The sequence below is a fragment of the Castanea sativa genome, chromosome 11 (genome assembly GCF_040712315.1).
Source record: "Castanea sativa cultivar Marrone di Chiusa Pesio chromosome 11, ASM4071231v1".
NCBI classification, from domain to species: Eukaryota; Viridiplantae; Streptophyta; class Magnoliopsida; order Fagales; family Fagaceae; genus Castanea; species Castanea sativa.
The window spans coordinates 48052417-48340774 of NC_134023.1; the positions used below are offsets into that span (position 1 = coordinate 48052417).

Below are 288358 nucleotides of genomic sequence, written 5' to 3' on the forward strand. Positions count from 1 at the left end.
CTTCATATGGGCATCATACCCTCGTTTAAGCTTCTGCTGATAATAAGCCATTTGGACCATAGCTGCCTCTCTCCGTTCCTCAACTAAATCCAGGCTCTTCTCCAGGAGGCCGTTGTTATTTTCCGGACTAAAAGAACTCGTCCTTAGCATGGGGAAACTGGATTCCAAAGGTATCACTGCCTCGGTTCCATAAGTCATGGAGAACGATGTTTCTTCAGTGGATCTACGCAGCGTAGTTCGATACGTCCATAAAACATGGGGTAGTTCTTCTACCCATCTGCCCTTCACATCGTCCAGCTTTTTCTTGAGTCCACTAACTATGACCTTGTTAACGGTATTGGCCTACCCGTTTCCTTGAGGATAAGCTGGAGTGGAGTATCTATTTATGATGCCCATGTCACCACAATATTTCCTAAAAGCTTTACTATCGAATTGGACGCCATTGTCTGAAATGAGCGTGTGTGGTACCCCAAATCTAGTAATGATGTTCTTCTAGATAAACTTCTTGGAATTGACGTCCCTAATATTTGCTAAGGGCTCAGCCTCGACCCATTTTGTGAAGTAGTCGGTCCCCACGAGCAGCCACCTTTTGTTTCCTACAACCCTTGGAAATGGCTCTACTATGTCCAATCCCCATTGAGCAAAAGGCCAAGGACTGGAGAGAGGGTTCAAAACTCCTCCAGGTTGATGAATGTTAGGAGTGAACCTCTGACATTGGTCACACTTTCTCGCATAGTCCTGAGCTTCCCTCTGCATGTTGGGCCACCAATATCCCTGAGTCAAGGCCCTATGGGCTAGGGACCTTCCTCTGGTGTGGCTTCCACAAATTCCCTCATGCAGTTCTTCCAAAAGTGCCTCCGTTGATTCGGGGCGCACGCATAACAAGTATGGTCCGGAGAAGGATCGTTTATACAATTTTTGATCCTCGGACAACCAGAAACGTGGTGCCTTTCGACGGATCTTATCTGCTTCAGCCTTGTCCTCGAGAAGGATGTCGTTTTTCAGAAAAGATATCACAGGGTCGATCCAACTAGGTCCAGGCCTTATTAGATGGATATGGGCTGCATTGACAGTGGTAAGAATGGGCTCTAGTAAATCTTCGACAAGGATAATCCTAGGCAAACGCTGAGCCGAGGATGTCGCCAAGGTAGCCAAAGAGTCTGCGTGTGTATTTCCACCTCTAGAAACATGAGACAGGATAAAGGAATCAAATTTAGCCTGCAGACACTTGACCTGGGCCAAGTATTCTTGCATTCTTAGATCCCTAGCCTCCATGGTCCCTGTCACCTGGCCAACCACTAGCTAAGAATCCGAGAGCATATGAACTCCCTTTCTGCCCATCCTATGTACCATGCTCATGCCGACCAAGACTGCTTCGTACTCAGCCTCATTATTAGTAGCCGAGAACGCCAATCTCAAAGATTTTTCGAAGACAATTCCCTTAGGGGACACCAGGACAAGTCCGACACTAGACCCTCTCTGGTTAGCTGCTCCATCAACGGACACTTTCCAAATAAGAGGTCATATGCCTGTGACCATGCCGACTGATTTTTCATCCATGCGAGATTCCTTCGCAGTTTCTTCTAACAATGGTTCGGCAAACTCCACCATCAAATTCGCAAGAACTTGGCCCTTCACCGAAGTGCGCGACATGTATTTGATATCAAAGGCTCCCAAAATAGTTCCCCATTTAGCCACCCTTCCAGAGTAGTCGGCACTGCGTAACACCGACTTAAGGGGCAGTTGGGTCAAAACTACAACGGTGTGGGACTGGAAATGGTGAGGGAGCTTCCGCGTGGCATGAACTACGGCTAGAAGTGCTTTCTCCAAGAGTAGATAACGTGCCTCGGCCTCATTCAAGGACTTACTGACATAATAGACCGGTCTTTGACCCCACCGTCGTCTCTTATAAGGACTAAACTGACTGCATGGAGGGTTACTACCAGATACGCAAACAGAACCTCGTCCACCTCAGGCCGAGACATAATGGATGGCCGGGAAAGATACTGCTTAAGTTGTTGGAAGGCTACCAAGCATTCCTCGGACCATTGGAAGCCTTTCCACTTATTCAAAAGTTGAAAGAAAGGCCTACATCTGTCAGCTGACTGAGAGATGAACCTGCTAAGAGCAGCGATCATTCCGGTCAATTTCTGAACTTCCTTTGGACTCGGAAGTGGCCGTAGGCCTTGAATAGCTCTGACCTGTGCCGGGTTCACCTCTATCCCTCTATGGGTAACCATATAACCTAGGAACTTTTCGAAACCCACACCAAAAGAGCACTTTGAGGCGTTAAGGCGCAGCTTGTACTTTCTAAGCACTTGAAAAGTGTTGTCCAAATCCTTCACGTGTGAAGGTATTGTTTTACTCTTCACTACCATATCATCCACGTACACCTCGATGGTCTTCCCAAGTTGCAATTCAAACATTCTGGTCATCATCCTTTGGTAGGTAGCCCCGGCATTCTTTAATCCGAACGACATCACTTTATAGTGATAATTCCCTGTTGGAGTAATGAAAGCAGTTTTCTCTTGATCCTCCACCGCCAATGGAATTTGGTGGTAACCCTGGAAGGCATCCAAAAAGCTCATCCGAGGATGTCCGACCGTGGCATCCACCAGCTGATCGATGCGTGGCATCGAGAATGAATCCTTTGGGCAGGCTTTGTTTAAATCCGTGAAGTCCACGCATACTCTCCAACTTCCGCTCTTCTTTGTCACCACGACCGTATGCGCCAACCATTCTGGGTAGAAAACTTCTTTAATAGCCCCAGCCCTCTTGAGCTTGAGCACTTTCTCTTTGACAGCCTCGGAGTGCTCCTTCGAAGAACGCCAAGGTGGTTGCCTTCTGGGAAGTATGGCAGGGTTGACATTCAAATGATGAAAAATGAAGCTTGGGTCTACCCCCGGAGCCTCATAGGGATCCCACGCAAAAATATCAATATTGTCTTTCAGAAACTCTAACAACTCCATCTTCTCCTGGTGTGGTAAACGTACGCTAACTTGAAAGAACCTTTCTGGATCATCTGCTATCAGAAACTTCTCCAAGTCTTCGCATAGGGCTTCCTCTGCTGTCACCGCGTCGAGCGCATCCAGAGTTGTTAATTGTTATAAGTCTTTCACAGCTGAGGTCGAGGACTCCGTTTCTGTCTGACGCAGTACCGCAGCCGATATACATTGCCTGGCCACCGACTGGCTGCCGAGAATCTCTTCAATGTGCTCTCTCGAAAGGAATTTAACCTTAACATGCAAGGTGGAGGAGACAGCACCCAGAGCGTGCAACCAAGGCCTAGCAAGGATAGCTGTGTATGGGGAATATGCGTCAACCACAATAAAATCCACCTCAACCGTCTAGGAGCTGGATTGCACAGGCAAACGAATCTATCCTTTTGGTATGACAGCTTTACCTTCAAAGCTTATGAGTGGCGAGTCATACGGAGTGAGATCTTCCAATTTCAACCTCAGCCCCTTGAATAAGTCAGGATACATGATGTCCGTGCCGCTGCCTTGATCAATCATCACCATTTTTACATCATAATTCCCTATTCTCAGAGTGACCACTAGCGCATCGTCATGGGGTTGAATAGTCCTAACCTTATCCTCCTCTGAAAATCCTAAGACGGGCACATTCACTTTCAACCTTTTCGGCCTAGAGCCCGCCTCATCGGCTTGGGAGTGCGAAACCGCCATCACCCTGGTGGGACATGAACCGGTCCTGCCAGGCGCAGCGAAAATAACGTTGATCATTCTCAAGGGCGGCCGAGATGAATTATTCCTCTAATTATTCGAGCCGGATTGACTACTGTGCCCATTAGGTTGGTACAGGTGCTGCTTTAATTTTCCTTCACTGACAAGTTGCTCCAAATGGTTCCAGAGGGTCCGATAGTTTTCAATAGTATGACCCACGTCTTAATGGTACTGACAAAAGAGCTTCTGATTCCTCTTGGCAAGATCCCCCGCCATCTTACTGGGCCATCTGAAGTAGGGTTCCTTATGGACCTTCTCCAATAACTGGTGCACCGGCTCTCGGAACACAGTATTAACAGTCTGAGGTGATGCCGAGCCAGATTGCCCGGAGTAATCTCTCCTCAGCCTGTTGTTGTGGTATTTGTCCGACCTGAAATCCCTTCTCTCCTGTGGGATAACCTTCGGCTTACCCTTCCCCTACTGTTGATCTTCCTCGACCCTTTTGTACTCATCGATACGGTCCATGAGGCGACGTACACTTCGTATGGGCTTTTTGGTCAAGGACTTCCTCAAGTCATGGTCAGTAAGAAGACCTACTTTAAAGTTATTGATCGCCACCTCATCAAAATCACCATCTATCTCGTTAAACATCTCCCAATACCGGTCGGAGTATGCTTTCAACATCTCGCCCTCCCTCATGGCCATAGATAACAGTGAGTCCAATGGTCGAGGAACTCTGCTGCATGTAATAAACCGTGACGCGAATGCTCTTGTAAGCTCCCCAAACGAACCTACAGACCCCGATTTAAGGCCGTTGAACCACCTCATAGCAACAGGTCCCAAGCTAGAAGGGAAAACTTTGCACATCAGGGTCTCATTGTGAGAATGCACCGCCATTCTCTGGTTAAAGTGACTCACATGTTCCACCGGATCAGTCCGGCCATTGTAGATGGTGAAAGTGAGCTGGGTGAACCTCCTGGGGAGTCTCCCATTCTCAATCCTACGTGAGAATGGTGATTTGGAGAGCTGGTGCAACGCCCGACTCATAACATCGTTCCCCAAGCCCCTAGAGGGGGGCTTTTTGTGCCTACGACCTGATGGGTCATCCTCTTCACAAGAGGATGTTCTGCTGGGGGGCGACCATGAGCTTGAACTGTAACTACTTCCCCGGGATTCCCCTGTAGAAGGATTCGATGAGGGTGGCGAATGCCTCCGCCTGACGAGGTGTAGTTTCCTCTTAAGGTGATTAATCTCCTTCTAGATGGCCTTGGCGCCACCTTCATGGGTGGTACTGCCCCCACCGTGAGTACGACTCGCTCTAGGATATTCGGTGTGAACTCTACCCTCTCGATCCTCCCGGTATTCAAGATGTTCGAAAGGATCCTCAGGTTGTGATCCCTGCGATTCTACATGGTATGAACCTAAACCAGCCATGGTACTCGAATTCCTTCAACACTAGATTTCCCACAGACGGCGCCAATTGTAAGAGCACAATTGCGCCTGGACCCAAAAACAAACGTGGGCTCAGGCCCAACGAGCCTTAAATAATAAAATTTGTAGAGTGTGGGCTCGAAATCTAGTTTAATGGTGTTGCAAACTTGATAAACAGACTAGAGTGTTATAGTATTTGCAAACAATAAACAAACATGACAAAGGAACCTCCTCGGACGTACGCCGAGGATGATTTATGTATTATCTTTCTTTTTCTTTCAAATGTTACAATTCTCAGTCCTCCTCCCCTTTTTTCTCCTTTTTTTTCACCACCTTCTGAAAAATACTTAAATAATAGCAGGAAGGTCCAAAAAATCTGCTGTTCAGGGGTCACTTCCCCATTAATGCGGCCAGGGAGGTAGGTGCAGCCTCTTTAATGTGGAGGTAGCAGCCTTTTTCTCAGATATTTCTCTCACACCCCTGTGTCTAGAAGGTACTTGGATGCCCCTCTTAACCAACAATTTTTCCAGAACTTTGCCTTGATCTTTTTGGCGGATCCCAGGGTCATCACGGGTCTGTTCGGGGGGAGATTCGTCCTCGGACGAATCCTCGGACCTTCCCCCTGTGGGCCGACTTGTATTCTCAAAGGTCTTTAGTCCAAAACGAGCTGGTACCTGTCAATGAAGCCCAAGGCCCAAAAATACTTGCTCGAGTCCTTTTACTCCCCACATGACCTATAATAATTTAGTTTTTTTTTTTTTTTAACTTTATAAATTAGATGTTTTTTTTAGGACTCATGAAATAATATAAAGTCAATGAAAACATATGAGTAGTAACATGGAACTGATTATTGGATTTGGGGAGGTGCTTGGTGAACTAGTCTACACTTTTGCCAACACATGAAATAAGATAAATCAGGACATATCTTGTTCTGTCATTGTTCCAAACCTTATAAGTGACTGATAAAATTTGTACATAAAGTTAGGATGGAAATTGAAAATCCCTTTTTCTTTTCATGCATTATCAAGTCTTCTTCATTATTTTCCAAGGGAAGATGTGTTCATTGTTAGTTGAGGCATGAATGAGCAACTTCTTTTTCGTCAATGAGGTCTTTGGCTGTTGCATCCATCTTTGCCCTTGAGAAGTCATCGATCTTGAGCCCTGCCAATGCGTAAACAAGTTCCAAACACTGAGTGCTGAAATAGTCTCATGCAAGTAGTATTAAAACATTTACACCATTTTTCACAGCATTTTGGAATATATAACATGCTAACTGCTAACACAAAAGTATGGTAGGCTATCATAATTATAACTATTCATTCATGAATCCTCCATTGTATTACTCTTAGCCCTTGTTTTATATCATCGTTGATTGCTCATCTGTAACTGTGAGTTCTAAGCTTTGTGCATTTCATTGTTATAGACTAATAGTTCATATATTTTAAATATATATCCTTGCTCTCTTCAACCACTAGCTTTGCTCTGAAACCAATATTTAGATCTAAGACATAATTGACAAACAGCATATATTCCTCTATGCAAATTATAGTGATTTGTAGCTTTAGAAACATTAGCAGTTCAACTCTTAAGGAAAGAAGAAGTAACATTTACAACATATAGAAGCCACAGAACTTACCCTTCACATTTGACCATTTTCCTTTCTGACATTTAATAGGAAAAGAGTAATAATATCCTTTGGGATCCCATAAGAACCATCAGAATACACTCCCATGGAAACCCACGTTCCCTGAATTACAGAGCCAAAGGAAAATTTACAAAAGATAATAATAATTAAAAAAAAGAAAAGAAAAAGAAGAATATAAAAGCAAGTAAGTCCTGCATGATCAAATGCTATTTGAGATGAAAGAGAATCAACCTTGGGAGTCCCAAGGACCCAATCACGCATATGATCACAAGTAGCACTTGCAGCAGACAATGCACTTGATGCTTTCTGAGCCTTGATAATGGCTGCGCCACACTGCTGTACAGTGTTGATGAACTCATTTTTTAACCTATGACAGACAAAATTTAAATAAATAAATAACAGAAAGGGAAGCAAAGTAAATAGCCTGATAAGGATGCATAGAGATGTGAAGATGGTCAACATAACAATGTTGTTGAAGACCCTGCAAAGAGTTGCAACCTAAATATTCAACATGCACCCAAATGTACCCAACACCAACCTAAAACTTTGGAGTTCAATAACTTTTCAAAAATATAAATTCAGGTCCTAATATAGAAGGACTGATGTGGGTAGTTTTGGGGATTAAATGTGTAAATTTCACATCTTTTTCTATTATACATTGACTGGTGCGGATGCTCTAACAGGGTGCAAGACAAATTTAAGAATAAGTTTGTTTTTTGATAAGTACAAACTCAGGTATAAAAATTGTTACCACCAACACCCTAAAGATTGGGATCCCTGGGTTAGGTAAATGGAATGTAGGTACTAATTGACAGTGCACCCCAAGCTATTGCTTAAAAGAAGCATGGTAATCTAAGGAGAGACATTAATTCACTGGAGCAATTTTGTCTTCGTAGATGATCAATCACTATTTATCTTGAGGGGAGGGATTGCTACAGTGACTAGAATCCATAAAAAAAAATTTCCCAAAAAAAATTGTTAAATAATTAAATTCACCATTTCCTAAAAACTTAATCTTTTAGGAAAAATAGTATCATGGTATGTAGGTGGTCTAAATTTGGAGGATTGAACCGTATGCCTGCTCTACCTCCCATGTAAATACTTAAAGGGTACTTTATCACCCTATGTCTCCAAATAATTTAAACATGTGAAAGTGGCAAAAAATAAACATGTTGGATATTTTGAGATACCAATGATCGTCAGTATCAAGTTCTTTGATTGGTCTCTCTCCATTTGGGGTGGTGACAGTTGCATGATTGACGTCCAGATATTGAGTTGAAGAGTGATTGCCCCAGATGATTACGTTCTTGACATCAGTAACATAAACCTTTAGTCTCTCAGCTATTTGACTTAATGCTCTGTTATGATCAAGTCGTGTTAGGCACGTGATGTTTTTCTCTGGGATTGAAGGAGCAAATTCTTTCAAGATGAGAGCATTGGTATTTGCAAGGTTGGCAACAACTAGCACCTGCATAATAAAGCAATGAAAGGGCATCAACGTAGGAAACAATATTTTTCTCCAAAAAAAAAAAAAAAAAAAAAAGAAGAAGAAGAAGAAAACACTTAGGAAACAATATTAATTCAAAAAATTAGCTGCATAAAAGTGAAGATTAAAAAAAAAAAAAGAACTCTTTAAAGATTTCAATCTTTCAACATTTGCAATTGTTAGAAATCTAACAATATGATTGATTATAAATGATGATGCCGAAAAAAATCACCAGTAAGCTGCAAGCACTCCTGAATCGAAACAACACCTGCAAAAAGAAAAGAATAGACCTAACAAAGAGCACCGGTGTGGTGCCGACCAAAACCCCTCCGAAGGTCAAGTTAGAGTCTCTTTTACAACCCTAAAGTGCCAGAGTTGAGTTAATTATGTATACCTTGATTTATAAGGGTTTCAGCGTATTTATAGTGGTGTAGGGTTAGCATCCACGCCTTGATTACGAAGTCCTTTCCTTCTAGGATTAGAACTCTTTCCTTTCGGATGCCTTCTATCAAGGCTAAACGTGCGATGCAAGAATTCTTCTTATGCATGTTCACGTGGAGATCCATTAAGGCCACATTAGCCCTAATTATATAGCGCGAATCCTTATTTGAGGCTTCTTGGAAATAATCCCGAAAGGATGATCCCTGCATCGTACCTGTCCGTCCACTGTGGATCCGTCCTCCTTGGCCATGTTAAATACAGTCATCTTTATGCCGTCATATCTACCAGGTATATCTGTCAAGCTCACTTTTATTCCCCTTCAATAAATAAGTTGGAAACAGACATACAGGAAATCTGGTTTTCACTGAATATGTTCATTAATAATTTGGAAACTAGACTCAAAAATGCACAATTATGTTGTCAATGATGGCACATAGAGACACAAGATTTGAGAGGATCAAAAGAAACAAACATATATATTTAGAGTATTAAGATTTGCTTGAATGGTGCATTTTCATGGCAGCTTCTTGTTCTTCCATTTTCAGAGTGAGTGAGGGGGCTAGAGAACTAGTAATTCGGATACACACTTCTTCAATCTGGAAAGAAAGGACAAACACTGCTCTCTGATGACTGAAAGATTTTTCTATCTAGGGAAATAGTATAATTCATGCAATATAAAGAATGTCTGATCAATTATTCTTATGATGTAAAGGGACTCTAGATTAGGTAGCTTAGCAATATTACTAATTTGAGCACAAGTGTCCCTCCAGGATGTAACTTAAAATAGTAACATTAACCAAGATATAGACATTCAGATTGTAGCTAATGGAGACAAATAGTGTCCCATGAATCAACGCCAAGACGTGGAGAGACTGCTTTGAGTTAGTACCAAGCAAAGTAACAGAGATATGCTTGTATTCAACACAAAGCATTCGAATTGAAAATTCCAACAAATTTTAAGATCAACCTGTCTACTATAGTGAAATTAAATTAAAGAAGGAAGGGAAATAACTTCACAATCAAGTAAGAAAAGGAAATACCTCATAAAAATTTTCGTTAAATACAAAATAAATAAATAAATAAAATCCCAAAAAATGTCTCAGATCCATTAGCATCAATCTTATCCAATGAAATCAATCAGCATCAATAGAACCAATACGTCTCCTCTTTTTAAACTTCAAAACATCTCAGAACATCCAGTTTCATTTTTAAAGTAAATGGAGCTATATATACAAAAAATACAAAATCTATGTAAGGTGAACTGATAATGTTCCAAACTGAGTGTGGCTGTGTGGGTGTCCCTAAAATCTTAAATCTACACACTCAAGAGAATTTATGTGGTCACCAAACACGTTCTGTTTAGAAGAAGCGCTTACCTGGAGAAAACAGCACCAGCACCATCCCACAGTGGCATTCTTCTATACACTGCCCATATCGTAAAGTGGGCGTTGTATCTCTTGTTCCTCATGGGTATTTTCTCTCTTGGGGCTTTTGTTTGGGCCAAGCTTGCTTACTTCCTAGGCTTGTGGGACGTAGCCCAATTGCCTTTCTTTTTCACTTATTAGTCTCTGGTTTGGGCTTTTCCAGCCTTGGTCCTTGGGTCCATATTAGCAAAAATGGGTATTAATAAGTGTTAACATGGTTTTTTTTTTTTTTTTTTAATTTATATATCAACCTTGATCGTGGAAACTAGCTTCTGAGCACGCACATGAGAGGCTCTTTTATTTTTTTGATAAATATTAATAATTTGCATTCATTATAAATTGAAATTACTACACATTTTTCAATCACAAAAAAATACCTAGCAGTGTGATGTGTGTTATGCGTTTATACCAAATATTAACACTTATCACACTTTTAGTTTTTTAGTGATTGAAAAATATGTAGTAATTTCAATTTATAATGAATGCAAATTATTAATATTTATCAAAAATAAATAAAAGAGCCTCTGAGCACGCGCGTGAGCACGTGCTCAAAGGCTAGTTTTGTTAAAGGAAAGGCTTCAGGCTCCATGTTTCTTTAATTTTTTTTTTTTGTGAACACGTTTCCTTAATTTTTGGGGTTGTTGTTGTTGATTTTTTTGGCAGTTATCTTCTCAAATAAAAAAAATATTTATGGCAGTTATCAATTTTTTTTTTAATCCTAAAATTTAGCACTTACTACACATCCATAACAAAAGTTAAAAAGAGCCTAAATTTAAATTTAGCAACTACTTTTAAGCACTTTTTTAATGTAAAGTGGGCAACCTGGGCCTTTTTTTGACAGATTTTCATTGTAATAAAAACACAAAATCTTAAATATTTATTGACCGATGGTTTTACCAATGTGACAATAAATGCTGACCCTCTTTTTATTTTTTTGTTGGAGTGGGAGGAGAAAATAAGATATGTAATGTGTTGCATTTCTCTTCCCCCCCCCCCCCCCCAATTTGTCTCTTATATTTTCCCTCGTCCCTTCCAATATAAGAATTTACAAAGACATACAAAAAAAGAAGAGAGAGAATAAAGAATGAGCTTTATTTTAGAGCTATAGTTGTCATTCAAGTCAGCAGGATACAAACTACAAACATGCACTTTACTAAGTTGTAGTGCACTTGACATCAACTTGTCTTGAGGAACAACTCAAAATCATAATTATAGGTGATGAGTCCAAGAGTATTCTATTGCAGAATATGTTTGCTCTATAGCACCAAAAATTATATAAGATTGCATTTGTTTGTCACTACATGATAGTGCTCCTTCCTTAAGCATTTCTTGTTGTTCACTGCTTTAATGAACGCAATTTGTATGACCAAAGGTCATTGCTATTTGAGAGAGGAATTGTGCTGCTTCGTGTGCTCCCTTTCTAGTTAAACAAGAAACCAAAGCAGATTTTCACCTTGGATATTACATAAGAATATCTGCACACCATTTTTAAGCATTTTTTAAATTCATGATTCCTTATTAAATGAGTACTAAAATTAGAGAGCAAACTCTTTTGTTTTCTATTCAGCAAAAAAAAAAAAAATGCTTTCTAGAATTCATTTTGTGATTTCAAAATTAAAAATTCTCCATTACCTACTCTTATTGGTAATGTTAAATATCATTATCTAGATTTTCATTCCAATGGACTAAGCCTCAGATAATCTCCCATTAAAAACTACGTAACATTATTCGGGTCAAGTCGGGTTGTCAACCGAATCAAACACAACTAGGCTCCACAAAGCCCAACAGTTGAAGCCAGAATTAAGGAATAGTTTTTAGAGCATATAACAGAACAAAACTAATCCATTTTTGAGACTTTCAATAAATAAATGAATACAACACCCCCCCCCCCCACCAAAAATAAAAGACATAAATCAATTGGGTCAATAGTTTTGCACCATTTTGTAGGCACTATTTTACGTGGGAGTTAAAAGAATTTATGTTTTTTTTACTTTCAGACTCTAAATCAAGTTAAAATAATAAGGGTTTTTTTTTTTTCCCTAAACTCTAAGTCAGAGTTCAACTAAATTTTTTAAAAAAAAATATCAATTTGAGTTTAAAAAAGTAATTTGAGTTCAAATAAAACTCATATTTGAATTTTGAACAAAATAACATGAATGTAAGAAAATGTGAGAGTTTGAAAAAGTGTGATCTATTTTGTAGACACTATTTTATGTGGGAGTTAAAAGATTTTTTTTTTTTTCTTTCAGACTATAAATCACGTTAAAAGAATAAGTTTTTTTTTTCCCTAAATTCTAAGTCAGCGTTCAACTTTTTTTTTTTTAAATATCAATTTGAGTTTTAAAAAAGTAATTTGAGTTCACATAGAACTCATACTTGAATTTTGAACAAAACAACAGGAATTAAAGAAAACGTGAGAATGGTTTTTTTTTTTTTTTTTAAATGCAATGTAAAAAACGTGTGGTTAGTGGAAAAATAGACAAAAAAAAAATACAATAATATATATCATTCCCACTCTTTAAAAAAGACTCATTAATTAGAGAAAATATTAAACACTCATCAGTCCAAATAAAAGAAAAAAGAAAAGATTAAAAAAGAAAAGAAAAGAAAAGATAATGATATGGAATCATTCTAAAAAAAAGATAATGATATGGAATGGATAATAATAACAAAATAAGAAAATCAAATATAAACCAAACAACTCATAATAGCAAACGTAATTTTCTGATATAGAGAACCCAACAGGCATGAGGCATCTAAATAAAGGTCATCAAAGATATTTACTTTTTTGCTATTGACTACACTTCAAGTCCAAAATCCAAAAAAACTGTTGGAGTTGGAGGACAAAACACATGAAAATCTTGAAAATCCACACGTTCCATGGAGTTTAGATAAATAAATACCTCATTTACTAAGCTACTTCTTGCAAGTGGCCTTGTTTTAGCCTACCTTCTGACCAATCACAATGGGCAATCTCACATCTGATTCCCGCACAAAGTTCATATTAGCCACAATCTACCTCTAATCTCTAAACACATCATCAAACCAAAAGAGGAGTAGAGAGAGAGAGAGCCAAAAGGACGTCAATGCAAAGTTGTATACACATTTGGGAAACCTGATTACAAACAATGTTTGCTTCATCTTTGCTTGCAAAACGCAGCCTGTGATCGACAACTATTGCCAAAAGCCCATCAACGAAATCACCACTCTCTCCAACACTAATGCCATTCGTTTTCCAGTCAGTACGTTCCTTGAAGAAATATGTGAAAGAAATTAGATGTGAGGTTGAAATAGAAGGGCTATTTTACACAAATATTTGATTTGTTTTTAAAATATAAGAAGTTATTTGTGAATTAGAAAACCAAAATAGAAAAGACCAATGTATATTGATATACACATTCCGTTAAGCAAGAACAAATAGAAAAAATGATGATAATGGTGAAAAGAAGATTAACAAAGAATTGAGAGAATTGGAGAACTGAAGAAGAAGCAATTTGAGTTTGAAAAACAACGTGAGTGTACTAAGAGTATGGTCTTATTTTATAGATGGTGTCTTACGTGGAAGTTAAAGAAGACTTTTTAGATTATTAAATTTTACCCCAAAAAATAGTAACTTTTTAACGTGGGTTTCTAAAATAAAATAATAACTTTTTAACGTGGGTTTAAAAAAAAGGAAATATTTTTGGCCAATTAAAAAAATAAAGAAAGAGAAGTTTAAACATTTTTTTTTTTTTTTAGAAAGAGAAGTTTAAACATGAAGTTTGTTTCTGAATAAATGGGTTAGTGGAGAGTAATCTTATTTTGTAGGCAATGTTTTAGTGGGAGTTAAAGTCTTATTTTTACTTTGTTGTCCTTTAATTCTATCTCTACTTAAACTTAGAGAAATAAAGGTATTTTGGACCCAAAAAAAAATCTTGTCCAAACAAGGATAGATAAAATAAGGAAATGTTATGTCCGGAGCTAGGGAAAAAGGGGCTATTTATGCCACCAATCAGGAGCTGGCACGTCAGATATTCAAGGAGCCTAAGTACACTCTATCACACAGGATTGTAGCTCAAACAAAACCAAAATCACCAAACACATTCTGTTTACCTGGAGAAAATAGGTACAACACCAGCACCAACGCCTCCTCTCCTCTGACCAACGGAGCTCTTCCCTGCCGATGGAGCCGCCGCGGCGTCGATCTGAGCCGGCGCCCACACACCAAATACTGCGGTTTGTTCCGATTTCCCCTTTATTTATTGATGAGCACATTACTAAGGCATAATTGAAAGGATGTATCGGCCACTAGTGCTAGCACAAGAGGATACATCCTTTCTATTGCGCCTTCATAATATGTGCATTAAGATCTTTGGTGATATTAACCATCAGAGTGACATACTTATTTTCTACATGTCCCTTAAAGCTTTTGGATTGTCAAGTACATTCGCTTCTATAGCTTCAGAAGAAAATGTCATTGTTATTCTTCTATGTGATGGTTGTCTATGAAATTAAAATAGCACCCAAAAAATAATTAAGAGAGAAATGAGAAGAAAATCCATGCTGAATTTACACATCCCAATTTTAATATCAATACAAAGCATGACTTGCCTCACGCAAGGGGTTGGACGTGCCAATTGACTTACAGGCCATTGGTATGTAACCACCCTTTATTATTTTATTACAAACCATAGGTACTACATTAGAGAGATCTGATGCCAAAACATAGTTATACATGCTTGATTAAATGCATTGCAAGTCTTATGCTTATTATATACAAGCACTAGTGGCCGATACATCCTTTCATTTATGCCTTAGTAATGTGCTCATCAATACCTTTGGTGATATTAACCCTCAGAGTGATGTACTTATTTGGAGCTGGCACATACTCCCTAAGTTTCTCATATTCAATGTTCAATTTGGCCAAGCTTCCAGTACCCTTTGGAACAACCTGATAGGTGGCCTTAAAGGTCTTGTATTCCTGCATGATATCTCCATCAACACCAATAAGAGTTGCTGACCTATTTGCATCATCATATTCAACCTTCTCCTTGAAAACCAAGCCGGATTTCCCCTCTATTGTTTCACAAGAAAATATGAATATCAAATTCGATCAATTTCACAATAATGTATAGACATCAGACTTATAAAGTCTAACAATAATTGTCCAAATATTATGTACGATAATACAAATTTGTGAGTGATTGCCCAAACATTCTTTAAGAATGAAAAGTGGTAATTAAGTTTCCCAAATTTGCAAGGTCAGTATAATGTGATCCCCATAACATTCTTTGCTGGTCTAATTTTAAAATTTTGAATTATGTTATGTTCTGAAAGTCACTATGCTCTATCTTTTTGCAAAACAGGTATTAAGTGTAGGCAAAAATAACTATTTTTAGGTTGCCCCGTCATGATTATACTGTCATATTTATTTAATTTTCAGTTTGTGTTTTTTTTCTTGAACCTTGAATTAATTTTTTTGGATTTGCTTTTCTTGAGAGCTTGTTCAATTAGGAATCCAACACTAAAATGAATTTAATTGAATGGGAATCTTGTTTTTTGTTACAGGTGCCTTTTTGACAAGTTTTTTTACTGTGGTTGTTGAATTCTCCACCGTGAATCTAGGCCTCCAAGAGAAAAACAATTGACGAAGAAGAGAAAGTGTAGCATTTGCAAAGAAACGGGTCATGTGAGAAGCAATTGTTCGTCACATAAGCATTTTGGGTAATTATATAAAATTATCGATTTTTGTATTAATTTATTATTTAAATTTTTGGTTTATAAAATTTCTTCTTGTAGGGATGTTGCAAATACAAGCTTGACACCACACTGGGAGTCAATGCATTAACAAAGTCAAATTGAGGTTATTTAATTATAATATATTCAATTTCACAATAATACATATCTTTAATGATATTTTTCAAAATGAACTTTTAATTTTTTGAATTAGGAATCTTCGATAGCAAGGTTGAACCCATCAGTCATAGCAAATACATAGCACTCCACAAGTTTTGTACAAGTATATGATGTATTTGGTTTTTTTTACTTAGTATAAATTGTTCTATAATGGATGATTTTGTTATTTATTCTAATTTGTATTTGTCAATCATCTTTAGGATTCTTTGTCAGTTGCGACGTATCCTTCTACATCATCATCATCATCTACTATATATATATATATACATCCTAACCAGTCATTATTTACAGTATGACCACTTACTGTTTAATTAGAATATATTGAATTCTTTTTTTAACTGTGCTCATTCTATTTTTTTTTTTTTTTTTTTTTTTGGTATTTGGTTGTTCTTTTATGTAAGATCTATTATAACAATTCCAAGAAAGCTGATGTCCAAACAAGTTTTGTGACCAAGAGAATGCATTGGGAAGCAAATATTTTTTGCTATACAATATTTTAATTGTGGTGGATGGAGCCATCTTCTTGTAGTTTGAATTGAGACAAGTTTTATTTTAAGATATATCTTCAATCATATGATTCTCTTTTTGTATTCTGAATCATGACATGTTTTATTTCAAGTGAATGTATTGTCAATTAGAAACTTTTATAAAAAAAATTGTGGCATGTTTTATTTCAAATGTATTTGTAATTTCAAATGTATTTGTAATCTTATAATTCTCTTTTTATATTTTGAATCATGACAAGTTTTATTTTAAGTGAATGTATTGTTAATTAAAAACTTTAAAAAAAATTGTGACAAGTTTTATTTCAGATGTGTTTGTAATCTTATGACTCTCTTTTTCTATTCTGAATTATGACAAGTTTTATTTCAGGTGAATGTATTGTCAATTAGAAACTTTTATTTCAAATTGTGACAGGTTTTATTGTCAATTAAAAACTCTGCTTTCAAAAAAGAATTTTGGGTGTATATGTAATTATCCTGTGAAGTAAGAACCAAAAAATGCTTATAGATTTTTTTTTTTTTGGTCTTGTATAGATTCATTCAATCATGTTTTTTTACATATTGTTTGAGAAACAAGTGTATTCATGAAAGATTATTTTTAATGCTTTAAAACTTACAAAATAAAACATAATGCATTTATTTCATTGATTGAACAACGTCATACATTTAAACCATTTAAGCACTGATCTGATCAGATACAGATATTATGGAATCACAATATCAACAAATTAGCTCTTAGATCTAGCTAAAGATGCAAAAATGTGTGCAGCTGTGCAAAAGAATGATCAACCTTTTCAATATAACTGTGTTTTAAGCATACAAAGCTCATATGATGCATATAAAGTACCTTCGTTAATCAGTATAGGGAACAATGAGAGTGGGTGATACATAAAGAATATAAGCAGCTTTAGCCATAAAAGACAGAGCAAGCAATCAACTGGGTTGCATACAACAATGAGATTGGTTGATACATATGGAACTTTCACTTTATACTGTAAGTGTTAATGTTAATTGTTAAACTGTTAAATAGGTACATTTTTGTTAAAAATCTAGTGGCATAAATTAATCATGCCCAAGCAATCAAGTGAACATAATTCATTTAACCCCTATATCACATGGGTCTACTTGCAATTCCATAAAGTATTCCATGTATTTTAGCTGTAGCCATTAACCAAGTCATTCTTACTGTTCTTCACTGATATTCTTTTCTAAACTAAACCTAACCATTCTAACTGTTCTTCACTGATATTCTTGTAAACTAAACCTAACAGTCCTAACCATTCTAACTGTTCTTCACTGATATTCTTCTAAAAAAGGAGTAGCATCATAGATAACTAGATTCTTGTAAGGCACAAATAATCCAGGAAGCTGCAGAATTTTGTGCTTCCTTTACTCTTGACTTTTCATCTCCCTCTCTATATAAAATGCCATCTACTGTTGATATTTGAACCGATGAAACATATTTCTTGTTGTGTGGTGGACCCTCATCCTTCTCAAGGCTGCAAGTTATGGCAAAAGTACATTCAGATTCAATATCTTACAATATAGATAAGGAAGTGAGTATTTGAAAAAACAGTGAATACTTGAGAAGAAGAAAAGCATGAAAATTTTATATCCAACGTAGGTGGTGGTTTAACGGTACACACATGGAGGAGATTAAAAAAAGCATTTCATTGCAAGATTAAAAACTGCAATGAACGTGCGAGTGCCAACAAGCCAATAGAACAAACTACAAAGCCTACTAGTTTATGTTCATTTGACATGCCATAGAGATCAGTATTCCTGGTTCCAGTCATTGTGAACCCAGTAATCAGGCTCTTCAAAACATTCCATGCCATCCTTATGAAATTCTAAATCATAAACTATGGCCTATGGGAGAGAGAGGAGGGAGGGAGGGGGAGAGAGAATACAGAAGGCTTGATCGTGGTTCAACTCACAAATCTAACAGGCTCATCATCAAATAATTCAGAACACACACACACACACATACTCTGTATTGCTTCACTGCTCATAATAAAGAAGCTCATACCTGTAAATAGGCTTAGGCCATTTTTTCTTGCCACAAAGCTCATGTAACTTCTGCTTTGCTCCATCAATCTCAAATGACTATTGAGTCCAAAAGAAAAATCTAACCTCCCAACATTAGTGAGCATAGATTCCTTCTTCTGAGAAGAACCTGAGGCAATAAACTTACCATCGACATATACAGTTGCAACATTCTTTTCCCCATTCTTCCAATACTTAATGTCAACTTGCTTCCCTTGCTTCTGACACAACTCAAACAACATCGTGACAGGCATGAGCCATAGGAGTCCCTCTAACTCTGCTTTCAAAAGCGATAGGTTGGAAACTACAATCACTAAATGGTGTATAACAGACTTTATAAAATGATAAATAATAATTTATCAAAAAGACCACATTATGTGAATTAGACTGATTTCAAGTAGTGAACTAAAGAACAGGAATTCATCTCCAGATTTAGAAATTCATCAATTTGTTTATTCATAATATATCATTTATTCATGTAAGAACTTGAAATACTAACTAAATAAATCCTATCAAAAGAACAAACACACCAGCGCAAGACCGAGGATAAAATACAAAGAAAAACCCCAAAAAGTTTCATCCCAAAAAAAAAAAAAATCATGATTTGAAACCCAAACAAAATTAGCTGGAACAAGAAAACAAGATTCTCATAATAGACAAATCAGATTTGTTTAGGGTTGAACTTAACCACTTTGGAATCCAATCAAAACGCACCAAGGTACCAAAATACAGCAAAACCCATACCAAAGCAAGTGATTAACGTCCAAAAACCCTAACCCAAAACCATCAATATTTTGAAATCCAGATTGAGTAAAAGAACAAATCATGAAAAAACAAAGGGGAAATCAGAACAAACCGCAGTATTTGGTGCATGGGCGCCAGCTCAGATCGACGTCGCGGCAGCTCCATCGGCGAGGAAGAGCTCCATTGGTCAGAGGAGAGGAGGCGTTGGTGCTACTGCTGCTGCTGTTTTCTCCAGGCAAGGGCTTCTTCTGAATAAAATATAGGAGCATATTGTTCTTGTCCGTGCAATTTATTTGGTACCAATAAAAAGAGACATCAGGGAGCGAGTAGTTCCAGGGTGGGTCTACGAAGTAGTTGTTAGTAATTAGTTATGTGATTATCATCGTCAGGTTCAAAGCTCATTAAATACTAATTCAATCAGTAAGCATACAATAAATTGCCTCTACAGTCACGAGTAGTTATTGGGTGGGTTTACGAAGTAATTGTTAGTTATTCGTTATTAGTTATGTGATTTGAGCCCTACCAGCCAGATTCAAAGCTCATTAAATACTATTCCAATCAGTAAGCATATAATAAATTGCCTTCACAGTCATTAGATCGTGTTACTCCCAGAGTTTTGTGTTGCAAAAATGCAAAAAAGTCAACAATATGGGGGATGTTTATGAAGTTGATTGCTAGTGGCAAAGAGGGTTCTTGGCAAGAATTGGCCAAATCTCTTCATGTCATTTTCCTATATAGAGTGAGAACTAAGTCAATTTTGTCAAGTAGGATAGGATAAGTGGCAATGTAACCCTGTAGATATTTATCTTGTTTACTATTTCTAAGGAAAATGCTAATATGTGTTTGATTGATTTGCACATCTGGGTCTTCTCCCATAATTAATAGTAGTGATCAAACGGAGACACTAATGTCCGATCCTTTTATGGTTCATAGAGGGTTCTTGGTTTTGAGAATGGGTTAAATCTCTTTATGCCATTTTCCTAGATAGAGCGAGAACAAGTCCATTTTGTCAAGCAGGATAGGATAAGTGGCAATATAACCCTACACATATTTATCTTGCTTACTATTTCTAAGGAAAGGGTGAATGTTCTGAAGCCTGTGCTGTGAATGATGTGTGTATGGTGAGAATGGCAGAAAAAACATGAAAATTCGTGAGTTTGGTATTTGGTTTTTTAATAACTTGTTCTGGAGATTATCAAAATTGGATGAATGTCTCAGTTAAGTAGGCTAAATAGTAGTGTTAGGCCTAATTTTGCACATGTTTTTCTATTTGGGATTCCTAACTATGAATATTATGACTCTAGGAGAAGTTTTAAATGCTTCATAATTTGGGAGTGAGTGGTGAAATGATTCGTAAGTGGTGAGGTAGTTGAGAAGATTTAGATTAAAAAATCTACCTTTTTGGAATGTAAATTTTATGTTGTTCAATTTTAGTTCAAGGTTTTATAATATATAGCTGAATATACATTTGGCAGTCAAACAAAGTCATTGAAAAATTGAATTAATTATTTGATTTTCATTGTTTTCAAGTAGAATCTTGCAGAACACCGAGCTACAGGATGGAAAAAGCTCCATTTTTTGTCCAACAATAACCTGTCGTTGATGTAATTATTTAATATTATTTGCAATACAATATATGTTTTCCCTTTGGGGGGGGGGAGTAAAGATAAGTTATTTCATTATTTATCTTGAATTACGATGTTGATTTGATGATGATCATGATCATGAGGATAGTGTGAAATTGATTTTAGAAGAAAAAAAGAATACTGCTAGGATGAACTTTTCACTTTACATTATATTTACATTTGAATTTTAAAGGTACTTCTATAGTCTATGCAAGGTAAGGAAAGGACTGCATACTTTTTCTTAGTATCATGCATCTTGGAAATGTTTATTTTGTTAGTGAAAAAAATGGCTTAGATGAGTAGTTGGGTAGTTTCAAGGTAAAGTTTAATATGACATATCAAGTCTTATGTCATTATGAAATCATTAGTCTTTCACCATTGCGTAAACCAAAGATTTTGGCCCTGTTTGGGTTTTTTTTTTTTTTATCACTCATCACTCCTCACTCAATTTTTATCACTCATCACTCATTATTTATCACTCATCACTCAAAATACTCCTATTTCTTATATCCACCCGTTTGGCACACATTACTCAACTTGTCATCACTTAAAATTATCAACTTTTTGTGGGCCCCATACCTGTAACTTGGTCAGAGCAAAGCTGATAGCCTACCCGTGAAAGGTTTCACCCCCATTTTTTCTCTTTTCTCATTTCTTGTTCCCTCTTTGTCGTTGTTTTTCCTTGTTGTTTGGTTGGTGAGAAAATAATAGAGAAGTTCAAAATAATTTCTCCTCACTACTACTTTGTTCCTACAAAAAAAAAAAAAAAAAAAAATCACATAAAATACATCAAAATAATTTCTTTCTTTTCTTTGAAACAAAAACAAACAATTTTGTTGATGATAGATTTCACCACAAACCCATCAAAAATAAGATGTCACTTCCTTTGTGACCATTATACTGAAAGTAGATGTTGCAATGACAAATATTCTAATATGAAAGTTTACTTTGGATAGCTGGGTGACTTTATTCAATGTTGTTTTCCGAGCAACTTGTGGGGTTAACTTGACCCTTTCTACATATCAAGCAATGTTGACAATGTAATTAGGACTTGATAAATGAGAAACCAATTAGTAGGATGATTCATTGATGACACCTGTATTTGCTTCTCAATTAAATTCTTATATAGTTTGTATCTTTTCTTTTTTGCAGGGGAGTACTTGGGTCTCATAGGAGAAAAACTTAATGGAGCAGAAATGATTTCTTGTGGGCTTGCTACACATTATGCGCATAGCTCAGTTAAGATTGTTGGACCCGTTCATTGTTTTAATCATCGTTCCTGTTTATATAACATAGTATTGCCTCCTTTTTTCCACAGAAGCTTGCATTAATCGAAGAACAACTTGGGAAATTGGATACTGATGATCCTTCTGCCATTGAAACTTCTTTAGAAAAATATAGTGACCTTGTCTATCTAGATAATATAAGTGTACTTCACAGGTATGTCTATTATCCCCTCAGGTGTGTGAGTATTTACGTAGCAGATATAAAATGCTGATCTATTTATTATGCAATTTTGTCTAGGATTGAAATACTTGATAAATGTTTCAGCCATGACACAGTTGAAGAAATTATCGATTCCTTGGTAAGAACATGTTGATTTGCATATTTCTTTTTCTTTTTTTTAAACTATTAAGCATTAACCCATTACAATATAACAGATTTCCATGATACTTTGTATGGAACAAGATGTTCAACATGTCTGATTTCATACTCAAATCTCTTTCTGTTATTTTAAAATTGATGGTACGAAAGAAAATAACAGAAAATCTTAGGCATGAGAAACCATATTGCTGGAGAAAAGGAAAATTAAATGAAAAAATATCTATACCAACTCTTTACTTGGAGAACTGTATCATTTTTAAAACTTTTTGCTTCATCAAGGAGACACTTTTCAATTAGTCGATCTGAGTACCCTGTAGATGCTTCCTGTCATCTTCATCTTTACAGGTGGCTAGAATGACTGAAGCAGCCATATAGCCAAAATCATTTTATTGAATTAAAAAATAAAAATAAAAAAAATAAAAAAAAAAACTTAACAGCATTATGATAAATGTCTTTAGCTACCTCACAGTTGATTGGAAAGCAATTTTGTAGGGATACATTTTATATACAGTTAATGGAATTGCTAATGAGCCCTAGCTCAAATGACACTTCTTAACTTAAGAATGGGATGGAGGCTAAGGTCATGGGTTCAAGGCCAACCCAAAGCATGTGTAAAAAAAAAAAAAATACAAATAATGGAAGTGTGTCTTGAATTGGTTACTTCTTCCTTTTGACTTTTTGGACCATATTTATACATAGTGTGTGTTAAGTCTCTCAAGTACTAACCTGAAGGTTGGGCTGTATGAGTTGTGATTGTCGCATGCTAGTATTACCATCTTTATGGTAATAAAATGAAACAAAATATGTGGTATTTCTCTAAATTGTTACTCCCTATACTTTTCTGGATGAACCTTGTGAGTTGTGATTGCGTTTTTAAATTAAACAATTCTCTCAGGAGAGTGAGACAAGTAAAACAAATGATGCATGGTGCATCTCCACCCTAAGGAGACTTAGGGCCCGTTTGGATGGAGGGAGGAAGGAGAGAGAGTAGAGGGAAGTAGAGTAGAGTTGGCTAAAAATAGGCTAATTTTGGGGTCAAATTTACTCTACTCTACTCTACTCCCCTTCCTTCTCCCTCAATCCAAATGGACCATTAAGGAAGCTTCACCATTAGGCTTGAAGGTTTCTTTGAAATCTGTGTGTCCCTGATACTCAAAACTAGGCCTTTTTCCCTTGTCTTCTCCTCCTCCCCCTTTAAGAAACTATTGCATTACGACCTAATCACCATACTGGCTCAGATACGAGAAGGTAGATTTCAGACCCTTGATCAGTGCTTGATACGTGAGTACCGAATGTCACTGCAAGGGATATCTAATCAGATTTCCAGAGATTTTTGTGAGGTATAAAGTCTCCTGATTGTCATCTTAATAAAACAAACCCTCATGATCCTAGTTACTTTCATTTTTTTTTTTTTTCTGTACTTTTTCTAAAGGGTGTTCGGGCACGAATGGTAGACAAGGACCTGGCACCAAAGGTATCATCAGCTTATGTTATCTGCCTTTTGGACAAGTGGGGAAGCAATATTGCATTTAAGAATCCAATCTAAAATAAATTTTTTTTTTTTTAAAACAAAGCAAGCTGTTGTAAGAGGAGAAGGTACTGTGGAAGATTGGGGTTCTATCGTTGATAATCAGATTTGTTGGTGGTTGCTACTACTTTTAATTGTTGAAGTGTCATGTTTTATATGCAGTGGAATCCTCCGAGGTTGGAACAAGTGTCCAAAGACATGGTGGAGCACTATTTTTCACCACTCAGCAAATCTGAGCCTGAATTGGAGCTACCCACAGAAGTGCGAGAAGCATTCACATAGTTAATCAAATTGCAACAGTTTTGCTTAATTAATGGAAGAAGCCAAAGGTATTTTGGATGAAACTGCCTGGATTGTAGCCTTCCATCATTGGCAATTATCAATACAAAGGGGAGAACTAACCCACCATTTTGTAGCTTATTGTTGACCTTGGAATGAAAGAAAAGTAAAAGAATAAATAAAGCTGTAGATTTTGTTTGGACTAGTGGATGTGACCTACAAAGAACATTGCGATTACAGAAGAAACTCTAAAAAGAGTATGTTTCGAGCTTCAAGATTGGTAATTTTGGGTTTGTTGTCATGGATCTTTTATGTGACAGAAGAATGTCCCTTGTTGAACAGGGACTAAGATTGAATTCCGCGGTGTTGAACATTTCTTGATGTAATAGTGGATTCCTAGGGAGGAGGCAATAAAAAATTTAAATCCTTCTGTTTGGTTAGCGCCAAAGTCAGTGACTAAAGTAGTATTTAGTTTTTCAATATAATTAAAGACACAAGAAATACGGGGATGGCAATTTGTAAATATGTGTAACACAATTGAATTTGCTTTGCTTATCTTTCTTTTTTATTCAGGTTGAAACTCAAGGGGCATGGCCCTCTTAGCTGCCAGGACTTGAAGCCTGAGTTCAGGATATTGCTAGTGAAAGAACCACACAAAAATCAGTTTCTTTCTTGAGAATTTTATTAATTCCTTTACACATGGTTCATTCACATGAAAAGAAAATATAAATTACTTTGCTGGGACACCTGATGTAATAATTTATGTATCTAATTTCTTTTATATGTACTGTCCATCATGACACCTATGTATGAAATTCCTTAGTTGTATTCTTGCATTTCTCTTGTACTACATAGGAATGCAATTCCTTTTGCTAAGAGTTATTCCATCCGGTGCTCTAGTGCGCTAGACGGAAGCCTTGCGGGTATTTAATATGCATGTCCATGAGTCATTGAAGGATCTGCTGTGAAATTTCACATATTTCCTTGGAAAACGTGTGTATGGAGAATGCCAAGTTTGGTGGGGAAGTAATATTAGAAACCGAATGACCAAACCAAAAGTACTGTAAAGTGTAGAGCTGCTTGTTACTAAAAAATTTAGCTTCTTAAAATGGAGAACAGAGAATACATTTGGTAACAATTTTCTTTTCCAACAATTAAATTTCAATGCTGCTTGGGTGGTTTCTTTGACCTTTCATGCTTCCCTAAGTTATTCAAAAAGATTACTATCAACCTTCCTCCGTGTAATAGATTGGTGGGTCTCGTTTCTTTTCTTTCAAGTTGTGCTCGAATCATGCCCATGTTGGCCTGTACAAGCAAAAAAGAAGTTGATCCAAAACAATTTCTTGATTGGATAAGCTATAACAGGGGTGTGTTTGAATTGAGTTGGAGAATTTTTTCAACCTAAGGTCAGGTTGAGAAATCCTCAACCTAACCCAACCCATTGCATGTGTAGAGACTAACCCAATCAAGCTCACATAAGTCATTTTGGATTAGTGGGTTGTACACTTGTACTTATATGTTTCATGTCTAATAAAAAAAATTGAACTTTAATAAATATTTAAGAATTATTTTTCAATAAATTATTATAATTCAAATAATATACCTAAATTAGATTTCAAATATATCAAAAATAATTCTCAAATACCAAAATAAATCAAACTAAAAAAATTGAAATAAGAATAATAAAATAAACTAGTATATATGATGGGTTGGGTTAGGTACTTATGTTAGATGATTTGAAAAAACTATTAACAAAAACTTAATCCAGCTCAAGGCTTAAAAAAAATTACAACCCATCCTAACCCAACCCAACTTACCAACCCATGAAAACAAATATGAGGTGCCAAGTTGGGTTGAACTAAGCCAGTGGGTTAGACACAAAAAATGGTTGACGGTTTGATTTGATGGTATATAGCAATCATTGGATGTTGAAGGTTCGAACTTAAAAATTAAAAAAAAAAATTCTTTATGTATGCAAAACTTACATCTTTCTCTTACAACTTATAAATCTCACATCCAAATAAATAAATGAAATAAATAAATAAATAATAGCGTGAGTTAAGAATACATTTATCAATAATTTATAAAGTTGTTTATATAAAGTTCTTGTAATTTTATGCATTTTTTTCTTGAATATATATTTTTCATTTTGTGCACGGTTTTAATGTTTGTAACACTTGATGATGTCTTGAATGTGTGCATATACCTTGGAATCACAATTCCTCCATTCTTAAAAACAAAAAACCAAACCCACAAAACCCCATTCTCCTACCTTAACTTTTTGTCTCAACTCCCAACTCTTTTCTTTTCCTCTAAATCTAATCCCATTTACCTTAAAAAAAAAACCCAAGACACCCAAACCCAACCCTCTTTTATTTTCATGGACTTAACCGTTGTACCTTACAACAACCACACCCCCAAGTCCGAGAACCAAAACGACGACGTTAAGAAGAACCATAACAACAACAACAACAATAATGTAACTGATCGTGAACCGGTAGTTATGAACCCGTCGAATATGACCGTTAATAATACCGTTATTACCGTTAACTACAAGGAATGCATGCGGAACCACGCGGCCTCTCTAGGTGGTCACGCCAACGACGGCTGCGGCGAGTTCATGCCACGTGGCACCAACAACAAACAACAACGTTGTTGTTAAAGATCAGCAGCATGAGAACTCGCTCACGTGCGCCGCATGTGGCTGTCACCGCAATTTTCACAGGAGGGAAGTATTTAGCGGGGAGCCGCCGCATCACCATCCCGTGCACCTGCACTCTCCGCCACCAATGTTTGCGCTGTGCCACGTGGACATCCTCATCACCATCACCATCAGTATCATCAACATCTCACGGTGGTGATCATCACGATCGTGGACGGTCAGAGACGCCGGAGAGAGTGGTGGGACCCGTGACGATCACGAGGAGCGGTAGTATTAATAATACTACTAGTGCGAAGAGGTTTAGGACCAAGTTCACGCAGGAGCAAAAGGAGAAAATGCTAGAGTTCGCTGAGAAGATTGGGTGGAGGATACAGAGGCACGATGACGTGGCGCTCCACCAGTTCTGTTTGGAAATTGGTGTCAAACGCAATGTGCTCAAAGTGTGGATGCACAATAACAAGAATGCTCATCGCCGTAGAGAATCAGGGCCCGATGACTCACCTTCGGAACCACCACCACCACAACAACAACAAGAACAACCTATTGGATCATGAGTCTAATTGATTAATTAACTAATAAATATTTGACTTATTATTATTATTATTATTATTATTATTATTGGGTTTAATTTTTATCTTTTTAGTTTTGTGTAATGACTAATGAATACTAATGTGAAATGGGCTTTTTTTTTTCTTGAAGAAAATTTTTGTAGGGGTGTGTACAGGTGAAATAATTGTGGGTTTTGGTTTGGTTTTTGTAACTTTCAATGATACTAAGTTCAACAAAGTTGGTGCAGTTCTGACATTTAGGAACAGTAGAATACATGAAATTCTGGCTTTGAGGATGGGAACATTATGATGTTTTGCACTTTGTGAAAACTTGGATCATTGGACTGACAAGACCATATTTTTAGGTTTGCATGGTCTGAAACTGAGAAGGGAATCTAAAGAGAGGAGTTCTTTCACGGTGGGTAGAAAAGGCATACAATGTCAATGATTAAGTCTTATCTCAAAATTTTGAATGGTTTTGGATTCTTAAGAAACTAATCGATGTTGATTACATATCTGTGTTTGTAATTAATTAGTGTAACATAGATAAGAGAGGATTGCAGAGTAGGTTAAGATCATACTAAAATCTAGTGATGAATCCATGAAAGGCAAAAGCAACTATAGATAAAAATGCATGACAAAATTAAAAGACTTTTGAGTTATAGAAAGAGAAGGATATGCAAAGATATATACATAACACCAACGTCAACTTGATATGCATTTGCAACTATGGTAGCAAGAAAGCTAGCAGTTTCGTTTTTATTCAGCATGCTGGTTGGAAGGGAAAACCATCAAAGCATGCCAGAAAAAGAATATACAACAAGATGTTGAAAGTTTATAATCTTTGTTTGAGTGGTTCACCATAGATTATATTTGGGGTAGATATTAGTTGGGTTTCACTGATTGCAAATGGATTTTTTTTTCCTGCAATCGATTTAACTCTGAGATATGGAACATGTATTGCCATGTTTACATGCTTGTTAGACATTGAGTATAATATCCCAATTTTATTTTATGATCATCACCATCATCGTCATTATTATTATAGAGTTAAGGTACTATATATGTGTGCACAGTAAGATAAGAGTAGACAATTTTGTGGTGCTACAAAATAGATGAGAAAATTAAAATTTTAGTGCATACAATTTAGTGCGGCAATTAAAATAATAAATAAATAAATAGAAGATGAAGATGTAACGTGGAGTGTTATTTTGTGGGTTATTCATATAAAACTTTTAATCTCCTTATCAATTAAGGAAAATGATTAGAGAATTAAAACATATTTGAATTAGAAGTTTAAGAGTTATTGGAATCCTTTGGAATTCCGGCTTATCTAAACAAATAAACTTTAATTTGAGGTTAATTGAGAATTAAAGTCTTGGAAGTATATTTAAGTTTTATGAGCTTCATGGAGACTAAAGAGATAAGTTTTAGTGGATCTTAAACTTTGATAGGCCAAGAATATATTGACCCCTTGTGATTAATTAATTGATTAATTAGCCAAATTTATTAATGAATCAAATTAACATGCAATGTACATGGCAGCACAAACAAATTACCAACTAAAATATCATGTAACGGAAAATAAAGTTGACACGGTGATTTGTTTAAGAATGGAAAAAACCTCCGAGGCAAAAACCCCACCGGGTGAATTTAAGGTCACCACTCTTGAGAATTCACTATTATCACAACAAGCGGTTATAAGTAAATGAATCACAGTACTTTATACTAACCTACAGTTAAACCCTTACCATAATACCCAATTGGACCTGTTCTGCAGTGACAATTTCTCCTTGTATTGCACGGCTCCTAGTTCGTGACTAACTAAAAGATGTGCGGATCCCAGGACGCGACTTGATCACCAACTTGAGAAGGATGTTGGCTGCAAAGTTCTTCAGTTCATCACACGATGAAGATCATGAAGTTACTTGGTCACAAAACCCTACGGTGTACAAATACAGTAACTTCTTTAAGATGAACTAGGGCAAACTAGGTTTCCGGTTACAAATTGCATGAACAACACTTTGCTTCACACTTGTGCAATTGTGCTCTTTGTGACGCCCCTTAAAATAATTCTTATATATGTTTAGGGTTGTGAAAAAAGAAAGCCTAAACATATGTTCATGGATTGGATGAAAATCAGAACTGAAAATTTGTTTTTCATAAATCTCGACAGATACCCTATCTATTGAGCAGTTGTCGAGCTTCGTGCTTAGATAGCTTTTTAAACCTTGCTAGATACTAGGTGTTGAGATAGTTGTCGAGCTTTAATGAACAGCACATCTTCACTTGATTCTTGGATAGACTTGCATGGTTTTAATACTTGAACTTGAAACCTTATTTCTTGAAACATTAAACACATCTTAAATCTACTTAAATACAAGTAAAGTGTGTTTTGTCAAAAGATTAGCCAATTACATAAAATATTGACATATGTTCCTAACATGAATCACATATGTCCTAACAAACTCCAACCCAAGTAGAAAGCATATTTAACGCGTAAAGCTAAAGAGTAGTCATAGGGTTTCTTGTGTGAAAGGTAGAGAAAGATTGCAAAAATACAAGAAACAAAGTTCTGCATCCGTGTGGTCGTATGGTCAGGTATATCTCTCTCTCAAAGATCTATGGGAATGACCTACCATCCTAATGACTTTTAATAGGTTTACATGATTATTCTATATGAACGCATGAATAGGTGATAAGTTTTTAGAAGTTTTGTTCCTGGAGTTAACGCATCTTTGGAGTAGTGCTGAATTCTTGACCCTTATTGTAATCTATAATATTGTTTCAAGTTTCAAAAATTTTGGTCAATACATGCTATAGGTTGCTAAGTCCTACGAGTAGAGATTTTTTATGGATGCTTTATATATATTTGGATCTTATAGAGTATTTTACGATGGCCTAGAATATCAATTGTGGTTATAGAAATTTGTTTGAACTCTAGTGGTACAGATTAGTTTTGGGAAATATTGTTGCAGTGGGACTTTGATAAGGAATATTAAATTCTTAATTCAATGGTACATACAAAAGTAGTTTTCATACTTTATTTTTGTAGGACAGTAGGAAAGAAAAGGCTTCTAACAATTAGACTTCATGCTTACTGATTAAAGCATTCTTTTGTTTAGAGCTTACAGAAGATTAAAGTGTTCAGTTGTCTTCAGATATATTAGCAAGAGAGGTAGGTAATTGTGCATAATATGCACAAGTTTTGTTTATTAGGTTCTTAAAAGTCCAAGATTTTCAAAAGTTATGTTTTTAAGCTTAAGTTTTTAAGTTTACGTTTTTTAAAGTTTATAAAAAGAATTTTTACATTATTGAAAGTGAAACTTTGGCTTTTAAATAATGTTTTAAAGAGAAACTCCAAAATTTTAAATAATGTTTTGAATGTCTGAATCTTATTTAAAAGATAATTTTTAAACTAAATTATTTTCAGAAAAGAATTCAGTTTCAATGTAAGTTTTCTAAAAAGGTTCTTACTCTTTATATTTGTTTAAAACCAAGTGATTTCAAAGTCATATTCCTATTTTCCAAATGGTATTTAAAACGTTTCTTTTCGTAAATTGAATTTTCAAATTTACTCAAGAATTGTAAAATACTTGAATAAACTCCTCAGTTTCTACTCATTCCCCAAGAAAGTCAAGTATCCTTTGATTTATGTTCAATTCAATATTGTGATCTTCAATAAGCCTCTATATTTGGAATGATTGTTACTATTAAATAAATTATTCTACTTTGTATAAACTTTGCTTTTGTGATATGTGACTCATTAAGTGTTTTTAAAATTGATCAGATATATGTGTAAATTCGTTCACAAGGTTGTACATGAGAATAAGTGTTAATCCCTCACCAGCAAGGGTTAGATGTTGGTATCCACTCACAGGATTGTATGTGAGAATATGTGATATGTGTATATGTGACACTGTGCTCTGATTAATTATATGTATGTATTTTTTAAAGATTTTAAGATTTGATCACATTTGTATTAAGTGGCTCATTATATGTTTGGAAAACTATATTTGATATCTTTGAGTGAATTTGTGAAATCGAAATACTCATGTTTTGCTTGACTCTATTCTGTTGTGTATTGTGCATAATTGCTTACTAGATGTGTGGCTCACCCCATTAATTACAATTTCAGATTAAAGTTTAGTTGGGGAACAGAACCTTTGGATCGCATTGTAAGGTGCAAGGTAGAGCGTAGGAGTTTTTAGGCGACTTCAATAATGCTTGAAGCTTTATAGGATTTTTAGTTATTTTTTTGCTTAAGATTTTATAGTATTTAGAGATTATTTTTTAAATTGTGGAGTTTAAATATTGTAAAAGGTTTATTAAGAGCATTGTTTATTTGGAGTTTTCTTAATTATTAAATTAATTACGTTTATTGAGATATGTAAGATCAGCAAGTTAATCATGCATCTAAATTCATATTCCATGAATTTCGGTCGTGACATTGAGCATGCTTGGTCATTGGTGTACCATATATGTATTCTATGATTGATTTGTCATGTGGGTCAAGTCTCAATATCCTGGCTTGAACATTTATAACACTCTCTAGCCATGCCCTAGCTGAACTAGGTTATGCAGATTAGTATTCATTACTCAAGGATGTATCATCAGCTTTGATTACTCCATTCTTAAGGCCTTTGTTCATGATAGCACCACCATTTGCGTCCAGCCCTTGATACATTGATTTCATAGCCCTTTTGTGTGACATGTTGGGCTTACATAATTGGTACGAAGATAGAAGGCTCAGTGTAACGCAGTCCGAAAAGTGCTGCTGGAAGTTTAGTTGTTAGATGGGCTTACCTTTCGGGCCTGTTGTAGTGTCCTCTATTACTCTCTTAGTTGTTAGGAGTAGCTCATAATTTGATGAATGGGCCATTATGGGCGTCCTTTTTTGTGGTGGTATATGTGAGATCTGTTTAGTTTTAGTTTTTGTTTGTTTATTTGGTTTTTTTTTTCTTCTTCTTATTTTTAATTTTTAGGCTTAAAAAAGATGAAAGAAAAACAAACAATCTAAAGTTGAATTTCCAAAATATTTTGAAAAAACTTCACAAAAAATACTCTCAAAGAAGACAAGTAGACAACCACGAAAGACATTCTTAATTTTGAGTTTGAATCCCCATTTATGCACAAAATAAAGGGGTGTTTGGCAGTTTTGCTTAAATACATTTTCACACATTTTAAATAACTTTACACATTTTTTCACACTTTTTCACCCACACATTTATCAAAAACACTCAAATAACATAACTTAAACTACTCTCCTAAACACCCCTAAATTACTGAACTCAATTTATTTATTTTATGTAAAAAAATTATAAATTCTTTTAAAAAAGAAAGCATATATATTTGTTTGAATTAGATAAGTAAATAAAAATAAAAAACTATAGCAACTAGTATATCTCATTTCGCCTTCATTTTGCTGGTATTTGCAATTTATTTAGCTTTGTCTTTAGTAGCAAGAACCAACGTGTGGATCTCACCTTCAGTCTGCGTGAGAACCAAAGTGTAAAGTCTAAAGATTCTTTAAAAAGCAGGGGTCACTTCTATCACTTCTGTAATAAAAAAATAAAAAATAAATAAAAAAAGGGGTCACATCTTGGAAAAATTTTTAGGTAGTCCCGGAGTATAGTAAAATGGTGCTCTCTCCTCTCACATATATGGTAAGATTTTCCATGAATTTAATCAGCAGACCCCACCATGAATGTGAGAGGAGAGAGTACCATTCTCTATACTCCGGGAGTACCTAAGAATTATTCTATACTCTGAACCAACGCTTTAATAAACTGAGTTAAGTCATGTTAAATGAGTTCTTGACTGACTTAACTCAAGTTTAGAGTAGATATTAGTTGGGTTCACTTATTGACAATATTGGATTTTGCATATATTGATTAGCTCGGAGATATGGAACATGTACTGCAGGATTTACATGCTTGTTAATTAGAGAGAGATTGAGCTTGCTTGGTTATTGGTGTACCATGTATGCTATATATGATTGATTTGTCATGTTGGCCAAGCCAGTCTTGAATATAATAAAAATAGTACTGCCTAAGCGTGCATGCCTAGTTGAGTTTGTTAGGCTGATGATCGATGAGTATTCATTACTCAAGAATGTAACGTCGTCAGCTTTGTTTGCTCTATTCTTAAGGCCCTTGTTCATGATGAAGCACCAGCATTTGTTATTGGGAGCATTCTAAAATTTGATAAATAGGCCTTTGTGGGCTTGCTTTCCTGCGATGGTTTGTGTGAGAGCGGTTTAGTTTTAGTTTTATAAATTCTTTTAAAAAACAAAGCATACGTTTGTTTAAATTAGATAAGTAAATAAAAAATAAACTATAGAAAATATCTCACTTCATCTTCATTTTGCTCACATTTGAATTTTATATAGCTTTTGCCTTTAGCAGCAGGAACCAACATGTGGATCCCACCCTCAGTCCGCGTGAGAGTCTCCAAGGCAAAGTTCAAGAAATTTTCTCCATTCTATCTTATACTGTAAAGATACATTAAATGCCAAGGGCCACAGAATAGACCTAAACTTTAATAAAGTGAGTTAAGTAAGTAAAAAGTAAAAAAAAAGAAAAGAAAAGAAAAGACTTGACTATAAATGGAAGACTCTCTATCTTATACGGTAAAGATACTTTAAATGGCAAGGGCCACAAAATAGACCTAAACTTTAATAAAGTGAGTTAAGTAAGTCAAAAGTTCAAAAAAAGAAAAAGAAAAAGAAAAAAAAAGACTTGACTATAAATGGAAGACTCCCTCTCTTTCATGCACAACACTCTGCAAATTCCTTTGTTTACACCAGCAATTACACAAATATAGACTTTGACTATAAATGGAAGACTCCCTCTCTCTCTCTCTCTCTCTCACGCACAACACGCTGCAAAGAGTGTAAGTTTGTTCTCTATATATTCGAGTGAGAATTCCTGCCTATGTCAGTATCTCTCTATGAAGAAGATAATTTCTTCCTACAAGATGGATCATCTGCTTATGAATACACGACCACTCTTCTCACTAACCTACCATGCCATCTTTCTTTTGTTCCTCTCTTTATCGATCTCAAAATTTTCCTTAGCTACCACACTTTCAAACGAAACTGATAAACTTGCACTGCTCGAATTCAAGTCCCACATAGATAGCCCTCTTAATGTTTTGGCTTCTTGGAATGACTCTTTCCATTTCTGCCACTGGGTTGGGGTCACTTGTGGCAACAAACACCAAAGAGTCATCGGTTTGGACCTAAAAAACAATAAGTTGGTTGGCACCATATCACCCCACATTGGAAATCTTTCTTTCCTTCGATCCCTCAACCTTGCAAGTAACTCTTTCCATGGTGGAATTCCCTCAGAAGTTGGTTACTTGACCAGGCTTAGAAATTTGAACCTGAGTCATAATCCAACATTAGGAGGGGAAATTCCAATCAATCTTTCTCACTGTTCCAACCTACAGTATCTTAATCTCATGTACAACAATTTAGTACAAGGAATCCCTTCAGAACTTGGCTTTTTGTCAAAACTTCAGAAACTACTTCTTTACAACAATTATCTAAGTGGATGGTTCCCACCTTCTCTGGGGAACTTGTCCTCTCTCCAAATTCTTTCGTTTGCAAATAACAATATGGAGGGAGAAATCCCAAATACAGTAGCCCAAATGAAAAGCTTGACATTTTTTGCTGTAGGAGAAAATCATCTTTCTGGTGTGTTTCCACCTTCCCTATACAATTTATCATTGCTCACATGTATTTCCTTGACTGATAACAACTTCACTGGTAACCTCAACCCCGACTTGGGCATTGCTCTTCAAAATCTGCAGATACTTTTGATAGGAGGAAACCAATTTACAGGAACAATTCCAGTTTCATTGTCCAACGTGTCAGACATTCAAATGCTTGATATCCCAGAAAATCAATTTACAGGAACCATTCCTATGAGTTTTGGTAATCTACTAAATCTTCAACGGTTTAATGCTTATTTTAATCATCTTGGAAATAACTCAGTTGATGATTTGCGTTTTCTAAGTTCTTTGCACAATTGTAGCCAGTTAAACTATCTGGATGTCAGCTGCAACCAACTTGGAGGTGAGTTGCCTAACTCCATAACAAACCTCTCAATCCAATTATATTGTCTCGGGCTAGCAAGCAATTCTATTGGTGGGAGCATACCTACACGAATATCAAATCTTGTTAGCCTAACTAAACTTGGCCTGGGATCTAACTTGTTAACAGGGAATATTCCATCTTCAATTGGAAAGCTCAAAAACTTGAATGCTTTGTACTTGTATGAAAACAAATTGACTGGGGTGATCCCGTCTTCCGTTGGCAACATGACTCAATTACTAATTCTCGCCTTGTTCAATAACAGCTTAGAAGGGAGCATACCCACTAGTATTGGAAGGTGTAGCCACCTGCAAGGGGTAGATCTTGACCATAATAAATTAAATGGCACCATACCCGAGCAACTTTTTGGCCTTCCTCTAGTCCAAATTGATGTGTCTCATAACTCCTTGACCGATTTTTTACTACCAGATTTTGGAAACCTGAAACTTCTTGTTGACCTAGACGTTTCATACAACAAATTTTCCAAAGAGATTCCAGCCCACCTAGGGGACTATTTGGCCTTAGAAACACTTTATATGCAAGGAAACTCCTTTGAAGGAACCATTCCCGACCTAAGTAAGTTAAAAGGTATTCAATATCTTGATCTTTCCAACAACAACTTGTCCGGCCAAATCACAAGCTATATGGCTAATTTTCCCGTGTTGCAAACTTTAAACCTGTCTTTCAACAATCTTGAGGGAGATGTACCTGTAGAAGGGGTCTTCAGAAATGCTAGTGCAGTTGAAGTCAAAGGCAACACTGGTCTTTGTGGGGGGATCCAAGAGCTGCATTTGCCTGCATGCCCCATTCAAAGATCCAAGAAACACAAAAAGCATTTTGCTTTTAAATTGATACTGGCAATAAGCATTGCAGCTGCTTTCTGCTTGACATTGTTTTCTTTGATGGCTCTTTTCTGGTTGAAAAAGTCGAAGAAAAAAAGCCTTTCCATTTCCACCTTTGGACCCTCCTACCAAAAGATCTCTTATAAAGAATTACACAATGCAACTGATGGATTCTCTTTGGAGAATTTGATTGGTTCAGGTAATTTTGGTAGTGTCTATAAAGGAAAACTTGGTCCAAATGAAAAACATGTTGCAGTCAAGGTACTCAATCTTCAAAAGCAAGGAGCTTCCAAGAGTTTCATTGCCGAATGTGAAGCCTTGAGGAACATCCGGCATCGAAACCTCGTTAAGATTTTGACTGCTTGTTCGAGTATTGATTTTAAGGGCAATGATTTTAAAGCTTTAGTATATGAGTTCATGCCAAATGGAAGCTTGGAGATGCAATTACATCCTGAAGATGGGCTCAAGCAATTGAGAAGTTTAAATCTTCTTCAAAGAATCAACATTGCTATAGACGTGGCTTCAGCTTTGCTTTATCTTCAGCATCACTGCCAAACCCCTATTATTCATTGTGATCTAAAGCCAAGCAATATTCTTCTCGATGATGATATGATTGCTCATATAAGTGATTTTGGTTTGGCTAGACTCCTTTCAAAATCTGGCAAGGAAGCTTTTCTTAATCAATTAAGCTCAGCAGGGATTAAGGGAACTGTGGGATATGCTGCTCCAGGTAATGTATCATGATATCACTTAATTGTAAAAGTATTAACGTATAATGAATGCATCAATAATCAAAACAGGGATGCCCCATATAGAATATTTATATACATCTTCACCTAGGGGTGGTGCTACAACTTAATCGGGGGTTCAAATGAACCCCCTGACTTGACTTCAAAAAAAAATGTAAAATATTAAAATTATTATTTTTTGTTAGTTTAATACTTTAATTTATTCTTAAAAATATTTTTTTGCACACCCTGACGTAAATCTTCCACACCCTTATTACAAGTATTTTCGACTCTAAGAGTAAAGAGTACGTGTTTGTAAATTGTAAGTGTAATTCTTTTTTATAAATTTATATTATATGTGTGTGAATGTGTCTAATATTGATTGTTTACATTACTTTTTGTTATAATGTTATTTGTGTAAATTATGATGTATGTGTTTGTTTGTGTGTACAATATAAATATAATATAACTTTATAATAGAAAGGGTTTTTTTACATGTGTGTGTATTGTTATCGTATTATAATAACTTTTATTGTAAAGTTAGTGATTGTTCAAGCATTTGATTGGTTAAGTAGACATGTAGTGTATAATTTTATGTATGAATGAGTGTAATTGTATACGTTAATAATTAATACAGAGCCAATGAGTTTAGATTAGTCATTTAGTCTAAAATATTTTTATAAAAACAAAGTTAAACAGATAATAACAACTGTATAAAAAAAAATGTTAGACAAACTTAACAAAATAAAATGGTCATAGGCTCATAACTATCTACATTGGCAATAGATACTCGTAATGAAGTATTATGTAACATTCAAAATTTGAAAACTTGTAGAATAAAATTATAAAACTTCACATATTATTATTATTATTATTATTATTATTATTATTATTATTATTTGTCGATAACTCGATATATTTAAGATTTTTTTAATTAAATTTTTTTAATGTACCCCCTAAACAACCACCACTGTCTTCACCAAATCACTAGTTTAATAGCATTGAGTAAGAATTGTTCTTAGTGTATGAAAGTGCTCTAAATTTTTGCAGAGTATGGAATGGGTAGTCAACTTTCAACTAATGGGGATGTATACAGCTTTGGGATTCTCTTATTGGAGATGTTAACTAGAAGAAAACCCACTAATAAACTATTCAAAGATGACCTGAACCTTCACAACTTTGTTAAGTTGGCATTGCCGGGACGAGTGATGGAGATTGTGGACCATTCAATTTTCAACGAAGTAGGAGAAAATGATAACACGGTTTCAAGTTGGAGTGACTGGACAAGTGGACAGACTGAATGCTTGATATCGGTCTTTCATATTGGACTTGCGTGTTCAGCACAATCTCCTATAGATAGAATGGACATGAACAGAGTAGCCCTGGAATTGCTTTCAATTAAAAGGAAAATTTCTTTGGAAGCTTAAGGTTACAGGCAAAGCCCAAGAATAGGTATCCACAGTAGTTAATTAGGTTTTTATATTTATTTAGTTGTTCTATAGTCAAGGGTATTTTAGTAATTATATAATTGTTGGGTATGGTTGGGTTTTCTTCTATTAATAAGTAAGTCTTATTTAATTTATGGGTTTATATGTATGATTTTTTGTTTAATTCAATTAGTAAGTTGTCCGTGCGATGTACGAATAATATTGTAATGTTTTATGTAAGATGGTTTTGAAGAATATTGTACATATATTATAGCATAATTGTTAAAGAACTTTGTTAGTAATGAGTTCATCAAAAAAAAAATCATAGGAGTTTTGGCAACTTGATAGTGATGGGAAGCTAGCATAACGATGGTGGTGGCCTCTCAGATTCCTCTCTTGCTCTCTCTTACAAATGCTTTGCCAATCTTAGGTATTTTATTTAGGTAATAGTGAAACAATGCATTTTATTTAACAATCCTTAGAACCTTATCTAGTTAGTTAGACTAGTCCTTGACTTTTTTTTTCTTTTTTTTTTAATACTAAAACGATGAATATGCTAAAAAACATAAAGAAGAAAGAAATGAGTGGTAGAAGCTTTGGTAATTAATGAGATAATAGTAAAAGTAAGTTAATTTGATCTTTTGGGTGACAGTAAAAAAAATTTAATACAGAGAGTTAAAAAAAAAAAAAAAAAAGCTAAATGTAAAATTAGAGGACCACATGACAGGACCTCATAAACTTCCACATATGTTACTGCGCTCATGTTAAGCCACGTCAACATCCATGTTATTTCCATTTTTTTTATTTGTCCTACAATTTTAAAATAGTTTTTTAAATTTCAAAATAATAAGAAATCTATAAATTTCAGAATAATAGTAAATCTATATAATAAATCACAGCCTTATCTCTACCATAAAGCCCACTTCTTATCTATTTAATTCCATTATAAAGCCCAAACCCAAAGCCTTTTCAACTTAAGAATAAACAGGAAATTTGAAACTGTGAAAAAGGGTTTCACAAAGGATTTTGAAGAAAGCGTGGCACACGGGAACAAAAGAAAAGGACAATCAGACGGTTTGAAATTCTGCTCTACAATTTCACATTGTTTCAACCTAAGGAAAACCAGAACGTTTGAAACCATGAAGGGAAGGAATCTGATACCATTTGAACCTGTGAAAATCTCCCCACCTTCGTGCTCCACGGTTTTGCAGTAACGGTCGCCTATTTGACTTCATTCCTTCCTGTCTTCCTCTCCTCACAGTATATAAATACTGACAGAACCTGGATGATTCGATTAAGGTATCTCTAAATCCCAACTCTATTTGTGCTCTATTCTTTTGCTTAATGTTTTTTTTTTCTTCTTACATTTTGTTACTACTTCTTTCGTGATGTCATGTGGATAATTGTTATGCTGAAATTTTTATTGATGGGGTTTTTAATTGGAGCTCTGTCTTTTGGTTCAGTGCTGACAGAAACTAGTGTGGGTGTCTCTAAAATCTTATATAAGCTATATCATATCTACTCACTCAAGTGCATTTATGAGGTCACCTTGCAATCCGCAGCAGCATGCTTGCCCAAGGTCAAAGCTTGAGCCAGTACATAGACACATTTTTAGACATCATATCCGTCCTTTCCATACCTTCCTTCCATGGGAATCTACCAAGCATAACAACAATATTGACATCTTTACAAGCTTCAACAATGTCTATGGTAGCAATCACACTTATCCAAACATATTCATGACAGTTTAAGAAACCTTAGGGGAGAGAATAATTCTATCTACCTAGAATTATCTCTTAAGATAAGAGACATACCTTTCAGAAGAGGAAAGGCAGCATCAATCAATTCCATTTTTTTCCCATTCAAGGCTTCATCTGCCTGCTCAATATTATCAAACAAGTGCAGAGTCACAGGCTGATCAGGACCCAACATGACTCCCCTTGCAATCATTGGAAGGATGGCATAACCTATTTGCCGTGTTGAACAAAATCAAAATTTTGATATACACACTACACAATTGAAAATCAAATACACTTGGTCCTTGATATAGTGACATGTAACAACAGTCATCTTGATATAAGACACTCTTTTCTTCCAATTCTCATTCTTTCCAACTATTTGGAAAAGACTTCAATGGATACGATAATAATGATTATAACAACAACAAAACAAGTACAATTTTAAAGATTTCTTTAGATTATTTACAGAAAAGTCATTTAAACTCATTTTCAAATAAAAACAGTGGCATTATTTAAGCCTTACCTTTTCAAAAACAAATAGTAATTATTTAACCATTATTCTAACAAAACAAATAAATGAAATATGTATATATGAGCTAAAGATACCAAAAGAAGGAAAAAAGAAAACCAGTATCCACAAGCATACAAGCAGATTTGGATTAAGCAATCATGCAAAAAAAGGAACTTTTGAGGTTTCACATAAGGAGAACATTCATTTTTGTCAATTAGAATAAAATCTCGATAAATATGGTTCAGATATTCAGCAAAAATAAATAAAGTTCTAGGCTCAGCTATCTAAGTTGGAGATATAATAATATTTCTAGCAAGGACCAAGAAAGCCAATAGAATATCATATTGAGCTAGCATGCCTGCAGCACCAGTGACCAATACTTTCGTTGGCTCCTTCTCTATCTTCCGGAATCTCCACTTGTATGTAATAAGCATCCAACAGAAAGCAATAGGAAACAAAACAACGAGACACTTCGGAAGCAATTCAAGATACTCTATGAAAACAAATGGATCCTAAAACGGTTCTATGTATGGAATAAGCTTTCAAAATAAAGCAATAGAAAATAAAACAACGAGGCCCTTCTTAAGCAAGTCAAGGTACTCCGTTTTCTTAAAAACAAACAGATCAATAAACAGTTTTTTAGTAGATTTCTTCACAAAACAACCCTAACTTGCAGCGCATATGTGTGTGTGTGTGTGTGATACATCAATAAAAAATATATGAATGAAAGCAAAGCATATAAAAAGATACTTTTACAACAAGGCATTAATTTTAGATGCCAAAGCAACTTGCACAAGAGATGCAAAAGTATAATAAGAGATCTCCCCAATGAAAGAAAATAACCGATCCATATGTTTGTTTTCCAATCAAACTAAGGAGAAAAATAAGAATATATAATTACATTATGAAATAATTCCCTTGAATGCAACACCCACTTCGAACCACCTCAACCAAGCTAAATACTCTCTTTATCGTATGATACTAGTCGCATAGTGCGGGATATGTAATTAATTTGTAAAGGTCTAGATTTTTTTTTTCTTTACAATTTATGCAAGTTAATATATTAGAATTAATCATCTTTTACAAATTATTTATGCTAAAAGAATATTTCATTTTAGCTGGATTTAACAAAACAAACTTGAGTGTATTTAGAGTAATGTTACAGTACTACAAGTTTTACCACATCAATTTATAGTAAAACACTAAAACTCCTAGTGCTTTTAACGCTTTCCTTATATTTGCATAAGTTTTTGTTTGGGACAGAGTTTGGGGCTCCAACCATCAATAGGAAGATGACATTTATGCATGACTTGCTTAGTCCAATTAATCAAGTGAGTCATGTGCATACAGTGTCATTTTTCTATTTGTGCTTGGAGCCAAAACTTTTTCGTTTGCTTAAGAGAATCATTTGTGTTTCTAAGGCATTTAAGGAGAGGTATTGGAAATGAGGAAATAGGGAACATGAGGAGTCATTCAATGCAAGTACGTCGTAAATGAAAGAAAATAAGGAAATAAAAATTTGATATTATTAGGTTTGATGGAGAAAATAATAGCCAAATTGGGGGAAGGGGAGGAGGTTGAGTAGGAAAATTAATAAATGGTTGGTAAGAGGAAAATAAAAGAGAGATGAGAAATTTGTTTTTGGGGGGGGGGGGGGGGGATAGGAAACAATAAAAGAGAACGAAGAAGGAAAAAGAAAAAGAAAAAACTAAATTAATGAAAAATCATGAAAACAAGGTTAAAAGAAATAATGCTATAATAATGAAGAAGACTGAAAAATAAGGTAAAAAAAATTAGAGTAATGCTACCGTCACAAATGTCTATTTTATAACATTTTTACAAACTGGTGATGTGGTCAACTTTTTATTGGTTTTCATCTAGTCCTACCATTAACATTACTTTTTTATTTATCAATAATCATTTACCACATCAGCAGTTTGTAAAAAAAAATTGTAAAAAATTTGTGATTCTAGTAGTACTCAGAAAATTAATGTCATGAGGCAAATAAACCGGATTGATGGAGAGGTGTTAAAGAGGGAAGTCTAAAATCATGAAAGCATTAAATTAATATTTAAGAAAAATTTAAAAAACTCACATCCATGGATCCACCACACCTACCGTGAAGGGAATTAATGTGCGGACCCTTTGGCCAAGGAAGAATATTCTTCAAGTGATAGTTTTGTTTTGTATTCACATCCTTCTCCTTGTATTTTGAACCAGTTATTAGCTGATGCTTGGGGTGTTTTTTATTCTAGACTTTGTAATATTTAATTCTATTTAATTTAAGCTCAATTTCACCCCAAAATAAAAAAAAATGAACATCGAAAAAAGTGTAATTTTTTTTTATTAAAGAGGTAAATGAAGCAGTTTGATGGAGAGGGGAATAACTTAATGGGGAAGGAGAATTGATTGGGGTGCTATTGCGTTAAGGTGGGAAACCCAAAAATTCTAGACAAATCAAATTATTAAGAATATACATATTTTTATATTTGAGATAGAAATCCAACTCTAACCTACGGTTGATTTTTTATTAATAGAAGTTATTAAATTTATACTCATATCGACCCCATGCCAATGAGCCTCCAAGCATTCTCAAAGTCTTTTATCTACAATAACATCTATATGATTCAAATGAGTAGGAATCAACAGAGATAGAGAGGGCAGATTTCCAAAAGAGAACCAGACCTCCCCCTAGAGTCTCACCCTTAGCTACAAACTTTCCATCAGAACCCAACTTGCACACTGTTCTTACCAACCATGCTTCATTGGCCAAGTCTCCGATAAGAACACGATCATGGGATCTTTTGCTCATAAAAAAGTAACGAGCTCTTGAACTATCTGCATGGGTTCCCAAGCTCATGACAATAGCTAGATAACTCATTGTTCTCAACGAGGCTGGTAATTGGCCTCCATTGATGTAGCTTCTATAGTCTTGAGATCATATTGCATTGTCCTTCTCTTGCTATTCCCTTCCTCTACCAAATTGTAGATTGTTTATCCTTCATTTTCAAAGAACCTTTACTCAACTCATAATTCACATTTTGTTTTTCTTTTTGTGGGTGGGTTACCAAGCCAATAGCATATGAATAATGCTAGTACCACAATTTTATCACAACTTGCCCACGTGGTGAGTTATGAGTGATGGAATAAAAATGGTGGGTCGGTTATTACCACACCAATAGCATATAAATAATACTAATATCATAACTTTGCCACAACTTGCTCATGTGGCGAGTTGTGAATGATAAAGTAAAAGTAGTAGGTTCACAACTTCATCACTCACAACTCGCCATGTGGGCAAGTTGTGACAAAAGTTGTGAATCTCGAACATGGAACCCTCTATGAGTTCTCCATAGTGGCTTAAAAGTTCTAGCCATCGCCTCTATATTAAGGACACGCCAAGTGAAGATGCATTTGCCTCTGATGTTTATTACTCACATCCACCTTTAAACCCTCTTTTTCAAATGAGGTGAACTACATTGACCCTCTTCTTCTTCACTCAAAGAACTAGCATAGTTTCCTCTTCTCATACTAAGGTCCGTTTGATTGGAGATAAAATAGGGAGGATAGAAATAAAAAGGAGAAAAATGTTTTTAGTGGGTGTTTGATTAGGAGGAAAGGAAAAAAAAATGGTGAGGCCCAAGTCTTTTCTCCCTAGATTGGGGAGAAAATAGGTTAGAAAATGTTTGGAGTAACGCACCCACATACTAAAACATGCTGGGTTTTCTACTTTTCATGGCTTTTTTTTTTTTTTTTTTTCGGTTTTGTCATTTTTTGTTACATGTCAATTGTTTCCTTTATTTATTTATTTTATATTTTAAATTTCCTTCTTTAGTTTTTTGTCCTATTTTTTTAAAAAAAATATTGAGTTCTTCTTTCGTTTTTTTTTTTTGGGTCCTTTTTTATACTTTTCAGTCGGTTGGTGTTTTTTTTTTTTGTTCATCCATATTTTTTTTCTAATTTGTTATTTTCTTTTTATTTATTAGGGGTGTGAAAGTAAATTTGTACAAACTATATTTTCTATCCCTCCACTTTTCTACTCTCAAACCAAATACCATGAAGGAAAATTAAGAACCTTTCTATCCTCTTACTTTTTCACCCTTCCAACCAAACAGACCCTATAACACAAAAGGAAGACAACTGTACTCACCAAAAAAAAGAGAAGAGAAACATGGTCCAAAATTTAAACTTGTTATACTTGCCTAATATTAGAATGTATAATTTTACATATAAGCATAATCATAATAAATGCCTACTAATTACTACTAGGGTAAATTACATATTTGATCCCTACACTTTACACCATATTTTAATTTGATCCATATCCTTTCAATTGTGTTAATTTGATCATTAATATTTCAATGTCGTGTCAATTTAGTCTTTGCCACTATCTCTGGAATGGAAATTGTTAATGTCGATAACGGCCAAAACAAAAAATTAGTTTAAATAAAATATATAATTAAACCAATTGTAAACTTCTTTTCAGAGAGAGTTTCAACCTATGATGTCCGCTCTTGATAATAACTATTTATCTTAGACCAAGACACTAATTGATTTTTGGTGTAGGCTGAAATTGTATCTCAAATCTTTTATTTAACCATCAGAAACTTTACTAGTTGAGCTAACTGAAACCCACAAACCAATTGTAAAATAAAAAGCCTTGGCTGAATAGTACTCAATACTTACAATTTCGATTTTTTTTTTTTACAATTTCTTATCATCGAACACAATTTAATTAGGGTAGAGTTTGGATAGTGCATCCAATGTCTAGCGTTGCGTGTCCAACGTTTTTTGTTTAGTCTCGTGCACTTTCACGGGACTCACAAATACTTTTTTTTTTTTTTTCAAAAAAATAACTTTAAAATTGAGTCTCACGGTACTATTCACATATTTAAAAATTATTTTGTTATAGTGTTTTCAATTTTCAGCAATAAGCAGTATCCAAATAAACCCTAAATTTTATTTAGATAAGATCAAACATAATTTAATCAAAATTTGTTGGCTGAGCATTATGGTAAGTGAATTCAAATTCTTAGTCATATGACCTATAATAATTTAGTTTTTTTTTTTAACTTCATAAATTTGATGTTTTTTTAGGACTCATGAAATAATATAAAGTCAATGAAAACATATGAGTAGTAACATGGAACTGATTATTGGATTTGGGGAGGTGCTTGGTGAACTAGTCTTCACTTTTGCCAACACATGAAATAAGATAAATCAGGACATATCTTGTTCTGTCATTGTTCCAAAGCTTATAAGTGACTGATAAAATTTTTACATAAAGTTAGGATGGAAATTGGAGATCCCTTTTTCTTTTCATGCACTATCAAGTCTTCTTCATTATTTTCCAAGGGAAGATGGGTTCATTGTTAGTTGAGGCATGAATGGGCAACTTCTTTTTCGTCAATGAGGTCTTTGGCTGTTGCATCCATCTTTGCCCTTGAGAAGTCATCGATCTTGTACCCTGCCAATACGTAAACAAGTTCCAAACACTGAGTGCTGAAATAGTCTCATGCAAGTAGTATTAAAACATTTTTACCATTTTTCACAGCATTTTGGAATATATAACATGCTAACTGCTAACACAAAAGTATGGTAGGCTATCATAATTATAACTATTCATTCATGAGTCCTCCATTGTATTACTCTTAGCCCTTGTTTTATATCATCGTTGATTGCTCATCTGTAACTGTGAGTTCTGAGCTTTGTGCATTTCATTGTTATAGACTTATAGTTCATATATTCCAAATATATATCCTTGCTCTCTTCAACCACTAGCTTTGCTTTGAAACCATTATTTAGATCTAAGACATAATTGACAAACAACATATATTCCTCTATGCAGATTATAGTGATTTGTAGCTTCAGAAACATTAGCAGTTCAACTCTTAAGAAAAGAAGAAGTAACATTTACAACATATAGAAGCCACAGAACTTACCCTTCACAATTGACCATTTTCCTTTCTGACATTTAACAGGAAAAGAGTAAATAATATCCTTTGGGATCCCATTAGAACCATCAGAATACACTCCCATGGAAACCCACGTTCCCTGAATTACAGAGCCAAAAAGGAAAATTTACAAAAGATAATAATAATTTTTTAAAAAAAAGAATATAAAAGCAAGTCCTGCATGATCAAATGCTATTTGAGATGAAAGAGAATCAACCTTGGGAGTCCCGAGAACCCAATCGCGCATATGATCACATGCAGCACTTGCAGCAGACAATGCACTTGATGCTTTCCGAGCCTTGATAATGGCTGCGCCACGCTGCTGTACAGTGTTGATGAACTTGTTTTTTAACCTATGACACACAAAATTTAAATAAATAAACAACAGAAAGGGAAGCAAAGTAAATAGCCTGACAAGGATGCATAGAGATGTGAAGATGGTCAACATAACTATGTTGTTGAAGACCCTTCAAAGAGTTGCAACCTAAATATTCAACATGCACCCAAATGTACCCGGCACCAACCTAAAACTTTGGAGTTCAATAACTTTTCAAAAATATAAAGCCAGTTCGTAATATAGAAGGTCTGATGTGGGTAGTTTTGGGGCTTAAATGTGTAAATTTCACGTCTTTTTTAATTATACACCAACTGGTGCAGATGCTTTAATAGGGTGCCAGAAAAATTTAAGAATAAGTTTGTTTTTTGATAAGTGCAAACTCAGGTATAAAAATTGTTACCACCTACACCCTAAAGATTGGGATCCCTGGGTTAGGTAAATGGCATGTAGGTACTAATTGACAGTACACCCCAAGCTATTGCTTAAAAGAAACATGGTAATCTAAGGAGAGCCATAAATTCACTGGAGCAATTTTGTCTTCATAGATGATCAATCACTATTTATCTTGAGAGTAGGGATTACTACAATTACTAGAATTCATAATAAATAATTAAATTCACCATTTCCTAAGAACTTAATCTTTTAGGAGAAATAGTATCATGGTATGTAAGCGGTCTAAATTTGGAGGATGGAACCAAATGCTTGCTCTACCTCCTATTTAAATACTTTAAGGTACTTTATCAACCTATGTCTCCAAATAATTTAAACATGTGAAAGTGGCAAAATATAAACCTTTAGGGCTTGTTTGGTTAAAAAAAAATGATCACTCATCACTCAATTTTCATCACTCATCACCCATCACCCATCACTCATCACTTAACATACTCCAACTCCCTACACCCCACTTGTTTGGCACCATCACTTACTTGTCATCACTCAATATTTTTCAACTTTTTGTGGGCCCCATACCTATCACTTGGTGAAGCTTTTACTTTTTTTTTTTTCCCCTCAACTCTAATACCCAAACTCACTGAACCAGTGATGAAAAAAAAAAAAAAAAAAAACTCATAAAACCCAATGAAAAAAAAAATCATCGAACCTAGTGAGAAAAAAAAAAAAAAAAAAAAAAAAAAAAAAAAACCAAACTCATCAAACCCAGTGAAAAAAAAAGTCAAAAGTCAAAAGTTGCAACTGACTTGACTAGTGGGTCCCTCAATGTATGTTTAATTACGGAAATGCCATTGAAAACAGAATTATGAAAACTGAAAACACCTCAAATGTGTTTTCAGTTTTCATAACTCATCACTCAAAAATCAGAAAATTGAGTGATGGAAACAATGATCCAAAACTCATCCAAACAAATGCTCATCCATGGGACCCACTTGTTTTGGATGATGGATCATGAAAACTAAGTGATATCACTCTGTTTTCATGCAATCCAAACAACACCTAAGTCTCTCAGCTATTTGACTTAATGCTCAGTTATGATCAAGTCGTGTTAGGCACGTGATGTTTTTCTCTGGGATTGAAGGAGCAAATTCTTTCAAGATGAGAGCATTGGTGTTTGCAGGGTTGGCAACAACTAGCACCTGCATAATAAAGCAATGAAAGGGCATCAACGTAGGAAACAATATTTTTCTCAAAAAAGAAAAGAAAAGAAAAGAAAACACTTAGGAAACAATATTAATTCAAAAAATTAGTTGCATAAAAGTGAAGATTAAAAAAAAAAAAAAAAGGAACTCTTTAAAGATTTCAATCTTTCAACATTTGTAATTGTTAGAAATCTGACAATATGATTGATTATAAATAAGTTGGAAACAGCCATATAGGAAATCTGGTTTTCACTGAATATGTTTATTAAATAAGTTGGAAACTAGACTCGAAAATGCACAATTATGTTGTCAATGATAGCACATAGAGACGCAAGATTTGAGAGGATCAAAAGAAACAAACATAAATATTTAGAGTACTAAGATTTGCTTGAATGGTGTATTTTCATGGCAGCTTCTTGTTCTTCCATTTTCAGTGTGAGTGAGGGGGCTGGAGAACTAGTAATTCGGATACACATAATTCTTCAATCTGGAAAGAAAGGACAAACACTACTCTCTGATGACTGAAAGATTTTTCTTTCTAGGGAAATAGTATAATTCATGCAATATAAAGAATGTCTGATCAATTATTCTTATGATGTGAAGGGACTCTAGATTAGGTAGCTTAGCAATATTACTAATTTGAGCACAAGTGTCCCTCCAGGATGTAACTTAAAACAGTAACATTAACCAAGATATAGACATTCAGATTGTATCAATTTTCAAAGCAGGTAATGGTCAGAGGACATGCCAAAAGGCATGCTACAGAGCAATTGCAACTAATAGAAGCAACAGACCATGCCAAAGAGTATGGACAGGAAATGATAGCGAGACAAGGAATGTACAGGGACATTATTACAAGCTAATAATAATGGAACAGGATGCTAAAATCATTAGTTTTTTTTATTCACTAATTTTTATCATGGCCTAGAGGGCATCTAGTTATAGGTGGTGCAAGACCAAGACAACCAGTTTTCAATGGGAATGTGTTTTTGGGAAGTAAAATAAAAACAAACAGGATAAAACCCATGAATCAACGCCAAGATGTGGAGAGAGGGATAAAACCCAAGAATCAGCACTTAAGACTGCTTTGAGTTAGTACCAAGCAAAGTAATAGAGATATGCTTGTATTCAACACGAAGCATTGGAAGTAAAAATTCCAACAAATTTTAAGATCAACCTGTCTACTGTAGTGAAATTAAATTAAAGAAGGAAGGGAAATAACTTCACATTCAAGAAAGAAAAGGAAATACCTCATAAAAATTTTTGTTAAATACAAAATAAATAAATAAATAAAATCCTAAAAAAAGTCTCAGATCCATTAGCATCAATCTTATCCAATGAAATCAATCAGCATCAATAGAACCAATATGTCTCCTCTTTTTAAACTTCAAAACATCTCAGAACATCCAGTTTTATGACTTCTAATTTTTAAAGTAAATGGAGCCATATATACAAAAAATACAAATCTATGTAAAGGTGAACTGATTAATGTTTCAAACTGAGTGTGGCTGTGTGGGTGTCCCTAAAATCTTAAATCTACACACTCAAGTGAATTTATGGGGTCACCTTGCAATCCGAAGCAGCATGCTCCTCCAAGGCCGAAGCCTGTTCCTTGTAAATAGGCACATTCTTAGACATCATATCCTTCCTTTCCATACCTTCCTTCAGGGGGAATCCACCAAGCATAATAGCAATATTGACATCTTTACAAGCTTCAGTGACGTCTATGGTAGCATGCACCTCTATTGAACCATGTTCATGACAATTTAAGAAACCTCAGGGGAGAGTATAGTTCTATCTACCTAGAGTTAGCTCTCAGGATAAGAGACATACCTTTCAGAAGAGGAAAGGCAGCATCAAGCAATTCCATTTTTACCCCATCAAGGCTTCAGCTGCCGGTGCGATATCAAGCAAGTGCAGAATCACAGGCTGATCAGGACCCAGCATGATTCCCCTTCCAATCATTGGAGCAATGGCATAACCTATTTGCCATGTTGAACAAAATCAAAATTTTGAGCTACAGATACACAAACTATATATTATCATGTCTAGAAGAAAGAATACCAAACCTATAGAATTGAAAATCAAATGCACTTGCTCCTTTACATAATGACAACAGTCATCTTGATATAAATCATGCTTTTTTTTCTTTTTCTTTTTTTTCAATTCTCATTCTTTCCAACTATTTCAAAAAGACTACAATGTATAAGATAATACAATGATTATTTCAACAACAAACAGTTACAATTTTTAGTATTTCTTTAGATTATCTACAGAAATCAGAAATGGCAGTTAAACTCATCTTCAAAGAAAACCACAGATTTAAACAGTTTCATTAAGAATTACATCACAGAACAGTAGTGCAGGAAGTCATAAACTGAATAGAAAATAGGATTTTCAAATGAAGTTAAGGATAAATTTGGAGAAAATAATTAAAATACTTTTTTCTAGATAATATTTAACAAAAATTGAGACCAAAAAATCATGAAAAATTGGACGATGATTTTAACACGTTTATAGAAAATACAAAGCAACAAATTCCATAAATTTCACTTATTAAAAATTGTGGTCAATTTTGACTTTAACTCCCATGAAGGAGAAACCTCGTAAATTACCACTTGCCTTAATAGGTTAAGCAAGTAGGAAAGAGTGAATTTAATCATTTAATTATTGATTCTGACAAACGAATAAATGATATCTATATGAGCTAAAGATACCAGAAGAATGAAACCAAAAAAAAAACAAGTATCCACAGGCATACAAGCAAATTTAGATTAAGCAATCATACAAAATTGGAAATTTTGGGGTTTGACATTTGGAGAACATTCATATTTGTCAATTTGAATGAAAATTTAGATGACTGTTTCAAAAATTCAACAAAAATAAATAAATAATAATATAAAAGGCATTCAAATTTCTAATATTGAGTCTCATGATGATAACAAGAGGACCAAGAAAAACCAAATAGAATATCAGGTTGAGCTAGCATGCCTGCAGCACCAGTGACCAATACTTTCATTGGTTCCTTCTCCATCTTCAAGGAGCCCCACATATATGTAATAAGCTTCCAAGAGATAGCAATAGTAAACAAAACAACGAGACCATTCTGAAGCAATACAAGATACTCCATTTTCTCAAAAACCAAACTGATAAATAAACAGTTCCTTGTAGATTTCTTCTCAAAACTATCCAACCTTCTAACATATATACTCATGTATGATGCATCAAAATACAAAAATATATGAACAAAAAACAAAGAATATTAAAAGAAACTTGTACAACAAGGCATTAATTTCAGATACCAAAACAACTTGCACAAGAGATGCACAAGTATAAGAGATCTCCTCAATCAAAGAAAAGAACCTATCCATCTGTTTGTTTTCCAATCAAACTAAGGAAAAAGATAAGGATATTATAGAATTAAGTTATGAAACTTCCATTGAATGCAACACCCACTTCTAACCACCCAAGCTAAACGGTTGTGCTTAGACTTTGTTGAGAGGATTGCTTTCTTTATCATACAATATAAAATTCATAATGAAGAATAAAAAAATATATCATTATTGAAAACCATAGTGTTATTTTCCCACATGTTCTATTCTAAGCTTCCAAAACGAAAGAGTTAATATTGAAACTAAAGTCATATGATGAGAAAAAAATGGTACCAGTTAGAAAAATGTGTCACCGTGCTCGTCATTTTGAATACAAGCCGATCTGACCCAGCCTGGCGGTGGGGAGGAGGACGAGCGGCGGTGGGGCGGCAGACGGGGTAGTGCTGCATGGTGAACGCCGATCTCCACCGGCCTTGCAGTCTTTCTCCTCTCTCTCTTTTCTCTGGTGTTAAGTAAACGTGAGTTGCTGGAATGTTCCTGAGGAGAAAAAGAAAATAGAAGTGGGCAGGTAGAGATAGGACACTTGCGTGGAGGAGAAAAAAAAGAAATGAAACGTACGGATGAGGACGAAATGGAAGGAAAAAAAATAATATAAAAAATAAAAATGTCTCTTTTTTTTTATAAAAATAAAAATACTATCACAATATTTTTACAATAAATTTTAAATAATAAATTATTATTAGTTAATATTGGCAAGTAAAAAAATAATTTCAATGGTGAGTTCAAATTAGAACTAGTAACAACTTTTTACATAAATTTTATTGTGAAAGTATTGCGTAAAATGTTGTGGATATAACACTTCTCATTAAAAAATATAGTTGTTAAAAAAAGAATAAAAATGAATGAAAAAATAATATTTAAATGAGATAGAGAATCCGTTGAAAAATGTATCTGAAAAAGTGGGTAGATAAAAACTAAATATCACTGTTCTTTCTCCAAACAGTATAAAAATTTGGAGAATCCGATAGAGATACCTTTAAACACTAAAATTACTGTTGTTACCGATGGACAAATTTCACAACTTTTTTTTACAATCAATTGAAATGGTAAATTGTAATTAATGTAACGTTATTTTCATTATTGAGATTATTATTGACATCATTTTTAACGTACACTAATTCACAATCTGTCATTTCAATAGTAATTATGAAAAAAAAATTGAAAAATTAATTGCGTAACAATACTTACTGATTAATATATTGCTAAGTTCTGCAAAATAGATTGTAACTTATTACTTAATAACTTTTTTTTTTCACAATTTAAGTTGTTAATTGAACAAATATCTGTCATTAGAGTATGTACTAATCACAATATATCACCTTAAAAATTATGAAAATTTTTATTTATCACCCTAAACTTATTAATATATTATTACGTATAACTGGTAATTACATTTTTTATCTCAATTTTTTTTATAGGATTTTGATGATCTCAATTTTTACCCACCTTTTTTAGGCACTAATTAACAGTAAAGGACTAATTACGTGTCTTCAAAGTCCTCATTTCCTCAACCAATACCACACAAGAACTCTTTGTTCTCTTCCGGACCCTGCTATTACAATGAACTTGACAACCAAGTCAGTTTCAAGATTACCCTTTTGTCTACTCACTGTCTCTCTCTGCAGGTATTGGTTGAGGGCAAAGCTTGGTCCAGAACAGCGATTCTGAACAGGCCCTCTGTGCTCAATTGTCTTAGTACTGCAATGTTCTCACTGGATGATACTTTTGTTCCTCTGTGTATGTCTTTTTGGCTATTGGGTTGTCACCCAATGTGTAAACATTGGCTCAGTTGAAAGATTTGTTTCTGGGTCTTTGTTTTTATGGTGTTTGATTGAGAAAACACACCCGCATCTTAGCTTCCGCCTATTATGGGAATTAAGGCAATGAATGACATTTCCTATAAACAAAATATTTAAGGTTAACTGTACTTGGTCAAATAGATGTTGGGTTGACTGTTTTTTCCCTTCCAGTTTGGGATGGATTGTGGTTTCCCAAACTTCAAAGGGAAGAGAGTGTAATTACTCCCGAAAGTGAATGTTTCTATTTTACTATTAACTACAGCACACATGCATTACATGTAATATAGTAGTTTTATAGGACTTTCAAAATAATTAATATAAACTTTAAATGACTAATTAGAAAATGAATGAAAACACATGATCAGTGACATAGAACTATATCTAAAAGGCAACAAACTAATTATTGGGGAGGTGCTTGGTGAATTCGTCTACACTTTTGCCAGCACATGAGAAAAGATAAATCAGAATGACACATCTTGTTCTGTCATTGTTCCAAAGCTTATAAAGCTTTAAGCTTATATGTGACTGTTAACGTACACTCATATGTGGGCTTGGCCCATTTGAATCACTTACTTGTAGAGCACACATTGTACTACTTGTACTGCACTCATATTTACTTGTACAACACTCATATGCCTTCTATATAAAGGCACTCATGTATATTATTTTACTTGAGAAATACAATACTATTCAATTCAGTATTTCTAACAAGGTATCAGAGCCACTGCTCTGACCTTTTCTTCGCAGTCTTGTCTTTATTGGTGTAACTTCATTCTTCATATTGCTTCCGCTGTCACCACAACTACCACAGTCTTTCGCCGTTGAACCTTCGAGTCTTCCAGACATCGTCCTCAGGTTCCGAACCTATAGCAGCCGCCGTTGGGGAGTTCGAATACTGCAAAGACCACTGCCTTTTCCGGCACCGCCGTGAATATTGCTCCAAAAATTTTCCGAAGGTACCACGAAGATCGTCTTGCTCCGATCTACCTGTTCGTGAAAACCTTACAGTCATCGGAGTCTCCACGCACCCTCACGCTCCGCCCAAAGTTTCTGCACTACAGGTCACGCGCCCACGCGTCTCCACGCGCCGAACCGAGCCGCCACGCGCCGAAATTCCTTCTCACGCGCCGTCACGCGCTAGATTCATTCTACTGACGTCAGCCCTAGCCACGTCATCTCCCACGTCAGCTGCCACGTCATCGCTGACGTCACCTTCCAATGCGCTGCTGACGTCACCTCTGGCCGTTGACCGTTGACTTTTTCTGGAGTTGACTTTTTTCAGGCCAGATTCTCCTTACTCAGTTTTTCGTGTAGATTTCATTTTTGCAGTCTGTTTTTGCATATTGTGTCTCTAAATGGATAAAAATGATGTTTTTCTTCCTCGCCCCATCAATACTGTATTGGAAGGGACTAGGAATTACTTATCTTGGTCTCAAGCTATGCGCAGTTTCCTTAAGGGTCGCATACTCTGGCATTATTGCATTGGTGCAATCACTATTCCTGTGAAGGGGGCAAGTGAAGAAGATGCTACTTTTCTCAATCGCATGATTGAATGGGATAGTCACAATCACATGATCCTCACATGGATTCGAAATACTTCCATTCCCTCCATCTCCAATTTACTGGGCAGCTTTGATGATGCGAAATCAGCATGGGATATGTTGGCCAAAAGATACTCTACCACTCACGGATCCATGAAATATCAGTTAGTGGTTGAATTGCATCAACTCAGGCAAGAACCGGGGCAGTCCATCAATGACTACTATGATCAGCTTCGCTTCATTTGGGACCAAATTGACCTTTCTGATCCAACATGGGCATGCTCAAAAGATGCCCAACAATATGCTGCTATTAGAGATGAATTTCGTCTCTATGAGTTCCTGGTGTCACTTCACAAGGACTATGAGCCCATTCGAGGTCAGCTTCTGAATCGTTGTCCTCCTCCCTTTCTTGATACTGCTGTGAATGAGTTAGTCAGAGAAGAAGTTCGTCTTGCAACTCTTCAAGCCCAGGATAAGTTTAATGTTCTGGCCCTTACTCCCTCCATAGAGCAACTGCAGCACTCAGGTGATTCTTCTGGATCTAGCAATCGTTGACCCTGCTCCACATCCCCTCAATATTCACATAACTGATGGTTCCACCATGCATGGGAATAGTCTTGGTTTTGTTTCAACCTCCAACCTCTCTGTTCCTGGGGTCTACCATGTTTCTAACATATCCTATAATTTGTGTTCTGTGGGACAATTAGCTGAACTAGGTTATCGCCTTATTTTTTACTATTCTGAGTGTATTGTGCAGGATCTGAGGACGGGGCAAGAGCTTGGGACCGGCCCTAGAGTTAGGAGTATGTTTCCAGTGGACAATCTTCATCTTCCACCTGTTGCTCCGGTGTCTGTTGTTGATGCTGCTGCTGCGGTGTCTTCCTTACCTTCTCTCTCACTTTGGCACTCTCGTCTTGATCATGCACCCTCTTCTCGGGTACAACAGTTAGCTTCTAAGGGTCTGTTAAGTTCTGTGTCCAAAGACAATTTTGATTGTACTTCGTGCCAGTTAGGAAAACAGCCAGCTTTACCTTTTAATAATAGTGATTCTATTTCTAATAGTATTTTTGAGTTAATTTATTCTGATGTTTGGGGACCTTCTCCTGTTGCTAGTATTGGTGGATCTCGATATTTTGTTGTTTTCATCGATGATTATTCTCGTTACAGTTGGCTATTTCCTATGAAATCTCGTTCTGAAATTTTGCCAATATACAGTAACTTTGCAAAAATGGTTGAAACCCAATTCTCCAAAAGAATCAAAATATTTCATTCTGATAATGCTCTTGAATACACTCAATATGCTTTTCAAGCTCTGTTACACTTTCCTATGGCACCGTACGACATCTAACTTGTCCAGTGTACCTCTCGCAAAGAAATGGTCCGAGCCGAACGTAAATTTTGTCATATTCTTGACACTGTTCGTACTCTTCTTCTTTCGCCAAGGTTCCTCCTCCATTCTCGGGGTGAAGCTGCTCTTCATGCTGTTCACACCATTAACCGCATTCCAAGCACTGTCATCCATAATCAAACTCTGTATGAGCGCCTCTTTGGGTCACCCCCTGACTATCACCACCTTCGCTCTTTTGGATCTGCTTGTTTCGTTCTTCCTCAGTCTCATGAGCACAACAAACTTGAACCTCGATCTAGACTTTGCTGTTTCCTTAGTTATGGCGAAACACAAAAAGGGTATCGTTGTTATGATCCTGTCTCTCATCGCCTTCGTGTTTCTCGTAATGTTGTCTTCTGGGAACACCGCTTGTTTGTTGAACTCTCTCATTTTCGTTCTTCCCTCACTACCTCATCTGTACTTGAAGTTTTTCCAGAGGAGTCTCATGTTCCTTCTCCAACTCAAATTGATCCTCCTTTAGACTTCTCTATACAAACGCCCGATCCTTTTAATGTCTCTTCTAGACAGGTCGAAGATGAGCAGATTGATGACGAGCAATCCCAACTCGAGCCTGGGTCCCCCGCTCCTGCTCCGCCTGAAGATCCTCCACAAGACCTTCCACCTCCACAAGACATTCCACCTCGTCACTCAACCCGGGTAAGATCCATTCCTACACATTTACTTGATTACCATTGTTACACTGCACTTGCTACACTCCACGAGCCTCAAACCTATCGTGAGGCCTCCACTGACCCTTTTATGGCAGATTGCAATGAAAGAGGAAATTGATGCATTAACCAAAAACCATACTTGGGACTTAGTTCCTCTCCCTCTTGGACAGTCTGTGGTTGGTTGTAAGTGGATCTACAAGATTAAGACTCGCTCAGATGGGTCCATTGAGCGCTATAAGGCTCACCTTGTTGCAAAAGGTTTTACACAGGAGTATGGGATTGATTATGAAGAGACCTTTGCACCAGTTGCCCGCATCTCATCTGTTCGTGCCCTCCTGGCTGTTGCTGCTGCTAGAAAATGGGATCTTTTTCAGATGGATGTTAAAAATGCATTCCTTAATGGGGACTTGAGTGAAGAAGTTTACATGCAACCTCCTCCAAGTCTCTCCATTGACTCCAACAAGGTTTGCCGCCTTCGCCGAGCATTGTATGGTCTTAAACAAGCTCCTCGAGCCTAGTTTGCAAAATTTAGCTCTACTATTTTTCGCTTGGGTTACACTGCTAGTCCTTATGATGCTGCCTTATTTCTTCGTCGTACTAATAAAGGCACCATTCTACTTCTCCTCTATGTGGATGATATGATCATAACTGGTGATGACCTTAGTGGCATACAAGAACTCAAGGATTTTCTTAGTCAGCAATTTAAGATGAAAGATCTTGGACATCTTAGCTATTTCTTGGGGCTTGAAATCACTCGTTCCTCAGATGGTCTTTATATTACTCAAGCCAAGTATGCTTCTGAATTTTTGTCTCGTGCTGGACTTATTGACAGCAAGACTGTTGACACCCCAGTTGAGCTTAATGCGCATCTGGCTCCCTCGAGGGGAAACCATTGTCTAATCCTTCTCTTTACAGACGATTAGTTGGCAGCCTAGTTTATCTCACAGTTACTCGTCCAGACATTTCTTATGTTGTTCATCAGGTCAGCCAGTATTTATCTGCTCCACGGTCGACTCACTATGCTGCTGTTCTACGCATTCTTCGTTACTTGAAGGGCATTCTCTTCCATGGTCTTTTCTACTCAGCTCAATCTCCTCTTGTACTTCGTGCATTCTCTGATGCTGATTGGGCAAGAGATCCCATTGATCGTAGGTCTACCACTGGCTATTGTTTTCTACTTGGCTTTTCCTTGATTTCTTGGCGAAGTAAGAAAAAAACCTTTGTGGCCCGCTCTAGTACTGAAGCAGAATATCGTGCTCTTGCTGATACCACATCTGAGCTTCTTTGGTTACGATGGCTTCTTACAGACTTAAGTGTGTCTACATCCTCTGCTATACCTCTTTATTGTGATAATCAGAGTGCCATTCATATTGCTCATAATGATGTCTTCCATGAACGGACTAAACATATTGAGATTGATTGTCATTTTATCCGTTATCATCTTGTTCATGGTGCTCTCAAGCTCTTCTCCGCCTCCTCCAAAGATCAACTTGCAGACATCTTCACCAAGTCCCATCTTAAGGGACGCCTTCGTGATTTGGTTGACAACCTCAAGTTGGTCTCACATCCACCTTGAGTTTGAGGGGGGCTGTTAACGTACACTCATATGTGGGCTTGGCCCATCTAGATCACTTACTTGTAGAGCACACATTGTACTACTTGTACTGCACTCATATTTACTTGTACAGCACTCATATGCCTCCTATATAAAGGCACTCATGTATATTATTTTACTTGAGAAATACAATACTATTCAATTCAATATTAATATAATACTATTCAATTCAGTATTTCTAACAGTGACAGATAAAAGTTGTACATAAAGTCGCAAAGGAAACTGGAACTCCTTTTTTCCTTTTCATGTATTTTTATTAAGTTGTCTTCATTATTACTTTAGGCATGACTTGGCCAAGGATTTTTCCTCAATGAGTTCTTTTGCTGTTGCATCCATCATTGCCCTCGAGAACTCATCAATCTTGAGCCCTGCCATTGCATAAACAAGTACCAAACACTGAGTGCACTGAAATAGTCTCATATCATGCAAGTAATATCATAAAATTTGGACCATTTCACAAAAATTTTGGAATATAAAATGCTGACACAAAACTATAGTAGGCTCTCATAATTATAACTATTCATTCATGAATCCTCAATTATATTACTCTCAGCCCTCTTTAATCGTTATTGATTGCTCGTAGGTAACTGGGAGTTCTGAGCTTTGTGCATGTTATTGTGATAGTCCATACTATTCCAAAAATATATCCTTGCTCTCTTCAACATCTACCTTCGTTAATACCGGTACTTAGACCTAAAAAATAATTGACAAACAACATATATTCCTCCATGCAGGTTACAGTGATTTGTGGTTTCTAGAACATTGGAAGTAAGTTCAACTCTCTCTCAAGGAAAGAAGATGTTACATTTACAACCCTTGTCATTAAATGTAATTTGGAGGAAGCTTGAGGGGCAAATTGGTAATTTACTCACAAGATATTTTTGGGGCAAATTGATAATTAAGCTTTTCAACTAAGGTCACCCCCCTTTCTTCCTCATTTCACGTTTTTTTTTTGAAAGGACACACACTGAAACTATTATTATAACAATATCACAATATAGATACATCCTGGACAAGAGCTTGCTGAATGCAGCAAGGAATCTCTTCAATACATATTACATCATTGACAAGGTTTTGAGCTTGTCTTGCTAAAATATGAGCTGGCTTATTGTCAATCCTGCATACATGAGAGAAATTAACAACACCAATTTCAGCACCTAACGCATGTATGCCTTCCCCAATAGCATCAACAAAAGTGGGTGACATTGTAAACCGCTTAAGAGCATCAAAAATTATCAAAGAATCACCTTCCAACGCGACACCTCGCAGCCCCAAATGCTATGCTAACAGCAGACAAGCTTCATAAGCTTTAGCTTCAATTTCAAGTGACCCCAATGAAGCTTTAATTTTTCTACACAAAGCTGCCTTCAATCTGCCTGCACTATCTCTTATTACAACACCAATTCCAGCTTGCTTCATTGATGAAAAAAGAGCCCCATCTACATTGATTTTAAATAAACCCGCTGGAGGAGGAAACCAGACCGAGAGCAGAGGCTGTTGGTGCGCATCAGGTAAGGGCTGAACCGGATCTGATGTAGCATGAAAGCATGAATCTATTGCAAACCAGTACACCTAAAGATAATTTGTTGTCCAAAGAGCAATGGCCGGACCTGTTTTTCCTTCACCACCATAAAGAATTTCATTTCTGTTACACCAAAGAGCCCAAGCTATTGTTACAAGCTGTGAACATTTTTCCTCTGTACCTGCAGCAGTCATCATAACAAACCATAGCAAGTCCATGAAAGAATCAAAATGAACATCCGAAGGCAGTAGTTGTAATTTTGAAGCAGCCCAGGTGTCTTATGCTTTCGGACAGCCCCAAAAAATGTGACCATTTGTCTCAGCTTCATCATGACAACAAATACACTTGTCTTCTGCAATCACATTACGCTTCCTTAACTTGACTTTGGTCGGTAAAGTGTCTCGACAAGCACACCAACAAAAATGTCGCACCTTATGAGAAATGGGCAAAGACCAAATTTTCTTCCAAAACTTCCTCAATGAACTACCATCAAAAGTAGTTCCACTGGAAGAACGTATAATCAAGTTAACTTCTAGTTGATAAGCACTTTTAACAGTGAAAGTTCCATTTGAAGTTTCAGCCCAAACCATTTTATCTGCTGGAAGGGTAGCACTCAAGGGAATACTCTTAATCAATTCGGCTTCATGAGGAAGAAATAGGGTGTCAATCACATCAGTTTTCCACCTTGCTGTTCCTGAGTCAATCAAGTCAACAACATTCATATCAGAACTCAAAAACAGCCTTGGTGAAAGTACTTTATAAGATGATACCCCAGGCCGCCACTTATCTCGCCCAATCTTGATATTTGCTCCATTACCAACTCTCCATCGCATACCTTCAATGACTAAGCTTTGGGCAAAGATTAAACTCCTCCATGTATAAGAAGGGTTGTGGCCAATCAAAGCATGAATAAAATCACTTGTTGGGAAATATTTGGCTTTAAGTACCCTATAAACAAGAGACTCGCTGCCCATTTGAAGATGCCACCCTTGCTTTGCGAGCAAAGCCTTATTAAACAATTTTAAGTTCTTAAACCCCAATCCTCCATTACACTTAGGCTCACATATTTTTTGCCAACTAAGCCATGCGATTTTCTTCTCTTCCTTTCTTTGACCGCACCAAAAATTCCTAATCATCTCCATCATTTCCTCACAAAGTGAATCCGGAAGTTGAAACAACTTATAGTGTCAATTAGAATTGCTTGAGCCACGGCTTTTATCAATATTTCTTTTCCCGCCTTAGACAACAATTTTTCTTTCCATCCCACCAACACTTTCTCCAATTTCTCCTTAATGGCATTGAAGGTAAGTCTCTTATTTTTCCCCGCTAAAGAAGGTAGGCCAAGATACTTCTCATGTTGCTTAATTATTTGGGCACCAAACCGATGTTTTATCTCCTCTTGAACTTCCCTTGAAGTGTTACTACTAAAAAACAAAGATTTTTTTGCACGATTTAAACTTTGACCAGAAGTTTTTTCATACACAACAAGCAATCGTTGTAGTTCATCACACTCTTTTAACGTTGCCTTGCAAAAAATCAAGTTATCATCTGCAAAAAACAAATGAAACAATCTTGGACCAGCCCTACAAATTTTCACACCCTCCATTTGACCCCTCTCCATTGCTGATTGAATTAAAGCAGACAAGCCTTCTACACACAAGAGGAAGAGGTAAGGTGACAAAGGGTCTCCTTGACGGATTCCCCTAGATGGAGTAATATGCCCTCGCGGAGTCCCATTGATTTTAATTGAATAAGTAACTGTAGACACACATCTCATGATCAAATCCCTAATTTGGACAGCAAAACCCAATTTTTCCATAACTTTTTCAAGCCAAACCCACTCCACCCTATCATAGGCCTTACTCATGTCTAATTTAAGAGTCATTTCCCCAATCTTGCCCCCTTTTTTTGACTAATATGATGCATAGTTTCAAAAACCACCAACACATTATCAGTAATTAGTCTCCCATGGACAAAAGCACTCTGTGTATGACTAATAATCGAAGGTAAAAAAAATTTCAGCCTATTTGCAATAGCTTTTGAAGCAATTTTATAAACAACATTACATAAGCTAATAGGCCTATAATCTATTATCTTCTTTGGCTCTTTAATTTTTGGAACAAGAGTAATGTGAGTGTCATTAAAATTAGGTGGAGAAATACCAAGGTTTAGAAAATCAAGTACCGTTTTGGTGACCACTATGCCACAAGTGCCCCAAAAGTCTTAAAAAAACAGAGGAAGCATCCCATTAGGACCTTGTGCCTTAAGTGGATACACCTGCTTCAAAGTTGTATGCACTTCACTTCCCACAAAAGGCCGAACCAGCCATTCATTCATTGTATGAGTCACCTTAGGTTGCACAGTCAAAAGCAAATCAGAAAAATCCACCGGATTACTGGTAGAGAAAAGATCTCCAAAATACCCAACCGCTATCTCCTCCATTTTATCTTCTTCAACCTGCCATACCCCCTCATCATCAAGCAAACCATCCATGAATTTTTTTTTATGTCTAGCCGAAGCCTTGGCATGAAAGAAAGCTGTATTCCTATCACCATTTTGAAACCAATTAATCCTTGATCATTGTTTCCACATGTCATCCTCTCTATCCAACCAACAATTCAGTTTAATTCGAGTATGTCTCAATGCTTCCACCACTTCCGTGGATGTGGGCTGCATCTCCAACCATTCTAACTTTGTTTGAAGCTCCCAATAGTTCTTCCCACATATCCAAATTCCGTAGCATTCCAAGAAGACAAGTCAGCTTTGCACTTCTCTAAGCAATTGTGAAGAGCCCAATCCGACTCTAGCAATTGGCCACTCTCCCATGCATCTTTGACAACCTTTTCACACCTTAAGTCCTTTAACCACATTGATTCAAACCTAAAAAAAAAATTTGGGCCTCCTTTTCTTCAGTTGTTGAAACAAATGAAGTGATAATGGGGAATGATCTAAAACCAAGAAAGATAAATTGTGAAGCTTAGCTGTTGGATAAAGAGACATCCAATCCAATGTAGCCAAAGCCTTATCCAATCTTTCTCGTATTTGAATCCCACTAGTTGTCTGATATATCTAAGTGAACTTCGATCCAATGAAACCCAAATCACGCAACCCACAATGATCAATAGTGGATACAAAGTCTGCCATCTGCTTTCTTGGACGAATACATCCACCTTCCTTCTCCAAGAGACCCATAATCTCATTAAAATCACTAATGACCAGCCATGGTAAAGAGGACGTTCTTTTTAAATGCTTTAATTTTGCCCAAGATTCTTGCCTTTTAGCCGTATCCGGGTGACCATAGAAACCTGTAAAATGCCACCAACCCACTTGCCCACCATTCACCCATGCATCAACATGATTTTGAGAAAAAAGTCTTGATATCTACCTTCAACTCTTCTTTCCATAATAAAATAAGACCACCACTACTTCCAATACTAGGAAAAACAAAACAATTTTTCATTTTGCATTTTTCCTTAATCAAATCCAGCCAATCCTTTTTCAGCTTTGTCTCCATAAGAAAGACAATAATGGGCTCTTCTTTATGCACTACCTTTGCCAAGGTATTAACTCTTCGGAGGTTCCTAAGCCCCCGACAGTTCCAACTTAAAATCCTCATTTCACGTTGATATCTCTCTCCCTCTTGACCGGCTGCCTCTTCTCTCTATTTCTCTATTTTCCTATCTCACTCACCCACCGAAGCCCACACACATGCACACTCTAGCTCCCTCTATTTCTCTCACTCCCTCACTAGCAAACAGGCCATCCACCACCACTTTTGGCGGATTTCACCGGAGAATCCCATTAGAAACCCCATACACTCCATTCTCTCAAACTTTAAAGGTAAAACTCTTAATTGTTTGGTAGCTTTTCAAGTTTTTGTAAGATTTCTTTCTAATCTAAGCTACATGAGTGGTATACATGTGATTGAGTAAATAGGTTTTTGATTTGGTGGATTTATTTGTTAAATGGTTAAGAGCTTTTACAAATGATGATCATTTGGGGTTTCTTAATGGTTAAAAACTTGGGTTCCTTGAGCAAATCGTATGAGTTGATTTTATGGAAGTTTGGGGTTGATTTTTGGAAGTGTGTTTCTTTGCATATAAATGACTTTGGCAAGTGTGATTGTGAGTGAAGTGTTAACTTTGAATTTTTGAAAGTGGAGTGTGAGCATGTGCTTTTTGCATACCTAGTGTTTGATAAATTGTTTATATGAGATTTTGGCTTTGATTCCTTGTTTTTAATATGCTTTAAATCTGGTGGTTTTAATGTAAGTAAATTCTCAAATAATTTGGGCTAATCTTACAACTATAGCAATTTTTTAACGCTGTCATGACAGATTTGAGTTAGCCGCAATGCATGATTTTTAATAAATTACATAAAAATCGTTTTAGGTCGAATTTTCTGTGGTACGTTGTATACATATAGGGGAATGTTCCCTCAAAGTTTTGAATTAATTGGATAACATTTCATTGACCAAACAATTTTAACAAAATGGCTGCCCTGCTATGTACTAAATCTGAAAGCAAGACTAAAACGTTGAGAAATTGTGGAATTAATCCCAAACCTGGGTTGATCTTATCTTGGCTTAAATATATCATTTAGTACCCAAAGAGATTCATGAGTATGCTATATTATCTTATGATGAACATTATTGAGGTAATGAATTTAAAATGTTTTGGTTGTCTATTTTACTAATGGGTATTTGAGGTTTCCTAGAGCAGCTATATGGGTTTTGTTGTTGTATGAGTTGATTCCAAAGTGTTTCCTTTGCATTTGAATGGCTTTGACATATGTGAATGTGGGCATGTGCTCGTTGCATGTCAAGTGTTTGGTGAATTGCCTGTATGAGTTAGAGGATCGAATTTCTTGACTCGTGTTGTGATGACTATTATATGAGGTTATTGGTTGCATTCATAGTTGTTATCATGTGCTAAAACATGTAGCTTTGAGGTTAATGAAGTTTGAAAGTTTTTGGCATAGTATTAATATTATAGTAATTTTATTTTGGAATTGTAAATTTGTCCTTGACAAATTTGAGTAAGCTGCATTACATGATTTTTAATAAATTATAAAAAAATCATTTTGAGCCGAATTTTTAGTGGTACATACTAGACATATAAAGGCTTCTCCCTATTTAATTTCAAGCTTTTTAGATAATACTAAGTGGACCAAACAAATTTTATAATAAGGGCTGCTCTGTTGGAAGTTATCTAAAAGTGTACTTAGGATGCTGAGACTTTAAGGAATTTACGCCAAGCTTTTGTGATGTGGTTTAGTTTGTAAGTCCATATGTGTTTTCTTTGACAAGTGTTTTACTTTGGCTAATTTTATCATGGGTTGGTAGTGACATACGCTGTCTAAAGTTGGTAAATGCACATTGTTTGCGAAAGGGAAATTAAAGGCGTTGGTTGTGTTGTAGTCCTATGAGTTTCTTGTATATTTGTTTGGTTCCCTTTTGGGTAGGAGTACTTGTCTTGGGCTGGTCAAGTTAGGCTTTAGGGCCTTAGGTTTGATTTTTGAGGGAATCCTTTCGGATTTATGGAAACAAATTTGATAGCGTAATTTTTGTAGTTGGCCTTGTTATTAATAGGCTTGATACTTGTGTTTCTAGGTTCCAAGGTACTTGGTGATGGAATTAGTAACTTGATTGGTTGAATGCGGTGCCCGGTTGAGGGAAATTTGGAATAGACTGCTGAGGTAAGTAGCTTCTTAATGGGATATTTTTGGAAAATAACCATGTTTCATAAATGATGTTTTTGGGTCAAACACATTTTGAAAAATTATATATGAATATATGTTTTCTTAAAAGTGTTGTGTTGTGACCCTATTATATATTATTATATATGAAAATGCATCATATTTGGTATTGCATTTGGGGAAATGCATGAATTGTTGATATGGAAAAATGAGCATCTTTTATTTAATCTTTGATAAGAAAATTATGGATTTTATGGTATATTAGAAAATTAAAGATGCCTATCTTGTCTTGTTACGTGGGAAATTGGTGGGAAATTGATAGAAAATCATTTTGACAAGAATGAAGTTAAAAACCTTACAATTTTTTTGGAAGTTAGATTATTTAAGGTTTTTCTAAAACTACCTGGATATAGATTATGTGTTTCAAAGTATATGTAACTTGTGAGTTTAATGTGGTTTTAACACCATGCCATGTGTGATTTCCCGGTGATCATCCGATTTGGTTTCCGTAGTCTTTGTGACAACGGAATCAAATTCAGGTCAATGCCCTTTCACTTTGGATGACGTGTTCTTCTCTGTTACCCATGGGGGGAAAATGTTCTTTAATTATGTGTGAGTGAGGTTGCTGCCCATGGGGCTAAGAGACCACCTACAAGAGAGGTCCTATTTGACCCGCTCTCTCTGCTGCCCATGGGAGGAGAGAAAAATCTTGAGGGTATGGGTGAGGCTGTTGTCCATGGGGTCAAGAGTCTGCATACCAGAGAGAACAATATCATGCAAGTTGTGAATGGATGGATCCCCTGATCGGTCTATGTGGTAATATGGTATATTTATGATAAAATTATCGTATGTTAGATTTTATGGCTTTGGAAATTATATTGTTAGTGCTTACAGATTATAATATATAGTTTCATGGTATTATTTTGAGAAACTTTGTGTTTCATCATTTAATCATTCTTATTGCATAATTATTGAAAAAAACCTTGTAGTATTTAGTTAGCAATTTCCCAAACTAAAACATGTTTTGCAAACTGTTTATAATCATGAAATTTGCATTTCCCTCACCCCATTAATTATGCTACTTACTGGGTTTTAGCTCATTCCACTCACCAACGGTTTTTCAGATAAATTTGCTATACCTTGGGCATGGAGCTTGTTTCATTGGTGGTGATTGGAGTATTATGTTAATTGAGAGATTTATGCTATGATTGGTTGGTGACTCAACTTTCTGAATTTATTGAGGCCATAGCTAATTCTATCGGAGGTTGGGCTCTTAAGATTTGTTAGCCTTGGGCATGGTAGACATAGATTCTATTGTTAAGATTGTCTATCCTAGGAAGGATTGTGTTTTGATGTTGATCCATTTGGAGTTTCGGAATTTCGTATATATTTGGAGACATTAATTGTAATTTGTATTGTTTGTAAATGTGTTACAGAGCTCTGACTTATAATATTGACATCTTTATAAGCTTCAACAACATCTATGGTAGCAACCACACTTGTTGAACCATATTCATGATACAATTTAAGAAACTTCAAGGGCGAGAATAATTCTACCTACCTAGAATTAGCTCTCAAGATAAGGGACATACCTTTCAGAAGAGGAAAGGCAGCATCAGTCAATTCCATCCTTATCTCATTCAAGGATTTAGCCGCCTATTTAATATCAAACAAGTGCAGAATCATAGGCTGATCAGGACCCAGCATGATTCCCCTTGCAATCATTGGAGCAATGGCATAACCTATTTGCCCTGTTGAACAAAATCAAAATTTTGAGCGACAAATACAAAAACTATATATTATCTCATGTCTAGAAGAAATAATCGCCTACGTATACAATTGAAAATCAAATACACTTGCTCTTTAACATAATTACTGACATGTAACAACAGTCATATTGTTGTAAATCAAGCTTTTCTTTCAATTTTCATTCTTTTGCCACTATTTGGAAAAGACTGCAATGTATAATAGGATAATAATGATTATAACAACAACAAAGCACCTAAAACTTTTTGGACTTCTTTAGATTATCTACAAAAATGGCACTTAAACTCATCATAGAGATAACTGCGGATTTAAACAGTTGCATTAAGAATTATATCACAGAACAGCATTGCAGGAAGTCGTGAACTGAATAGAAAACAGGATTTCCAAATGAAGTTATGGATAATTTTGAACTCTAGCCCATCAGAATAATATCTAACAATTAATCTTGTAACACCCACTATATCATAATAATGGGCCTAATTAATCAGATTAATGTGGGTAGTAATTTCGTGAGGCCCATTGAGCCTATAAATAGACCAATTCAGACACAATCCAGATTACTGCAATACACAAAAAAAAAAAAAAAAATAGAGAGATTCTTGGCAAGAAAGGGTGTTCTTTCTGGTGGAGCTTTGGGCTTGAACACTTTGTGCAGAGGTTGTTCTAGCCATACGACACTTGTTGGGCTGTTGTATCCTGGAGGAGACAAGTCAGAGACGGTCTGCACCGGTTACAAAGTTTAGCCAACCAAGGGCTTGAATCTCCTTAAAGAGAGCGAGTGCCGCGCCTCAGTCCAAATAGTGTTGTGTAATTTCTCTCTTTAAATTAATAAAAAAATTCAGAAGTATTATTCAGTTTCTCTTTGTGTATTTCCATTATCATTGTATTTGCACCAACAGAAGATAAATAATTAAAATATTGTTTGCAGATAAATTTTGACAACATTTGAGACAAAAAAAATGTCATGAAATAAAAGAACCTATCCATCTGTTTGTTTTCCAATCAAAGGAAAAAGATGAGAATGAAACTTCCATTGAATGCAAGACCCACTTCGAAACACCTCAACCAAGCTAAATGGTTGTGCTAGACTTAGTTGAGAGAGGGTTTTGCTTTCTTTATCATATATAATATAAGATTCATAATGAAGAATAAATAAAAAATTTCATCATTTGAAAATCATATTATGCCATTTTCCACATTTTCTAAGCTTCCAAAACAAAAGAGTACATATTGAAAATAAAGTCATATAATAAGAAAGGAATGGTATATATACCAGCCGCGGCAGTGACTAGAACTGTAACTGGGTTTTTTGCCATTTGAAAAGTGTGGTTCTTCAAGCTAGAGAACTAGATAGAGAGAGAAGTAGAAGTTGAAACATGGGTGATATATATAGAGAAAAAGAAAACTATGGGATGTGGAAGCAAGATGGAAGAGTGACGTACAGTAATAAAAAATAGAGATGAGAGTGATGATCGATGATGATGAGAGAGCAACCACTTACAGTTACAAATTGTGTCATCACCATGCATTGTGTCAACATGCCAGTTACAGATTGTCACCATGCACCGTGCAATGGGAGTATGGGACCTATTCCTTATTAGCAGCGAACAGAATAGATGCAAATGCACTTCCAGAACGTTTGAGATATTAACAAGTTAAACAAAAAAAAAAAATTAAGTTCATCATTTTTTTTTTCATTTAATTAAGAATGTGATGGTACCTCGGGTTTTACTCAAGTCCTTCAAATACATTAAAGTCTACCATCTGAGTGTCCTTGGAAAAATATAAATAAATAAAATGTTGGACTGTACGTAATTGTTTTACTTTAAGATGACCGACTTGGTCTAATGGCATCACCCTAGATAATAAGTACCCAAAAAAAAAATGTCGGGTTGTAAAAAAAAAAAAAAAAAAAGTAAATGTGGGGATTCTATTTCTTGGGATAAAAGCTAAATGTACAGACAAAAATTAAAATATATTGCTAATTTTTGCAAAGTCTTGTAAAAATATATTATATTGTCAATTCAATCGTATACCAACATTCACATCCAATTTCATAATATGTTTGGGTATCAACTTATGATTAAATTTCAGCATTTACACATAACACCACATGTACTTGCTAAAAAAAATAGTTGTACCAATCACAATGTAACACTTAATATGTTGTGAATTTGAGTGTGTATGTGTCTCTATTCTTACTCTTTTATATCACTTCTAAATTATTATGGTAATTAGGTTTGAGAGAATAACACTCCTTTGAACTTGTTGGTTGAGGGTGTGGCTATGAGGGGGTTGGACATTGGGGTTTTAATGTCACGAAATGAAAATTTATTGTGTTTCGCCTAATGCAAGAGGGAGTGAGGAAAGTTAGATAGAATGGCCTTACATAAGAATTATATTGACTCGAATTTTTATGGTACGGGAGTGTTTGGTAACCAATTATAAGCTATTTTTAACTTAAATTATATTATCTATTATTTGTGGATCCCAAGCTATTCTTCTTTTTTGCTTTATTTCAAAAAAAATTTAAGTTTCTCAAAAAAAAAAATTAAGTTTTAGTTTTTATTTTTATATATAAGATAGAAATTCTATTCTAGAATAATCTAAATGTATGTGTGTAAATTTCTTTTCTAGATATTTAAACTCTGGCTCTTGCCCCTTGTCTCACAAGAATTTTGTACTTGTAGAGTGACTATTATGCTAAAAATGTAAATAAATTTTTATTTTTTTAAAATAAGCTAATTTTTAACTTTTTGTTGAGATTATACAAATATACTATCGAAAATAAATTATCCACAAAGTGAGTGTAATTTCATCCTTTTGAAAACGTTGTTATCACGTGTGTGGTGTGCCAATACTATAATTCATTTTAAATAAAATAGTTTAGAACAAATTAGATATTACGTCAATATCCTGTTAAGCGTTAACCAGGTAAAATAAAACTGTCATAGACAGAAGGACTTAAAAAAGAATGTTTTGCAAAGCTTTAGGTTGAAAAATAAATACTTTAAAATTTAGGGATAAAAAAACTTTTAACCAAAAGTTTAAGGATAAAAATAATATTTTAGCATTTTTCTTTTTCTTCTCCTGTTCTTCTTCTCTATTTTTTTTTTTCCTCAGAATTGTTTATTATCAATTTATCACAAGAGAGTAGAGAGCTTGGGTTGTGTTGTGTTGTGTTGGAGCAGAATTTGAAAGAGTGGGTGAGCTAAATGATGCAGAGGTTTAAGGCAGCCTTGTTGCAGAGGCGCAACAATCTTCACATTCACAGTCTTCGTTTCCTCAACCAATACCACACAAGGAATCTCTGTTCTCTTCCGGACACTGCTATTACCGATGAAGTTGACAACCAAGTCAGTTTCCCAATTCAAGGATACCCTTTTGTCTATTCTCTTTCTTTAACCCCCACACACTAACTCTCTTTCTCTGTCTCTCTGTCTCTCTGTGCAGGTATTGGTTGAGGGCAAAGCCTGGTCTAGAACAGCAATTCTGAACAGGCCATCCGTGCTCAATTGTCTTAGTACTGCAATGGTGTGTGTCTTTTACTAGATACTCTGTGTGTGGGTTTGTGTTTTTGGCTATTGGGTTGGTACCCAATTTGTAAGATTGGTTCAGTTGAAAGATTTGTTTTCTGGGTCTTTGTTTTTATGGTGTTTGGTTGAGAACCATTATGTGTAATTGGGTTGACTCCAATTGTGCAATATTCTGTATCTGTGTTGTTATATACCCTCCATTTGGTTCAATTGAAAACGTTACTTGGGTTATTGTTTTTATGGTGTTTAAATTGACAACTATTATTATGTATAGTTATATGGTTAGAGTTTGCTCTGACTAAAGCTAGAGACACAACTAAATTCACAACTTGTTGAGGTGGCAAATTATGATTTGTACATAACAACTTGCAAACTCAACTGTTGTGGATAAAGTTGTGGACTTTATTGCGCAAGTAGACTTATTGTTTTTCTCCCTAGTGGCTAAAATTTATATTCTTTGATTTTGTTATATGGGTTTGTGTTGTTCTGTATTACCGACTAGAAACATTTATCTGTCTTTTAATGAGTTGTCTTTGGTTTCTAGGGGGCTAGATTGCAAAAGTTGTATACATCTTGGGAAAATAATCCAGATATTGGTTTTGTGGCAATGAAGGTAAAAAAAACATCTATGCTGTTATCAGATATTGGATTTATTTACATGTAATATTTCTAGTGGGAAAAATAAAGTTTAGTTGGGGTTATTTTTTGCTCAAGAACTAGTTAAAAACTTGAACATTGTTTTGCATTTTCTGAAGGGCAGTGGCAGGGCATTTTGTGCTGGCGGAGATATTGTGTCACTTTATCATATGATAAACGCTGGTAATAGACTCATCTTCCTTCTGCTTTTAAGATTTAGCTGGAAAAAATCTTTTACTTAAAAGTTAATTATTATTGCGAAATTATTATTTTTCTTCATTGTATATGATTTAGAGAAAGCTAGGCTAGCTAGCATTAATTAGAGGGAGATGAGATGGGATTGTAGGATGCTGTTATAGCACTTAGCAGTACACCTAAGATGGAACTATAGAGAATATTTAGTAGTAATGGGATCTTCTATGCCCCAACAAAGATGCCAAATTTGATTGTTGCTTTGTTTGGGAGGAAGTTTAAGGTTAGGATAAGCAAGAGTAAGATAGCCAAGAGTTTTGTAATTCAACTGGTTGGCACTTCTTGGTGTTTCCAACAAAGACATGCAGGGCTCAAATCTCCCCTCCCCATCTATCGAATCATAAAAAAAAGGATAAGCAAGAAGATTAAGATAGCGTATTAGTAAATATAGATTTATTAAATTGAAAATTAGAAATGAGGTGACAATATTAGTATTAAATGACACGTAGATACATGGATCTCAGGCTTTTTTTTTTTTTTTACACTACCTTGGATTGATCTTTGCATTTTTGGTATAAGAGTGGGATCAATAAAGTATGGAGGTGCATCCAGAGTGTTTTGTGATTGGCAGTTATTGATAAAGCTAAAGTAAACTTTATTCTTAAGTACTTCACAAATCTTTAAGTTGCTAATCTTTGTTACGGAGTTGGTGCTTGTTTCTTCACTAGAATCATCCTTTAACCATTGGTTAAATTTATGCAGGGAAAATGGAAGATTGTAAGGAATTTTTTAGAACGTTATATACTTACATATACATTTTAGGTACATATTTGAAGCCACATGTAAGTTTTACTTTTCTTTCTTTCTTTTTTTAAGCATAGTGATTAATATATTGGGGGCACTTCAGTTTGGAGTGTTATATTACCATCAATATAGCTTTGATATGGTCATTTATGGAGAGTTTTCTTTGAAATACTTGGTTTTGTTATGGCTAAGAGTCTTGTGACTCAACTAACGCCTCCTAGTGTTTCCAACTAAGACGTCCAAGGTTCAATTTCCCCCTCCCTCAACTATCAAATTATCAAAAGATACTTGGTTTTGATAGTATATTGATCTTTGGCTCCTATTCTAGACTGAACAAATTTCTTTACATTCTTACCACTGTATTTTGACATTCCTCTTATTTTTGAGGTCTTTTCCCCCTTCTGTACTTATGTTAAATTAGTCACTGGGTTCTGGTTTAGGGAACTATGGTATCTAATCAAAAGTCTCAGATCTGTTTCTTTTTTTATTATCATTTTTTCCCCTTTAATGTGGGGGGATTTTTATTAGCTCCAAGTCCCTATGGTAGAATATTGGACATTAACTTTCTGTTTATTATAACTACATTAGTCAGAACCCAGTATATTCATGGTAGTACAATAATAATCTCCATGCAGGTGGCTCTTTTGAATGGCATTACGATGGGTGGTGGGGCTGGAGTTTCAATCCCTGGGATGTTTAGGGTAGCAACTGATAAAACTGTATGTAGCAACTTTGCTTGTACTTTTGTCCTTTTCTTCTCTTATCTAGCTGTTGGTTTTGATGATTGTTTCAATTTTTTTTTTTCCTTACTAACTTTCTTTTGTGGAAGAAATTTTTTAATTATTTTGCACCCCCTAAATTAGACTAATTATTTAATTTCATTACAGGAAATATAATGCTCGATTTTATTAGATAATTGAGGAGTATGATCCTCTACTTTCATTAGCATATGCATATTGTCATGACGCAAGGAAGCACTAGCCACATCTACGCTATACCCTAAAAGGATTAGTCAAGTTACTATTGGGGTTGCTTGTGATCTCTGATATAGCCCAAGTTTGTTAACACCCGATGTATGACTTAACACATCTCTACACAAACACATATTTATCCAATCAACATAAATTGGAGTATCACAATCTTTCCACTCAATTCCTAATGTTCTTGTCAAGTCCCACGTTGACTTTGTTGACTCTAATACCATTTGTATCGAATCAATATGTAGTCCAAAAGGACTAGTCGAGTTACAATTGAGGTTCTTCCTAATCAATATATAGCCCAGTTCAACCTAGAAAACACCTGATGTGGGACTTAGCACTTGTCCACACTACACACACTTATCCAATCTATGTAATCTAGGGTATCACAATCTAGGAATGAAAACTATATTTTGATTCTTTTTGCATATTTATGTGATGGGGAAAATAGTGTTGAATATCTTATTTGTTTCAGATTCCTTATTTGCTATACATCATGCTCAGACAGGTTCAAAAATAATTTATTCTGACAATTCACAGGTTTTTGCTACTCCTGAAACTCTAATTGGTTTCCACCCTGATGCTGGCGCGTCATTTTTCCTCTCACATCTACCTGGTCACCTGGGTATGCATGTAGTGGATTGTAGTTTTTCTTTGTATTTCTTGCACATGGTTTTGTTGATTTGGACTATTTCTGGTTCTAGCGTAAGTCTGATAAAAACATCATGTAAAGTATTGTTTTTGCGATGAACATTCTACCCTAATGTGAATTTATCTCAATCTGTTATGATTTTCTTGTAATTTTGCATTGGAAGAAATTTTAAGGGATTTATGAACAGGAAATTTTTAAAAGACCTCTAAAATCAAATCACTCAGTTTTCACATAGGAATGGAGTGAATGTGGGAAAGAAGTGCCTCTGCAAAATATTTTTATTTTGAAGTATGCTCCTCATCTCTAGAATCACACAGTGGCAGTTGTTCAGCAATGTTCTTTATACAAATTGCATTGGGACTCCTGTCATTAATTTGTTGTGTGGATGTTGGATAACAAGCTCTAGCAAATTGCTTTAAAATTTCTGGAGTCTAAAATTTGTGTTGAGGCATTGTTATGGCTCTTGGTAGTTGACATATGGGGAGCTGCATTTGGTTTCATTGCACCGTAAGATGTCACTTCCTCTGTGACCATTATACTGAAAGTAGATGCTGCAATGACAAATATTCTAATGCTAAAGTTTACTTTGGATAGCTGGGTGACTTTATTCAATGTTGTTTTCCGAGCAACTTCTGGGGTTAACTTGACCCTTTCTACATATCAAGCAATGTTGACAATGTAATTAGGTCTTGATAAATGAGAAACCAATTAGTAGGATGAATCATTGATGACACCTGTATTTGCTTCTCAATTAAATTCTTACATAGTTTGTATCTTTTCTTTTTTGCAGGGGAGTACTTGGGTCTCACAGGACAAAAACTTAATGGAGCAGAAATGATTTCTTGTGGGCTTGCTACACACTATGCTCATAGCTCAGTTAAGATTGTTGGACCCTTTCTTTGTTTTAATCATCTTTGTTGTTTATATAAGATAGTATTGCCTCCTTTTTTTCCACAGAAGCTTGCATTAATTGAAGAACAACTTGGGAAATTGGATACTGATGATCCTTCTGTCATTGAAACTTCTTTAGAAAAATATAGTGACCTTGTCTATCTAGATAATATAAGTGTACTTCACAGGTATGTCTATTATACCCTCAGGTGTGTGAGTATTTACGTAGCAGATATAAAATGCTGATCTATTTATTATGCAATTTTGTCTAGGATTGAAATACTTGATAAATGTTTCGGCCATGACACAGTTGAAGAAATTATCGATGCCTTGGTAAGAACATGTTGATTTGCATATTTCTTTTTATATTAGAACTATTAAGTATTAACCCATTACAATATAACAGATTTCCATGATACTTTGTATGGAACAAAATGTTCAACATGTCTGATTTCATACTCAAATTTCTTTCTGTTATTTTTAAAATTGATGGTACCAAAAAAAAACAGAAAATCTTAGGCATGAGAAACCATATTGCTGGAGAAAAGGAAAATTAAATGAAAAAATATCTATACCAACTCTTACTTGGAGAACTGTATCATTTTAAAAACTTTTTGCTTCATCAAAGAGACACTTTTCAATTAGTCAATCTGAGTACCCTGTAGATGGTTCCTGTCATAGAATGACTGAAGCAGCCATATAGCCAAAATCATTTTATTGAATTTAAAAAATACAACTTAACAGAATTATGATGAATGTCTTTAGCTACCTCACAGTTGATTGGAAGGTAATTTTGTAGGGATACATTTTATATACAGATAATGGAATTGCTAATGAGCCCTTGCTCAAATGACACTTCTTAACTTAAGAATGGGATGGAGGCTAAGGTCAGGGGTTCAAGACCAACCCAAAGCATGTGTAAAAATAAATAAAGAAAGAAAAAAATACAAATAATGGAAGTGTGTCTTGAATTGGTTACTTCTTCCTTTTGACTTTTTGGACCATACCTATATGTAGTGTGTTGAGTCTCTTAAGTACTAACCTGAAGGTTGGACTGTATGAGTTGTAATTGTTGCATACTAGTATTACCATCTTTATGTTAATAAAATGAAACAAAATATGTGGGAATTTCTCTAAATTGTTACTCCCTATACTTTTCTGGATGAACCTTGTGAGTTGTGATTGCATTTTTAAATTATTCTCTCAGGAGAGTGAGACAAGTAAAACAAATGATGCATGGTGCATTTCCACCCTAAGGAGACTTAAGGAAGCTTCACCATTAGGCTTGAAGGTTTCTTTGAAATCTGTGAGTCCCTGATACTCAGAACTGGGCCTTTTTTCCCTTGTCCCCTCCTCCTTCCCCTTTAAGAAACTATTTTATTATGACCTAACCACCATACTGGCTCAGATACGAGAAGGTAGATTTCAGACCCTTGATCAGTGCTTGATACGTGAGTACCGAATGTCACTGCAAGGGATATCTAATCAGGTTTCCAGAGATTTTTGTGAGGTATGCATTCTCCTGATTATCTTCTTAATCAAACAAACCCTCATGATCCTATTTACTTACTTTTTTTCTGTATTTTTTCTAAAGGGTGTTCGGGCACGAATGGTAGACAAGGACCTGGCACCAAAGGTATCATCAGCTTATGTTATCAGCCTTTTGGACAAGTGGGGTAGCAATATTGCAAATATTGCATTTAAGAATCCAATCTAAAATTCTTTTTAAAAAAAAAACAAAGCAAGTTGTTGTAAGAGGAGAAGGTACTGTGGAAGACTGGGGTTTTATCATTGATAATCAGATTTGTCGATGGCAATATTTGCTAATCTACTTTTATTATTAGTAGATAATTGTCCATCGATTACATTTAAATTGTTGAATTGTCATGTTTTATTTGCAGTGGAATCCTCCGAGCTTGGAACAAGTGTCCAAAGACATGGTAGAGCACTATTTTTCACCACTCAGCAAATCTGAGCCTGATCTGGAGCTACCCACAGAACTGCGAGAAGCATTCACATAGTTAATCAAATTGCAACAGTTTTGCTTAATTAATGGAAGAAGCCAAAGGTATTTTGGATGAATCTGCCTGGATTGTAGCCTTTCATCATTGGCAATTATCAATACAAAGGGGAGAACTAACCCATTATTTTGTAGCTTATTGTTGACCTTGGAATGAAAGAAAAGTAATAGAAATAAATAAAGTTATAGATTTTGTTTGGACTAGTGGATGTGGCCTACAAAGAACATCACAATTACACAAGAAACTCTAATCAGAGTATGTTTATAGCTTTAAGACTGGTAATTTTGGGTTTGTTGTCATGGATCTTTTTTGTGACGGAAGAATGTACCTCATTGAACAGGGACTAGATTGAATTCCGCAGTGTTGAACATTTCTTGAAGTAATAGTGGATTACTAGGGACGGGGCAATTGAAAAATAAAAAAAAATAAAAAAAATTCAGTCCTGCTGTTTGGTTAGCGCCAAAGTCAGTGGCTAAAGTAGTATATAGTTTTTTAATATAATAAAAGACACAAGAAATATGGGATTTCAATTTGTAAATGTGTAACACAAATTGAATTTGTTTTGCTTATCTTTCTTTATTATTCAGATTGAACTCAAGTGGCATGGCCCTCTTAGCTGCCAGGACTTGAAGCCTGAGTTCAGGATATTGCCAGTCAAAGAACAAAAAAAAAAAATCAGTTTCTTTCCTGAGAATTTTATTAATTCATTTCCAGAGTTCATGTCACATGAACAAAAAATAAAAATTACTTTGTTGGGACACCTGATGTAATAATTCATGTATCTAATTTCTTTTACATGTATTGTCCACCATGACACCAAGGACACCTGTGTACCAAATTCCATAGTTCTTGTATTCTTGCATCTCTCTTTTACTATATAAGAATGCCATTCTTTTCGTTATGAGTTATCTCATCCAGTGCTCTAGTACATTACACAGAAGTCTTACCCCCACATATTTCATATGCATGTCCATGAATCATCGAAGAATCCGCTGTGAAATTTTACATATTTCGTTGGAAAACATGTGAGGAGAATGTCAAGTTTGGTGGGGAAGTAATATCAGAAACCGAATGACCAAAAGTACTGTATAGTGCAGAGCTGCTTGTTACTAAAAAATTTAGCTTCTTAAACTGGAGAACAGAACATTTGGTAACATTTTTCTTTTTCAATAATAAAATTTTTATGCTGCTTGGGTGGATTCTTCCCTAAGTTACTCAAAAAGATAACCATCAACCTTCCTGCGGTTAGTAGATTGGTGTCTCGTTTCTTTACTTTCAAGTTGTGCTCGAATCATGCCCATGTCGGCCTTACAAATAGAAAAGAAGTCGATCCAAAAGGATTCCTTGATTGAATAAGTTATAACAAGAGAGTGTGTATGGGTCAAGTTGGAGAGTTTTTTTAACCCAATGTCAAGTTGATAAATTCTCAATCTAACCCAACTCATTGGACATGTAGAAACCAACCCAACCAAACCTACATGATTTAGGTTGGATTAGTGGGGTTGTACACTTATGCTTACATGTTTCATATCTTATAAAAAATTTGAACTTTTATTAAAACTACTTAAGAATTTCTTTTTTTCCTATAAATTATGATAATTCACATAATAGACCTAAATTATATTCCAAATATATCAAAACTAATTCTCAAAATACCAAAATAAATCAAACTAAAAAATCGAAATATAATTAGGTATATGATGTGAATTATAATAATAATTAATTGGGTTTAATAATTTAGCCACTAATTGGGTTAATTTTATTGGACTATTTTTTTTTGGGGGGAGGGGGGGGGTGTTTAATACTAATTTACTGGGTTTGGTTTAGATGAGTTGAAAAAGTTATTAACTCAAACAAGTCAAACTCAACCCAACTTATCAACCCATGAAAACAAAAACAAATCTCACGTGTAGGGTTGGGTTGAATTGGCTCGGTGGTTAGATGCACTCTCCTATAAGCATTAAGAATTTAATCCAATTTTACTAGTAGTCATCTGCCACTATTACATGACCAAATACTTTACCTCTTCACGGATATTGTTATGTACAGTCATCTGTAAGAATTTTTACAAAAATAATGGCAGCTATGAAGCACTAAAAAAGGGAGTTGTTTAGGACCTTGGGCAATAAGGCTCCAATATGCACATAAATGCTGAAGAAAACGCACAATTTTGAGAAACAAAGGAAATATAAATTGGGTCATTTGACCATGCAGGCATCACTTCCATGGAGAAAATACAACTCAAATATTGATATCTTTTCTTAGCGCACACCACAAATAACCCACACACTTCGGAATAGTCCAAAGTAGTACATACCCAAAAACAAAAACAAAAAAACAAAAATCCCCAAATCAGCATGATTCTAAAAACAAATTGACAAACAGAAGCAGCTTCACTATAAAATATACATGCTATCCTGTAAGTAGAATTCCAATAAAATCAGAATTTATAGCTTTTCATGTATGTGAAAATACATGCATGGCACAGGCCTAGATCTGTGGTGATTGATGTGTATAAATGAAGGAACAAACATCAAGAAAGTCAGGACAAACATTGTATTGCTCTCTATGAAGATAAATATTAGATTATGAAACAATACACTGTCAAGAATTATGATACATGCTTGTCCGACTAGAAAGTCGAGTAGTATTATTAGTGTATTACACAGGATCAAACAAAAAATGGGCACCTAAATTTATTTCTGCTTTTCAAAATTTATTGATCTCCACAGGATCAAATTTATCACAATAACCTTGTAAAGTTGATTAAAAAAATTAAAAAATCACTATAACAAGACAAATTTAGCCTATCAATTAATATAAGGGCAAATGCTTCAATTGAAATTCCCAACTACTCAGCTGGTTTTGTGCCCTTGTAAGTATTAACTAATTGCGTCTGAACATCATTAGAAACAGCTGAATGCTCTTTGTATTCCATTGTAAATTCACCCTTTCCCTGCACGGATAGGGACAAAGAGGTCAACAAGACAATTCTAGACAATTTAACTGGGAAACAAGTAAAGTAAAAATTTTCATTTACAATACAGTGTTCTGCTTTACCTGTGTCATTGAACGAAGAGAAGTTGAGTACCCAAACATGTTGTTCAGAGGGACCTGGGAAGACAAGAAAATGACTTCTGAGAAACATTTTTTATTTTTTGATAAGGAGTTCTGAGAAACATATGACTACTGAAACCAAAGAATTCAACAGCGTAATAAACATTGACAATTTGGCATGATGGCAGACTGATTTGCTCTAGTTTTTTGCTAGCATAACAATCCAATGTTTTGAATTTGGAAATTCCTCAAATAAATCAGCATATTAGCAAAGTTCTCATTGCTCTAAAATCAAATCATTAGCTTTAGACATCAATATGGATGTTAGTAGGAAATGATAGGTTTTGTGGACGGATCAGATGCTACCATTCCATGCAAAAATTAAACATTGATTACAGTTCATAGGATGTAAGATAGGAATTAGAAACATAGCAGAAGAATAAATTTATGTAGTTGACTCATAGGAATTCATAAAAATGTCACGAACGAAGTTAGTGCAGAACTTTTAGCGAAAAGATAGCTGGAAAGTAACTGGAATTACATTATTACATTTTTTTTTTTAAAAATTTGATCAGTGGAAGACATGATTACTTGATGCCAGACTTATAAAGCACGGTATATAACATCCATATGCTACAGAGAAAGACAGACCAGATGTCTGAGAACAGGCCAAGACATTATTGTTTATTTTGAAATCAAAAAACCAATCACAGAAACTATTTCCTCTATTCATTTAAGACAAATTTTTTGATATTCAACAGGAAACAAGAACAGATTTTCATGGCATGCAATTTTGAGGACCAAGGTTCCTTAGGAGGTAGTTTTTTTTTTTGCTTGGACTGTGGCTCATGGAAAAAATCTTCGCAAGTGCAAGAATATCATTGCTAATTAGTGTTGTGTGCAAAGGGGCTGGGGAGTCAATCAATCAACTCTTTCTGCATTGCACTATTTCTATGGAGCTTTGGTCTCTCGTTTCTGCTCTATTTGGAGTCTCTTGGTTCATGCTAAACTCACTGAATGATTTGTTAGCATGATGGAGATGGAGCTTTAAGGTTCATCATAGTTCTGTTGTATGGAATTCTATCCTAATATGTTTGGTGTGGTGTTCTTGGATGAGTGCAATTCTAGGATGTTCGATAATATAGAGGCTTAATTGCTTCAATAAAAAATCCAATTTCTTAGATCCTTGTTTATTTGGTTGAATATGTAATGTATACCCCTGTGCACCAGAGGTTTGCCCCTTTTTTTCCAAAGAATTCACTATTTTTTTATAAAAACCAAAAAATAAAATATCAATATCAAAATCTAGATATTCCAAGGAATCTTGATATTCCCTCTCTTCTTGTACATTTTTTTTTTTCTTTTCTGTCACTTGTACAAATTTTTTCTGGCTACTTCATTTCTTTAATGAAGTAGTAGTCTTCTTTTAATACAATTTTTCTTACTTGTAAAAAAAATAAAAAGAAGAAGAAACCCAAGCATTGAGGTATTGCAGTGATTAAACAAAACTCTGCCAGTAATTTCTTGAAAAAAATGCAAGTCATGCACAAATATGCATACATAAGTTTTATATATATATAGTGATTAAACAAAACTCTGCCAGTAATTTTTTTTTAAAAATGCAAGTCATGCACAAATATGCATACATAAGTTTTTTATATATATATATATATATAAAAAGAAAAAGAAAAAAGCTTACATGGGCAGTAATCACAGAATCATCTCCATCCTGGTCATTTCCGACAATAACACCTTTTCTCCTATCATGTGATAAATGCACAGAATAATCAGAAAAAAGCATAAGAAAATCTTTATGATATTCTGGTTAAAACAAAAAAAAACTCACTTGTTGATATCACCAGCAACAGTGCCCTGAAATTCAGTTGGAACTTTCAACTCCACCGTCATGACAGGCTCCAAAATTACCGGTCTGGCAGCTGTATAGCACTGTTTCAAAAAATTGAAATATAAATGCATGGAAGTAAAAGAAAGCCTAGTAATTAGGTTATACTATAATTAAAAGGCTAAGAATAGCCCAAATTGCCAAGAGACAATTTAAATCCATTTTACAGGGAATTACACCCTGAACACGGGATTTGAGAATAACCTGTCTAAATGCATATATTGCAGCTAACTTGAATGCAAGTTCACTGGAATCCACAGAATGGGAAGCACCATCTGTTAAAACAACACGAAGATGTTCGACTGGATGTCCAATTAGTGAACCCCTGTAAATGCAAGAACAAATATTATACCAATTCATATTCACAATGAAACTAGGCCATGGTATGATATAAGATCATAATACTTTCTAAAAAAAATAAAAAGCTAAGATGACCATAATACTTTGAAAAACTCATGCAATATTATAATAACATGATGCTACTCACGAATTCGCTGCTTCTTTAAAACCTTTCTCAATTGCCGGGATAAAGTTTGATGGTATAGCTTGCCCAACAATCATGTTATCAAATTCAAACTTAGTTGATGACCCTTGAGGAAGTGGTTCGATATATCTGCAGTATACAAAATAAAAGCTAATACATAACTAAACCGTGGGGAAAAGCAAGCTATTAATAGAACCATTCCTTACTTGCCGCTGAATCAATATTTATAATTAATATGATATTATTGGCATTGTAAAATTGTAAAGAGCCAAAGTCATAGCCCACTCTACTCAATAGGTTTACCCAGGCACTAACATGGGCACCTAATCAACACCCAATTCGCATGCAACACAAATCATGCCATATGTAGCACACCTGGTATTGATATTTTAACTAATTATACATTAAAAAGTGTTGTTTGTTGTTACAATAAATATATTTAGAGATTCTTTTTGGTAATGACAAATGCATCCGGCAGAGATTATGGTAACACACTAAGATCAAATAAGCCCCTTTGTTCTATTTATACCTTGGGATCAATAGAAGTTGATATAATACACCATGTCTAACATATGCACTCAACTAGATCAACATGAAAAAGGAACAAATAAGGGAAGTATCTAGAAAACCTCCAGCACTATAACAATCTGTTCCTCTTTTAATGGATCAGACATATTCTGAAGCATCAAGCACTAGGTAGGCCCACAAATAACAGAGAACTATACCCCTGTCATGCTGTCTCCAGAATCATTTAAACATATCTTATATTGTTTTTAAAGATTATGAAAGAAAATTCATTTTAACAGAAGGCAAATCCCTTGTGTAATCTGTACCGTATCCATGTCAAACTTGTAAGTTTACCATCAACCTTTAGTCACGTACCTAGCATCCTTAAATAACAATGTGCTCTGAGAGTTCCATATAATACAAGCATAAGTTGGCCAACAATTTTTTTTTTTTTTTTTGACAAGTAACGAAAATTTTATTACACAAAAAAAAAAAAAAAAAAACCCCCACTAAGTACAGCGGTGGTGTACTCAGGGAGAAAGGCCAACAATTATGATGGAAGACAGAAGCTAAGACAGGTCTACAAAATCTTCCCTTGATATCAAATTATGAAATTAAATGCAAAATATCACAGAAGACAGCAATAATCTAAAACTTTTGAAATGTCCTTGAGCACTTGGGCAACACACAACTGTGATTTAACAATTTTGATATATAAAAACTGTTAATTTCTTTTACGCAGAAGAAAACAAATTGAAAAGCAGATAAACTTGCCAATACTATTTTCCAACCAGTATAGTGTAAATATATAAAGTCCTAAGATATTCATCTTGAAAGATATATAGTCCCACATTACTAATCAAGCAAAGAAAAATTTTTAGGACTAAGTAATAGCTAAGGTTTCTGCACCGAGTCATAGTTATAAGCAACTTAACCAAAATCTAGTTTTTCCCAATGGAGAACCAAATATAACAATCTACATAGAAACTTATACAAAGTTCACCAAAGATGATATGATTATGACAGATAAAAAGAAATGAAATTCACCAAGTGCCTTAAGTATAGGCACAAATCTTAAACATTTTTTCTCACCCGCATACTCGGCCATATTGACCTTGTCCACCAGTTTGTTTCTTATGTAAATAATCAAATTCAGCACGTTGAGTTACAGTTTCTCTGAAGTTTACACGAGGCTTACCAACAGTAGCATCAACCTAGCAAACAAAGAATAAAAACATGATGCAAGGCTGCAGACTTCCTCTGAGAAACAATATCAAAAATCCTAATTTAATATATAAACAGAGACAGAAAGGATAGGCACCTTATACTCTCTCCGAATGCGTTCAACATATATGTCCAAATGCAGCTCTCCCATTCCAGAAATAATTGTCTACTCAGGATAAAAATAAATCGACATTGTAATGCACAATATAAATTCTTTGTGACCTTAATAATTATACAGGTAAAAAATATGAGATACCATATTAACAACTCAGACCTGCCCACTCTCAGCATCCAGCCCAACTCGGAAAGTAGGGTCCTCTCTCTGAAAACGATTCAAAGCCTTTGAAAACTATCAAAAAAGAAAACAAGAAGATTGTCATGTAACACTGGACACCAACAAATACAATATGCACGCATATACGCACACTTAAACAAACCACTCACTTGTCCTCCTGAATCTTTTGAAACTGGTTGAACAGCTAAAGACATTACTGGCTCAGGGACATTCATAGAAGTCATTGTGTATTTAACAGACCCATCAGTGAATGTATCTCCTGATCACACAAAAAATGCATAAGTTGAGAAAAATTAGAAAAGCAAAAGAAAAAAGCAACTAGAAAAAAAATGTCATAATCATCAGGTTTTAAAGCCTCATGCCTCATCTCAAATATTAGCAGTCTAAGTAATTATAACCATTCTGAATACCATTATTATTTTCATACATTTCAAGTTGGGGAAGGGAGACTCGAACCCTAGACATCTCTGTTGCAAACTATAGGGAATGCCATTTTACTTAGAGGTCATGGGCTTGAATGTCCATTTTGATATTTTCCTCTCACTTTTAGAAACTTCAACTTGCACTAGCTCCTCAGTCCTCACTCTGACCCCCATTCTATTCAGACAACTATGGAAAACAACACAGAAACATAAATTATTGTGTACACATATGCAAAGGGATAAGTGGGACCTGATGCACAATCCACACCAAATACAGCAACTATTTGCCCAGCATGTGCCTGTTGAATATCCTGTAGATATAAAAAAGAAAATCAACAACAAAAACCCAAGGAAAAGAAAAAGAGTAAACTAGTTGAGAGTAGAAAACATATGACTTGAAAGCCCAATCTATTAATCTAACACAAATATTCTTTTGTTCTGAAAGATTACAGTGCAACCTACCCCAACTTCACCCCTACCCCTTTACCACCTAAGCCACAGCATGGGGACAGGCAGAAGACATTGTAGAGATAGTTGGTTCGCAAAATTTGATTTCATGTATAAAAAAATCCCAATCATATCATTAGAATTAATTACTAAGATGAATGTCAAAGCAAAACTAACCTCCATCTCATCAGAATGCATCCGAACCAAGCGAGGAATCTGTACCAGGAAGATAATATATCCATAACTATTAAATTTTATTTAGAAATTCAATCAGTATCAGAGCGCTGATAGCATGATACAATGGGCATGCCAGAAAATTCATTAATAAAATAAAACTATTTTTCAAAATTTAAAGGATGTAATTGTCCAGATTATATCATTCATAAAAGCACAAGTGCACAACACACATACAACATATCTTACCATATTGAACCATAATAATGAGCATTGCAATCAGAGAAAAATAGAAGCTTGGTCACCTTGCAGTACATACTGAAACGATCATACCATATGCAAACACCAGTCTATCCCATAAACTTCCTGTGTCTCAAAATGTTAGTCCCTTTTCCAATTTTAAGATGTTCCAAAAAGGATGTCCCAAAATTGATGTCCAACTTGAAAATTCATTTTTGATTGGTAAGTTACACATGCAGCTGGTGGGTTTTGAACCATGACCTCACCTTCCACCTTCCTCTTACAAGGGGAGGAGGCGTATCATATTCACCACTCAATGTGATTCAAGTTTTTCCAAAAATTATTTTTATATGGTGTACCATAGAAGGTTACAAATTGCAATATTTTCAGGCAGGAACACATTATAGAAGGATAAGTTTTGAGAAACAAAAATTTGCTGACATTTGCAATTATCTTCTTTCAAATGACACTGAAAGATGCTAAATGGATTAATTAACAGAATAACTCAAAACAAAAGATCTCAAGCCCATAAGTGCAACTTCAACTGGAAACAAACAAGCTAATAAATTACACATCTTGAACTGACCTTAACCTTCTTTCCAGTATTTATGTTATGTATAAAATCACCCTTCCGAATGACACCTTCATAGATTCTTCATTTAAAATAAAATACAAAACCATGTTAGCAGAATGGCTCATCTACATGTCTGAGTACTAACATTGCCAGCACATGAATGAAATAATAAGATAGTTGGACTATCAAAAAATGAAAATATACCACCTCTCAGACAGGCATACCTTAGATATGTCAACTGACCAAAGCGCCCTTCCTCCAATTTAAAAGCTAACGCCACAAGAGGCCCATCTGGAGTTCCAGACAATGTGACCTTTACGAGAATAAAATATATCAATTCCCCAGTCAGGTTATAAAACAGATGACCGTACAAAAGATTTTTTAGATAAGAGATGATAGTACAAAGGATTCAGGACAAAAATTTATTTTCATCAACCCAATACCTTCTCTTCATTCTTACTTTGGTCAAGAGCATAGCTACTGACTTCAGTTGGACAAGGCAAATAACTAAGTACACCATCCAAAAGTGGTTGTACTCCCTGTAATCCAGAAAACATAAAAGATGAGGAATATAATCAACAGACTTCTGACAGTTGAACAAACAAGTAGTTTCAATAATTGTTTACTATATAGAAGGCACCATTGAATGGACCCTAGAAATGCATATATTGTGTGTGTCATTTTATTTAGGATGATAATTAATTACAAGATAGGACTAGGCAAATGAAATGACGAAGAGAACTCCAATTATGAAAATTTCAAGCAACATCGCAAGCAGGCCAAATGAAGAGAAAAATGGTAGTACATTCATCAAATTGCCATAATAGCATTAACAACCTCAACTGTCACCTGCACAGACTGCATAGTCTCCACAAAGACATGCAAGAAAAAGCTAGTTTACAGGTCATGGTGTATTAATCTAACCAGCATCACCTTCTTATAAGAACCGAACAACTATTTTTATTTTATTTTAACCAAACAACTATAGATAGAAAGAAAAAATCTCTAAGTACAAACAAATTAAATATATACTCACCATGAAATCTACAAAATTGGCAGTGTATACAGCGAGATTAATGGGGAGAAGACAAGGTATCAATTGACAAGTTAAAGAGGGGAAAAGTATACTGCCTATTTTCTTAGGTTACCTTGTTTTTAAATGCACTACCCATGAATACAGGTACAAATTTCCGCGCTACAGTTGCTCTGTGAATTGCTTCCTACAGATAAAAATAAATCAAAATTCTCTCAAACAAACAGAACCTATAAAAGTTAACAGTGCCTAACAATGTAATTGCAATATGCAAAGAATAATGTTAAATTCCTGAGAATGACATTCCATTTCCTAATTCAATATGAACTTTGTATTTGTTAGCTGATGTCACATTTACATTTTTAGACAAAATAAGAGCTCAAGTGGTCATCACCACCTAACAAGTTGGTTTTCATTTTATCATGCACAAGCGTCCACCCCTAACATGTAAGGGCAATAAACTGACAGTCTCCATCAGCTATTCTCTTACTCTTATGACCTCTATTGCCAAAAATGAATCGCGTATTCAAATTATTGTTTCACAGAATTTTTTTTTCAGAAAGCATGCTGGCACACCTCAAGTTCAGTTGATGATACAGGCTCATCATTGAGAAATACTTCAGCAAGTTTATCATCAACTTCAGAAACAGCCTCTATTAGTTCCCGTCTCTTTTCTGCAACTAAGGCCTCCATATTAGCAGGTATATCTTCAGCAACTATTTTTTCACTGCAACATGCAACAAGAAGTGGTAAATTTGGAACCATAACACAATGTCCATTAAAAAAATATACACAAACACCATATCTTAGAAACAGACCCACTGGAGCCGTGAAAATATAATGCTTTTAATTGCACAAGGTCAATAAGCCCCTTAAAATCCTCCTCCAACCCAATTGGAACTTGCATGGCAGCACTGTGATGCCGGAGTTTAGACCTTGCCTGTAAGAGAAATCAAAATAATCAGCATATCATTGCTCTGAAATTTCAAAGTTATCATCATCTAGAACTAGAATGGACCTGACAAATTTTCCAAGTAAACAACAAAAGCATCCTAGTTACAGAATTTTAAAGAACACTTATTTCATTTAAGAATGTTGTATTCCATGTAAGAAAATGAAAATAAATTATGTAAGATGCACTTAATAATGTTTTCACAAAAATAATCAAGCATCAGGCATCAGGCAATCAAAGCAGAAGTTAAAATGTTTTGCCAACCCAGGAAAATGATAGTTTGTTAACGATTACAATTCACAATATTCACTAATTCTAAGTACTCAAGCTGTCAAACATTTTTTTTTTATAAATAAATATCATTAAATTGTTTTCTTCAATGAAATTATGGACAAGAATCTTGCTTTGTCTTCAACATAAATAAATGTAAACTATATTCTACCTTCGGCTTATGATAAAACAGTAAATAAAACAATACAGAAACCATTTAAGATATTTCTTATGATGTCTCATAATTCTACAACACACCTGGTTGAGAACTTTCCATGGATCTGCTCCCATCCGATCAAGTTTGTTAATAAATGCAAGTCTTGGAACCTCATATCTTCTCATTTGCCGATCAACGGTAATCGACTGACTTTGCACACCGCCAACACTACAAAGTACAAGAATGGCACCATCAAGAACACGCAAAGCCCTCTCAACCTCGATCGTGAAATCTACGTGACCGGGGGTGTCAATAATGTTAACCTGCAAGAGCAAGTTTTCCAGATAGTATTAGAAATCCAGCAAAGCAGGCAGCAGCTTTTTTCACGAACCATGTATATATTCAAATTCACTACAATCACTAAACTTTTAGCAATCGGTCATTCAAAACCAAAACACTTAAATTTTTGGTTAAATTGCAAATTTGGTCATCAGTTCATCAACCTTTAACCTTTGTTTTAGAATCATCCTTATACTTTAAAATATTCATCTTCAGCTGATGGATGGAAAATGCTCACATAAAAACTGTAATTCATGAAACCAAGGTCACTTTGATGATGCGGAGCCTATCAGCCTATGACATGGCATGAACTCTGCTTGACACATTGGAATTTTAGACTTTTTGGAACAATTTTGAAAGTACAGCAACCAAAATTAAACATTTAAATTATAAGGAAGATTCTGAAACAAAATGCAAAGGTCGAGGACCAACTGTGTGCTTTTAACCTAAATTTTAACTCCTCAATTTCATGGCCAATTAACAAACCAAATAGCTGTAGACTATCTTAGTTATCACTTAACAGTGGTTTCATTTTCATCAGTATACAAAAATGCCTGCATATTCAACACTCAGCTGAAAATTCTAGTACTAGTAGTAGTAGTAGTAGTAGTAGTTTCTTTGAATTCTTTTTTTTTTGTATAAGTAATAAACTTTATTGAAAAAATACGTAAGAAAATACAGAAGAAAGAAGCATAATGGCCATGTGCTGGAAGCAACATTGAGAAAATTAAGCAACAAAGCAAGTACAAAAATCAAGCATGTTAGGTAAAGAAATGAAAGAAAAAACACCTGAAGTATAGTATTAGTTTCTTTTAAATTCATTCTGGTTTTCCTAGCACTGTCTTGGGAATCAAACAGAAATCCAGCTAAGCAAGCAGCAATATATTTTTTTTCACAAACCATGTATATATTTAAATTCACAACGACCATTAAAGTTTTAAGAATACCAATTATTCAAAACCAAAACACTTAAAACCTTTGTTTCAAAAATCATCCTTATGTTTTAAAACATTTCAAAAAGGTTTTTACCATCATCTGATAGATAGAAAATGATCACATAACAAATAAAATTCATGAAATTAAGGTCACCTTCCTCATGTGGCATACCATGTCAAAAGTTTCCATTCATTAGATAACAATAAAGACCTTTTTGAAAAAAACTAAAAATTACAAGTATAGGAAAATGAACCAAAGGTTGCGAATCAAATATGTAATTTAACTTAAATTTTAATTCCGCGGCATCATGGCCAATTGACAAACTACGTAGCCATGAGTAAGGCCACAAACACAACATTTTTCATAATAGTCGAGTTGTTGTCAGGTGGTTTTTATTGATTCTCATTTCGACCCACATTCCTGACATCACTTTATCATCTACCATTAATGACTAGACTGGACACTAACAAGTTCATGTAAAAGTTGCTGACGTGGCAAGTTGTTATTAGTGCTTAAAAAAGTAATGTCGTATTTTGTGCTCAGCTGAAACATATAGTACTAGTAGTAGTTTTTTTTTGTCTTTGGGATTCGTTCAAGTTTTCCTACCATTTTCTCGGGAACCAAACAGAAAATAAAAAGAAAGTAGTGAGTAGTAGTACCTGATAGTCTTTCCAAGTGCAGTAAGTGGCGGCGGACTGGATAGTAATCCCCTTCTCTCTCTCCAAATCCATAGAATCCATTTTAGCTCCGACTCCATCTCTACCTCTAACCTCATGGATCTCATGGATCCGACCCGTATAATAAAGGACCCGCTCGGTTAACGTGGTTTTACCCGAATCGATGTGGGCCGAAATCCCGATGTTTCGGAGCCGATTCATGGAGTCCTTCCACCACGGCTCCTTCTCATCCTTCGACGCCGCGCGGGCCAAGCTCCCGGAGGAGGAGAAGTGGCGGAGGAGGAGGAGCGCGGCGGCTGGGGAGTGAGAGTGAGAGTGGGAGTGGGAATGGGACGGTGTGGTTTTGGATGGGGAAGTGTAGAGAGTGTAGAGTAAGCGAGGTGTGGAGGGTCTTGGAAAGCGAGCCATGGTGGTTGGTTGTTTTTGGTTTTGGGGTTTTTTTTATTTGGAGGTAAAAACCCTAAACCCAGGGGTTTGTGTGACTGTGACTGTGTGTTGAAGGAAATGGACCAAATGGTAGTTAAGGGGTTTTAGATTGTAGGAGGAGATGGTTTTGAAGCGTGTCGGGTCAAATGGTCATATTGTAACGGGTTTGAGTTTTTTTTTTTAATTGGAGATTTTCATTTCTCGTTGAAATTTTTGCATAAATATAATATTATGGGATAAGGATATTGTGTTGTGTCCAAAAAAAAAAAATGTGATGTCTTAGGTGGATGTGATTGTAACCAAGAATCCATGTTTTTTTTTTTTTTTTTCAATAAAAGATAAGAGGTTTTTTTTTTTTGGGGTATTATTGTATGGTGTAAAGTTTTAGATGGAGAGTTTTTCTCCTAAAATGTTGTAAGTGAAAATAATTTCTATTTTTTGATAAAGTCGAACTATTTTGTAATAGAGTTATTGTGAGCTTATGACTAGTTAATATTATGAGCATGTTTTTTTAAAAAAATGTTATGCCAAAATTTTTGAATATATTTATAGCATTTGGCAATTGGCATACTATTTAAAATTTGTTGTAAAAATGTCAAAGTTTTAAATAAAATTGAGTGTATAAAACTGAAATAACCATAATAGTAACTAAATATGCCTCATAAAATAAATATAATAACTAAAAAATAATTTTTCATCTCACTCATTGGTCATTACTCAATACATAATAATGTTTTTTTTTCTTTTTAAATTTGTATACTACGGAAAAATCACAAATAACAACCGTTCAAAAGAAGAATCAAATTTTTTGAAATGGCCAATTTTAAATGACATGTACATGTTCAGATTTGATTTGGGGAGTAAAAAATAATAAAAATGCTCGAGCCAAAATAAGCTAAACACACAAAACATCCCAGCATGGAAAGAGATTTTTTTTTTTTTGGTACTGAAATATGCATATGGTGCAAAATGGAATTTAAAACATTGCTACTTAAATTAACCAGTGGCCAATGGTAAACCTCATCTCCTTTAAGATTCATTTTATTGGTATATACTATATACTCAATCCTTCCTTCCCAAAAAGATGAAAGCATAAACATTGGGTACAACTCTACAATATCACTGTTACTGAACCAAATAAAGTCTCTTGTTACTAAAACCTCTCAAACCAAATGAGGTCTTCCATTGCCCACTAGAGCAGCAGCTAAAGCAAGATTTTTCTTGGGTATTGCCATGAAAGCGCACACACACATAGAGATTAAAATATGGTAAAACCAAATAGAATTTAACTAAAACTTCTGAACAATCAGCAACAATAGTCTGCCCAACAAAACTACACAGCCATGAATCATAGGGCTCTGATAAGTGATATAACCTTAGAGACAAGTCTATCTATAAATTGTTTTAAAGACCAACTGGAAATGCATGTGCTTAAAGGATTTTAGGCCTCCATCTCCTACGGAGAGAACATCTATAGCAGAGTCCAAGTTCAGCAAGAGCTTTATGGCCCAGTAACTTCAACCATTTCCTGTTCCACTGTGCTCGGCATAACTGGATAGTAGTGGTAATGAAGTTCTCCAACATCATCACCAGAGAGCTTTTTCCATCCATCAGGTCCCACATAATAAACTGATAAAAAGAACAAGTTCAAATTATACTGTGGTCATGGATTTGTGGTGTTTAGAGAGAGAGAGAGAAAGAGAGAGAGAGAGAAAAGAGAGTACCACTAGCAACTCCACCACTGGCACCATCACGGAATGTTGCATGATAAATAGACCTTCTAGCCAACTCTGCAGCTTCTTCAATTGACATATCATACCGGTAACTGGTGTAAGCAGTGCCATAGAAAACAGAAATTTCAAATAAGTATACATTTGACTCAGAAATAAATCTGCCACAAACTGCAAGCTAATGGAAAAAGAAGGGGAGCGGGGAGAGGGGGGAAAGAAAAAGGCAGGGCTCAATCTGACTCAAAGCACACAGACTATGGAAAAATAGGATAAGGCAGCATGCTCCTATGATTATGGAAGTCATACAAGTACAAATTGACAAACTTGCATAAACAAAATGAGTGAAGCTGGCCTGTTCAGCCAAGTTCCTAAATAGTGGCATCCCCCATTGACACCACAATTCTCAGGCATCCTGTACACTGCATGCTATATAAATTGATCGAGTGCAGAATATGTAAAAACAAAGTGCCTACATTCTTGCCCGCAATTACAAAATTCTAGGAACTCTTTTGAATTTCAATACTTAGCCCACAATTCAGTCCTCCCATACATCCATAAACCTAAGCAAAAAGCAGGGAGGAGTTGGGAGGAAGCAGCAAATATGGGTGCCCAATAGCAAAATTCAAGTCCAAAAGGAAAGGATTTTCCCAGTCCTTTTATTTTATATTTTCTTTCCTTAATAATATATGTTTTAATTTTTTGCTCTAATATCTGATATTTCAAGGAAAGTAATACTACCTACTTCCAATCAATCTCATGCGAAATAAGGTCAAAAATGCAAAATCATTGTTTCCTTCAACAAAATTCAAGAAGACATTAGGCAATGTAAAATACTGGGGAAAGAACACACACCCATTGTCCAGGACACCATAAGCATAGGGTGAACCAGATCCAACTGAAAATCGTGTTCCTTTGAGCCTTCCTCCTTCACTGTCCACATAATATAGTCCAGGACCCTACAACCATATAGAAAATACAAATTACAAGAGTCTGATTAAAAGATAATGTGAAAACATGACATGACACAGTCGTATGTGTTTACCGTCTCATCCCATCCAGCAATCATGGTCCCAACAGACAGACCCATTCCACGATAAGAGTACAGAATGTTTGCCAACAGCTTTGATGCTCCTGTAACTGAAATTCTACGCTTGTTTGCCAATTCGTGCAATCGGCACTAAATAATGCCAAGAAAAGTGTCAATTAGGAAGTGACAAAAGAAGAAAAACACATAATATTGGGTTTTAAAGGTACTTAAAAAATGGGCACTGCCTGTGATGACATATTCACACCAGGGCATGCCAGGCTATTTTCTATGGCTAGGCTATGGTCTCTTCAGTGGGCATTGGATCAGCCACCACTTAAATATTCAAGTAAAATGCCTAACTGACTTTGCATAAACAGTCAAATTAGAAGTGACTATTTAACAAATCAAATTATATTTCCTTTTTGGGAGGGATTATTATTATTATTTCTACCATTTCCATTATCCATCTTCGAAAAGAACTAAGGAATCAGTGTTATGATGAAAATAAATGTTCTTTTTTTGTTAGTCAAGATAATCCAGTATGTAGAAACCCTCACCACTACACCAATTTCTAGTTGCCTAATGTATATACAAAGCAATAAGACTTCACTATACTAAAAAGGTTCGCTTAACAAATTGGACTTTTCCTGATAACATCAACACTACAAAGCAGACAGCATAAAGCTAACGATACTAACTTATAACAATCGTTATACACTCACTGACTCAAATGATTTGAAGCCAACATGCCTGAAAAAATATGTTCTGAATCTGGGGAAAACAGCATAATCATTTTAATACATTACCTTAATGCCCAGATTTCTGTGCCAAAACTGACAGTCAGCAGCTCCTCCAGCCATAGTGCCAAGCATGTAAGGATTGATTTCAATGATTTTCTTTACAGACTGTGATGCTGATAAGATAAGGAAAGAAAGAGTAAGTGCAACATGACATTTCACATCCACTTTAGACAATGCAATTGAACACTAAGATTAATGTTACTTGCAACATTAATTAGTCAATTATCTCGAAAAGGAACTCATACATGCTATTCCAGTTAACTAACAAAGGATAATTTATAATACCAAGCTAACTGTAAGCATGTTTGTGTAACTACATATATAAGCATGATCATCAACAAGAAGTCTAGTTTCTATATAGAAATTGATATGTACAAAATCAGCATCCAAAACCCATATATAATTATATGCAAGATAGGAAAAAAGAAAGAACAGAAATAACATACAGATATAGCCTCCCATGCTAGCTCGAGAATCAGCAGCAACCATGACACCCTCTTTGAATATGAATGCAAGCGTGGTGGTTCCCTTTGCTGGCTTCACCATCTGTATAGCCTCTTTCTGGAATCCATCAAACTGAAACAGAAAAAAAAAAAAAAGTCAATATTCAGCCAATAAAACTTCTACTTTTCTCTCATGTGAATAGAGAAATCAGAGAAAATAACAAAACAACATTTGAACTCACATTGATAGTATTAGGAAGCGCAAAAGATGGGGCAGCAGAAATCTCATCATGAATCCCACTGCTCAATGACCCAAAGAGCGGGGCAGTTGATTCAAGACCACTAGTATCAAGCTTCATGATTTTGTAAACTGAGAAACAATACACACAATTCACACAGCATAAGATCTACTGGTGGGGTTAGTTTATTGATAAATACAACAGATTTGAACCTTTTTATCATCAAACCACTAATGCACCAATTGGGTTTTTGGTCTCACCGGCATTCAAACCCAGATCTTTTATTCAACAACAAGAGACTTTACTTTACCAGTTAAACAAACCCGACCCCATTATTGGTGGGGTTTAGTTGTAAAATTAATCAGTCAAATCAGAATAATACAACATAAAAAATCAAAGCTTAAGCAACCACCAGAAAAATACTACAAACAACAACAACAAAAAAATGTCATGCAAGCTAAAATATAAGGTGGGTTTACAAAAATCAATTTATTTTCACAAACCCAGAAATTAAAAACTCACAAGAACGAAACCCACAAAAGAAATTCTCAGATTCGAGACCTAAAATTTTCTTTCTTATATTTTCTCCTCAAACAAGCATAGAGAGAACCTAAAAAAGCCACTATGAAAGCTCAAATTAAAATCACTGAGAGTAGAGATAATTGTAGCATTCTTACCTCTCTTTTTTTTTCTTGATGAAGAAGACAACGAAGACGAAGCAGAGAGCGAGAGAGACTGAAGAGGATTTAAAATAAAATGTGAAGGAAAAAAGTGACGAGGTTTTCTTGTTCTTCAGGTTAGCATGTGAGAGAGTCTGAGTGAAACTAGGCCGGGCTTGGCTTACTGTGGAAAGTCTTTTGATAGGGCCACAGTGAATGGCAATGAAAATGGGCTTGGGGATTGGTCCACTTCATTTGTTTTTGAGGGGGGAATTGGGCCTTTTTAATGAATTTTTGGGCCTTGAACAAAATTAGGAAGTGGACTCAAGAGAAAGAGGGGGGAAAACGTGGGCTGAGCGTAAATTACTAATTTGCCCTTATGGTCACCAAATTTTCCTCTCTTTTTTTTTTTTTTTATCAACCAAACACAACTCTCATAAAATTTCACTCTTCAAAACAGTAAGTCTAGAGATGCATCCAATTTTTTACACCTAACCAATATGTCAAGTTGTGGCGACCTTCTGCAGGATTAGGATGTGCAATGATGTGATCTGTAGGCAGACTGTGCAGTGTTGTGTGCATTATGCAATGTTGTCCTATCAAGTTATGTGCATTGTGCAGCGTTATGGGCTGTGCGAGACCAGCGTGATGTCCTATCAATCAAGTAGATTAAAAAATATAATTTAAAATATTTAAATTGAATAAAAAGCAAACTCTTCAATCTTAAATATCGAAAAGGTAGAGAGGGAGAAAGGGCCAAAAGGGTTACCTCTACTATGCCCACACTGCCCCTCTTCAATCTTGAATCTACTATAAAAGTCAGTGATCAAAGAATGATTTCAAGTTATTACAAAGAATGACTGAGTTTATAGAAAAAGATCAAGAATTAAGATGAAGAAAAGAAAGTTAAGAATATAGATGGATAGGCAAAGAGATAGAGAGATGAGAGATTTTTTTCTTTTGTTTTAGAAATTTATAATATCTATTTTAGTATATTTCAAGACAACTACCTTCATCTTAGAAAAAAAAAATCAAATCAAATCAAAATCAAAATCAAAAATCAAAACCTCAAGTGTACGCAAAGCCCTCTAGAAAAATCAATATATATATGGGTTTTGCATTTGTATTTCTAGATATGTTCTGGTCCAAAAGGATTGATTGACTAATTTTGTCTACAAGGATTGTGCATCAGATGATTCAGATTTGCAACATGAAACCCAAGGCAATACTCTTGTGGATTATAATGTGTTACATCTTTAATTTCATGTTAATTTCCCTTGTGGATTATAATGTGTTGACTCTTACATCTTTAAATTCATTTTATTTTTATTTTTCATGTGAAGATGCTTCTTCCAATGTGACTTAGCTGTTATAAAGAACAACTAAATCACATTGACAAATTTGTTTTATATATATCTATATATATATATTGACAAATTTGAAGCAATTTACTTGCGGGGGTATGAGTTTGTGACTGAAAGCCTAGAACCACGTCGAAAGCCTAGGCATTCCTGAATATTATGATCTAATTGTATACAAATCTCTGTATAAATTATAGATATGAGTTTTGTTTTTGAACTTCTACACATGTTCTTTCAAGGATTGACTAGTTTTGTCTCAGATATATACATCAGATCATGATCTGTAACATGAAATCCAATACTCTTGTGGATTATAATATGTTAAATCTTTAAAAATTAATTTTAAATTAAAAAAAAAAATTCGGATCCGCTTCTTCCAATGTGGTTTAGTTGTGTTATAAGATACATCCACGCTCATTTTTCTAAAGAACACAGTACCACCAAAAGGGTTGGCACTTGTTTATCTTCTGATTGTCCTGATGGGGTCATCAACATAACAAATGGGAAAAACCTTGAGACACCTATAGCAGAAAATGGTTCCAATGTGATAGCAGTAGCACAGTATGTAAATTGTGCTGTGTTTTGGAAACTCCCCCAAATCCTTACTATTCAACTGAATTTCATTACCCTCCTGCTCCATCAACTTCAACTTCCATCATAGATCCTCCAAATTGTAAATTGTTGTGTCCACAGTTCCTTATTTGCAATCTACAGCCCACAAACAGTAATCCTCTGCCAGGCATGACATGAGAGGTTTAACCTTGCAAACAAGCCACAAGAGATTTACAGAAACTCCCACAATGCGGTAAACTACAAAGAGCCATGAGAGAAACACAAGTCAAAGAGGTTGACATGGACTTCATATTAACTCCCATTCATTAGAGTTGCAAACCTGTGGCTCAATTAATTGATGTTCAAATTCATTTGCAAATATATCTTGGTATTACATTGTTACTAACTTAGGATGCCAGTCTACTTGATATATAGTATTTTTCGAACACCAAAGAAACTTGGCACTTTGACATTAAGGTCGGCACAAGTTGATCCACAAAAACAAATAGAGATGAGAGAGAGAGAGAGAGAGAGAGAGAGAGAGAGAGAGAGAATGCTGGACTTCTGTATAAGTAAATTGAATATCCTACAAAGGCTGAATTTCCAAATCCCTACGTTCACCGTTTCCAGAAGATGACGCAGATGATGCAGGCTCCTTATTCTCACCAGTCTTCATCTCTTGAACTGGAGGAGGGTTAGTAACGGTCATGGCCACAGCAGCATTATCGGATAGATGGTTCTTCAACTCCCTGTGCTCCTGACATATGGCACACCAGTGCAGGCAGCAGTGCACCAGGCAGGGATCACATGGTGAGTTCTGCAAGCAAGCAACATGATGACTCAGCAAATAATCCCCAGCAAACATCCATGGATGATGCTATAACATTGATAGATGACACTATGTAAAAATGAAAGCTCCATTAGCTTTTCTTTACAAAAACAATCTTCAGGTGTTTGAACAACAAAATCTGGGCTCAAATGTTATGTTCACAACAAAATCTTGGGCTCAAAATGTCATGTTCAGTTGTCTAAAACTGTCCATGGCCAAGACCAAGTTACTCTTTTGATTAAGTCATCGCATGAAGCACATCATAAATGTACAGAGTAATCTGAATATCTCACATTCAAATGTTGAAATTGGTGAATATAAACTATCTTTTGTGCTTATAATAGATTATGGAATTGGTACACTACTTGAATTTAGTGTCATTGACTAAGGTAGGGCTAATATTGATGATAATAACCACATTTCCTGGCATGAAACTATAAGATATACCATACTAGATCTTGCTTTTGCAGGTATTAAATTCAAAATAATAATAAGAGAGAAAATCAAATTACCTTGAGATGATATTTCTTCTGCAATGACTGTCGAAACAAACCAGTGTAGATGCCACACATCCACCATGCAAAGAACAGGCCCTCACAAATGAGGAATGATGTCTTGGGATCAATACCATGGAATAAAGCAGTTGCAGCTGCAAGTGCAACTCCACCTTCAACACACATGCCATGACAAACGCAGGCATTCTTCCAAGGAATTTCCTCCAAATTCTCAATATTACGCCCAAACAACACACATGGGCAGAACAGTCCAGTCCAGCCTGCAAGAAAACCACAGTGATTTTAGAATGATCAACAACCATGAACAAAAAAAACATGGTAGACAAACCCGAAAGGTATTACATTCCTCCTGTTTCTTTTACTACATGCTCTAAAATCTAAGCAATTGAAGATCTAAATCAATAAGAATTAACATCATGAAATACTGCTTCCTGTGTGAGTAATAGCCTTAAAACCTGCTGAGGAAGCAATGGTTGCCTGCATAAAAGAAATTTCAATTTCCTAACACTTCATGTCATGGCCATTTTAAGCAAGGGGAAGTACAACTTCTCCAAGCATGACCTTAAAAAGAAATAATTCTCTTGACCTTTTTTAAAGAATGCTTACATAGTAGAAGTAGAATCATATCCTGAAATAATTGTAATTTGAATAGGAGTTCAATAAAAAGAACAGATGGATGCAATCAACTAGGACTTGAATAGGGCAGGGTAAAGTTAACAGACTCATTTGTTAGATTATATTAGTTTTAATTCATCCATAAGTAAGATTCACAAATTACAAAAGTACACTCACATGCATATCTTAATTATTAGGCCTTTTTTTTTCCCATTAGATTATTTCAATATGACACAAAAGATTCAATTTCCTTCTCCTAGTGTATTTTTCCTAAATTTGTTTTTTCCATAAAAGTGTCTTAAATGCTTCAAACACAATTCTGCAACACGCACCTCATCAGTGCCTTTCCATCAATCCACTTTTGTACAAAAAAATTTATGAAAAAAAAATTAGAAGAATCATGAATTCCATATTACCATAAATGTCAAATTATGATGAATTCCAATCGAAAAAAGGCCAATGAATCATAATTTGAATGTCAAGTCCATAATATTGAAGCAGATAATAGTCTTACAACTTTCAGTATCTTCAGCACAACCAAAAATCCCAGTTGTCCAATCTTCATCAGAAGGGGGCTGGTAACTTTCGGGTAGGGGTTGCCCACATTCAATACATCTATGGATGGCTAACTGTTCAATAGGAGATAGAATCATTTATTAAAAAAGAATAAATAATGATATTCATGTTCTGATTGGAATCTGTGCAATGGAATCACATTTTTTTTTATGTAATTAAATAATGTATTTATAAATAGGCAGCAAGGGCCACAACCAGCACACAAGAGGTATACAAGAGAACAGCAACAATGAATCTATTCTCTAAAATCTAAAAGGCCAACAAATTAGAAAAAAAGGAGAAACAAGACAAAGGAATAAAAAAATTCCACTAAAACCATTATAAAAAAAAAGCTTGTTTACGGAAAATTGGGTATTGATAAATTACCGATTGTTCCAAGACTTAAGCTGATAGGAAATAGTAAATTTAATCATTTAACCATAATACTAATAAGTATTCATCCATATAAAAATATGGCTTTCATTCCAAAGGCTTTCACTATTCAAATTGTTCATTATAAAACAACAACAACAAAAAAAAAAAAAAACTTTGTCCCAAAATTTTGGGGTTGGTTATGAATCCTTAACAAATTAGTCAGGGTCAGCCACATGTTCAATATATTATATCTAATACAATTTGCAACCCCTTAGGTTAAGGTAAAAGCAAGAAACTAATTGGGGCCTAAGATAATTCTACATAGTCATTGAATTGAATACCCCATAACTGCCAATAGCTCAAATGTCCAAACCTTCAAATTATATATTTAATACTTACATTCATACAAGCATCCACCGCAAAAAGGTTAACAGAGATAAGAAATTTAGCGGGAAAAGTGTGGAAACAAAAAATGAGACACAATACACGAATCACATTTTTTTTTTCAACGCTTCCCCAACAAATCTTTCCCTTCCCATTTTCTCGGCAACCAAACAGAACAAAAACAAAAAGTGAAAACAACTATTAATAGTTATAATAACTAACAAACCAAAAAAATAGAGTAAAAACATCGCAGCATTGACCCGAATTGCATAAGAAACAAAAAAAGAAAAAAAACAACACAAACCCATTTTCGCAAACACACATACAAACAAGAATATGTAATTCAAAGAATCAGAATTATCAACAAAAAAAAAAATTATTGATGACAGAGAGAGAGAGAACCTGAGGAACTTGTATGGGTTGGTTAAGCTCTCCAGGGGTGATATCTTCGGCAGGGGCTTGATCTTTGACCAACTTCACGTAACGTGATGCATTCCCATCACCCATTTGATCTTGTGATCTGATCTCAACAAACAAATCAACACAAAAAATCACAAAGAGAGAGATAGAAAATGTGTTTATAAGGAAATGGAGAACGTGAATGAGCAAAAATGGAAATGAGATGATAGGGAGAGAAGGGGAGACCTGTTAATGCCTTAATGGGCTTTCACAAATTTACAAAATCAATTAATTTTCAAATCTCAAGTGGACAGGTTTTTTTTTTTTTTTTTCTCTGTCTCATTCTGAATCATCTTTTATAGTTTTTAGTTTTTACCAAAATCTTATGGTAGAGCGGTTTACGGTTTTGTAATTTGGACTTTCCATATTATTATCATGTCTTTAACTTCAACGCGTTGAGGTTGTTAGTTAGTTAGTTAAAACTTTATTATTATTTTATTAATTAGACAATATTACCCTTTTGTTTTTTTTAATATATATTTTTAAAAGGCTGATTATGGTATAGGTGATTAGAAATCTGTTAAAGTTGAGTTGCACCTAAACCCGTCACTCGATGTATATATGTCAAGTGGATATCAAAGGAAGTAGGAACTCATTCCCACAAAGATCAACGGGAATGTCGACCCAAGCGTAAGAACTAGGTTTAGTTGGTCTCATTGATTTCAACAATGTAACTTTGATGATGGCATGAAATTGAAAATATTGGAAGATTGAGAGGGGTTGAGAAAATTGATAGGCGTTAGCACCAATGAGAGTAATTAACCATATTCTATCACTTCTGTCAAAAAAAAAGAAAAAAAGAAAAAAGAAAAAAAAGAGAGTAGTTAACCATAAACCAAATGTTTGAGAGTGGGAAAGGCAAAGAAGATTGAAGAGAATAAGGGGAGAAAGAAACCCATGTAATAAAGAACATTGCATCACGTGGTTTTCTTTATTTTGTTTTCTTTTTAATAAAATAAGTGACAACCCCACGTAAAAGTCTCTATTTATAGGAAAAATATAATTAATTAAACCGTCATTTTGAGAGGTATCAACATGACCCCACTCATTTACATGAGTTGGCCCCAATAGAAACAAATAGGTGTGAGACAATCTCTCACATCAAACAAAACTTAGAAGCAAAAAATTATGATTTTGAAAGAAAATGCTTATACATGAATCGATTCTTCACACAATCACTCACAGTCTCTGGTAGCACACACTCTCTCTTTTGCCTAGCTAGGCAATTCAATTCCATCCTTAATTATCAATATTGAATCTTAGTTGTCCTTTTTCAAAATAACATTGATGCATGCGCTGGGGGCCTGGGGCCAATACAAATTAAGACTCAATTAAAACTTGGTTTGGTTGATTTAGTAAATAAAAAGTAAATTACATTTTACACCTTATTACTATTTCCAATTTGGACTCATATGCCAAATGTAAGTTACATTTGACATTCAGGGGCAAAACATGCTCAGCAACTAGAAGGCCAAAATTGGGAAAGGTTAAAATTTGTTGGCATAGTGCTACAGTACCATCTTAAATGTAAGATGGTACTGTAGTTGAATGGGATAAAAAAAAAATTTGTTAATACTCTTTCTTAGGGGTGTCAATTCGGGTTAGCGTGTCGGGTTCGTGTCGTGTCGAGGTAGGGGTATTCGACTAAATGATTTAACCTTAACCTGACCCATTTAATAATCGTGTCATGATCCTTCAACCCTAACCCGGCCTATTAATAAGGCAGGTTGACCTGACCTAACCCATTTGACACGCTTAATAAACAAGTCGTGTTGGGTTGACACGAATGTAACACAACCCATTTCAACCTGCATAATATTAAATATAACATTCATCTAAAAATAATTTTTTTCATATCCCAAAAAGCAACGCATATACTTCAAGTCTTCAACCTACATTCAAAATAATATAGTTCAATAAAAATGTAGCATTCATTTAGAAATAAGTTCTTTACACTCTAAAAGAAGTGCATACACTTCAATCCAAATTCAAAATAACAAAGTTTAACAAAAATAAAATAACATAGTTCAACAAAAATATAATATCCTTGGAACTCACCAAATGCTAAGTATCATTATTAAAAGAATTTGAGCAAACAGTAGACTAATCCTGACTATTACCACGATTATCATCCATAGACTCTTTGTTGATGTCCAAATTCATAACATCTTCTATAAACTCATCCAATTTTATTTGTGCAAGTTCTATGCCCCCAAAAAAAAAAAAAGTATTAGTAGTTCAAGGGTCTGAAAGTTTCAATTTTCAATTATATCTCTTGTAAATTTTTGTAATTACTCATTTTTCTTTTTAAATTTAAAATATATGATGGATATAAAAGGTATTTAACAAATCTAAAATAAAATAAATATTTATTTGTTTTACGAGTTAAATGGGTTGTGTTAAGTGGGTCATTTCGAGTTGACATAAATAAATTGGCCTGTCAAATTGTCTATTGCGGGTTACACGGGTTGACCTACTTATGACACGTTTCTTATCGTGTCACTTTCGGGTCGACCCGTTTATGACCCAAACCCATTAAGGCCCAACCCTAACCCGAAAAAACCCGTGTCGGGTTCGTGTTGTGTTCGCGGGTTGGGTCGAACATTGACACCCCTACTCTCTCTCCCCTTTTTAACCCTGAAATTTCTCTCTCCTCTCTCATTATTTCTCTTCTTTTCTCTCTCTTCCTTCTCTCTTTCTCATCTGCACTCTGCTTTCTTCAGACCCAAGACCCCGTGCTCTCTCCGATGACTCTTTCTCTCCGATAAGTTAGATGCTTGCATGTTTAAAATATGAAAGGCTATCCGATTAAGTACTTTTGAGAAGCTGAGATCAGGGTCAGCGTGGGTTTTGACAATGGTGGAGATCGTGGGTTTTGACGACGGTGGGTCAGTGGGCTAGGTTTGGATTGGCGTGAGGGCTCCGATGGGTTTGAATTGGAGCTTCGATGGCTTCGATAGTGATTTCGACGAGGCATCAGTGGTGGGTTTCTTTGGAGGTGTGGTAGGTTTCTTTTGCATGTTTGATTAGTCTTTTTATTATTTTGGGTTTGAAACTCTTGGATTGTGTTCTATTTTTGTTTGGTGTGAAGATGAAAGAAAATATGAGAAGGCTCTAGGTTTTGTTGTTGTTTTAGTTTGCCTTTTTGATGGATGAGAGCATAGTTCAGTTCAGCTTTGTGTGGTTTCTATATGAATTTTCTTCTTGGTATTGTTTGTTTGGTTAGAAAATTGGGATGGAAAAGAAAGTTTTGATGAACTGTGCATTCTGTTTTGTGTGGTCAGTGATGGATGGCAAGCTCAAGATAACTTTTTAAAAAATAAAAATAAAAATAAAAATTTATCAAAGTTTTCTTTGTGGACTGTTTGGTTTCCTAGAAAGTTGAGGAAGAATAGAGAGAAAATGAAACTTATGAATCTTGATTCTTAATCTTTTTTGTTGTGGTTTTTCAAGAATGAAAAAGTTTGTTTCAAAAGAGTGATTACCTGTGTTTGTGTGTATGTGTGGCTCTGTGTGTGTGGTGATGGGTTTGGATAGGTGGATCGGTGTATCATGGGTTTGTGTGTGTGTGTGTGTGGCTTTGTGTGTTGAAACCGGTGCTAGAGGTTGAGGGAGAAAGAGAGGAAAATGAATAGAAAAAGAGAAATAGTAAAAAAAAAAAAGGAATATTAAAATAAAATGGAAAAAAATAGAATTTTGAGATGTTGGGTGTGTTGTAAAATGGTATGGTATCATTGACAAAGTAGCTTTTTGGGATAGTAAAATGGGATGGGATAGCATTTCCTGATGCTGATGCTCTAACTTCAAAGGTTTCAAATTACAACCTTACATGTTTTTAAACATATAGGCTTGATTTGAAACTTTTGAAAGTTCGAGATTTAAGTTTATATGACCCTTGTGGGTTGAATTTTTGATAGTTGAATAAGAGATCTTAGATTCAATTTTAGCCTATACAAAAAACTGATTGGTGTCTTGATTTAATGATGAAGAGTTATCATCATATGAGTAGACGTTAAAGAATGCAACTCTCTTAAAAAAGAAGAAGAAGAGGTTAATATGACCCCTAATTTATAAATTATTTTGTTTAAAATATAATTTATCTTCTTCTTATTTCTTTCTTCCGTACCTCTTTTTATTTTCTCTTATTATTTGTAATAATAATGTTCACTCACTATAAATATTACTCTTTTAAGTAAATGACTAAACCCTGAGTTGAAGTTGGACAAAGGAAAGGTATGGTCCTAATTCTTTTTTAATTTGAGATCAAAAGATTTTATAACTTTTCTTTTGGATAGAAATTTATAAATTACTTGTTGGTTTTAAAAACTTTCCTATTGACCGGAGACGACTGTGGCAGTGTGGCTTGCCAATATGATGAGAAGGAAGTTCGACTGGTACCAAAAATAGATTCATGGTGTATATTTATTAAAAACTTTGAGCCAATCCCAATCCCAAATTCAATTGAATGGATTTTTTTTCTTTTTTCTTTTTAGAATTAATTGAATGGAATTGATTAAGGCAAAGCATTAACTCAAGAAAAACGTTGGTATGATGTGGTTGTGTACTTGCATAAATGTTAGTCACGTTGATTTTAATGTTTAACATATTCTTATGGGACCCAATATAAGAACTCAATTTGCAAGTTTGCCGATAAAGTGCATTTATTGATGTAATAAAGAGGGGAAAAAGATTTATTTAATATTGAAAAGGGGGAAAACCGAAAACATAAGAAGAGAGTATATTGTAATTTCATATGTTTTAAATAATCTAACAAAAGTTATGCATTTTTTAATATTAAGTTAATTTCATCATATCACAAGCACTTTCACTCCCCAGGATACATCATACTTGCAATATAAATTTACATTGTAGACACATCAAATATTATACATATTTGTAAAAAATGTATAATATTTAAGATCCGTTTGGTAGAGGAGTTTGAGTAGTGTTGTTTGTATTTTTTTAAAATACATATGGGTGAAAAAATGTGTAATGTTGTTTAAAAACTAAAAACATGTGTTTAAAATACTCTACCAAACAAGCCTTTACTATTTTTTGTGTATCTATCATGTAAATTTACACTGTACCCTGCAATGTTAAAAAAGAATTCCCTCTTTTTTTTTTTAAGCATTTACAAAGTTTTTGGTGAATGTGAAATTCAATTAGAATAAGAGATATTCACACGGTAACTCAAATGGTAAAGCAATATAATATATTTTATGTAGTTGTTAATGTGGTTGTTATTTATTGGGGTGAGTATATTATTTTATTGTGATATTTATATTATTTTAATGCGTTAAATACTAAAATAAAACTAATATAATATTATATATTTGATAAAATAAATAAAGTAACTTTTATATTATTATATAAAAATCTAAAATTTTTAGCACGACCAACCAACGGTGATGCTCTCCACTAGTCCGAGCTATCAGGCAATCACCATGGAGTAATGTAAGACTCATTTTCTTGAGATTTGAGACTGTGACACGTAATACTAATAAGAAATAGATACACACTCTGCTTAAACTTACAGCTTAAGTAGCACATGTGCCCACGCTCTCCACCAACTTTTCATTCACTTCAGTTCAATCTAGCCTAGGATATAACCGAAATTGGAAAGAGAAGATAAAGAGTGCACACAGTAGAGGGGAGAAGCCATGGGAGGTGGAGCACTGCATATTGACCTTCCTACGATGCAGTTCAAAACTTCTTCCTCTAATCTTCCATCTCTACCACCTTCTTCTTCTTCTTCTTCTTCTTCTTCTAATAATCTAAACCTTCCAGTTTCAGCAACTTTTGCTGGAAATCTTACAACATCTTGTTCTGCTACTAGATGTTCCAGCCACAGTGAAACTTGTGGAAAACTGGAGACTGTGGATGGAAGAGAAGAAAAAAGAGCAACTGGGTCTCTCTATAATCTTGTTTTTGGACAAGTTCCATCCCAGTTGGAGATTGAAAATGCAATTCATGCCCTCCAAAAGTGAGTAGTAGTAGTAGTAGTACAATCATGCTTCTTTTTTGTGATTATGTATGTTTTCTATTTTTGTAATATTGAAAAATCTGCATCTAAATTCTAATGCCAGTTTAATAGAAAAATCAACTATATCACTGCCTTATCTCTATTTTGGTGATCCTTTTGTTAAAGTTTTTTAGTCCTAATGATTCAATTTGGAAGACTACTTTAAGTTCTTATTGAAATTAAATTTTTAGGTTGCTAATTTGGCTTATTTGGAAATAGTTTACAAAATCAGAGAGCTCATATATAGGCAGGACTGATGACTCAGCTTAATTCTTTAATTAGTATGTAATACAAATTGGAAATTTTTTTGAAGTGCTATGAAGCATATAATATATAAGTTTTACTTAATAATACACTTTCAGTTCGGATTTTTCTGCAGCATTTAGCTGCTGTCCAGGTCTGCTACATTGTGAAATTAGGTTCTGTGCTCAAAGTCCCATATACCAAATTAGGATATCACCATTCTTAAGCAGTATCATGTAACTTTATTAAGACTGATCTGGGCAACTTTCCTATTAGAAGTTAAAACCATGGTTTATTGTTCAAGATAGAACTTCAGAAAGAAACATTCCAAAAAAATTGAATTTTCTGCTGGAAAAATTTGTGTCCATGATGTCACTTTGAATGATTCCAGTAGTTGATAAGGCCATTTATGTTCTAGCACCAACTTCTATTTCTCAAGTTTAGCTTGTCTTGGATAAGTTTTAAAACAATACCAAGGTGATTGTAAGGATAATTGGCTTTTATTACTTGTATAAATCTTTTACACTGTTTCAATTAATATACATTCCTATTAAAAAAAAAAAAAGATTACCCTTAGCTCGGATTACAATTTTTCTGATCAGATTGTTTTCATAAACAGCTTTATGCTTGGGAAATCCTCATCTGGGTCAGAGTTGAAATGGCTAGAACAGAAATTGGATTGTTTTGATCCAAGACTATTGCTATCTCAAGGATATAGAAGGCTTTGTGATGCATTTCAAATGCTGCAAACAGATCCCACTGTTAAGGTAAATTCTAGGCTTAGACTTTAATGTGAGCATTCTTTAAACTTGGTCAAGGTCCAATTCTCCAAACTTGGTCAAGGTCCAATTCTCCCTTTGGATAATCTTAGAATTTGAAAATTGTTTTACCAAAAGCATTTCTGACATGATTGGCTCAAAGATGAGTCCTTCAGAAGTGATTGTACCTTACCAAAGTTCCAAACGCCTTGTTTCTATTCATCCCCCTCCTCTTCTTTGCTGATGTTTTGTTTGGATCTACGTTTATTTTTATCTTTAGACTCTTACTTGTTTCATCTGTAAGGACAATGTCATTTCGTCCATGCAAATTTCTTTTCCAATTCAAAAAACCATATATAAATCAAATAATGGGTTTCAAATACTTAAAATTGGTATGTTTTGTTTTATTTTATTATTTTATTTTCTCTAGAAAGACAGTAGGAATCTTTTCCTGCTAATGTATGTCTATTTAAGGAATCTAACTTGAATGCAGAGACTAGTGGTTTCTCTAGCATCTGATAAAGCTGTTTGGGATGCAATTTTGAGGAACGAGTCAGTTCGAGAGTTTCAATGGACACCCTATGCAGGTTTTCACTATTCTCATCACATATTTGATTTGTGTTAATAGATGCACAAGAAATAAATTCTTTTCTTTTATTTGTTTGGCCAAGTGATTCTTTCAATTGGAAAATACTGTCTGTCTTATGGCTAGATGCATCTCTGTTGGTATTGGAGGGGGTAATCACGCCACAACAATGGTGGCATTCCCTCATATAGAATTTCCTACTTTGTCTCCTAGAGAAGTAGAGTGGTGATAACTTCCAATGCAATTAGTTTCTCTAGTGAATGGATATGACTCTACAGAGGGTTGTGTTTGTTCCTAAAGTTACAACTCTCCGATTGGGTATAAGGGTGTATAAAAGGCCCTGAGTATTCAGGCCATTTGATCCCTATCTCCTCTCATTTCTAGAGAAACTCTGCATGTGATTTTCACTCTCATGGGATTTTCATTTATCTAGAACCAACTATCTCAACCATTAAATGGCCTTTGGATATTATGTGTTGTTGGTGGTGTTATCATATATGTTAATAAAAATACAACTTTGGAGTAGACTTGTAGCATGAAAACATCCAATAGGTGAATGGAATAGAACTATGGGAAGAAACATGGTTGTGGTTATTTGACACCACAAAAGAGACAAAACAGTTGTGCCCTTGCTGCTATAAAATTTAAGAGTTTGAAAATTATTGTTCAAGGCTTGGTCAATGTATGATTGTAAGAAGAAGCCCTTATGAAAGGCCTCAACAAAACTCGGAGCATTGGATCTTAGGATTTTACTTGTGTGTGAGTGTGTGTGATGTTCAAGACTTTGGCAGTGGTTTTTAGAAGTGCTTTATAGAGCAATCAGTGGTTTTTTCTTTGTTCTTTTTTAAATAAAATAGAAATCTTTCTTGCTATTATAATTTTGGATTTGTGGAAGTTGAGAGTAACATCTTAGGGTCTTTTTTTGAGGGCTTGATAACATGTTGGAACAACACCATAACTCAAAAGCTTACCCCAGAGGGTTTAATCCAACAAAATTCTATTACCACTTGTTACTCTAGTCAGTATTATCCTATGTGAGACTTGATCACTTAACCAATAACATGAATATTCCTATAATTTCTTTCTCATTTCTATAACTAATTCTCATTTTTTCCATGTAGTTAATTATGTAAGGCCTCTCATTTCTAATGAAGAACCAGACTTGGCTACACGTATATTGGTGTGGATTTTGGATGCCACAAAAGCAAAAGTTATAGAGCTCATTGAGAAGTTTCTGTCTCTAGTGAACGAGCTATTTCAACCTCCCAAGAGTAACAATCCCACAGAAGGAAACAAGGAGCAGATGGAGGAAAAAATTAGATCATCATTGCTTCTCTCTGTTGTGATCCTCCTGATTGCGGTTGTGGCTCGAGTCCAAGCTGCTTGAATCACCATAGCATAAGCAGAGAAATGCAAGAATAAACCACATTATTTGATCAACAGTGGGGCTGTGGGGGGCACCATTAGCTGATGAGTACCTATTAAATTTCAGCATTTTTTCCCCCTGTATTGTATATGTTGCAAAACGGTTATGTTTTCAAATATTTGAACTCCTACATTTGTTTCATAAATAAATTCCTGAAGGTCTTGAAGGAAAACTCACATACTTCCAGTCTTCTATAATGGATATTTTATTTTTCGACCATGTTTGCCAAGTTAACTTCATCCATAACATTATCTGTTTGCAATTCAGCTTCAGCCTGCAGTGTCCAGCACCAATTGAACAATGCTACACACATCTCAGGTTGTGAACCCTGCATCTGAAAGACGCAGCAAGTCAAGTGCTGGGTTCGCTTTTTCTAGATTCATCTTTGTTCTTCCACTCACATGAATGAGTTGCTTATGCATGGTTAAAAAGGATTGCTTTCCCATTCTCAGGTCTAAACAATAATATATTGTCATAACCTCAGTATATAAAAGGCTAATTATCGTGACACTACCAAGTCTCTATGAGAAAGGCTTCAAAAAGAGGTCTTTCTGCACATGATGAGGTATCGTTTTTCATATAGACACCAAATCATGTGGCCCTACCAACTTTCACGATCTACTCATTTCACATGCATATAGTATTCTTAAATCTTAAGTGCTCCAAAAGAAATTATGCATGTTATAAAAACACCAAATAGAACGTCCAAGGAGAAAGGTAGGACGACAAAACAGAGCAGTAAACACTTTGTAAAGAAAAAGTAGGGCTCAATGCAAAGCCAACTCGGAAAAATCTATAATTTTCTTCTAGAGATACCCAAATTTACAACGTGATTAAGTTTCACCTTGTGATTGGTGAACTTAAAAGTTTGTTTTAAGTTCTGAACTTAAAAGTTTGTTTTAAGTTCTGCACTTAAAACAAACTTAAAAGTTTGTTTCAGAACTTGAAAGTCCTGAAATCCAATCACACAATGACACCCAAGCAAGTTGCGAATGACCTATTCACTTCTCAATGCCTTCTACTTCTGATTTTCTTCATAGGCCCTCCCTCCCAAAACTAAGTTATTGAAAAACACCCACCAAAAAACAATAAAGTATATTCAAATTGGACTTGAACGTGTACCCAAGATAGGCATGGCAAGGTGTTTTAAAACATGTTTATTTTCAAGGATGTTTAGTATTCACAAACTTGTTTTCCTATCTATTTATCAATACTTACACAAATGCATTCATATTTTCTAAGCCTGCTTATGAACCATTTCCTAATCCTACTGTTCATTCACTTTTAGAAAATTATTGTCTTCTCATGCCCATCAAACCTCTAAATTAGGAGCCCTCTATGTACACATTTAACCATTAAGGTAAGTCCCATTGTATAGCTCAATAGACCTAAAATCTATTGAGCTTGAAGGTTTCAAGCATATTAATATAATGTAAGTTAAAGAAAAAAACCACCCTAATGAGCCCATGGCACCCAGCCACTTAAGGATGGATGCTAGTGTACTCACATCTTTCACCTGTAGATTCGATCGAGAGCATATTTATCAGATGGCTACAATCACCATTTACAACCTAATTTCACTGCTAGGGATTCTCAAAATGTTATTAAAGAGAAAACATCTATTCCTACAAAGGAAAAACATCAACAGACACTACAAATGCATTTAATGCCTGAAAAACACAGGTATAATGAAACCTTTTCCTCTGCAGTCATTTACTAATCTTGACTCAGTACGAGTCCAGATATCAGGACTTCTAGAACTTTGGACCCGTCAGTTCGCAATATGCAGCAGAACCTTGGCTCGCAATCTTCTGAATACGAGAATAAAATTCTTCAGCCTGATTGCATTGAGGATGGTCAGTGCACTTGCAATTTATTAAAATAACATGTACATGTTCCATTGAGAATAATTATAAACGTATGTGAAATATTTTTTTTGTATCCAGCAATTCCAGAATTTTCTTCTTACCCATCCCATTGAGCTGCTTCATTTTTTGGAAAAAGGGAGGGGGTTTGGGGTAGGGGGGGGGGGGTTGTTTGACTATTGCTGGGGATTATAAAATGTTCATGTGGAAAGTAATATTTAAAGCAGAACAGTCACTCCTAGTGCAAAGAATTGCCAGAGTACTGCTATAATTGTACGGGGGAAAATTATGTTTTTTACAACATGAGCTACAAACATGAACAAAAAAAAAAAAATGTTGCAGCTTGCAGGGTCTTTTTGGAAGAAGGGGGGTTATGTGAAAAAATATTCTACATGTAAATATTCAACATGTGCGTATATCTTAACCTTTTCAAAAAATATTCCAAAATAGTACATGTAAATAATTGAATTTTATATATAAAGAGCTAATCTACATTTCATAAAAGCCTTAATAAAGTATTGAGATTTGTCAACAATTGACCTCCTTGTTTCCTAGCAAGATTTGAGCTTAAAACCTACCAACCCCCATCCTACTTAGAACTTGAGCTAAAGCCCAAGGCTTTGGCAACGATAGAGAAACATTACTAGCTAGTGGAACCAGGTAATGGAAGCCATAAACACTTAACAGCAATAATAGGAAACAAGGATAAAGCAACTCTTTAGCAATCTTTTATATAAGTGCAATTTTTTTTTTTTCATTTCTACACATAATAATTTCTAATCAAAACTACCAAGTGCAGCTATTGCCATAGATTAATACAACATAGGATACTAACCTTCTCATCAACCCACATTAAAGAACTTAGTTGATTGTTTAAATCCTGGAAAACTACATCTAAAGGTGTCATCCCATCAACTGCCTCAAGTTCTCCTCCCTAAATGAAATGGTAAGGTAGGTATCAATTGTTTGCATCTGTAAGAAAAAACTTGTCAAGGAGTGGGAACATTGAACTTAAAGTATTTACCTGGTTGGCATTTAGGGTCTGAATAATTGATTTGATCTGTTCTGTCATCTGCTCTAATTCCCTCTCTATAAATTCACTGTTCATAGTAATCCACACCCCAAAAAAATATACAATGACATTAATATATTAGAATGGGGATGACAGAGAGATAGCAATATATACACAACCAGAATCCAGAAATTTCTTACTGAAAAGTAGGCTTCTGCAGACATATAACCTTAAACCATTAACCTGAATCCAACCTAATAATGAACTATGAAGCAGACAACGGCTGGGCTTTATGTGGGACAGCCTAGTCCATAGACTGAAAGCTGAATAAGGTATGCATATGGATTGTGACAAAGAATGGATGCAATCAAACTAAAGGATTAAGATAAAATATAGTAAGCCACATGAATCTACTAGTTTTACTCCAACCAAATCAACAAAAATAGTTCTTACATATACATGTAAAAACACACAGCCAGAATCCAGAATTTTATATTGAAAAATAGGCTTCTGCAGACATATAACCACAAACCATCAACCTAAATCCAACCTAATTATTATTATTTTTTTTGATAAGTAAATCCAACCTAATTATCAACTATCAAGCAGGCATACAGGGAAGCATATGAGTTGTGACAGAGAATGGATACAATCAAACTAAAAAGATTAAGATAAAGTAAGGTAAGCCACATGAATCTATTAATTTTACTCCAACCAAACCAACAAACTTAGTACTATATTACATCTATTAATTTTCATGAATCTATTAATTCACGCATATCAATGTGGATTTTGGATGCCACAAGAGCAACAGGTATAGAGCTCATTGAGAAATTTTTGTCTCTAGTGAACAAGCTATTTCAACCTCCTAAGAGGAACAATCCCACAGAAGGAAACAAGGAGCAGATGGAGGAAAAAGTTAGATCATCATTGCTTCTCTCTGTTGTGATCCTCCTGATTGTGGTTGTGGCTCGAGCCCAAAATGCTTGAATCACCATAACTTCAGCAGAAGAACGCAAGAATTAACCACATTATTTGATCAACAGGGAGGTACCATTGGTTAATGAGTAGCTATTAAGTTTCAGCTTTTTTTCCCCTCTATATTGTATATGTTGCAAAACAGTTATGTTTCCAAATAATTTCTTTAACTCCTGCATTTGTTTTATAAATAAAATCCTGAAGGTCTTGAAGGAAAACTCACATACTTCCAGTCTTCTATCATGCATATTATCGACCACGTTTTCCAACACCAATTGAACAATGCTATATACATCTCAGTTTGTGAACCCTGCATCTGAAAGACACAGCGGGCCAAGTGCTGGGTTTGCATTTTCTAGATTCATCTTTGTTCTTCCACTCATATGAATGAGTTGGAATAAGTGCCAATAATGAAGCAAAAGCACAGCTAGCAAAATTATATTTTGAAGTTTTAATTGATTAAGTATATATGTCTAAAAGAAAGGAAAAAAGATAATACTGCTACCAACAAAACTTTAATTATGAAGGAAAAACAGTGAGTTACAGGTAATCATGAGAAAAAAAGGTTGAAAAAAAGAAAAAAAAGAGAGAAGTTCAACAATCTTCAATTATGCTGTTGTTGGAATAAGTGCCAATAACGTAGCTAACACAATATATACCATTTAGAATAAAATAAATCAAACATTTAGTATAAGCCAAAGGAAAGCAAAAAAGATAATGCAGCAACAAACAAAATTAGGAATAAGAAAAAAGACAATGACATACAGGTAATCAAGAGAAAATTTAGGAATTAGTTTGGATTGAGTTTTTGAACCCTTCACATTCCTTCAACCTTCCAAGTCACTTTCACTAGATTCCTGCCAATCATTGAGCTCCTCAACACATTCCAAGTACTCCTCACAATCAGAGTCACCATGGTCCATAAATTTTGTGAGTGTTTCAATCCTTTGTGGGTGTGGTAGGTCATTATAGATTCCTTCTCCACTGGGTCCAGCTCCATCATAATCATCATGGGTTTCCTTCACTTTGTTACCTTCTGCTACCACCGCCAAATTGTTGAAATTTTGAGGGAGAACATCCAAGCCCTTATGAGGAATGATGTTGTTGTCTCTACTCAAGCCCTTATGAGGAATGATGTTGTTGTCTCTACTCTGAGCCATAGCTCGGTTGAGATCTTTAATGTTTTTCTTGTATACCATACGCAACCCACATTTCTTCACCTCCAAGTCTGGGCCAGTTCCAAAATAAATGCTAATCTGACTGAATCCATTCGCATCACATTCCCACAATGATTTTCTCTCTTTCTCAGGGTAGAATTGAGGAAGCAAATAAAGTAGCCAAATATGATCTGATAAAACAACAATATTGCCAATGGCTGGTGCAGAAGACATACGTTTTCCATTGGCTGTCAACCAACAGAAAAGTGAATCGCGATTGTGATGAGAAAAAAATACAGCACAAACAGCAATCCCCATCCACTCATTACACATTTGAGAATAAGATTCTTTTATATTCACTTCAGCCCCTATACTTTGATGGCTAAACTACTCTGGAATTTCAGTTCTAGGAATAACAATGTCATACGCATTAAGCATATAAGACATAAGATATTGAGAAGAGCTTAAGGCACGACTGTTAGACCTTAACGAGTCAAGGAAGACGAAGAGAGAGTGAGAGAAAGAGACCTGAAGGTGTAGGTCCTTGACGGGACTGCCATCTACAGTAGGGACCCTAATGCTGATGGAACTTCCATTAGGAATAAACATAAGGTGTTTTTTTATCACTGCAAAAAACATGTCAATTAAGTCTTGATTGTCAACCAGTTTACTGCAATCAGAAAGATAGAGTCTTCGCTCAATTGAAGAATTTGGTTGCAATAGATCTGGAATAGTTTCCAAAGTGGTACAACCGTATCCGTTAATGTAAAAAACATGTCAATTAAGTCTTGATTGTCAACCAGTTTACTGCAATCAGAAAGATAGAGTCTTCGCTCAATTGAAGAATTTGGTTGCAATAGATCTGGAATAGTTTCCAAAGTGGTACAACCGTATCCGTTAATGTAACAAATATTTAATGGAAGCTCTTGCAACGATCGAAGACTCGTACAATTCTCCACACGCAAATATATCAGAAAGGATAGTTGAGCAATGCCTTCCGGAAGGCAACCAAAATTATTTCCACTTAGATCTAAATGTTTTAAAGAGAATAAGCAACAAATACCATTGGGGATTGCATTGAGATTGCAATAACTTAGATCCAAATAAGTCAAAGTACACAATCCAGATTGAGAAGTCAATACCCGATCAGGAATTCTCGGCTTAAATCCACCCAAAATTTTTTTTGTAAGATCTTCTAATAGAGCATTGGAAGAACGCACAAGTCTTATAGATGTTCTGCTCACATCAAGCTTCTTTACACTTTTAGAAGTCCCCAAGTTCTCTAATAGTTTGCTAGGCTTTGTGCATCTAGAAAGTTCGAGATTTTCAAGTGACGTCATATTAAAAAAAGTGCTAGGAAGAGACATAAGATTTTTGCAATCTCTTACACTCAATGAAGCAAGACGTGTTAAATTCCCAATTGATGTGGGTATGTTTGTAATACTAGTGCTATCCAAGTAAAGCTCTGATACACATTTCATGTTTTCCCCAAACTCTGGAATTTTTTTTACCTTTGAGCAACTAGAAAAAATAAGAATCTCGAGAGACTCCATTGCAAACTTTTTTGGAAGATTTATGATATTTTTGCAACCTTTTAGATTAAGACAAGTAAGCCTTTTAAGAAAACTGATTGATGGATGAATCTTACATGAGTTTATACAATCTTCAAGATCCAATTTCTCAAGAACTGGGACTTCACTGAAATTTGGGGTTTCAATAAGTTCTAGAGAATTGTTTAATTCAATGAATTTCAACCTTCCAAAAGACTGCAAAAGCGAGAAAAAAAAATTAAAACAATTAGCTTCTACAAAGTCTTACAGTTTAATGAAACTTAAAAAAAAAATTGTATAAGGGCTCCTAAATTACATTTGTTCCTTCCCAAAGTCGTTCAATGTAGCTGCAATTCAAGCAAAGTTTAACAAGCTCATTTGATTGGAAATTTGATGGCAAAGATTTTGAAGGGTACCAACTCCAATCAAGAAATTTTATGCTATTAGGAAGATGTTCAGGATCATGCATTAGTTTAACACCATGAATTTGGAGCACTTGTAGATATTTCATCTTTGAAAAGGATTTAGGATGCCAATATGCCAATTTTGGGCTAGACAAATCTAATACTATGCTTTGAACTGCCTCTGTTCCCTAAACAATTAGGAAAAAGGGATTAGTGTAAGTAGAAAAGCATAGAACTATTATAATTTAAAATTTTTTTCTTAAAGAAACAAATATAATAAAGTATTTGCTCATTTTCTTTAAATATAACATCATACCATATTCATTGTCAGCACTTTGTTAATGTCTTCATACAACCACAATCTACTACGCTTCCTAGGATGTTTGGGGCACTCTCCACAAACTATGTTCTGACCCATTTCTTTTAGTAAATCACACATCCACAGTTGTTGGTAATGAAATTTTATGAGAAATTTATCAAAAAGAACCCTTAATCCAATTTTAGGGCTAAGATGAAGATAATCTAGTATGTCTATGATACTTTCTAGATTATTGTGACTTAAGAAACACGCAATATGTAGGAAAATTTCCTTCTCTGTTTCTTGTAGTCCATCAAAGCTTATTTGAAGTACAGAGTTGATTTTTTTAAAAGGAAATTCTTTGAGCATTTCTAATGTACTTTTCCATTCATATGTACTTTTATTAAACAAAAAGGAACCCAAAATTTCAATGGCTAAAGGAAGGCCACTAGAATAATGTACAAAGGCTTGGGATAGCTGTAGATAATCTTTGGTAGGATTCTCTTTTCCAAAAGCTTTCAATTTAAAAAGATGAAAAGCTTCATCATAATTCAATGTTTCAGCCTCATATACATCATCTACTTCATGTACTACTAGCAAATGCAAATCTCTTGTTGTTATGATAACTCTACTACCTTGACCAAACCAATCACGCTTCCCAACTAAATATTTTAGTTGGTCTAATCTATTAACATTATCAAGAACAATAAGAACCTTTTTGTGTCGTAACTTATTCTTGAGCATGAGAACTCCACTATAAACATCTTGTATACTCATAGTTTCATCCAAAATTTGATTAATAAGCTGTTGTTGAAATGAAACTAAACCCTTTTTTTTTTCCAGAAACTTCCTCAATATTATCAAGAAAACAACAAGCTTCAAATTTATTAGAAACCATACGAAAAACAACTCTTGCTAGAGTTGTTTTACCTATTCCTCCCATCCCCCAAACCCCTATGGTGCGTAAGTCAAAATTGTTATGTAAGTCACACCGTCATTATATTATGTAAGTCAAAATTAATCATTATATATTATTTTGGACTCCCCAAAAGTAAATTTATGGTTTTGCCACTGTTATTTATTGATTGATTTATGTTATCACCAGAATCTCTTAAAATTACATACAATCAAGGTCACAATAATATATTTTGAAAAATTCTAGGACCACAACAAATCACACAACGTCTTTCACAAGTCTTATAGCTTAATTAGTTGGCACTTCTTAGCGTGATAATAATATACAGGTTTCAAATCTCATTCCAATTGTAACTATCAAATCACACACACACACACACACACACACACATACACACAGGGCATGCCCTACCACTAGGGCAATTAGGTGGTAGTTTAAGGCCCCCAAATTTTAACTAATAGGTATATTTCTATACCTATTGGATTTAAGGTACACACGGTATAACTTTAAGTAATGTTATACCGCTCAATATTTTTTATTTAAATGCAAATTTTATCAAATCCACAACTAGATTATACTATCTTTATGTATTCTCCATGCTGAAAATTTTCAAGGTGATTAAAGATCAGTAGTCATGTCTACAATTAATTGTTTAAATTCAAGTTTTTGTATTTGAAAATAATGCATAAAAGATGAGTTTATGGATCAAGTAATTTGCATCTGATTGGCATGAGAATTGGTATGCATGTTAAGAACATATAGTATATGTAATACAATGGTGAGATTTTCAAAATATGAATCTAATAACAAGTTATTAATTAGTGTAACATTGCTCAGAATTACACTAGATATACCGCTAAACATTAAGTAAGGAGATATTTTATTTCTTAAATTTAAAAGTTATTGACTTTAGTCCCTAATTAATTTTATAACCTAATGTGTGCAACAAAATTATGACAGTGAGTTTTTAATATGGCCATGTAATTTAACGGACTAGAAGCAATTAAAAAAAAAAAAAAGAGTTTCAATCTATGACATCCGTTTTTAGTAATTTCACTCTTTATCATCAAACTAAGACATCATTTTTTTTTTGTGTAAGTGAGAATTGAACCCCAGATCTTTTATTTTTTTATTTTTTAAGAAGGGTAAAAGGCAATCACTTTAAAGTTTAAACTTCCTCTCAAAAAAAAAAAGTTTAAACTTTAAACTTTATAATATAAATTCTAAAATCACTTATGGAATAAAATTTAACCAAAATTATATTTGACCCTTAAATCAAAACGAAATATTTGCATTTACTCTATGAGTTTGGCTTACCTCCAGTACTTTTTTAACTAGAATCTCCTTTTATTTTAATGAGAAATTGTCATATCACCCACTAACTAAATAAAATGTGGAGATTAAATCTCACTACCACTTGCCATTATGTATTTAAAACAAAAGGAGATCTCCAGTTAAAAAAGTACTGGAGGTAAGCCAAACCCTTACTCTATTAATAACACTTATGTGAAACAACGCATTAATGTGTTACCTCCAGTACTCTTTTAATTAGAATATTCTTTTGTTTTAATGAGACACTGTCATATCACCCACTAACTAAATAAAAGGTGGAGATTAAATCTCACTACCACTTGCCATTATGTATTTAAAACAAAAGGAGACGTCTAGTTAAGAAAGCACTGGAGGTAAGCAATATTGAATCTTTATTATTGGTCTAAGAGTTTGGGTCTTTGACAGAGACATAATTGATTAATTAAGAGAGAGAGAGAAGCCCAAGAAAATTGATATGGATATGGACTCTTTAAGTCTTATCTATATCTTTTCGCTGTTCTTTTAATTCACGGGTTTAATGGAGTGTGCTTTGGCAAATCAGAGAATTGTGGGTCAACTTTCATCCAAAACATTGTATCTTGCCACAAACTGTTCGGTTTTACTTCCAAAATATAATGTAAAAGTTAGTCTTTTACAAAGCCATAGTACTTTTCCTAGGTTCTTTTATTTTTATACTTTCCTTCTTATCGTTTTTCTTTTCTATGTCTTATTTTTATGCTTAAGAGAGGTTTTAATTTATGAAATAAGCTATAGGTGGGATTAATACCCAATTAGTTGTGGTGAAATTGTACTTCTGGCTTAGGCAACCATGCCCACTGATAGATTGGAAATAAATTGGAATGTAAATGTTCAAAGCCCTGTTGTTTTGCAACTTATCTTTTGGAATCCATGTAGGACAGACTTAGCAGAGGTGCAGACATTGTAATTGTTTGTTCAATTAGAAATAACCATTGTTATTGATTCCGTTCCGTTCCGGCCGGAACTGCCGGATTTTTTTTTGTTCCGGTATGCAAACCGGTACCAGAATACCCCACGTTCCACCTCGGGTCAGATTTCGGGCAATTTTGGGACATTCCGGACAATTTCGGCCAATTCCAGCCGAGAAGCAAATTTCGGCCGGTACAAGATTTGGCCTGCTATGGAAAAAAAAAAAATTTAAAAACTCATCTACGCCGCTTTGGGCTTCACTGTTTCTCATTCAGCTTCAACATTGTCTCTTTGAGCAACCACACTTCTCTATTGTTGACATTTCATTTGCTAGAGAACACTTACCTGTTAGGCATGTTGGGGTCTAGCCTTAATTGTGTGAGGAAGCCTTACATCTTAAAACCAAGGAAAGCATTAAAAAAAAGAAAGAAGCAGAGAAGTTTGTGGAGACTGAGAAGAAGAATGGAGGAGATCAAATGGAAAGGACATGGTAAGTGGAAATGGAACATACGTGTGGAGTAATGGAGGTTGTAACTAGGAAATTTCCTAGCTCAAAAACTAATCCTAGATTCTTATTTATTTACAATAATGCCACAAGTAAAAAGTTAAAAAATATTCACATAAATTTTTTATCAACTTTACTTCATTTGCTTTTAAGGGGAAAGAGTATACACTGTACATTTATTAATTTGTTTACAATTATGAATTTTATTTGTAGAAAATTAAAAATATTTAATTTTTTTTAACCCCACTTTATTTAAGATTTAAAAAAAAATTAAATTCAATGTTTTATATAATAGTAATAATATATATGTTATATTTTTTTTAAGGAACCCGAAACACCTTGAAACGGTACGCCGAAATAAGCCGGTACTGAAATATTTCGTTCCACTGGACAAAACGAAACAGGTCTCGAAACGGAAGTAATAACATTGAAATAACAATGAATTGCTTTGCTGTGGTGTGGATGATTGTTTTGATTCCTGTCGTTTTTAAATGGAGCTCTGTCTTTTGGTTCAATTCTGACATTTTTACATTTTGTCACCAATTGCTTTTTTTGGTTTTGTTTTTGTTTTTGTTTTAGCACATTCATTTCTTATTATGGTTTGTGTTTTTGTCTCTTCAATTAGAAATAAAAATGAATTGTTTTGGTGGGAAATTCCATTGTTGTGAATCTATTCTGCTTTACTTGGAAATAACATAACAGTTGATGAGATCCTATGCCGTGTAATTTTAATCTCTAAGAATATGTGGAAGGAGTGTTAGGAGATTTTTTTTTCTTCAGATAGTTGTCTATAAACCATTTTTAAGGTTGCTTTGAATGTCATGTAAAGAAGAAAGTACAGATCTTACTTAATTTATTTACTTGTTGTGTTTTTGGTTTGTGAGAAATTAAAAGTTATGCATAAGTAAGCTGAAATAATGTGTGAACCCAATGACTTGAATATTTTTTACAAAAACTTTAAAATATAAAGAAGCAAAAGCAAAAGCAAAAGCAAAAAGAAAAAGAAAAAGAAAAGGCATATAGAGCAAGTAGGTGAGAATTTGGGGCAGTGCTAAAATGGGCAGTGGAAGCTTCTAACACAAAGTGAGTGTATGTGTATTAAAAGCAAAAACAGAGGTAGTAAGAAAAACAATACACCCCAAAACATAAAACATTAGATCTTTATTAGTGTATGTGTATTTGCACCAGTGTTTGTGTTCATTTTACAATTACAGTTGGCTTTGGTTCTAGATTTAAATTCAGAAATTAGGGCTTAGAAAATAGGATTCTGATATGTGACAATTTTTATTAAATATTTTTGTCAATAATTTTTTTTTAATTTGTCTCTTTTGGATTTAAATAATTCAGTTTCTTTGCAGAGATGAAGTGGAATTTTTCACAATGTAGAGACTCTAATTTCATCAAAGCAAAGGTATTAATATGTTTTTCTTATATTCTCTTCAATTATGGTTTGTTTTAATATCATCTTTTATCTGAATTTGTTTTAATTTAGACTTAGGTTTGGGCATGCAATTTTTTGAAATAAAAATTATTTCTGTTAACAGAGAGTGTTCATAATTTATGATTGTTTAAGGTCCTCAGATATTGTCAAGAACTGTTTTTCTTTTTTGTTTCCCTAATACTACATAGTAAACTAAAATATGCATTTTTCTTTACAGAAACAATCCTATAGTCAGTGAGATTGACATGTCCTTCCATCTGACTTTTGAATTTGATTGTGATTGTTAATTTTTCAGATACTTACTAATATATTTATTGTTTCTATGTCTTATTGTGGTACAAATCGAATACTTTAGTGGGGTTTTTCAAACTTGGGCTTCTTCCTCTAGAGGTTGAAGATTCTTCTAATTTTTTTTCTTCGGTTTTGGGTTATTGGTTTTGAATTTGCATTACTTTGTTCAATTTCAAAGAAAGTAAAAACTAATTGTATTTTTTTACCAATTTTTTAGTTGAACCTTTATTTTGAACTAAATTGTTTAGTTTCCTTCATTTCTAACTTAATTTCATTTAACTATCCCGTGCATCGCACGGGTTAGCAACTAGTTATTTGTAATAATAATGTTCACTTACTATAAAGATTACTATTTTAAGTAAATGATTAAATCCTGTGTTGGAGTTTGGACAAAGGAAAGCTATGGTCCTAATTCTTTTTTAATTTGAAACCAAAAGATTTTTTAACTTTTCTTTTGGGTGGAAATTTATAAATTACTTGTTGGTTTTAAGAACTTTCCTGTACACCAGAGACGACTGTGGCTTGCCAATATGATGAGAAGGAAGTTTGACTGGTACCAAAAATAGATTCATGGTGTATATTTATTAACAACTTTGAGCCAATCCCAATCCCAAATTCAATTGAATGGATTTTTGTTTTCTTTTTAGAATTAATTGAATGGAGTTGATTAAGGCAAAGCATTAACACAAGAAAAACGTTGATTTGATGTGGTTGTGTACTTGTATAACTGTTAGTGATGTTGAATTTTAATGTTTGACATATTCTTATGGGACCAATATAAGAACTTTTTTTTTAAGGGTGACCAATATAAGAACTTAATTCGCAAGTTTGCTGATAAAGTGCATCGATAAAGAGCTTTTTTTGAGGGTGACCAATAGAAGAACTAAATTCGCAAGTTTGCTGACAAAGTGCATTGATAAAGAGGGGAAAAAGATTTATTTAATATTGAAAAGGGAAAAAGCATAAGGAGAGAGTGTATTGTAATTTAATTTATATGTTTTAAATAATCTAACCAAAATTATGCATTTTTTAATATTAAGTTAATTTCATTGTATCACTAGCACTTCCACTCCCCAAGATATGATTATTAATACAAGTACCAGTAATTATTAATAGTAAAAAAATGGACATGATCAGATCATGGGGGTCTTGTCTCCATCACATTCCTTCTTTGAGACGGAAGCGGGTGGGCAGAGGCATAGTAGAGATATTTTGTCATCCTTATTAAAGATGACTTCAACACTAACGAGGCAAAGACAAGAAAAAATAAAGGGACGACAATGAAAGTGCTAAAAGAGAGAGGATGAGTGTTTTAGGAATATGTATAAGAATTAGAATATAAAATCATGTGTATAGAAATGACTAAATCGTATATAATATATTTTAAACAATATAATACAGTCAGGTGTGGGTTATTAAAACCTATTTCCACCTTTATCATTTCTTCCGAAGGAGAAAACTTGCATAATACATGTTGGTCTAAGTAAGGTGGGACATTTTTATCATTCTTATTAGTATTACTATTTTTTTTTAGAAAAAAAAAAATGTTAGTAATACTAATAGATATTATACTTAATACTAATTTTTTTTCTATACTCAATTTTTAAAAAGCTCATTTAAAAAAAAAATTATACTTTAAACGAATTTAGCCAAAAAAAAAAAATCAATTCCAAATCTAACTGTCCTTTGTATCTATAAGATCCGATAGATATGAACATATTATGTGATGATTGTTTTTTTTTAGCATACACCAATTATTTTTTTAGTGAATGCGGAATTCTATTAGAATAAGAGACTTTCAATTTAAGCTAATTGTATTCCCTCCCAAAAAAAAAAAAAAAAATTTAAGCTCATTTACAATCTCTTATTTCAAAGAAAGACCCTTTGATTCCAACCACATCACCTTTGTACATAAGTTTATTTATTTTCATGTTTGAGGGGATGGAGATATGTGTTTTTATTTATTTGTGGTTGCACCTAATAATTTATTTAAGTTGCTTACATATCCTTAGAGGGGATGAAACCAATTAGTAGTTCTTAAATTGAGGTTTTAGATTTAAAATCCTCAAATATAATTTTGTCCAATTCAAATGATGGATATTTAAGTCAAATACTTTATATTTAATTAAGCATTGACTTAATTTTGCTTTTGGGTGAGATAATTTATTTTAATCAAGGATAAGTCAAGAATCCACGTTTTTATGGAAATTGAACCAAGGATTCTCTTTTTGAGAAATTGAATATCCAAAAGAAATTTCCCTTCTTTCTTTTGTTTCTTTGTAGGAATTTTAACAATTAATGATATTTTGATTTGAAGCTCCCAAATTTAATTAAGGGAAAGAAAGTTCATTTGAAGCAATTTTATTTGAGAAGTGTTATGTCTACAACATCTTTACAACAAATCATAAGTGGTTAACTGAGATTACTTTTTTGCTCCATCAATAACAATTAGTAACAACTTACCACTTATAATTTGTTATAAAAATATTATGAAAATATTTTTGAATATATAATTTCTCATTTTATTTTTATTAACGTGTTTTATAAATTGCAAAACTTAACTGGCAAGTTGTCACAATTATTGTCACGATTATAAAGTTTGCTAGGAGTCCTTTCTTTCTCACACAGGATGGGACCTTTCTTTTTTATCTTTCCTCCTACTCGACTGTCGAATCCTAGGAGAAATCTGGGTCGACCTTAAGTGTAGGTACCCTATCCTTTTCAGATTATTGTTTTGTCAGCATGGACTCGGAGGAAGATGAAGTGATCATGGTTCGGTCGGAGCATCGCGAGAAAACTCTAGAAGAGTGGTCCCTCAGTTTGCTAGGAAGGTTTCACACGACCAAACCCATCAACTTTATAGCTGCTGAAAACCATCTACGCTCTGCATGGAAGATGGAGGGGAACGATCTAAAAATTACAGATGTTGGGGACGGACTGTTTCGGTTTAAATTCTCTACCGAAAGCCAATTGAAGTGGGTTATCAACAATGGTCCTTGGAGTTTCGATAATCATATCCTATTACTGCGAAGGTGGGAGAAAGGAATGACGGCCTCTTCGGTTAACTTCCAAACTGTTCCGATGTGGGTGCAAGTGTGGGGACTACCCTTCGATCTAATATACAAGGAAGCAGGGATAGATATTGGACAAATAATTGGTAGAGTCATTGAGGTAGATTGTGAAGCCATTGCCTTTGGCGAGGCAAGGTTTCTCCGGGTCAGAGTTGACGTGCCCTTAGACAAACCGATACGCGGGGGAGCCCCAGTACACAGTCCGGAAGGTGATAAGGTTGGGGTGGTTTTCAAGTACGAACGGCTATCTGGTCTGTGCTTCCATTGTGGCCTCCTTGGTCATGAGGCAAAAGCATGCGAGTTCACGAAACTGAAGGTGTGGGAGGAGAGTCCTTATGGCGAATGGCTGCGAGCGACGGAGGATGTCCCGCCACAGACCAGTGACTCTCTAGTGGCACAATCTCACCGAGATGGAAACCCCAACGACAACGGTCACGGCATCGATGGTGCAGAAACGGAACCCCTGCAAAATTTTAATTCGGGTAACGGACACTCCTATCATTCAACGACAGAAATTGAGGAAGGAAATCTGGAGATTGTGGAGGTTGTTGAACGCAGGGAACTTAAGGGACCCGAAATCAATGCAATGTAAGGATAATTGGCTTTTATTACTTGTATGTATAAATCCATTACACTGTCTCAATATACATTCCATAAAAAATAGACTACGCTTAGCTTGGACTACAATTTTTCTGATCAGATTGCATTTATAAACAGTGATATGCTTGGGAAATCCTCCTCTGGGTCAGTGCTGAAATGGCTTGAGCAGATATTGGATTGTTTTAATCCAAAACTATTGCTATCTCGGGGATACGGATGGCTTTGTGATGCATATCGAATGCTGCAAACAAATCTCACTTTTTTTAAGGTAAATTCTTGATTTTGACTTTAATGTGACCATTCTTCAAACTTTGGTCAAGGTCCAATTCTCCCTTTGGATAATCTTAGAATTTTGTTTTACCAAAAGCATTTCTGACATGATTGGCTCAAAGATGAGTCCTTCAGAAGTGATTGTACCTTACCAAAGTTCCAAACGCCTTGTTCCTATTTATTCCCCTCCTCTTCTTTGCTGATGTTTTGTTTGGATCTATGTTTATTTTTATCTTTAGACTCTTACTTGTTTCAACTGTAAGGACAATGTCATTTCGTCTATGCAAATTTCTTTTCCAATTCCAAAAACCATATATAAATCAAATAATGGGTTTCAAATACTTAAAATTGGTATGTTTTGTTTTTTTTTTTTTTCTCTGGACAGACGGTAGGAATCTTTTCCTGCTAATGTATGTCTCTTTAAGGAATCTAACTTGAATGCAGAGATTAGTGGTTCCTCTAGCATCTTGTAAAGCTGTTTGGGATGCGATTTTGAGGAAGGTGTCGGTTCGAGACTTTCAATGGACACCCTATGCAGGTTTTCACTATTCTCATCACATATTTGTTTTGTGTTAATAGATGCACAGGAAATAAATTCTTTTCTTTTATATGTTTGGCCAAGCAACTCTTTCAATTGGAAAATACTGTCTTATGGCTAGATGCATCTCTGTTGGTATTGGAGGGGGTGATCACACCACAACAATGGTGGCATTCCCTCAAATAAAATTTCCTACTTTGTCTCCTAGAGAAGTAGAGTGGTGATAACTTCCAATGCAATTAGTTTCTCTAGTGAATGGATATTACTCTACTGAGGGTTGTGCTTGTTCCTAAAGTTACAACTCTCCGATTGGGTATAAGGGTGTATAAAAAGGCCCCGAGTATTCAGGCCATTTGATCCCTATCTCCTCTCATTTCTAGAGAAACTTTGCATGTGATTTTCACTCTCAAGGGACTTTCATTTCTCTAGAATCAACTATCTCAACCATTAAATGGCCTTTGGATATTATGTGTGTTGGTGGTGGTGTTATCATATATGTTAATAAAAATACAACTTTGGAGTAGACTTGTAGTATGAAAACATCCAACAGGTGAATGGAATAGAACTATGGGAAGAAACATGGTTGTGGTTATTGCCCTATTTGCTTGCAATGCTATACCTATTAAAGTGGGCGAACGCTTCTATAACCTTAGACTCATTACATTGTTCGACTGAACTCGTTGGCTCTGTGACACCACAAAAGAGACAAAATAGTTGTGCACTTGCTGCTATAAAATTTAAGCCTCTGTTTGGGAAACGCGTTTTGCACGTTTACCAGGAAGAGTTTTTTTTTCTGTGGGTCCCATGTATTGTTCACAGGACCCACAAGTACCTTCATTCAACAAATTTTTCTTTAAAACTAGGTCCCACGGTACTATTCACACATTTAAAAATTATTTTGTTTAAGTGCTTTCAGTTTTCAGCAACAAGCGGTATCCAAACAGACCTTAAGAGTGAAAATTATTGTTCAAGGCTTGGTCAATGTATGAATTTAAGAAGAAGCCCTTATGAAAGACCTCAACAAAACTCGGAGCATTGGATCTTAGGATTTTACGTGTGTGTGTGTGTGTTGTTCAAGACTTTGGTAGTGGTTTTTAGAAGTGCTTTTTGGAGCAATTAGTGGTTTTTTTTATAATGCGGGTTTCAATAAAATAGAAATCCTTCTTGCTATTAGGATTTTGGATTTGTGAAAGTTGACAGTAACATCTTAGAGTCTTTCTTTGAGGGCTAGATAACATGTTGGAACAACACCTAAACTCAAAAGCTTACCCCAGAGGGTTTAATCCAACAAAATTTTATTACCACTTGTTACTCTAGTCAGTATTATCCAATGTGAGACTTGATCACTTAACCAATAACATGAATATTCCTATAATTTCTTTCTCATTTCTATAACTAACTTATTCTCATTTTATCCATGTAGTTAATTATGTAAGGCCTCTAATTTCTAATGCAGAACCAGACTTGGAGACACGTATATTGCAGTTGATTTTGGATACCGCAAAAGCAAAAGTTAGAGAGCTCATTGAGGAATTTCTGTCTCTAGGGAACGAGCTATTTCAACCTTCCAAACTGCTTGAATCACCATAGCATAAGCAGAGAAATGCAAGAATAAACCACATTATTTGATCAACAGTGGGGCACCATTAGTTGATGAGTATTTATTAAATTTCAGCATTTTTCCCCATGTTGTATATGTTGTAAAACGGTTATGTTTCCAAATATTTGAACTCCTACATTTGTTTCATAAATAAATTCCTGAAGATCTTGAAGGAAAACTCACATACTTCCAGTCTTCTATAATGGATATTATCGACCACGTTTGCCAAGTTAACTTCATCCATGACGTTATCTGTTTGCAATTCAGCTTCAGCCTGCAGTATCCAACACCATTTGAACAATGCTACATACATCTCAGATTGTGAACCCTCCATCTTAAAGACACAGCGGGTCAAGTGCTGGGTTCGCTTTTTCTGGATTCATCGTTGTTCTTCCACTCACATGAATGAGTTGCTTCTGCATGGTTAAAAAGGATTGCTTTCCCACCATTCTTAGGTCTAAACAATAATATATTGTCATTACCTCAGTATATAACAGTGGTGGAGCCAGAATTTTGGTTCAGAAGAGGCAAAATTAAAAGATATTATTTAAAGTGAAATTGATCTAAAAAATATTAATTGATAATAATAACAAAATAAATAAACAGTTGTAAGAAAATAAATATATTTCATATCATTAAAATAAATTAAAGACAAATAACCAATTAATACTATAAAGCTACACCAAAAAGTTTACAAACTGATATGATAAAAATGTGATCAGTGTTACTTAAATAATATATAATGAATAAATGTGAAATTATTTTTTGTGATTGGTAACATACCAATTATAGTATCTCTAGCATCACTCAACAATAAAATAATGTAAAAAGTATCATTAATAGTGAAAATGTGAAAAAAAAGGAAAGAAAAAAGAAAAAAATAACAGGTGTCAAACTTGAACAAGGCAAAAGCAACTTACATGAACAGTAAAATAGGTGAAAAGGTCATACGGTTTAATGTTTGAGAAATTTTTTTTTTCTTCTTATTCCTTGTGTTAGAATCACTTACAAGTTTCAACCAAGTGGACTGCAAGTCCTTTTTTTTTTTTTTTTTTTTTTTTTTCTGTATGCCAATTGAGTAACTACTTAAGAATTAAGATTAGTGATTACATATACATTACCAAAGGCTTCAAAAAGAGGTCTTTCTGCACATGATGAGGTATTGTTTTTCATCTAAACACCAAATCATGTGGCCCTACCAACTTTTTTTTTATTTTTTTGGTGAATGGACGATTTCATTAAAAAGCAACTAAGGAGGAATTACAGAGACAGAGCAAAGTTTGTAACAAAACCTATGAATCACGGGTGCTGGTGCGGGTGCGGGACTCGGCAATTTTTGAAAAAGGTGGGTATGGGTGCGGTGGGACTCGGCAATTAAAAAATTATTGAAAATATTTTTATTTATATTTTCTATATATTTTTACTATTAAAATATTCTTAAAAAACATATTACTATGCCTTGATTCACAAAACAAAGAAAGAAGAAAGCAAGAAACACAAAACAAAACACAAAACTAAAAAGAAAACACAAAATAAGCAACAAATATTCAAAATAAAATTGAGGAAGGATAGATTTAGGGTTTTTGGGTTTCATTCAGAGCCGATTTCGGCTGTTCTAGCATGATTCAAGGCCGATTTTGGCCTGTTTCGGCCGTTTCTGGTCTGTTTCGGTCATCGGCCGATACGACCTGATACGGCCGATACGGCCCGATTTTGGTCGATTCGGCCCAAATTGACGCGAATCGAAGCCGAGTCGGCGCAATTCAAGCCGTGTCAGCACAAGTCGGCTGAAAAAAAGAAAAAAGAAAAAAAGAAAACATGTGGCAGATGCGGCCCGACGCGGCACCGAAGCGCGAACAGTGGCGTCCCTCTCGCATCGCCGCGTCGAACGCGGGTGTGGCACCTCTGGCGCCGCGTCCGTGCATCATAGAACAAAACACCCCATTACAATCTACTCACTAGTCATGGTGTTTTGCGTTGAGCCCAACTTTTTCACAATCTACTCATTAGTCATTTCACATGCATATAGTATTCTTAAATCTTAAGTGCTCCAAATGAAAATATGCATGTTATAAAAGCACCAAATAGAACGTCCAAGGGGAAAGGTAGGACAACAAAACAGATTAGTAAACACTTCGTAAAGAAAAAGTTGGGCTCAACGCAAAGCTAACTTGGAAAAATCTATATTTTTCTTCATTGTTTCTAGTAAGAGAAAGCTTAGAGATACTCAAATTTATAACGTGATTAAGTTTTACATTGTGATTGGTGAACTTAAGGGTGTGCTTGTTTGGAGGTGAAATAGGAGGATGAAAAATTTTGGAGAGAAAATGGGAAGGAAAACTTTTTAGAGTGTGTTTGGTTAGATAAGGAGGAAGGAAAATAAATGGTGGGACCTAGGTGTTTTCTCCCCGGACCCACCAGAAAATTTTCTCTCGAAAATGAAGAGAAAACAAGAAAAATTAGACATCATTTTTGGACAAAAATGCCCATGTGCAGTTGCACATGGGCTTGTCAACGTAGCTCTACATTTTTTTTTCTTTTTCTTTCCTCCTAGACATGGCCTTTTTTTTTTTTCTTTTTCTTTTGATTACTAGGCAGGCTTCGTACTCGTCCAAATACTCTCTCTCTCTCTCTTTTTTTTTTTTGCTTTCTTTTGTGTTTTTTTCTTAGATGTGATTTTTTTTTTCAAGGCATGATTTTTATTTTTTTAATAAATTTAGGTGATTGGTTTTTTTTTTTATCACTTTTTTATTTTATTTTAATTGGGCATCATTTTTTAACAAGGGTATATGTGTAAATTTATACAAATTCATTTTTTCCATCCTTCCACTTTTCTACTCCCAACTAAACAAAAAGGAGGGAAATTAAAATCTGTTCTATCTTCTCACTTTTCCACTCCTCCAACCAAACGGATCCTAAAAGTTTGTTTTAATTAAATTCATGTGATTGTCTCGTGTGTAAGTCCTAAAACCCAATCACACAATGACACCCAAGCAAGTTGCGAATGACCTATTCACTTCTCAATGCCTTCTACTTCTGATTTTCTTCATAGGCCCTCCCTCACAAAACTAAGTTTTTGAAAAACACCCACCAAAAAACAATAAAGTATATTCAAATTGGACTTGAACGTGTACCCAAAATAGGCATGGCAAGGTGTTTTATAACATGTTTATTTTCAAGGATGTTTAGTATTCACAAACTTCTTGTCCTATCTATTTATCAATACTTACACAAATGCATTCATATTTTCTAAGCCTGCTTATGAACCATTTCCTAATCCTACTGTTCATTCACTTTTAGAAAATTATTGTCTTGTCATGCCCATCAAACCTCTAAATTACGAGCCCTTTATGTACACATTTAACCATTAAGGTAAGTCCCATTGTGTAGCTCAATAGACCTAAAATGTATTGAGCTTGAAGGTTTCAAGCATATTAATATAATGTAAGTTAAAGAAAAAAACCACCCTAAAGAGCCCATAGTACCCAGCCACTTAAGGATGGATGCTAGCATACTCACATCTTTCACATGTGGATTCGATCAGGTGGCTACAAATCAAATTTCACTGCTAGGGATTCTCAAAATGTTATTAAAGAGAAAACATCTATTCCTACAAAGGAAAAACATCAATTGACATTACAAATCTATATATATCTAAAAGCTGAAGCATAGTATTTATTTATATATTAATATTGTTTAAAAAATGAAGGAAAAAAAATGACATGGTCAATGATGAACAACCTTACACATTCTTTAACTCATTAAATTCAACTAACCAATAATTTAGCCTTCTTCCAATTCTCAACTTTTCATTTTCCCCTTCAAAACCGTTTCGCTTTTTTGAAGTTCAAACCCTTCAATTGCCACTCATGTGATTAACAGTGTTATTTTTAACACTATAAATTTCTAGTTGCTTTCTCTTCCTCAGGAAAAGTTGCCAAAGTGGCATCAAATTTGGAAAGACCCTTTGAGATGTGTTCTTTCCCTTCTTATTTTTTCTTTTCCCCTAACTTTGGTTTTTCCCTTGGATTTCTAATGTTTGTGGATGATATGCTTTTTTGTGGGTTGCTGAAAATGTGATCACCTTGGGGCTATGGGTGGCTAGGATTGGTTTGTTGGTTATGAAAATGATTTTCAAAAATTAGAAATCTCTACAACATCTTCTTACCTCATATTCATGTTGTACAATTTTTATTTTATATTTGTATTTTACCCATTCAATTTGCTAATCTTTGGCATTTTAGTTTTCTTACATTTGACATTTGTTTAACTCTATGTAAAAAAATAGGAAGAAAAGACAACCAAAGTTTAATGTACCTCTGATAATTTTGAAACAATAATAAAGTATACGTTGTAATTGTATTCCAATTACTGCTTTCATATTTTTTGACTCAATGGTTCTTTTTTGTTGTGGGACCTTTCTCAATTTCTGTTTGGCTTCGACAAATATTATGTTTAGCACAGTTTTTCTTATTATGTGCAGCACATAATAATTTGATCTTGCAGTCTAATAGACAATAAAAAAATCAACCTCAAAAATTTGGTCACGAGGAAATAGAAAATCTCAAAACATGATTGAGAGTTTAGTTTTTATCTGATTTTGACAATGAAGGTTTCTTAAGTGGCCAGAGACATTTCTAAGAAACTTTAAGAGAAGAAAGAAAGTTTTTTTTTTCAAAACTTCCATAATTATATGTAGTATAGATGTGTATAAAAATTGTTTTGATTTTTTATTATTGGTTGATTTCATGATTTAGTTATTAAAAAAAAAAACCCAAAATAATAGAACAGAAATGGATAATACTTTAAAAATAGTTCAATTTTTAAGGAGAACAAATTATTTTAAATAAATTTTTAGAGAATAAATTATATATTATACCATATTACAAAATAATATATATTCTCACGCATCGCGTGGGTTTGCGACTAATGCATTTAATGCCTGAGAAACACACGTATAACGAAACCTTTTCCTCTGCATTCATTTACTAATCTTGACTCAGTACAAGTCCAGATATCAAGTCAAGGCACATGCAACAAAAGAGAGCTCCTCCTCAGTCCAAGAGGAATCTCTATAATGATAAATAGTTTCGGCCTTCAGGGAATGAAATAAGGATGGAAGTCCACCCTCAAGGGGGGAATAAGGTCTATCTGTCTAGTCAGTAGGGTCATCTAGCACCTTGTAAAGGAAACTATCAAAGGATACTACAACCTTATTCCAATGCCACGATCATGGTAATCCCTAGGGTGATGGCATTTTGGTTTTAAAGGGAATTTAGAGCTTTGGGAACAGGGGCATAATTCTTAAAATGTTCCAACACCCAAATTTGCAAAATTGCTACAGATACAAGGGTTTCTACTTGGAATCGACCCTAAGAGCATTGTAGCTTGAGGGTGAAATGATCTAAATGGGTATACATAGTCCTTAAGAAATAAGGGAAAAGAGAGAAAGAGTATCCATTGGCCAACTTCACTGCTAGAGGGAAATGTCTACTTTAGGATTTTTTCATGGGGATATCCTTCAAATAAATGGCAAGATATTAGGAAAGTAATAAAGGCTTCAAGTTCGTAGGAGCTATACCTTCTCCCACAACGAAGTCTGTAACTTCTTTCAAAGAATCTGTGGCTGCTTTCTCATCTACGCCATCAGCATACTTCCTCCATAAGTATTTGATCCATCCCCAAAAGTTGGCCCTAAAGCCTTTATCAACACCAACACTGGTGTCTTCCATCACTTCCTCGATGGGGGCTTTCCCTTTTCTTGCCGCCTTCAGAATTGGCTTCTTCAAAGTCTTCTTTACTGTATCTTCAAGAAAATTTACAGCTTTGGCCTCATTAGAAGACAAGGAAATGTTAGCTACCTCTCCATCCCCAAGTAAGGGAAGTCTCAATATCTCATAAACATTCTCAAGGGAAGGAGAGATTTCTTGACACCCCGTGAAGAAAGTGTGGGTAGTAGAATCCCATTAGCACAAAAGGGAAAGGAAGCTTTCATTGTCTTTATTGATGTCTAGCCCGAAGAACACCAACACAGTGTGCAATAGATGCACTTTCTGCAGGATATCCATAAAAGGAGGACGTGTCAGCACTCTTCAACACCAACTCCTCCAGCCTTCAAAAACTAAGGTATGAGATTTGAAAACCATATTAGTGGTGGGGAAAAAATCTCATCTGCAAGTGCCAAGCCGAGGGACATGCTTCAAGTCTAGGTCCATGGTCAAAAGATCATTAGGCTCTCCACAGGCCGTGCAAGGAGGTTCTGCAGGACAAGGGAGAGATTCCCAATCTAAAATTTTATCAAACATGTTATCTCCAAAGAAAGATGGAATGATCCACTGCTCCTCTATAGAAGGGTTCTCTTCTCCCCCTAGTAGTGGTCTATTGATTTTAGCAGTTAAGGGTTTTGTGATTTTTGAAGAACCAAATCTTAGAGTACGTTTGACACCCATGAGATCTTTTTGTGGTGACTTTGAGGTTTGGAGTTCAAAAGAGAAGAGACAAGGAAAAATGGGGGTGGTGGGAAGAGGGCAGCCGTTTTTCCCTCCTTATATACTTTAGGCAAAAGTTTTCCCTCTAAAAGGAATCTTTTGAAAGTGAATCACCTTTTCAAAATTTTGACACGTGTCGGCAGGGGAAATGCTAGATGACAGCAAAATCTTTGACAAATCAATTCTCAAAATAAAAACTGCCGTTAAGGGAGTTGTGAAAAGGTGTGACCTATTACCAGTAGGTTTCTAAAGAACCGCAATTAAGGGAGTTGTGAAAAGGCACGACCCATCATCAACAAGTTCCTTTTGCACCTTTTACCTTGTCTTTTGCTTAACTAATATGTTTGTGTGTTGTTTTCTTATGTAGTAAGTTCATTTTTACAAGTTAGTTTGCCTTGTTAACCATTTTTTGAAAAAAAAAAAAATATAGAAACATAAGAATAAACATACACTATCTCTTACTTAGAACTTCAGAACAAAATTATATTGTGTGTATGTATATATATATTCAAAAAAAAGGGGGATTTATATTTAGTTTGGCCTTTATGGCTTATCACCTTTTTTTCTTTACAATAAGTAATAAATAAATAAACAAAGAACAAAACAATAAATATAAAATAACTTACAAACCTAAGGCCTATTATGGTCTATTTACATAAAAACATGAAAAAAAAGGTTGTAGGTCTGGAGGCGGGAAACTCAAGGAGAATGGCGTCCATAGGCATCAATGTCTTCATCAGAATCCTCTTATGGGTGGTTTGGGCCAAGGTATTCCTCCTCCTCCTCTCCAAAGTCCAAAGCTTCTGAAGAATTGGCTCCTTTGTTCCAGAGAAACTTGAGTAGTCAGAGGCCTCTGTGCTTGAGTCAAAACTAGTTTGAGAGCCTCTATGCCTTCTCCTTTGTTTTGGGAGGTTTATCTTGAAACTGTGAAAGACTGGCCTCAGTATCTTACCCGGCTCTTGCCTAAAGGTCTACAGAGTTGTTTCTTCTTATCTTCTCCATCACCCTGCTCCCTAGGTTAGGTTTTCCCAACCTCAGGAAGGAAAACCTGGGGGGGGGGGGGAAGAGGAGGAATGGGGACTGAAACCACCAGGGGAGCATTGCCAACACTAGGCATATTCGAGTCATGGTCTGGGGAGTTGGAACCTGCTGAAGAAGGGCTAGCCATTTTTGAAAATGAAAGCTCTCTTTTTCTGTGTAAGGAAAGGAGGTGTGGATGCAAAAAGGAATGAAGAAAAAGGAAGATTGTTTTACTTTTTAAATCACAAACCAAGGCCAAGTGAAAAGACACGACATTTATGAAGCTTAACGTCTGTCTGCTAAGTGCGGGAAATGAAGAGTCGCCAAAATGGCTAGAAACACCCTTGAATGCCACGTGTCCCAACTTCGAACGTCACAAGGCATGTGTTGACAAAAATTGTTGTTAAATTATATTTAACAAGAATTTTCAAATTATGTATAAATAGAATTTGTGGGGGGTAAAAAGATCCCGATGGGAATGTGGGCCTTTTGGGCCGTGTTAAGGAAGGCCGACCTGCTCCTGGGTTTAGAATTTGTTAGTACTATGGTTCGGTCCATACGCCGAGGGTCCGAGGCTCCAGCCGAGGGTGAACTTACCCTCGGATAGACACCGAAGAACTCGGGATTTCATAGCAGAGATTAGGGGATGACACGGTTAAGGCCAATGGTTAAAAGGGATGAACCCTAGAATGCCCCAAAAGCACCGATGTTGGAGAAATGTCAAAGATAAAGGCTGCTACCTCCACATTAAAGACCCTGCACCTACCACCCTGGCCGCATTTATGGGGAAGTGACACCTGAACAGTGAGAAAGAAACTTCTGGTTACTATTCAAAGGCACTGAGAAAGGAAATATCTAGGCCAAGGGGGAAGTGGGGCAACACGTGTATAAAGTATTCAAAGGAGTAGTATTTAAAGGGGGGGAAGACAGAAAAATGGGGACGGACTTTTTGTAACCTAAAAGGAAAAAGAAATAAAGAGAAAGATATAATATAAGAACAACTCTCGGCTTACATCCGAGGAAGCAGATTTACAATATTCCTTGTTGATTCTAAGTATTTGCAATCTTTAGTTTGTCATTGAATCCTCACACACTCCTAACTTGGGTTTCAAGCCCACACTCTACAAATTCATATTGTTCAAGGCTCATTGGGCCTGAGCCCATAACTGTCCTTGGGGCCAGGTGCAATTGTGCACTTACAATTGGCGCCGTCTGTGGGAAACCTAGTCTAGAAGAGGTAGGGATATTATGGCAGGCTTAGGCTCTCACCATGCAGAGTCACAAGGATCACAACCGGAAGATCATTTCGAACGTCTTGAACATCGTAGGGATCGTGAGGGAAGCGTCCATACAGAATACCCAGGGGCTAGCCATACTCATGGTGGGGGTAGCACTACCCACGATGAAGGTTCTAAATCCATGCAGAAGGAAATCAATCGTTTGAAGAGGAAGTTACGCCGTGCTAAACGTAAGGTTTCCCCGTCCTCGTCTAGTTCTTCTTCAGAGAAGGATAGGGGAGTTGGCTACGGTTCAAGGTCGTGTTCCCCCACCAGCGCAACATCCTCCGGTGAGGAGGACGACCAGCCAACCCGCAGGCGTAAGAAGCTTCGTTCTAGGGGCTTAGGCAACGATACCATGAGTAGGGCGTTGCACCAACTCTCTAAATCCCCGTTTTCACGGAGGATTGAGAGGGGGAGGCTTCCCAGGAGGTTCACCCAGCCCACCTTTACCATCTACAATGGCCGGACTGATCCGGTGGAGCACGTGAGTCACTTCAATCAGAGGATGGCAGTGCACTCTCACAACGAGACTCTGATGTGTAAAGTCTTCCCCTCCAGCTTGGGACCTGTGGCTATGAGATGGTTTAACGGTCTCAAATCGGGGTCTGTAGGCTCGTTTGGAGAGCTAACTAGGGCATTTGCTTCGCGGTTCATCACGTGTAGCAGATTCCCTCGGCCATTGGACTCCCTGCTATCCATGGCCATGAAGGAAGAGGAGACACTGAAAGCATACTCCGACCGATACTGGGAGATGTTTAACGAGATAGATGGTGACTTTGATGAGGTGGCGCTTAATACTTTTAAGGTGGGTCTTCCTACTGACCACGACCTACGAAAGTCTTTGATGAAAAAGCCTGTCCGCAGCGTACGCCGCCTTATGGATCGTATTGATGAGTACAAGAGGGTAGAGGAAGACCAGCAGCAGGGGAAGGGAAAGGAGAAGGTTATCCCGCAGGAGAGAAGAGATTTCAGGTCGGACAGATACCACAACAACAAGCCGAGGAGGGATTACTTCGGCCAATCCGGCTCGAAGACCTCGGGCAAGAAATACTGTGTTCCGAGAACCAGTGCATCAGCTACTGGAGAAAGTTCGTAAAGAGCCATTCTTCAGATGGCCAGGAAAGATGGCAGGGGACCCTGCGAAAAGAAACCAAAACCTCTTTTGTCAGTACCACCAGGATGTGGGCCACACTACTGAGAATTTTCGGACCCTCTGGAACCACTTGGAACAGCTTGTCAGTGAGGGAAAACTGAAGCAGCACCTGTGCTACCCTAATGGGCAGGGCAGTCAACCTGCTTCGAACAACCAGAGGAACAATTCATCTCGGCCCGCATTAGGAACAATTAATGTTATCTTCGCTGCGCCTGGTAGGACCGGCTCAGGTCCCACTAGAGTGATGACGGTTTCCCATCCCCAGGCCGAGGATTTGGGTAGCAGGCCGAAGAGGTTGAAGGGCACCTTGCCCGTCCTAGGTTTCTCTGAGGAGGACAAGATAGGGACTATTCAGCCCCATGATGATGCTCTTGTGGTCACCCTCAGAATAGGGAACTATGATGTGAAAAGGGTGATGATAGACCAGGGCAGCGGTGCAGATATCATGTACCCTGATCTATTCAAGGGGTTAAGATTGAGGTTAGAAGATCTTACTCCTTATGATTCGCCGCTTATAAGTTTTGAAGGGAGAGCCGTTGTGCCGAAGGGACAAATTCATTTGCCCGTTCAATCCGGCTCAGAAACGGTTGAGGTGGACTTTATTGTGGTTGACGTGTACTCTCCGTATACAGCCATCCTTGCCAGGCCATGGCTGCACGCTCTTAGAGCTGTCTCCTCTACCTTGCATGTTAAAATTAAATTTCCCTTAGGGGAATGTGTTGAAGAGGTCCTCGGCAGCCAATCGATGGCCAGGCAGTGCATATCGGCTGCTGTCCTGCATCAGACGGAGGCCGAATCTTCGGCCCTGATCACTAAGGAATTGTAGCAATTAACTGCTCCTGGTTCATCTGGGATGGTGACAGGGGAAGATACATATTGTGAGGGGTTGGAGAAGTTTCCAGTAGCCGATGACCCAGAGAGGTTCTTCCAAGTCGGCATACTTTTGCCACACCAAGAGAAGATGGAACTGTTAGAATTTTTGAAGGACAATGTTGATGTTTTTGTGTGGGATCCTTATGAAGCTTCGGGTGTTGATCCGAGCTTCATTTTTCTTCACTTAAATGTCAATCCAGCTATCGTTCCGAGAAGGCAGCCGCCTCGGCGATCCTCCATGGAACATTCCGAGGCTGTGAAGGAAGAGGTTCTTAAGCTTAAAAGGGCTGGTGCTATCAAAGAGGTTTTCTACCCCGAGTGGTTGGCCCATACGGTCGTTGTGAAAAAGAAGAATGGAACGTGGAGGGTATGTGTGGACTTCACTGATCTGAACAAGGCTTGTCCTAAAGATTCGTTCCCAATGCCACGCATTGATCAACTGGTGGATGCCACTGTCGGACATCCTCGGATGAGTTTTTTGGACGCCTTCCAGGGTTACCACCAGATTCCCTTAGCATTAGAGGACCAGGAGAAAACTGCCTTCATAACACCAACGGGGAATTATCATTATAAGGTCATGCCATTCGGCTTAAAGAATGCTGGGGCTACCTATCAAAGAATGATGACCAGAATGTTCGAATAGCAAATGGGGAAAACCATTGAGGTATATGTTGATGATATGGTGGTGAAAAGCAAAGCAATATCCTCACACGTGAAAGATTTGGCCGACACTTTTCAGATATTGAGAAAGTACAAGTTGCGCCTCAATGCCTCAAAGTGCTCTTTCGGCGTGGGGTCGGGAAAGTTCTTGGGATATATGATTACTCATAGAGGCATAGAAGTAAATCCGGTGCAAGTCAAGGCCATTCAGGACTTGCAGTCTCCTCGGAACCCAAAAGAAATCCAGAAGTTAACGGGAATGATTGCTGCCTTGAATAGATTCATATCCCGATCGGCTGACCGGTGTCGCCCTTTCTTCCGACTGTTGAATAAGTGGAAAGGGTTTCAATGGACTGAGGACTACGAGTTAGCTTTTCAACGGCTGAAGCAATATCTTTCTCGGCCACCTATTTTGTCTCGTCCGGAGGCACATGAGATTTTGTTTGCTTACCTGGCAGTGGCCGTCCACGCGGTCAGCCTGGTCCTGATAAGAGATGATGACGGGGTGCAAAGACCGGTATATTATGTTAGTAAGTCTTTAGGTGATGCCGAAGTGCGTTATCAACCTTTAGAGAAAGCGCTCCTAGCCGTGGTTCATGCCACGCGAAAGCTTCCCCATTATTTTCAGTCCCACACGGTGGTTGTTCTGACTCAGTTGCCCCTCAAGGCAGTGCTGCGTAGCGCCGACTACTCAGGAAGGGTGGCAAAGTGGGGGACCATCCTGGGGGCTTTTGACGTTAAATACAAGCCTCGCACCTCGGTGAAGGGCCAGGTCCTCGCTGACCTAGTGGCGGAATTTGCCGAACCATTGCTGGAAGAAACTCTGAAAGAGGCCCACATGGGTGAAAAATCAGTTGAGGCAATTACAGTTGCGGTGTCTCCGATTTGGGAAGTGTATGTGGATGGGGCTGCTAATCAGAGAGGGTCTGGTATTGGACTCGTTCTAATGTCCCCTGAAGGAATTGTCTTTGAAAAATCTTTAAGATTGGCCTTCTCAGCTACTAACAATGAGGCCGAGTATGAAGCAGTCTTAGTAGGCATGCAGATGGTACGTAAGATGGGTGGTAAGGAAGTTCATGTCTTCTCGGACTCTCAACTGGTGGTCGGCCAGGTCACGGGGACCATGGAGGCTAGAGACCCCAGGATGCAGGAATACCTGGCCCAGATCAAACGTCAGCAAACTGAGTTTGGTTCCTTCGCCTTAACCCATATCTCTCGGAGCGGGAACACCCATGCAGACTCCTTAGCCACGCTGGCAACTACATCGGCTCAAGGTTTACCTAGGGTTATCCTCGTTGAGGATTTACTGAAACCCTCTGTTGTCATTGCTGACGCGCCCCGCATCCATCTAATAAGGCCCGGACCTAGCTGGATGGACCCGATCATATCCTTTCTTAAAAATGACCTCCTTCCCGAGGACAGGGCTGAAGCAGAAAAGATACGTCAAAAGGCGCCGCGTTTCTGGTTGTCTGAGGACCAGAAGCTATACAAACGATCCTTTTCAGGACCGTACTTGTTGTGTGTGCACCCTGAATCAATAGACGCATTACTGGAAGAACTGCATGAGGGAATTTGTGGGAGTCACACTAGGGGAAGGTCCTTAGCCCATAGAGCCCTAACTCAGGGCTATTGGTGGCCCAATATGCAGAGGGAGGCTCAGGACTACGCCAGAAAATGTGATCAATGTCAGAGGTTCGCCCCTAATATTCACCAACCTGGAGGGGTTCTCAACCCTCTCTCCAGTCCTTGGCCTTTCGCATAATGGGGCTTGGACATTGTAGGGCCATTTCCTAGGGCAGCTGGAAACAAAAGATGGCTTCTTGTGGGAACAGACTATTTCACCAAGTGGGTTGAGGCCGAGCCCTTGGCAAATATTAGAGATGTTGACTCCAAGAAGTTCGTTTGGAAAAACATCGTCACCAGATTCGGAATACCGCACACACTCATTTCGGACAATGGTGTCCAATTCGATAGTAAGGCTTTTAGGAAGTATTGTGGTGACATGGGTATCATAAATAGATATTCCACCCCAGTTTATCCTCAAGGAAATGGACAAGCCGAGGCTGTTAACAAGGTTATAGTCAACGGGCTCAAGAAGAGGTTGGACGATGCGAAAGGTAGATGGGTAGAAGAGCTCCCTCATGTTCTATGGACGTACCGGACCACACCGCGCAGGTCCACTGGAGAAACGCCATTCTCAATGACTTATGGAGCTGAGGCGGTGATACCACTAGAATCTGGTTTTCCTACCCTAAAGACGAGTTCTTTTAGCCCAGAGAATAATAAAAGACTCCTAGAAAAGGATCTTGATTTACTTGAGGAACGGCGCGAGGCAGCTATGGTCCAAATGGCTTATTATCAACAGAAGCTAAAACAAGGGTATGATTCCCACGTGAAACTAAGACTACTCGCGCCAGGTGATCTTGTACTAAGGAAAGTTGTAGGCACTTCTAAGAACCCAGCTTGGGGTAAGTTGGGACCCAACTGGGAAGGCCCCTATCGCATTGTTTCAGTAGCAGGCATAGGGTCGTATAGGTTAGTTGACCTAGACGAAAGAATTGTACCACGTCCATGGAATGTAAATAATCTTAGAAGGTATTACTATTAATGAAATGTGCATTTGTCAGTTGATATTCCACAGTCGTGATTAGTTCTTTTATTTGTAATTATCATTTTTAAGAATCAAACAGAAACTTGGTTAAGTGCAGTCTTCGGACCACAAACCTTGTGGAAATTGATGTCTTATCATTTGTTAAACAGAACCTTAGTTATGCCGGGTCTTCGGACCTCCTGCTTTGGGAAAATTAACATTTGTAATTATCATTTTTAAGAATCAAACAGAAACTTGGTTAAGTGTAGTCCTCGGACCACAAACCTTGTGGAAATTGATGTCTTATCATTTGTTAAACAGAACCTTAGTTATGCCGGGTCTTCGGACCTCCTGCTTTGGAATAATTAACATTTGTAATTATCATTTTTAAGAATCAAACAGAAACTTGGTTAAGTGCAGTCTTCGGACCACAAACCTTGTGGAAATTGATGTCTTATCATTTGTTAAACAGAACCTTAGTTATGCCGGGTCTTCGGACCTCCTGCTTTGGGAAAATTAACATTTGTAATTATCATTTTTAAGAATCAAACATAAACTTGGTTAAGTGCAGTCTTCGGACCACAAACCTTGTGGAAATTGATGTCCTATCATTTGTTAAACAGAACCTTAGTTATGCCGGGTCTTCGGCCCTCCTGCTTTGGGAAAATTAACATTTGTAATTATCATTTTTAAGAATCAAACAGAAACTTGGTTAAGTGCAGTCTTCGGACCACAAACCTTGTGGAAATTGATGTCTTATCATTTGTTAAACAGAACCTTAGTTATACCGGGTCTTCGGACCTCCTACTTTGGGAAAATTAACATTTGTAATTATCATTTTTAAGAATCAAACAGAAACTTGGTTAAGTGCAGTCCTCGGACCACAAACCTTGTGAAAATTGATGTCTTATCATTTGTTAAACAGAACCTTAGTTATGCCAGGTCTTCGGACCTCCTGCTTTGGGGAAATTAACATTTATAATTATCATTTTTAAGAATCAAACAGAAACTTGGTTAAGTGCAATCCTCGGACCACAAACCTTGTGGAAATTGGTGTCTTGTCATTTGTTAAACAGAACCTTAGTTATGTCGGGTCTTCGGACCTCCTGCTTTGGGAAAATTAACATTTGAAGTTACAACTTTGATTAAAGTTATCTCCTTATTATGTCTGGATGTTAATGCGTTACTGTTTATTAAACTCGGATCTTAAGTTTTATGTCTTTAAGTGTTAAGCAGTTTTGTGCAAGGAATGGTCCTCGGATCTTACATCCTACTAGAAACAGTGTTATGCATTATGAGGTCCTCTCTTCCTTTTAATCAAGGCATTGTTCAAATATATTAACCATGTCACCTTTTGTTAAATCTTTAATAATATGCGCGTGCTTATGTGAAAGTTATGATTGTGCAATCCTTGGAGTTAGATTTATTTACTCTGAGAAACTTCTGTAATAAGTACAAAAAGAATAAAGTAAAAACAGATACAACACAAGTGAAAAGCAAATGAAATTGTTCTTCATTAATCAGTCAAATATACGTTACATATATAATTCAAATATGGAAAAAGGGAAGTCCTAAAGATAGGTCCTAAGCTTTTGTAGGGGGGTCTTGCTGAGAGGTACTGGTGCCCTCGGTCTTTCTCAACTCCAGCTCAAAGGGAGTCAAGACTTGCTTTTCCTTATCTGCTGTCTTCGTTGGAAGGACGTCGGGTTCCACTGTCTGGCTCAAGTCCTTCTCTGCATCCCCTCCTCTTTCCTTCTCTTTGTTGGAACTAGAAGGTTCTGTAGGATCAGGAATTTGCTGTGGGACCACCGGAGGTGGAGCAGGAAGAGTTGTCTCAGGGGTAGGAGTTGCAGCAGGAGCCTCTTCAATCTCCTGTATTTCCAGGGGAAGCAAAACGTTCTCGGACTTCCTCAGATCCGAAGATAGAGGAACTCCTGCTACGTTTAAAGCTTCCCCCCATACTTTTTGATAGTATTCCCGGCATAAAGCCGCGAATTCCTCTGTCAGCTGCTCCTCGGTGGTTGCTACCCCTTCTTCGAAACTCGCCTGCTTGGCAGCTTGAAGAGAGAGTTGGAAGGAGCTGGCTTCTTCCTTCATCAACGCCAGTTCCTTTTTCAGATCCGAGCACTCCCTTTGAGCTTGGGAGAGCTCTTCATCTCTTTCACGAAGGAGCTTGCGCTGTCCTTCTATCTGGGTCTTCATGGTCTTCAAGTTTGACTCGACCCCATTTTTCTCTCTCCTCAGATCGGCCACCTCTGAGGTCAACTTCTCGTTCTCAGCAAGGGCTGTGCCCAGGGTCTTCTCTGTCTCTAGCCTAATCTCCATCTCGGTCCTAGCCTTCTTCCGAGTATCTTCTATAAATTTCTCGGCTGTAAAGACCTCCTGAATGGCCTGTAACAAAGTGAGATGGAATTAGGAATAGTACACAAACTTATGAATATTGTTAAATTTGTAATCTTCTTAAAAAGGGGTAAACTTACCAGCGCTAAATCCCTTTTTAAGGAGAGAAATAGTTGTGGCTGGCTCATTTTTTCCAAGGTCTCCATGTCCTTGGGCAACAGGAGAGGGCGCTCCAACGCTTCGGCCAGGTGGTGGGCATGACCTTGTTGAACCGCCCTTATGCTGGATTGGCAGGAGATAGGTGCACCGTCCAGTCTTAATTTGGGGGACCAGGTGGTCGGTGCTCGGCGCACTTCAGCCTCGTCCCCAATTTCCCCGCTTTCAACTGAACGGGCCCTACCTTTGCCTTTGTCCAGCTTCTTCTGCTGAGCCGGTGGGGGTTGTTGCCTTGGTTTCTTGGGGTCCTTACTGATCGTCCCCTCAGTATCCCCCTTTCTCTTCTTCTTGGGATCCTCGGCTGGAGGCTTTGGCTCAGCTAGAGGAGGGGGAGGTGGTAAAGATAGGGGAACTTGGGACGTCCCCGTCTTTCTCTCTACAACCTTAGCAGCTCTGTTGGTGAGGAGACCCTGCATCCTTCCCATATCTTCTTCGGATCCGTCCTCAGGTAGGGCAACCACAAACCCTGCAATTCCAGAGGCCTCGGCGGCTTCTTCCTCCTCGTCGGAAAGTACAACAAACTGATTACCGCGAGGTCCCTCGGTGTCTTCGAGACGGAATTGATCTATCTCGTCGTCTAGTGTATGCGAAGAAGACACCTGCTCTTCTGGAACGACAGTTGCTTGGGAGTGCACGGCGAGGGGAATGGCTGCTATAGGCCGGTGGTACAAAACGGTGTTAGGAGTGTCCGGGAGGTCGCGGTCGTCCAGAAAGTGGGGCCGAGCTACGTTTATCCTCCTTCGTCTTCGGTCACCCGCAACTATGGCGTTTTCAATCTCCTGGAAGTCCGAGGAAATGGGAGTGTACCCTAGAATGAGATGAACAGCCCGGAGTTGTAAGTCTTCGCTAACGAACACCTCGGAGCGAAGTACTCGGTTTAGATCTGCGACGTTACAGTGACTCAGACGAGGACGCACGTGTCGTTTATCTGCAAAAAAGACATCAAAACAAACAAACCTTGTCTGATTCACACAGATATTTAACAAGTTTAAGTAAGTATGAATATGCATTTCTGTGTGTGTTAGAAGAAGTTGTGTTGTGGGGAGATTAATCCTACGGCATCGCACCTGGATCCCCCCACTCAGGCGGGGCGATGGAAGCCGTCGTGCCAGTTCCCAGAGACGATCAGGTGGTCGTCCTTCATGCCTTTGTTGGATTTGGGCAGGCAGGAGATTAACCTAACGACACTAGAACGGGACTTAATGTAGTAACCTACTTTGGAAAGTTTATGGGACTCATATAGAAACACGACATCGTGCCATGTGAGGTTTAAACCCATCTGCTCGTTCAGAGCATCTACACTACCCAAAACTCTAAAAACGTTTGGGAGGCACTGATCGGGACACAACCGGTGGTTGCGAAGGTATTCCCTAGTTACAGGTTTCATTGGAAGGGTCATCCCACCCTCTATAAAGGCTATCATTGGGATGATAACCTCTCCCTCTTTCCTAGAACCGGCCACGGCTTCTGCTGGGCAATATTTTAATCCTACATCACTGGGAATACGGTATTTGGCCCTAAAGCCTTCCATCCCAGCGGCGGTATCAACTAGACACTTAAACCTACCCATTAGAAAGGAACGAAAGGTTAAACTCTAAAGGGGAGAATATTTACGAAGACAGCCGAGGACTGTATCCGAGGAGCAAAGGTTAAGAATAGAGAGAGCAAGAACTTACAAAGTTGAAGGTACAGGTTTCCACGGTTTTCTGCAGGTAAAGTATGATTGTTGATGTTTTGATGGGATTAGTCCCTGATAAATTAAATGAAGATGCAGGTTCCTGAAGCGTCACGACGTGCGAAAAGGCGGCCTCGAAATTATATTTGTCCCGCCTAAAATTTCGTGGAGTACTGAGGGCCGTTGGATGCCCATCTCACCGTTGAACGTGAGGGACAAAGTGTAACTGGCAGTAATAAATACGCGCGTTGTTGAAAATAAAACCGCCAAGTGGCGTCTTTTGGGACGCGAAACGATTTCCACCCGTGCCATCACTCACAAAATGTGTGGAGTAGATTCTCGTCGGATCAAAACCCTATTTTTCTCCTCGGACGTTGAAAATTAGAGTTTTGAGGGGCTATTGTGGGGGGTAAAAAGATCCCGATGGGAATGTGGGCCTTTTGGGCCGTGTTAAGGAAGGCCGACCTGCTCCTGGGTTTAGAATTTGTTAGTACTATGGTTCGGTCCATACGCCGAGGGTCCGAGGCTCCAGCCGAGGGTCCGAGGCTCCAGCCGAGGGTGAACTTACCCTCGGATAGACACCGAAGAACTCGGGATTTCATAGCAGAGATTAGGGGATGACACGGTTAAGGCCAATGGTTAAAAGGGATGAACCCTAGAATGCCCCAGAAGCACCGATGTTGGAGAAATGTCAAAGATAAAGGCTGCTACCTCCACATTAAAGACCCTGCACCTACCACCCTGGCCGCATTTATGGGGAAGTGACACCTGAACAGTGAGAGAGAAACTTCTGGTTACTATTCAAAGGCACTGAGAAAGGAAATATCTAGGCCAAGGGGGAAGTGGGGCAACACGTGTATAAAGTATTCAAAGGAGTAGTATTTAAAGGGGGGGAAGACAGAAAAATGGGGACGGACTTTTTGTAACCTAAAAGGAAAAAGAAATAAAGAGAAAGATATAATATAAGAACAACTCTCGGCTTACATCCGAGGAAGCAGATTTACAATATTCCTTGTTGATTCTAAGTATTTGCAATCTTTAGTTTGTCATTGAATCCTCACACACTCCTAACCTGGGTTTCAAGCCCACACTCTACAAATTCATATTGTTCAAGGCTCATTGGGCCTGAGCCCATAACTGTCCTTGGGGCCAGGTGCAATTGTGCACTTACAGAATTAGTTAAATTATGTTTAACAAAAATTGTCATATTATGTTTAACAAAAATTGTCAAATTATGTTTAACAAAAATTGTTCAATTCTGTTTAACAAAAAATGTTATTTAGTAAAATTCATCAAACAGAATTTCACCCATAGGCCTTTTGGCATATGGGTTTATTGATGTGAGTAGTGTCCATTCAAGATAATGTATTAATTACAATCTCTTGTTTCAAGAGAATACCTGTAACACCCCGACCCAATTTTATAGTTAAACTATGTGTTTGAATGGTTAATTACTATTGTAAGCCACTTCCTTTCTAAAAATTAATAGAAGAGTATTTAATAAACATACTATTTTATAATGCCTTTGAATAAGGATTGTAAAGATTATAAATAACTGAATGACTAATTGTATTATAAATTTATACTAAGTATGTATAAAACTATATGAAATGGTTAAGTTATTAGATATATAGTTCTTGGTATTTAAGTAAGTGTTTAAGGTAAGGGTTTATATGCTTGTTATTATCTTAATTACTTTAAGTATATAAAGCTTTGATATTGTGATATTATAAAAAATATATGTTTTTTTTTTTTTAATGATAGAAAGAAGTTTATAAAGGTAAGGACTTGTATGTAAAGTTATATTGTTGTTTGGGCCTTTCTAGAATATAAGCTTATAAAGGGGAGGAAAGTAAATTTTTTTAAAAAGAGTCTAAAGGGTGACCCATTAACATTTTGTAGTGAAAATGTTGTAAAAATATTATGGACATAGCACCTTTCCAATATGATATGACTCCCCTAGCCCAATGCCCCCATTATAGTCCGCATTACCCTCAACATGATTTTGTGACGAAGTATTGGTTTATTAACAAGCAAAGGGGTGTTTGGTTCCTTGTGATGTATCCTTGATGTGATATTAAAGTTTTTTGATTTATTTTATTTTTTCTAACATTATCATAATCTAAAATTAAAAAATATATTACATCACCTTAATTTCATTACATTCCTAAACAATGTGACATTGTATTCTTGTATTGAGATTAAATTAATGTAAGATTACAATAATGTAATATTACAGTGTAATGTAACATCACAACAAACCAAACGCTCCCTAAATGTAGACTAAAAGGGTGATGGTTAATGTGCGTCTGAATAATATGAAGAGTACTAAAAAGTTGTTGGGGGCTAAGAATAGGAGTTTCTTTGTCCAGTTCTACGGCTTCACGCTTAGCGGATATAATCATGTTATTCTCTAATTCAAGTAGCGTATTTATTTTTACTATCCACATCATATTTGAATAAACTATCTAAATATTTTGTGACTCTAATGCATTAAAATAGTAATAATCAAAGTCTTTTCTAAAATGGTTCATTGAATATAGAAGTCATCAAATATTTTAAGAATGACTCTTTGTTTGCATGCATGGGTAATAATACAAATGTATGATTATATGAGTATATTCTTTATTGTTTTAATTAAATTAAATGACAATAAATTGTCTTCTCCATTATATCAGAGGAAAAATTGTTTTAGGTTATTTATTTATTTATTAATATTACCAATAAATCACAATAATAATTCATATAATAGTTACATTCTTATATATATATATATAGTCCACAAGTATGAGAGCAATATCCAATAGCACAAAAATTCACACCATGATTCTTCTTTTCATTTTTCAACTTCTTTTCATTATTATTATTTTTATTATCTCAATTTGAATTCATTATTTAATTTTTGTAAAATCTATGTTTACTCTACACTATATTTAATTATGAAGTTTCTAGGATATACTATTTGATGCTTGATTCGAATGATTTCTTGACAAAATTTTGTTTGAATAATTTGATAAGTTGTGTTATATATCTTTGATTATTTTTTTTAGTAATGGTAGTTGATTAACTTATGCGGTAAGCAATTTCTTTTGGCAATTCACAAAATGTTCTTTAAAGAACTTTTATTACAAAATTTTTACTTTTAAATAAGTTTAATTACAAATAATCATTAATAATATTCCCACGCATAGCGTGGGTCTACGGCTAGTTATTTGTAATAATAATGTTCACTCACTATAAAGATTACTGTTTTACGTAATAGATTAAATCCTGTGTTGGAGTTTGGACAAAGGAAAGGTATGGTCCTAATGCTTTTTTAATTCGAGAACAAAAGATTTTATAACTTTTCTTTTGGATAGAAATTTATAAATTACTTGTTGGCTTTAAGAACTTTCCTATACACCAGAGACGACTGTGGCTTGCCAATATGATGAGAAGGAAGTTCAACTGGTACCAAAAATAGATTCATGGTGTATATTTATTAACAACTTTGAGCCAATCCCAATCCCAAATTCAATTGAATGGATTTTTGTTTTCTTTTTAGAATTAATTGAATGGAGTTGATTAAGGCAAAGCATTAACATAAGAAACGTTGATTTGATGTGGTTGTGTACTTGTATAAATGTTAGTGATGTTGAATTTTAATGTTTGACGTATTCTTATGGGACCAATATAAGAACTTTTTTTTTGAGGGTGACCAATATAAGAACTTAATTCGCAAGTTTGCTGATAAAGTGCATAGATAAAGAGCTTTTTTTTTAGGGTGACCAATAGAAGAACTTAATTGGCAAGTTTGCTGATAAAGTGCATTGATAAAGAGGGGAAAAAGATTTATTTAATATTGAAAAGGGGAAAAGCATAATCTAATTTAATTTATATGTTTTAAATAATCTAACCAAAATTATGCATTTTTTAATATTAAGTTAATTTCATTGTATCACTAGCCCTTCCACTCCCCAAGATATGATTATTAATACAAGTACCAGTAATTATTAATAGTAAAAAAATGGACATGATCAAATCATGGGTGTCTTATCTCCATCACATTCCTTCTTTGAGAAGGAAATGGGAGAGCAGAGGCATAGTAGAAATATTTTGTCATCCTTATTAAAGATGACTTTAACACTGACGAGGCAAAGACAAGAAAAATTAGAGGGATGACGATGAAAGTGCTAAAAGAGAGAGGATGAGTGTTTCAGGAATATGTATAAGAATTAGAATATAAAATCATGTGTATAGAAATGACTAAATCGTATATAATATATTTTAAACAATATAATACAGTCAGGTGTGGGTTATTAAAACCTATTTCCACCTTTATCATTTCTTCCGAAGGAGAAAACTTGCGTAATACATGTTGGTCTTAGTGGGACACTTTTGTCATTCTTATTAGTATTACTATTTTTTTTTAGAAAAAAAAATGTTAGTAATACTAATAGATATTATACTTAATAATAATTTTTTTTCTATACTCAATTTTTAAAAAGCTCATTTAAAAAAAAAATTATACTTTAAACGAATTTAGCCAAAAAAAAAAATCAATTCCAAATCTAACTGTCCTTTGTATCTATAAGATCCGATAGATATGAACATATATTATGTGATGATTGTTTTTTTTTAGCATTCACCAATTATTTTTTTTAGTGAATGTGGAATTCTATTAGAATAAGAGACTTTCAATTTAAGCTAATTGTATTCCCTCCCAAAAAAAAAAAAAAATTTAAGCTCATTTACAATCTCTTGTTTCAAAGAAAGACCCTTTGATTCTAACCACATCGCCTTTGCACATAAGTTTATTTATTTTCATGTTTGAGGGGATGGGGATATATGTTTTTATTTATTTGTGGTTACACCTAATAATTTATTTAGGTTGCCTACATATCCTTAGCCGAGATGAAACCAATTAGTAGTTCTTAAATTGAGGTTTTAGATTTAAAATCCTCAAATATGATTTTGTCCACTTAAAATGGTGGATATTTAAGTCAAATACTTGATATTTAATTAAGCATTGACTTAATTTTGTTTTTGGGTGAGATAATTTATTTTAATCTCAAGGATAAGTCAAGAACCCATGTTTTTATGGAAATTGAACCAAAGATTCTCTTTTTGAGAAATTGAATATCCAAACAAAATTTCCCTTCTTTCTTTTGCTTCTTTGTAGGAATTTTAACAAGTAATGATATTTTGATTGAAGCTCCCAAATTTAATTAAGAGAAAGAAAGCTCATTTGAAGCAATTTTATTTGAGAAGTGTTATGTCTACAACATTTTCACAACAAATCATAAGTGATTAACTGAGATTAATTTTTTGTCCCAGCAATAACAATTAGTAACAACTTACCACTTATAATTTGTTGTAAAAATATTATGAAAATATTTTAAAACATATCATTTCTCATTTTATTTTTATGAACGTGTTTTATAAATTGCAAAACTTAACTGGAAAGTTGTCACAATTATTGTCACGATTATAAAGTTTGCTAGGAGTCGGTTCTTTCTCACACAGGGTGGGACCTTTCTTTTTTATCTTTCCTCCTACTCGACTGTCGAATCCTAGGAGAAATCTGGGTCGACCTTAAGTGTAGGTACCCTATCCTTTTCAGATTATTGTTTTGTCAGCATGGACTCGGAGGAAGATGAAGTGATCATGGTTCGGTCGGAGCATCGCGAGAAAACTCTAGAAGAGTGGTCCCTCAGTTTGCTAGGAAGGTTTCACACGACCAAACCCATCAACTTTAGAGCTGCTGAAAACCATCTACGCTCTGCATGGAAGATGGAGGGGAACGATCTAAAAATTACAGATGTTGGGGACGGACTGTTTCGGTTTAAATTCTCGACGGAAAGCCAATTGAAGTGGGTTATCAACAATGGTCCTTGGAGTTTCGATAATCATATCCTATTACTGCGAAGGTGGGAGAAAGGAATGACGGCCTCTTCGGTTAACTTCCAAACTGTTCCGATGTGGGTGCAAGTGTGGGGACTACCCTTCGATCTGATATACAAGGAAGCAGGGATAGATATTGGACAAAGAATTGGTAGAGTCATTGAGGTAGATTGTGAAGCCATTGCCTTTGGCGAGGCAAGGTTCCTCCGGGTCAGAGTTGACGTGCCCTTAGACAAGCCGATACGCGGGGGAGCCCCAGTACACAGTCCGGAAGGTGATAAGGTTTGGGTGGCTTTCAAGTACGAACGGCTATCTGGTCTGTGCTTCCATTGTGGCCTCCTTGGTCATGAGGCAAAAGCATGCGAGTTCACGAAATTGAAGGTGTGGGAGGAGAGTCCTTATGGCGAATGGCTGCGAGCGACGGAGGATGTCCCGCCACAGACTAGCGACTCTCTAGTGGCACAATCTTACCGAGATGGAAACCCCAACGACAACGGTCACGGCATCGATGGTGCAGAAACGGAACCCCTGCAAAATTTTAATTCGGGTAACGGACACTCCTATCATTCAACGACAGAAATTGAGGAAGGAAATCTGGAGATTGTGGAGGTTGTTGAACGCACGGAACTTAAGGGACCCGAAATCAATGCAATGTAAGGATAATTGGCTTTTATTACTTGTATGTATAAATCCATTACACTGTCTCAATATACATTCCATAAAAAATAGACTACCCTTAGCTTGGACTACAATTTTTCTGATCAGATTGCATTTATAAACAGTGATATGCTTGGGAAATCCTCCTCTGGGTCAGTGTTGAAATGGCTTGAGCAGATATTGGATTGTTTTAATCCAAAACTATTGCTATCTCGGGGATACGGATGGCTTTGTGATGCATATCGATTGCTGCAAACAAATCCCACTTTTTTAAAGGTAAATTCTTGATTTTGACTTTAATGTGACCATTCTTCAAACTTTGGTCAAGGTCCAATTCTCCCTTTGGATAATCTTAGAATTTGAAAATTGTTTTACCAAAAGCATTTCTGACATGATTGGCTCAAAGATGAGTCCTTCAGAAGTGATTGTACCTTACCAAAGCTCCAAACGCCTTGTTCCTATTTATTCCCCTCCTCTTCTTTGCTGATGTTTTGTTTGGATCTATGTTTATTTTTATCTTTAGACTCTTACTTGTTTCAACTGTAAGGACAATGTCATTTCGTCTATGAAAATTTCTTTTCCAAGTCTAAAAACCATATATAAATCAAATACTGGATTTCAAATACTTAAAATTAGTATGTTTTGTTTTTCTTTTCTCTGGACAGACAGTAGGAATCTTTTCCTGCTAATGTATGTCTCTTTAAGGAATCTAACTTGAATGCAGAGACTAATGATTTCTCTAGCATCTGGTAAAGCTGTTTGGGATGCGATTTTTAGGAAGGAGTCAGTTCGAGAGTTTCAATGGACACCCTTTTCAGGTTTTCACTATTCTCATCACATATTTATTTTGTGTTAATAGATGCACAGGAAATAAATTCTTTTCTTTTATATGTTTGGCCAAGCAACTCTTTCAATTGGAAAATACTGTCTGTCTTATGGCTAGATGCATCTCTGTTGGTATTGGAGGGGGTGATCACACCACAACAATGGTGGCATTCCCTCATATAAAATTTCCTAATTTGTCTCCTAGAGAAGTAGAGTGGTGATATATTCCAATGCAATTAGTATCTCTAGTGAATGGATATGACTCTACAGAGGGATGTGTTTTTTCCTAAAGTTGCAACTCTCCGATTGGGCATAAGGGTGTATAAAAAGGCCCCGAGTATTCAGGCCATTTGATCCTTGTCTCCTCTCATTTCTAGAGAAACTCTGCATGTGATTTTCACTCTCATGGGAGTTTTATTTCTCTAGAACCAACTATCTCAACCATTAAATGGCCTTTGGATATTATGTGTTGGTGGTGGTGTTATCATATATGTTAATAAAAATACAACTTTGGAGTAGACTTGTAGCATGAAAACATCCAACAGGTGAATGGAATAGAACTATTGAAAGAAACATGGTTGTGGTTATTGCCCTATTTGCTTGCAATGCTATACCTATTAAAGTGGGCGACCGCTTTTGTAACCTTAGACTCATTACATTGTTCGACTGAACTCGTTCGCTCCATGACACCACAAAAGAGACAACACAGTTGTGCCCTTGCTGCTATAAAATTTAAGCCTCTGTTTGGGAAATGTGTTTTGCACATTTCTCAGCGGAAGAGTATTTTTTTGTGAGTCCCGTGCACTGTTCATAGGATCCACAAGTACCTTCATTCAGCAACTTTTTCTTTAAAGCTAGGCCCCACAGTACTATTCAAACATTTAAAAATTATTTTGTTAAAGTGTTTTTAGTTTTCAGTTCTTAACAATAAGCGGTATCCAAACAGATTCTAAGAGTGAAAATTATTGTTCAAGGCTTGGTCAATGTATGAATTTAAGAAGAAGCCCTTATGAATGACCTCAACAAAACTCGGAGCATTGGAACTTAGATTTTAACTTGTGTGGGTGCGTTGTTCAAGACTTTGGCAGTGGTTTTTAGAAGTGCTTTTTGGAGCAATCAGTGGATTTTTTTTAATGCAGGTTTCAATAAAATAGAAATCTTTCTTGCTATTAGGATTTTGAATTTGTGAAAGTTGAGAGTAACATCTTAGAGTCTTTCTTTGAGGGCTAGATAACATGTTGGAACAACACCTTAACTCAAAAGCTTACCCCAGAACGTTTAATCCAACAAAATTTTATTACCACTTGTTACTCTAGTTAGTAATATCCAATGTGAGATTTGATCACTTAACCAATAACATGAATATTCCTATAATTTCCTTCTCATTTCTATAACTAACTTATTCTCATTTTATCCAAGTAGTTTGTTATGTAAGGCCTCTAATTTCTAATGCAGAACCACACTTGGAGACACGTATATTGATGTTGATTTTGGATACCGTAAAAGATAAAGTTAGAGAGCTCGTTGAGGAATTTCTGTCTCTAGTGAACGAGGTATTTCAACCTTCCAAACTGCTTGAATCACCATAGCATAAGCAGAGAAATGCAAGAATAAACCACATTATTTGATCAACAGTGAGGCACCATTAGTTGATGAGTACCTATTAAATTTCAGCATTTTTCCCCACGTATTGTATATGTTGCAAAACGGTTATGTTTCCAAATATTTGAACTCCTACATTTGTTTCATAAATAAATTCCTGAAGGTCTTGAAGGAAAATGCACATACTTCCAGTCGACTATAATGGATATTATCGACCTCGTTTGCCAAGTTAACTTCATCCATAACGTTATCTGTTTGCAATTCAGCTTCAGCCTGCAGTGTCCAACACCAATTGAACAATGCTACATATATCATAGGTTGTGAACCCTGCATCTCAAAGACACAACGGGTCAAGTGCTGGGTTCGCTTTTTCTAGAATCATCGTTGTTCTTCCACTCACATGAATGAGTTGCTTGTGCATGGTTAAAAAGGATTGCTTTCCCATTCTTAGGTCTAAACAATAATATATTGTCATTACCTCAGTATATAACAGCGGCAGAGCCAGAATTTTGGTTTAGAAGAGGCAAAATTAAAAGATATTATTTAAAGTGAAATTGATCTAAGAAATATTAATCGATAATAATAACAAAATAAATAAAAAGTTGTAAGAAAATAAATATATTTCATATCATTAAAATAAATTAAAGAAAAATAACCAATTAATACTATAAAGCTACTACAAATTGATATGATAAAAATGTGATTAGTGTTATTTAAATAATATATAATGAATAAATGTGAAATTTTTTTTTGTAATTGGTGACATACCAATTATAGTATCTCTAGCGTCTCTCAACAATAAAATAATGTAAAAAGTATCATTAATAGTGAAAATGTTAAAAAAATAATAGAAAAGAGAAAAGAAAAAAATTGTGAAACAGGTGTCAAACTTGGACAAGGCAAAAGCAACTTACATGAACAGTAGAATATATGAAAAGGTCATACGATTTGATATTTGAGAAAACTTTTTTTTATTTCCTTTTTCCTTGTGTTAGAATCACTTTTAAGTTTCAACCAACTGGACTGGAAGTCCTTTTTTAGTTTTTTTATCTGTGCCAATTGAGTAACTACTTAAGAATTAAGATTACATATACATTACCAAAGGCTTAAAAAAGAAGTCTTTCTGCACATGATGAGGTATTGTTTTTCATCTAAACATCAAATCATGTGGCCCTACCAACTTTCACAATCTGCTCATTAGTCATTTCACATGTATATAGTATTCTTAAATCTTAAGTGCTCCAAAAGAAAATATGCATGTTATAAAAGCACTAAATAGAACGTCCAAGGGGAAAGGTAGGACGACAAAACAGATCAGTAAACACTTTGTAAAGAAAAAGTTGGGCTCAACGCAAAGCCAACTCAGAAAAATCTATATGTTTCTTCATTGTTTCTAGTAAGAGAAAGCCTAGAGATACTCAAATTTAAAACGTGATTAAGTTTCACATTGTGATTGGTGAACTTAAGGGTGTGCTTGTTTGGAGGTGAAATAGGGGGATAAAAATTTTTGGAGTGAAAATGGGAGGGAAAACTTTTTAGAGTGTATTTGGTTGGATAGGAATGAAGAAAAATAAATGGTGGGATCTAGGTGTTTTCTCCCTGGTCCACCAAAAAGTTTTCTCCTGAAAATAGAGAAAACATAAAGAAAAAATTAGACATCATTTTTGAACAAAAATGCCCATGTGCAAGCACATGGGCTTGTTCACGTAGCTCTACTTCATTTTTTTTCTTTTTCTTTCCTCCTAGACGTGGCCTCTTTTTTTTTTTTTTTGATGATTACTGGGCAGGCTTCGTACATGTCCAAATATTCTCTCTTTTTTTTCTTTTTCTTTTTTTCTTTTGCTTTCTTTTGTGTTTTTTTTCTTTCTTAGATGTGATTTTTTTTCTAGACATGATTTTTATTTTTTTAATAAATTTAGGTGATTGTTTTTTTTGTTTATCACTTTTTTTTTAATTGAGCATCATTTTTTAACAAGGGTATATGCGTAAATTTATACAAACTTATTTTTTCCATCCTTCTACTTTTCCACTGCCAACTAAACAAAATTGAGGAAAATTAAAATTTTTTCTATCCTCCCACTTTTCCAATCCTCCAACCAAACGGACCCTAAAAGTTTATTCTAATTAAATTCATGTGATTGTCTCATGTGTAAGTCCTAAAACCCAATCACACCATGACACCCAAGCAAGTTGCCGATGACCTATTCACTTCTCAATGCCTTCTACTTCTGATTTTCTTCATAGGCCCTCCCTCACAAAACTAAGTTATTGAAAAAACCCACCAAAAAACAAATAAAGTATATTCAAATTGGACTTGAACGTGTACCCAAAATAGGCGTGGCAAGGTGTTTTAAAACATGTTTATTTCAAGGATGTTTAGCTCACAAACTTTTTTTCCTATCTATTTATCAGTACTTACGCTAATGCCTTCATATTTTCTAAGCCTGCTTATGAACCATTTCCTAATCCTACTGTTCATTCACTTCTAGAAAATTATTGTCTTGTCATGCCCATCAAACCTCTAAATTAGGAGCCCTTTATGTACACATTTAACCATTAAGGTAAGTCCCATTGTGTAGCTCAATTGACCTAAAATCTATTGAGCTTGAAGGTTTCAAGCATATTAATATAATGTAAGTTAAAGAAAAAAACCACCCTAATGTGCCCATGGTAACCAGCCACTTAAGGATGGATGCTAGCGTACTTGCATCTTTCACCTGTGGATTTGATCAGGTGGCTACAAATCTAATTTCACTGCTAGGGATTCTCAAAATGTTATTAAAGAGAAAACATCAATTCCTACAAAGGAAAAACATCAATAGACACTATAAATCTATATATATATATTTAAAAGTTGAAGCGTAGTATTTATTATTGCTATACTTCTGTTGAGCCACATCATTGACCATGTCATCTTTTTTTTTTCTTCATTTTTAAAACAATATTAATATATAAATAAATACTGCAACTTTACACATTCTCTAACTCATTAAATCCAACTCACTATGAACAACCTTACATATTCTTTAACTCATTAAATTCAACTAACCAAGAATTTAGCCTTCTTCCAATTCTCAACTTTTCATTTTCCCCTTCAAAACCGTTTTGTTTTTTTGAAGTTCAAACCCTTCAATTGCCACTCATGCGATTAACTATGTTATTTTTAACACTATAAATTTCTAGTTGCTTTCTCTACCTCAAGAAAAGTTGCCAAAGTGGCATCGGATTTGGAAAGTCCCTTTGAGATGTGTTCTTTCCCTTCTTATTTTTTCTTTTCCCCTAACTTCGGTTTTTCCATTGGATTTCTAATGTTTGTGGATGATATGCTTTTTTGTGGGTTGTTGAATATGTGATCACTTTGGGGTTATGGGTGGCTAGGATTGGTTTGTCGGTTCTGAGAAGGATTTTCAAAAATTAGAAATCTCTACAACATCTTCTTACCTCATATTCATGTTGTACAATTTTTATTTTATATTTGTATTTTACCCATTCAATTTGCTAATCTTTGGCATTTTAGTTTTCTTACATTTGATATTTGTTTAACTCTATGTAAAAAAATAGGAAGAAAAGAAAACCAAAGTTTAATGTACCTCTGATAATTTTGAAACAATAATAAAGTATACGTTGTAATTGTATTCCAATTACTGCTTTCATATTTTTTGACTCAATGGTTTTTTGTTGTTGTGGGACCTCTCTCAATTTTTGTTTGGCTTCGACAAATAATATGTTTAGCATACTTTTTCTTATTATGTGCAGCACATAATAATTTGATCTTGCAGTCCAATAGACAATAAAAAAATCAACCTAAAAAATTTGGTCACGAGGAAATAGAAAATCTCAAAACATGATTGAGAGTTTAATTTTTATCTGATTTTGACAATGAAGGTTTCTTAAGTGGCCAGAGAAATTTCTAAGGAACTTTAAGAGAAGAAAGAAAGTTTTTTTTCAAAACTTCCATAATTATATGTAGTATAGATGTGTATAGACATTGTTTTGGCTTTTGATTATTGATTGATTTCATGATTTAGTTATTAAAAAAAAAAACCCAAAATAATAGAACAGAAATGGATAATACTTTAAAAATAGTTCAATTTTTAAGGAGAACAAATTATTTTAAATAAATTTTTAGAGAATAAATTATATATTATACCATATTACAAAATAATATATATTCTCAAGCATCGCGTGGGTTTGCGACTAGTGCATTTAATGCCTGAGAAACACAAGTATAACGAAACCTTTTCCTCTGCATTCATTTACTAATCTTGACTCAGTACAAGTCCAAATATCAAGTCAAGGCACATGCAACAAAAGAGAGCTCCTCCTCAGTCCAAGAGGAATCTCTATAATGAGAAACAGTTTCGGCCTTCAGGGAATGAAATAAGGATGGAAGTCCACCCTCAAGGGGGGAATAAGGTCTATCTGTCTAGTCAGTAGGGTCATCTAGCACCTTGTAAAGGAAACTATCAGAGGATACTACAACCTTATTCCAACGCCACGATCATTGTAATCCCTAGGTTGATGGCATTTTGGTTTTAAAGGAACTTAGAGCTTTGGGAATAGGGGCATAATTCTTAAAATGTTCCAACACCCAAATTTGCAAAATTGCTACAGGTACAAAGGTTTCTACTTGGGATCGACCCTAAGAGCATTGTAGCTTGAGGGTGAAACGATCTAAATGGGTATACATAGTCCCTAAGAAATAAGGGAAAAGAGGGAAAGAGTATCCATTGGCCAACTTCACTGCTAGAGGGAAATGTCTACTTTAGGATCTTTTCATGGGGATATCCTTCAAATAAATGGCGAGATATTAGGAAAGCAATAAAGGCTTCAAGTTCGTAGGAGCTATACCTTCTCCCACAACGAAGTCTGTACCTTCTTTCAAAGAATCTGTGGCTGCTTTCTCATCTATGCTATCAACATACTTCCTCCAGAAGTATTTGATCCATCCCCAAAAGTTGGCCCTAAAGCCTTTATCAACACCAACACTAGTGTCTTCCATCACTTCCTCGCTGGGGGCTTTCCCTTTTCTTGCCGCCTTTAGAATTGGCTTCTTCAAAGTCTTCTTTACTGCATCTTCAAGAAAATTTACAGCTTTGGCCTCATCAGAAGACAAGGAAATGTTAGCTACCTCTCCATCCCCAAGTAAGGGAAGTCTCAATATCTCATAAACATCCTCAAGGGAATGAGAGATTTCTTGACACCCTATGAAGAAAGTGTGAGTAGTAGAATCCCATCAGCACAAAAGGGAAAGGAAGCCTTCATTGTCTTTATTGATGTCTAGCTCGAAGAACACCAACACAATGTGCAATAGATGCACTTAGTGTAGGATATCCATAAAAGGAGGATATGTCAGCACTCTTCAACACCAACTCCTCCAGCCTTCAAAAACTGAGGTATGAGATTTGAAAACCATATTAGTGGTGGGGGAAAAATCTCATCTGCAAGTGCCAAGCCGAGGGACATGCTTCAAGTCTAGGTCCATGGTCAAAAGATCATCAGGCTCTCCACAGGCCGTGTAAGGAGGTTTTGCAGGACAAGGGAGAGATTCCCAATCAAAAATTTGATCAAACATGTTATCTCCAAAGAAGGATGGAATGATCCATTGCTCCTTTATAGAAGGGTTCTCTTCTCCGCCTAGTAGTGGTCTATTGATTTTAGTAGTTAAGGGTTCTGTGATTTTTAAGAACCAGATATTGGAGTACGTTTGAAACCCATGAGATCTTTTTGTGGTGACTTTGAGGTTTGGAGTTCAAAAAAGAAGAGACAAGGAAAAATGGGGGTGGTGGGAAGAGGGCAGCAGTTTTTCCCTCCTTATATTTTAGGCAAAAGTTTTCCCTCTAAAAGGAATCTTTTGAAAGTGAACCACCTGTTCAAAATTTTGACACATGTCGCAGGGGAAATGCTAGATGACAGCAAAATCTTTGAAAAATCAATTCCCAAAATAAAAACTGCCGTTAAGGGAGTTGTGAAAAGGTGTGACCTATCACCAGCAGGTTTCCAAAGAACCGCAATTAAGGGAGTTGTGAAAAGGCATGACCCATCATCAACAAGTTCCTTTTGCACCTTTTACCTTGTCTTTTGCTTAACTAATATGTTTGTGTGTTGTTTTCTTATGGAGTAAGTTCATGTTTACAAGTTAGTTTGCCTTGTTAACCATTTTTTGAAAAAAAAAAAAAGAAACATAAGAATAAACATACACATATCTCTTACTCAGAATTTTAGAACAAAATTATATTGTGTGTGTGTGTATATATATATTAAAAAAAAGGCGGATTTATATTAAGTTTGGCCTTTATGGCCTATCACCTTTTTTTCTTTACAATAAGAAATAAATATATAAACAAAGAACAAAACAATAAATATAAAATAACTTACAAACCTAAGGCCTATTATGGTCTATTTACATAAAAACATGAAAAAAAAAAGATTGTAGGTCTGGAGACGGGAAACTCAAGGAGAATGGCGTCCATAAGCAACAATGTCTTCATCAGAATCCTTTTATGGGTGGTTTGGGCCAAGGTATTCCTCCTCCTCCTCTCCAAAGTCCAAAGCTTCTGAAGAATTGGCTCCTCTGTTCCAGAGACACTTGAGTAGTCAGAGGCCTCTGTGCCTGAGTCAAAACTAGTTCGAGAGCCTCTATGTCTTCTCCTTCGTTTTGGGAGGTCTATCTTGAAATTGTGAAAGACTGGCCTTCAGTATCTTACCCGACTCTTGGCTAAAGGTCTTCAGAGTTGCTTCTTCTTCTCTTCTCCATCACCCTACTCCCTAGGTTAGGTTTTCCCAACCTCAGGAAGGAAAACCAGGGGGGGGGGGGGAAGAGGAGGAATGGGGACTGAAACCACCAGGGAAGCAATGCCAACACTGGGCAAATTCGAGTCATGGTCTGGGGAGTTGGAACCTGCTAAAGAAGGGCTAGCCATTTTTGAAAATGAAGGCTCTCTTTTTCTGTGTAAGGAAAGGAGGTGTGGATGCAAAAAGGAATGAAGAAAAAGGAAGATTGTTTTACTTTTTAAATCACCAACCAAGGCCGAGTGAAAAGACACAACATTTATGAAGCTTAACGTCTGTCTGCTAAGTGCGGGAAATGAAGAGTTGCCAAAATGGCTAGAAACACCCTTCAATGCCACATGTCCCAACTTCGAACGTCACAAGGCATGTGTTGACAAATTGTTGTTAAATTATATTTAACAAGAATTGTCAATTATGTATAAACAGAATTAGTTAAATTATGTTTAACAAAAATTGTCATATTATGTTTAACAAAAATCGTCAAATTATGTTTTAAAAAAATTGTTCAATTCTGTTTAACAAAAAATGTTATTTAGTAAAATTCATCAAACAAAATTTCACCCATAGGCCTTTTGGCATATGGGTTTATTGATGTGAGTAGTGTCCATTCAAGATAATGTATTAATTGCAATCTCTTGTTTCAAGAGAATATCTGTAACACCCTGACCCAACTTTATAGTTAAACTATGTGTTTGAATGGTTAATTATTATTTTAAGCCACTTCCTTTCTAAAAATTAATAGAAGAGTATTTAATAAACATACTATTTTATAATGCCTTTGAATAAGGATTGTAAAGATTATAAATAATTGAATGACTAATTGTATTATAAATATATACTAAGTATGTATAAAACTATATTAAATGGTTAAGTTATTAGATATATAGTTCTTGGTGTTTAAGTGTTTAAGGTAAGGGTTTATATGCTTGTTATTATCTTAATTACTTTAAGTACATAAAGCTTTGATATTGTGATATTATAAAAAATATATGTTTTTTTTAATGATAGAAAGAAGTTTATAAAGGTAAGGGCTTATATGTAAAGTTATATTGTTGTTTGGGCCTTTCTAGAATATAAGCTTATAAAGGGGGGGAAAGTAAATTTTTTAAAAAAGAGTCTAAAGGGTGACCCATTAACATTTTGTTGTGAAAATGTTGTAAAAATATTGTGAACATAGCACCTCTCTAATATGATATGACTCCCCCGGCCCAATGCCCCCATTATAGTCCGCATTACCCTCAACATGATTTTGTGACGAAGTATTGGTTTATTAACACGCAAAGGGGTGTTTGGTTCCTTGTGATGTGTCCTTGATATGATATTAAAGTTTTTTGATTTATTTTATTTTTTTCTAACATTATCATAATCTAAAATTAAAAAATATATTACATCACCTTAATTTCATTACCTTCCTAAACAATGTAACGTTGTATTCTTGTATTGAGATTAAATTAATGTAAGATTACAATAATGTAATATTACGATGTGATGTAACATCACAACAAACAAAACGCTCCCTAAATGTAGACTAAAAGAGTGATGGTTAATGTGTGTCTGAATAATATGAAGAGTACTAAAAAGTTGTTTGGGGCTAAGACTAGGAGTTTCTTTGTCCAGTTCTACGGGTTCACGCTTAGCAGATATAATCACATTGTTCTCTAATTCACGTAGCGTATTTATTTTTATTATCCACATCATATTTGAATAAACTATCTAAATATTTGGTGACTCTAATGCATTAAAATAATAATAATCAAAGTCTTTTCTAAAATGGTTCATTGAATATAGAAGTCATCAAATATTTTAAGAATGACTCTTTGTTAGCATGCCTGGGTAATAATACAAATGTATGATTATATGAGTATATTCTTTATTGTTTTAATTAAATTAAATGACAATAAATTGTCTTCTCCATTATATCAGAGGAAAAAATGTTTTAAGTTTTATTTTTTTTATTAATATTACCAATAAATCACAACAATCATTCATATAATAGTTATATTCTTTATATATATATATAGTCCACAAGTATGAGAGTAATATCCAATAGCAAAAAAATTTACACCATGATTCTTCTTTTCATTTTTCAACTTCTTTTCATTATTATTATTTATATTATCTCAATTTGAATTCATTATTTAATTTTTGTAAAATCTATGTTTACTCTACACTATATTTAAAAATGAAGTTTCTAGGGTATACTATTTGATGCTTGATTCGAATGATTTCTTGACAAAATTTTGTTTGAATAATTTGATAAGTTGTGTTATATTTCTTTGATTATTTTTTTTAGTAATGATAGTTGATTAACTTATGCGGTAAGCAATTGCTTTTGGCAATTCACAAAATGTTCTTTAAAGAACTTTTATTACAAATTTTTTACTTTTAAATAAGTTTAATTACAAATGATCATTAATAATATTCTCACACATAGCGTGGGTCTACGGCTAGTTATTTGTAATAACAATGTTCACTCACTATAAAGATTACTGTTTTAAGTAAAAGATTAAATCCTATGTTGGAGTTTGGACAAAGGAAAGGTATGGTCCTAATTCTTTTTTAATTTGAGAACAAAAGATTTTATAACTTTTCTTTTGGATAGAAATTTATAAATTACTTGTTGGTTTTAAGAACTTTCCTATACACCAGAGACGACTGTGGCTTGCCAATATGATGAGAAGGAAGTTCGACTGGTACCAAAAATAGATTCCTGATGTATATTTATTAACAGCTTTGAGCCAATCCCAATCCCAATCCCAAATTCAATTGAATGGATTTTTGTTTTCTTTTTAGAATTAATTGAATGGAATTGATTAAGGCAAAGTATTAACACAAGAAAAACGTTGATTTGATGTCGTTGTGTACTTGTATAACTGTTAGTGATGTTGAATTTTAATGTTTGACGTATTCTTATGGGACCAATATAAGAACTTCTTTTTTTTTTGAGGGGGACCAATATAAGAACTTAATTCGCAAGTTTGCTGATAAAGTGCAATGATAAAGAGGGGAAAAAGATTTATTTAATACTGAAAAGGGAAAAAGCATAAGGAGAGAGTATATTGTAATTTAATTTATATGTTTTAAATAATCTAACCAAAATTATGCATTTTTTTTATATTATTAAGTTAATTTCATTGTATCACTATCACTTCCACTCCCCAAGATATGATTATTAATACATGTATCATTAATTATTAATAGTAAAAAAATGGACGTGATCAGATGATGGGTGTCTTATCTCCATCACGTTCCTTCTTTGAGACGGAAGCGGGTGGGCAGAGGCATAGTAGAAATATTTTGTCATCCTTATTAAAGATGACCTTAACACTAACGAGGCAAAGACAAGAAAAAAGAGAGGGATGATGATGAAAGTGCTAAAAGAGAGAGGATGAGACCAAAAAAAATTAGATTATAAAATCATGTGTATAGAAATGACTAAATTGTATATAATATATATTAAACAATATAATACAGTCAGGTGTGGGTTATTAAAACCTATTTCAACCTTTATCATTTCTTCCGAAGGAGAAAACTTGTGTAATACATGTCGGTCAAAAAAAAATTATACTTTAAACAAATTTAGCCAAAAAAAAAAAATCAATTCCAAATCTAACTGTCTTTTGTATCTATAAGATCCCATATATATGATAATATTATATGATGATTGTTTTTTTTTAGCATACACCAATTATTTTTTTAGTGAATGTGGAGTTCGATTAGAATAACAGACTTTCAATTTAAGCTAATTGTATTCCCTCAAAAAAACAAAAAAAAGTTTAAGCTCATTTACAATCTCTTGTTTTAAGGAAAGACCCTTTGATTCCAAGCACATCGCCTTTGTACATAAGTTTATTTATTTTTTTGTTTGAGAGAATATGTGTTTTTATTTATTTGTGATTGCACCTAAATATTTATTTAGGTTGCCTATATGTCCTTGGCGGGGATCAAACCAATTACTAGTTCTTAAATCCTCAAATACGATTTTGTTCACTTCAAATGATGGACATTTAAGTCAAATACTTGGTATTTAGTTAAGCAATGACTTAATTTTGTTTTTGTGTGAGATAATTTATTTTAATCTCAAAGATAAGTTAAGAACCCATGTTTTTATGGAAATTAAACCAATGATTCTCTTTTTGAGAAATTCCAATATCCAAACAAAATTCCCCTTCTTTCTTTTGCTTCTTTGTAGGAATTGTAACAAGTAATGATATTTTGATTGGAGAGACGTTACGACCACAACAATTTTACAATATTTTCACAACAAATCATAGGTGATTAGTTTTTATTGGTTCAAATTTGACCCTAATATTAAGATTATTTTTTTGTCCCAACAATAACAACCCGTAACAATTTGCCACTTAAAATTTGTTGAAAAAATGTTGTAAAAATATTGTTGACTTATCTTTTCTCTTTTGATTGAAGCTCCCAAATTTAATTAAGGGAAATAAAACTCCTTTGAAGCAATTCTAATTTTATGAACATGTTTTATAAAGTGGGAAACTTTATTAAATTTTACTATTATTGTGACAAACTGGAAAGTTGTCACAATTATTGTCACGATTATAAAGTTTGCTAGGAGTCGTTCTTTCTCACACAGGGTGAGACCTTTCATTTTTTTTTTTTCTTTCCTCCTACTCTACTGTCTATCCTATTCAAATTATTGTTTTGTCAGCATGAGGGTTATTTTGACAGAGGAGGAAGATGAGGTGATCATGGTTCGGTCGGAGCGTCGTTTGAAAACTCTAGAAGAGTGGTCCCTCAGTTTGCTAGGAGGGTTTTACACGACCGAACTCATCAACTTAGGAGCTGCGAAAAACCATCTACGCTCTGCATGGAAGATGGGGGGGAACGATCTAGAAATTACATATGTTAGAGACGGACTGTTTCGGTTTAAATTCTCGATGGAAAGCCAATTGAAGTGGGTTATTAACAATGGTCCTTGGAGTTTCGATAATCATATCTTATTACTGCGAAGGTGGGAGAAAGGAATGACGGCCTCTTCGGTTAACTTCCAAACCGTTCCGATGTGGGTGCAAGTGTGGGGACTACCCTTTGAACTGATATACAAGGAAGCAGGGATAGATATTGGACAAGGAATTGGTAGAGTCATTGAGGTAGATTGTAACGCCATTTCCTCGTTTCTCCGGGTCAGAGTTGACGTGCCCTTAGACAAACCGATACGCGGGGGAGCCCCAGTACTCAGTCCGGAAGGTGACAAGGTTTGGGTGGCTTTCAAGTACGAACGGCTATCTGGTCTGTGTTTCCATTGTGGCCTTCTTGGTCATGAGGCAAAAGCATGCGAGTTCACGAAACTGAAGGTGTGGGAGGTGAGTCCTTATGGCGAATGGCTGCGAGCGACTGAGGATGTCCCGCCACAGACCAGCGACTCTCTAGTGGCAGTAACGGAACCCCGGCAGAATTTTAATTCGGGTCACGGACACTACTATCATTCAAGGACAATAATTCCGGAGATTATGGAGGTTGTTGAATGCACGGGACCCGATATTAATGAGGAGCAATATTGGGTTAGTAATGATAGGGAAAATCCCGAAATCAATGCAATTTGTGCACTCCAAAAGTGAGTAGAAGTAGTACAATTATGCTTCTTTTTTGTGATTATGCATGTTTTCTATTTTTGTAGTATTGAAAAATCTGCATCTAAATTCTATTGCCAGTTTAATATAAAAAATAAATAAATAATCAACTATATAACTGCCATATCTCTATTTTGGTGATCCTTTTGTTAAAAGTTTTTAGTCCTAATGATTCAATTTGGAAGCCTACTTTAAGTTCTTATTTAAAATAAAATTTTAGGTTGCTAATTTGAAAATAGTTTACAAAATAAGAGAGCTCATATATGGGCAGGACTGATGACTCAGCTTAATTCTTTAATTAGTATGTAATACAAATTGGAAAATTTTTTGAAGTGCTATGAAGCATATAATATATAATTTTTACCTAATAATACACTTTCAGTTCGGATTTTTCTGCAGATTTTAGCTGCTGTCCAGGTCTGCTACATTGTGAAATTAAGTTATTTGTGCTCAAGATCCCATATACTAAATTAGGATATCTCCATTCTAAATTAGTATCATGTAACTTTATAAAGACTGATCTGGGCAACTTTCCTATTAGAAGTTAAAACCATGGTTTATTGTTCAAGATAGAACTTCAGAAAGAAGCATTCTAAAAAATTGAATTTTTAGCTGGAAAAATTTGTGTCCATGATGTCACTTTGAATGATTCCAGTAGTTGATAAGGTCATTTATGTTCAAGCACCAACTTCTATTTCTCAAGTTTAACTTGTCTTGGATAAGTTTTAAAACAATACCAAGGTGATTGTAAGGATAATTGGCTTTTATTACTTGTATAAATCCTTTACACTGTCTTAATATACATTCCATAAAAAATAGACTACCCTTAGCTTGGACTACAATTTTTCTGATCAGATTGCATTCATAAACAGTTATATGCATGGGAAATCCTCCTCTGGGTCAGAGTTGAAATGGCTTGAGCAGAATTTGGATTGTTTTGATCCAAAACTATTGCAATCTCAGGGATTCAGAAGGCTTTGTGATGCATTTCGATTGCTGCTAACAGATCCCGCTGTTAAGGTGAATTCTTGGTTTTGACTTTAATGTAAGCATTCTTCAAAACTTGGTCAAGGTCCAATTCTCCCTTTTGATAATCTTAGAATTTGAAAATTGTTTTACCAAAAGCATTTCTGACATGATTGGCTCAAAGATGAGTCCTTCAGAAGTGATTGTACCTTACCAAAGTTCCAAAGCCTTGATCCTATTCACCCCCCTCCTCTTCTTAGCCGATGTTTTGTTTGGATCTATGTTTATTTTTATCTTTAGACTCTCACTTGTCTCAACTGAAAGGACAATGTAATTTCGTCTATGCAAATTTCTTTTCCAATTCAAAAAACCATATATAAATCAAATAATGGGTTTCAAATATTTAAAATTGGTATGTTTTGTTTTTCTTTTCTCTTGACAGACAGTAGGAATCTTTTCCTGCTAATGTATGTCTCTTTAAGAAATCTAACTTGAATGCAGAAACTAGTGGTTTCTCTAGCATCTGATAAAGCTGTTCGGGATGTGATTTTGAGGAAAACGTCAGTTCGAGAGTTTCAATGGACACCCTACGCAGGTTTTAACTATTCTCATCACATATTTGGTTTGTGTTAATGATGCACAAGAAATAAATTCTTTTCTTTTATTTGTTTGGCCAAGTGACTCTTTCAATTGGAAAATACTGTCTGTCTTATGGCTAGATGCATCTCTGTTGGTATTGGAGGGGATAATCACACCACAACAGTGGTGGCATTCCCTCATATAAAATTTCCTACTTTGTCTCCTAGACAAGTAGAGTGGTGATAATTTCCAATGCAATTAGTTTCTCTAGTGAATGGATATGACTCTATAGAGGGTTGTGTTTGTTCCTAAAGTTACAACTCTCAGATTGGGTATAAGGGTGTATAAAAAGGCCCCGAGAATACAGGTCATTTGATCCCTATCTCCTCTCATTTCTAGAGAAACTTTGCATGTGATTTTCACTCTCATGAGAGCTTCATTTCTCTAGAAACAACTATCTCAACCATTAAATGGCCTTCGGATATTATGTGTTGGTGGTGGTGCTATCATATATGTTAAGAAAAATACAACTTTGGAGTAGACTTGTAGCATGAAAACATCCAACAGGTGAATGGAATAGAACTATGGGAAGAAACATGATTGTGGTTATTTGACACCACAAAAGAGACAAAACAATTGTGCCCTTGCTGCTATAATATTTAAGAGTTTGAAAATTATTGTTCAAGGCTTGGTCAATGTATGAATTTAAGAAGAAGCCCTTATGAAAGGCCTCAACAAAACTCGGAGCATTGGATCTTAGGATTTTACTTGTGTGTGTGTGTGTTCAAGACTTTGGCAGTGCTTTTTAGAAGTGCTTTTTAGAGCAATTAGTGGTTTTTTTTAATGCGGGTTTGGATAAAATAGAAATCTTTCTTGCTATTATGATTTTGGATTTGTGGAAGTTGAGAGTAACATCTTAGGGTCTTTTTTTGAGGGCTTGATAACACGTTGGAACAACGCCTTAACTCAAAAGCTTACCCCAGAGGGTTTAATCCAACAAAATTTGATTACCACTTGTTACTCTAGTCTGTATTATCCTATGTGAGACCTGATCACTCAACCAATTACATGAATATTCCTATAATTCTTTATTTTTTCTATAACTAACTTATTCTCATTTTATCCATGTAGTTAATTATGTAAGGCCTCTAATTTCTAATGAAGAGCCAGGCTGGGCTACACGTATATTGATGTGGATTTGGGATGGAACAAAAGCAAAATTTGGGAAATTTCTGTCTCTAGTGAACGAGCTATTTCTACCTCCCAGGAGGAACAATCCCACAGAAGGAAACATGGAGCAGATGGAGGAAAATATTAGATTATTGCCTCTCACTGTTGTGATCTTCCTGATTGTGGTTGTGGCTCGAGCCCTAACTGCTTGAATCACCATAGCATAAGCAGAAGAATGCAAGAATAAACCACATTATTTGATCAACAATGGGGGGCCATTAGTTGATGAGTACCTATTAAATTTCAGCATTTTTCCCCCTGTATTGTATATGTTGCAAAACGGTTATGTTTTCAAATATTTGAACTCCTACGTGCATCTGTTTCATAAATAAATTCCTGAAGGTCTTGAAGGAAAACTCACATACTTCCAGTCTCCTATAATGGATATTATCGACCACGTTTGCCAAGTTAACTTCATCCATAACATTGTCTATTAGCAAATCAGCTTCAGCTTGCAGTATCCAAGACCAATTGAACATCACTACATGCATCTCAGCTTGTGAACCCTACATCTGAAAGACGCAGCGGGTCAAGTGTGCTGGGTTTGCTTTTTCTAGATTCATATATTTTTTTCCACTCACATGAATGAGTTGCTTTCCTGTTCTCAGGTCCAAGCAATAATATATTGTCATTACCTCTCTATATAAAAAGCTAATTATCTTGACATTACCAAGTCTCTATGGGAAAGGCTTCAAAAAGAGGTCTTTCTGCACATGATGAGGCATCGTTTTTCATATAAACACCAAATCATGTGGCCCTACCAACATTCACGATCTACTCATTTCACATGCATCTAGTATTGTTAAATCTTAAGTGCACCAAAAGAAAATATGCATGTTATAAAAGCACCAAATAGAACGTTCAAGGAGAAAGGTAGGACGACAAAACAGAACATTAAACACTTTTACAAAGAAAAAGTTGGGCTCAATGCAATGCCAACTCGAAAATATCTTTATTTTTCCTCATTGTTTATAGTAAGAGAAAGTCTAGAGATACCCAAATCTACAACGTGATTAAGTATCACCCTGTGATTGGTGAACTTAAAGTTTGTTTCAATTAAATTCATGTGATGGTCCCGTGTGTAAGTCCTAAAACCCAATCACACAATAACACCCAAGCAAGTTGTGAATGACCTGATCACTTCTCAATGCCTTCCGCTTCGGATTTTCTTCATAGGCTCTCCCTCCCTAAACTCAGCTATTGAAAAACACCTACAAAAAAAACATTGAAGTATATTCAAATTGAACGTGTAGGCATGGCAAGGAGTTTTAAAACATGTTTATTTTCAACGATGTTTAGCTCACAAACTTGTTTTCCTATCTATTTATCAATATTTACACAAATACATTTGATTCTCGAAGCCGGCTTATGAACCATTTCCTAATCCTACTGTTCATTCACTTTTAGAAAACTAGGAGCCCTCTATGTACACATTTAACCATTAAAGCAAGTCCAATTGTGTAGCTCAATAGACCTAAAATCTATTGAGCTTGAGCGTTTCAAGCATATTAATATAATGTAAGTTAGAAAAAAACAACCCTAATGAGCCCATGGCACCCAGCTACTTAAGGACGGATGCAAGCGTAATCACATCTTTCACCTGTGGATTCGATCAAGAGTATATTTATCAAATGGATACAATCACCATGTACAACCTGATTTCACTGCTAGAGATTCTCAAAATGTTATTAGAGAGTATCTATTGCTACAAAGGAAAAACATCAATAGACCTTACAAATGCATTTAATGCCTGAAAAACATAGGTGTAACGAAATCTTTTCCTTTGCATTCATTTAGAGTGGTTTTGGATAGCAATGAGTTTGTGTTACTATCTGCGTTTCCTTAGGTGGGTCCCATGCACTGTTCACGGGACCCACAAGTACCTCTTTCAACAAATATAACTTCTAACCTGAGTCTCACGGCACTATTCACACATTTGAAAATTATTTTGTTACAGTGTTTTTAGTTTTTTGTTTTCAATCAATAAGCGGTATCCAAATAGACGTCTAACTAATTTTGACTCATTACAAGCCAATTCCGAAAAGTTTTTTTTTTTTTTTTGAGGTAGTTTACAATTCCAGATATCAGGACTTCCAGAACTTTGGATCCATCAGTTTGAAGTCTGCAGCAGAACCTTGGCTGACAATTTTCTGAATACGTGAAGAAAAATTCTTCAGCCTGAAGGCATTGAAGATGGTCAGTGCACTTGCAATATATTCCGTAGAGAATAATTATAAATGGATGTATCCAGCAATTCCTGATTTTTCTTACTTTCCCATCACTTTATGCTGGGGTTTATAAAATGTTCATGTTGAAAGTAATATTTAAAGCAGAACAGTCACTCCTAGCACAAAGAATTGCATGAGTACTACCATAAATGCACTGGGGAATATTAAGTTTCCTACAACATGAGCTAGATACACAACAAAGAAAAAAATAATGTTGCAGCTTGCAGGGTCTTTTTGGAAGAAGGGGTTATATGTGAAAAAATTAGTACGTACATCTTAACCTTTTCAAAAAATATTCCAAAATAGTACATGTAAATAACTGAGTTTTATGTATAAAAGAGCTAATCTACATTGCATGATAGCCTTAACAAGTATTGAGATTTGTCAACAATTGATCTCCTTGTTTCTTAGCAAGATTTGATCTTAAGACCTACCAACCCCCATCCCACTAACAACTTGAGCTAAAGCCCAAGGCATTGTAAACGATAGACAAATCTTCCAACATTACTAGCTCGTGGAACAAGGTAATGGAAACCATAAACACTTGCATGTGCAGCAATAATAGGAAACAAGGATAAAGCAACTCTTCAGCAATCTTTTTTATAAGTGCAATCTTTTTTTATTTCTACACATAATAATTATTAATCAAGACTAACAAGTGCAGCTAATGCCATAGATTAATACAACATAGGATACTAACCTTCTCATTAATCCACATTAAAGAACTTAGTTGAATGTTTAGAATCCGGACAACTACATCTAAAGGTGTCATCCCATCAATTTTCTCAAGTTCTCCTCCCCAATTGAAATGGTAAGGTAGGAATCAATCATTTCCATCTGTAAGAAAAAAATACTTGTTAAGGAGTGATAACATTGAACTCGTATTTACCTGGTTGGCATTTAGGGTCTCAATAATTGATTTGATCTGTTCTGTCATCTGCTCTAATACCCTCTCTATAAATTCAGACTGTTCATACCTGTATTCCATACCCAAAAAAAAAAAAAAAATACAATGACATTGATATATTAGAATGGGGACGGACAGAGAGATAGCAATATATACACAACCAGAAACCAGAAATTTTTTCCTGAACAATAGGCTTCTGCAGACATAACCTTAAACCATCAAGCCAAATCCAACCTAATTATGAACTATGAAGCAGGCAAAGGCTGTGCTTTATGTGGAACAGCCTAGTCAATAGACTGAAAGCCCAATGATGTATGCATAGGGTTGTGACAAAGAATGGATGCAATCAAAACTAAAAGATTAGGATAAAGTATAGTAAGCCACATGAATCTATTAGTTTTTCCCCCAACCAAATCAACAAAAATAGTACTTACATATACACCTATACACACACAACCAGAATCCAGATATTTTTACTGAAAAATAGGCTTCTGCAGACATATAACCACAAACCATCAACCTAAATCCAACCTAATTCTTTTTTTTTTTTTTTTTGAAAAGTAAATCCAACATAATTATAAAAAATCAAGCAAGAATACGGGGATCCATAAGAGTTGTGACAAAAATGGATACAATCAAACTAAAAAGATTAAGATAAAGTATGGTAAGCCACATGAATCCATTAATTTTACTCCAACCAAATTAACAAACTTAGTACTTACATTGCATCTATTAATTTTCATGAATCTAATAATTCATGCATATTGATGTGGATTTTAGATGCCACAAGAGCAAAGGATATAGCGCTCATTGAGAAATTTCTGTCTATAGTGAACGAGCTATTTCAACCTCCTAAGAGAAACAATCCAATTGAAGGAAACAAGGAGCAGATGAAGAAAAAATTTAGATCATCATTGCTTCTCTCTGTTGTGATCCTCCTGATTGTGGTTGTGGCTTGAGCCCAAAATGCTACAATCACCATAACTTCAGCAGAAGAACACAAGAATAAACCACATTATTTGATCAACAGGGAGGTACCATTGGTTAATGAGTACCTACTAAGTTTCAGCCTTTTTTTTCCCCTCTATATTGTATATGTTGCAAAACAGTAATGTTTCCAAATAAGATCTTGAACTCCTACATTTGTTTCATAAATAAAATCCTGAAGGTCTTGAAGGAAAATTCACATACTTCCAGTCTTCTTTCATGGATATTATTGACCACGTTTGCCAAGTTAACTTCATGAATAACATTATCTGTTAGCAATTCAGCTTCAGACTGCAGTACCCACCTCCAATTGAACAATGCTACATACATCTCAGCTTGAGAACCCTGCATCTGAAAGACACAGCGGGTCAAGTGCTGGGTTTGCTTTTTCTAAATTCATCTTTGTTCTTCCACTTACATGAATGAGTTGGAATAAGTGCCAATAATGAAGCTAAAGCACAGCTAGCAAAATTATCTTTTGAAGTTATAACTAATGAAGTAAATGTGTCTAAAATAAAGGGAAAAAAAAATTGCTGCTACCAACAAAACTTTAATTATGAAGGAAAAAAAGTGAGTTAAGGGTAATCATGAGGAAAAAAAAAGTTGATTAAAAAGAAGAACAAAAAAAAAGAGAGAAGTTCAACGATCTTCAATGATGCGGTTCTTGGAATAAGTGCCAATAATGAAGCTACTCTGTAGCTAGCAATATATACAATTTAGAAAAGTATATGCCAAAGGAAAGCAAAAAAAATAATGCAGCAATGGACAAAACTAGGATTAGAAAAAAAGACAATGACATACAGGTAATCAAAAGATTTATAAGGGTACCAAGATTTTGAAGTTAATCTGATAGCAAAGATTTTGAAAGGTACCAAGTACCAACTCCAATAAAAAAATCTTATGCTATTAGGAAGATGTTTGGGATCATACATTAGCTTAACACCATGAATTCGGAGCACTTGTAGATAATTCATCCTTGAAAAGGACTTAGGATTTGAATATGCCAATTTGGGGTCAAACAATTCTAATACTATGCTTCGTACTGCCTTTGTTCCCTAAACAATTAGGAAAAAGGGATTAGTGTATGTAGAAAAGCATAGAACTATTATAATTTAAAATGCTTTTCTTAAAGCAACAAATATAATAAAGTATGTTCTCATGTTATTTAAGTATAACATCATACTATATCTCGTACCAGCATATCAATAATGTCTTTATGCAACCATATTCTAGTACACTTCCCAGCTATAAGGGACTCCTGACAAACTCTGTTCCTACCATTTCTTGTACTAAATTACACATCCATAATTGTTGGTAATGCAATTTTATGAGAGATTTATCAATAAAAACCCTGAATCCAAATTTAGGTTATAGAGGAAGATAATTTAGTATGTTCATGATGCTTTCTTGATTCTTGTGATTTAAGAAAAACCCACTATGTAGGAAAATTTTATTCTCTATTGCTTGTAGCCCATCAAAGTTTATTTGAAGTATATTAAGGATGTTTCTTTTTGGAAATTTTTTGAGCCTATGTAATTCACTTATCCATTCTTATTTACTTTTATTAAACAAAAAGGAACCCAAAACTTCAATGGCTAAAGGAAGGCCATTAGTATAATGTACAAAGGCTTGGGATAGTTGTAGATAATCTTCGATATGATTCTCTTTTCCAAAAGCATTCAAATTAAAAAGATGTAAAGCTTCAACCTCATATATTGCATCTACTTCATGTGTCTTTAGCAAATGCATATCTCTTGTTGCTATGATAACTCTACTACCTGGGCCAAACCAATCATGCTTCCCAACTAATTTTTTTAGTTGGTTTAATTCACTTACATCATCAAGAACAAGAAGAATTTTTTTATGCTGTAACTTATTCTTGAGCATGAGAACTCCTATATCAACACCTTGCATACTCATACTTTTATCCAAAATTTGAGTAATAAGTTGTTGTTGTAGTGGAACTAGACCATCTTTTTTAGAAACTTCCCCAACATCATCAAGAAAACAACAAGCTTCAAATTTATTAGATACCATAAGTAAAACAATTCTTGCTAGAGTTGTTTTACCCATCCCTCCCGTACCCCAAACCCCTATGATGCGAATATTGTTTGACCCTATAGCCAAAGATGACATGAGTCTCTCCCATCGAGAAATTATTCATACGAAGTCTATGGTATCTTCTAAGAGTGAATTTCTCAATTTATGCCACAACTCTTCGAAAATGTTTTGGACAATGTATTACTCAAGCCTACAATGAAGAGACAACAACATGCTATTAGTTTTAACTGCCAATAAATTGGTCCAAAAAAAAAGAGTAAAAATTCAGTGTTCTATTCTATTGAATGAAACAGAAAATTGTAAATTAATTGGCTCAAGACAAAATTGAAAGAACTATGTACATTTATGTAGTTTTAATTAAGGTTCAAAACAAGATCAAAGATAAGAAATATATTTTTTGAATGTTCAAATCAAAGAAATATGTCAGATTGGATTACTAATTACCTATCTTGTACATACCACCCAAATAGATTAGTCACTCCTCTTAATGCATCTCTCCACGTTTGCACATTCTCTATGTTCTCCTTAAATCGTTCTTCATGTTTAGTAAAGCCTTGAGCAAAGGTTCCAGTCTGTTTCCGTACATTAGATGGATCCACATTGTAAAAAGACCTTTCTCTTTCATACATTCAATGATTTTTGCAAGTTCCTCCAAACACAAAGTAGAAGTTGCAAAGTTTTTTGAGAGGATGACAATTGCAAACCTCGATATTTCTATTGCTTTAAAGAGCTCTACTAATATATATTTTCCTCTCTCAAGATTTTCATCATCTCTAAAGGTTATGACTCCCTTCTTTTTCAAGGCCACATGTAGTTGGCCAATGAAACTGTTATGGGTGTCCTCACTTCTAAAATTGAGAAAAACATCATTTGACCATAAAGCCTTTGAAGTTATTCTTCCCACGTCTTCACCTAAGAATGCATGACTCAATTTATACCATAATTCTCTCACAATGTCTTGGATAATTTTTGGCTCAGGGCTGCAATTAAGAGAGTATAATATGTGGTGAGTTTACACCAGCATTACATTCAGGTCATATCTAATGCACAAAACTCTCACTTTTGTAAGGTCTGGGAGAGGTCATGGTAGATATGAAATAGGACCAAAGAAAAAAAAAAAAAAAAAGTAGAAACCTAGTGTCCTACTATGTTGATTGAAAATTAATTGGCTCAAGACAATTAAATGAACTACAAACACTTATGCGGATTAAGTTTCAAAACAAGGCTATATATGAGAGGAGTGTTATTATTATTATTATTATTATTATTATTATTATTATTATTATTATTATTATCATCTGAGGGGAGTGTTATTTGAATATTTTAAAAAAAGAATTATGTCAAATTGGATTATCTATCCTGTAAATGCCACCCTTTGAGACTGGCAACCTCTCTCATGGAAATTCTCCATGTTTGCACCTTCTCTATGCAGTCCTTGAAACATTCTTCATGTTTTGAAAAAGCTGAAGCAAAATGTCTCAATTGTTTCCGTACATTAGATGGATCAACATCATGAAAAATTGGCAGAACTATTGTTCCTATATCTTTAATGCATCCAATGATTTTTTTAAGTTCATCCAAGCACCGTGTAGAAGATGCATAGTTTTTTGAGAAAATGACAATTGCAAAACTTGATTCCTCTATTACTTTAAAGAGATTTGATGAAATAGATTTTCCAATCTCAAGTTTTTCCTCGTCTCTAAAGGTGACAATGCCCATTCTTTTCAAAGCATCATACAGAGGGTTTGTAAAACTATTGAAGGTGTCCTCGTCTCTAAAACTAAGAAAGACATCATATTTCCATAGTGGTGTTGAAGAAGAAAATGATGATGAAGATGAGGCATTTTTAGTGCTCATGGAAGCCATTGGAAATATATTGGCAGATCTTGAGCCACAATAAATATTTTTAAAAAAATCAATTAAAATAGAAAAAAAAAATAGAGAAAAACAGAACAATATCGTTTGGATTTTTCATTTCAGTGATGCATCCAATTAGTTTTTCTAAACCTAAAACAATACAAATTATGTAATATTTAAAACTATTCCCTATATATATATATATATATATATATATATATATATATATTTTTTTTTTTTTTTTTTTTTTTTTTTGCTAATAAAGTATTCCCTAATATGCCAACAAACTTAGCTTGTCACATTATAACAGTATTAAAAGAAAAACTTTTTTTTATTTGACAATCATATTTGCTAGCATACAGAGGAGTAAAAATTCAGATAAAAACCCAGAAACAAATTTTACATTCCTCCCATTTTCCGTCAACTTTCTCATCATTGGAATAGAAATTGAACTCAAAATAAATATAAATTTAATAAGGGGGAAAAAAAAACAGAGAATTCACACAAAGCATTATTACATAAGAGTTGCGAGGACCTTGAGAAGGCGGATCACTTTGTCATGGTTGAGGAGACGAAGAGGTTCAAACAATTGGTCTTTCCGTGTGCTCGGTTTAAGAAAAGGGAAAATAAAAGAGACAGATTGTATGTTGAACAGGAAAATTATGTTGGCATTGAGGAAAAGAGAGAACTTGATAGAGAACTTGTGGACACTAATCGTGACAACTTTAACCAAAATCTGGGGTTCTGTTCTCACGTAAAATCCAGAATTTTTTTCCGTTTGGATCGTCTAATTGAGCTTTCTTTGATTTCCTCGCACCTACACTCATAAAATATATATATATATATATATCAAAATTATGACTTTTTTTTAAGGCTAGTAATGATTTCATCACGAAAAAATCTCTAAATATTACTTTAAAAAAAAATACATATATCATCTGACTTTTAAACTTATACTAGCCGTTGATCAGTGTTTCCCACGGTTTTGTAAATATTTAAGTTTCGCCAAAGATTATTATCTGATGAGGCAACCATTTTCAAACATGTGAGAGACACATGTATGTGTGGTGTGGATTCTAAATTTTCTAATGAATCAAAATCTTCTGGTGGTGATGGGATGAATATGCATGCATTGGGTTTTTCCTTTTTCATTTATTTTAGGTAAGCGAAATAAACACAAGATTTTAATTCCTAACACATATACCAATCCTCACACCCCCCATCATGTGCAAGTCACAAAACCCCATCATCTGTTTCAAAGGAATAAACCGTAGTATATCTAAATAAATCTTAGACACAGAACCACAATATATATATATATACAGAAAGTACATTTCCATGAAAATTTATAATTGAAGTAGAAAAAATAAGAAGTAAAATAAAGTAGGGAAGAGGAAAAACAATTTGTTGTGGTTATTTTAGTTCGTGGAGGGAAATAAAAGACATGGATGTGTGCAAGCAAATTAATTGCAGCAATTGGTTGTTGTAAAGTTCTAAATCCTCTTAATAATACAACAACTTCTTATTTTGTACTATTTGTTTTTATGCTTGGGCAATGCTCTCAAAAGCACAATTCCAACGTTTTCTTTTATTCTAACTACCACGACTGGCTATTCTTGAATGCCTTACTCTTGTCTTTGCTTTTTTTGGTTTCTTTAGAGGTGGCACATGGGATGAACTTAGTTAGAGCTATATGAAAGTAGTTAACTCCCCCATTAAGAAAGGGAAGAAAGATTAAATTCCAGATAACTAGCAAAGTCTTGTTTACACTTTATTATATTCTAGGGAATTTTTTTTTTTAATTTTTGGAGATTAGGATTGTAGTGGAAATTTGATGACAATTACTCTTGATAATGCGAAGAAAATCAGTAGGCTGGATGCTCCGGACTTAGAAGGACTACTCGCTCTTTCGATGGCTTGGAAAAGAAAGAAAAAACGATCAAAGGTGACCGGGGTTGCCGGCCAAGAACCCTCCGATGGTAAAATTAGTTTTTCTCTCTATCTTTTCGGAGTTCCAACTTTTTTGGAAAATATCTAGCATACCTTTGCTTTTTCTAAATGAGTGTTTATATAATGTTCTAATAAACGATTATCACACTTGTAACCTCCCCTGGATTCAAGGAGGTGTAAAGATTTTAAGATAACTTCCATAACCGTTTAAAAGTTATATACTTCTTACACAGCGGTTACCGGAAGTTATACGTGAAATAAGGAGTTGTAATATTACACTCGAAAATTTTCCCAAGTATAATAGCCTCATCCTAGTATCTTCTTGTTGAGCATACTTAGCTTAGAAATATGGGTTGTTTCTCCTACGGACGAATTTCCTTTAGGACGAGCTTGTCGACTCTTAGGATTAGGCGTCTCATTCCCTGGTCATGCGGACCTCGTCCAAGGTTCTTCCTGTTTGGACGAGGTAGTTATAAGTAAGGTTTTTCAGAGGTTCTTGCAATACTGACTGAGTCATGGACGACCTCTATGGATGACTTCAGGATAGGCGCTCTATCGTACCCTATCAACTCTTACACATTCTGGAGGTTATTTTTTTTTGCTGGCATTTAGCCTGATTTTACTAACAATTTTGTTATTTGACAAGAAAACCAAACATATTTGTTAAATAACATCTCAAGTCTGTGAGAAGAAGAAAGAAAGAACCCCTGCAGAGAAGCACCAAAGGATCAGATTTGCAGATCTAGAGAGAAGCAGCTTCGGCCTACAACACTCAATTTGAGCCGAATCTAAAGAGAAGAAGGAAGGATCAGTGGTAAGCTTTAGTTTTTCTCTTGGTTTTCTTTTAAGGAAGAGACTTGAGTTCTTTCATTGATCTCGAGTCTCATAGACTCAAAAATACTACTTAACAAACATGTTTGCAAAACTTGTTGACTAACAAAATTGTTTTCTAAATCAGGCTAAATGACAAAAATCCCCCACATTGTGTATATGTGTGACTATCGCACTAAGGGTGTGCAGCATTGAAATCCTGTTTGTATTGCTTTTTGACAAACTATTCAGAATCAAGATGCCATCATGACATGACACACATAAGCGCTTAGTGGAATCTATAAACTTTATCATGACGTGACATGCATAAATGCTTAGTGGAATCTAGAAACTTTATGACTAATGATTTGTATAAGCATTGCATAAGAGGAAAAGAGAGGACCTTGACGTTGCGGATCACAATGTCAAGGTCGAGGAGATGAAAAGCCTCAAATGATTAGTCACATATAAAACTCTTTGTACAGTTCTCAGTTTTGAGAAAATAGAAAATGTCATAGAGAAGTGGACAGTAATGGTGACTAACTTTTGAGAGTTTAGGGAAGTTCCACGAAGTTTCCTCCTTTACTGTAGTGTTCTACTTTGGCCCACTTCCAGTTCCAGGGAAAATTATCTCATGGAGCGAGGTAAATTCTATGCACATTTGGTGCTCTTTTTCATTGTTGTGTTGACCATGACCCATTTTTCAGATAAATTATCTGATGAGGCAATTATTGTCAAACTTGTGAGAAACGTGCATGTGTGGATTCTAATTGTCGTGAGAGATCACCCAAGCAAGTTGTGAATGACCTAGTCTCTTCTCAATGCATTTTAGTTATCAATATTTACACAAATACATTCATATTCTCTCAGGCTGCTTATGAACCATTTCCTAATCCTACTGTTCACACAAGCACCAAAATCCAACGTTATGCATAAGCAACCACAATCTCTTATTTCAAAGAAAGACCCTTTGATTCCAACCACATTGCCTTTGTACATAAGTTTATTTATTTTCATGTTTGAGAGGATATGTGTTTTTATTTATTTGTGGTTGCACCTAATAATTTATTTAGATTACCTATGTATCCTTGGTGTGGATCAAACCAATTAGTAGTTCTTAAATTGAGGTTTTAGATTTAAGATCCTCAAATATAATTTTGTCCACTTCAAATGATGGACATTTAAGTCAAATACTTGGTATTTAATTAAGCACTGACTTAATTTTGTTTTTGGGTGAGATTTTTTATTTTAATCTCAAGGATAAGTCAAGAATCCATATTTTTATGGAAATTGAACCAAGGATTCTCTTTTTGAGAAATTGAATATCCATACAAAATTCCCCTTCTTTCTTTTGCTTCTTTGTAGGAATTTTAACAAGAAATGATATTTTGATTGAAGTTCCCAAATTTAGTTAAGGGAAATAAAACTCCTTTGAAGCAATTTTATTTTTATGAACTTGTTTTATTATAAATTCGGAAACTTTATTAAATTTTAGGGCTAATTACAACTTACCCACCTATGGTTTGACCAAAATTTAAGTTCCCTACCTGTGATTTGAAATTTGGCACTTTACCCACTTGAGGTTAACTTAGTTAAGGTTCTGTTACCCAACTTTATAAAAAATGAGGCTATATGTGTATATTTGCTCTCTTTTATGTCTCTCTCTTCTCAAAACATTTATATAAAAAAAACATAAAAGAATAAGAGAAAACAAGATCAAAAAGTGAGGGTTTGGTAAAAATTATAAACAAAAATTACCACCACCATAGAAGCTTCTATCAAGAATCATCTCCAGCAAAAACAAATTCCTTCATCCCTTTCTAAGCAACCAAGAAAGCTATAGCATCTAATTCAGTTGGAACATTGTTTGCTGCCAAACACAGCAAAGCTGTGCCCCACTGTCCCGCCCACTATACCCCCATCCACCAACTGCCAAAAATAGTAGGACACCATAACAAACAAAAGCAACACGAACGTACACAGAAAATTATTATACTCACTAATACCATGTCTTCAAACATTAACAGTGCATATAATCATAGATTTAATTAATCAGAGAGAGAAAAAAAGTATCAATTCCAAATAAGTTGAGTCAGCAACTTTTGAGGGTAATTTTTAGTTTGATTTAAGCTTTAGATGCTGTGGCTTTGTTGGTAGCTTAGAAATGAATGAATGAATGAATTTATTTTTGCTGGAGATGATTCTTGATAGAAGCTTCTATGGTGGCAGTAATGTTTGTTCACAATTTTTACAAAGCCTTCACTTTTTGATATTGTTTTCTCTTATTCTTTTTTTATTATTTTTTATGTTTTGAGATGAGAGAAACATAAAAGACAGCAAAAATACATATTTAGTCTCATTTTTAATAGATGTAGGTAACGGAACCTTAACTAAGCTAATCTCAGGTGGGTAAAGTGCCAAATTTCAAACCACGGATAAGCAACTTAAATTTCGATCTAACCACAGATATGTAAGTTGTAATTAACTCTAATTTTACTATTATTGTGTTGTCACGATTATAAAGTTTGCCAAATTTCAAACCATGGATAATGACAGTTTTCTCTCTAGGGTTTCTTCGAAACTCTAAAGGTGAAAAATAGGCTTGCCGCATGGCAAACTTTTTCTCCCCGTGATAGCGGTGGAAACTATTCTTTGGTTTTCTATCGTGGTGTGATGGAGGACATTACAAAGAAGTATGCAGGCTACGACTATCAGAAAGAGAAGGGAGTGAGGTGGACCTAAGCCTACCAAGGAAGGGTGAGGGTTGGGTCCTTGCTTGGAAGTTTTGTACGAAGAGGAGGGTGAATCTAGAATCAGTGGCGAGAGTGTTGAGAACAGTATGGAGGATTGAGAAGAATTTCGAAGTCAGTGATGTAGGGGAAAATAAGGTCCTGTTTCTTTTTCAGCAGGAGGAGGACATGGACAGAGTTCTTATGCTCAGTCCTTGGTCTTTTGACAAATACCTTTTAGTATTACACAAACTAGGAGTTGGGGAGGTGGTGAACCAACTAAAATTTAACGAAGTGTCATTTTGGGTCCGGATCCATGGCCTTCCCATCATGAGCCAAACGAAAGATGTCGGCCTACGTATTGGTGAAACTTTGGGAAGAGTGGAGAAAGTGGATGTAGATGATAAGGGTTTCTGCCTGGGTAATTACCTTCGGATAAGGGTGCTGATAGACATATCCACGTCGTTGTGAAAGGGCCGACTGGTTCGAATGGGAGGTCCGTCGCCAACGTGGGTGGACTTTAAATATGAACGTCTACCCATCTTTTGCTATTGGTGTGGGCTGGTTGATCATAATGAAAAAGACTATATGCAGTGGATGCGTAGTAAGGAGTCACTCAGGGCTGAAGACAAGCAGTATGGTCCATGGCTTCGGGCAGTACCGAATCGTGTTCAGTGACCACAACTGGTGGTTGCATCAAAGAAGGAGTGTCAGCAGGAACAAATGGACCGGAATGGGGTGGAGTCCATAACGACGGGGTTGGTGGATAACCAAAGGAGTATGGTGACGGCAGTTGGCTTGCATAGTTCACATGGGTCTGATGACGTGGCAACAGCTAGGGCAAAGGTGTATACATCAGAGGCACCAGAAGGGTACGGGGAATTGAATATCCCGTGCAATCCGTAAGGTCCAGGATTTGAGGAAAAACTTAAGGAAATTGATGACGCAATATTTGAGGATGGTTTAAAACAAGAAACAAGCACGAAACGGGCAACGGGCGAGAAGGACGCAGTGATAGGGTTACACCAGCTGGAACGTACAAATGAAAGTCACACCATGGATATGGCAAACAACATTGGGCCACCGTTAAGGCCCACGTGCACTAAGGGTGATCTATTCACAATGGGTTTGAGCACTCAAAAGCCCAAGGGGGACAATAAAACAAGGAGAAGCAAGTTGTCAGGCCAAAAATAAACTGAGTCGAGTGATAATTTAGTGGATAAGGAAAATAAGAAGGAGGACGCAAGTAATGATATGCAGGGAGAAGATATTGAGATGGATTTCTTAACGGGGTCCGAAACTGAAGAAGTGGAGATGAAAAGGAGGGTACGAACTCCATTGCAAGAGATACCAGACAACGTGAAGATAGGGAAGAAGCTTAAGGTGGAAGGAGAGGTTCTGACTCTCAGTAAGTTACTAGCACAACAACTTGGAGCGGCGACGGCTGTTGGACAGCCCCGTCGGGAGCCATGAGTTCGATATGTTGAAACTGTCAGGGGCTTGGGAACCCCTGTACAGTTAATTTTCTCTAGAAAAAAGTTATGGAGGAAGATCCCATTTTGGTCTTTTTAATAAAGACCAAGTTTGACGTATCGGAGATGGCAAGTATCAAAAGGAAGTTAGAAAGGCAACAAGGTTTGGTGGTGCCGAGTGTTCGACGTGGGGGTGGTTTGGCGCTTCTATGGAAGAGTTCTACGAGAGTAGATGTCCAGAAATACTCTCCGCACCATATTGATGCCATTGTAACTGAAGAACAAGGGAATAAGAAGTGGAGGTTCACTGGTTTCTATGGCAATCCAGAGACAAACAAAAGAGAGGAGTCATATAGACTGTTGGAAAAACTGAGTAAGTCTTGTGACCTTCCATGGGTGTGCATGGGGGACTTTAATGAAATAATGCATTCCGGTGAAAAAGAAGGTGGAAGTGCATGTCCAGAAGGGCAGATGAGAATTTTCTATGACACGGTAAACCGGTGTAATTTGAGGGATATGGGTTATAATGGTCCAGATTTCACGTGGAGTAGCCGTTTGGGATCGCGAGGTTGGGTTCGGGAGAGGCTTGATAGAGCTTTTGTGTCTACTAGCTGGGTTTCAAGTTTTCCACGAGCGAGGCTTTTCCACGTGGCAACATCGGCATCAGACCATTGCATGCTAGTTCTCAAGGCAGACAGTACGAAACGACGAAACTTTCAGTGACCAAAACTCTTCCAGTTCGAAGCTATGTGGTTGAGAGATGATCGGTGTGACGAGATAGTTACAACGGCATGGGAGAGAGGAGTGTATGGGGGGTCGGAATAGCTGTTCTCAAAGTGCATGGAGGAGTGTCGTACTTCCCTTGTGTCTTGGAACAAAAACAAATTTGGAAACGTAGGGTGGAAGATATCATCTCTACAGAGGAAGGTCTAATACTTGGAAGAGAAAGGTGGTAACACCGTAGACATGGAGGAAATCCACAAAACTAAGTTGGAGCTGAATAATATGTTAAGGGCAGAGGAGGATATAAGGCACCAAAGGTCGAGAAATTGTTGGCTGAAGTCTGGGGATAGTAATACATCCTTTTTTCATACCAAAGCATCGAATAGAAACCAAAGAAACATGATTTCAAAAATCATGGACTCTAATGGTGTTTGGCAAGATGAAGATGAGATGATAGGCAGTGTTTTTGTGGAATATTTCGTGAATCTATTCACATCGTTGCAACCGGTGGTAAATGATGAGATGCTTGATGCATTGCACCCCAAAGTGTCGGACAGAATGAAATCCATGCTCATCCAAGATTTTCAAGCCCATGAAGTGGTGAAAGCATTAAAACAGATGCATCCAACGAAGGCGCCTGGACCCGACGGTATGCCTCCCTTATTTTATTAGCATTTTTGGTCCACTGTAAATCCTATAGTTATACAAACTGTTCTGGGTTTTCTTAACCATGGTGTAGCACCTCCCAAATTCCATGAAACGCACATCGTACTCATTCCTAAGATCAAAAACCCGGCAAGTGTGACGGACTATAGACCGATAAGCCTATGTAACTTAGTTTATAAACTAGCTTCCAAGGCAGTGGCCAATAGGTTAAAGATGGTGATACACGACATTGTACGAGAAAATCAGAGTGCTTTTGTAGCCGAGTGACTCATCACGAACAATGTGCTAGTAGCTCATGAGCTAATGAACCATATTAACAGAAAGCGGAAGGGGAAGACAGGTGAGGGGGCGTTGAAGTTAGACATGAGTAAAGCATATGATAGGGTAGAGTGGAAATGCCTGCAACTAATAATGAGGAAGCTTGGTTTCCATGAGAAGTGGATTTATCTTGTCATGAGCTGTGTGTCTTCGGTAACATATGCAGTGAGAGTCAACGGGGTTCCCTACGGGCAGTTTTCACCTACACGTGGGTTGCGTCAAGGGGACCCCTTGTCACCCTACTTGTTTATCATTGTTGCTGAAGGTCTGTCTACATTACTACATAAAGCCGTCCGAGAAAAGAAGCTAAAGGGTGTGGCGGCTTCAGCAAGAGGTCCAAGAATATCGCATTTATTTTTTGCCGACAATAGCCTCATTTTTCAAAGGGCCACTACAATGGAGTGTACTGAGATTCAAAGGATACTCAAAGTTTACGAGACATCATCTGGACATCAACTAAACCGGAGCAAGACATCGATGTTTTTCAGCCCTAACATGGAAGTGAGCATGAAGGAGTCGCTTAAAGCCATGTTCGGTGCACAGGTTATTCGAACTCATGAGTCATACCTTGGGCTCCCATCATTGGTGGGCAAGTCAAAAAGAAATACGTTTGCTTAATTGAAACAACGGGTAGCAAATAAGGTTTCGGGATGGAAAGAAAAACTGCTCTCTAATGCTGGGAAGGAAGTTTTGATCAAGGCAGTGGCTCAAGCGGTTCCATCGTGTACCATGAGTTGCCTTAAACTCCCCCATAAACTGTGCGAGGAGCTGATAGGTATGGTGAGACAATTTTGGTGGGGACAGGTGAAAGATGAAAAAAAAGCTAGCTTGGATGAGCTAGGAGAAGATGTGCTCACCCAAGGAGAGAGGTGGAATGGGGTTTAGGGATCTCAAAACGTTCAACCTTGCCCTCTTAGCAAAGCAAGGGTGGAGGCTGTAGACAAACTCATCCTCACTGTTTTACAGGGTATATAAAGCCAAGTATTAACCCAACTGTGATTTTGTGGATGCAGAGCTGGGTGGACAACCTTCTTATTGTTGGAGAAGTATTCATGCAGCTCAAGCAATTGTAAGAAGAGGTTTGAGGTGGCAGGTGGGTAATGGGGAAAATATCAGAATATGGGGAGATAAATGGCTTCCTACACCAAACACTTATAAAGTAGTTACACCTAAGGGAGGAAACTCACAGGTAACAATGGTATGTGATCTCATAGACGCTGAAAGCAAAGAATGGAAAGTCGATGTGGTGCGTCAGAACTTCTTATCTCAGGACGTGGAGGCAATTTTAAGTATCCCGTTGTGCGTTAGTGGAGCTCGGGATAAGATAGTTTGGGCTGAGAATAAAAATGGGAGGTTCTCTGTAAAAAGCGCATACAAGGTGGCTATGGAAGATGGTTTGGTTGGTGGAAGATCGAGTTGCTCAAGTCAATCCGAGTCGAGGAAGGTCTGGAAAGGTTTATGGGGAATGAACATTCCTAACAAAGTGAAACACTTTGCATGGAAAGCATGTAGGAATATTTTGGCCACAAAAGAAAATTTGCATAGGAGAAAAATCACGTCCAATAATATTTGTAAGTGTTGTGGGACCCATACTGAGACTGTCAGTCATCTTTTCTGGTTTTGTGAACACGCCAAAACTATTTGGTCTTCTAGTAAAATGACCATACCTTTCAAGGTGATGCCAGCATGGGACTTTATGGAGGTCTTGTGTCAGGCGCAGCAATGGAGTGTCTTTTTGCCGGGTTTGGTGATGGTTTGTTAGGGAATATGGAAAAATCGGAATGAGTTACATCATGGAGGAAAGGTTAGGACTGGTAGAGCTATTATTCAAGGTGCTTTAATGCTTCTGGAGGAATATCAGAGAGCAAATGAGAGTTCCGATGCTACGCAAGAAAAGACGTCTTTGACTGTAAAGTGGAACCCACCGGCACAAGGCTACTATAAGGTCAACATTGATGGCGCCGTGTTCAATAAACGGAAGCAACCAGGTATAGGCGTGGTCATTAGAGATGATGCAGGGGAGGTGATCGCCACGATGTGCAAATGGATGGCAGTTCCGTTAGGTGCGCTGGAGACGGTAGCGAAGGCAATGGAGACTGCGATTCGTTGCTGCAAATGTAGGAATCAAGGACGCGATTTTTGAAGGAGACTCGCTTATGATCTACAACGCACTCCATGGTTCGGTTTCGACGCCGGCGGCCATCCAGAATATTGTCACCAGTATTCTCCGACAAGCCCAGAGTTTCAGAACTTTCGCCTTCTCACATATTAAAAGGCAGGGGAATGTCCCAGCCTATGTATTGGCTCAACATGCTTGTAACGTTGATAACTATGTAACTTGGCTGGAGGAATGTCCTAGCCAAATTGCATCTGCGTGTGCTTAGGATGTATGCCTTTCTCATGTTTCTAAATAAATGGTATTTTGCTTTTCCTATAAAAAAAAAAAAAAAAAAGTTTGATAGGAGTCTTTCTTTCTCACACAGGGTGAGACCCTTTCTTTTTTCTTTTTTCTTTTTCTTTCTTTCCTCCTACTCTACTGTCTATTCTTTTTAGATTATTGTTTTGTCAGCATGGACTCAGATTTTATAGAACATTTTCAGAAGGTTAGTGAGGTGATCATGGTTCGGTCGGAGCATTGCGAGAAAACTCTAGAAGAGTGGTCCCTCAGTTTGCTAGGAAGGTTTCACACGACCAAACCCATCAACTTTAGAGTTGCTGAAAACCATCTACACTCTGCATGGAAGATGGAGGGAAACAATCTAAAAATTATAGATGTTGGGGACAGACTGTTTCGATTTAAATTCTCGACAAAAAGCCAATTGAAGTGGGTTATTAACAATGGTCTTTGGAGTTTCAATAATCATATCCTATTACTGCGAAGATGGGAGAAAGGAATGACGGCCTTTTCGATTAACTTCCAAACTGTTCCGATGTGGGTGCAAGTGCAGGGACTACCCTTCGATCTGATAATCAAGGAAGTAGGGAGATATATTGGACAAAGAATTGGTAGAGTCATTGAGGTAGATTGTGAAGCCATTGCCTCGGGCGAGGCAAGGTTTCTCCGAGTCAGAGTTGACGTGCCCATAGACAAACCGATACGCGGGGGAGCCCTAGTACACAGTCCGGAAGGTGATAAGGTTTGGGTGGCATTCAAGTATGAACGGCTATCTGGTTTGTGCTTCCATTGTGGCCTACTTGGTCACGAGGCAAAAGCATGCGAGTTCACGAAATTGAAGGTGTGGGAGGAGAGTCCTTATGGCGAATGGCTACGAACGACGGAGGATGTCCCGCCACAGACCAACGACTCTCTAGTGGCACAATCTCACTGAGATGGAAACCACAACGGTCACGGCATCGATGGCGTAGAAACAGAACCCCTGCAAAATTTTAATTCGGGTAACGGACACTCCTATCATTCAACAACAATAATTGAGGAAGAAAATCTAGAGATTGTGGAGGTTTTTGAATGCACAGAACTTAAGGGACCCAAAATCAATGCAATGTAAGGATAATTGGCTTTAATTACTTGTATAAATCCATTACACTGTCTCAATATACATTCCATAAAAAATAGACTACCCTTAGCTTGGACTACAATTTTTCTTATCAAATTGCATTCAGAAATAGTTGTATGCTTTGGAAATCCTAGAATTTGAAAATTGTTTTACTAAAAGCATTTCTGACATGATTGGCTCAAAGATGAGTCCTTCAGAAGTGATTGTACCTTACCAAAGTTCCAAACGCCTTGTTCCTATTTATCCCCCTCCTCTTCTTTGCTGATGTTTTGTTTGGATCTATGTTTATTTTTATCTTTAGACTCTTACTTGTTTCAACTGTAAGGACAATGTCATTTCGTCTATGCAAATTTCTTTTCCAATTCTAAAAACCATATATAAATCAAATAATGGGTTTCAAATACTTAAAGTTGGTATGTTTTGTTTTTTTTTTTCTTTGGACAGACAGTAGGAATCTTTTCCTGCTAATGTATTTCTCTTTAAGGAATCTAACTTGAATGCAGAGATTAGTGGTTCCTCTAGCATCTTGTAAAGCTGTTTGGGATGCGATTTTGAGGAAGGTGTCGGTTCGAGAGTTTCAATGGACACCCTATGCAGGTTTTCACTATTCTCATCACATATTTGTTTTGTGTTAATAGATGCATAGGAAATAAATTCTTTTCTTTTATATGTTTGGCCAAGCAACTCTTTCAATTGGAAAATACTCTGTCTTATGGCTAGATGCATCTCTGTTGGTATTGGAGGGGGTGATCACACCACAACAATGGTGGCATTCCCTCAAATAAAATTTCCTACTTTGTCTCCTAGAGAAGTAGAGTGGTGATAACTTCCAATGCAATTAGTTTCTCTAGTGAATGGATATGACTCTACTGAGGGTTGTGTTTGTTCCTAAAGTTACAACTCTCCGATTGGGTATAAGGGTGTATAAAAAGGCCCCGAGTATTCAGGCCATTTGATCCCTATCTCCTCTCATTTCTAGAGAAACTCTGCATGTGATTTTCACTCTCCAAGGAGTTTCATTTCTCTAGAATCAACTATCTCAACCATTAAATGGCCTTTGGATATTATGTGTTGGTGGTGGTGTTATCATATATGTTAATAAAAATACAACTTTGGAGTAGACTTGTTGTATGAAAACATCCAACAGGTGAATGGAATAGAACTATGGGAAGAAACATGGTTGTGGTTATTGCCCTATTTGCTTGCAAAGCTATACCTATTAAAGTGGGCGAACGTTTCTGTAACCTTAGACTCATTACATTGTTCGAGTGAACTCGTTGGCTCTGCGACACCACAAAAGAGACAAAACAGCTGTGCCCTTGCTGCTATAAAATTTAAGCCTCTGTTTGGAAAACGCGTTTTGCACGTTTCCCAGAGAAAGAGTTTTTTTTCCTGTGGGTCCCATGCATTGTTCACAGGACCCACAAGTACCTTCATTCAGCAACTTTTTCTTTAAAACTAGGTCCCACGGTATTATTCACACATTTAAAAATTATTTTGTTTAAGTGTTTTCAGTTTTCAGTAATAAACGGTATCCAAACAGACCCTAAGAGTGAAAATTATTGTTCAAGGCTTGGTCAATGTATGAATTTAAGAAGAAGCCCTTATGAAAGACCTCAACAAAACTCAGAGCATTGGATCTTAGGATTTTACGTGTGTGTGTGTTATTCAAGACTTTGGTAGTGGTTTTTAGAAGTGCTTTTTGGAGCAATCAGTGGTTTTTTTTTTTAATGCGGGTTTCAATAAAATAGAAATCCTTCTTGCTATTAGGATTTTGGATTTGAGAAATTTGAGAGTAACATCTTAGAGTCTTTCTTTGAGGGCTAGATAACATGTTGGAACAACACCTTAACTCAAAAGCTTACCCCAGAGGGTTTAATCCAACAAAATTTTATTACCACTTGTTACTCTACTCAGTATTATCCAATGTGAGACTTGATCACTTAACCAATAACATGAATATTCCTATAATTTCTTTCTCATTTCTATAACTAACTTATTCTCATTTTATCCATGTAGTTAATTATGTAAGGCCTCTAATTTCTAATGCGGAACTAGACTTGGAGACACGTATATTGCAGTTGATTTTGGATACCGCAAAAGCAAAAGTTAGAGAGCTCGTTGAGGAATTTCTGTCTCTAGGAAACGAGCTATTTCAACCTTCCAAACTGCTTGAATCACCATAGCATAAGCAGAGAAATGCAAGAATAAACCACATTATTTGATCAACAGTGGGGCACCATTAGTTGATGAGTATTTATTAAATTTCAGCATTTTTCCCCATGTTGTATATGTTGTAAAACGGTTATGTTTCCAAATATTTGAACTCCAACATTTGTTTCATAAATAAATTCCTGAAGGTCTTGAAGGAAAACTCACATACTTCCAGTCTTCTATAATGGATATTATCGACCACGTTTGCCAAGTTAACTTCATCCATGATGTTATCTGTTTGCAATTCAGCTTCAGCCTGCAGTATTCAACACCAATTGAACAATGCTACATACATCTCAGATTGTGAACCCTGCATCTCAAAGACACAGCGGGTCAAGTGCTGGGTTCGCTTTTTCTAGATTCATCGTTGTCCTTCCACTCATATGAACGAATTGCTTCTGCATGGTTAAAAAGGATTGCTTTCCCCCCATTCTTAGGTCTAAACAATAATATATTGTCATTACCTCAGTATATAACAGTGGTGGAGCCAGAATTTTGGTTCAGAAGAGGCAAAATTAAAAGATATTATTTAAAGTGAAATTGGTCTAAAAAATATGAATTGATAATAATAACAAAATAAATAAACAGTTGTAAGAAAATAAATATATTTCATATCATTAAAATAAATTAAAGAAAAATAACCAATTAATACTATAAAGCTACACCAAAAAGTTTACAAACTGATATGATAAAAATGTAATCAGTGGTACTTAAATAATATATACTGAATAAATGTGAAATTATTTTTTGTGATTGGTGACATACCAATTATAGTATCTCTAGCATCACTCAACAATAAAATAATGTAAAAAGTATCATTAATAGTGAAAATGTGAAAAAAAAAATAGGAAAGAAAAAAGAAAAAAATAACAGGTGTCAAACTTGAACAAGGCAAAAGCAACTTACATGAACAGTAAAATAGGTGAAAAGGTCATATGGTTTAATGTTTGAGAAATTTTTTTTTTTCTTATTCCTTGTTTTAGAATCACTTTCAAGTTTCAACCAAGTGGATTGGAAGTCCTTTTTTATTTTTTTTTTTTTTCTTTCTGTGTGCCAATTGAGTAACTACTAAAGAATTAAGATTAGTGATTACATATACATTACCAAAGGCTTCAAAAAGAGGTCTTTCTGCACATGATGAGGTATTATTTTTCATCTAAACATCAAATCACGTGGCCCTACCAAATTTTTTTTTTTTGGGTGAATGGACAATTTCATTAAAAAGCAACTAAGGAGGAATTACAGAGACAAAGCAAAGTCTGTAACAAAACCTATGAAGCACGGGTGCAGGTGTGGGTGCGGGTATGGGTGCGGGTGCGGCGGGACTCGGCAATTAAAAAATTATTAAAAATATTTTTACTTATATTTTCTATATATTTTTACTATTAAAATATTCTTAAAAAACATATTACTATGCCTTGATTCACAAAACAAAGAAAGAAGAAAGCAACAAACACAAAACAAAACACAAAACTAAAAAGAAAACACAAAAGAAGCAACAAATATTCAAAATAAAATTGAGGAAGGACAGATTTAGGGTTTTTGGGTCTCATTCAGAGTTGATTTTGGCTATTCTGGCATGATTCAAGGCCGATTTTGGCCTATTTCGTCCGTTTCTGGTCTGTTTTGGCCGTTTCGATCACCGGCCGATACGACCCAATACGGCCGAATCGGCGCGAATCGAAACTGAGTCGGCACGACCCAAAGCAGCACCGATGCACAAGCAATGGCGTCCCTCTCACGTCAGACGCGGGTGCGGCACCTCTGGCGCCGCGTCTGTGCATCATAGAACAAAACACCCCATTACAATCTACTCATTAGTCATAGTGTTTTACGTTGAGCCCAACTTTTTCACAATCTACTCATTAGTCATTTCACATGCATATAGTATTCTTAAATCTTAAGTGCTCCAAATGAAAATATGCATGTTATAAAAGCACCAAATAGAACGTCCAAGGAGAAAGGTAGGACGACAAGGAGATCAGTAAACACTTCGTAAAGAAAAAGTTGGGCTCAACGCAAAGCTAACTTGGAAAAATCTGTATTTTTCTTCATTGTTTCTAGTAAGAGAAAGCTTAGAGATACTCAAATTTATAACGTGATTAAGTTTCACATTGTGATCAATGAACTTAAGGGTGTGTTTGTTTGGAGGTGAAATAGGGGGATGAAAAATTTTGGAGAGAAAATGGGAAGGAAAACTTTTTAGAGTGTGTTTGGTTAGATAGGGAGGATGGAAAATAAATGGTGGGACCCAAGTATTTTCTCCCCATACCCACCAGAAAGTTTTCTCTTGAAAATGAAGAGAAAACAGGAAAAATTAGACATCATTTTTGGACAAAAATGCCCATGTGCAGTTGCACATGGGCTTGTCCACGTAGCTCTACATTTTTTTTTTCTTTCCTCCTAGACATGGCCTTTTTTTTTTTTTTTTTTTTGATTCCTAGGCAGGCTTTGTACATATCCAAATATTCTCTCTCTCTCTTTTTTTTTTCTTTTGCTTTCTTTTGTGTTTTTTTCTTAGATTTGATTTGTTTTTTCAAGGCATGATTTTTATTTTTTTAATAAATTTAGGTGATTGGTTTTTTTTATCACTTTTTTTTTATTTTAATTAGGCATCATTTTTTAACAAGGGTATATGTGTAAATTTATACAAATTTATTTTTTCTATCCTTCCACTTTTCCACTCCCAACTAAACAAAAAGGAGGGAAATTAAAATCTGTTCTATCTTCCCACTTTTTCACTCTTTCAACCAAACAGATCCTAAAAGTTTGTTTTAATTAAATTCATGTGATTGTCTCATGTGTAAGTCCTAAAACCCAATCACACAATGACACCCAAGCAAGTTGCGAATCACCTATTCACTTCTCAATGCCTTCTGCTTCTGATTTTCTTCATAGGCCCTCCCTCACAAAAATAAGTTATTGAAAAACACCCACCAAAAAACAATAAAGTATATTCAAATTGGACTTGAACGTGTACCCAAAATAGGCATGGCAAGGTGTTTTAAAACATGTTTATTTTTAAGGATGTTTGGCTCACAAACTTGTTTTCCTATCTATTTATCTATACTTACACAAATGCCTTCATATTTTCTAAACCTGATTATGAACCATTTCCTAATCCTACTGTTCATTCACTTTTAGAAAATTATTGTCTTGTCATGCCCATCAAACCTCTAAATTGGGAACCCTTTATGTACACATTTAACCATTAAGGTAAGTCCCATTGTGTAGCTCAATAGACCTAAAATCTATTGAGCATGAAGGTTTCAAGCATATTAATATAATGTAAGTTAAAGAAAAAAAACCACCCTAAAGAGCCCATAGTACCCAGCCACTTAAGGATGGATGCTAGCATACTCACATCTTTCACCTGTGGATTCGATCAAGTGGCTAGAAATCTAATTTCACTGCTAGGGATTCTCAAAATGTTATTAAAGAGAAAACATCTATTCCTACAAAGGAAAAACATCAATAGACATTACAAATCTATATATATCTAAAAGCTAAAGCGTAGTATTTATTATTACTATACTTCAGTTAAGCTACATCGTTGACCATGTCATTTTTTTTCCTTCATTTTTTAAACAATATTAATATATAAATAAATACTGCAACTTTACACATTCTCTAACTCATTAAATCCAACTCACTATGAACAACCTTACACATTCTTTAACTCATTAAATTCAACTAACCAATAATTTAGCCTTCTTCCAATTCTCAACTTTTCATTTTCCCCTTCAAAACCGTTTCGCTTATTTGAAGTTCAAACCCTTCAATTGCCACTCATGTGATTAACTGTGTTATTTTTAACACTATAAATTTCTAGTTGCTTTCTCTACCTTAGGAAAAGTTGCCAAAGTGGCATCAGATTTGGAAAGACCCTTTGAGATGTGTTCTTTCCCTTTTTATTTTTTCTTTTCCCCTAACTTCGATTTTTCCAATGGATTTCTAATGTTTGTGGATGATATGCTTTTTTGTGGGTTGCTGAAAATGTGATCACTTTGGGGCTAAGGGTGGCTAGGATTGGTTTGTTGGTTATGAAAATGATTTTCAAAAATTAGAAATCTCTACAACATCTTCTTACCTCATATTCATGTTGTACAATTTTTATTTTATATTTGTATTTTACCCATTCAATTTGCTAATCTTTGGCATTTTAGTTTTCTTACATTTGACATTTGTTTAACTCTATGTAAAAAAATAGGAAGAAAAGAAAACCAAAGTTTAATGTACCTCTGATAATTTTGAAACAATAATAAAGTATACGTTGTAATTGTATTCCAATTACTGCTTTAATATTTTTTGACTTAATGGTTCTTTTTTGTTGTGGGACCTTTCTCAATTTATGTTTGGCTTCAACAAATATTATGTTTAGCACACTTTTTCTTATTATGTGCAGCACATAATAATTTGATCTTGCAGTCCAATAGACAATAAAAAAATCAACCTCAAAAATTTGGTCACGAGGAAATAGAAAATCTCAAAACATGATTGAGAGTTTAATTTTTATCTGATTTTGACAATGAAGGTTTCTTAAGTGGCCAGAGACATTTCTAAGGAACTTTAAGAGAAGAAAGAAAGTTTTTTTTTCAAAACTTCCATAATTATATGTAGTATAGATGTGTATAGACATTGTTTTGGTTTTTGATTATTGGTTGATTTCATGATTTAGTTATTAAAAAAAAACCCAAAATAATAGAACAGAAATGGATAATACTTTAAAAATAGTTCAATTTTTAAGGAGAACAAATTATTTTAAATAAATTTTTAGAGAATAAATTATATATTATACCATATTACAAAATAATATATATTCTCACGCATCGCGTGGGTTTGCGACTAGTGCATTTGATGCCTGAGAAACACAAGTATAACGAAACCTTTTCCCCTGCATTCATTTACTAATCTTGACTCAGTACAAGTCCAGATATCAAGTCAAGGCACATGCAACAAAAGAGAGCTCCTCCTCAGTCCAAGAAGAATTTCTATAATGAGAAACAGTTTCGGCCTTCAGGGAATGAAATAAGGATGGAAGTCCACCCTCAAGGGGGAAATAAGGTCTATCTGTCCAATCAGTAGGGTCATCTAGCACCTTGTAAAGGAAACTATCAGAGGATACTACAACCTTATTCCAATGCCACGATCATGGTAATCCCTAGGGTGATGGCATTTTGGTTTTAAAGGAACTTAGAGCTTTGGGAACAGGGGCATAATTCTTAAAATGTTCCAACACCCAAATTTGCAAAATTGCTACAGATACAAAGGTTTCTACTTGGAATCGACCCTAAGAGCATTGTAGCTTGAGGGTGAAACGATCTAAATGGGTATACATAGTCCCTAAGAAATAAGGGAAAAGAGAGAAAGAGTATCCATTGGCCAACTTCACTACTAGAGGGAAATGTCTACTTTAGGATCTTTTCATGGGGATATCCTTCAAATAAATGGCGAGATATTAGGAAAGCAATAAAGGCTTCAAGTTCGTAGGAGCTATACCTTCTCCCACAACGAAGTCTGTACCTTCTTTCAAAGAATCTGTGGCTACTTTCTCATCTACACCATCAGCATACTTCCTCTAGAAGTATTTGATCCATCCCCAAAAGTTGGCCCTAAAGCCTTTATCAACACCAACACTGGTGTCTTCCATCACTTCCTCGTTGGGAGCTTTCCCTTTTCTTGCCGCCTTCAGAATTGGCTTGTTCAAAGTCTTCTTTACTACATCTTCAAGAAAATTTACAGCTTTGGCCTCATCAGAAGACAAGAAAATGTTAGCTACCTCTCCATCCCCAAGTAAGGGAAGTCTCAATATCTCATAAAGATCCTCAAGGGAAGGAGAGATTTCTTGACATCCTGTGAAGAAAGTGTGGGTAGTAGAATCCCATCAGCACAAAAGGGAAAGGAAGCTTTCACTGTCTTTATTGATGTCTAGCTCAAAGAACACCAGCACAGTGTGCAATAGATGCACTTTCTGCAGGATATCCATAACAGGAGGATGTGTCAGCACTCTTCAACACCAACTCCTCCAGCCTTCAAAAACTAAGGTATGAGATTTGAAAACCATATTAGTGGTGGGGGAAAAATCTCGTCTGCAAGTGCCAAGCCGAGGGACATGCTTCAAGTTTAGGTCTATGGTCAAAAGATCAACAAGCTCTCCACAGGCCGTGTAAGGAGGTTCTGCAGGACAAGGGAGAGATTCCCAATAAAATTTTTTATCAAACATGTTATCTCCAAAGAAGGATGGAATGATCCATTGCTCCTTTATAGAAGGGTTCTCTTCTCCCCCTAGTAGTGGTCTACTGATTTTAGCAGGTTTTGTGATTTTTGAAGCACTAGATCTTAGAGTACGTTTGACACCCATGAGATCTTTTTGTGGTCACTTTGAGGTTTGGAGTTCAAAAAAGAAGAGACAAGGAAAAATGGGGGTGGTGGGAAGAGGGCAGCAATTTTTCCCTCCTTACATACTTTAGGCAAAAGTTTTCCCTCTAAAAGGAATCTTTTGAAAGTGAACCACCTGTTCAAAATTTTGGCACATGTCGGCAGGGGAAATGCTAGATGACAGGAAAATCTTTGAAAAATCAATTCTCAAAATAAAAACTGCCGTTAAGGGAGTTGTGAAAAGGTGTGACCTATCACCAGCCGGTTTCCAAAGAACCGCAATTAAGGGAGTTGTGAAAAGGCATGACCCATCATCAACAAGTTCCTTTTGCACCTTTTACCTTGTCTTTTGCTTAACTAATATGTTTGTGTGTTGTTTTCTTACGTAGTAAGTTCATTTTTACAAGTTAGTTTGCCTTGTTTACCATTTTTTGAAAAACAAAATAGAAACATAAGAATAAACATACACTATCTCTTACTCAGAATTTCAGAACAAAATTATATTGTGTGTATGTATATATACATTAAAAAAAAAGGGGGATTTATATTAAGTTTGGCCTTTATGGCCTATCACCTTTTTTTCTTTACAATAAGTAATAAATAAATAAAAAAAGAACAAAAAAATAAATATAAAATAACTTACAAACCTAAGGCCTATTATGGTCTATTTACATAAAAACATGAAAAAAAAAAGGTTGTAGGTCTGGAGACGGGAAACTCAAGGAGAATGGCGTCCATAAGCATCAATGTCTTCATCAAAATCCTCTTATGGGTGGTTTGGGCCAAGGTATTCCTCCTCCTCCTCTCCAAAGTCCAAAGCTTCTGAAGAATTGGCTCCTCTATTCCAGAGAAACTTGAGTAGTCAGAGGCCTCTATGTTGAGTCAAAACTAGTTCGAGACCCTCTATGCCTTCTCTTTTGTTTTGGGAGGTCTATTTTGAAACTGTGAAAGATTGACCTTCGGTATCCTACCCGGCTCTTGGCTAAAGGTCTTTAGAGTTGTTTCTTCTTATCTTCTCTATCACCCTGCTCCCTAGGTTAGGTTTTCCCAACCTCAGGAAGGAAAACCTAGGGGGGGGTGGGGGAAGAGGAGGAATGGGGACTGAAACCACCAGGGGAGCATTACCAACACTGGGCGAATCCGAGTCATGGTCTGGGGAGTTAGAACCTGCTGAAGAAGGGCTAGCCATTTTTGAAAATGAAGGCTCTCTTTTTCTGTGTAAGGAAAGGAGGTGTGGATGAAAAAAGGAATGAAGAAAAAGGAAGATTGTTTTACTTTTTAAATCACAAACCAAGGCCAAGTGAAAAGACACGACATTTATGAAGCTTAACATCTGTCTGCTAAGTGCGGGAAATGAAGAGTCACCAAAAGGGCTAGAAACACCCTTGAATGCCACGTGTCCCAACTTCGAATGTCACAAGGCATGTGTTGACAAAAATTGTTGTTAAATTATATTTAACAAGAATTGTCAAATTATGTATAAACAGAATTAGTTAAATTATGTTTAACAAAAATTGTCAAATTATGTTTAACAAAAATTGTTCAATTCTGTTTAACAAAAAATGTTATTTAGTAAAATTCATCAAACAGAATTTCACCCATAGGCCTTTTGGCATATGGGTTTATTGATGTGAGTAGTGTCCATTTAAGATAATGTATTAATTACAATCTCTTGTTTCAAGAGAATACCTGTAACACCCCGACCCAACTTTATAGTTAAACTACATGTTTGAATAGTTAATTATTATTTTAAGCCACTTCCTTTCTAAAAATTAATAGAAGAGTATTTAATAAACATACTATTTTATAATGCCTTTGAATAAGGATTGTAAAGATTATAAATAACTAAATGGCTAATTGTATTATAAATTTATACTAAGTATGTACAAAACTATATTAAATGGTTAAGTTATTAGAAATATAGTTCTTGGTGTTTAAGTAAGTGTTTAAGGTAAGGGTTTATATGCTTGTTATTATCTTAATTACTTTAAGTACATAAAGCTTTGATATTGTGATATTATAAAAAATATATGTTTTTTTTTTTTAATGATAGAAAGAAGTTTATAAAGGTAAGGGCTTATATGTAAAGTTATATTGTTGTTTGGGTCTTTCTAGAATATAAGCTTATAAAGGGGGGAAAGTAAATTTTTTTAAAAAGAGTCTAAAGGGTGACCCATTAACATTTTGTTGTGAAAATATTGTAAAAATATTGTGGACATAGCACCTCTCCAATATGATATGACTCCCCCAGCCCAATGCCCCCATTATAGTCCGCATTACCCTCAACATGATTTTGTGACAAAGTATTGGTTTATTAACACACAAAGGGGTGTTTGGTTCCTTGTGATATGTCCTTGATGTGATATTAAAGTTTTTTTTATTTATTTTATTTTTTCTAACATTATCATAATCTAAAATTAAAAAATATATTACATCACCTTAATTTCATTACCTTCCTAAACAATGTGACATTGTATTCTTGTATTGAGATTAAATTAATGTAAGATTATAATAATGTAATATTGCGGTGTAATGTAACATCACAACAAACCAAACGCTCCCTAAATGTAGACTAAAAGAGTGATGGTTAATGTGCGTCTAAATAATATGAAGAGTACTAAAAAGTTGTTGGGGCCTAAGACTAGGAGTTTCTTTGTCTAGTTCTACGGCTTCACGCTTAGCGGATATAATCATGTTGTTCTGTAATTCACGTAGCGTATTTATTTCTATTATCCACATCATATTTGAATAAACTATCTAAATATTTTGTGACTCTAATGCATTAAAATAATAATAATCAAAATCTTTTCTAAAATGGTTCATTGAATATAGAAGTCATCAAATATTTTAAGAATGACTCTTTGTTTGCATGCCTGGGTAATAATACAAATGTATGATTATATGAGTATATTCTTTATTATTTTAATTAAATTAAATGACAATAAATTGTCTTCTCCATTATATCAGAGGAAAAAATGTTTTAGGTTTTTTATTTATTTATTAATATTACCAATAAATCACAATAATCATTCATATAATAGTTACATTCTTTTATATATATATATATATATATATATATATATATATATATATATATATATATATATATATATATATATATATATATAGAGTCCACAAGTATGAGAGTAATATCCAATAGCACAAAAATTTACACCATGATTCTTCTTTTCATTTTTCAACTTCTTTTCATTATTATTATTTTTATTATCTCAATTTGAATTCATTATTTAATTTTTGTAAAATCTATGTTAACTCTACACTATATTTAATTATGAAGTTTCTAGGGTATACTATTTGATGCTTGATTCGAATGATTTCTTGACAAAATTTTGTTTGAATAATTTGATAAGTTGTGTTATATTTCTTTGATTATTTTTTTTAGTAATGGTAGTTGATTAACTTATGCGGTAAGCAATTTCTTTTGGCAATTCACAAATGTTCTTTAAAGAACTTTTATTACAAAATTTTTACTTTTAAATAAGTTTAATTACAAATGATCATTAATAATATTCCCACGCATAGCGTGGGTCCACGGCTAGTTATTTGTAATAATAATGTTCACTCACTATAAAGATTACTGTTTTAAGTAAAAGATTAAATCCTGTGTTGGAGTTTTTTTTTTTTTTTTTTTTTTTTGAGAAGGAAGACCTCTGGACTTTATTAATAAAATTAGCCGTGATCAGCTAGTATTACAGAAGTCAAGTGTGGAGGAACATCCTCCGTCCACACTGAAAAACCTCTAACATGTCTAGCATGCTTAGCTAGGTTGTGTGCTACATTGTTGCCCGAACGACGGACATGAGAGAAAGAAATGCAACTATCTGCTCCTATAGTGGCCTTTGCTGAACTGAGAATGTGACCATAGGTGGATAGTGACGTCTCTTCTGAACCTAGGGTGGTTATTATATTTGCTGAGTCGCCTTCCAAGATGAAAGAAGTGTAGCCGAGGCCTTGTGCAAAGGATACTGCTCTAGCTGCAGCCATTGCTTCGGCTATGTCTGGGGAGAAAGGGAGGCTAGCTTGTTCAGACAGTGATGCAATTGCTTGCCCATTGCTGTCTCGAATAATAACCCCTATTCCAGCTTTCCTTATATCTGTGAATAACGCACCATCGAAATTCACCTTGATCCTTCCTAACGGAGGAGGAGACCACCTGACGGAGGTTGGGTGACTATGGTGGATCTGTTTTGGGGCGTCAGAAGTAGCTTGGTGGAATGTGGCTAGAGCTTCAGAAGCGGCATGGAGTACATGTGACAGTGGGTAATCTTTTGATGAGGTTCGTACCTGGTTTCAACGGTGCCAAATGGTCCACATGACCATAGCCATCAGCTCTACATTCTTCTGTTCCTCATGCGTGAAAGTAAGCACTTCTCGGACTGATGGGAATGTTTTTGCTCGCCTGAAGTCGAGGGAAGGAATAGAGTCCCATATCTGTGCAAGCTGATTGCACCCCCATAACGCATGATATATGTCCTCCACCTCCACCTTACATAATTCACATGTATCTTCAGTCAGTATGTGTCTCCTTCTTAGATTGTTTTTGGTAGGAATGGCGTTCTAGCAAGCCCTCCAGAGGAAGTTGCGTACCTTGCTTGGTACAGGGAGGCCCCATATCATTTTCCACAATCCATTATTGTTGGTAGTATGGCTGGACTGTTGGGTTCTACAATGCATTGTGGCTAAGAGGTCTGAACCTGACTTCACAGTGTAGCAACTGGAGGGAGTGAACGGCCAGACCACTTCATCCTCCACCTTGTTCAAACAGATGGGAATACTTGCAATAAGCTTTGCCTCGTTTGGTATAAATAACCCTTGCAAGAGGTTTCTATCCCACTTATGCGTGGTTTGATCAATGAGGTCTGATACCCTCATATCTTCAAAGCCTTGTACAACCTGTGAGCAAATCCTAGGCTGAGTTAAGGAGGGCAGCCATGCATCATTCCACACACTTATTTTCTCTCCACAACCAACCCTCCATCGTACACCTTTTAGTAACAAATCCCGACCATTTAGTATACTCCTCCATGCATAGGATCCGGTGTTTGAGTATTGGGCTTCCAAGATGGAGCAATGGGGAAAGAACCTCGCTTTGAAAACTCTATAAAATAGGGAGTTTTTATTGTGTAATAATCTCCATGCTTGCTTTGCCAAAAGTGCATCATTGAAGCTAGCTAGGTCCTTGAAACCCATACTCCCCTCGGATTTGGGTTTACACAGAGTGTCCCATTTCACCCAATGTACTTTTCTTCTATCTCCTTTTTGCCCCCACCAAAATTTCCTAGTGAGACTCTCAATGTCTGCACAAAGGCCTAGGGGGAGCTTGAAACAGCTCATTGTGTAAGTCGGTATAGCTTGGACCACTGCCTTGATAAGAATTTCCCTCCCTGCCTGTGACAAAAGTTTCTCCTTCCATCCCTGAAGTTTTTTCCACACCCTCTCCTTTATGAAATTAAGGCTGGCCTTCTTGTGTCTTCCTATTAAGGATGGTAGTCCCAAATACTTCTCATATTGAATGATCTCGGGTACCTCCAGTGTGATTTTGATGTGGTTCTTGATTTCATCAGGAGTGGATTTGCTGAAGAAGATAGTGGTTTTTCTTTTGTTGATTTGTTGACCAGAGCATTTGCCATATGTATCAAGGATATTCATAATTTGTTGGCATTCCTGAATTGTGGCCCTGCAAAATAGCAAGCTATCATCTGCAAAAAGAAGATGGGTTAGTCTAGGGCTACTTCTACAAAGAGAATAACCCTTGATTTCTCCTTGTGTTGCTGCCTTATTAATAAGGCCATGTAGACCTTCAGTGCACAACAGAAATAGGAATGGTGATAGTGGATCCCTTTGACGGATGCCTCTGGAAGGTTTGATCATCCCTTTAGGTTCTCCATTCACAAGTATGGAATAGGTGACTGTTCTGACACACAACATTATCAGCTTTATCCATTTTTCAGTGAAACCCAACCTTCTCATAACAGATTCAAGGTAAGGCCACTCCACCCTATCATAGGCTTTGCTCATGTCCAATTTAATGGCCATGTAGTTCTCCTTCCCACCATGTTTCTGCATACTATGGAGAGACTCAAAAGCAACCAAAATATTATCAAAAATAAGCCTACTTTTAGTAAAGGCACTCTGATGTTCAGTAATAATATTTGGTAAAATTTTTTTGAGCCTATTTGCCAAGACTTTGGAGAAGATTTTATAAAGCACATTGCAAAGGCTTATGGGTCTAAAATCTGAAGCATACTCAGGGGATTTATTTTTTGGGATTAGGGAAATAAAAGTATGATTGAGATTTTCAGGGAGAGTTTCAAAATTTAGAAAGTGCAATACAGTTTGTGAAACATCGTTACCCAGGGTACTCCAAAAGTGCTGGTAGAACAGTGGTGGCATGCCATCAGGTCCAGGGGCTTTTAGTGGGGCCATTTCCTTGATTGCCTTCTGCACCTCCAAAGCTGTGAAGTCAAGTGAAAGTTGGTGGTTCATGTCAGCACTGATCACTTTTTGGATTGAATTGGTTGCTTCCTCCCACTGTGTTTCCATTGCCGATGTGAACAGCCCCTGATAATAGGACACTAGGATGTCAGCCACGTCATCTTTGCATGTACTCCACTGACCTGTAGGGGCCCGAAGTCTTTGGATTGTATTTTTTCTTTTACGTTGAGTGGCCCTACTATGGAAGGATTTGGAGTTTCGGTCTCCCTGTGAAGCCCATAAAACTTTTGATCTTTGAAACCACATTCGTTGCACCTTGTCCATCAGGCTTTCAATTTCTTTTTTCAACTCCACCAGCCGAAAATTTTGGCCAGTCCGCATGGCTTCCTTTTCAGCTTGCACCAATTCTTTTCTTCACTGTTTCAATAAAGCTTGGACATTGCCGAAGTGGTCTCTGTTCCATTTCAGCAACTCCTTCCCACATTTTTCGATCTTGCGCACCATTCTCAAGGTTGGATTATCACTTCCTCTAGCATCCCAAATCGCCTCAACAATTTCAGAGCATCCTCAGTCTGACAGCCACATTTCTTCAAATTTGAAAAGTTTTGGTGCGTTGTGGAAGTCAAGTCCCACGGTGTTGATCCATAGTGGGTAGTGGTCAGAAGAGTCTGCTGAAAGATGATGAATTTTTGTACCTGCAAACCTCAACAGCCAATCATTAGTTGCAAAAGCTCTATCAAGCTGCTCCCATATTGAATGACCTGTGGAGAAATGCTTCTGCCAAGTAAACCGATTTCCTGAAAATCCAAGATCAATAAAACCACATTCATCCACCACGTCCCTAAATGACTGCATTTGTGCTTGACTTCTGTTGCTACCCCCAAGTTTCTCTGAGCTCCCAATAATTTCATTAAAATCCCCGGCACATAGCCAAGGGAGATAAAACTTGTTCTGGAGTTGGCGGAGTTTATTCCATGATTCATATCGTTTATGGGTTACTGGCTCACCATAGAAGCCTGTGAAACGCCATGCGTCATCCTTTCCCTTATTGATAATGGAATCTATATGGTTCTTTGAAAAAGTGTCAACATGCACGTCGATAGAATTTCTCCAAAATAGAGCCAAACCACCCCCTCTATTATTTCTTTCCACAAAAAATAAATTGTCAAATTCTATCTTACGTTTAATCTCTTGTAGCCTAGCTTCATCCGCCCATGTCTCGGCTAAAAACACGACGGAGGGATCTTTAGCTCGAATCAACACTTCAAGCTCCTTCCCTGTCCGCAGGTTCCTAAGCCCACGGCAGTTCCATACGATGATACTCATGGCGACTGGCGGGGCTGTTGAACAGCCTCCACCATTGAAGTGTCCTGCCCATCCACTCTTGAAACCTGGTATTTTTTGTAAGGTAACACGAGTTGGATTTCATCATCTTCCTCCCTTCCCCGTTTTGCTTCTATAGATGATTTATGACTGTTTCTGTCTTAGGAATATTACGTGCCAATTTCTTCCATTTCCTAAGTTCAATAGTAGCAGGTAACGTGGCTGAAGTCTGATTATCCACGTGGGCCATAATTTCAGTTCTATCACTCTCCAATCTGTCCGTTGTATTCCTTAAATTTACTTCATTATGGGCCGCATATGTTGGAACTCCAGCTGTCCTATCTGATGTGCTATAATCATGGGATTCAAATTTTTAAAGGGCCGTGTCAATCTCCTCAATGTGGGATTCAAAATCTTTTGGATGGACAGAAGGAGTTATAATAGGAGAGTGATTTATTACCTGCGGATTTTGAGGTGGATTCTCGCGTGAAATTTTCTCAGCAACGTCCAAATTTTCCTCTGTTTCCATACTTAGAAAATTTTGAACTTCAGCACTCGGCTTAGGCTCGCTGGTAGCCTGAGACTGGTCGTCGCTTTGTGTTTCCGTCGGCAACTTCTTCCGGAATTTGGCTGGTAGAGCTATGTCATCTCTAGAACCTCCAAGGCCGTCGCCCAATCCTGGGACTGTCATAAATGCTGTTTTCCCTGGATTGAATGGTGTTGCTCTTAGCCATGCACCATACCCCTGAATTTCCTCGAATCCAGAGCCTCTGCCCATGAGCCATTTTTCACATTCTTTCTCATCATGCGATACGGCACGCAGCGAAGTTGGGTAGTTTTTCGTATTTGAAGGACACCCAGCGTTCATCATCTTCTCCTATATAAATTTTGCGGCCTCTACACAAGGGATTTGAGATATCCACATCCATGCATACCTGACAAAATCATTCCCTACTAACTCTTTTGGATTTTTCGTTTCCGATACTTCTCCAAGGGATTCGCCCAATTCTATGGCTGTCTCGGGATCCAGTAATCTCATCGGTAGACCATGTATTTGCACCCAAAATTTGGTCTTTGTAAAGCGCAAATTCTTGGCCGGAGTCTTGTAGTCATAGCACTGGAATAGGACTAAGTGTTTATCAAAAGACCATGGCTGCTGCACTAGAACTCTTTCAGTGTCAGATTCTACTTCGAATATAAATAGCAGAACGTGGTCACCCGCCTCCCTGATTTTGAAATCGTTGCAAGCCCTCCACAGGGGTTTGAAGGTTCGTCCAACGGCTTCCACATTAATGGCACGCTTTGTCAGGAACTTTGCTGCTAACACAAACTCCTTGCTTTTTAAATTTTTTGACTTTTTCAGGCTTAGTTTGGTCTCCTCTTCAGCAGTAAGAGATAGCTTTTTCCATTCGTTTAGAATATCTTCCATGTCAGATATGGTATTAAGGTAGAGAGAGAGAGAGAGAGAGAGAGAGAGAGAGAGAGAGTGTTTCCCAGATTCCCAGAATAAAAAACCCCACAAAGCCCTACTGCTAACGTTGCTAGCAGAGGGAAGAAAATATCACTCCGAGGAAGATAACTGGATTCTACTTTCCACGGTCTCCAGAGAGAGCATCGTGGAAGAGAAAAAAAAAAGTGCCTTTAGAACACTTCTGTGTTGGAGTTTGGACAAAGGAAAGGTATGGTCCTAATTCTTTTTTAATTTGAGAACAAAAGATTTTATAACTTTTCTTTTGGATAGAAATTTATAAATTACTTGTTGGCTTTAAGAACTTTCCTATACACCAGAGACGACTGTGGCTTGCCAATATGATGAGAAGGAAGTTCAACTGGTACCAAAAATAGATTCATGGTGTATATTTATTAACAACTTTGAGCCAATCCCAATCCCAATCCCAAATTCAATTGAATGGATTTTTGTTTTCTTTTTAGAATTAATTGAATGGAGTTGATTAAGGCAAAGCATTAACACAAGAAAAACGTTGATTTGATCTGGTTGTGTACTTGTATAAATGTTAGTGATGTTGAATTTTAATGTTTGACATATTCTTATGGGACCAATATAAGAACTTTTTTTTTAAGGATGACCGATATAAGAACTTAATTCGCAAGTTTGCTGATAAAGTGCATCGATAAAGAGCTTTTTTTTAGGGTGACCAATAGAAGAACTTAATTCGCAAGTTTGCTGATAAAGTGCATTGATAAATAGGGGAAAAAGATTTATTTAATATTAAAAAGGGAAAAAGCATAAGGAGAGAGTGTATTGTAATTTAATTTATATGTTTTAAATAATCTAACCAAAATTATGCATTTTTTAATATTAAGTTAATTTCATTGTATCACTAGCACTTCCACTCCCCAAGATATGATTATTAATACAAGTACCAGTAATTATTAATAGTAAAAAAATGGACGTGATCAGATCATGGGTGTCTTGTCTCCATCACATTCCTTCTTTGAGACGGAAGCGGGTGGGCAGAGGCATAGTAGAGATATTTTGTCATCCTTATTAAAGATGACTTCAACACTAAGAGCATCCACATCAGTGGATGTAAAAGTTTCTAAAATAAACATAACTACCAATTTTACATATTTTGAGCAAAAAAAACCCACATCAGTGGGTTTTAAAATGTCTAAAATTTTGTAAACTCATCCCTGAGCTACAGTAACGTGTAAATTTACACGGTTACTGTAGCTCGTTTATAGCATTATTTTATCATTTCCGTTCGCTCCTTTTTTTTCTCTCTCCTTTCCGTTCTCAACCAACCCAACTAAAACTCAACACAGACACTTGCTCAAAAAAAAAAAAAAAACATAGATACACAAATACAGATTGGCGCTTGATCGGAGCGGTCGGAGCTTGGATCGGAGTGGATCGAAACTCGGATCGGTGCTCGAAGCGACTGGATCGGAGCGTATCGGAGTGACTAGATCGGAGTGGATCGGAGATCGGATCGGGATCGGAATGGATCGGTGCTCGGAGCGACTGGATCGGTGCTCGGAGCGACTGGATCGGAGTGGATCGGAGCTCGGATCGTGCTCGGAGTGACTGGATCGGAGCTCGGATCGTGCTCGGAGCACTGGATCTGAGCTCGGATCGCGATCGGAACGTTGATCTGGGGAGAGAGAGAGAGAGAGAGAGAAATTAATCAGAACCGAAGAAGAGAAGAAATGAAGAGGCGCGTAGGTAGTTGAGAGAATTAATAAAAAAAAGTGAGGAAATTATTATTTAATTAATAAAGGGAGTAGGATAGATAAACTGACGTGGGTAATTTGTAAAAATAAATGTGTAAAATTTTAAAAGGAGGTTTTTTGTGTAAAATAGAGGAAATTTTTATACGAGCTAATGTGTTTGCTCTAACGAGGCAAAGACAAGAAAAAATAAAGGGACGACAATGAAAGTGCTAAAAGAGAGAGGATGAGTGTTTTAGGAATATGTATAAGAATTAGAATATAAAATCATGTGTATAGAAATGACTAAATCGTATATAATATATTTTAAACAATATCATACAGTCAGGTGTGGGTTATTAAAACCTATTTCCACCTTTATCATTTCTTCCGAAGGAGAAAACTTGCGTAATACATGTTGGTCTAAGTAAGGTGGCACATTTTTATCATTCTTATTAGTATTACTATTTTTTTTAGAAAAAAAAATGTTAGTAATACTAATAGATATTATACTTAATAATAATTTTTTTTTATACTCAATTTTTAAAAAGCTCATTTTAAAAAAAATTATACTTTAAACGAATTTAGCCAAAAAAAAAAAATCAATTCCAAATCTAACTGTCCTTTGTATCTATAAGATCCGATAGATATGAACATATTATGTGATGATTGTTTTTTTTTAGCATACACCAATTATTTTTTTAGTGAATGCGGAATTCTATTAGAATAAGAGACTTTCAATTTAAGCTAATTGTATTCCCTCCCAAAAAAAAAAAAAAATTTAAGCTCATTTACAATCTCTTGTTTCAAAGAAAGACCCTTTGATTCCAACCACATCGCCTTTGTACATAAGATTATTTATTTTCATGTTTGAGGGATGGAGATATGTGTTTTTATTTATTTGTAGTTGCACCTAATAATTTATTTAAGTTGCTTACATATCCTTAGAGGGGATGAAACCAATTAGTAGTTCTTAAATTGAGGTTTTAGATTTAAAATCCTCAAATATGATTTTGTCCACTTAAAATGATGGATATTTAAGTCAAATACTTGATATTTAATTAAGCATTGATTTAATTTTGTTTTTGGGTGAGATAATTTATTTTAATCTCAAGGATAAGTCAAGAACCCACGTTTTTATGAAAATTGAAATAAGGATTCTCTTTTTGAGAAATTGAATATCCAAACAAAATTTCCCTTCTTTATTTTGCTTCTTTGTAGGAATTTTAACAAGTAATGATATTTTGATTTGAAACTCCCAAATTTAATTAAGGGAAAGAAAGCTCATTTGAAGCAATTTTATTTGAGAAGTGTTATGTCTACAATATTTTCACAACAAATCATAAGTGGTTAACTGAGATTACCTTTTTGCTCCATCAATAACAATTAGTAACAACTTACCACTTATAATTTGTTGTGAAAATATTTTTGAACATATAATTTCTCATTTTACTTTTATGAACGCGGTTTATAAATTGCAAAACTTAACTGGAAAGTTGTCACAATTATTGTCACGATTATAAAGTTTGCTAGGAGTCGGTTCTTTCTCCCACAGGGTGGGACCTTTCTTTTTTATCTTTCCTCTTACTCGACTGTCGAATCCTAGGAGAAATCTGGGTCGACCTTAAGTGTAGGTACCCTATCCTTTTCAGATTATTGTTTTGTCAGCATGGACTCGGAGGAAGATGAAGTGATCATGGTTCGGTCGGAGCATCGCGAGAAAACTCTAGAAGAGTGGTCCCTCAGTTTGCTAGGAAGGTTTCACACGACCAAACCCATCAACTTTAGAGCTGCTGAAAACCATCTACGCTCTGCATGGAAGATGGAGGGGAACGATCTAAAAATTACAGATGTTGGGGACGGACTGTTTCGGTTTAAATTCTCGACGGAAAGCCAATTGAAGTGGGTTATCAACAATGGTCCTTGGAGTTTCGATAATCATATCCTATTACTGCGAAGGTGGGAGAAAGGAATGACGGCCTCTTCGGTTAACTTCCAAACTGTTCCGATGTGGGTGCAAGTGTGGGGACTACCCTTCGATCTGATATACAAGGAAGCAGGGATAGATATTGGACAAAGAATTGGTAGAGTCATTGAGGTAGATTGTGAAGCCATTGCCTTTGGCGAGGCAAGGTTTCTCCGGGTCAGAGTTGACGTGCCCTTAGACAAACCGATACGCGGGGGAGCCCCAGTACACAGTCCGGAAGGTGATAAGGTTGGGGTGGTTTTCAAGTACGAACGGCTATCTGGTCTGTGCTTCCATTGTGGCCTCCTTGGTCATGAGGCAAAAGCATGCGAGTTCACGAAACTGAAGGTGTGGGAGGAGAGTCCTTATGGCGAATGGCTGCGAGCGACGGAGGATGTCCCGCCACAGACCAGTGACTCTCTAGTGGCACAGTCTCACCAAGATGGAAACCCCAACGACAACGGTCACGGCATCGATGGTGCAGAAACGGAACCCCTGCAAAATTTTAATTCGGGTAACGGACACTCCTATCATTCAACGACAGAAATTGAGGAAGGAAATCTGGAGATTGTGGAGGTTGTTGAACGCACGGAACTTAAGGGACCCGAAATCAATGCAATGTAAGGATAATTGGCTTTTATTACTTGTATGTATAAATCCATTACACTGTCTCAATATACATTCCATAAAAAATAGACTACCCTTAGCTTGGACTACAATTTTTCTGATCAGATTGCATTTATAAACAGTGATATGCTTGGGAAATCCTCCTCTGGGTCAGTGTTGAAATGGCTTGAGCAGATATTGGATTGTTTTAATCCAAAACTATTGCTATCTCGGGGATACGGATGGCTTTGTGATGCATATCGATTGCTGCAAACAAATCTCACTTTTTTTAAGGTAAATTCTTGATTTTGACTTTAATGTGACCATTCTTCAAACTTTGGTCAAGGTCCAATTCTCCCTTTGGATAATCTTAGAATTTTGTTTTACCAAAAGCATTTCTGACATGATTGGCTCAAAGATGAGTCCTTCAGAAGTGATTGTACCTTACCAAAGCTCCAAACGCCTTGTTCCTATTTATCCCCCTCCTCTTCTTTGCTGATGTTTTGTTTGGATCTATGTTTATTTTTATCTTTAGACTCTTACTTGTTTCAACTGTAAGGACAATGTCATTTCGTCTATGAAAATTTCTTTTCCAATTCTAAAAACCATATATAAATCAAATAGTGGGTTTCAAATACTTCAAATTGGTATGTTTTGTTTTTCTTTTCTCTGGATAGATAGTAGGAATCTTTTCCTGCTAATGTACGTCTCTTTAAGGAATCTAACTTGAATGTAGAGACTAATGATTTCTCTAGCATCTGGTAAAGCTGTTTGGGATGCGATTTTTAGGAAGGAGTCAGATCGAAAGTTTCAATGGACACCCTTTTCAGGTTTTCACTATTCTCATCACATATTTATTTTGTGTTAATAGATGCACAGGAAATAAATTCTTTTCTTTTATATGTTTGGCCAACCAACTCTTTCAATTGGAAAATACTGTCTGTCTTATGGCTAGATGCATCTCTGTTGGTATTGGAGGGGGTGATCACACCACAACAATGGTGGCATTCCCTCATATAAAATTTCCTACTTTGTCTCCTAGAGAAGTAGAGTGGTGATATATTCCAATGCAATTAGTGTCTCTAGTGAATGGATATGACTCTACAGAGGGATGTGTTTTTTCCTAAAGTTGCAACTCTCCGATTGGGCATAAGGGTGTATAAAAAGGCCCCGAGTATTCAGGCCATTTGATCCCTGTCTCCTCTCATTTCTAGAGAAACTCTGCATGTGATTTTCACTCTCATGGGAGTTTTATTTCTCTAGAACCAACTATCTTAACCATTAAATGGCCTTTGGATATTATGTGTTGGTGGTGGTGTTATCATATATGTTAATAAAAATACAACTTTGGAGTAGACTTGTAGCATGAAAACATCCAACAGGTGAATGGAATAGAACTATGGAAAGAAACATGGTTGTGGTTATTGCCCTATTTGCTTGCAATGCTATACCTATTAAAGTGGGCGACCGCTTTTGTAACCTTAGACTCATTACGTTGTTCGACTGAACTCGTTTGCTCCATGACACCACAAAAGAGACAAAACAGTTGTGCCCTTACTGCTATAAAATTTAAGCCTCTGTTTGGGAAACGCGTTTTGCACATTTCTCAGTGGAAGAGTATTTTTTTGTGGATCCCGTGCACTGTTCATAGGATCCACAAGTACCTTCATTCAGCAATTTTTTCTTTAAAACTAGGCCCCACAGTACTATTCACACATTTAAAAATTATTTTGTTAAAGTATTTTTTGTTTTCAGTTCTTAGCAATAAGGGGTATCCAAACAGACCCTAAGAGTGAAAATTATTGTTCAAGGCTTGGTCAATGTATGAATTTAAGAAGAAGCCCTTATGAAAGACCTCAACAAAACTCAGAGCATTGGAACTTAGATTTTTACTTGTGTGTATGTGTTGTTTAAGACTTTGGGGTGGTTTTTAGAAGTGCTTTTTGGAGCAATCAGTGGTTTTTTTTAAATGCGGGTTTCAATAAAATAGAAATCTTTCTTGCTATTAGGATTTTGGATTTGTGAAAGTTGAGAGTAACATCTTAGAGTCTTTCTTTAAGGGCTAGATAACATGTTGGAACAACACCTAAACTCAAAAGCTTACCCCAAAGCGTTTAATCCAACAAAATTTTATTACCACTTGTTACTCTAGTCAATATTATCCAATGTGAGACTTGATCACTTAACCAATAACATGAATATTCCTATAATTTCTTTCTCATTTCTATAACTAACTTATTCTCATTTTATCCAAGTAGTTAATTATGTAAGGCCTCTAATTTCTAATGCAGAACCAGACTTGGAGACAGGTATATTGATGTTGATTTTGGATACCGCAAAAGATAAAGTTAGAGAGTTCATTGAGGAATTTCTGTCTCTAGTGAACGAGCTATTTCAACCTTCCAAACTGCTTGAATCACCATAGCATAAGCAGAGAAATGCAAGAATAAACCACATTATTTGATCAACAGTGGGGCACCATTAGTTGATGAGTACCTATTAAATTTCAGCATTTTTCCCTATGTATTGTATATGTTGCAAAACGGTTATGTTTCCAAATATTTAAACTCCTACATTTGTTTCATAAATAAATTCCTAAAGGTCTTGAAGGAAAACTCACATACATCCAGTCTACTATAATGGATATTATCGACCACGTTTGCCAAGTTAATTTCATCCATAACGTTATCTGTTTGCAATTCAGCTTCAGCCTGCAGTGTCCAACACCAATTGAACAATGCCACATATATCTCAGGTTGTGAACCCTGCATCTTAAAGACACAGCGGGTCAAGTGCTGGGTTCGCTTTTTCTAGAATCATCATTGTTCTTCCACTCACATGAATGAGTTGCTTCTGCATGGTTAAAAAGGATTGTTTTCCCATTCTCTGGTCTAAACAATAATATATTGTCATTACCTCAGTATATAACAGCCGCAGAGCTAGAATTTTGGTTTAGAAGAGGCAAAATTAAAAGATATTATTTAAAGTGAAATTGATCTACGAAATATTAATCGATAATAATAACAAAATAAATAAACAGTTGTAAGAAAATAAATATATTTCATATCATTATAATAAATTAAAGAAAAATAACCAATTAATACTATAAAGCTACTACAAAAAGTTTACAAATTGATATGATAAAAATGTGATTAGTGTTACTTAAATAATATATAATGAATAAATGTGAAATTATTTTTTGTGATTGGTGACATATCAATTATAATATCTCTAGCGTCACTCAACAATAAAATAATGTAAAAAGTATCTTAATAATGAAAAATGTGAAAAAAAATAATATGAAAGAAAAAAGAAAAAAAATTGTGAAACAGGTGTCAAACTTGGACAAGGCAAAAGCAACTTACATGAACAGTAGAATAGATGAAAAGGTCATATGGTTTGATATTTGAGAAAAAAACAATTTATTTTCTTTTTCCTTGTGTTAGAATCACTTTTAAGTTTCAACCAACTGGATTGGAAGTCCTTTTTTAGTTTTTTTTATCTGTGCCAATTGAGTAACTACTTAAGAATTAAGATTACATATACATTACCAAAGGCTTCAAAAAGAAGTCTTTCTGCACATGATGAGGTATTGTTTTTCATCTGAACATCAAATCATGTGGCCCTACCAACTTTCACAATCTACTCATTAGTCATTTCACATGTATATAGTATTCTTAAATCTTAAGTTCTCCAAAAGAAAATATGCATGTTATAAAAGCACCAAATAGAACGTCCAAGGGGAAAGGTAGGACGACAAAACAGATCAGTAAACACTTTGTAAAGAAAAAGTTGGGCTCAACGCAAAGCCAACTCGGAAAAATCTATATGTTTCTTCATTGTTTCTAGTAAGAGAAAGCCTAGAGATACTCAAATTTACAACGTGATTAAGTTTCACATTGTGATTGGTGAACTTAAGGGTGTGCTTGTTTGGAGGTGAAACAGGAGGATGAAAAATTTTGGAAAGAAAATGAGAAGGAAAACTTTTTAGAGCGTATCTGGTTGAATAGAGAGGAAGGAAAATAAATAGTGGGATCCAGGTGTTTTCTTCCCGGCCCACCAAAAAGTTTTCTCCTGAAAATGGAGAAAACATAAAGAAAAAATTAGACATCATTTTTGAACAAATATTCTCTTTCCTCCTAGACGTGGCCTACTTAGCTCATTTTTTTTCTTTTTCTTTTTCTTTCCTCCTAGACGTGGCCTTTTTTTTTTTTTTTTCTGATTACTGGGCAGGCTTTGTACATGTCCAAATATTCTCTTTTTTTTTTTCTTTTTCTTTTTCTTTTTCTTTTTCTTTTGTGTTTTTTGTTTTTGTTTTTTTCTTAGATGTGATATTTTTTCTAGACATGATTTTTATTTTTTAATAAATTTAGGTGATTTTTTTTTTCACTTTTTTTTTTAATTGGGCATCATTTTTTAACAAGGGTATATGCGTAAATTTATACAAACTTATTTTTTTCATTCTTTCACTTTTCCACTCCCAACTAAACAAAAATGAGGAAAATTAAAATCTTTTCTATCCTCCCACTTTTCCACTCCTCCAACCAAACGGACCCTAAAAGTTTGTTTTAATTAAATTCATGTGATTGTCTCATGTGTAAGTCCTAAAACCCAATCACACAATGACACCCAAGCAAGTTGCCAATGACCTATTCACTTCTCAATGCCTTCTACTTCTGATTTTCTTCATAGGCCCTCCCTCACAAAAATAAGTTATTGAAAAAACCCACCAAAAAACAATAAAGTATATTCAAATTGGACTAGAACGTGTACCCAAAATAGGTGTGGCAAGGTGTTTTAAAACATGTTTATCTTCAAGGATGTTTAGCTCACAAACTTGTTTTCCTATCTATTTAACTGTACTTACACAAATGCCTTCATATTTTCTAAGCCTGCTTATGAACCATTTCCTAATCCAATTGTTCATTCACTTCTAGAAAATTATTGTCTTGTCATGCCCATCAAACCTCTAAATTAGGAGCCCTTTATGTACACATTTAACCATTAAGGTAAGTCCCATTGTGTAGCTCAATAGACCTAAAATCTATTGAGCTTGAAGGTTTCAAGAATATTAATATAATGTAAGTTAAAGAAAAAAACCACCCTAATGAGCCCATGGTACCCAGCCACTTAAGGATGGATGCTAGCGTACTCACATCTTTCACCTGTGGATTCGATCAGGTGGCTACAAATCTAATTTCACTGCTAGGGATTCTCAAAATGTTATTAAAGAGAAAACATCTATTTTCTACAAAGGAAAAACATCAATAGACACTACAAATCTCTCTCTCTCTCTCTCTCTCTCTCTCTCTCTCTCTATATATATATATATATATATATATATATATATATATATATCTAAAAGTTGAAGCGTAATATTTATTATTGCTATATTTCAGTTGAGCCACATCATTGACCATGTCATCTTCTTTTTTTCTTCATTTTTTAAACAATATTAATATATAAATAAATACTGCAACTTTACACATTCTCTAACTCATTAAATTCAACTAACCAAGAATTTAGCCTTCTTCCAATTCTCAACTTTTCATTTTCCCCTTCAAAACCGTTTTGTTTTTTTGAAGTTCAAACCCTTCAATTGCCACTCATGCGATTAACTATGTTATTTTTAACACTATAAATTTCCAGTTGCTTTCTCTACCTCAGCAAAAGTTGCCAAAGTGGCATCGGATTTGGAAAGTCTTTCTTTTCCCCTAACTTCGGTTTTTCCATTGGATTTCTAATGTTTGTGGATGATATGCTTTTTTGTGGGTTGCTGAATATGTGATCACTTTGGGGTTATGGGTGGCTAGGATTGGTTTGTCGGTTCTGAGAAGGATTTTCAAAAATTAGAAATCTCTACAACATCTTCTTACCTCATATTCATGTTGTACAATTTTTATTTTATATTTGTATTTTACCCATCCAATTTGCTAATCTTTGGCATTTTAGTTTTCTTACATTTGACATTTGTTTAACTCTATGTAAAAAAATAGGAAGAAAAGAAAACCAAAGGTTAAGAACTTTCCTATACACCAAAGACAACTGTGGCTTGCCAATATGATGAGACCAAGGTTGTCAAAATTGAGATTCTACGTAGAATCGCAAGAGGTAGGTAGGATTGTGAATCGAAGAATCGGATCGTGGATCGTAAGATCCTACCTATTTTCAGATTTGAAGCAAAAAACACATTGATAGTGACTTTGTATATTGAATAATCACGTAAATTATTGAATCTTCCATAAAAAAGTAAAGATTTTAATCATATGATGTAATTTGTATATCCTACATCGCCATGTCCATACTAATGAAAAATATATATTTAAGTTTTAATGCAATATATTTAAAAAGTTCAGTGAATGTTTAATTAGAAACCAACCAAGTACCAAACTACTAACACACTTTTTCCTTCAACAGCAACTCTTGAACCCTTTTCATCACTTAACATTGATAACCAAATGATTCAATAGTGATCACACATTCACACTATACACATGTAACTATTTTTTTTTAATCTATAAAGGAAGGCATTAGAATTGTAACTTCATTATCTTCATCAAAATCTGTACCATCGTCTTCTGGTTGACATTCTTTGCTAACCACTCATCATCCGAAGACAAGTTCTTCAAACCAATTTCTTCTTTTGCACTTGATGGTTTAGGTATTTTCTCTTTTATCTTCAAGTTTTACATAATGAATACCAACTCATTCATTTTTTTTTTAAAACAATTTTCTCCTTTTTGAGTGTACTTAAAGTTGTACCAATTTTAATAGAGAACTCTCAACTGGGGGATAATATACCAAAGTCATTTGGTCTTACTATTCCGAATGTACTCCGATTACTTTCACAACCTGAAGAGCTATATGTTAAGCTCAATATCCTTATAGCAAAAATTTTCAATTCAAGAAAGTTATATCCATATGAGTCCCACCACTTAGTTGATACATTTACGAAGTACAATGTCTTAGTCTTGAGATTACAAATTACAACTTATAAAGATGAACCTAAAGTAAAAAAAAATAAAAATAAAAACTGATTTTTACGTTTTGGTAGGATCGGTAAGATCCCATACGATCCTACACGATCTTACATGCGATCCTACAATATTTATGATCCTTGTGCGATTCTAAACGTTTTGGTGATGTGAGATCGTAAAATCGTGCGATCCTACTATCCAGATCGCAATTTCAACAACCATAGATGAGAAGGAAGTTCGATTGGTACCAAAAATAGATTCATGGTGTATATTTATTAACAACTTTGAGCCAATCCCACGCCCAATCCCAAATTCAATTGAATGGATTTTTGTTTTCTTTTTAGAATTAATTGAATGGAATTGATTAAGGCAAAGCATTAACACACACACACACACACAAAAACGTTGATTTGATGTGGTCGTGTACTTGTATAAATGTTAGTGATGTTGAATTTTAATGTTTGACATATTCTTATGGGACCAATATAAGAATTTTTTTTTTTTTTTGAGGGGGACCAGTATAAGAATTTTTTTTTTTTTTGAGAAAGAATATAAGAACTTAATTCGCAAGTTTGCTGATAAAGTGCATTGATAAAGAGGGGAAAAAGATTTATTTAATATTGAGAAGGGAAAAAGCATAAGGAGAGAGTATATTGAAATTTTATATGTTTTAAATAATCTAACCAAAATTATGCATTTTTTAATATTAAGTTAATTTCATTGTATCACTAGCACTTCCACTCCAAAAGATATGATTATTAATACAAGTACCATTAATTATTAATAGTAAAAAAATGGACATGATCAGATCATGGGTGTCTTATCTCCATCACATTCCTTCTTGGAGAAGGAAACAGGTGGGTAGAGGCATAGTAGAAATATTTTGTCATCCTTATTAAAGATGACTTTAACACTGACGAGGCAAAGACAAGAAAAATTAGAGGGATGACGATGAAAGTGCTAAAAGAGAGAGGATGAGTGTTTTAGGAATATGTATAAAAATTAGATTATAAAATCATGTGTATAGAAATGACTAAATCGTATATTATATATTTTAAACAATATAATATAGTCAGGTGTGGGTTATTAAAACCTTTTTCCACCTTTATCATGTCTTCCGAAGGAGAAAACTTGCGTAATACATGTCGGTCCAAGTAAGGCGGGACACTTTTGTCATTCTTATTAGTATTACTATTTTTTTTTTTTTGAGAAATAAAAATGTTAGTAATACTAATAGATATTATACTTAATAATAATTTTTTTATATACTCAATTTTTTAAAAGCTCATTTAAAAAAAATATATACTTTAAACGAATTTAGCCAATAAAAAAATCAATTCCAAATCTAACTGTCTTTTGTATCTATAAGATCCGATAGATATGAACATATTATATGATGATTTTTTTTTTTTAGCATACACCAATTATTTTTTTAGTGAATGTGGAATTCAATTAGAATAAGAGACTTTCAATTTAAGCTAATTGTATTCCCTCAAAAAAAAAAAAAAAGTTTAAGCTCATTTACAATCTCTTGTTTCAAGAAAAGACCATTTGATTCCAACCACATTGCCTTTGTACATAAGTTTATTTATTTTCATATTTGAGAGGATATGTATTTTTATTTATATGTAATTGCGCCTAATAATTTATTTAGGTTGTCTATGTATCCTTGGTGGGGATCAAACCAATTAGTAGTTCTTAAATTGAGCTTTTAGATTTAAAATCCTCAAATACGATTTTGTCCACTTCAAATGATGGACATTTAAGTCAAATACTTGGTATTTAATTAAGCATCGACTTAAGTTTGTTTTTGGGTGAGATAATTTATTTTGGATTGGGATCCGGTGCAATTACTAAATGCAATTGCACCATGCAATTCACCTAATCTCCTCACAATTTTTTTTTTTACTTTTTTACTTCTACTTATTTTTTATGTTGAATGGTTAAGATTTAAAGTTTCTTTTTGCAACTTTATATCTCAACCATCCATACCAATTGCATCAAGTGCGATACCCTGATCTCAATCCATTTATTTAATCTCAATCCATTTAGGTATTAAACCAAAGATTCTCTTTCTGAGAAATTCGAATATCCAAACAAAATTCCCCTTCTTTCTTTTGCTTCTTTGTAGGAATTTTAACAAGTAATGATATTTTGATTAAAGTTCCCAAATTCAATTAAAGGAAAGAAAACTTCTTTGAATCAATTTTATTTTTATGAACATGTTTTATAAAGGGAGAAACTTTATTAAATTTTACTATTATTGTGACAAACTGGAAAGTTGTCACAATTATTGTGACGATTATTATCACGATTAACCCTGGGGGTTGGCCGAGTTAATTGGACTCTTGGTCTCAAGGTGCTTGTACTGGACTGGACTGGACTGGGTATGCTCCCTAGTTCGAGTCCTACTACCTGCACTTTGAAAAGAATTTCTTGGGCCAACGTTTTACTTCTCCGTGAGCCCACTTGGTGCGTGCAGTGATTAGTCTTTGGTGGTAAGCTTTGAGAAAAGGGAAACCAAAAAAAAAAAAACAAAAAACAAAAATTATTATCACGATTATAAAGTTTGCTAGGAGTCGTTCTTTCTCACACAGGGTGAGACGTCTCTTTTTTTTCTTTCCTCCTACTCTACTGTCTATCCTTTTCAGATTATTTGTTTTGTCAGCATGGACTCGGATTTTATAGAACGTTTACGGAGGGTTAATTTGACAGCGGAGGAAGATGAGGAGATCATAGTTCGGTCGAAGCATCGTGAGAAAACTCTAGAAGAGTGGTCCCTCATTTTGCTAGGAAGGTTTCACACGACCAAACCCATCAACTTTAGAGCTGCGAAAAACCATCTACGCTCTGCATGGAAGATGGGGAGGAACGATCTAAAAATTAGAGATGCTGGGGACGGACTGTTTTGGTTTAAATTCTCGATGGAAAGCCAATTGAAGTGGGTTATTAACAATGGTCCTTGGAGTTTCGATAATCATATCCTATTACTGCGAAGGTGGGAGAAAGGAATGATGGCCTCTTCGGTTAACTTCCAAACTGTTCCGATGTGGGTGCAAGTGTGGGGACTACCCTTCCATCTGATAAACAAGACAGCAGGGAGAGTCATTGGAGAAGGAATTGGTAGAGTCATTAAGGTAGATTGTGACGCCAGTGCTTCGTTTCTCCGGGTCAGAGTTGAGGTGCCCTTAGACAAGCCGATACGCCGGGGAGCCCCAGTACTCAGTCGGGAAGGTGATAAGGTTCTGGTGGCTTTCCAGTACGAACGGCTATGTGGTCTGTGCTTCCATTGTGGCCTCCTTGGTCATGAGGCAAAAGAATGCGAGACCACGAAACTGAAGGTGTGGGAGGAGAGTCCTTATGGCGAATGGCTGCGAGCGACTGAGGATGTCCCGCCACAATCTCACCCGAGATGGAAACCCCAACGGTCACGGCATCGACGGTGCAGAAACGGAACTCAGCAGAATTCTAGTTCGGGTCACGGACACTCCTATCAATCAAGGACAATAATTGAGGAGGGAATTCCGGAGATTATGGACGTTGTTGAATGCACGGAACTTAAGGGACCCGATATTAATGAGGAGCAATATTGGGATAATAATGATGGGAAAAATCCCGAAATTGATGCAATTCCTGCCCCCCAAAAGTGAGTAGAAGTAGTAGTACAATTATGTTTCTTTTTTGTGATTATGCATGTTTTCTATTTTTGTAATATTGAAAAATCTGCATCTAAATTCTAATGCCAGTTTAATAAAAAAAATCAACTATATCACTGCCTTAGCTCTATTTTGGTGATCTTTTTGTTAAAAGTTTTTAGTCCTAATGATTCAATTTGGAAGGCTACTTTAAGTTCTTATTGAAATTAAATTTTTAGGTTGCTAATTTGGCAAATAGTTTACAAAATAAGAGAGCTCATATATGGGCAGGACTGATGACTCAGCTTAATTCTTTAATTAGTATGTAATACAAATTGGAAAAAAAATTTGAAGTGCTATGAAGCATATAATATATAAGGGTAAACTACGTATTTGGTCCCTATCCTATACACCATATTTCAATTTGATCCATAACATTTTAATTGTGTCAATTTGGTCCCTAACCTTTCTTTACCGTGTCAATTTAATCCTTACAGTTATCTTTTGGATGAAAATTAATGACATGTCTAATGGTCAAAATAAAAAATTAGCTTCTGTTGATGTGATAATAAACTAAAATTTTATTTTGGCTATTTGCTATGTAAACAATTTTCATCTAATATATAATGGCAAAGACTAAATTGACATGACATTAAAAGGTTAAGGACCAAATTGACACAATTGAAAGGTTAAGGACCAAATTGAAATATGGTGTAAAGGCTAGGGACTAAATATGTAGTTTACCCAATATATAATTTTTACCTAAAAGTAATGCTACAGACACAAACTATTTTACAACATTTTTACAAATTACTAATGTGGCAAATTCTTACTAGTTCTAATATGAGTCTATCACTAACATCACATTTTTATTACAATAACTATTTAGAAAATACTAAAGCCACATTTGCAGTTTTGTAAAAAATGTTGTAAAATAATTTGTGTTTTTAGCATTACTCTTTTACCTAATAATACACTTTCAGTTTGGATCTTTCCGCAACTTTTAGCTGCTGTCCAAGTCTGCTACATTGTGAAATTAGGTTATCTGTGATTAGGTTATCTGTGCTCAAGATCCCATATACCAAATTAGGATATCTCCATTCTTAAGCAGTATCACGTAACTTTATTAAGACTGATCTGGGAAACTTTCCTATTAGAAGTTAAAACCATGGTTTATTGTTCAAGATAGAACTTCAGAAAGAAGCATTCAAAAAAATTGAATTTTCTGTTGGAAAAATTTGTGTCCAAGATGTCACTTTGAATGATTCCAGTAGTTGATAAGGTCATTTATGTTCTAGCACCAACTTCTATTTCTCAAGTTTAACTTGTCTTGGATAAGTTCTAAAACAATACCAAGGTGATTGTAAGGATAATTGGCTTTTATTACTTGTATAAATCCTTTACATTGTCTCAATATACATTCCATAAAAATAGACTACCCTTAGCTTGGACTACAATTTGTCTGATCAGATTGCTTTCATAAACAGTTGTATGCTTAGGAAATCCTCCTCTGGGTCAATGTTGAAATGGCTTGAGCAGATATTGGATTATCTAAAACTATTGCTATCTCAAGGATACAGAAGGCTTTGTGATGCATTTCGAATGCTGCTAACAAATCCCACTGTTAAGGTGAATTCTTGGTTTTGACTTGAATGTGAGCATTCTTCAAACTTGGTCAAGGTCCAATTCTCCCTTTTGATAATCTTAGAATTTGACATGATTGGCTCAAAGATGAATCCTTCAGAAGTGATTGTACCTTACCAAAGTTCCAAACGCCTTGTTCCTGTTCATACCCCTCCTCTTCTTTGCCGATGTTTTGTTTGGATCTATGTTTATTTTTATCTTTAGACTCTAACTTGTTCCAACTGCAAGGACAATGTCATTTCGTCTATGCAAATTTCTTTTCCAATTCAAAAAACCATATATAAATCATATAATGGTTTCAAATAATAAATTGGCATGTTTTGTATTTCTTTTCTCTAGACAGACAGTAAGAATCTTTTCCTGCTAATGTATGTCTCTTTAAGGAATCTAACTTGAATGCAGAGACTAGTGGTTTCTCTAGTATCTCATAAAGCTTTTTGGGATGTGATTTTGTGGAGCATGTCACTTCAAGATTTTCAATGGACACCCTACGCAGGTTTTCACTATTCTCATCACATATTTGGTTTGTGTTAATAGATGCACAAGAAATAAATTCTTTTCTTTTATTTGTTTGGCCAAGCGACTCTTTCAATTGGAAAATACTCTGTCTTATGGCTAGATGCATCTCTGTTGGTATTGGAGGGGGTAAACACACCCCAACAATGGTGGCATTCCCTCATATTAAATTTCCTACTTTGTCTCCTAGAGAAGTAGAGTGGTGATAACTTATAATGCAATTAGTTTCTCTAGTGAATGGATATGACTCTACAGAGGGTTGTGTTTGTTCCTAAAGTTACAACTCTCCGATTGGGTATAAGGGTGTATAAAAAGGCCCCGAGTATTCAGGCCATTTGATCCCTATCTCCTCTCATTTCTAGAGAAATTCTGCATGTGATTTTCACTCTCATGGGAGTTTCATTTCTCTAGAACCAACTATCTCAACCATTAAATGGCCTTTGGATATTATGTGTAGGTGGTGGTGTTATCATATATGTTAATAAAAAACAACTTTGGAGTAGACTTGTAGCATGAAAACATCCAACAGGTGAATGGAATAGACCTATGGGAAGAAACATGGTTGTGGTTATTTGACACCACAAAAGAGACAAAACAGTTGTGCCCTTGCTGCTATAAAATTTAAGAGTTTAAAAATTATTGTTCAAGGCTTGGTCAATATATGAATTTAAGAAGAAGCCCTTATGAAAGGCCTCAACAAAACTCGGAGCATTGGATCTTAGGATTTTACTTTTGTGAGTGTGTTGTTCAAGACTTTGGCAGTGGTTTTTAGAAGTGCTTTTTAGAGCAATCAGTGGTTTTTTCTTTTTTCTTTTTTAATGCGGGTTTGGATAAAATAGAAATCTTTCTTGCTATTATGATTTTGGATTTGTGGAAGTTGAGAGTAACATCTTAGGGTCTTTTTTTGAGGGCTTGATAACAGGTTGGAACAACACCTTAACTCAAAAGCTTACCCCCAAGGGTTTAATCGATCAAAATTTTATTATCACTTGTTACTCTAGTCAGTATTATCCTATGTGAGACTTGATCACTTAATCAATAACATGAATATTCCTATAATTTCTTTCTCATTTCTAAAACTAACTTATTCTCATTTTATTCATGTTGTGAATTATGTAGAGCTCATTGAGAAATTTCGGACTCTAGTGAACGAGCTATTTCAACCTCCCAAGAGTAACAATCCCACAGAAGGAAACAAGGAGTAGATGGAGGAAAAAAGTAGATCATCGTCGCTTCTCTCTATTGTGATCTGTCAGATTGTGGTTATGGCTCGAGCCCAAACTGCTTGAATCACCATAGCATAAGCAGAAGAATGCAAGAATAAACCACATTATTTGATCAACAATGAGGCACCATTAGTTGATGAGTACCTATTAAATTTCAGCATTTTTCCCCCTGTATCGTATATGTTGCAAAACGGTTATGTTTCCAAATATTTGAACTCCTACATTTGTTTCATAAATAAAATCCTGAAGGTCTTGAAGGAAAACTCACATACTTCCAGCCTCCTATAATGGATATTATCGACCACGTTTGCTAAGTTAACTTCATCCATAACATTATCTGTTAGCAAATCAGCTTCAGCCTGCAGTATCCAAGACCAATTGAACAATGCTACATGCATCTCAGCTTGTGAACCCTGCATCTGAAAGACGCAGCAGGTCAAGTGCTGGGTTTGCTTTTTTTCCACTCACATGAATGAGTTGCTTTCCTATTCTCAGGTCCAAGCAATAATATATCGTCATTAGCTCTCTATATAAAAAGCTAATTATCTTGACATTACCAAGTCTCTATGAGAAAGGCTTCAAAATCATAAGCAATAAAAATCTATTCAAGCTTAATAGTCGAAAAAAATATTAAATAAAAATAACCAATGTGCGTTCCAAAATAAGGCTACTGGGCCTAAGGGGAATTTGGGCTCACAATTTATTTGTATGGTGGGTTTTTGGATTTCCTACCACGGGTGGCACTATGCTCGACTGCCCCGTTTCCTGAGTCTCCTCTCTTTTCTCACTAACACTCTCTTTTCTCACTTACACTCTCCTTTCTTCCTTGGGGATGATTAATATTACTTTCTCTAGTCTTTTCACTTTGGAATTGCCAACCCATTCAACTGAATCTTCCCTATCTATTTATAGCCAAACTTAGTGGAACGATCATGATTATTCCCCTGGTGGGTGAAAGGAGGGGTCCAATACTATTACCCATAAGTGAGGGTTTAGTTAGGAGTGGGAGGAAGTGAGAGTGGCATTGGAACTGGCTCCACCGCTAGATTTGATGCTCGGCAAGGGCGTTTCTTAGGCAATGGAAGGGAGGTTCAATACCGTTTCGCCTAAGTGGATGTTTAGTGACGGGTAGGAGAAAATGACAGTGGCGTTGGGACCAGCCCCGCCTGTAAGTTCTGTGCTCGGCAGGGGCACGCCATAGGTTGCTTTGAGCATTCCGAGCTCAAACCCCTCGGATGGCACGTGCGTTACCATGTGTGATCAGTGCGGGGCTCTTATATGAGTTAGTCTTCATGGGCCTTAGGGCGATTGGGCTTGACGGGGGGTGAGGCCCGTACAACCAACAACCTAAAATCTCATCACAAATGTCAAAGCTCTAATCCACCAGAGACAAACATCCTCAAAATAATTCTCCAGTACAATGTTTAATGTCATAAAATCATAATAAAATTCTCAGTTCTACAAAATGATTCATAACTGTTGCCTTCCAAGAATCTCTACTCCAATAATCCCTCTAATGTATCTGTAAGGTGAAAATAAAGAGGGTGAGATAATTCAATAAGTGGAATTCACTAGCATTAGGGTGTTGGAACAAACCTTTCAAATAAATAATTCTTACTACAAATTTATAACTTGTAACTCATCATTATTTTATCATCAAATATTTCATATAAAAAAATATCTTTATATTGTAAGCCATCATAATATATATCAGTACCATCATATAAACAATTTCCTAGACTTTTCTCGTGGTCAACGTTTACACCCCGGGGTTTTGCTTTCCCCTTTTAGGACTAGAACTTCATTTTTATCCCTTTTCTTAAGGATAGCTCCTTTGGAACCTAAAGGTATACTCCCTTACTAAGGAGCTTCCTTTTTGAATCCTCAATAGTATACTCCCTTACTAATGAGCTATCAAATGTACACTGTCTCCTTTTTTAGGATCATCCCTTGCTAAGAACTAGCTGCAGTATGATTGTCCCTTACTAAGGACTAAATACAATATTGTGCTTTTAATCACGACTTGTCATAGGTTTTCAAAACACATTCAATATACTCACAAAAATAATTCATTCATGATTCTCAAAAATATAAAGATATATTCACGCATACAAGTTTAAATAAATCTAGGTTGTCCCACAAGTTTTTCATAAAACAAATAGTCAATGTGCACATCAAACATTTGTAAAATATCAATTTATATATAGAATATCAACATTTTTCTTTGATATAAAATAATTTAATAATCAACACTGTTTTGGGAAAACTCCCAAAATTAGTAAACACCACTTACCTCTTTTTTACAAAAAGATAAAACCAACTTCCCTTGAATCACAATAACTCAGTAGGATTAGAGCCTAGCAACACTAAAAATAGGTCCATTAATACACAATTTCCTACTTAAAATCTGTTTTCAAACTTAAACAATTAGAAAATACTAATATATCCAAAATTCTCTATTTATTTGCTTATAGCCCAATTCACTTTTAGCTTCGATCCAATTATTCTATTTCACATATTCTCAATATTTAATAATTGACATGTTTGTACTACAACTCTATGGAACTCTAGGATTTTATTACGTGTCTAACCATCATATAGACTACTACAGTTCTTAGAATACACATAATATAATCTTGATTGATCAATCCAATATTTATATCTAATCATTCTTTTTTTCTTTTTCTTTTTATAAGCAGGAAATTAATATATTTTAATAACCATATCAGCCTTGTCACCGAGAAAAAACACAATAAAATCCTAAGAAAAGGACACCCGAACCTAATGGCAGAGTCACAAGTATGGAATAGATTCAAGTAAAATAAAACTTCAATATAGGCCGACTGATGGATATCTGATCCATCTAATAATAGAAGCCATATATTATATCTTAGTTCATCAACCCGATGACCCATAATCCTCTTGATGCCGCAAAACATAAGGACATTGTTGGACACTTATATGCACAATGACAATGGCGGTGAATAGAGTGAGACTATAAACAATTATATATAAACCACAAAGCACCCTTGTTCTAATATAATAATCCTAGCTTTAGATCCATAACAGCAGCCCCTATTTTTTTTTTCTATTAGGCATGCCAATAACAGATGCTATAATGGGAACAAAAGCTAGTCATTGAATATTTCAACTTTCCTAAGTTTAGAGCAGAAGAGAGAGTAGTGTGTTGCCGCTGAAGCAAAAGGGAGCCCCATTAGCAAATACACGTGTAGCTTAAGAAGTAAAAGACTAGGGTTTTTTTTTTTTTTTTTGAGCTTATCAAGGCCCATATATATAGATATTCTTATGCCATCTCACTTGGGCCTCTTTTGCCATAACAATTATCAGATTTAAATATCTTAAGCCCTAACCAATTAAATCCATTTAATTGTGGGCCTCCTTTTTAATTTACGTATAAGAATTAAATTGGTATCCAAATTATGGGGTGTTACAATCTTTGTGCTAAAGATCAGAGGGCATGGGTTTCAGAGGGGGTGGATAGGGCATGGAACTCGAGTGTTTCACTCTTGAGTATGAAACTCGAGCGTGAAACACTCGATTTCCATCTGAAATCGACAACTCCTGGCTCGATTTCAAAGAGCAAAATTGAGTCTAAGGGACTCGATTTGTTATATTGCTAAATAGTTTTCTCATGTTATTTAAGTATAACATCATATTGTATCTTGTGTTAGCATATTGTTAATGTCTTTATGCAACCATAATCTAGTACACTTCCCAGCTATAAGGGACTCCTGACAAACTCTGTCCCTAGCCATTTCTTGTACTGAATTACACGTCCATAATTGTCGGTAATGCAATTTTATGAGAGATTTATCAATAAGAACCCTTAATCCAATTTTAGGGTAAAGAGGAAGATAATTTAGTATGTTCATGATGCTTTCTTGATTATTGTGATTTAAGAAACACCCAATATTTAGGAAAATTTCATTCTCTATTAGTTGTAGTCCATCAAGCTTATTTGAAATATATTAAGGATGTTTCTTTTAGGAAATTTTTTTACCCTATATAATTCACTTATCCATTCATATCTACTTTTATTAAATGAAAAGGAACCCAAAACTTCAATGGCTAAAGGAAGGCCATTAGTATAATGTACAAAGGCTTGGGATAGTTGTAGATAATCTTCGATAGGATTCTCTCTTCCAGAAGCTTTCAAGTAAAGAAGATGTAAAGCTTCATCGTAATTCAATCTTTCAACCTCATATATTGCATCCACTTCATGTGTCTTTAGCAAATGCATATGATAACTCTACTACCTGGTCCAAACCAATCATGCTTCCCAACTAATTTTTTTAGTTGGTGTAATTCACTTACATCATCAAGAACAAGAAGAATTTTTTTATGCAGTAACTTATTCTTATGCATGAGAACTCCTATATCAACATCTTGCATACTCATACTTTTATCCAAAATTTGAGTAATAAGTTGTTGTTGTAGTGGAACTAGACCATCTTTTTTAGAAACTTCCCCAACATTATCAAAAAAATAACAAGCTTCAAATTTATTAGACACCATACAAAAACAATTCTTACTAGAGTTGTTTTACCCAGTATCTTCTAAGAATGAATTTCTCAATTTATGCCACAACTCTTCCACATTGTTTTGGACAATGTATGACTCAAGCCTACAATGAAGAGACAATAACATGCTATTAGTTTAAACTGCCAATAAATAGGTCCCAAAAAAAATGCATATATCATCTGACTTTTAAACTTATACTAGCTGTTGATCAGTGTTTCCCACGGTTTTGTAAATATTTAAGTTTCGCCAAAGATCATTATCTGATGAGGCAACCATTTTCAAACATGTGAGAGACACATGCATGTGTGGTGTGGATTCTAAATTTCTAATGAATCAAAATCTTCTGGTGGTGATGGGATGAATATGCATGCATTGGATTTTTCCTTTTTCATTTATTTTAGGTTAGCGAAATAAGCACAAGATTTTGATTCCTAACACATATACCAATCCTCAAACCTCCCCATCATGTCCAAGTCACAAAACCCCATCATCAGTTTCAAAGGAATAAACCGTGGTATATCTAAATAAAACTCAGAAACAGAACCACAATATATATATATACAAAAGGTACATTCCATGAAAAATTATAACTGAAGTAAAAAAATTAGAAGGAAAATAAATTAGTGGAGAGGAAAAACAATTTGTTGTGGATATTTTAGTTCGTGGAGGGAAATAAAAGACATGGATGTGTGTGCAAGCAAAGTAATTGCAGCAATTGGTTGTTGTAAAGCTCTAAAACCTCTTAATAATAGAACACCTATTATTTTGTACTATTTGTTTTTGTGGGCAATGCTCTCAAAAACACAATTCCAACGTTTTCTTTTATCCTAACTACCACGAGCGGCTATTCTTGAATGCCTTACTCTTGTCTTTGGTTTTTTGGTTTCTTTAAAGACGGCACATGGGATGAACTTAATTAGAGCTATATGGAAGTAGTTAATTCCCCCATTAAGAAAAGGAAAGAAAGATTAAATTCCAGATTACTAGTAAAGTCTTGTTTACACTTTGTTAAATTCTAGGGAAATTTTTATTTTTGGGGATTAAGATTGTAGTGGAAATTTTTATTTCTGGAGTTTTTTTTTTTTGGCATTTAGCCTGATTTTACTAACAATTTCATTAGTTGACAAGAAAACCAAACATATTTGTTAAATAACATCTCAAGTTTGTGAGAAGAAGAAAGAGAGAACTTCTGTAGAGAAGCACCAAAGGGTCAAATTTGCAGATTTGGAGAGAAGCAGCTTCAGCCTCCAATGCCCAATTTGGGCTTGATCTAAAGAGAAGAAGGAAGGATTGGTGGTAAGCTTGAGTTTTTCTCTTTGTTTTCTTTTAAGGAAGAGACTCGAGTTCCTTCATTAATCTCAAGTCTCATAGACTCAAAAATACTCCTTAACAAACATGTTTGCAAAACCTGTTGACTAACAAAATTGTTTCCAAAATCAGGCTAAATGCCAAAAATCCCCCACATTATGTATATGTGTGACGTATTGTTTCCAAAATCAGGCTAAATGCCAAAAATCCTCCACATTATGTATATGTGTGACCATCGCACTAAAAGTGTGCAATGGTGGTCAACATTGAAATCCTGTTTATATTGTTTTTTGGCAAATTATTCAGAATTAAGATGCCATCATGACGTGACACACATAAATGCTTAGTGTAATCTATAAACTTTATAATGACATGACACACTTAAATACTTAGTGGAATCTATAAACTTTATCATGACATGACACACTTAAATGCTTAATGGAATTTAGAAACTTTATGACTAATACATCCACTAATAATTTGTATAAGCATTGCATAAGAGGAAAAGAGAGGACCTTGAGGTTGCAGATCACAACGTCAAGGTCGAGGAGATGATGAGCCTCAAACGATTAGTCGCAGATAAGACTTTTTGAACAGTTCTCAGTTTTGAGAAAAGAGAAAATGTTATAGAGAAGTTGTGGACAGTGGTGGTGAATAACTTTAGAGAGTTTAGGGAAGTTCCTCCTTGACTGTAGTGTTCTACTTTGGCACACTTCCAGTTCCAGGGAAAATTATCTCATGGAGCGAGGCAAACTCTATGCACATTCGGTGCTCTTATTCATTGATGTGTTGACCATGACCCATTTTTCGGATAAATTATCTGACGGGGGCAATTATTATCAAACTTGTGAGAAACGTGCATGTGTGGATTCTAATTGTCGTGAGAGATCACCCAAGCAAGTTGTGAATAACCTAATCTCTACTCAATGCATTTTATTTATCAATATTTACACAAATACATTCATATTCTCTAAGGCTGCTTATGAACCATTTCCTAATCCTACTGTTCATTCACTTTTAGAGAACTAACGTCTTGTCAGGCCCATCATACCTTCAAATTAGGAGCCCTCTATTTACACATTTAACCATCAAGGTAAGTCCCATTTTGTAGCACAATAGACCTAAAATCTATTGAGCTTGAAGGTTTTCAATCATATTAATATTACGTTAAGTTCAAATAAAAAACCACCCTAATGAGCCCATGGCACCCAGCCACTTAAGGATGGATGCTAGCGTAATCACATCTTTCACCTGTGGATTCAATCAAGGGCATATTTATCAGATCGCTACAATCACCATGTACAACCTAATTTCACAACTAGAGATTCTCAAAATGTTATTAAAGAGAATATCTATTCCTACAAAGGAAAAACATCAATAGACCCTACAAATGCATCTAATGCCTGAAAAACACAGGTATAACAAAACCTTTTCCTCTGCATTCATTTACTAATCCTGACTCAGGACAGGCCGATTTTATAATATAAAATTTAAAAAAAAAAATTGAGGTAGTTTACAATTCCAGATATTAGGACTTCCAGAACTTTGGACCCATCAGTTCGCGATCTGCAGCAGAACCTTGGCTAGCAATTTTCTGAATACGTGAAGAAAATTCTTCGGCCTGAAGGCACTGAAGCTGGTCAGTGCACTTGCAATATATACCATATTCCATAGAAAATAATTATTAATGCATGTGAAAAATGGATGTATCCAGCAAATCCAGATTTTTCATACATTCCCATCACTTTATGCAAGGGATAATAAAATGTTCAAGTGGAAGGTAATATTTAAAGCAGAACAGTCACTCCTGGCACAAACAATTGCATGAGTACTACTATAAATGCACTGGGGAAAATTATGTTTCCTACAACATGAGCTATAGATACACAACAACGAAAAAAAAATGTTGCAGCTTGCAGGGTCTTTTTGGAAGAAGGGGGGCTCTATGTGAAAAAATTAGCACATATATCTTAACCTTTTCAAAAAAATTCCAAAATAGTAACATGTAAATAACTGAATCTTATATATAAAAGAGCTAATCTACATTTCATGAAAGCCTTAACAAGTATTGAGATTTGTGAACACCTGATCTCCTTGTTTCTTAGCAAGATCTGATCTTAAGACCTACCAACCCCCATGCCACTTACAACTTGTGCTAAAGCCTAAGGTTTTGAAAACGATAGACAAATCTTCCAACATTACAAGCTCGTGGAACAAGGTAATGGAAACCATAAACACTTGCAGCAATAATTAGAAACAAGGATAAGCAACTCTTTAGCAATCTTTTTTATAAGTGCAATCTTTTTCCATTTCTACACATAATAATTACCAATCAAAACTACCAAGTGCAGCTACTGCCATGAGATAATACAACATAGGATACTAACCTTCTCATCAATCCACATTAAAGAACTTAGTTGATTGTTTAAAATCCGGACAACTACATCTAAAGGTGTCATCCCATCAGCTGCCTCAAGTTCTCCTCCCTAAATGAAATGGTAAGGTAGGTATCAATCGTTTGCATCTTTAAGAAAAAACTTGTCGAGGAGTGGAAACTTGAACTTAAAGTATTTACCTGGTTGGCATTTAGGGTCTGAATAATTGATTTGATCTGTTCTGTCATCTGCTCTAATTCTCTCTCTATAAATTCAGACTGTTCATACCTGTATTCCACACCCAAAAAAATATATATAATGACATTGATATATTAGAATGGAGATGGACAGAGAGATAGCAATATACACACAACCAGAATCCAGAAATTTTTTACTTGGAAAATAGGCTTCTGCAGACATATAACCTTAAACCATCAACCTGAATCCAACCTAATTATGAACTGTCAAGCAGGCAATGGCTGTGCTTTATGTGGGACAGCCTAGTCAATAGACTGAAAGCCCAATAAGGTATGCATATGGGTTGTGAGAAAGAATGGATGCAATCAAACTAAAAGATTAAGATAAAGTATGGTAAGCCACATGAATCTATCAGTTTTATATCAACCAAATCAACAAACATAGTACTTACATATACATATATACACACATACAACCAGAATCCGGAAATTTTTTACAGAAAAATAGGCTTCTGCAGACATATAACCATAAACCGTCAACCTAAATCCAACCTAATTATAAACTATCCAGCAGGCATACGGTGATGCATATGGGTTGTGACAAAGAATGGATACAATCAAACTAAAAAGATTAAGTATGGCAAGCCACAAGAATCTATTAATTTTACACCAACCAAATCAACAAACTTAGTACTTACATTGCATCTCTTGTGGATGCAGCTTCATCGTCAAGAAGCATTCCACGCTCATCCTTGTAAATACGCTCAGCTTCTTCTTCCATACTTTGCAAAGCCTTGTCAACCTTAAAAGTAAAAATAAAATATATATAAAAAGAAGAATACAAACAAAGAATAATATATTTACTAAAGAATATCATGCAATTTTTTCCTATAATGTTTGGGTGCATGCAATAAAAATCACCATAGGAACAAAGCACAAGGACAAAGCTCTATTTTTTAACCGGATTGGGAGATTGTTAATATAGTACATGAAATTAAAAATATGCATATATATTTTGTTGCTTGATCTTTTCCTTCTCCCTAAGATAGTTTAATTCTCTCGCTCATAATCTAGCTTATTGGGCAGCATCTTATAATGCCTGGGGGGAGTCTATTCCCATCTCCTCCATACCCTCTTGGGTTTTTTTCAAAGAGAGATTTGCTAGTCCCTTTTGGCTCTTGTCCTTGAATATGATATGTTCTTTTTGCTTTTTTTTTCTTCTAATGAAATCAATTATTCAGCAAAAAAAAAAATGTATTCTTCATGGTATTTTGAAATGGTACACAACAAAATATAAACAAGAACTTTGATTGATGATGACCAAAGAAAATATGCACAATTTTCATATGCAAACCTAGGCTCCTTCAATTAAAACACATTGTAATGTAATCGGACCCCTGAACAATGTTTTGACAAGAAGATATAGATTAAAAAACTCACTACAATACCTCTTGTTGATGAGTCTCGACCAACTCCAGTTGCCGCTCTAAGTTAGATTGGGTCTCAACAACTTTTGCCACTTCAATCTAAATTAAAATTTTATTCATTAGGCAAAACAGCAACAAGACACGAGTAGCTGTCAGTTATGTAAAGGCATGGACACATTATCTCAAAGAAAATGTCAACTCTTTGAGTTTTTTTTTTTTTTTGATAAGTAACTAAACAAAATAACTATCTCAGGATGGCTCATAAAGGATTATTATACATAATATAGAATAGATGGCTATATTGGAAAATAGATCACCTCAAGCCTAAGAAGAACATCACGATTCTGCAAAATTCTTCGATCCCACTCAGCTATCGCATTAGCCTGCTTTCGGAACTTTCCAGTACGCTCTTGTAGTTCAGCATTCCACTCCTTAATGATCTTTAAATAAAATAAACAATTAGAGAGAGAGAGAGAGAGAGAGAGAGAGAGAGAGAGAGAGAAGGGGGGGGGGGGGGGGGGAACAGGCAGAAATTTGAATCAATTCAGAAGAGTACGGTTATCGAGAATATTGGGAAATATGGTCTGATGATGAAAGAGAGCCCCCACCTTTCTTCTTACAAAAATAAAAGTTGATTATGAATTTATGAAAACATCTAATGTGTAGGTAAGTTTTATGGCAAGAAGGGAGCAACTATTAAACAAGTTTTAAATTAGGCTGAATGAATTCAAGATTAACCGTCCCTTGTTTCTTCTTTTTACCACTTCTGCAATATCTATTCAAGGAGCTAGTTTCCAAATTCTGTGAGTTCCAAAAAATAAAGAAAGAAAAAAAGCACTATATAGTGAAACATCTCCACTGTCCTCTTGCAGGCGTAGCGCCTGCCAAAACTATTTTTTAGAGGTACAATTGTCCAAGACTCTGCTTTTCATATGAAGTCAAATTAATATATAGGACAGATTTGGAGAACCTTTCTACATATTCTTCTGGTTGCTTTATGATGGGAAAATTTGTGTTTTAGGGTTTGCCAAATGAATTAGGTTTGGGAAAGATAGGATTTAAAGAAGGAGCAGGGGCTTAACAGTGAACAAGCAGATTGCAGGAAAATTCTGGCAACAGCTCTGTTTGGAGTTTAGAGTATAATTTGAAGTGGTAATTGAAGTGTCATTCTTAAGGAAAAAAACATGTGGGGTTTAGGCAATCAACAGAGTAAAAGAATTGGTGGCTTTGGGGTTGAAACAAGATAAGAAAAGGGGAGAATTGGTGACTTTTCACAGTACCATGAACAATACCATTCTACCAGTGCCCAGCCAACAAAGAAGAGAAATAGGAAACACTTTAGGCACTCATGCATCCCATAACCAAATACTCGATATTTCGATAGCAAAATCTGAGTTGTTTTTGTATTCACACACAAACTCTCATACTCTTCCTTAATATACTAAAACTAAGACTCCTACTTTGACTGAAAATTGCAAACTTAGACTCACAGAAAATAAGCCCAATACACTTAGAAACTCTTGTGGAATTATATACTCAACACAATAATCAAACTACCCTTAATTCACAAGTGTTGCAAAAAACTAGACACTTGCCCTCATTAAAAAATAAATGTCATTTATAAGGTTTGTTTGGGATCCGCTTATTTTGCTGAAACTAAAAACTTTTTTCTGAAAGTATTGTAGATAAAAGTAAAAGTTAGCTGAAATATTATAGTAGGACCCATGAATAGTATTAAAAAGTACAGTGTAACCTATGAATAGTAGCAAAAATAAGTCGAATAGTAAAATAAGTTTGCAAAATAATTTTTGCCAAACACACATAAAATAAAAATCGAAATTAAAAATCATTCCCATCCTAAAGCACTTATGACTCAACCCATTAAACCACACAAGTCTCACATAAATTGGTTATCACACAAGGGCCCCACACAACAAATACTATATATTACCAATATTGAGATATAGTTGCAAACGGTGACTAATCTCTTTTTCCTTGGCCGCATCATGCACACGTAAAATTGTATTGCATAAAAGACAAGATTTGAAAACAACTTTGTGAATTGATATACCTCTTCAACAGTCTTCCCTGTGATCTCAGATGGTAATTTTGGTGCAGTCACTACTGCAGTGCTCACACTTGAAGTTGTACTACAGAACAAGAGAACAGGATAAGTCAGCAAATCATATATCTAATGTGGAAAACCTTAATACACATTCAAATACTGTCATCTATGTTCTCAATAGTACAGAGTTCAGGAACCTACAAAAAATATAGAATGGTAAAGCATTATGATTTTCTAGCTTTATTTGTCTTCACTTCTTTAAAAGTAACATTATATGGAACATTGAGAGCAAATAAACTACTAAAAGAGCATGATGTGAAATGACATGAACAGTAAATCTTAGCGGTTTAGCCACTGATTATATATACCTGATCTAAAAATTAAGAAAGTAATCTACCAAAAGTTTTCAAAATGACATATACTGAGAAAGTTCTGCTACAAAATGTTTCACAAGAAAAGACAGGTAAACTGTAAGTTTAGAAAATTTGATTTTACAAGTTTTCCCTTAATTAATTGTTTAGTTTGCAAGATTTGTTGGAAAATACTTTAAATTTTCCCATGATGCATAATCATGTTAAAACTTCCATATGAGACTTGAGCGAAAATATTTCATGTAGGAAAGTAGCTAGAGGTGTGACCAACACATTTTCCTGACAACCAAATGCACAGAAACTAAAGGAAATTGTTTTATCTTCCTTTTCTTTTCCTTTTTCTTCTCAATAAATTGAATCTAACTAAAATACATACTGGTAAACTTGGTACTAGCAAAAGAGTGAACAAACAATGTTAGCTACCAAGATTAAGCATACAGACCCACTACTGGATGCCACAATAAGAGATGATGATGGCTGAGTTGCAGTAGTACTGGAACTGGAAGTTGTTGCAGCTGCAGAAGTTGAAGGGACACCTGCAGAATCAATTTGCTCAATCAAATGATATGGAAACATCAGACACAAGTAACTGCAATTTGATCAAGGCACCTCAGCATTTACACATCAAAATAAGTGATTACTGAAAGAGAACATCACTAGTAGCTTAAGAACCTAGAACACAGATAAAGGAATATGCAGATGCATAGAAAGGTGACAAACCATACAGAAGTTTTGGTAAGACCGTCACTGATGAAGTGAAGAATAATAATCATGGAGGAGCCACCATTTATGCTTTGCTAGGCAAGATAAAGCCTAAGACCTAACCCAACTCCATCTACCCCTTTACTGCCTAAGGCAAGGCCTAGGGTGCAGGAAACAATGATGTCAGATACATGGGGATAAAATGACAACAGAATTTATAAGATTACCATGGGCACAGGTGTATGGCATCACTTACTCATATCCCTTTTCCCCTCGGCTTAAAAAACCTCAAAAAAGAAATCCACAAAGGAAGTTTTGGAGATAACAGTTCAAGTCCCTCACCTCTAATTGCCAGGGCAGTGAATTCAATCAGAGCCCTAAGGGTTTCACAAGGTCAAAGCAGCTGGCTCTAGGACTAAATAGGCTGGAAATGTCAACCCCAACATCATATTGGTTTACAGATCATCCAATGAGGATGCAACAAAAAGGGTCATCAAACCAAAAGAATAGGTGCTCAAAGCAAACCTTCACATCAGATTTTAATGTTCAACCCATGTCTGCACCCAAGTGGAAGGATCTTCAACCATGGGGCAAGCTCTTTGGCAGTGACCATAACTAAATTAGATTGTGCATATCACACAGAATTGAAGGTTAACTAAATTAATTCATGACATACCTCTTTTCATTGTCAGAACCTTAAATCTCATAATTTTATTAAAGATTTCTACTCTCTATAATGAATTACCTTCTCCCTCAATTCCTTACAGGAACTTTTTTTTTTTATTAGGAAGTTGCAAATGCACCCAATGGGTCTTGAACCCACGACCTCACCCTCTACCTAGCACTTATAAGGGAGGAGGTGCCAGTTGAGTCGTTGAGTGAGAGCTCATTGGCATTTTTTATGTAGACTATTCATTATAATATTAGCAAATAAACACCACAATGAAAATAAAGAAGAAAAATAATAGAGACCAAGAGGAAACTGTGTAGAATATCCATTTTTATATTCCACAAAACCATCACTCCCCCCTGAATAGAAGAAACTAAGTACAATTTACAATTCTATTATCCATACAAAAATCACAGTAGCCCTTCAGCAAGGGTACACCCCAAAATGCCATTTTGTTCATTTTGAGCTTTGATGGCAATAACCTCCCTTGCCAAAACCACACGTTGCTGCTCCATATCCACCAAAGATTTCTTTGTAGCCTCTATTTGTTTGTCCAACTCATCCAACTCCATACAATATTCCTGGTATTTAGTAGAGGCAATAACTTCATCCACCCTTTGCTTTAACCATTTCACGTTGAACCCGGCAGCAAGCACATCAGCTACCTTTGCCTCTATGAGTTGAATTTCATGTGTACTAACTGTGTCCAAGGTAAGGTTGGAAAGTCGATACACAGCATCAGCCATCAATTCAAGAAAAGCCAACTTGGCATCCATACTCCTGAACAAGCTCCCCATGGTTATGTCACCATATTTGTACAAAATACTTTTGATGATTGGGCCGTTATGAGGAGAGAGGACATGCTTATCCACTTCTACACATAGAGATGATAAAGGGGAAGGTTTGTCACCATATTTGTACAAAATACTTTTGATGATTGGGCCTTTATGAGGAGAGCAGACATGGCTATCCGTTTCTATACATAGAGATGATAAAGGAGAAGTCTGCATCCCAAGTCCACTATCACTTGCTTCATCTACCTTGAAAGCCTTAGAAGCTGAAGTATCCAAATCATTCTTAGCCTCCATCTCCACAGGACTGAGTGCCTCCTTATGGCCTCCTTTAACCTCCTTACCCAGCAACATCACCCCTTCATTGCCTATAACAGGCAATTCTGCTTTTAAAATTTCTGGGGTGACCACAGTAGCCTTTGCCATCTGTGACATTGATGACACGGCAGAAGATGCAATTGCTGGAAAGGAAACCACATTGCCTGGAACAGAATCCATAGCTAATGCTTCCAAAGACTCTAAGCCCTCTTGCAGACCTGCCACTTTCGTCTCCACAACCTCCATTATCTCATCATGATCCTTCTCCACTCTTGAGACCACCTCTTCCTTGGCCTCCTCTACAATAACAGCATTTGGAAGCATTGGCTTCTTCACCATCCCATCTCCCAGCTGCTCACCCTCAACCCCATCCCCTCTATCACCCACACAATTCTTGAATAGCTTAGCAGAACATGCAACACAACTTTCACCCGAAAAAAAAGGGCATCCTGAAATGCATCAAAGAGTAACCTTTATCTCAATTTGACCAACAAATTGAGGAGGTTCTATACTCTAGAATCTAATCTAATCTAATAGCAACAAACAAAGTAGCTCCCATAAATGTTCTTAAAAGCGAGCTTAGGGGTGCAAGCTCAAAGCCTCAAGGTCTAAGTGCTTCACTTGGTCAAAGCAAAGCTCATTTAATGAAGTGCAACTAAGGCATGCTTTTTTTTTCCTAGACAATATATGAATCATTAAAATTAATTGCTCAATCTTGAAGAAAATAACAAGGAACAGTGATTTATTATAAAAGCACTATTCTTAAGGTGTTGTATTACACAAATCTACGTGTCAACAAACAAGTATAATTTACTATTCTTATGTTTTTTCAGCTTCTTTTGAACCATCCATTTTATTTTTTTATAGCTATCACAGTCGTGCATTTTTATAAACACACAAAGATCATATCAAAAGTTTTGTTTAAACTTTCTATGACTAGATTATTATCATATTTTCTATTGATAATTGTTTTCAAATTTACTAAACAAAATTTTAAAGAAATTTAGTGCAATTGCACTATTTATTTTAGTTCATAGGCACCATATATATTATTAATTTGGTTTCTTTACTTTTTTTTAAAACTATATTAGTTCATAGGCATGTGTGCTTAAATGCGCTTGACGTTATTATCAACACTCATTCATCACAACGAATACCGATTCAAGCACCAAATACCAGTAACTCTAAATGTACCATGTGAATTCAAAGTTGAAATCCCTAAACATAATCTATTTCCAAATTCACTAAAACCTAATCAAGCATAAACCAACACATAGCCATTGACATAAACAGTATAACCAAACATCTCAAACGCAGTAAGAAAAAATTGAGCAAACTCACTGAAAACAGGTGCAGTAGTGGTGGATTGAGCTTGCGAGGACGAAGCAGGTGTCGACAGCTTGCTGAAGTTAAAACCAGTAGTCCCCAACGAAGCAGTCGTGCCCGCGGCACTGCTAACACCAAAACCTGTAAAAGAACTCGAAGTAGAGCTCGAAGAAGAAGAAGCAGCCGCGGAGCTGGCCGGTACAGATATTGAAGGAGCTGTTGAAGCCGAAGACGGAGTAAAACCAAACGAAGGCACAGAAAACGAAGGCTGTGATGTAGTAGTAGTAGTAGTAGTAGTAGAAGCAGCCGGAGTCGAAGCAGTCGTGGTCGTGATCGTCGAAAACAATGGCGCTGCCGCGGAGCTAGGTTTTGCTGCGGATGTGGTGGAAAACGAGGGGGCGGAGGAAGGTGTTAGGAATGAGAAGGGCGTTGTAGATGATGATGATGATGAAGTTGTTGTTGCTGCCGATGGAGATGGAGTTGGTTTTGAAAAAGCTGAAGCGGTTGAGAATGAGAGTGCGGAGGAAGATGCGGTTGAGTTTGGAGCGAACGAGAACGAAGGAGCGGTTGTTGAAGCTGAAGAAGAAGAAGAAGAACCGGCGAAGAGATTTGAAGAGGCGGAGAGGAATGGGGATGAGGTTGAACTCGTTGTGGATAGCGATGTGGCGAACGGGGATAGAGATGGAGTTGATCCAAACAGGGGGGAAGTGGTGGTGGTGGTGGCGGCCGCGGCCGTGGTTGAAGATCCGAAGAGAGATGAAGCGGCGGAAGGAGTTGTGGTGGTGGTGGTGGCGGCGGCGGTGGTTGAAAATCCGAAGAGAGATGAAGCGGCGGAAGGAGTTGTGGTTGCCGACGGCGTCGTTCCGAAGAGAGGTGAAGTGGTGGTTGCGGCAGTTGCGGCGGTTAGGAATGGGGAGGATGAGGTGGTGGATGCGGCGGGGGGAGTGGAGGCGGAATTGAAGGGGAAAGAGAAGGGAGGGGTGGAGGATCCGAATCCGAGAGAGGCGGGTGGGGCGGAGGAGATAGGGTTTGCGGCGGTGGTTGTGGTGGTGGAGGAGAAGGGGGAAGGGGAGGATCCGAATGGGGAGGTGGAGGATCCGAATGGGGAGGCGGAGGATCCGAATGAGGAGGCGGAGGCGCTGGCGGTGGTGTTGGGTTGGTTTGAGAAAGAGAAGGGTGAAGAGGTGGATTGTGAGGAGGTGGTGGTGGTGGAGGAAACGGTGGATCCGAATGAGAAACCCGACATCGTTACTCTCTACTCACTCACTCTCTCTCTTTCTCTCTCTTGCTCTGGGTTTGGGCGAGTGATTTTGATTTTGGGGTTTTGAAAACATAAAAAGGAGGGTTTTTGCAGCTTTTGCTTTTGCTTTTGCTTTTGGTTTTGGTTTTAGGAGGCTAAAATGGTAATTTGTCATCCCTTGCAAGGAGGGAAAAAGTTTTGTGGGGTTCAGCGTGTAAAATATATACTTTTTATATTTAAATCAAAATACTTTTTTTTTCTCTTTTCTCATTTCTTTCGTTATTTTGTACTTTGTTTTGGAGGGGGAATAGAATAAAATAGAATGGAATAAAAAGAATAATTTTAAAATATTCTTTCCTTCCCTTATTTGGGAGTTTTAATATAGGGAATGAAAAGCTCATTCTCTTATTTGAGAGTTTAAGTAAGAGGGAATAGAATGGATAGGATGGAACACTCATTCCTCTCTATTTTCTTAAAATCTCAAATTTTCATTCCCTCGAAATTGAAAGGAATAGGAGGGAATAGAATTAAATTTAATAATTTTTTTACTAAAACTCTCAAAATACCCTAATATATTTAACTCTTTATTTTAAAATAGAGGTCTAATAGTAATATTGTCATAAAATGATTCCATTCAATTCCCTTCATGTTGCTCCTAAACAAGATTACTTACATTCCATTCATTTTCATTCATTTCTATTTTTTTATTTTAAAACATCCAATCAAGGTTACTTAATTCCATTCTTTTCCATTCATTTCCCTTACTTAAATATATTTCATTCAATTCAATTCCATTCCCTTATGATTATTCTATTCTATTGCCTTATGAACTCCGAAACGGAGCCTTAGGCCTCGTTTGGGAGGAGGGAATGGAAAGGAATGAAAAGAATAATTTTAAAATATTCTTTCATTCCCTTGTTTGGGAGTTTTAATAGAGGGAATGGAAAGTCAATTCTCTTATTTGGGAGTTAAAGTGTGAGGGAGTGAAATGAGTAGGATGGAACACTCATTCCTTTCTATTCTCTTAAAACCTCAAATTTTTATTCCCCCCAAAATTGGGAAGAATGGAAGGGAATATAATTAAATTTAATAAATTTTTTACTAAAACTCTCAATATACCACTATATATTTAACATTTTATTTTAAAATAGGGGTCTAATAATAATTTTGTCATAAAATGATTTCATTTCATTCCCTCCATATTACTCCCAAACAAGATTATTTACATTCCATTCATTTTCATTCATTTATTTTAAAACATCTAATCAAGCTTACTTAATTCTATTCATTTCCATTCCCTTACGATCATTCCATTCCATTCTCTTATAAACTTCCAAACAGAGCCTTAGGAAAACAATAGCATTTCATAACAAACCGCTAGATTTTTTGTATTCCCTTCATCCATATAATCAAAACTAGAGAAATACTTATACATTTTGGCCTTTTTTTATAGTGATGTTGTACTTAAGTTAATGATACAAATATATATTGTTGCTTCTATTAACGGTGGTAAATTATGAGATAAATATTAGTGATTTATCGTTGTGACAAGATTCTTGTACCCTTCCAAAGATCAAGTGATACAAGTTTAATAACTCTTAATTTTATTTGTACATCCAATCAACAAGGAGTCACATTTATAAATTCATTTGATCTTTTATAAGCATAAATGCAATTTTGGTCCCTACATTTTGGGTCAATTTTTGTTTTGGTTTCTACTTTTCTATTTTACCACTTTTGATTCCTAAAATGAAAAACGCGTTCCATTTTGGTTTCTACCATCATCTCACTGACGGAAATTATTGATGTGACAAATGGAGTGCACTATTGACACAGTAAATGCTGGCGTAACCATTAAAATGATATTAAAAAAATTATTTAGTACACTATCAACAAAAAAAAATTATTTAGTATTTAAAATAATGCCATATCAGCATTTTAAATATTAAAAAAAGCTACATCAGAAAAAAAAAATTAAAACAAATTTCTAAACTTATGATTTTAAAAAATAAAATAATTAAATAAAATATTCTTTTCTTTTCATTATGTTTTTGGTCATGTTCTTCATCAGAGTTCTTCAACAGTTAAAGACGAAAAAAGTCCTTTCAACAAAGCCAACCCAAATCATCAATAGCCTTCCACCAGGGATCGCCACTGATCTAAGAGAAAGACATCGATATGAGAGAGAAAAAGAAACAAAGATAAAGACTTGTATTTGAAGATGAGTCAATGATGATTTGTGTTTTGTGTTTTGTGCATTGAAGGGATTTGAAAAAGAAAAAATTGAGGGGTTCGATAGGTTATGGGTTTCAAAAAGGAAAAAGAAACACTTTTGTGTTTCTTTTTTCTTTTTCTTTTTTCTTTTTTCTTTTTTCTTTTTGAAACCCATAACCTATCAAACCCCTCAATTTTTTCCTTTTCAAATCCCTTTAACGCACAAAACACAAAACTCAAATCATCATTGACTCATCTTCAAATACAAGTCTCTATCTTTGTTTCTTTTTCTTTTTCTCTCTTAGATCAGTGGCGATCTTTGGTGGAAGATTCCAATGATGGGTTGTGATTTTTGTTGATCTAGGTTTGTGGGTTTGTGGCAAATTTGATTTTGTGTTTCCATAGTTGAAGACCCAAGACCCATGCAAGGCCGACCCTAGACATTTTGGGACCTAAGGCGAAAACTAAAAATAGGGCATTTTTATACTTATATATTAAATTTTCTTTTTTTCTTTTTCTTTTTTTAAGTTTTTCATATCCAGATGCATATTTTCTAGTAGACATTTCTAATCAAAAAATATATTTATAAAGATTAAAATAAAAAATAACTTTCAAGTGTAGAGCAAATGAGAAATAGAACCTGATTTATATAAAAAAGTATTGTTGTAGTTTCACCAAACAATAACAAGTTTTTAGCAATCTCAACTTGCATAAATAAAGACTTATTCAATATATTACCACTAACTAAAAAAAAAAAAAAAAAATATATATATATATACATATATATATATATATATATAAACACAAGATTAAAATTATAAAAAATAAAAAAAAAACGATTCAGTGAGAGAGACTTTATAAAAAAAACGTAGGCTTTATATTCAAATTTGATAAACAAAACCAGGTGGCAGGGCCCAATCTAACCTATAACCCCCAAAAAAAAAAAAAACGCAGGCTTTATAAAAAAAAATTGAAGGCCCAAAACTGATAAACAAAACCAAGTGGCAGGGCCCAATCTTATTACAAGTCAAAGAAGTCCCCAAATATTTATACCTGCTGAACAGAACGGCTGAACCTGATATAGTGAGAGAGGCAAAGAAACCGATTAAGAGAAATTGAGAAAGAATGAGAGAGGCCGAAGGTGGAGAAACCGATCCAAGTGGAGGAAGCTTGCTGGCTGCTGCCTTGCTTGAGCTGTTGAGCAAATGAGAATAGGGGAGAGAAAGAGAATCAGAGAGAATGAGAGAAAGAGTCACAAAGAGAGGCGGAGAGCAGAGACTAGAGAGAAAAGTAAAATTTTTAGGGGTTTGGGTTGTTTTATTTGTTTTGATTTGTGATTGTTTTGTGGTTAATATCTTAGACCGGATTTGTAGTAGTTATCTATTTGATTTTTGGTTTGTCTAGAGGATAATAATGTTTGATTTACCAAAATTTTTGTTTTTTGGTTAAAAGAATGTGCCAGATTTTTGTGATTCATCTGAAACTAAATTTTTTTCCCGTACTCCCTCTTATTTTCTAAAATTTTGGGGCCTCCCTTCCACTTGGGGGCTTTAGGCAATTGCCTATCTCGCCTAAGGGAAGGGCCGGCCCTGGACCCATGGTCAAAACTCATGGTTAACTGATCTTATCCTCTCTCTCTCTAAACCAAGATCAGTAGTGGATGGGTGGGTCACCGTGATTTGATTTGACCAGATCTGAAATTGATGAGGATTGGGTCGTGTTTTGGTATATTTTATTGATGAGAATCGGCTTTGGGTTTTGGTGTTTTTGGTGGTGGAGTTGGATGAAAGGGCTCAAATCAATGGTGGAGGTAGCGATGGAAGTGGAGAGAAGGGCTCATATTAGTGGAGATCGACGGTGAAGGTGGAGAGAGAGGGTTGGGTTGGTTGGGTTTGATGGCTATGCCAAATCGGTGGAGGTGGAGATCGTGGTGGCTGGGTCAGATCGGTGATGTTGGTTGGATTTTTTGGGTTTGTAGGTGGTTGAATTTTCTAGGTTCGCAGGTGGTGGTGTTGTGTTTGGTTGCCAAGAAAATGTTTAGTAAAATGTTATTTGTTTATATGAGTTTTGATGCGTTTTATGTGAGTTTTGAAGTGTTTGAACAAGAGAGAGAGAGGTACATTGTTGATGTTCAGGATTTGGGTTCTTATGTTCTCCTTGAAAAAATAATGAAAAGCTAAAAAAAATTATAAGACAGACATAATGAACATGACCAGTCATGTTCTTCGGAAAAACTTATGAATCTTTTTTTAATTTAATTAGATTTTAATGTTTGTTTTTAATTATTTTTTTTCAAAAATTTTTGAGATGTATTTTTTTTTTTAAATTAAAATGCTGGTTTAAAAAAAAAATTAAAATGTTGACATGGTATTTAAAAAAATGTAAAATTATTTTTTTTAAATAATTTTTTAATGGTCACGTCAACGTTTAATGTGCCAACAGTGCACTTAGTTTGCCACATAAGCAATTTCTATTGGTGGGCTAATGATAAGGGCCAAAATAATCCATGTTTTTAATTTTGAGGACTAAAAAGGGTAAAATAAAAAAATATGGACCAAATAGAAATGAGATTAAAATGTAGGAACTAAAAGTACATTTACGCTTCTTTTATATGGATTCAAAATAATATGGAAGTGGATTTTTTTCCTCAAATGCTTTGGAAGGAAATCAACATTTTGTGCTTTGTTGCTTCTATTAACGATAGTATCAATTTCAAATTAGTAATAGCAATGAAGTAAGGATTATATTAGATGGTTGATTATGTGATACACACGTTCAAACATAAACATAAATATAAATATATACATATGGATATGCATATGCATATATAAATGCACAAAGTAAAAAAGCTAAATTCAACGACTAATAATTTATTAAACTTTAAAACAAATAAATTAATAAGTTAATTGATTGTGTAAAAAAAATTGAAAAAAATAAATAAAATTAATACTTTGAAAAGTTATCTTGACTTTTTAGTGGAGTTTATGGTGTGCTTTTGTATTATAACTCCATTCCTTCTCCCTTGTTGTGTGTGTGTGTTTCAAAAAAAAAAAAAAGTGGTAATTGGAAATTTTTTTAATCATTAATTTGAAACAAAGCTTCATATTTACCCTTTTTTCCACTAACTTTACTATCATTTTTTCCTCTAACTTTAATACTATAAAGTTTAATGGTGAATCAATGTAAAAGGTCAATGCTTTAGCTAATAAACTTTGGACTTTCTCTGCATAATACCAGCATTTATGATTTTCACATTATTACTTCTTCAAATAGGGATTGCAACAAACATTTACAGTACTTCTTCTAAAAAAAACATTTATGATATTATAAAAAAAATTATTGAACCATGAATGTGACAAATTCGTCTCTTTACTGTACTGGGAGAAAGATCTTGCAGACACCTTAAATTAATAATTCTTTTCATGAATTTTCCGTATAACACCATCAACAATGTTATTCATTATTCGAAAAAACAAAATCCAAGATCAACGAACCAAGTGAGTTAAAAATGATTTTGTGCAAAATGTTTTGCTACATTGGGACCAATACATGAAAATTTCAAAAGTTGATTATTACTAAGAGTTACATGTTTTTATTAATAACGTGGACATTTTCATTAGTACTTGCTCTCCAAAAACTTGTTTATGCATAACCATCATTAATTAAACACTCTCACATGGTTAATTATCCTAGTAGGTGTTGCACCAAACCTTAATGAGTATATATTATCTAGTTGGTAGTGTGCATAGAAAAATAACCAACCACGAATCTTGCAAATTTGTCTCTCCATGTCCTTGCTAGATCCAATTAGGAAGTATTCAAGCTATGAAGATAGAAATGTCTTGCACTAAAAGCCTAATGTTAAGGTTAGGATTCTTGTACCCTTCTAAAATCATGTGATACATATTCTATACCTTCTAACTTTGCTTCTAGTAACAGTGGTATCAAGATTTAATCAATGACAAGGAGTGAAGATTTGACTCTAGATGGTAAATTATGTGATACAAACATAAACAAGAACATAGATATGTGTGTACATATACATATAGCTAACCATAAACATAAACATAACCATATATAATATGCATATACAAAATTTTTGTATGGAATCTTGACACATGCTCAACACATCCTGGATCAATCAATATTTTATTTTGATACATTGTAATTTGAAAAAATGAAGAATAATGTAATGTTTTAAAAAGTCATACATAAGCAAACAAAGTTAAAAGTTAAAAAGAAAAAGAAAAAAAAGAACTAGACACAAATGGACACTAAGCAATGTCAGTAAGTTCTACAAGTGGTAGCAAACTAGAATATGATTATTATATTTTGTAAAACTTAAATTCTATATAGTGGATATGTTTTTCTTAGGATTGGTGTCTAAGCCCATGCAATGGTTTTTCCTTTGGAATAGTTCCATGCATCATCATATGTTGTGTTATTTGTTTGGTTGTTTAGTGTCCGTTTGAAAACAGCTTATTTAGCTGAAACTGAAAACTTTTATTAAAAATACTATAGATAAAGGTAAAATTTAGCTGAATAGTACAGTAAAACTTATGAATAGTACAAAAAAGTGCAGTGGAACCTATGAATAGTAACAAAAATAAGTTGAAATTGCAAATAAGCTGAAATCTTAAGCTTGTCCCAAACGGACACTATTGTTTTCATATAGTGTAATGTATGTTTCTTAGTAAATTGTAGTCATTATTCTAAAAATCAACCTAAATTCTTAACCAATTTATTTAACAAGTTGATTAATTTCATTATAAAATCAATCGAGGCCTAAAAGTTTCCTAATAAACTCATTCACCCCGTGTTTGCATAAACCAATTTAAATTCATGAAGCCAACAACAAAGGAATAAGCAATTTTTTTTATTTTGTACGTATTAACACAAATATTCATACATACATGTAAATGAAATATTCATACACACATGTAAATGAAAGTCTGTTTATTCAATAACACTACAAGTATTACTTTGTCACAATAGTTTCCACTCACCTAAATGAGTTTGAGAAGGTGAAGAAATGTATTTTTGGCTTGTTTAGAATTTTAGCTCATATATTAAAAGAAAAAATTACTTGTCTATGGCCCAAAACCCATGAAAGCCAAGAGGAAAATTCAAGTGCTTCGGTACTTCTTTTTTTGAGAGAATTTCAACTTATGGCGTCTGCTTCTGATGATAGCTCTTTATCATTAGACCAAGACACCAATCAGTTTTTGGTATCTTTTATATAACTATCAGAGACTTTACTAGTTGAGCTAACTGGAACCCATGGTGCTTCGGTACTTCAAGTCTTGTAATAAGTGCATCATCTTCTCCCATCCTCATAGGATCCAAAATTACAAGATAGCACCTTTGTATTGAAACAACATACTACAATATAGTGAAATACAAGGAAGGAAAAACACACATTTAAGCGCAGTCGATATAAATCCATAATATATTCACCAAGACCTATCAATCTTCTATGATAGGCTTAAGACAATAAAGAGGAATGTTTGGCAAGCCACAAATTAAATTGATTTAATTATGATACAAGTTAAACAAAAATTAGTCTTTCCCCTAAAAAAAAAGAGTTAAACAAAATCTAAACCAATTTAATTTCAAATTGGTTTTATTTTATTTAGTTTTTCTAAAATCATGATAGAACCAATTTATTTATTTATTTTATTTTATTTTAGTGGGAATATATAAATTTGAAACCATTAAAATTTAAAAATGTGATTTTTAGGGAATGTATTAATAGAACCAAACTAACACTTGCTTATATATATATTCCCATTTTGAACCAATTTTTTCTGTATTAAAAAAAAATCAAACTAAAAACAGCTAAAAATTATCAAATTTAAAACTAGTTTTTGGTGGGAATATATGAATGTGAAAACATTAAAATTTCAAAAATGTAAATTTTGGGGGAATTTATTTAATTGAACCAAACTAGCACTTGATTTTTCATGTAAATATATTCAATCCCATTTTGAACCAATGTTTTGAATAATTTTTTTTGAATAAAAAATCTGACTAAAAACGGCTAAAACCAGTTAAATTTAAAACTAGTTTTTGGTGGAAATATATAAATATGAAAGCACTAAAATTTTAAGGCCAAAATGAAAAACCCATCTTCTAAATTTCACCATTTTTCATTTCAATTTTTTAAATTTGAGTTTTGCTATTTCAGTCATCTAAATTTCATTCATTTCTAATTGAGTCATCCATTAGTGTTCTGTTAGCTGCTACCGTCAACTTACCAAAATGACGTCGTTTTGGTCTTTAGTTAGTATTAATATTTTTTTTATTTCTTAATTTCACAACAACATTAATTAAAAAAAAAAACAGAAACTAAACTAACCCTACCCATCTAAGAAACCGAGATGAGAAAGAGGGGGAAATGTACATAATAGAACCAAATTACCACTAGACTTTTTGTATAGAAATATATCTAATCCCATTATGAACCAATTTTTTGATTTCTTTTTTAAAATGTCAAACTAAAAACAACTAAAACTAGTTATATATTGGCTGACTTGGTTTTGTGGTTCGTAAAAATACCTAGTAAGTAATGATTGTCTTACACACTTTATACTCTGGACAATCATTTATAAAATGTGGACAATAGGTATCCACATTTTCATACTATTTTGCCATGCGTATGAAATGTAGGCATTAGGAGTGCAAGACGCCTTATCAAAGAAGATAGATTTGATATTTCTTAGCCCCATTTGATATATATATATATAGGTAAAGCTGAGACAAATTTCAATTAGATTTTAAATTGGAATTCAATTAGAGTCTAATTTTGCGCTACGTATCTCATCTAATCAAAATTTTTAAATTTTTGAACCAAATTAGTTAGTTCAATGTAAAAGTTGGATTTCAATAAGAGTTTAATTTTACGGCACATGTTCTATCTAATTAAAGTTTTTAATTTTTGTGTCAAATGAGTTAATTTAGAGTAGAAAACGTGGAGTCTAATATAAATAAATCATAAAAAGCATAATTATATATCTAACACTATATAAAATTAGAGGAACGGAGAGTTTGAATGATTTTATATTTATGAGCCTTTATATATATATATATATATTAATAGGTAAAACTTAGAGAAAATCTAATTAGATTCTACAATTGAAGTCCAATTTTGCGCCATGTGTCTTAAATTATTTATTTTTAGAGAAAGTTTTATTTCTTAATTTTGGAATCAAATGTGGGATCATATCATAAATATCCATTTAAGTGAGTTATTGTGTACAAAAAACAAAGAGTCTAGAATTAATGAACATAAAAATATTTAAAAAAGAAAAACTTACATTTTCTACCTAGTAACATTCTTAAAAAACTTTTTAAAGAGTTTAAAAAATATAATAATGACTATCAATAATATTTAAATTATATATCTAAGATTATTATACTATGTATCTTAATGTGTATCTTTTAAGTATATCCATGCATATGCTTGGGGTTATAAGCTAGTAATAATAATAGGTGAAGCTGAGAGAAAATCCAATTAGGTTTGAATTGAATTCTCAATTTTGCACCACGTGTCATTTTTTTTTGGTCAAGTGAGTTAATTGGATTCTCAATTTTGCGCCATGTGTCCTATCTAAATTTTTAAAATTTTTTTGCCAAAATAAAAAATATATTAACACCTAATACAAAAACCAAAAAGACCACAAAAATAGCCTAAACAAGAACATTTCACCTGGACACTTCTATGTAGACTCTCTCTCTCTCTCTCTCTCTCTCTCTCTCTCTCTCTCTCTTAAATGTTTCTCTAAATATAATCTCAACCCCTAACCACTTGCTGCCATCGGCAAACAACTCTTAACAACACATCGGCAACCCCCAATGCACAACAAACAGATTTGTAAGAAAACTTGCAACCCCTTTTCTATTCATATTCATTGACTTATGAAACATTGTCAATTCATTTTCTCACTTTTTTTTTTTTTTTACGATTAACAACTCTTTTGCTTCATAACTAACCATTGAATTTAACAATATCAATATTCAAAAGTATAAATGAAACTTAAATCCTATATGAGAATTCAAATAAGCAACCATACAAATTTGAAAAATATGGCTTTTAGAAACAATACTTCATTATAATGCTATTTGGAGATTTTATTTATTATTAATTTAGTTGTTGTCGTATGCCTTTTTTGTTTTGGGTTGCATCTCAACAATAAACAAAGCCAATAATCCAATTTGTGGTAAGAATGTAAGGGAATGATTGGGCAAGACCAATAGTTCTTTTTCTTCCAAGTCCAATGTACATGACTTATTTTTTGGAGACACTAAGTTGAAAGTGGTATTTCTTGAAATTTTTAATATTACATGAGATACGATCTATAATGAAAAAATATATAGTTGAATTTAGTTATACAATTAGTAACATTGACCATACTTTAATACAAGTTTTTTATACAGTTAGGTAGATGAGATTTATTCGATTAAAAATTTAAAATATATTTAGTTTCTCAGTAGGTAAATATAGAGAGATAGTATTTACTTAGATCCAATATTGGGTATGACACTCAAAAGCGGTAAATATTTATCAATAGCTAAAATATAGCATTCCATATGAGTGTTGTTAATTATCTTTAAAAAGATCATATCCAAAAACAAACAAACCAAAAAAATAGGAAAATTATAAATTCAAGCCAATTTTCAGATAAATTTGTTTAGTTTACAACCTTTTATAATAGTTTTTTTTTCATAGTTTGTATGCTCTTCAAAGTATATACTTAGTTATGTGTGACTTTTAATGAAGCTAAGCATAGATAGAAATAATGGTATCATATGGCAGAAAATATAGTGGAACAAATGAAAGCTCTCAACCAAAGCTATTTATTTGTCTTAATTTGTGAGCAAATTTTGGTTTGGAAGATTCACATATGAATGAATCTAGAATTATTTCATATGAGAATCATATAGCATAATATAATAGTGGGTGAATGCCATGGTTGAGAGGGAAGATACTTTAAAGTTTGATTTGTGAGCCAAAGGATAATAGTGGGTGCATGTCATTTGATAATTGTATCTTTGACCTTAAGCTTCGCAAATCAAATGTACATAACTTAACCTTGACTCTTGAGGCATTGCCATTGTCCATAGTTCAAGGCAAGCTCTGAGTCTTTTTAAGACAAAACTTTTTCTCCTAAATGTTGTCATTCATGGTCATTTTATGTCATGTTGAACTTGATATCAGAATCATGTATGAAGCATAGCTCCTACATGCACCCATGGAATGTGGCTTATAGTGTAGCTTATTCGCCTTCTCAAAAAAAGTGAATACTATGGTCCCTATTCAAGTGGAAGCCAAAGCTTTTTTGTGGGCAGTGGAATTAGCAGGTCAAAAGTAGCTTTAGAATGTGGTAATTAAGGGTAATTCCAAAATTTGAGTTGAGGTAATGACCATGTAGACGACTAAATTTCTTAGTTCGAAATAAATCAAACAAGTAAAATAGTTTCACAAATACGAATTTGTATTGATAAATGTGTGGTACAATTCTCTGTAATTACAAAAGAGTGATCCTCTGATTCGATCTCCTTCAAAGATTTTTGATTGGCACTGTGGTAATGTGATTTTGATTTGAACATAAGATATTCTTCAATTTGGCTGAGGAATGGATCGAAGATCTTTGAAACGGAATTACAATGAATCTCTGGCTATGAGCTTGTTAGAAATTCTTTGTTCTTCGTGTTCTTCGTGTGTTCTTCGTGTTCTTCGTGTGTTCTTCGTGTTTGAAGGTTTGTGGTGGAAGTTCTTCGGTGCTTTAGAGGCTTGATTCCGTAGAGCTTCGTTGATTTATGGTTTGTTGAGGTTTCTGGAGGCTTTTGAGCTTGATTCCAGTGAACTTTGAGATTTAGGAATATGATTTGGATGATTCCTCTTTGATTGTTCTTCGTATTTGAAGGTTTGTGGTGGAAGTTCTTCGGGGCTTTGGAGGCTTGAATCCGTAGAGCTTCACCAATTTGTGGTTTGTTGAGGTTTCTGGAGGCTTTTAAGCTTGATTCCAGTGGACTTTGAGATCTGGACGAGTAGTTTGGATGATTTTGCTTCGAATGTTGTTTGTATTCGAGGTTGAAGTTCTTGAAGTTCTTGGAGGCTTCGGGGTTTGATTCCTAAGGCAGAGCTTCTGGATTTCTGAACTCAAGATATCTTCTTCCTTCTGTCTCAGTCCTGTCTGTTCTCCTAAATGTCTTAGGAAGGCTTCTATTTATAGGAGTTTAGGGGTAGGTGAGCGACACGTGGCGGAGTTTGATTGGTGACACTTGTCATAGCTTGATTGGTCCGCTTATGTCATCGCTTACACGTGCTGAGTGCTTGTGTCACTGCTTACACGTGCGAGGCTGCCTGTGTCATCGCTTGCACGTGCTGAGTGCTTGTGTCACTGCTTACACGTGCGAGGCTGCCTGTGTCATCGCTTGCACGTGCTGAGTGCTTGTGTCATTGCTTACACCTGCTGATGCAGTTTCATGCCTTTATTTCAATGACACTTGGCAAATTTCTATTGGTTTCTGAATAGCGATGGCAAAACCTAGCAGCAGTACGTGGCGCTTTGTAATTGGTTGTATTTTGTGGACTTTGGTAGTATGATGTGTCAGCTTATGATAGGTCGGGAATTTTCCCTCTCTACAAATGCCCCCTCGAGACTCGTTCATGCACACAGTTTTTAGAGTGTGGTGAATGAATGAGTCTTGAAAGAAAGTGGATTCCTTTTTATACTTGACTCTTCTAGTGAAATAGCTGAAGGTGGTGGAGCTTTTAGCAGGATGAAGTAATTGCAGAAGAGTAGACTCACCTATATGAAAGGTTTTGATGAGACTGAGAAGGGGTCTGCCCGTATTTGAATGTACTCGTGTGACCGAGCTTTCTGAGCAAAGGTTAAGTCAAAGTAATTTCAGAAGAGTATTTTTGGATCGTTGGTGGCGATCACAGGGTGTTGAAGATGGAGAAGAGGTGAGAATGTTGGCATACAGCATGCAGAGCTCTTGGAGCTAGCCTCTTATTTTTAAGGACTTCTGGTGAAGTTATAGCTGAAGGGTATACTTCGGATCACAGAGAGAACATGTGGGAGTGTGGTTGAATGTGCTTGCGTTATTGCATCACTCAGGTTAAGTTGAGGTAATTTCAGAAGAGTATTTTGGGTTTGTTGATGTTGATGGTGAAAAAGATGGTGATGAAGCCAAGTGGATGGGTGGGATATATGACATCATGGCTCTGACCCTACATGTTAGGGACTCTCTGGCATAGATGCCTCTGGGAAGTACACCTTTGGATGTGGGACTGGCTGCATGCTGAATGATGTCCGACGGCAAGTCATTGAATGTGCCTGTGTGATCAGTTTTGTGAAATTGTGCACAGATTTGCACAGTTTTGAGTGAGAAACCCGGTGGTCATCGCGAGCTTGTGGCGGCGCGTGGTGGCGCGTGGCTCATCGTTTGGGCCTAAAAGTTTCAGGTTTGGTGGATCGAAGGCCGATAGCTCTAATGGTGGTATCAGTTTTGTGAAATAAAGTCTGGATTTTCACAAATTTGGTCGAGAAAGTCGTGGGTCTTTGTTGGACTTATGGCTTTTTCTTTGGTCTAATTTTGCGGTGGCCGCCTGGACATGATGCAGAAATTCTGGTGGCCGCCCTGACAGGATGAAGACATTATGGTGGCCGCTGAATGTTGATTCTTTGGGTCATCTTTGTCAGAGAACTTTGAAAAATTGGAAGATAAGCAGGCTTTGTTGGACTCCTCCTTATTTGTGTGAAGTCTTCCGAAGATTTTTATGGCCTCCTGTCAGAAGATTTGAAAATTTGGAAGAGAAGCTTTGCTTGTTGAATTTTGTTACTTCTCCCCCTTTTTTTTGTACGCTAGTTTAGCAAAAATTCTCTATATAAGATGTGAGATTGGCTTCGTTTATTTGGGCATTCCTAGCCTTGAGTCTTCTTCTCCGGCTTTTTAAGAATTTTTTTTCTTTTTCTTTTTCTTTTGTCCTTTGTTTAGACATGCAATGGGATTTTTTTCGACATTTTTTTGTTGTTGCTTGTTTTTGTTTTGCGGCTCGGTTTCCTTGATCTTTGGGTTTTGACATCAAACTTCACGTGGCGTTCTCATAGAAGTGTTTGCCTTCATTTGGTGACTTTGTATTTCATTGATAGCAACGTTGCAAGAGCGTATGCCTTCATGTTGTTACATTCTTTTCTTGCATCAACAATCTTTTAGTGATATTCGTCTTTGCAACGACGCTTCCATGAGGATATTCGGCTAGACAATAATGCTATCGCCCATAAAGCTACGTCAACACTTCATTTGCACGAAGCCACGCCAACATTCATCTTTGCCATGAAGCTACGTCAACACTTCATTTGCATCGAAGCTGGGCCAATAGTTCATCTATATTGAAGTCGTGCCGACATCCATTTTTGTCATGCAGTCGTGTCAACACTCCATTTGCACAGAAGCCATGTCAACATTCATTTTTGCCATGAAACTACGTCAACACTTCATTTGCACAGAAGCTATGCCAACATTCATTTTTGCCATGAAGCTACGTCAACACTCCATTTGCACAGAAGCCATGCCAACATTCATTTTTGCCATGAAGTAACGTCAACACTTCCTTCGCATCAAAGCCGTGCCAACATTCATTTTTGCCATGAAGTCGTGTCAACACTCCATTTGCACAGAAGCCATGCCAACGTTCATCTTCACCATGAAGCCATGTCAACAGTTCATCTGCACCGAAGCCGTGCCGACATCCATTGTTACCATGAAGCAACGTCAACACTTCCTTCGCATCAAAGTTGTGCCAACATTCATTTTTTCCATGAAGTCGTGTCAACACTCCATTTGCACAGAAGCCATGTCAACGTTCATTTTTGCCATGAAGCTATGTCAACACTTCATTCGCATCGAAGCCGTGCCGACATCCATTGTTACCATGAAGCAACGTCAACACTTTCTTCGCATCAAAGCCGTGCCAACGTTCATCTTTACCATGAAGCCACGTCAACAGTTCATCTGCACCGAAGCCGTGCCGACATCCATTTTTGCCATGAAGCTATGTCAACACTTCATTCGCATCGAAGTTGCACTAATATTGGCTTTTGTAACGAAGCTTGAAGTTTCAAGAAGCTCCCATCAAGACTTTGAGGATGCAAAGAGATGCCAATAAAACCTTGAAGATGTGAGAAGAATGCCGCCATGATTTTGACATTGCACGAACATGCCCTTAGAGGAGAGATGATGCAACATCAACTTCAGATGTTGGAGGAATGTGACATTGTCCATATTTTAGAGAGTTGATGTGAAACAACACCACCCGGAAAGGAGACGATGTGGTTCAAATTTCAGAGTTGTGAAGTGGCACGACCTAGAAGAGAGATGATGTAGCTTAGACTTGCAAGGTACAAGAAAGATGCCCCCCGGGAGATAAGTGATGCAAAGCATACTTCGGAGATATGAGAATATGTCCACAAAAGATGAGCAATGCCATGCAGACTCCATTCCTTGCAACAGAGGTTGAAGATTTTATTTTACTCCACAACCGAGAATCAAGTTATCATTATTTCAAGGAAAGCTACGTAACACCGATTCTTTGCAGCTATCACTTTCTACCACAATGATCTTTGAACATCATATAGTAAGCAATTGATTGATCTTAAGCGACGCCTTGCCAATCAAAGGGTTCTTGAAAGCATGTTGACGACCTTTGGACAAACTCTTCAAGCTAGACTGACAATCCTTCTTCTTTTTATGTGACTGAACTTAGTGAAAAGTACTAAGCTGCCTACGTACCCTGGAGAGGGATCAAGTCATTTACGTAGTTCAACCAAATTTTTTTTTTTTTTTTTAATTTTTCTTTTGCTTTGTTTTTGATGATTTTTTTTCTTTTGTTTTGTTTTTGATGATTTTTTTTTTCTTTTGTTTTGTTTTTGTTTTTTTTTTTTTTGTTTCTTTTTTTTTTTGTTTCTTCTTTTTTTTTTTTTACAAAAAGGGAGGGCTCACGTGTGTAATCCTCGCCCTACACCCCACGGCATTTCATGGGTACCAATTGTGCAATAGTGGGTATCATCTCTAATCGAACCCGAGACCTTGGCCTCAAGGGTGACATGGACATCCAACCATTACGCCACACTCACAAGTGGTGACATAGAGTGGGATTAATTTCTCCTTATTTATGCACTTTCAAAGGTAATGGGAAAACATCATGTACTCTTGTAGTGCTGCAGTGGGTAGTTTAAGCTCTTACCGAGGAGCAATTCTTGATTTTCAAGCATAGAAGCGTTTGAGGAACTTCCCATTGATGGGGCCGATCCTTACACCTTCCTGGTCAATCAACTTGTAAGCCTTATTGGTGTTTGCCCCCTGCCAGAGAGTTGGAAGTACATCACAAGCAATGGTCACATGGTTTGACCCGACAACTTCATCAAGGTCTAGATCAATCTTGTTTTCTTTGGCAAGCTTCATGATTTGTTCTTTGAAGACAAAGCATTTTTGAATTGGGTGGCCAATGATGCGATGATATTTGCAATAGTTAGGGTCATCAACTTTCCCTATGTCTTCTGGTCGCTTGCATTCTGGCAATTCAACCAGCTGTAATTGCAATAGTTGTTCTAAGATGTTTGGCACATCTTCATTGGGGAACGGATATGATTTTTGCTCACGTTCCTTAAAGGTCAGACGACGCATTTCGTTCTTTTGCCATCCTCCAAGTTGTTTTTCACTTGTCTTTGCTCCTCTCCTTGGAACCCTAACTATGGTAGTGTTAACAGTTATTGGGTCTTTGAGATTGCCTTTTGCATTCCTGTCATTCATCTTTACTTCCTTTCTGCTTTCCTCAGGTATGGGAGGTTTCATATTTTCATGGCAAGAAATACTCAATTCCATGTCATGCGCACGAGTCGCCAATTCTTCGAATGTTCGGGGTTTTACCCCTTGTAGGATGTACAGAAGTCCCCAATGCATGCCTTGGATGCACATTTCTACGACAGGATATTTCGGATATAGTCTATCCTTACAATCTAAACTCAAAGAACGCCATCGATGTAGTCAACAACGGGTTCATCTTTCCCTTTGCTTAGTATTGGTAAGCTCCATCATGCTTACCGTGCGGCGCGTCTTTGCCGTAAAACCGGTTAAGGAACTCCCTTTCCAAGGCGATCCCAACTATCAATCGATTCAGTTCCAAGTACGTATACCAATCAAAGGCGTTTCCTTTCAGTGAACGAACAAACTGCTTTACAAAGAGGCCTCCTTGAGTCCCTGCGTTCTCACAGGTTTCTACAAAATGAGCAATGTGTTGCTTAGGGTTTCCCTTGCCATCGAATTGCAAGAATTTGGGGGGTTGATACCCATTTGGCATTCTCATATTGTCAATGCGCTTCGTATAAGGTTTTGAATACATGAGAGAATGTGTGGAAGAACCTCCATATTGTGCCCGTATGGTGTTCGTTATCATGTCCTGCAGTTGTTGGACAGATATCGAGGCCATTGAGGTGGATTGTTCTTGTCGGGGAGTGTTTTCAATTTCTTTCCCTTCATCATCCTTTGCAGATGCGAATTTATGACCATGGCTTGATTCACCAAGATCTTGTACTTCGAGTTTGTTCATTAAAGTTGCAATTTGGAGGTCCTTATCTTCAAGTGCTTTTGTGAGAAGGACGGCCCTTTGTTCCATTTCAGCCATCTTTTCTTCCATGGTAGAGGTGTTAGTCATCATGACTGACACAACTTCCACAGATGATGGAGAAGGAAGTGAATTGAAGTGAGCACGTGAAATCTCATCTTTTGGGTTCCCTTTGATGAGAGAGAAATCGTGCGACCAGCTTCTTGTGGAGGAAGAAGGGGATTTGCCCCCATACTTGAGGTGTTCCAAGATGGAGATGTCCTTGTTGATGACCTTGTTTCTTTTAAGAGGGTCTAAGGAGATGATTGTCTGGACCTTGGCTTCCTTGGTTGATTGAGATTGAAGCTTATTGTGAGCTTTAGGTTGGCTACAATTGATTGCTTCAATGCAACTGTCGGTGGTAGCCGTACTAAGTTTAATTGAAGTAGCTATTGTAGAAGCTTGAATGTTCTTGCTAGAGGCCATTGAAGTTGGTAGCAAGATGATGAAATCTTTTTCTTTGAAGGAGAATGAGATGAGAGGCAGAGATGTCCCACCGGGCGTGCCAGAATTTGTAGACGACTAAATTTCTTAGTTCGAAATAAATCAAACAAGTAAAATAGTTTCACAAATACGAATTTGTATTGATAAATGTGTGGTACAATTCTCTGTAATTACAAAAGAGTGATCCTCTGATTCGATCTCCTTCAAAGATTTTTGATTGGCACTGTGGTAATGTGATTTTGATTTGAACATAAGATATTCTTCAATTTGGCTGAGGAATGGATCGAAGATCTTTGAAACGGAATTACAATGAATCTCTGGCTATGAGCTTGTTAGAAATTCTTTGTTCTTCGTGTTCTTCGTGTGTTCTTCGTGTTCTTCGTGTGTTCTTCGTGTTTGAAGGTTTGTGGTGGAAGTTCTTCGGTGCTTTAGAGGCTTGATTCCGTAGAGCTTCGTTGATTTATGGTTTGTTGAGGTTTATGGAGGGTTTTGAGCTTGATTCCAGTGAACTTTGAGATTTAGGAATATGATTTGGATGATTCCTCTTTGATTGTTCTTCGTATTTGAAGGTTTGTGGTGGAAGTTCTTCGGGGCTTTGGAGGCTTGAATCCGTAGAGCTTCACCAATTTGTGGTTTGTTGAGGTTTCTGGAGGCTTTTAAGCTTGATTCAGTGGACTTTGAGATCTGGACGAGTAGTTTGGATGATTTTGCTTCGAATGTTGTTTGTATTCGAGGTTGAAGTTCTTGAAGTTCTTGGAGGCTTCGGGGTTTGATTCGGCGAGCTTCTGGATTTCGAACTCAAGATATCTTCTTCCTTGTCTCGTCTGTCGTTCTCCTAAATGTCTTAGGGAAGGCTTCTATTTATAGGAGTTTAGGGGTAGGTGAGCGACACGTGGCGGAGTTTGATTGGTGACACTTGTCATAGCTTGATTGGTCCGCTTATGTCATCGCTTACACGTGCTGAGTGCTTGTGTCACTGCTTACACGTGCGAGGCTGCCTGTGTCATCGCTTGCACGTGCTGAGTGCTTGTGTCACTGCTTACACGTGCGAGGCTGCTGTGTCATCGCTTACATGTGCGGAGGCGCTTGTGTCATTGCTTACACCTCGACGTGCAGTTTCATGCCTTTATTTCAATGACACTTGGCAAATTTCTATTGGTTTCTGAATAGCGATGGCAAAACCTAGCAGCAGTACGTGGCGCTTTGTAATTGGTTGTATTTTGTGGACTTTGGTAGTATGATGTGTCAGCTTGTGATAGGTCGGGAATTTTCCCTCTCTACAGACCAATAGATCCAAATTAGTGCATTAGAGAACTGTTAATTTTGTTGTTGAAGTTAGATTTCTATATGCAAGATTTGACTGGCTGGAGTTTAATTGGGCATATAGGAATGCTAACAAAGCTACATGTCTTGGCAAGATGGTCTTTGTCAAACTCTTTTCCAAGTTATTTTGGTGAAGGGATTGGTCCCTTAAGAAATGTTGTCTTGGCATGACTAATCATATTTTTACGTTTATTGTTCTAAATGTTAATTTCAACTTGTTTTTTTATTTCATAATCAATAAGTAAACAATTTATATATATATATAATTGTGATTTTTTTAAAATATATCATGTATATGTACGGGGTTACACACTAGTATTATATATGTGTGTATACTATATCAAGTGGATATTTATTAATTAAGCTTGCAAATTAGCTTACACTACAATTATGCATTTTTGTTGATGAGATAAATGATCAAGACATACCATAAACAATTGACGAAGCTGAAGAAGGAGATGAAGATTGTTCACACAAAGCCTTGGGAATAATGAAAAAGTCACATTCCAAGATAAAATCATGAATACTCATATCTTTAGCAAATTGAAAGCCGGCTTCAAAAGCTTTTGCTCCCGTATCTAGAGGCCCAAGCGGAGCCTTAATATTTTTGCTAAGAGCAGCTATCACTCTTACTTTCCTCATCTCGGATAATAACACCCACCCCAGCTTCTTTATGGCTTGAAAAAGTAGCTCCATCCACATTAATTTTATTGAAAGGAGCTGAAGGAGGTGACCATTTGCCTTCAACCTTCTGAGATGGCTCCGTGGGAACCACCTGTGCTGCATGATATTCATCCAGACATGTGTGTTGCTAGCTATTTGATTTGAATACGAATCTCCAAGGTTAGGTAATTAGTAATAGTAGATTACGTACTTTTTATAAGTTATTTGGTTGACTCTGACATTCATTGCTTGATTTGGTTTAATTTGATTGTTCATTACTTAATTTTCCTATTTAATAGAAGCTAAGTTAATTTGAATTTAATTGTGTTTTCTTTGTGCTTTGCCAATATGCTGTTATGTGTATTTTATTTAATGCAAACAAATGCAAGATTAAGATAGGAGTCTCTTAATAATTTTCTTATTTAAAAATAGAGTAATATTACATACACAAACTATTTTACAACATTTTTACAAAATGTTGATGTGGAAAATTTTTACTAGTTCTCAATTAGACTCACCATTAACATTACATTTTTACTTACTAATAACCATCCACCACATCAGTTACTTGTAAAAAAATTTATATCTGTAATATTACTCTTTAAGAATGGTCTAAACAACATTAATGGAGGCCAACCCACTCAATTGGGCAGGCCTTAGTGCTTAACATCTTCCATAGCTCATACCCTAAGTCTGTACCCATAGTATGGTTTGTTAGACTTAAGACCTTTAAATAGGGGTCCAAAGGATTTTCTCATACCTAAATCAAGTGACAACTCTCAATTTTATGCCCAGACCAACTTGGCCAGTGGCATACTCCCAGATCCATGTATAGGATAGGCCTACACCAGGTTACTTTTGATCATTTATCGTGGCACTCACAACATGCTTGTTAGTTGTATTGGGAGAATGAGAGATAAAGATACTTCTATCATTTACCAAGAATATAGCCTTTTTTGTGGTTAGATGAATAAGTTTATTACTTTAAAAATTCGATACAAAATTTGGGAGAGGGACCTCAACATCTTCCCCTGTAGACAAAATCATCCAATGAGGGAAAGAGGGAGGGAGGAGATTTTCAAAGGCTTCCTCTCATTGCAAAGTTTGGCCCAAAAGGAAAGGTAACGTACAAAGGAGTTAGAATCCCTCAGGATATTAACAAAAATACAAAAAACAAAAAGGATGAGAATACAAAACAAATAATAATAAAGATGAAGCAGCAGACACATAGGCTCTTATTTCCCAAAGTTATTCAATAGGAGAGCATGGTTATTTACCACCTCAATCAATAGGAGGGCATCGCCTTCTTTTTTTTTTGGTAAAGTGAGAGCATCACCTACAAAGATTACAAACTAAGGTTTTAAGGCAGCACATGAATTGATCACAAGGAGGGCAGCATTTGCTTTTGGCGAGATTGGGGAACCAAGTAGTAGCTTGCTTGTTCATAGGGAATTTTTCCCTCATAATTTCAATCTACAAGCAATTAAGCTGATCTTTGAGAGTCCATTTGATACAAGGTGTTGGACTTCCTTCTATAAAAAATTCTCATTTCTACACCCCAAAATATGTTCACACAAGATTGAAGTGAAAAAGAAGAACTTTTGTTCTTCCCCATATTGAATACCTAGTTTACTTGACACATTAAAATCCACTTTGTTAGGTTTTTTGGTTGGCAAAATCAATGATTTGTAATCTTGATTGAGTTCGTATTGAGTCAGCATTAATTCAAGATCAATTGTCCAAGAAGTAGCTCAAAATAAAGAATAATTTGTTATTTTGACTACCCTTTGATCGAGGCGATGTTATCATCAGATCTTTGATAGAGTCTCGGTCAATCAAAGCAAGCCTTTTGACATGCATGTGGATCATTCCATGAAAGATATTTTAACTTGTTTAATGAAGTTATCCATGCGAGTTCAAAATAATTTTAAAAAATATACACATTACGTGTATTTTTCTCTTGTGAAAGATTAAAACTATTCTGTTAATCATACAGACGTGCAGCCAAGAGAATACAAGGATCAAGATCAATTGGAGTATGGTTTTTGGAGCATTAAATAAGTAAAAAAAAGTGTGGGAATAAAAAATTGGAAGAAATAAATTTGTTCAAGCCAAAATTGGAAATATCTTGATATGGAAATATCCTACGCCATTGTAGTATTTTTGCCATGACTTCTTGCATAGATGTCTGATGGACTTGATTTTTGCAGCCATAGAAAGAAGACTCAAAGATCTACAACTTTGTAGTTTACAAAAAATTCAAAAATATTGTTTTGGAGGTCAAAAGTGGGCTAGAAGCGGACAGTGGATAAAATTCTGAAAATTAAGGGATTCCCATCCTAACTTTGAGAGATTTTCTTCTTTTCTTTTGGAGGAGGCTGAGGTTATAGAGGAGGAAAAACCATTGAACGCTTTTCATCTTATTTATTTATTTTATATGTTTAACATTATTTTCATGGATTTGTTTTGCATAACTATGTGTGGCTAAATTTCTAGTTAGGGTTAGAGGTGAAACCTAATATTTTTAACATGTGATCTTGGGATTATCTATGTATATTTTATGGATTGATAATTGAATTTTGAATTTTATTTAGTATTTGGAATCATTGCATGTTAACAAGTTCTTAAGATTTAATATGATTTTTATATGTATCCAATACTTGAACTCCTTGATTCATTATGATTTGGGACTATATTAAATGCTAAACCTCCCCTGTAACATGTCAATTGAATTATTTGCTCAATCATTCATATTCAATCTACTTTACAAATTGTTTGAGTGCTTTATTGTTTTATCTTCCAATGAGGCAAGTTGGCTCTCTACTCTAATTGAGTTAAAAATTATCCAAGTTCATATGATAAAATATTAGGTGGATCCTTGAATCCCTAGTGTTTTTCTCTCCATTAATTTCTCTTAGATTTATTTTGTTATTTTAACTGTAGTATCAATATTATATTGCTCAATTTTTGGGTGAAAAAAAAAACTACTTTTATTTACTAATTAATAATAGAGGTTTTTATAGTGCCAACCATTCCCTGTGGATCGACCTCAGACTTGCCAAAATATTATTACTTGTGAAAAATCTACACTTGGGTTTGCATTATTTTAATTGCAACAATGCAAAAGTATATAAGGACACATAATAGTTGGTGTGCTATCGCAGGCAACCAAAACAATTTTATGCTTCATGAACAAGGAGGGGGGGTGGTTTTAAGTATAACGGAAACAATTTTAAGAAAAACAATTAAGAAACAATTCAAATTAAAATATCGAAATCAATCAAAAGAACAAACCTTGGTCTAAGTCAACATCCACTACCGGAATTTTACAACTGATCATCAATGCAAGTATATATCAATTCACACTTTGAATATTCACCGCTGGTACTATTTTCCTATCTCTCCTTAGTCGCAGTTAATTAGAAAACAAGCGATCTAATAAACCTTAACTACTAAACAACCAAAGACAAGCGCTAAAGGTTTAATCTAGTAGCAGTTTTAAGAATTAGAGAGATCGATGAAACTAAACAACACAAGCACAAGCGGTTGTATTTAATTTAGTCGAGTGTTCTTCCTAAGATCTAATAATTTCTCATCAATAGTCGACAAAAAAAAAGGGTTTATAGAATATTGTCTTGCATCTAAGAAGAAGAAGAAAAAACCCCAATTTGACCATACCTTTTTAAGTACAAAGATCAATCTTAAGACAATGTTACTATTTTGTGATCAAGGCTAAAGCCACAACTTTCTTGCTATAGAGAACAAGTATTCAAGGCGGTCTTTAGAGTCACAAATGGGGTTTGTGGAAGATTTTGAAGATAGAAGAGTCCAAGTAGAGTCACATTAGTAAGTTTTCTCTACTGGATAAAGTTTAGGAAGATGAGTATGATTTAGATTGTAAATGTTAGAATATTTACAAGTGAGTAGTGTGATTAGTTAAGTAATAAGGTCGCACATTGGATATTAATGAGAAAAGTGACTGGTTAATATAACTTAGTTGAACTCATACTCACAAGGCATAAGCATTTTAGGTTAAGTGGTGTTTCTATATGTTATATTAACTACTCAAGGGTCTCTTTAAGGTGTTTTTCTCCACAATAGTAAACTTCAATTTTGTATAATGAATTCCATCTTGAAGTTTGGGAACCATTTAATTGGTTTTTTCTCTGGATGCATCCATTGGTTTTCCACTAGTTCATCACCAATATCTTGTGTTATTTGTTTTACACTATTATTGCATATTACTTTATAAAATGTTAGTACTTAGTAGTGTGTCAATGTGAAAGGTCAATGTTTTAGAAGAATATATATATATAAAGAATTGATCATCCCTACAACATTACTTCTCATAGGGATTGCTACAAACTTTTACAAATATTATTATATTTGATTGGTAGTGAGTGGAAGGATGAAAAATCTACCTCTGTATTTTACTTGGAGCAAGTTTCCAAAAAGTTTGCCTATCTTGGAGCTATGTGTGGGCACAAGGGAAAGAGTGTTAGAGTCGCCACCTAATTATATGGTCTAGGAACCATGAATATAGCGTCATTTCAAGGAAGGACCCTTGGTCTTACTACCAGAGTATAGATTCGGAGTTTAGGTACACTCTTGGGAAGGTGTTAGGCACCCAAAATCGCCCAACCCTAAGGTTGGCCTTCCATCATTGTGTCTTACGTCCTAACCTTATTAAAAACACGTTCAACACTTGCATCTATACTCACACACACGCTAGCATACATATAAGTATATAATCATGGCATCATTCGTCCCAAAAAAACATACTTATCAATCTACCTAAACAAAAGAGAACCAAACATGCCAAAGAAAACCTAGCATCCATCTAACATGTAAAAACCTATCATACAGCTAAAAAAGGGCAGCAACTTAAACATGGCAGAAAGGCACATCATCATAGCAAGGAAAACAAATTATAAAACCCTAATCATACATCTAAGCATGTTTCATCATATCATCAAAGTGAAACCCTAACATAAATGTATGGACATTGCTAATGAATGACATTGAAACTAAGAAATGTATGAACATTACCTCTCAGCAGCACAGCACTTATGACATCAATACATGAGCATGTGAATGAATGACATTGAAACTAAGAAAACCCTAGTCTAAACATGTGATAACAAACAAACCTGTTAAAAGGTGAACAAGCAATTATGGGGCTTAAAATATATGAAAAAGGGGCTACACAGAACAAATATGTGAATGCAGAAACAAAACAAACAAAATATTAGGGTTTCTAGGTAATGGAATCACGCACGCTAGAACAGGTCTGCGTACGCATGAGTTCAACCTACGTGCGCAAGCTAGATCATGCGTATGCAAATCCTTACCCAGAAAACCTAAATAACACAAAAACCGAGCAGAAACCAAACAAAATAGAAAAACGTAAATCTAGCAACCTAACATGCTAAAAAACACAAAGAAAGCCTAAAACTAACCTAAACAAACATAAACTAAACAAAGAAACAGATTAAAGAAAAGATTAAAGGCAGAAAAGGAAAAAGAAAAGTTCAAAAGAATACCTTAAAGCAAAAGCTTCTAGGCTTGATTTTTGACCGTTTCCCTTAGTCAAATCTATCACAATTCAATAAAATAGTGATTAGTAATCTTGAAGTCAAAGGAATGGGGCCAGAAAAGGTCCCAACAAATAAAAAATGACTTGAAGGTGTGTTGTGAAAAACTCCTTTTTGATTCACTATTTTTTAGTGAATCTTAAGTTTTTCCCGTGGGAAATCTATATCTTTTGAAAATGTACCATGTAAGAATTTTTATAGTTGAAAAAGGGGTTTGAAACGGCTTCTAGATGATGTGGGATTCATTCCAAACCTCAGCTATTATTGCAGAAAACTTGTCTTTCTTATGCTACCCTAGTTGCGTACGCAAAAATGTGCCTACATACGCATGCTTTAGCTCACGTACATAGGTCGAGAGCCATTTTGGTCATTTAATTTTTCAAAATTAAATTTTTGCTCATTTAAAAGGTTATATTTTCATTTAACACTCCTCAAGTCAATTTAATATCGGATTGGGCTCTAAATTGGCCTTGGGCCTTAGAGTTCAAGCATTATTGGGGAATGGGGTCACAAGTTGTAAGGAGTACAAAATGCGGTGTCTTCACTATAGTTGCTGTGTCATTCTCTTGCCAAGTGTCTTTTGAAAGAAGTACAAAATGCGAATCTAACTTTGCAAATATGGAGAAAATTTTGAATTTATTATAAAATTATCATATACCTTCCAACCTTCTATTAAGATTTTTATTTCTTCTGTTTATTTATCTACAATGTGAAGCTTTCACAAATTGCTTATACTGGGAGTGTTTAATTAATTATTTATTTATTTATGTTTTTATTGATATCGATAACATTTCCATCATTTCTTGTCCTCCAAGAACAATTTTTTTTTTTTAATAAAAAAACCAATAGGTATTGCTTGTATTTTTTGTGGAGCACTGCTTCTTATATACTCTTTTTTTTACAAGTATAAAGTGGTGTATAAGGGTAGAAGGTAAATATTTTACCCAAAAAATCTTTGCCTTCTTCATATGATATTAGTATTGAAGACTCTCAGATGGTTACTTCTCCTCACAAGGGCTAAAACCAAGGAAGTCAATACCGTACCGGAGGCTGTACCGGTTTGACCAGTGGTACGATATATTTCGGATACCGGTCAATACGTACCGGTGTACCGTTTCGGATTTATCGCTATTATTTTGTATATATAGACATACTTGATTATTTATTTAGAATTATTTATAAATCTATATAAGAATCCTTAAATTTATAATAGCATATTTCTCTAAATTAATTGCTTATTTTTAATATGATTATTTCTTGCTCGAATATCAACCCATTAATATATCCTTACATACTAGATTGTAATAATAATAAAGAACTAAAAAGGTAATATTAATTATTAAAAAAAAAACATAAAATGGTTTATCCAATTTGAGTGGTAGCCAGCTATAAGTCAAAGCATGTTTGAAATTGCTCATTTCTAGTTCACGTGGGGTGTCAGAAGACTCAGAACTCACACAAAATATATTAAACAAGAGCCACACACAATCAAAACAAAAGGCACATGAAACAAGAGCCACACACACACACACAACTAAAGCAAAAGGCACAAGAACACTGGTGCAGTCTCAATGAAAACTGAAGAAGAAGAAGAAGAAGAAGAAGAAGAAGGAGGAGGAGGAGGAGGAGGAGGAAGAGAAGCAGCTGGATAAAACAGAAGGAGGAAGGCTGGCAATGGCTGACAACATGGGAAAACAGCCGGTGAGGACGACATCGTGAGCTTTTTGCTTTTAACTTCTTCCATTTTCTTCAAGTTTTCAGTACCGCCGGAACTCAATTTTTCGGCCGAGATGTCCGATATTCAGCGGTACGTCCGGTATAGTCCGGTAAGGACCGGTATTTTAAGCGGTACGAATCATGGGTGTTTTTGTACCGGTTCACCTGCCGGTACGATAAATTTCGACCGTACCGGCCGGTACGGTACGGAATTCACTCCACTGGCTAAAACAAACTTTTTTGGATATAATAATTGGTTCGTATTGAAGCGAAGGATGGCCAAATTACGAATGTCGTAAATCTATCTTTTCATTTTACTTGGATCAAATTCCTAAAGCTATCCAATACTGGAGTTATGGATCCAAAATAATATGAAAATCTTTTCCCCCTCGTGCATTTGCAGGAGATCAATCGTCAAACCAACATTTTGCACTCTGTTGCTTCTATTAATAGTGATATCAATTTCTAATTAGTGACAAAGTAAGGATTTGACTCTAAATGGTAAATTTTGTGATACAAGCATAAACAAGCAAGTAGGTAATTATATAAATGCCAAAATATAACCACACACACACAAATACACAAAATATCACACTAAATTTAAAAATCAATAATTTATAGAAACTGAAAATAACTAAAGCAATAAATATATACATTAAGAACTTATTTGGTTGTTTATATTAATAAATTCTTGAAAAACAAATTAAATAAGTTTAGATCATTCTAAAAGTATTATTTGTTGTTACTTTTTTTAATCTTTGATTAAAAATATTGCTACTTATTTACCCATTTTTTTCTACTAACTTTATACGTTAAAACAGTTAGTTGTGTATTGATATGACAGGTCAATATTTTAATTGAGAAACCTTTGAATTTTTTTATTTATATATATATAATGCGCACTTATCACTTCCACATGGTTACTTTTTAAAAATGCTACAATAAAAATTTTCAAATATTTTTATATTTGATTTGCAGTATGCAGGAGTTTACCGCAAACGTGGGAAAACTCCTCATTTACTAACAACATTCAAATATCGCAATTGTAGTACAGCAGTTTTGTGTTATTTTCACGCAATTAAATAACTGGTTTCTTCTTCTTTTTTTTCCTTTTCTTTTAACAATACACATTGTTGTATTATTTAAAACTATTGTTTTCTTTACTATTTTTTGTCCCACTAAGTTTTTATGTACAAATGTTCAAGATGTATTGATAAGAAAGATATATGTTGACCTAAATCTTCTCCATATAAATAATAGTCTTAACAATTCTTACATGGTAACCTCTCTTCATAAGGGCTACAACAAACTTTTTTGGGTTTTATTATATTTGGTTGACAATAAATGAAATGATAGCCAAATAATAGATGAGATATATCTTTCTATCCACTTTCTTTGAATTGGATTCGCGTAAGTTTTCTAGTACTAGAGTTGAGTTCAAAATAATATGAATTTTTTTTTTCACAAATGAATTCGCAGCAAATTAACTATCAAAACCAGCATTTTGCACTTCGCACTGTATATTAACAATGATATCCACTTCCAATCAATGATGGAGTGAGGGTTTGACTTTAAAATGTGAATTTTATGATTCAAACATAAACAATTACATAGGCAAGTGCGTTTATATATGCACATAATAAACATAAACATATAAATATACTCTCACCATTGGGTTACTTATGGAAGACATGGGGAGTAGTATCTCGGGTGAAGCTTCTGATCAGTCGAAATCTAGACACCTATGGAGGAGGATTTGGGGCATGAGGACGCCACCTAAGGTTTGTGACTTCACATGGAGGCTTTGCAAAAACATCCAGGCCACCAAAGTAAACCTGAAGAAACAGCAGATAACCAACAATGACATGTGTACGAGCTGTAAGGTGGAAGCTGAAACTAGTGGACACATGCTCTGGTTCTGTGACTTCGTGGTGGATGACAAGTGGGAATTCTCGGATGTGATTTGGCAGATTGTGAAGCATAGTCCAAAGGATTCTGGGCTGGGGTTCAGGGAGGTCACCTTCGAGGCAGATTCTCTCAATCTCTTCAATGCCCTCAAAGGAGTGTCAGCTACAACCTCTTCGGTGGAGACAATAACTGATAATGTCCTATTTCAAGCCCAAAACTATAGGTTTTTTGATGGAACACATGTAAGAAGGAAGGGGAATAAACCAGCCCATACCTTAGGCCAATATGCTAAGAAGATAGGGTCTATAGTTGTTTGGTTGGAGGAAACTCCCAGCCTTATTGAGTGCGTGTGCGCCCAAGATGTATTTCTGATTAATCAAGTTGAATAAAAATCGAAGCATTCCAATAATAAAAATAAATAAATAAAAACATAAATATGTGCATATATACAACTACATAAAATAAAACAAAAAATTAAATAATTAATAATTTATAGAAACTGAAAACAACTAACTTAAAAAGTATAAATATTATTAACTTTATTAACGTATTTAGCTTAATCTTTAGAGTGAATCAAAGAATTTCATTAAATTTAGTATAATTCCACATATGCAAACTTGACCATCTTGTTACCACATGGAGCCAATGGTGCCATTTCTTTTCTTCTTTTGAAATCATTATAATACATGCCTTAATTAGGCTAACAATAAAGGAATAAGCATTTTGAAAATTTGTATTTACAAAAATATTCAAAGTGTACATGTCAATAAAGTCCATTTATGCAATAACACAACTATTACTTTGCTATAATAGTTTCCACTTTAGCATAAGTAGAAATTTAGCTTATTTATCAAAGACAAAATTTCTTGTCAATAGCCCAAAACCCATGAAAGCCAAGAGGAAAATTCAAGCGCTTGGGGACTTCAAGTCTTGCAATAAGTGCGTGCATTGTATTCTCCCATCCTCTTCAGGTCCAAAATTACAAAATAGCGCACCTTTGAATTGAAACGGCTTACAAAAAAAAAAAAAAAGCACACATATTATGCTATGAAAGCTTTTTAGATGTCACAATTTTAACCGTCATTATTCTCATATATTTTTTTAAATTCAATTTTAATTTATATTGCACAATTAAACCCTCAATTCTTTTTAAATAGTAAAATATAGAATTTCATATACAAACGCAATTATAATAAATGTATAATGTTATATTATATAATACCTTATACAAACACATTCATATTAAATTTCTATAATAAATGTCTAATGTTATATTATATAATTCCTTATACAAACACATTCATATTAAATTTCTATTCGTAACTATCACAATTATTAAAATTAATTTAAGATATAATTTTTAATTGAATTTAAATTTGATTTTGTAGTTAAACCCCATTAGAATCTTGGTACATCATATTTTCTTTAAATGATAAAATATACAAATTATCACAAATGGTAGATTATATAGAATGTATAGTTCTATATACAAACATAATCATAATAAAATTTATTAATAACTATTATAATTATCAAATTTCATATTTAGATAAACAGATTTTTAACAAAAAATTACATTAAATTTTCTTATGCAGTGTACGGGTTTTCTACTAATATGTATATAATTACCCAGACCTTTTACTCTTTTGATAATATTAATATAGGAAAGGGAAGTGTTAGGCAGACCACATAATATGTTTATTTAAGATACAAGTTCAACCAAAAATAAAACCAATTTAATTTTGAATCGGTTCTTTTTTATTTTTTTTATTTTATTTTTTTGAGAAAGTGGTACTATTTTATTTAGTTTGTCTAACATGATAACACAATGACAACCAATTGTTTTTAGTTATAATTTTGTTTATAAAGTTGTCAAATCAAATATTAATATAGTTTATGTTAGGAGTATATATATATATATATAACACCGGTTTAGATAAAGTTTAGCGATTTTCCTATTACATTGATATCCATTTATAAGACTTTTTTTCCAATTTATAACGTGACAATTTATAGGACTATTTATTTGCATTTTTTAAATAAGTCACATGACTCATTAAAAAAGTTATGTAACTAAAACTATACATAGATAATCTATATAATTGTCACGTGTTTGTAACCAAACTTTTTTAAGCTTGGTATATTTTTTTTGGTTGACGTGGTTTTGTGGTTCGCCAAATACTTGGTGAGCAGTGATTACTGATTATCTCACACTCCTATTGTTCATCCTCCATACATACCGGACTTCTATTTTTCAAAATTTTCAAATTGATGTGTGTGGATTGTGGAGTGTGGACTTTGAGAGTATGAGAATATTGAGACAATAATTAGCCTAGCTGAAGAAGATAGATAACAAACAGGAAAGGCAGAGCTTCTTGGCTAAAACTCTACAGCCCTGTCCCGTGTATGTTACAAACTCTCGCAAATAAATATATAAAAAAATTAGCTGCAGTTACGATTTGTTTCTCAGTGTTATCCTTATTCCTTGCCTTAGCCTCGGGCATGACTTTGTTTTGTTGCAAGTTAAACGGGGTATCGTAGATTCCATTAGACCTCCCCCTTTCTGAAACTTATTTATTAGTATTATTTTTTAATAATTCGATAAGTACAACCATGGTTGTGATGGGATTTGAACCCTTGCTGTTTTCGTGGGAAATATTAGGAGGTGTGCGTTGAGTTATAGGACTTTTGGCAAAGTGATTGTCATTCTTAAGTCAGTTAAGTAATAAAAAATCAAAATTAATTCTCACAAATTTAGAGACACTAGTTGAATGACGGTTTGGGATTGCGTGGATTTAGTCATGAATTTACATAATATTAAAATTTTTTTATTGAGAAATCAAAATTACATGAATGACTATTCATTATTACATAATTATGTATTACCAATTTCCGTATCAATTGGCAGCATGTAACATGTTAAAAAAGACTTGTTTGAAGGTCGGTGGTAGCAGGGTACTCATCCATGTCAGCATAAGTCTTGTTAATGGCAACTAAGATGAGAAGACAATTCAACTGCTAACTAAAAAAAGAAACACATAACTTTGGATAAAATCCTATACATAATAATGAAATTAAACCTTTTTATGAATTGTAGAATCCTTCTAGCGTTCTAGGTAGTTAATTATTATAGTTTTCTTGAAATTTTATTATAAACTTGAAATTTTTTCCTTTATTAAGATTTTTTTTTATAATTTGACTTATTAGATATTCTATATATGAGATTTAAAATAAACAAAAAATACATTATTTGAAATTATAATAACATGAGAAAACCTTCATTGACTTATAATATATTTTCCTCAAATTTGAGAGTTTAGAGAAGTAAACCATATTGGATTGAACTCTTTATGCATGTGATACAATTGGGATATGTTGTATCTGTAATTTAAATCTTTTTAGTTGTACAAATAAAATTGTGATTGCTTCTAACGGTTAAAATAGAGACAAATCTTTATGCACAATTTTAATGTGATTCCCTCCCAATCCCAGGATTGGTAATGGTTTCTTTTACATCATTGTTGCCTTTTCCAATATATCAAGTTTAATTGTGTTAACAAAATTTTGAATTAATAAAATCATTCTAGTATGTGACTCCGCTATTATCCTTATTTGCTTAGAATTAATCAATTCTGATACTAGGGCATTTGGTATTACTGTTTGGAAGAATCGTATCTGTTAATTTTTAGATTTTTCTATTTTTAAGAAAAAGAAAAAGTGTAGAACCACAAATTATTTTCCTCAACATGCTTCCATGTTAGCTCCCTCACTCTCTCTTGTTTGTGTTTATTAGCTAGATAAAATACTTGCCACCAAGGCTAACTCAATACATTTTAGAGCCTAAGGTAACGATATAAAATAGGAAGTGAAGAATTATTAGTTTTTTCCAATATTCCAACGGTGTTACTCGTTGAACACTTCTGTGTGAAGCCATCAATTTGATATGTATGTTTTTAACAACTTTAACCTCAATTGAATTTGTTTCTTTGTACTGATACTAAGATATCATGTCAAAATCATGAAATATCTAGCATGTTAAATGCCTTTCATGCAAAATATGGCCACATTGCTACGAAACTTTTTAATATGCGTAGCGTATTATAAAATAAATTAAAACAGTTTAAAAACTTATAAATTCTAAATTCTATCATTTTTATTGAATACATTAAACAAATCCATTTCCAATCCTGCTCAAATTCATGGTTCGTAATAATACGGCCCAATGTAGGGCCACCTCAACACATTTAGGCATAAGGCAACAACTTATAGTGGTCTTTTTCTTATTTTTAAATACTTATTGAATAATATTTATGATTTGTTATTTTTTCATTTAAAATTTCATTTTTCTTGCTTTTTGAGATGCAAGATTACTACTAATTCTGTTTTTGTATTCAAGTTCCACTAAAATTTTCTTTTTAATTGGTGATTTCGCTAATTAATCTCTCTTGTAACATAGTCAATCTTAAATATGATTTTATTAATTTTAATTTTGAATAACTAATTTTGTAGACATAAAATTAAACTGTATTGTTAGTTAATATTTTATAAGCAATACATGTATTAGTAAGAAAAATCTAGCGTGTTTATATAATTTAATATTGGACTATTTTCATCTAATTATATCAACTGTATTTTAAAACTTTTAATTTAAAAATAAATCTAAACAATTAGTATTTGAATAAAATATCATGTTTGAAATGGTCCCCTGTCTGTCTTGGCAATGTTAGATTTCAGGTTTTGAACAATGGGTTTCAATAATGAATTTCTTTGGAAAATTATTACTTCTAATTTTAATTTTGATAGAAAGAGAAAAGAAGGGTAAACTTTTTGATTTTTACACTTTTAAAAAAGTATAATATAATTTTGAAAATAATTTTTATTCATTAATTGTTAGGCCTTAATTAAATTATAAGACAAATAGATAAAACATTCTATTAGCCAATAGAAGAGCTCTTTTTTTATTTGCTAGGTGAGAGGTCTTACTTTATTATTAGGCAAAAACACCATTATGGTCCCCACATTCTGGAGTTACAATCAATATGGTTCCTACATTTTGGTAACAGTCAATTTGATCCATATTATTTTTAACTTGCAGTCCAATTGATCCTTATGATTAACTCACTAACGAAAAATGTCTACGTGGCAAATGGTGTACATATTTGGCGCACGTGTGGCTAATAAAATATTAAAATAATATTTAATTTCTATTTAAAAAGTCACATCAACAATTTTTAAGATTAAAAAATCCACATTAGAATTTTTTTGAAAAGGATTAGCTTTTAAAAACAAATAATCAAGCTATTCTTGGACTTTCTTGTTAGCCAAACAGAGCAACTGGAAACACAAAAATCAAGCTAAACCCAGAAAATATATTCATTATCTCACAATAATATTTATCATTATCACCCTTTGAATAGAATATGTATTCAGCAACACAAAAGTAGCAAATCGCATGCCACATGAACACAAACAATCATTCAGTACTCAACAACTACTCCTTATTTTACACTAACACAATCAATTGATTAATTCGCAGTTCATAAACATAAGGTTATTATTAAACAATTGTTCCTTACTTATACCAACAATAATTATCTCAAATTTTAAATAAAAAAAAAAAAACTGAAGCCCTAGAAATTTTGAAATCCTAAATTGCTCTTTGACAACCATCGCCGACCCCAACAATCAAGAAAGTGTAAGAAAAGCTTGATGGCTTTTTTAAAATATAAAAAAAACTCATCCTACAATTTTTTTCCTTTCTGATGTGTATTTTTTATTCATAAAGTTGCTGATGTGGCTTTTTTTTAAAGTAGCAATTAAATAATTTTTTAATATTTTATTAGCCACATGTGCGCCAATGATGCATACTGTTTGCCATGTAGGCATTTTCCGTTAGTGAGTTAACGGTAGAAGACAATTTGATTACAAGCTGAAAATAACATAAACAAAATTGACTGCTACCATAATGTAGGGACTAAATTGACTACGACCCCAAAATGCAGAGACCAAAATAATGTTTTTGCCTTATTATTAATATTATTTTGCAATATTTTTGTGACACATTTTTTGCAATACTAAAAAACTAATAAATATATATTATATATTCTATCTTACGGGCCTTCTTCCATTTGGCTAAGTTGAGCTGCCCCTGCTTGCCGACAAAGGCTCTTCACGTGTCTTCTAGAGTTGGATGACAATTTTTTTCCTTATAGAGAGTTTCTAGAGAAAGCCATTTTATTGGAGGAAAAATATGGGCTTACAAATAAAAATATTAATTCATACATGGAATGAAGAAATTAAAGTTGACATGAGAAGTGAATTAGTAGATCAATTCTTTTTGGTAGGATATGAAGCCATTTTGTTGATACCACAAAGCCCCTCTGGTTTTCCAGTGTTTCTCTTCATCCTTATGTACCCTTTCTCCCCCCATTTAGGTCCCCATGAATTCTTCACGATGATGTAATCTGACCCCTTCAATGAACCATATCCAACAGCTGTTACTCCATGATCTAGCTCAGTCCCACAATGCCCATTGAATATTCCCTGCCAAGCCAACAAAACCATGCATAATTTGGGAAAGCAAGTTGTAGGCATAGAAATGTGTATGGATGTAAATATATTTGTGTTAATGAGAGGATATATATTAGAGTGATGTTAGAGACGTCAGATTTTACTATATATGTAAATCATTAAGATGTGTCATAAATTCATACATCCCAAAAATAAAAGTGAAATTAATTGCATTAAAGTGACCTTAATCGCATTCATTTTCACATTATTATTATTATTTTTTAGTAATAAAAGAGATAGTGGCTTGAACATTTTCCCTATAGATTATTTCTAGCTTACCCCGCTATAAAATTGGAAATCTTGACCAGAGGCCTCGATAGCTACACTGAGAGGCTGATGAGCAAGTGCCTTCAAAAGACTTTCTTCATCATTTTGTGGCACATCTTGATAACCACTAATTTTCACTACCTCCATTTCTTCCTAAAGATAGATAAACATGTGTAATCAATAATTCTATTACAAGAGTTTGTTAACAACTGAATTTGGTATAGAACAAATTAAGCTAATTAATGTATTTTACCTTCTGCTCTTCACAACTTCCTTCCTCCATTAAATATGGATAGTCTTCCTCCTTATGCAATCCACCATTGGAGACAATGAATTGGAATGCATAATCCATCAAACCCCCATTGCAGCCATTATTGAAAGTTCTATCACAATCAATTAGCTGTTGCTCGGACAATGAAGTTAAATTTCCAGTGACTATCTGGTTGATGCCCTCGACAGCTGCTACAGTTGAAAATGCCCAACAACTACCTGCATGCTCATCATATCATCATCTATACTCACTACATGATCAACAAAAAAAAACACTAGCTAACCACATATATATGCATAGTCATGTATATATGCATGCAAAATGCACAGTACCACACAAACATAGAGGACATAGAAGGATCCACCCTTGAAATGAAGATGCATATATCCAATACATGATATATTTATTGTGAGAGAGAGAGAGAGTTACATACCACATGAACCTTGGTTCTTGACTGGAGTTACAGCTCCTTTCTTTCTCCAATCCACAGACTTGGGCAGATCCACCACATCTCTATAACTGAAACCTCTAGATGACCCTCTTGTTTCGGGCAAAGCAGGTTTCAATCCTAGATACTTATTCTTAAACTCCTCATGGCTTAAGTCTGCAAACTCATTCAACCCAAGCCAGTAGCTACTAATCTCTTTGTTCCTCTCATCAATGTGTTTCAAGTTGTCTTTGAATATCTCAAACCTATGCAACTTCTCTTCAATGCTCCTGTAAGTTTTTCCATGTTTTGACACCCATGATTCAAACAGCTCTATGATTTTATCTATGCAAGTCAAGTGTTCCGGTGAATAACCCACAATCGAAAAATCATGAGCTCGAGCACAACATGCAAAGAGAGACACAGAAAATAAGGCCAGAAAGGAGATCTTAGAACATGAATAGAAAGCCATTTGTGCTTAAGAATTCAATACTGACAGACAGAGATAAAGATGAATAGATGAGTGAATGTGAGGAAGGAGATGTGCAAGTTATTTATATATAGTCATGGTTTCATGGGTTGCTTTCAAGTGAAGTAGTAAAATATATTGTTTTATCTAATAGCATACGGAGTCTTTACGGTTGGTTTTTTTGGCAGGCTTTTGTTCCAAGCATGCTCATTTGCTGAAGATTGAGAGTCGCATGCTTGAGCAGCTAAGCTTGATTGTTTTATCTAATATTGTCTTGCTTTATTGATTAATAATATGTTATGTGGTTGAATTCAATGGAAAACGTACCTACAAAACGTAAATAGAACTGTACTTGAATTTTATCTTTATACTTTTTGTTAATGTGTAATAGGTTGTAGGCTTTAAGCCCACCTTGTTTACTTATATAGCATAATAGCACACATACTTATACTACACAATCTGCCTCCTATATAAGGCACTTATGTATATTTTATTAATTTGAAAAAGACAATACATTGATTCAGTATTTATAACATGGTATCAAAGTTATTGCTTTAATTTTCTTGTGTCTTGCAGCATTGTCTTTGTTGGTATTTTCCACTGCCAAGTAAACCTTTTCAGTGTCCTCTCCTGACTGCTCAGCCACCGTTAGAGGTTCTCAAGGTTGAATCTCCAATGTCAGAAGTTCGCTCACCACCACCAAGACCACTGCCTCTGTCGAATCTCTCACATCGGAGCTCCAATTAGCACATAAGAAATATCATCATGTAGATTTTCAACCGCTCTACACAATGCTTCCGAAACCATCACCATCTAACCATCCACGCGCCGGTCAAAATTTCGGTGAAATTCTTCCACGCGCCATAAGGGTTGCTCCGATTCAGTTGCCACCGTCACTGTCGGAATCATCTTCCTCCGATCTACATCATCAAGAAAGAACCGACCTCATCGGACACCGCACGCGCCGCCACAGTTTTCTACAGTGTCATCTATGCGCTTCACGAGCTACACGCGCCACCCCTAAACCCGCTAACTTCATTTGTGACATCATATTGCCACGTCAGCCCTAGCTGACGTCGTCTGCTTACATTAGCGCCTTTCAGCCGCTAACGTCATCAAGCCTACGTCATCCATTGACTTGTCTCGTCAGCCGCTGTTGACCTTGACTGTTGACTTTGACCATCGTTGACCGTTGATTTTTTGCAGTCCAGGTACTCCTTACCCGGTTTTTCGCGTAGATTACATTTTGCAGTCCATTTTTACAAATTTTGCTACTAAACAAAGAATAAGGTCATGTCTTCTTATTATTGTAATAACCGTCGTCGACAATCCAACAAATGTTTTTGCAATTTTTGCAAACGTCTTGGCCATAATATTGAGACTTGCTATCAACGCAACAAATCAGCTGTTTCCATTTTTGCTGCTACTATTGCTAACACTGAGAGTATCCAACCAATGGCTTCTATCTCCGCAAAGTCCAAGTCTTCTGAATCCATTATCACCATTTCCACAGTTGACATACAAAACATCATCGCTAATACCATTCGCATGGTTGGTAATACATCGTATTCCTCTTCTCTCTCAGTTTCATCTGGTATGTCTCTTTCCTCTTAGCTTATGGATTCTGCTTGTTGTGACCACATGACACCTCACTCATCCTTATTTTCTCAACTTGAACTTACACCACTCCCTCTTAATATTCCCACAGCTAATGGTTCCACAATGATTAGTCATAATATAGGTTCTATCTCGACCTCCAACCTCTCGGTTCTTGAGGTTTTAATGTTCCTAACCTGTCTTACAATTTATTTTTTGTAGGACAATTAGCTGAGTTGGGTTATCGCATTACCTTTGATTATTTTGGGTGTGTTATGCAAGATCCAAGGATGGGACAGGAGCTTGGGATTGGTCCCAAAGCTGGACGTATGTTTCCCATGGACAACCTTCGTCTTCCACCTGTTGCTCTTGTTTCTGTTGCTGCTACAATTTCTTCTATTCCTTCCCTTGCACTTTGGCATGCCCGACTTGGTCACGCATCTTCCTCTCGGGTACAACACTTGGCTTCTAGAGGTTTGTTAGGTTCAGTGTCCATAGAAAATTTTGATTATGTTTCATGTCAGTTAGGAAAACAACCAGCTTTGCCTTTCAATACTAGTGAATCAATGTCCACCGATATCTTTGACCTTATTCATTCTAATGTCTAGGGGCCTTCATCTGTCTTTAGTATTGATGGATCTTGATATTTTGTTATCTTTGTTGATGATTATTCCCGCTATAGTTGGATTTTTCATATGAAATATAGTTCTGAATTATTGCAAATATATTCTAATTTTGCAAAAATGGTTAAAACTCAATTTTCCAAATGTATCAATATTTTTTGATTTGATAATGCTCTTGAATACACTCAATATGCTTTCCAAGCTATTTTGCACTCCTATGGCACTGTTCATCAACTAACTTGTCCAGGTATCTCTTAGCAAAATGGTAGAACACTGTTTGTGCTCTCCTTCTTTCTGCCAAAGTTCCTGCTCCTTTTTTAGGTGAAATTGCTCTTCATGTTGTTCATACTATTAATCGTATTCCTAGTCCTATCATCCAAAATGAAACTCCATATAAGCGTCTTTATGGATCACCTCCAGACTATCGTCACCTTCGCTCCTTTAGTTCTGCCTATTTCGTTCTTCTTCAGCCACATGAGCATAACAAACTTGAGCCTCGGTCTAGACTTTGTTGTTTTCTTGGCTACGGTGAAACTCAAAAGGGGTATCAGTGTTATGATCCTGTCTCTCATCCTCTTCGTATCTCCCGCAATGTTGTCTTTTGGGAACATCGCTTCTTTGTCAAGATCTCTCACTGTCATGCCTCCCTATCTACCTCGTTTGTCTTAGATATTTTTCTAGATGAGCCACATATTCCTTCTATAGTTAATCCTAATCCTCCTATAGACTTCTCTGTCCAACCACCAGATATTTTTGATACCTCTCCTGGATCATCCTCTAATGAACAGGTGGAAGATGAGCCGCCCAACCCTGAACTTGGGCCCCTTACTCTTGCTTTGCCTGAAGATCTTGCACAAGACAATCCACCTCGTCACTCAACTTGGGTAAGATCCATTCCTGCTCATTTATTTGACTATCATTGTTATACTGCCCTTGCTACACTGCACGAGTCTCACACCTATCGTGAGGGCCTCCACTGACCCTTTATGGCAGATTACAATGAAAGAGGAACTTGATGCATTATCTAAAAACCATACTTGGGATTTGGTGACTCCCCCCCTAGGAAATCTATGATTGGTTGTAAGTGGATCTACAAAATCAAGACTCGCTCGGATGGGTCCATTGAGCGATATAAAACTCGTTTTGTTGCAAAAAGTTTTACATAGATGTATGGGATTGATTATGAAGAGACCTTTGATCCGGTTGCCCGAATCTCATCTGTTTGTGCCCTCTTAGTTATTCCCGCTACCAGTAAATGAGACCTTTTTCAGATGTATGTTAAAAATGTCTTCCTTAATGGGAATTTAAGTGAAGAAGTTTATATGAACCTCCTCCTGGTCTCTCCACTGAACCAAACAAAGTTAATCACCTTTAACGTGCACTTTATGGCCTTAAACAAGCTCCACGAGCTTGATTTGCCAAGTTCAGCTTTACTATCTCTCGCTTGGGTTACATTGCCAACCATTATGATTCTACCTTATTTCTTCGTCGCATCAACAAAGGCACCATCTTGCTTCTCCTATATGTGGATGATATGATTATAACTAGTGATGACCTTAGTGGCATTCAAGACCTAAAGGATTTTCTCAGTCAGCAATTTGAGATAAAAGATCTTGGATATCTCAGCTACTTCTTTGGTCTTGAAATCACTCATTCCACAGATGGTCTTTATGTTACTCAGGCTAAGTATGCTTCTAAACTTTTGTATCGAGCTGGACTCACTAATAGCAAGTTGTTGACACTTCAGCTGAACTTAATGCGCATCTAACTCCCTCAGGGGGGGAACCATTGTCTAATCCCTCTCTTTATAGACAACTGGTTGGCAGCCTAGTTTATCTCATTGTCACTCGTCCAGACATTTCCTATGTTGTTCATTAGGTGAGCCAGTATCTGTCTACTCCACGATCGACTTACTATGCTGTTGTACTGCTCATTCTTCAATACTTGAAAGGTTCTTCCATGTCCTTTTCTACTTTGCTTAGTCTCCTCTTGTTCTCTGTGCATTCTCTGATGCTAATTGGGCAGAAGATCCTACTGATCGCAAGTCCACCACTGGTTATTGCTTTCTTCTTGGCTCTTCTCTGATTTCCTGGCGAAGCAAGAAACAAACCTTTATGGCCCATTCTAGTATTGAAGCAGAATATTGTGTTCTTGCTGATACCACATCTGAGCTCTTTTGGATATGAT

At 35.4% G+C, this 288358-nt stretch overlaps 17 protein-coding genes and 4 pseudogenes across 38 annotated transcripts; 12 read left to right on the top strand and 9 right to left on the bottom strand.

Moving 5' to 3' along the window:
• Nucleotides 1-5962: 5962 nt before the first annotated feature.
• LOC142616621 (malate dehydrogenase, cytoplasmic-like) lies at nucleotides 5963-43771 on the bottom strand (annotated as a pseudogene).
• LOC142614918 (small ribosomal subunit protein mS47-like) lies at nucleotides 14187-48001 on the top strand. Of its 10 annotated transcripts, XM_075787555.1 has the most exons (9): nucleotides 14187-14325; nucleotides 15658-15813; nucleotides 15889-15952; nucleotides 17369-17502; nucleotides 20832-20902; nucleotides 22076-22161; nucleotides 22242-22363; nucleotides 22448-22508; nucleotides 24219-24907. In XM_075787555.1, exons 6-9 carry the CDS (start codon nucleotides 22120-22122, stop codon nucleotides 24336-24338), a joined length of 345 nt encoding a protein of 114 aa, XP_075643670.1. In that variant the 5' UTR covers nucleotides 14187-14325; nucleotides 15658-15813; nucleotides 15889-15952; nucleotides 17369-17502; nucleotides 20832-20902; nucleotides 22076-22119; the 3' UTR covers nucleotides 24339-24907. The 10 variants fall into 10 exon arrangements, 8 of the variants coding, with proteins under 8 accessions (XP_075643670.1, XP_075643667.1, XP_075643671.1 ...); XR_012840606.1 differs by lacking the exons at nucleotides 17369-17502; nucleotides 20832-20902 and adding an exon at nucleotides 47980-48001 and having other exon boundaries at nucleotides 24219-24766; XM_075787552.1 differs by lacking the exon at nucleotides 20832-20902.
• On the top strand, nucleotides 26716-27586 carry LOC142614555 (zinc-finger homeodomain protein 2-like; annotated as a pseudogene).
• Nucleotides 34524-38640, top strand: LOC142614959 (uncharacterized). Its single transcript, XM_075787606.1, has 3 exons — nucleotides 34524-35625; nucleotides 35773-37215; nucleotides 38264-38640. The coding sequence occupies exons 1-3, from the start codon at nucleotides 34524-34526 to the stop codon at nucleotides 38638-38640; spliced, it is 2922 nt and encodes a 973-aa protein (XP_075643721.1).
• LOC142616622 (malate dehydrogenase, cytoplasmic-like) lies at nucleotides 46079-51903 on the bottom strand (annotated as a pseudogene).
• Nucleotides 51904-71265: 19362 nt separating this feature from the next.
• Nucleotides 71266-78076, top strand: LOC142614406 (3-hydroxyisobutyryl-CoA hydrolase-like protein 1, mitochondrial). Of its 3 annotated transcripts, XM_075786928.1 has the most exons (14): nucleotides 71266-71520; nucleotides 71618-71698; nucleotides 72245-72313; nucleotides 72456-72519; nucleotides 73291-73370; nucleotides 73968-74051; nucleotides 74850-74934; nucleotides 75752-75837; nucleotides 75919-76040; nucleotides 76125-76185; nucleotides 77060-77158; nucleotides 77261-77362; nucleotides 77447-77488; nucleotides 77754-78076. In XM_075786928.1, the coding sequence occupies exons 1-14, from the start codon at nucleotides 71380-71382 to the stop codon at nucleotides 77871-77873; spliced, it is 1236 nt and encodes a 411-aa protein (XP_075643043.1). In that variant the 5' UTR covers nucleotides 71266-71379; the 3' UTR covers nucleotides 77874-78076. The 3 variants fall into 3 exon arrangements, with proteins under 3 accessions (XP_075643043.1, XP_075643042.1, XP_075643044.1); XM_075786927.1 differs by having other exon boundaries at nucleotides 75752-76040; XM_075786929.1 differs by lacking the exons at nucleotides 73291-73370; nucleotides 73968-74051; nucleotides 74850-74934 and having other exon boundaries at nucleotides 75752-76040.
• Nucleotides 78077-80417: 2341 nt separating this feature from the next.
• On the bottom strand, nucleotides 80418-92084 carry LOC142617283 (elongation factor G-1, mitochondrial). The gene is made up of 20 exons (XM_075790068.1): nucleotides 91547-92084; nucleotides 89714-89935; nucleotides 89052-89173; nucleotides 88810-88960; nucleotides 88349-88420; nucleotides 87644-87739; nucleotides 87425-87513; nucleotides 87213-87279; nucleotides 86390-86428; nucleotides 86016-86076; nucleotides 85493-85602; nucleotides 85323-85397; nucleotides 85146-85214; nucleotides 84917-85038; nucleotides 83321-83446; nucleotides 83038-83158; nucleotides 82777-82877; nucleotides 82630-82690; nucleotides 80934-80987; nucleotides 80418-80829 (listed from the first exon to the last, which is right to left on the bottom strand). The coding sequence occupies exons 1-20, from the start codon at nucleotides 91970-91972 to the stop codon at nucleotides 80725-80727; spliced, it is 2289 nt and encodes a 762-aa protein (XP_075646183.1). The 5' UTR covers nucleotides 91973-92084; the 3' UTR covers nucleotides 80418-80724.
• Nucleotides 92085-93248: 1164 nt separating this feature from the next.
• On the bottom strand, nucleotides 93249-97055 carry LOC142617354 (proteasome subunit beta type-5). Its single transcript, XM_075790174.1, has 8 exons — nucleotides 96907-97055; nucleotides 96233-96360; nucleotides 95994-96123; nucleotides 95554-95660; nucleotides 94763-94897; nucleotides 94573-94676; nucleotides 93715-93815; nucleotides 93249-93619 (listed from the first exon to the last, which is right to left on the bottom strand). Exons 2-8 carry the CDS (start codon nucleotides 96347-96349, stop codon nucleotides 93492-93494), a joined length of 822 nt encoding a protein of 273 aa, XP_075646289.1. The 5' UTR covers nucleotides 96350-96360; nucleotides 96907-97055; the 3' UTR covers nucleotides 93249-93491.
• Nucleotides 97056-99380: 2325 nt separating this feature from the next.
• On the bottom strand, nucleotides 99381-102581 carry LOC142614782 (cell number regulator 6-like). The gene is made up of 4 exons (XM_075787417.1): nucleotides 102477-102581; nucleotides 101275-101389; nucleotides 100143-100405; nucleotides 99381-99618 (listed from the first exon to the last, which is right to left on the bottom strand). Exons 1-4 carry the CDS (start codon nucleotides 102579-102581, stop codon nucleotides 99388-99390), a joined length of 714 nt encoding a protein of 237 aa, XP_075643532.1. The 3' UTR covers nucleotides 99381-99387.
• A 5505-nt stretch (nucleotides 102582-108086) lies between these two features.
• LOC142617355 (uncharacterized) lies at nucleotides 108087-111740 on the top strand. The gene is made up of 4 exons (XM_075790176.1): nucleotides 108087-108516; nucleotides 109418-109565; nucleotides 110050-110143; nucleotides 111264-111740. Exons 1-4 carry the CDS (start codon nucleotides 108194-108196, stop codon nucleotides 111527-111529), a joined length of 831 nt encoding a protein of 276 aa, XP_075646291.1. The 5' UTR covers nucleotides 108087-108193; the 3' UTR covers nucleotides 111530-111740.
• A 4510-nt stretch (nucleotides 111741-116250) lies between these two features.
• Nucleotides 116251-180798, bottom strand: LOC142616623 (TMV resistance protein N-like; annotated as a pseudogene).
• On the top strand, nucleotides 126872-130501 carry LOC142617356 (uncharacterized). Of its 5 annotated transcripts, none has more exons than XM_075790177.1 (4): nucleotides 126872-127903; nucleotides 128033-128183; nucleotides 128630-128723; nucleotides 130147-130501. In XM_075790177.1, the coding sequence occupies exons 1-4, from the start codon at nucleotides 126987-126989 to the stop codon at nucleotides 130311-130313; spliced, it is 1329 nt and encodes a 442-aa protein (XP_075646292.1). In that variant the 5' UTR covers nucleotides 126872-126986; the 3' UTR covers nucleotides 130314-130501. The 5 variants fall into 5 exon arrangements, with proteins under 5 accessions (XP_075646292.1, XP_075646293.1, XP_075646296.1 ...); XM_075790178.1 differs by having other exon boundaries at nucleotides 130180-130501; XM_075790181.1 differs by lacking the exon at nucleotides 128630-128723 and having other exon boundaries at nucleotides 130147-130275.
• On the top strand, nucleotides 154097-157759 carry LOC142617357 (uncharacterized). Of its 2 annotated transcripts, none has more exons than XM_075790182.1 (4): nucleotides 154097-155154; nucleotides 155284-155434; nucleotides 155883-155976; nucleotides 157439-157759. In XM_075790182.1, the coding sequence occupies exons 1-4, from the start codon at nucleotides 154238-154240 to the stop codon at nucleotides 157570-157572; spliced, it is 1296 nt and encodes a 431-aa protein (XP_075646297.1). In that variant the 5' UTR covers nucleotides 154097-154237; the 3' UTR covers nucleotides 157573-157759. The 2 variants fall into 2 exon arrangements, with proteins under 2 accessions (XP_075646297.1, XP_075646298.1); XM_075790183.1 differs by having other exon boundaries at nucleotides 155902-155976; nucleotides 157439-157475.
• Nucleotides 168998-173126, top strand: LOC142615492 (uncharacterized). Its single transcript, XM_075788235.1, has 4 exons — nucleotides 168998-169958; nucleotides 170847-170994; nucleotides 171442-171535; nucleotides 172651-173126. The coding sequence occupies exons 1-4, from the start codon at nucleotides 169054-169056 to the stop codon at nucleotides 172899-172901; spliced, it is 1398 nt and encodes a 465-aa protein (XP_075644350.1). The 5' UTR covers nucleotides 168998-169053; the 3' UTR covers nucleotides 172902-173126.
• A 7078-nt stretch (nucleotides 180799-187876) lies between the features above and the next one.
• LOC142616624 (uncharacterized) lies at nucleotides 187877-188473 on the top strand. The gene has a single exon (XM_075789438.1). It carries the CDS (start codon nucleotides 187877-187879, stop codon nucleotides 188471-188473), a length of 597 nt encoding a protein of 198 aa, XP_075645553.1.
• Nucleotides 188474-192027: 3554 nt separating this feature from the next.
• LOC142616625 (uncharacterized protein At4g02000-like) lies at nucleotides 192028-192786 on the top strand. The gene has a single exon (XM_075789439.1). It carries the CDS (start codon nucleotides 192028-192030, stop codon nucleotides 192784-192786), a length of 759 nt encoding a protein of 252 aa, XP_075645554.1.
• Nucleotides 192787-208587: 15801 nt separating this feature from the next.
• Nucleotides 208588-209346, bottom strand: LOC142616627 (uncharacterized). The gene has a single exon (XM_075789440.1). The coding sequence runs from the start codon at nucleotides 209344-209346 to the stop codon at nucleotides 208588-208590; it is 759 nt and encodes a 252-aa protein (XP_075645555.1).
• Nucleotides 209347-214020: 4674 nt separating this feature from the next.
• LOC142614620 (uncharacterized) lies at nucleotides 214021-217704 on the top strand. Of its 5 annotated transcripts, none has more exons than XM_075787171.1 (4): nucleotides 214021-215100; nucleotides 215230-215380; nucleotides 215823-215916; nucleotides 217378-217704. In XM_075787171.1, exons 1-4 carry the CDS (start codon nucleotides 214184-214186, stop codon nucleotides 217509-217511), a joined length of 1296 nt encoding a protein of 431 aa, XP_075643286.1. In that variant the 5' UTR covers nucleotides 214021-214183; the 3' UTR covers nucleotides 217512-217704. The 5 variants fall into 5 exon arrangements, with proteins under 5 accessions (XP_075643286.1, XP_075643288.1, XP_075643287.1 ...); XM_075787173.1 differs by having other exon boundaries at nucleotides 215854-215916; XM_075787172.1 differs by having other exon boundaries at nucleotides 215842-215916; nucleotides 217378-217439.
• A 6960-nt stretch (nucleotides 217705-224664) lies between these two features.
• LOC142617565 (uncharacterized) lies at nucleotides 224665-227832 on the top strand. The gene is made up of 2 exons (XM_075790467.1): nucleotides 224665-225709; nucleotides 227186-227832. Exons 1-2 carry the CDS (start codon nucleotides 224733-224735, stop codon nucleotides 227343-227345), a joined length of 1137 nt encoding a protein of 378 aa, XP_075646582.1. The 5' UTR covers nucleotides 224665-224732; the 3' UTR covers nucleotides 227346-227832.
• Nucleotides 227833-236244: 8412 nt separating this feature from the next.
• On the bottom strand, nucleotides 236245-246517 carry LOC142617423 (uncharacterized). Of its 2 annotated transcripts, XM_075790297.1 has the most exons (9): nucleotides 245192-246509; nucleotides 241812-241905; nucleotides 241005-241083; nucleotides 239251-239373; nucleotides 238955-239032; nucleotides 238205-238308; nucleotides 237510-237597; nucleotides 237322-237420; nucleotides 236245-236555 (listed from the first exon to the last, which is right to left on the bottom strand). In XM_075790297.1, exons 1-9 carry the CDS (start codon nucleotides 246420-246422, stop codon nucleotides 236463-236465), a joined length of 1989 nt encoding a protein of 662 aa, XP_075646412.1. In that variant the 5' UTR covers nucleotides 246423-246509; the 3' UTR covers nucleotides 236245-236462. The 2 variants fall into 2 exon arrangements, with proteins under 2 accessions (XP_075646412.1, XP_075646411.1); XM_075790296.1 differs by lacking the exons at nucleotides 236245-236555; nucleotides 237322-237420; nucleotides 237510-237597; ... (3 more) ...; nucleotides 241005-241083; nucleotides 241812-241905 and adding an exon at nucleotides 243037-244299 and having other exon boundaries at nucleotides 245192-246517.
• Nucleotides 246518-281947: 35430 nt separating this feature from the next.
• LOC142617569 (cysteine protease XCP1-like) lies at nucleotides 281948-283999 on the bottom strand. The gene is made up of 4 exons (XM_075790470.1): nucleotides 283490-283999; nucleotides 283039-283274; nucleotides 282798-282938; nucleotides 281948-282491 (listed from the first exon to the last, which is right to left on the bottom strand). The coding sequence occupies exons 1-4, from the start codon at nucleotides 283953-283955 to the stop codon at nucleotides 282276-282278; spliced, it is 1059 nt and encodes a 352-aa protein (XP_075646585.1). The 5' UTR covers nucleotides 283956-283999; the 3' UTR covers nucleotides 281948-282275.
• Nucleotides 284000-288358: the final 4359 nt, after the last annotated feature.

What these genes read in the sequence shown, in the direction of transcription:
- LOC142614918 (XM_075787552.1), top strand. Translation starts at nt 17,463, where the DNA reads ATGAGATTGGTTGATACATATGGAACTTTCACTTTATACT. An exon ending in TGGAACTTTCACTTTATACT is followed by an intron (nt 17,503 to 22,075) that starts GTAAGTGTTAAT and finishes TCTTTTTTGCAG; the next exon opens with GGGAGTACTTGGGTCTCATA. An exon ending in AAGAAATTATCGATTCCTTG is followed by an intron (nt 22,509 to 24,218) that starts GTAAGAACATGT and finishes TTTTATATGCAG; the next exon opens with TGGAATCCTCCGAGGTTGGA.
- LOC142614959 (XM_075787606.1), top strand. Translation starts at nt 34,524, where the DNA reads ATGGATCATCTGCTTATGAATACACGACCACTCTTCTCACTAACCTAC. An exon ending in CAGCTGCAACCAACTTGGAG is followed by an intron (nt 35,626 to 35,772) that starts GTGAGTTGCCTA and finishes ACTTGTTAACAG; the next exon opens with GGAATATTCCATCTTCAATT. An exon ending in TGTGGGATATGCTGCTCCAG is followed by an intron (nt 37,216 to 38,263) that starts GTAATGTATCAT and finishes AAATTTTTGCAG; the next exon opens with AGTATGGAATGGGTAGTCAA.
- LOC142614406 (XM_075786927.1), top strand. Translation starts at nt 71,380, where the DNA reads ATGATGCAGAGGTTTAAGGCAGCCTTGTTGCAGAGGCGCAACAATCTT. An exon ending in TTGGTTTTGTGGCAATGAAG is followed by an intron (nt 72,314 to 72,455) that starts GTAAAAAAAACA and finishes CATTTTCTGAAG; the next exon opens with GGCAGTGGCAGGGCATTTTG. An exon ending in AAGAAATTATCGATGCCTTG is followed by an intron (nt 76,186 to 77,059) that starts GTAAGAACATGT and finishes TTATTCTCTCAG; the next exon opens with GAGAGTGAGACAAGTAAAAC.
- LOC142617283 (XM_075790068.1), bottom strand. Translation starts at nt 91,972, where the DNA reads ATGGCTCGCTTTCCAAGACCCTCCACACCTCGCTTACTCTACACTCTC. An exon ending in TATTTTCACGGCTCCAGTGG is followed by an intron (nt 88,961 to 89,051) that starts GTCTGTTTCTAA and finishes TGCATGTTGCAG; the next exon opens with TGAAAAAATAGTTGCTGAAG. An exon ending in ATACTGGAAAGAAGGTTAAG is followed by an intron (nt 86,429 to 87,212) that starts GTCAGTTCAAGA and finishes TTCCTGGTACAG; the next exon opens with ATTCCTCGCTTGGTTCGGAT.
- LOC142617354 (XM_075790174.1), bottom strand. Translation starts at nt 96,349, where the DNA reads ATGAAGCTTGATACTAGTGGTCTTGAATCAACTGCCCCGCTCTTTGGG. An exon ending in CGCTTCCTAATACTATCAAT is followed by an intron (nt 96,124 to 96,232) that starts GTGAGTTCAAAT and finishes TTTCTGTTTCAG; the next exon opens with TTTGATGGATTCCAGAAAGA. An exon ending in CAGTGGTGGAGTTGCTAGTG is followed by an intron (nt 93,620 to 93,714) that starts GTACTCTCTTTT and finishes TCTTTTTATCAG; the next exon opens with TTTATTATGTGGGACCTGAT.
- LOC142614782 (XM_075787417.1), bottom strand. Translation starts at nt 102,581, where the DNA reads ATGGGTGATGGGAATGCATCACGTTACGTGAAGTTGGTCAAAGATCAA. An exon ending in AACCCATACAAGTTCCTCAG is followed by an intron (nt 101,390 to 102,476) that starts GTTCTCTCTCTC and finishes CCTATTGAACAG; the next exon opens with TTAGCCATCCATAGATGTAT. An exon ending in TGCTGAAGATACTGAAAGTT is followed by an intron (nt 100,406 to 101,274) that starts GTAAGACTATTA and finishes GTTTTCTTGCAG; the next exon opens with GCTGGACTGGACTGTTCTGC.
- LOC142617355 (XM_075790176.1), top strand. Translation starts at nt 108,194, where the DNA reads ATGGGAGGTGGAGCACTGCATATTGACCTTCCTACGATGCAGTTCAAA. An exon ending in GCAATTCATGCCCTCCAAAA is followed by an intron (nt 108,517 to 109,417) that starts GTGAGTAGTAGT and finishes TTTCATAAACAG; the next exon opens with CTTTATGCTTGGGAAATCCT. An exon ending in TCAATGGACACCCTATGCAG is followed by an intron (nt 110,144 to 111,263) that starts GTTTTCACTATT and finishes TTTTCCATGTAG; the next exon opens with TTAATTATGTAAGGCCTCTC.
- LOC142617356 (XM_075790177.1), top strand. Translation starts at nt 126,987, where the DNA reads ATGGACTCGGAGGAAGATGAAGTGATCATGGTTCGGTCGGAGCATCGC. An exon ending in GGACCCGAAATCAATGCAAT is followed by an intron (nt 127,904 to 128,032) that starts GTAAGGATAATT and finishes ATTTATAAACAG; the next exon opens with TGATATGCTTGGGAAATCCT. An exon ending in TCAATGGACACCCTATGCAG is followed by an intron (nt 128,724 to 130,146) that starts GTTTTCACTATT and finishes TTATCCATGTAG; the next exon opens with TTAATTATGTAAGGCCTCTA.
- LOC142617357 (XM_075790182.1), top strand. Translation starts at nt 154,238, where the DNA reads ATGGACTCGGAGGAAGATGAAGTGATCATGGTTCGGTCGGAGCATCGC. An exon ending in GGACCCGAAATCAATGCAAT is followed by an intron (nt 155,155 to 155,283) that starts GTAAGGATAATT and finishes ATTTATAAACAG; the next exon opens with TGATATGCTTGGGAAATCCT. An exon ending in CAAATCCCACTTTTTTAAAG is followed by an intron (nt 155,435 to 155,882) that starts GTAAATTCTTGA and finishes ACTTGAATGCAG; the next exon opens with AGACTAATGATTTCTCTAGC.
- LOC142615492 (XM_075788235.1), top strand. Translation starts at nt 169,054, where the DNA reads ATGAGGGTTATTTTGACAGAGGAGGAAGATGAGGTGATCATGGTTCGG. An exon ending in GCAATTTGTGCACTCCAAAA is followed by an intron (nt 169,959 to 170,846) that starts GTGAGTAGAAGT and finishes ATTCATAAACAG; the next exon opens with TTATATGCATGGGAAATCCT. An exon ending in TAACAGATCCCGCTGTTAAG is followed by an intron (nt 170,995 to 171,441) that starts GTGAATTCTTGG and finishes ACTTGAATGCAG; the next exon opens with AAACTAGTGGTTTCTCTAGC.
- LOC142616624 (XM_075789438.1), top strand. Translation starts at nt 187,877, where the DNA reads ATGGCAAGTATCAAAAGGAAGTTAGAAAGGCAACAAGGTTTGGTGGTG.
- LOC142616625 (XM_075789439.1), top strand. Translation starts at nt 192,028, where the DNA reads ATGGACTCAGATTTTATAGAACATTTTCAGAAGGTTAGTGAGGTGATC.
- LOC142616627 (XM_075789440.1), bottom strand. Translation starts at nt 209,346, where the DNA reads ATGAGTATCATCGTATGGAACTGCCGTGGGCTTAGGAACCTGCGGACA.
- LOC142614620 (XM_075787171.1), top strand. Translation starts at nt 214,184, where the DNA reads ATGGACTCGGAGGAAGATGAAGTGATCATGGTTCGGTCGGAGCATCGC. An exon ending in GGACCCGAAATCAATGCAAT is followed by an intron (nt 215,101 to 215,229) that starts GTAAGGATAATT and finishes ATTTATAAACAG; the next exon opens with TGATATGCTTGGGAAATCCT. An exon ending in TCAATGGACACCCTTTTCAG is followed by an intron (nt 215,917 to 217,377) that starts GTTTTCACTATT and finishes TTTCTAATGCAG; the next exon opens with AACCAGACTTGGAGACAGGT.
- LOC142617565 (XM_075790467.1), top strand. Translation starts at nt 224,733, where the DNA reads ATGGACTCGGATTTTATAGAACGTTTACGGAGGGTTAATTTGACAGCG. An exon ending in GCAATTCCTGCCCCCCAAAA is followed by an intron (nt 225,710 to 227,185) that starts GTGAGTAGAAGT and finishes TTTCATAAACAG; the next exon opens with TTGTATGCTTAGGAAATCCT.
- LOC142617423 (XM_075790296.1), bottom strand. Translation starts at nt 246,422, where the DNA reads ATGTCGGGTTTCTCATTCGGATCCACCGTTTCCTCCACCACCACCACC. An exon ending in CACTACTGCACCTGTTTTCA is followed by an intron (nt 244,300 to 245,191) that starts GTGAGTTTGCTC and finishes GATGCATTTCAG; the next exon opens with GATGCCCTTTTTTTTCGGGT.
- LOC142617569 (XM_075790470.1), bottom strand. Translation starts at nt 283,955, where the DNA reads ATGGCTTTCTATTCATGTTCTAAGATCTCCTTTCTGGCCTTATTTTCT. An exon ending in CAAGAACCAAGGTTCATGTG is followed by an intron (nt 283,275 to 283,489) that starts GTATGTAACTCT and finishes ATGAGCATGCAG; the next exon opens with GTAGTTGTTGGGCATTTTCA. An exon ending in GAAGTTGTGAAGAGCAGAAG is followed by an intron (nt 282,939 to 283,038) that starts GTAAAATACATT and finishes ATCTATCTTTAG; the next exon opens with GAAGAAATGGAGGTAGTGAA.